The sequence below is a fragment of the Lissotriton vulgaris genome, chromosome 4_1 (genome assembly GCF_964263255.1).
Source record: "Lissotriton vulgaris chromosome 4_1, aLisVul1.2, whole genome shotgun sequence".
In the NCBI taxonomy this organism is placed as follows: domain Eukaryota; kingdom Metazoa; phylum Chordata; class Amphibia; order Caudata; family Salamandridae; genus Lissotriton; species Lissotriton vulgaris.
This window is the reverse complement of record NC_141691.1, coordinates 1,229,931,731-1,230,220,088: the sequence shown is the minus strand read 5'-3', so window position 1 is coordinate 1,230,220,088 and position 288,358 is coordinate 1,229,931,731. Positions and strand designations below refer to the sequence as shown.

The 288,358-nt window shown below is 42.7% G+C and overlaps 1 protein-coding gene, 1 non-coding gene and 1 pseudogene across 2 annotated transcripts; 1 reads left to right on the top strand and 2 right to left on the bottom strand.

The window, feature by feature from the left end:
- Positions 1-53,399: 53,399 nt before the first annotated feature.
- NETO1 (neuropilin and tolloid like 1) lies at positions 53,400-202,810 on the bottom strand. The gene is made up of 6 exons (XM_086967440.1): positions 202,781-202,810; positions 202,464-202,692; positions 121,675-121,788; positions 57,709-58,267; positions 56,674-56,748; positions 53,400-55,430 (listed from the first exon to the last, which is right to left on the bottom strand). Exons 1-5 carry the CDS (start codon positions 202,808-202,810, stop codon positions 56,688-56,690), a joined length of 993 nt encoding a protein of 330 aa, XP_086823566.1. The 3' UTR covers positions 53,400-55,430; positions 56,674-56,687.
- LOC147723082 (U6 spliceosomal RNA) lies at positions 132,207-132,313 on the bottom strand. The gene has a single exon (XR_015295380.1). It is a non-coding gene; the product is annotated as a U6 spliceosomal RNA (small nuclear RNA).
- Positions 202,811-245,754: 42,944 nt separating the features above from the next.
- On the top strand, positions 245,755-246,803 carry LOC147723080 (small ribosomal subunit protein uS2 pseudogene; annotated as a pseudogene).
- Positions 246,804-288,358: the final 41,555 nt, after the last annotated feature.

The window sequence follows — 288,358 nt, the reverse complement described above, 5'->3', positions numbered from 1 at the left end:
AAAATATTTTATAGTATCTCCACTGGTATAGTTTGTGCCAAGCAGATAATCACTATGTAAGTGAATCATTTTCTATTGGAACACCTTCATGTAGGAGCGTGTGATGTGCTGTGTGTTCAGTGATGAATCACTGACAAAATATCGAAGGTCAAAAAATCAACCTACAAAAATATTGGAGCAACAATATCGATGTCAAAAATACTGACATCCTATCTACAACATTGTAAGTACAAAAATATTGAAAATAAAATATCGATGTTAAAAATATAGTTATTAAATTTATCGTTTTTTTGTTAAAAAAATATTTTAAATAAACTAAATATTACTTATAAATAAAATAAAGAAACATTGTTAAAAATATTTATTAATGTTTAAAATTAATAAGTAATACACATATAATAAAATATTAATTAAACATAAATATAATTTGTAATATATAGTTACTTAATAATCAGTTTTAATAAATATTTTAATAACTTTTAAATTATTAAAAAAATATTATAAATTACAAATACATATATACACATAAAAAATAACATAAATGAAAAATTAAATAATAATGGGGCCGATTCTGATTCGGTAAAATCCCTTTACAAATAGCTGTACGGAGCATATTTCCTGTACGAATCGTACCCATAAACGTCCCCGTACTGAAACCGTTCAACTAAAAAATACATGCAATTTGTATCTGGAACACGCAGTACACGACGTCCATTCGTAATTAAGCAGCAGTTTTCGGCCCAGCAAGTACGACTCGTTTCTGCGACACTCCGTACGACTCTTTTTCTACGGGAGCTCAAATTGTCCGGAATAGCACAGTCCGACCTGAACCGCATCCCCGGTTTTGATGAACACACCATGAATTACGGGGTACGGTGCGTATACACGCCATGAATGCCGGGGTACGGTGCGTACACATGCCATGAATGCCGGGGTACGGTGCATACACAGGGCAAGGTGCGTACACATGCCATGAATGCCGGGGTACGGTGCGTACACGGGTACAGTGCATAAACACGCCATGAATGCTGGGGTACGGTGGGTATATGGGGTACGGTGCGTACACATGCCATGAATGCCGGGGTACAGTGCGTACACACGCCATGGATGCCGGGGTACGGTGTCTACACGGGGTAGGGTGTGTACACATGCCATGAATGCCTGGGTACGGTGCGTACACACGCCATGAATGCCGGGGTACGGTACGTTACACACGCTAGTGTACGGCTCCATTACAATAGTGATACGACTTGCTCATATGTAACATTTTCCGTACGAATCGCATTCGGATTCACCGGTCTGGATTGTACTTGTCAGGTCGTACAGCATGTTTACGATTCGTACGGTTCACTTTGAGGGTCCGTGTCGTATGGATTCTCCCTTGCTATTCGTACGGTTCGCAACAATTCGGTCGTATATTTTTCCTACGAATCGTACTACGGGATTCGGACAGTAATTGGACGAGTCATATGGAAAGGGCTACGGATTGAGGTGTAGGGATTAGTTTACCGAATCGGACTCGGCCCCTATCTGTAATAAATTTTAAATTTTAATTTACTTTGAATATTTTTAAAATTAATTATATACTACATTAGCTAAAATAATACAAAAAATATTAAATAGCGGAGGGAATAAAACTACTATTCCAACTCCCAAAAAAAACAACAGTAAGGAAATTGTTGGATAGCGTAGGGCTTAAAATTACTATTCCCACTCCACAGAGTGCAACAGTAGGGAAAGTAAGGAAAGCGTTGGATAGCGGGAGGGTAAAAATTACTAATTCACCTCCAGAGAGTGCAACAGTAGCAACAGTAAGGAAAGCGTTGGATAGCGGGAGGGTAAAAATTACTATTCTAATTCCAGAGAGTGCAACAGTAGGGAAAGCTTTGGATAGCGGGAGGGTGAAAATTAGTATTCCAACTCCCGAGAGTGCAACAGTAGGGAAAGCGTTGGATAGCGGTAGGGTAAAAATTACTATCCAATTCCAGAGAGTGCAACAGTAGGGAAAGCTTTGGATAGCGGGAGGGTAAAAATTAGTATTCCAACTCCCAAGAGTGCAACAGTAGGGAAAGCGTTGGATAGCAGGAGGGTAGAAATTATTATTCCAACTCCAGAGAGTGCAACAGTAGGTAAAGTGTTGGATAGCGTAGGGGTAAAAATTACTATTTCCACTCCAGTGTGTGCAACAGTAGGGAAAGTGTTGGATAGCATAGGGGTAAAAATTACTATTCCCACTCCAGAAAGTGCAACAGTAGGGAAAGCTTTGGATAGCGGGAGGGTAAAAAGTAGTATTCCAACTCCCGAGAGTGCAACAGTAGGGAAAGCGTTGGATAGCGGGAGGGTAGAAATTACTATTCCAACTCCAGAGAGTGCAACAGTAGGGAAAGTGTTGGATAGCGTAGGGGTAAAAATTACTATTCCCACTCCAGTGAGTGCAACAGTAGGGAAAGTGATGGATAGAATAGGAGTAAAAAATACTATTCCCACTCCAGTGAGTGCAACAGTAGGGAAAATGTTGGTTAGCATAGGGGTAAAAATGACTATTCCCACTTCAGTGAGTGCAATAGTAAGGAAAGTGTTGGCTAGCGTAGGGGTAAACATTACTATTCACACTTCAGAGAGTGCAACAGTAGGGAAAGTGTTGGATAGCGTAGAAGTTAAATATAGCATACATATAAATAATGTTTTTATTTAAAATAATTAATGGTTTAATTTTTAAATCACTAAATTATTTACAAATACTCATTAATAATTATTAAAAACATAATTACCAATAAACAACCAATTAACAACCAATTAACAACAAATTAATAATAAATACCAATAAATATTAATTAATAAATATTAACGACCAAATAATAAATAGTGAACAATAACATATTTCCATAACAAAAAATGTATTAATTATTAAAAAGTAATTAAACGTTAAAACATATTGAACACTTAGTTAATTAATAATTACATTTTAATATACTAATTATAAATATCAATAATTAATGTTTAATAATATTTAATTACCAATTAATGATTAATCAACAATAAATTAATGTTCATACCTAAAACATTATAATGTAAAATATTTACCAATTAATGATTAATGTCCAATAAATTAATTAGCAATACCCAACAATAAACTTCATAATTTCTTAATTAGATTTCAGTTACTTCCAACACTATTCCTCTATTAACGCACAACACACTCCAATAATAAAATAATACATAATTATCAATTAATCAATAAATAAAAGTTAATTACCAATTAATAAAAATTAATTACCAATTAATAAAAAATAATTACCAATTAAAAAATAATAATTACCAATTCATAAATAATACGCAATAATATATTAATCAATACCAATAAATAAAAATAAATCATTACTTAATTACAATTACATTACTTCCCACCCAATTCCCCTATAAACCCAAAACCAGCTACAGAATTTAAATGCAAAAATACATTTTAATGAAATCCTAAAAATTAATAATCAATTTAGTATAATTAAATTACTTCCCACCCTATTCCCCTATAAACCCACAACCCGCTCCGGTACTAAAACACAAAATTGACCTAAAAAAACATTATTAACATAAAAAAATAGTATACATATAATTTAAAACCAGTAGAACACTTAACAAAAAACCTTTAACACATACATATTAAATACATAATAAAATACATAACAATAATATAAATATCAATATTAGTAACATCGAGATTATTAACATCGATATATTTGATATTAATATTACTAACTTTGATATTACTTACATCAATATAAAAAAATTGATATTACTTACCTTCGGGTTGATATTCTGTCCATCGATATTCTTGACCTTGATATTCTGTCCCTTCGATATTACCAACTCAATATTTCTGTAGGTCAATATTTAGGATTCGATATTTAGCCTGTGTACCAGCATTAACACCATAGTGGAGGATGCTAAAGACAATGGTTGGTTGACATCTAAAGAGGCAGATTTTTGGATCAACAAGGATCCCGTCACTCCATACTAAGGGCCTGATTCTGATGCGGGTTGGAAAGCTTACCGACCGAATCGGTTTGGAAATGGTTTCGGACCCACTCAGATCGGGAGAGTCCGACCGACGGAGTACGATGCATCCAGATGCTTCCAGATACGATTTGGTTGAACTCCCATTGTCTTCAATGGGAGTATTTGTTCCTAACCGCATCATACTTGGGCCCTGGGTCGGGAAGACACTTTCCCGATCGATTTGGAAGGAGCAAATGCCATTAGGAGGTCTTCCTAACGCCATCAGAATCAAGCCCTAGGTGGGAATGCTTTCCTAACCACATCAGAATCAGACCCTATATGTTCTTCCTATTATTCATAAATGTCAAAGGCCCCCACCCGGCCTACCAATCATCTCAGGGATATGCTCCTCATTAGAACCTCTTTCACAATTAGGGGATTTCTTTCTGAGACCGCAAGTCCAGGAATTGCCTACATTCCTACAGAATATCATAGATGTACAGGGTGTCTTAGCTGGAATTGAATTAACAGAGACACCAATGTTCTTGTGTCTCTGGACATAGAATCGCTATACACCTGCATTCCACAAGATCAGACGTTATCACCATTGAGAACCTACTGAGGGCCAGGCAATTAGACACTCTTACAGCAGTATAATTCATCAAGCAATGTGCTACTTTAGCTATGTAAGAGAACTTCTTTCAGTTTGAGGACTGTTTGCACCCACAAATCTCGGGGACTTCAATGGGCAATAACTTTTCCCCCAGCCTAGCGAGCCTCTACATGCACTCTTTTGAGACGGAAGAGGTTCTGACACCCACCAACCCATGTTATTCCAACATACTACTTTGGAAGCATTATATAGATGATATATTGGTCATCTGGCTGGGCACTGGATCTTCCATTACTGCCTTCCACCACTAGCTGAATGCTCGCAACCCCTTCCCGAATTTTTTTCTGACTATAGCAAGGAGTGACTCCCGCTTCTAGACCTATCAATATACTTGTCTGCTGGAACTCTACAGACAGAGCTATAAATAAAAAAAACAATGGCTAGGAATACCCTGCTTGAGTACAGAAAATACCATCCAAAATCCATACAGGATAATTCCTGTTCGGGTAGTTCCTGAGGTTGCGGCTCGGATGTGCGAAAGTACAAAACACATACAACCAACCCATTCTGTCAACTCTTGAACCTCAGTATTCTCAATCCCTGATACAAAGATCTGCCAAAAGAGTGAGGAATAATAACCGTGAGGCCCTATTGGATGCACATCCTTGCAAATAGCTACTGAAAAATTGGTCTGTGTAAACCCCTTTTGTAACTCATCATGTTTGATTCAGAGGTCTGTTAACAAGAACTGGCACAGCTGGAATAGAGTTACACAGTACCTTCCATGATGACTTTTTGCTTTCAAAAGGAGTTCCAATCTGAACGACAAACTGGTACTCACGAGATCTAGAAGCTTGAACGTAGACAAAGCACCCTCTGGAACCTACAGCCTGTGCAAGTACACATCCTTTGTGGCACATATGGAGTATGTACCCAAACATCTCATTCAACACACATCATTATCAGCACCACCAGATCTTGGGACCAGAGATAGCATATCAATTGCAATTCTCAATGGGTAATATATTTGATCCCCTGCCCCTGTGGTTTGAAGTATTTCAGAATGACAATGTGCAATGACAAGACAAGAATTATGGAACACAAATACACCATTTAATGTATCAAGTAGGCCTCAAAGCTGACTGCACATTTTCTCAAGCAATGTCATAAAGCAGAAGATCTCAGCTGGAGGATGCTCGATGAATCTATTATCCTCAGTCGATCCCAAATGCTACCCACTATTTATTTAATAAGGAACAGAAGTGGATTTTCAGACTACACAACGATAAACAAGGCATGAATGATGATATCCCTTGGCTCACAATATTGCAGATATAGACCTAGGTTCGAAACAAAACTACTGTCCAGCCCTTGCTCTGTGTGAAGTCACCTAACCAAGCAACAAAATGCGGGCAGCACTACAACATCTTGTCTGAAAACGTACACTGTTGTGTGGCTTCTGTGATTTCATAGCAGACATAGACCTCTGCTGGAAACAATGCTACTGTTGAGCCCTTGCTCTGTGAGAAGTCACCCGACCAAGCAATTAAGTCTGGGCAACATAGCAGCACCACTAAATTTGCACTGCCATGTGGCTTCTATGATATCATAGGTCAGGTATCCCGACTGTCAGAATTCTAGCTAATTTTTATGCAGGGACGTTTAGGGGCCCATTAGGATGTAAGGCGGATCGCCACCGCCTTCATGGCGGTGGCGATCCGCCCTACATCTTAGCCCACCCACCATCCATTTCCCCCCTCCATATTAGTGTGGCGGAGGGACCTCTGTGGACAGGAAGACCATCGAGCTGACCGGGCGGAAAAGGGTTTCATATGGTGGTGGTGTCTGCTAGACACCACCATCCATATCAGGATGCAGGCGGGAGGGAGCCTTTCCGTGGCGGCATTGACGCCATGGAAAAGCAAGCGGTTATCATGTTTGGGGGCCTGTTGTGGGCCCCCAGGATGTTGCGGGGTTGAGGGGGCACATGGGGGTACCATGCACAACATGGTAGGCACCGCGCAGTGCCTGCCATGTTGTGCATGGAAGTGCATAACATGCTTCCCCGCCACAATGCTAGGAATGCAGGATCCGCCCTTATGGCGGACGTTCCATTTTACGGTCCGCCCACCATCCTAATGATGCCCTTAATGTATGGGCACTGTTTAGGATGACATACGGTGTCTTATAAATTCCCTCATAAAATTGAATCAGTTTGAGAACTTCATTTCCTATCACCAGAGTAGTTCTTTTAAGTCCATTACAAGTCCAAATTGGCAGAGTCGCACATGTAGGAACTTTGCTTCTTTGTTTCTGAATCCAAGTTTTAAGTTGACCAAAGGAGGCCACATATACTACAACTCCTATCTAATTAACAGTTCATGCTTGAAAGAGCTCTCCTATTGGCCCGCATGACGGTGCATGTGCACATTGCTGCGTCACCTCAGTGAATTCCATCACAGAACTCGGCAAGTAATAAACAGTCTTGCGTTCCTGAGAGAGCTACCTTCCTGGCCACATTCTGCTCTATCAGAGATCGAGGACTATAGGTATGTCTCTTGACAGGCCAAAATGTGCTTAGAGCCTGTAAGCCCTTACAATCTCCCCCCTTTACATATAGAATTGGGTTGCTATGATCACAATGAAATCCAGACTTCTGCAATTACTATCACTGTTTGTTTTCATTGGGGGTCCCATCCTCCTTGCCTTATCAAAAAATATAGTTGAGCCACTGCACTAAATTGGCTTTGTTGTGGCAAAATCTAGGGAGAAGAGTCGTGTTTATCTATAGGTGCATACGTGGATTTATACAAGCAATATGGTACCGCAGTGGATAGCACTGTGTGTTTTGGGAGGTCCCGTTTTCCCTCTGCTCCCACACATATGTTTGGGACACTGCGCTAATTTAGCTGTGCTGTGGTTAACCTAGTGTGAGAAGTGTTTGACTATTGACAGTCAATACAAGTGTTTAGACAGGGACCAGCATATGGGCACCTACACAAGTAACCCCCTCTTTTTGATTTCTGGAGTCAACCAGATTCCTAGACCTATACCGACAGTATCAGTCACTGTTAGTCTTATGCCATTGTTGGACTTGGTCCTTTTTGCTGGGTCTCCCCTAAACTTTTTGCCTTCCTCCCAGCCTTTTTTCTGATATGGTGTTGGTGGTTTTGGGACTCTGGGCAATTTAGCACTGCTGTTCAGTGTAAAGTGTGTGTGCTCTCTGTGATAAACAGGGTAAGATTGGTCTACACCTGGTTGGCCTATTTAATTTACCTGTCAGTCCCTTGTAAAGTGGCATCTCATATACCCAGAGCTGGTAAACTAAATGCTACTGGTGGGCGTGCAGTGCTGATTGCACCACCCACCAAAGTAGCCTTTCAAACCTATCCCCGGCCTCTGCCATTGCAGAACTGTGCGTGCAGTGTTATTGCTGCATTGACATGGCACCTGCAGTGTGTGCCATGTCTGTGACCCCCTTTTTACTGCATGTCAGTCAACCCTAAGGTAGGCCCAAGCTAGCCCTATGGGCAGGGTGCATTGTAGGTAAAAGGTAGGACATGTACCTTAAGTGTCTGACATGTCCTGGTAGTGACAAACAGCAATTTTGGTTTCTCACTACTGTGAGGATGCCCACCTATAGGAATGCATTGGGGATTCCCTGATAAGTGTTTCAGTGGTAATTCCTGATAAGTGGGGTTTGGTATATTTGGAATAGTGATAATAAATGCGACTCAATGGTCTGCGCAGATTTATTATACCTATTTTAGAAATGCCACTTTTAGAAATTGGCATTTCTGTGTGCTATGTGTCTGCCTGCCTGATGTGAATTGCATGTCTGGCTTCTGAGTGACAGGGGCTAGTGAGGTGTGTGTGGCTCCAGGAAGGGCAGGGTGAGTCAGCGCTAGGCTGAATGGGACATCTGCATTTGGAGTAGTGGGAGGAGAAGTCCCTGTTCCCTGAATACATCTGTGCTTAGCCTGTAGAATGATGGGTCCGCCCGCTGTGGTGTGTCTGATCTCCGAGCTCCACCTGACAAGGGGGAAGAGTAGCCCTGAAAACAGACTGCTCCAACACCCCTCAGAACCAGTTAGGACTTGTTCTTCCAATCCCTGTGCCAGGGCAGACAGAGCAAATATGTGGTATAAATATAGGGGCTGTGACTCCATGAAAAGTGTGTGCTTTTGTGCATCCAGGTGGAACCGCCACGAGGGGCTGCCTCCCTGCTGGAGGGCCCTGTGTGCTGGAGTGCCTTAGCCCAGCCTTTGCCCTGGACATTTTTTTGGGCATAGCGCCTGGTGAGCGCTATATCTTTAATTCCAGGAGTGAATCCTGGTGCTTTACAGTGCTGAGCTGTGTCATATACAGAGGGAATCCCACATGGGGATTCCCCCGCATCGTCTAAGGAGAACAGGAGCCTACCCATGTTTATGCTGCTTTAGAACTGGGTGCCCACACAGCTTCTATGCTTATTTGGAGAGGCAGGAGCCCACCCCACATTGGAGTTTGTTCTTCTCTTCGGCGGGATCCCACCCACATTTTGCTTATCAGAGCGGGAGCCCACCCAGCTCTCATTCATTTTTAAAGGAGCAGGTGCCCACCCCACGTTGGTGCTTTTAGGGGGAGCCCACCCTGCAATTGCTTTTATCTTAAAAGGGAGCCAACCACATATTGCCGCTGAGACTTGAAGGAGCTCACTGCCGCGACCCGACATGGAAACCAGACGGCCGTGCCTGGTTGGGGGCCGGGCCAGCTGAGAAAAAAGGAAGTCCTGCCCGCCGCAGAGGGCGGTCCGGAGCCTCTCAGGCTCCACTCGGAAGTCCTGTGTCTCAGGAGAAGGACCGGGTAAAGGAAAAAGACCAGTGGAGGCCGAGTGCAGTAATGTAGAGAGGCCAGAACCGGGACCGGCCCAGGCACATTGCCGGTGCCTGTTCCATGTGAGGAGCTGTGGTAGAGATGGGGAAGGAGCAGCTTCCTTCCCCCGCAATAGCAGCTGCCCCGGATGGTAGTGGCAGCTGCCTTGAGTCTCTCCCTGCATCTGAGCCCCTTTTGAGGCACATTGTTGGTTCCAGGTTTTCCTGAGCAGTCCTGCAGGAGAGCGGGCCACTCCAAAGTTGGGGGCATTGTTGTAAAAGTCCCGGAGTGGGACTGAGAGGCGGTTGTGGCCAATGCCTGCATTTATTTTCCATAGCTGCACCGCACCAGCGCGGGCAGCTGCAATGTTGGGCACATTTGTTAGAAAGTCCCAGTGTGGACCCAGGAGGCATAGTAGTGCCAGCGCCATTATCTCTTTGGGGCAATTTGGTTCTTGAAGTAAAGGAGTGGATACACTCCTCTGCCCCAGCGCTTTGCGCACTTTGCTTCACTGCATTTCCAGCTACGCCCTGACATTTTGGACATAGGGCAATTGAGTCCCAGTGAAAGGCTAGTTGGCCTGGGGGTAATTTCAGTGTGTTATGCACCATGATTATTGCAGAATGTGTTTATGCTTGTGATGCCTATTGCATAACGTGATTTATTGCATACTGTGTTTGTACTGCTAAGGTGATCTAATGCTGCGCACAGTATTTTTCCAGTAGTAACTGGTTGCATTTTCTGGGGTCATTATTATACCAGTAGTGACTGGCTGCGTTATTTACTACATGTGTTATTAGTACTTGCTAAAGGTTCTGTTAGTGGCCCTGTAAATATTGAATAGGTCCAGTTGGCACAGTGTATATTGTGTGATTAGTATTCATTTCATTTCATCAGATCTTTATTTGGTTACTTGCAAAAAACAACCATAAAAGCACAATTTAATATACATCATAAAAACAAATTGATTAAAAACCACATTGTCCTCGGGAGTAAAACACAGTTGATCTATAGGTGAATATATACAACAATATCAGGCATTATCCCTCCATGCTGACTCTAAATTTTAGGGCTAATTTTAAAAAACTGATTACAAATAAAGTGCATTCATTATTTAGCAGCTGTAGATGACGGAGTGCAGGTTTAATCTGGGTAAAATTCAGTCTTTTAAGAAGAGGCTTAAGGTAAACCCTCCGGGGAATATCATAAAGAGGGCAAAAAAATAAAAAGTGCCGCCGGAGGCACACAGTCGCAGTCGCAGGTAGGTAACACTTGGCCTTGGTGGCTGCCTCTTGGAACAGCTAGCAGTAAATGAAAGAGGTTCAGCAGCAACCTAGTTAACAAGAAACGGTCAAAGCTCGACATTGCCCTGGACAAGTGTGGTTTGTATGGCAACATCATTTCTATTGCTGCTTTTCTTTAAATCCAACTCCTCCCGCTGTAAAAGCTGCGAAAGAGAGAAAGTGTTCTTCACGTCAGTTACGGTAATGGAGTCAGGATTTGAGAAGAGTTCGGGACGCCCCAATGCAGTGAAACATTTTTTCAGATATTTTAGCCTCGGGATTTTTAACATATTATCCCATGTCAATGCTTCTCTCAGAGCTGGTGGTTTAACGGGAGGTCCTTATTTAGCCAGCATTTCTGCCAGAATGTTAGAGGCCGAAGTGCAATGGTGTCACCTAAATAAGGGGAACCTAACTCCTCATGCACACAGTATTCTAATGTGTTATGGATAATACAAAGTACATTTTTATATAACCTTGTATGGAGTTTCTTTTGTAGTGTGTCTAGTGTGTTGCTCCTGTGTTTGTGTGTTGTGCAAATGGTTCACACATTGCCTCTGGGATAAGCCTGACTGCTCTTGTCAAGCTATGAGAAAAAGGGGGCCCCTACAATGTACACAGTTAGCTACTCGTAGGGAAGATAAGCTATGTAGAGAAAGAATGTGTAGCAAACTCTAAGGGCATAGATAATCCCTAGAACATAATCTAAACAAAATAATAGACCCTCCAACATATTCAAATAACTGTGTGCTGAAACAGTAATTTATACAAAAATTCTTCAATTTATTTGTTTTGTTTTTAGTATATTTAGTTTGTTATTTTTGTCCTTTGTATAAATTTCATTTACATGTTTGATTCATTGTTCACATTTAAAAAGAACCTTGGTATATAATACATAATATTCAAACATATGCAAAAATTTGATTATTTACAACTAAGGACGTGCAAAGACAATAGGTGAGAACAGAAAAAATTACATAACCATAATTACAAAAGCAAAATAACCCAGTGATATACGAGATATTCAGTCGTTGGAATGATTGATGAAGGCAATGCGGTTGAATGGAACTACGCGCGTTTCGGCCCAAGGCCTTCGTCAGGTGACCGTCATTCGTATATTATAAATAAATAAAAAAGGTGATATAACACAACAATGGACAAGTTGACAACTTAACACTTCGGTTCCTATGGCGACAGTTTTAATTTCCTTTGTATCAAGTCAATTGTGCTTATTGGTTCCTGTGAGAAGACTTTCTACGCACTGAGTCACGTACAGATTATAGTGAGTTTAGTTAATCGGAGATAGAGGCGAATCCTTAGGTTCTTTATTCCAGTGGGCTGATTCTCAGATGTCCGATGATTAATTTTTGTAAAATATTTTCATGGCAACCCACAGAAAGTGTCAATGCTTTTGGTCAAATGCCTCAAAGTCAATCTTAATATAATGATGCTGGTACATGTATGGGCTGAGAATGATAAGTAATGCAGCCACTTTGTATTGTGACTTTCGTGCGTTCAGACGGGGGTTCTGGTCGGTTGATTCTTCTGAAGTCCGCGATCTAGACGGACTGAGCGGTTTTCGGCTTTTTATTTAAGAAAACGCGCGCTCGTTTGCTCGCGCTACGTACTGTACAGCTGCGGCCAATTGTACAGTACGTAGCGCGAGCAAACGAGCGCACGGCAAATGATTTTGAAGGGCTGTTCAATCTGGTTGTCAGACAGCACATGTTCAGAAATTGTTTTCCGGGGTTGCGCCAACACCTGTTGGAGTGTGAGTTCTCTGATCCCAGGAAACTTGCACAGGAAGCAGACTTCTGGGTGGTTGCCAGAGGTTCTGAAGAGGCATTGGGGAGTGACCCTAAGAGGGGTGGTTCAGGTATCTTCCCACCCAGAGTGGTAGGAGAGGTGCAGAGTAGCCCAGCTGGTCCCCTTGTTGTGGGGCGGTTATAGGGCCTCACTTCCCGTCTCATAGGAGAAGGAGTAAGACTGGGATATGTCCCAAAAGTAACCAACCTCAGTCTCCAGGACTGGATGGTGAAGGAAACACCAGGTAGGGAGCCTAGTCTGTCCTGATGGACCGCCTACTGAACTGGGAGTGTATGTAAGCAGGCCTCCATCAGTTCTGGTGTCTGGTAGTACCACTCCTAAGTGGAGGGTGTGGAATTTGAGATTGAGGGGTTAGAGGGGGAAATAGTCCCCAGTGGAAGAACCAGTGGGTCAGGGGTCAGCCAGAAAGGCTGAGTCACCAAGGATTGACCATGGTGACACCACTTCTGTCCTGGGGGATCTACAGGCACTGTCATATGGACAGGGGCGGGGAGATCTGCACCAGGCAGCCTGTCACACGACACATGAGGTATGTGTCACCCTCAGGAGGGCATATGTGCTCGCAAGGAAGTTCTGGTACGAGGGAAGTAGCCTAATTGGTCCTGAGAGCTTGACAAAGGGAAACACATGGTTTCAGAGTGGTGTTGAACTGGAACGTGTCCCTGCAGTTGCGGGCCCACGTCCGTGTTCTATTGCCCAAAGCAGAGAAACCCATCAAGGGGGTGATTGGTCAAACTTGCGTTTTGGATGGAAGGGGGTTGTGTTGGATGTGGCCCTTTTTTCCCAGGTCATTCCAAAACATTTTGCCTTCCTCCTAGCCTTTTTTCTGACACGCTCACGTGTGTTTTCTCCAAGCTTAAGTGGATGTTTGTTACCTAACTTTATCGGGTATGCTAAGCTTGGTAGTCTCTTTGGTTAACACACAAAGTGCATTATGAAGTGATTAGTTAAATAGTCTTCACAGGAATTAGTGCTTTGAACTGCTGTATTAAGCATGTAGTATGTCCCTTTTTAAAAATATTATTTCTTTCAGGTAAACCCCAGTAGCATCCTGACTGAGTGCCTGTCCTCCATTCCAACTACTGGTTCTGTATATCACTAAAATTATGTGTTGTTTACTATACATTGCATTTGGTTATATACATTTCATTATACACAGAAGGTCCTGATGAATGTCGCCACACCTCTGCTGAGAGTATGAAGCCGAAACTTGTAGACGAGTTTAACCATGCTATTATAGATTGAATCTCCTCCTGTTTTATTCCTGGCCCAGCGGTGTACCAATAAAATGTTTCATGCACCTTGGATTTATGTTTTTTCTCACATTTCACACTTTCCCTTTGGACTCCTTACCACACCCTGATCACACAAGGTTTAGTATACTTATGATTAAGCATGCCACCTTTGGATGGGTGAAGGAAACCTCCTTTAAAACGGACATTCCTTCAGCACCAATCCACTCTCTATAGACCCTGGGGTCCCTAATGTGTTTTTGGCCATTGGTAGGCGCTAGATAGCCCTAAGGGCAGGAAGCAGTGTATTTAAAAAGTAGGACATGTACTTTTAAGTTTTACATGCCCTGGTAGTGAAATATCCTTAAACTAGTTTTTCACAACTTCAAGTCCTATCACTTCCATAGGTTAACATTGGCATTACCTTGTTACATTGTATAAGTGTAATTTCTAATTGGGAAAAGATAGAGATGTGAACCTTGGTGTCTCTGGACTCACGATTTTAAATCTTAACTTATCAAAAAGTTGGATTTTAAGTTACAAGTCTGAAAATTCCACTTTTAGAAAGTGGGAATTTTCTTACTGTAACGAGGAAGGACGGCAGACACCCCCTTAAACGGGACTTTGGGACCCTCAAGGGGTTTTCACCACATCCCCCCCTTCTCTGCCCTCCACAGAATGACATTCCTGAGGCTGACTACGGAATAGGAGTGCCGGACGAGGATGAAATACACTGGCCCTTTAACTTTCAGTCCGATGAAGGGTGGGCGGGACTAACCGAGGACGCTTCTACGTCAAATACGGAAGAAGCGCAGAATCAGGTGTGCTTGTTTACCCGGAGTGTTGGTGTGTGGAGAAAGACGGAAGAGGCGTGGAGCGGCGAGAGGAGTTTGGTTGAGTCAGGAAGATGAACGGAGGAAGCAGAGATCAGAGGAGAAGAGGCGCCTGAGATGGAGTGTATGCCTGGAGGCCAACGTCCCCACGAGCCGCCCTGCCACACACCCGGGGGAGGTGTGTGGCTATCCCAGGTACGGAACAAGATCAGGGGCTGGGTTGGAAGAAAGGGCAGGTCTACCGCGTAATCCTTGGTATTCCTTATCCCGGTAACCCTATCCCTGAGCACCAATTACCTTCACTAGACGGACGTCCAGAGTGTGTAACACAGGTTTGCTTCCTCACTCCCTTCCCCTTGACACTTGTATATAGTACGGGCACTTCCCTGACAACTTGTCTTGTTTGTTTCCACCGAGAGGCAAGACGGACATCGACGAAGCTCCACGCCGGAGAAGCCCCGAAGGGTATCGGAGAAACGAGACGGTCAAGCCCAAAAGCCAAAGGTCTGATAGAAGCCGGTCCCCTCGCCGAACAGTCCCTTCCAGGAAGACTTGCACCGATTTCTTGTTTGCATCAATAAAACCTTCTTTAACGAGAACTCGCCTCCTGCCCATTTCTCCTGCGCCCGTTACACTTACCTAAACCATTCTGTGCGTCTGCCTGTCTCTGGATACACATCTGGGGTGGATGACAGCTAGGCTTGTGAATTCCCTCGAGACAGTCACACATAAAGGGGGCTGAGGTGTGCCTGATGGGCCATTCACATCCCGATGGGCCATTAACATTCTGATGGGTCATCCTGAGCAGGATGAAAGGGAGGACCTAAATGTGCACTTGAATAGGGCTGTGCATGTTCTCACACAAAGAGCTGCATACCTCCTGTAGTTAGTCTGGAGCCAGGGAAGCAAGGCACCTTTTGCACTTCATAGGCCTCTTTTTAAAGTCTCCACCACTTCAAAGTCTTTCCTTCTTGTTCCTATTGAGCTTAGCTGACATAGAAATTAGGTGCCCTTGAATCAAGGCCTTTAGGCTGTCCCATTCTGAATGAATCTTAGTTCCCTCCATAGTGTTCTCTTTGAGTAACAGATTTAATCTATGTTATAATATTCTTATTAAGGAATACATTTTCTCCAATCTCTACCACCCCTTCCGCTAGACCCAGAGACCAAAAGAACTACATGCATTGGAGCATGGTCAGGCAGTGTTCTCACCATCTGAGGGGAAGCCACAGAACTATCCAGTGTAGCATAGGTCTGGTGTGCCAAGGAGAAAACATACAAATCTCTCCCTGATGGATGCATGTTCCTCCCAATGTCTGTTGGTCCAATGTTATGGAGCCAAGTTTTACACCCCTGCAAGAGCTAGGCCGTGTGTCCTGTTCTCAGAACAGACCTGGCCACCATGTTTTCCATAACACACATTGATGACCCCTCCTATTATTAGATCCTTGCCAGGGAATGCACAGTCACAGGCAGAGTCAATTTCAAGAATCTATCCTAGTGTGTTCACTGGGCGCATATAGATGTTATTGTAAATGCATATCCCCCCATCGCAAATCTAAGAGCTAGGGCTCTTCCACTGAGATTAGCAACCTTTTCTGTAACATCCCCTTGTTAAGGCACTTAACAGTAATATAAACTTTCCTCCTTTCGTTTTTCCTGTTGGAGGAAAGATAGTGGCATGGGACCCATCTGGATCGGAAATGACGGCAGTTGATTATGAGTAGGGCCTTTTTGTCTATTAAGCAAAAATGACTAGTAACGGAGGAGTGACAGCACTGCAAGTCTCCACGCTGGTGTGTTGAAACTAGGGGTGGGTGTAAAGCGCAAAGTTTTGTGTAGCATAATTGCAACATTTCCACAAAATTAAACACAATTACGCATCATACGTTTCACACTCCAAAAATTTAAATTCAACTTTAATAGTAATTTCTAGTTGATTTCCAAATGTTTGCATTTAAAAGACTGCTGCTTGTGTTCATATTTGCAGAAATTACCTGAATGGTCTGCTCAGGTAAAAAATCTCCCTGAATTGTTTGTTGACCACCTATGTTGTTAAAAGAACTGCTGCTTACATGTAAAACATTGCTGTTAATGTTCGTATTTGTCGTTTCCCACTCAGAAAGTACCCAAACAGTCTGAGTGAGTGAAATCCACCTGAAAAACCACTTGCTTTGAAAGAATTACCTGAACGGTACATTTAACATTAATATTTCTGCTTTAAATTATACGATGTAGCATAATAACATACCAAAATTAAAATGTCACCCAGGGCTAGTTGAAACCTCTTACATTTAGGTTTACAATATATATTACATTCCATATTGTATTATTCATGGAGATATGTAGGATGCCTACGTATATACCTACCTCATATGGCACTGCTTGTAGATATGAAAGAGATTTGTGTTAGAAAAGGATATCATAGCTGCAATAAAAACTTAGAAATAAGCGGTCCCTTAATCAACACAATACTAAACCCCTCCCCATAACAATAACTAATACTCAACTAAAATTGCAATACTCAATCTGGCCCTTCTCTCCTATTGGGAGCAAAAAATTAGTTGAGTCAAATATTTCCGCATTCCAGTAGAAGAGGTCATCATCAATCATCAACTTTATGGTTGTTTGCGTAGTCCTTTCCCTCACCTGGACCGACTTAGCGTAACTGGAAGAAAAACAATCCTTCCATTGCAGTCCCGAACCAGATCCAGCCTAGTTACCTTCAACACAATCTGTGAAGACCTTCATGTCTCTTGCAAGGATGGTGAGGAACTCGCTTCCTGGAGTTGTGAAATCACTTTTCTCCTATCTGATTCTATTATGTCCGCAGTGAGTATGACCCTATTTCTCTTGTGTTGGAAAATCTCACAGCTAAAGGTCCAAGTCCCCTATGATTAGATAGCTGATTCACTGGCCATGAAGATCCCAACTCCATCTCTTAGTTCTCCAAGACCAGGATTTGTTGACCCTTCAAGAGGGAGCACACGAGTGAGGGGATCTTCATTGTGAAAACACATTTCTAAAGGGATAACTTCCCCACGGAATATAATTCCTTTGCTTCCTAAAAATATGGACACCAGTTTAATTATCTTCTCTTTTAAAGAATAATCCTTCTGTCAAAAGTAGAGCACACAATTTAAAATATCAAGTTGCTGTCTCAGGGTCTTGATTCTGTGTGTTCAGTCAGGGATGATATCACTCTCAGCTAGGTCAGGAGGCACATGTATGAGGAGTGTTTTTACATATGCCTTAACATCCTCACCGTCTGCTTCGAGTCGGGAAACTTTAATTCTTAAGTTGTGGCATCTTGATTGGTTCTCAAAATCTTTTAGATGTGCTTGTAGGTCCAAACTCAGATTCCTTAAGGTAGTGAGTTCTTGGCCCAAGGGTTTCAAATTGTCTTCTTTTTCACCTCTTGTCTCTTCCAAAGATTCTCCCCTTAGGCTCAAGGCAGGCATACCTTGGTTCATTTTGTGCAGGACTTTGGAGATGTCATCTCTAAGGAGTGTAGTTTGATCTTGAATACTACCGCACAGCTCCTCTATAGAGAAACACAATACACGGGGTCAGAATCAAGGCTTATGCTATTGCTCTCTGAGTCACCACCAGAGGTTGAGAAACCAGTCCATATTCAAAAATCTGATTTTTTGTCTCTACCCCTGGTGAGCATTTCTTTCCAGTTTTTTGATGAGGAAATATTTCTGTTGCCCCGGGGTCTCAGACTACCACCTCAGCCAGCAAACTCCATCCCTCCTGCAAAAAGTGCTCGCCCTTTCTCCAGGTCAACCTATACTTTCATGGTTGGGTGGGTTGTGTCTAAGGGGCTGGAACTTAATTTGTCAGCAGGTAGTCTGGTTCACTTCTGCTAGAGTCATACTAAATCCTACCCCACGATTGGTCAGTCAGTCAACTCTTCCACATCATGCTCTTCGGGAGGCCAAAGAAGGCATTCTGAGCTCTGGCAGTGGGCTGCTCCCTTCTCACCTCATTGCTTGGCTAGGGCCTGCATCAGGCCAACCCCACTCTCCTGTTTTCAGTATAGGTGTCGCAACTCCTCTTCTTATGAGTCCCAGATGGATCACCTGAACAAGCCCCCAAACATGACAGTACGTATAAGCGCTTCACAGTCCAAATACTTTTTAAGGAACCACATTGCATGTGTACTCTAGTGTACAAGAATGTAGAATTCTCTGACATAACCTCATGCTTTCTGTTGTCTTTAACAATTGATCCCTCCTTAGAGACCCGAAACATGGCTGAACATATGAGGGCTTTTTGGGAAGACAACCTTTATGGAGTTTTTCATGAATTAACATGGTTTATTAAAGTATTAGTGATTAGAATGCCATTTACTATGTAAAGAATTTGGATATTTCGCTGTTACATGCTTTGTTATGCATAAAGTAGTTACAACAATGCAGCTTTTCAACATGGCGGACACTGATATCTTCATCAGAGAGCATTCAAATTAGTTTCACGCAATCTTCAATGCATAGAATATATTCTTTCTCATCACATTCCCTGTTTGATAAGAGATACTTCAACTTGAATTTCATATATTGCACTTCCAGTTAAGACAAATCCTAAAGCTGCCATAAAGGATCATCCATAATGTCAGAAGAGAAGCAAAACTCTTGAAAGAGGAGATGAAGTGATTTAGAGGCAAAGTTCTAAACTCGAAAATTGGAGAGTAGTTTATAGATCTGACTGTGGCACTTGAAGAAATTGCTTATTCCCCCTGTGCCTAAAATTTTACATATGCGAATTATAATTGTCTGATTCTACCATGTAAATTGACACTTGATTTACTGATCTGATACATGATTATACTAGGTCCGTAGAAATTAACAATATATATTGACCTCCAATCTACCCAACAAAGTAGACTCATTGGCCAGTTATATCAAGAGGGACTGGTGGGCATGGGAGAATACAAGCAAGGTCCTTGCTCCAGGTTCCTCATCAAGAAAATTGCATTCTTATTTTGCTTACCAACTTCGAGTAATTCTTGCAGGCACAGGTTTAGCAAATAGTCTTCTGTTGTCAGTTACTCTAAGGAGATACCCAGATCAAAATGTTAAAAAGATATTTCCAATGTACCTAGACCTGCACAAGGCACATCACTTCCATGTCTGAGGATAGCAACATTCTCTGAGTTATCTCTTCATAGAATGTGCTGTAGTTAGTCTTGTACTCTGGTTAATATAGCCCCCATAATTATGTTTAGTTAATAAAATACATTAGCCTTGGTTGGTATACTGCTTCGGAGATAGAGACTGACAAGCACCGATGCCTGGCCCACTAATCATCTTTATTAAAACTATGAACATAAGCTTCTCAAATGATGGCTGTTTGGAGGATTAAGGAATCTGAAATTTTACACTCCAAATTCCTTCACCTCAATACAGCATTAATCAAAGGAGAAACTTAGGCCTTCACTCATTTAGCTGAAAATGTTAGATTAAAATCTGCAGGATTCCACAATGTTTGGCCAATTATGTTTCATGTAGCCTGCTGTTCCACAGCCAAAAAAACGTTAATCTGTCGTGATCTGTTATGTCTTTGTGTTACCTGGCTACCTTGTCCCTTCTAACCCACACAGTTTTTTACACCCGTATATGTCATGAACTTGCTTTGTGGCAATGATCTGTGAGTTATTCAATTGCTGCCTTAGCTCTAGTGGTTAAATACCCCAAAGGTGCTACAGTAAAATCTGTTATAGCACCCCTCTAGAGGTTGTCACTTTCTTCCCTTCACCAACCTACTCAAACTGTTAAGAATGACATGCATCTTTAGTGTTTTTCATTCTTTTGGCAACACAAATCAAGGGTTATCACATGCCTAACAACAGTGCTTCTTTTCATCCATCCATGACTATTTCTTATTTTCATATGCAAGTTCTATGTATTCAGCAATTGAAAGCATTTTCACTCTACGACTGTATTAAGGAACTCACTGCCTGATTTAGATTTTGGCAGACGTAATATATATCTTCACAAAGGCGGAGTACTTTACTCTCACCATGGTGAGTGTTAGACCTGGCATTTTCAGTGGGTTCCCCACCAGACATTTTGATTTTTGGCCTCCTGTTTTTGACCCTATTTTTGTTGGTTTTAGGACTCTGGATTTTAGGACTCTGGTCACTTTACCACTGCTATTTAGTGCTATTCAGAGCTAAAGTGCATATGCTCTTCATATAAATTGAGTTTATGGATTGGTGTTTCCATAATTGGCTTATTTGATTTAATAATAAGTCCCTAGTAGAGTGCACTGTGTGTGCCTGTGCCTGTCAATCAAATGCTACTAGTGGGCCTGCAGCACTGATTTTGCCACCCACACAAGCATCCTTTCGAAAGGTTCTCAGACCTGCCACTGCTGTGTCTGCATGCAGAAGTTACTGCCATGTTGACATGCCAAGTGCACCTACTTCCCAGGCCCTAACTTTCCCTTTCAATACATGTGAGTCACCCGTAAGGTGGGCCCAAGGTACCCCTATGGGCCAGGTACAGTATATGTGAAATATAGGACATGCACTGGTGTGTGACATGTCCTGATGGTGAAATACAGTCTATTTAATTTTTCACTATCGAAAGGGTATCTGTCCAATAGGATAGAATGGGAGCTACTGTATAACATCTTACAAGTATAACTTCCTATTTGAACACGATAGGTAAGCAGAGTTTAGTATGCCTGAACTCAGGATTAAAAAATGCATCTTGTAGTAAAGATGATTTTTATATTGTTTGTTTGAAAATAAAAAAATTTGAAAGTGGGTATTTTCATGCTTAGCCATCCTATGTGCCTATGCTAGTTTGTGAATTGACTGTCTGGTTTTGGAGTGACAGGGGTTGGGGATGCATATTCAGTGCAGACAGTCACTTGGGGGGGTTGAGGTGTGTCTTGGCTTTCCTGGGGGACTCTTACCTGGGCTTAATAGACCTGGACTGCATTTAAAGAAGTGGTAAGAGATTTTCCTTGTGCCTGAATAGGCCCTGTCTAACTTGCACAATGCTTTTTTCCACCTACTGCCAGGAAGCTGAGCCAGAGATGACAGATCTGGATTAGAATGAGCTGAGAGACTTTTGCCACAAGAGACAAAGGAAGATGTGGTATAAAAATTGGGATCAGGACCCCAGAACTTTAGATTACTGCTGGTCCAAGGAACCTGCCAAGAAGAAGAGCTGGAAGAGTTGCCAAGAAGAGTACTGCCACTTTATGTGTCTGCTTTGCTGGGTTGGCCTGCAGTTGCTGCTCTCTGTCTAGGGCAGGGAAAGGACTGGACAGTTCTTTCTGTATTCATAGTATCTCCAAGGCTTGATGTAGAGCTTGCCTCCTGCTGGAAGTCTCAGGGAAATCAAAGATTTCAACATCTTCTGGGCATCGGCTTCTGGAACGGGATGTTTCAGCTGCTACAGAGCAAAAAGTAACCCAACACCGTCAACTATGCCGCTGCCATCTCAGTGATCTGAAGGCACTGCAAATGGCAATGCCAGACTTCCCACTGCAACCCTGGTCTCACCGATGCTGCTGCGAGCAGCTGCTCGCACCGTGATCTGTGGACACCGGACTTGACACCGCCTCGCTTCACACCGCCACCATGGTATTATCAACAACAAAGCAACGCCTTCACTGACACCACAATGCCATCAATGGCGCTGCTGCCTGCACCGTGTCCTGTGGACACCACTCGTCGAGAAAACGGAGCATCGTCCCACTTAGCACCGCAGCATTCCTCTCACTGAGAAGGACGCTCCAAGTTGATATTGACGCCACTGCTTGCACCGTCCTGTGCCTCACTGCAGCCTTGGCCCACCAACACCATCGCCATCGACTCCAGATCATTAACCAACATAGCTGCCTGCACCACGACCTGTGGACCCTGCACAACGCATTGCCCCATCTCGGACCGCAGCCTTTGGTCTACTGACAACAGCGCTTCAACAACGACAATGCTGAGGCTTGCATTGTGACCTGCCAGCACCACGACAAGCACCGCATCAGTTCACACCACTTCCCTGGTCTCACTGATGCAGCTGGACGACCGCCACTGAGTCGTTGCTTGCACCGTGACCTGACAGCACCTCACGCAACACCACTGCACTTCAAACTGCAGTTCCAATGACTGTCGATGCCAGCACTCCTGTAGTCAAACTCACTGAGTTCGACCTGCTACGCATGTGATTTCAAGAGCCAAATCCCTCTCTGACCTCTGAAACCGGCTCTTCAGAGTTTAATTAGAGGCCACCAATGCCCTGCAATTCTCAAGCTACTGTCCTGCGGGTCTACCCGACACCGTAGCTGGCCTGTGAGACTGTGGTCAGTCAGAACTGTTTGGATTTGTTTGTTCATGATGCTGTGATAGCTCTGGGCAGAGATATCAACTTGAAGGAACTGTAGATAAAGTCTATTTCTGCTTTATTGGTATTGTGGATTACTGTATGTTGGATTGTTATTGTTTTGGTCTTGTTTTACCCATATAAATATTGGATATAGTTCTCAAACTCATGTGGTGTCCTTTTGTAGTGTTTTCACTGTATCACTGATTGTTATGTGCAAATGCTTTATACATTGCCTCTGAGATAAGCCTGACTGCTCATGCCAATCTACCAAAGGGATGAGCAGGGATCATTTTAGAAGTGTAATCACCTTATCCCAACTAGAATGGTGGATTCTGCCTGGTTTATGACCAAACACTTGCTAACCAGAAAACCCATTTCTAACAGCGAGGGTACCCTGTCTGCCAAATTAAGAGTTGTCGGCCGGTCCAGCTGAAATTTCTTGCATTTCCAGGAACCGCCTTCATGACTGTTCCTGTAAATACATTGAAACATTGACGGATGGCTTCATCAATAGAATAGAGCCATATGTCAAACTTTCAATTTTTATTCCTATTTTAAATCAAAATCCAAAAATTTTATTTAGTTGAAAAAAACATTAACCCCCTTGCTTTGGGGGCCATTTCACAGTTAACCAGGTTTCACCTGGCAGTGACGGACTGAGAACAATGGTGATGTGTTTGTCCATTCTCAATAGGACAGGTGAACACAAGGCCAAACTTCTGACTACCCTTAATCCGTCAGACCATCAGAGGTGTATGTAGGAGGTGGAGACAGAGTAGTCTTTGCTCTACCAAACTCAAGGTTCCTATGTCCCATTTAGAGGCATGAGAACTGTACGATTTTTAATGGCAGAGCATCAGCTAGCTACACCAGTGGAGATACTTGACCTGAAGGCAAACCAAACAATAGTGACAGAAGCACGGGCTGGTAGACCATCACCTACTTTCTCGGAGAAAACGTCCTGCACATCAGGGTATTATTTTCCATTGGGAGTTTGGTTTTCAAACACAAAGAAAGTTTGCCAGGCAGGGCCAAAACAGCATGGCACCCTCTTCTTCATGGCAACTGCTGCAAAATAACTACACTGTGCTGGAAGAAATGCTTGAACTAACCTCAACCACTGGCATTAGCTTGGGCCATGTTCCAATCCATCGTTTTTGTATCCACTATGACATTCTCGATAGGAGCCTGCAATATCTAAATCAGTCTTGGGCCTGAAATTCCAGCCCAAACCTCAGGAGCAGGCCCCCTCTGAATGAGAACACAAACAGACCTAGTGCAGTTATGACTATCTTAGGTCTATCTCGTCAGCGAGGTTTAGCCTGGGTCATATGGCCCAGTGAGCAAGGGAACATTGTCTGGGCATACTCTTTGCACTTAGACCTTCTAGAGTAAGAAACAATAAAGTGACTAAAACAATGCTTAAATTAGTCCTAGCCAATGGCACCTGCTTGGGCCCCATTCCAGTTCCAGTTTTCACCTACTATGGTACTCTAGAGAGTACCCTGCATACGCAAATCAGCCTTGGCTCTTCTCCAGTAGCAGCAGTCCAGGGCCTGGGCAGCATGCATTCAAATCAAATAGACTACTCCCAATCATATGGGAGTAAGTGGCTCTGACTTGGCTTTCCATGTGTGCAATTGTCAAGTTTTGTCAGCCACAGACCTTCCTCCACAATGTTTATATTATTCTGTACAAATGGGAGAAAGTTACTAGCAATACTACAATATTCTTTCACAGTATGCAATCACCTTGCATTTGTGCATACATACCATGGACCATTGAAAGAGATACAACATCTGTAACACTTTAGTCATACAACATGCTAACAGATCTGATAGAATGCACCAATTTTAAAAAAAGAAATATAGTATTTAGCCTCTTATACCATTATCAGCTGAACAACAAGTGCCAGTAATATTTTACCAGTAACATGGGAATAACAGTCATTTGTGTTGAAAGAAGAAACATTTATTACTTTGCAAGGTAGCAAAATACAAGATCACTGTGAAGTACTTCAAAAGGGACAGATGATACAAATCTGCTGATCAGGAAGGCATATGAAGACTCTAATAAGTGATGAAAGTATGCCAGCATCAGGTTACTATGCTATAGACTTTGGGCCTGATTTTGCCTTCAGTTGACAGTATTTGCTCCAACGGAATCCCCAGCATACAAAATGTGTTATTGCCCACTGGCCCAGGAGATAATTCTCGTCACTGACAGAAACCGCTGACAGGACAGCTCATGCCAATGATTTAAACATTTGGCAGTTGGCTCAGTCAAACATGATGGTCGCCCATCAAACTTTCAACATGTTGTGGGGTCATTTAAACATTTTTACTGTCCCTTCTGGACACATTTTTCATGGCAGTAAGTAAGTTTAAAGGCTGTCTGTTTGACTGTCCACTATAAATCATGCAGTCATTTGAATGGGCAAATGTCAGATGGTCCATACTCTTTCGGGTTGTAAGAGGAGTATGTTAGTGATGGAGATGGAGAAGTATCCATCACTAAACATACTTAAGGTCCAGCTGACTGCAAATCGGGTGGGTGGACCTTCAGTTTGACAGAAAGGGTACTCCGTCCCCATTGCGATGGTGTACACTCTCCCCCAAACTTAAAGTGTGCCCCTTTGATTTAATAGAGAAGGTTAAACACACAGAGACTGACTTCAGATAGTGCTAAAGCACAAACCCCTTCAAAGCAGTGATAGAATAGGTCAAAACTGGGATTTTCTTTTAAGGAATTAGTTTTGCCAACCTAATACCTATGGGGAACATTTTATTACCTCTGATTTATGATGTGGACCACACTACATTAACCATTTTCATAAATCAAGAATATATTCACAAGTCTGCACTTTTGCAGTTGGTCCCAAAGTTATGGGGTGTGGTCCAAGTTGCTGTTCAGCATATGTCAGTCAGTGAAATACCTCTGCACTTAGACTTGGAGACAGCAATTTTCAACTGCATCTGCCATGAACCAGCAAAGAGAATTCAGTTGAAGGGTGAACAATTGTGATTTAATTTTTACAAAATACATAAAATAAGTTACCTTCTGCTTCAGGGCGAGAAACTTGCTTCAAGGGCTTCCCTTCATTGCCTCTCCCAACCTGATATTTCCACTTCTGATCTAGCTTCAGTATTCCTCCTTCCTTGATCCGCTAGGTTAAGGACCTTCTTCTTGAGAATAGTGACTCTGTTTGATGTACCGAAGTCAACCAGAAGTAAGTTGATGTACCGAAGTCAACCAGAAGTAAGTCTGCCACCTGGGATGGGCCAGTTACTCTGACACCCCCTTCTTCGCTATTCCTGACTTGAACCTTAGCTCAGATACTTGCACAGTGGACTTGTGATTTATATCAAGATGGTTTGACAGGAACCCCTAGCCATTCCCTTTATCACCCTCTTGTCCAATATCTTGATCTTCCCTCAAATCCAGGTTACACCATTTAGCCTGAGAAGGGACTGCATCATTGAATTCTTAGATTTCTCAAACTCCTCTGACATAATTTTAAAGTATGAATACAAGGAAGGAGTTGGTTTGGGTATGGAAGCTCTATCATTTTCCAGTCACTTCTACCTATCTTCAACGTCAAGCCCCCTCTCCCACTCAGAAGCTTAATCTCTCTTTCAAGCTCGGATGGTTTAGTTTTGAGGGCTAAGACAAATGATCTGCCATCAGTTAAGCCTATACGGAGCCCTGGAAGTCTCCTGGACTGCACTAACAAGGGAGATTTCAAGGATTTCAGATTGTACCAATTATTTTATTTCTGAGTGTGGAACCCTTCTTCCTCCATGTGTAATGCTTTATTTAAAGGCCCCACCCTTAATTAATCCACTCACTTGTATTGAAGCAGTAAGTGGTGTCAACTTCTGCCCAATTCTAGGAGGAACTGGATCTCCACCATCCCTGAGGAAAAGCATAGTGCTGTGATGCAAGCTCCTCCTGCCTGCTCACCTCCTCACTGCTATACTCCTACTTCATGGTTGGGCACTTTGTGCTGGCTGAACCAACTGTGCCTGCATCTGTTCTCTCTCTGACCAAGTAGCCTGAAGCACCCAAAGCATCAAAACTGCCCTAATCACACACCCCCCTCAGAAGCGAGATCCTTCTTGCAGCAGCCCTTTGAGGCAGGAAATTCAGATCAGCAGTTCACTAACATGCTGCCCCCTCCACGACCACCGATGCCCCACAATAGAGTCACGACGCAGGGCAGAGCCTACCCACATCACCAGCGTCATCTCGTGCTCCACATGCTTGAGATAAGTACTCATGATCAGTATTTCCGCTGCCTCCCAACAGGAGATCCGGGATAGAGAATAATCAAACAGAAATTCAGGAGGCTTGTTGAACTTTGGGGGAAAGGCTAGATTACTTGACGTTGGTGATGGAGCAGGGGTTAGAGAAGGTTTACCAACAAGTAGAGAAATCTGAATAATATATAGTGTTGTTGAAAGCCCAGGATAAGAAGTTCAACAAGATGCTAGAGAGGCTTTAAAACCACTTCAGGAGGAATAATCAGAAAATATTTGGTGTACCTGATGCGAGCGAAGTGTGAGAGCTGAAAGCATTTGTGATCTCACTGATCAAAGATGGGTTGTTCAAGGGTGCATGTGAAATAGACAAAGAAGACACAAAGAGTTCATATGGATACTTTTAGGAGAAGCCCGGCTAAGCAAAAGCCAAGGAGGATACTAATAAACTTCCAGACCTATCTAGTGAAGGACAAGATCTCCACTAAAGTGTTACAGACCAAACAGATCGTGTATAACAGGTAACAGTTCATGTTGGAAATGGAGGTCCCTGTCGCTTACCGCTGCCACCAAATGCTGGAGGAGTGCGTCCCCAACCCCTAGCTTCAATTTTAGGCTAAGTAAGGACACCGTCTGAGATAGCCCTGCTCACCCCCTTAGTAGCTTTGCACGAGCAACCAGGCTTATCTCCAAGGCACGAGTGTTCAGTATGTGCAACCATGCGTACAGTTACCCCATGATGTCATCACAAATAGACTCCACACGACTATTGAAAAAATGAGTATAATCTTTATATAAGCAATTCTATGATACGACCACATGACACAACGTCAACATATAAGAATGGGTTGTATTCTTTCCGGTGGGTTGATAGGTTCTAATCCCAACCACTGCATCTAACCAACAGTTAAGCTTACTTCTATCCATTTCCCAAAAAGGTTCGGCAAGTCGTATTGCTAAAATCACACATGTTGCAAAACAAAGCAATACTGCAAAGCGTATACTGTGCAACAGGGAAATAATGCCATACGTAGGACCACAGTCATGTACTTAGCAATTGAAGGAATAATGCAATGCGTATCACAACCAGCATGCACTGTACCAGGAAGAAACAAAGCAATGCGTCACCCTACAATCCTGTACGGTGCAATGAAGAAATAATACACTGTCCCACGTTATACTCAGATTCTGGGAACTGAAGAAATAATGCAATGCGCCACGCTACAATCAGGTAATATGCAAGGGAGAAATAATGCAGCGCACCTGCATAAAGTCTGTCAGGCACAAATGAGGTCAGGCATCATACGGCAGTTCGATAGTTCGTTAGCAGCAATAATGCAAAGTGTAATATGACAGTTTTACGCTCTCTGTGAACAGTGCCCCCGCTATGGTTCAAATGATGACACAAAAGGAATTGCTTCCCACTCCCCCAGTACTGCTCCGTCTTGGGTCAGCACGTGTCGGGATCCGCAGCTGACTGAAGCGGGAGGCCGAGAGAGTGTCCCTCTGGGTCTGCACTCCACCCCAGGTGTTGATAAACTTTACCTGGGGGGGCACGATCCCACTCTCCTCCCCGACGTCAGCGACTTGGGCCTTGATCCAGAACTCCTTCAAGGGCTGTGGCAGACTTGGTCGGCAGCTTAGCTCTTCAGTGGCTGCCGGTCTGGGTCGCTGCTGATTGACTCCGACGGCCCCAATGACTTGGCCCTCACTCCGGCAGTCTCAGTCCACACCAAGAATCGCCCTCAGCACTGGGGAGACTTTACTCAATTTGGTGCACACCCGAACCAGGCACTCGTCCACAGCACCTCAGGTTGCACTTCAACACGCACACCGCGCATCCGAGACTCGCCTCTCCCCTGGGGCTCACGACGATCTAGTGCTCTTCACCAACGCTCCACTTGCACCTCAACACGCACCCTGCGCCTCTGAGCCTCTCCTCTTCTCCCGGTGCACATAATGTCGAGGCACTCTTCACCAAAGCCCTGGCTTCACCACGTCACACACTCTTGTACGTCGGAGACTCACTTCTTCTTTTGGAGCCTACGAGGTCCCGGTGCTCCTCACTAACACCCGGGATGCATCACGACACGCACCCAGTGCGTCCGTGACTCACTTCTTCTTTTGGTGCACATGAAGTCCAGGTGCTCCTCACCAACTCCCTGGCTTCACCATGACATGCACACTGCACATTCGAGTATTGCTTGTTCCTTTGGTGCACACGAGACGTAGGCACTCTTCACCAACACCCGGGCTGCATTACAACACATACCCTTGTGCCTCCGAGCCTCGCCACGTCTCCCTGTGCACACCACGATCAGATGCTCCTCACCAGCGAGTTGGCCTGCACCAAGACACGCACTCTGCGTGTCAGAGACTTAGCTTAATCCTTCATGCCCACGATCACAAGGCCCAACTTCTAAGTGTCTCAAGCAGCAAGAAGCATGCGCACAACACTTTGATTGGGACTTCTCCGGAAACTTTTATGATCCTGTATTTCCAAACAGGGAGCCATCCCACCTCAGGCCCTTGGGGTTACAAGACACAGCACAAAGCAGTCTTCTTCAAGCATGGGGACCCAGCGCCTCCAAGCACAGTCCCAACAGCCTCTTCCTTAGTTAGAACAGCAAACTGCAGACTAATCCCAGATCATGAAGCAAGGATTGGTCTATGTACAACAGTCTCTTCAGTTGTTCCTTCTTTAGCAGAAGTTCCTCTTGACCACAGAATGGGTCCAAGCCTTTTCATTCTCAATCCATATCTGTTTCATTCCAACGTTCAGGGGCTTCAGCTCTCATAGTTATACCCCTTGATGTCTTTGAAGTTTGTATGTGGTCAGGGGTCCCTGACCCCTCCCTAAATCAGTTCTGGGTGTCTCCCTCCCAGTGTCACCTCTTTCCCGTTGATACTGGGGGCCTGGATCCTTATTAACTCAGCAGGAGGTGGGTCAATTGGTTTATAGCACCAGCCGGGGAGGCTTTTCACCTCTCGAGCTTCTCCTCCCCCTACTCTCCAGATGCAGGACAGCGTGGTGCCATATCAACCCCTCCCTGGGTCAAGGCCTCTCCCAGCCCCTCTCACCTTTCAGTTCCAGACGGACAATCCACCTTTCAAAGACACACAGAAATGTTCTGAGCACAGAACTCAGCCACTTTCTAAAAGAGTGCTTTATAAACACACAGTGACAAACCCACCTTCTGAGAAAGATGCATTATGACACTCTGAGTCCATACATACCAAACTTCACCTCTTCATTATAAACTGAAAGGGAACTAGGCTAACAAACACAACACCCAGCCTCCCCATTCTGTCATTTAGGAAGAATGGCCTTTCACCAGTGAAAATCGAAATGGAGAGTTTTTCACTGTCAGAACACAACACACACCTCAATTTATGTTCTGACTTTTACCTACACTGCACCCTGCCCAGGAGTTACCTGGTCCCTACCACAGGGGTGCCCCATGTGTATGTAAAAGGGAAAGTCATGCCTGACAAGTGGTTACACTTGTCAGGACTTCATGTCAACGTAGCATTCTGTGCGCAGGCCCTACACTGAAGGTCTGAGTTCCTTTCTCTGTGCGCTCCTGCATTACTAGCCCCTGCACACACAGTGCGCATCAAGACTTTTACTAGTAAGGCAAACATACCAATCGTGGCCAACCATTTACCATTGCATTTTACATAGGGAACTCCTGTACTTTGACACTGATCAGCAGTGGCAAAGTACCCAAAGCATCTAAATTTGCATCTCTAGGTCAGGAAGAAGGTCAAGGGAGAAAGCAAAAAGTTTAGGGAACTTTAACCAAAAAGGCCAAGTCTTACACTTCACAATTAAGTCAGATATATGCCGTGCAACCAAGCAAGGGCAGTCGGTCCATGGACAGAAGATGAAAGAATTTGAGGTTTGGGTGTGAGAGTATAAATAAAATTCCTGGCTACTCTGAGAATAATGAATGACAACAAGATGCATAATTTTGATATATAGAGGAGGCATAGGAACTATGGAAGAAGAAGTAGTATATATTGTTTCTACCTCAAATATTTTGCTATTACTATTTTTCTACTAGACAGTTCAGTATGTCTCGACTCCCTGAAATGCTACGGGGAAAAAAAGGGAAAAGATAAGGTTATAAAAAATATAAGAAAATAAGAAATATAAGAAAAATAAAGGAAGATATCACACGGGGTGTGTTGTGAAGTTGATGGTTGGGGGTCTGGAGTGGGCAACAAGAGATGCCAACCTGAAAGAATGGGGTGTTCCTCAGATGTGGGCGAGGGGTGTAGGAGGGGCACAGAGTGGGGGTCATTAGGAGAAACCCAAAAAATTGTCCTCATTTACTTTCCTTTTAGTTTTTGACATTCAGCAGGTACAGATTGCTAAGATAGAGTAAATCAGGATGGGCATGACCCTAAGGAACTTCAAAATATGTTTCACAACACAGAATGTTAATGGGCTATGAGGGCCAAGCAAGCAAAGGTGAATGATCAAAAATCTTAGGGAATATGTAGCACATATAATAGTCAAACAAAAAACAAACTTTACAAAATCTGACTGCATAGCTGAAAAATCTGCAATAAGCAGCGCCAGGCCGGCAATTCACACATGTTAGGCAGGAAAAATCACCATAAAAGCAGAAAAAAAAACACAAACCAAACCATAACAACTGCAAAGCACAATGGAGGTAGCCGGAGCAAGAACAGAGGAAGACCAGAAACCCACTAGCCCCCCGGTGACCCAGGCCGGGACCTCAGGGTCAGGGAAGGGCAAGGGCAAGAAGAAGAGGAAGACACAGTTTAGTCCACAGGAAAACAGGATCCCGATAACGGAGGTGATAAAATAACATCAACAACTGTTTGTCACCTCCAATGTGTCATTGGCGACAAAAATTGAATGTGACAGTCCATCGTGGACAAGGTGAATGCAATCGGAGTGCTCAGGAGGACAATGGAAGAGGTCAAGGGGCGTTGGAATGATGTGAAGTGCAAAACCAAGCAGAAACTCGACAACAACCAGAAGGCAGGGATGCAGACTGGAGGTGGGAGTCCAGCGCCACTTAGGGTCAGACTGATTTGCATATAGCCATGTCTGAACTGGGGTGGCAGAGTGGGCTAAAGAACGGTGATGGATTAAACCCAGATCTTTTGACTGGGTGTGAGTGTTTGATTGATTCAGATACTTCGTCCATCACCACCCCCTTTTGTATCACTTGGCCCACTGCAGCACACCTAGAAACTGCAAGTAGTTCCCATCGACTATGTGCCCAGAAGGGTCCCTCTCCACACATCACTAATCTCACAACAAACACATGCACATGTGCTTAACCCAGCAAAGCTGCGGGTCCGTGACCCACACTAACAATTCAAGTGACACTGCATGACGATTAGCATGGTTGCAGTCACATCATCATGACATGGTGCACGCCACAACACTGAGGTGGCTGAGTGTGGACCACATCTGTGAAGGAGCAGATCACACTATGACACTTCCACGTGAACAAACAACCCCCGACGTCACCAAGACATCTGCAGACAAACCATGCCCAAGAGTCTCAACTCCCACCAAGAGCCCAATTTACCCAAGTCTGCAACATCTCAGCATTATTTAAGCACAGAATTGAAAGACACATCGCCTGAAAGGGATAAGGGCCAGCAAAATCAGAGCTGCAGGGGCGACTCTCCCACACTGTAGCTCACACACATAAGAAGCAGAGCACTTCAACAAGGACAACATTGTGGTACAAACTGCAACCCGTTCACAACAGAACAGAGGGCACAACTGCTGCCACTTGTGTGTAGAAACTGGTCAATCGCATCTGGCATAGCAGGAAAATGTGAGAATGATGATGTACAAGTACAAACACACATCTGTGATGTTGCTGAAATGTCCACTGTCCCGCATCAAATAGGTAGCTCCTTTCAAACAGTCACAATGTACATTGTCATGCAGTCTGTAGGTAAACTTGTACAATGCACCCACATACATGTGAACACAATGTTAAACTGCATCTCCCCTTCACATTGCAGAGAGAGAATCAACACCTCCTGCAGAGCAAACCCAACAACTCTTCACTGATGACAAAGAGGACCTCCTCACCTTCGACATCGACACCCTCCAACAACTCATGGGCAGCCTCGGCACCCCACCTCTAGGAGCAGGGCAGCACACCTGCATCGAGGAGACCTCACCCCCTGCACAGACCACACAGCAGGAAGCACCAACCACCACGGCTGTCTCCCAGGACCCACATGATCAACACAAGGCCTTCCAACGACGTGTGTTAGGGTGCCAGGGGAAGATTGCTGATCAAGTGCGGGTGGGGTTCAACAGCATGGCAGCCAAACTAGATGCCATATGTGGGTGTCTAAGTCCCATCAGGGTCCACTTATAGCCCCTTACTGGGGACTGAACTCTTCCTCTTCTGATGTACTTGTCATTTCCTGAAGGACTCTGGCTGGTCCTCCACAGGCCAACAATTTAAAGTGGGGTTTGCGTGGCCCTGTACTGCTCCAGCTATAACACTCCACTGACTGTGCATTGAACATTCACATTTACGCAGATGTGTTATGTCATTGATCATTCAAGTGTGAAATTATGGATGAATGTAGGGTCAGTGATTCCCCCTTACGTCCATGTTGCCCATGTTGTGGGACTTGAGTCACAGGGTGCAACATTGCCGATTGCGGTCCGGGTGGCACCGACATTACAACAGGGAAACACGCATTAGTTACTTCCTTGTCCAGGTCAGAACGGAACCACGACCAGAGCCCCGGGGCCATTGTGACCTCCTACGCCGATGACACCCAATTGGTACTGGCTATCAAAGGGGACGGGGAGGAAGTGGCCAATCGATTCACGAGAGGAATGATGGCAATAGGTGACTGGATGGCCACGAATTGTCTGAAACTCAATTCAGAAAAAACTGAAGTGGTCATCTTCGGTCACCTCTCCCCGGGCTGGTCACCTGTCTGGTGGCCACCATCTTTCGGTCCCCCGCCGAGTCCAGCTAGCAAAGTGAGAAATCTAGGCGTCATCTTCGATGCTGGCCTCAATTTTATGGCACATGCGAATAAAACTGCGGCTTCAGCTCATATGAAATTGAGAATGATTAGGAAAATACTACCTTTCCTACCGAACAAGGCCGGGAAAACACTGGTCAGCTCACTAGTCCTGTCCTCCTTGGACTATTGTAATGCTCTATTCTTAAATGCCCAAGTCCGAGTGACAAATAAGATGCAGTCAATCCAAAACTGCATCTCCCCTTCACATTGCAGAGAGAGAATCAACACCTCCTGCAGAGCAAACCCAACAACTCTTCACTGATGACAAAGAGGACCTCCTCACCTTCGACATCGACACCCTCCAACAACTCATGGGCAGCCTCGGCACCCCACCTCTAGGAGCAGGGCAGCACACCTGCATCGAGGAGACCTCACCCCCTGCACAGACCACACAGCAGGAAGCACCAACCACCACGGCTGTCTCCCAGGACCCACATGATCAACACAAGGCCTTCCAACGACGTGTGTTAGGGTGCCAGGGGAAGATTGCTGATCAAGTGCGGGTGGGGTTCAACAGCATGGCAGCCAAACTAGATGCCATATGTGGGTGTCTAAGTCCCATCAGGGTCCACTTATAGCCCCTTACTGGGGACTGAACTCTTCCTCTTCTGATGTACTTGTCATTTCCTGAAGGACTCTGGCTGGTCCTCCACAGGCCAACAATTTAAAGTGGGGTTTGCGTGGCCCTGTACTGCTCCAGCTATAACACTCCACTGACTGTGCATTGAACATTCACATTTACGCAGATGTGTTATGTCATTGATCATTCAAGTGTGAAATTATGGATGAATGTAGGGTCAGTGATTCCCCCTTACGTCCATGTTGCCCATGTTGTGGGACTTGAGTCACAGGGTGCAACATTGCCGATTGCGGTCCGGGTGGCACCGACATTACAACAGGGAAACACGCATTAGTTACTTCCTTGTCCAGGTCAGAACGGAACCACGACCAGAGCCCCGGGGCCATTGTGACCTCCTACGCCGATGACACCCAATTGGTACTGGCTATCAAAGGGGACGGGGAGGAAGTGGCCAATCGATTCACGAGAGGAATGATGGCAATAGGTGACTGGATGGCCACGAATTGTCTGAAACTCAATTCAGAAAAAACTGAAGTGGTCATCTTCGGTCACCTCTCCCCGGGCTGGTCACCTGTCTGGTGGCCACCATCTTTCGGTCCCCCGCCGAGTCCAGCTAGCAAAGTGAGAAATCTAGGCGTCATCTTCGATGCTGGCCTCAATTTTATGGCACATGCGAATAAAACTGCGGCTTCAGCTCATATGAAATTGAGAATGATTAGGAAAATACTACCTTTCCTACCGAACAAGGCCGGGAAAACACTGGTCAGCTCACTAGTCCTGTCCTCCTTGGACTATTGTAATGCTCTATTCTTAAATGCCCAAGTCCGAGTGACAAATAAGATGCAGTCAATCCAAAATGCAGCCGCACGAATGCTGGCTGGGATCCCCAAGTTCGCACCAGTTACAAACATCATTAGGGATCTCCATTGGCTCCCGATACGCAGCCGTATCAAATTCAAATCGCTGTGTATTGTTTACAAGTCACTCAATAATCAAGGTCCCCACTTTCTCAAACAGAATCTTCTCCATCATGTCCCAACCCGATCTCTTCGTTCCTCTATTCAGAACTTCTTGGCTGTGCCTTGCACTAGAACAGTCACCTGGGGCGACAGGCGTTTCCTGGTTGCCGCCCCTAGACTCTGGAACACCCTTCCTGCACATATCCGAGCAAGTCCCTCCCTGTTCACATTCCGCAAACAGCTAAAGACGTGGTTATTTGACCAATAGCCTTGTATATCTTCTTTACCCCAGTTGCTGATCCATCCCTTAACTAGCGCCGAGACGCCCACGGGTATTCGCCGCGCTCTACAAATGTCAATAAATAAATAAATAAATAAATAAATAAATAAATAAATAAATAAATAAATTGTTCACACCCCTATGCTGGACTGGCATACGCCAGGCCAGCCCACTCCACTTACGCTTACAGGGGGGACGACAACGCTACATGTCCCAGGTCATCCCAGTAGTGATCTGCTGATTACAGGTCTAGTTGTCAGCATGCCACAGCCACTCCCTGAGGGCTATTTACCCCCACACCACACCCAGCCAGCACATGAATCACAGGGCATGTGACCCAGCAAATAAAACGGGCCAGGCGCATGTGCTCAAGGCCATTACCACTATCTATCAGAGAGTGTCAGTGGCACCAGTGCTGAGCGGGTGTACAGCCTGCGATGATGCGTTGGCCTCGATGCGCCGTCCTGCCAATCAAGGTTCGATTTGAATTGTGAGCTCAGCTGGACCACGTGTACGCCGAAGGCAGCAGGCTGCACAGACATGACTCCGCATTGATGCCTGGTGCGCAGGGTCGGGCAGTCATCTCTGAGCGGTGGACCAGTGTTGGGACATGCTTGGGGAAGACGTAGGAATCATGCACCATGCCTGGGAAGTTTGCTACAACATTGGTAACCAGGCCCCAGTGGTCCACTTTTTCCTGCACCTTGATGGAATGCGTGTGATTTCTGTTGCTGTGATTGTGTGCGGTGTCGGCAGGGGGCACAAGTAATACATGTGTGCAGTCAGTATCCCCCAACACGTGCGGGAAGCCTGCTGTGGCGTAGTTCCCTTGCTTGGTCTCCAGATGTTCCTGCGGAGTGAAGGGGAAGTGAAGGTGCAGGGGTATCAAGCTGATACAAACCATTATGCTTACAGGTATGATAAATCCTGCATAATGAAACTTTAACAGAAGTTCATGTTGTCGTAAACTTCCTTTTCTTTCCTACAAAGGTTATGACAACACACTGTTACTTTTTGTGCAGGATTGATCATACCTGTAAGCATTCCTGTTTGTCCAAGTGCAATACACTGTACCAGATTAGGTTTGTGACTATACGGACGCTAGACCATTGTCACCATTTATCCAACAGGTTTCCAAATACGGACTTTCTGAATATGGAATTGTTTTGGGAAGTTCCCGGACCATATGCAGGTTTTTGGATCCACAAGTTGCCCTGATGAAGTTCCCCGTTGCGAATGGAATGTGTTGGCTGATGTTTTTGTGTTGTTAATTTATGTTTTTGTAATAAATAAATGTTTTCCTCTACTGTTGACTACTGGACTACATGACCTGGCGCACACCCATTTCAGAAACTGCAATCTCAGATCTGGAGAACAGAGGCGCCAGGCAATCACTGGGGTTGGGGTTGGTTGCACAGGAACACTACGAATTGGGACTAGCGTGTGGTGCGGATACAGGGGTTCACCCTTGCTTTTGAGGACATGCATCCAAGATATATGTGAGGAAGTTTGATAGGGCTGGCTGTGAGACTCCTCCGACTCTGGCAGTTGTTGGTCAGAATGTAACAGAGGCCAACAATTGCAGCTTTGTCTGCGGAGGGATGTCGGTTGTCCACTGTGTTGGTACCGTCAGCCTGTGGGCAATACGGGTCAGGCTGTGGAGGATGGTTGTCCTTTTGAGCCTGTAGTGGTCAATGACATCCTCTGGCATTAAGTCTCTGAGGCAGGTGCGTTTTTGGAAGGTCCACTGTCTTGTTCTGCGCTGCCTCGGTGATAGTCCAGGGGGAGTCCTGGGGGTGGTGGCGGTGGGTGTTGTGGCCCTCTTGTGTCTCCGAGCTCCATGATCAGTGACTTCATGACATATGTTGGTCGTCAGCTGTGGCTCTGGGCTGGGCTTCCTTTCATACTGCAGGTTGTCATCCTGCTTTACACCAGTAAAAGGCAGGTGTTCAATCCCTGTTGCTAACGCGCCTTATCGCCTGTTTTTGGATCCCATCGCCAATCTGGCTGATTGTTGAGAATATCGTGAAGTGGTGTTTTTGTGTGTTTATGCACAGGAACGCCTACTCTGCATATCATTAGCATTAGTTGTCGCTCTCATCCATGGCGATGTTTTTTGCTGAAGCTATCGCTGGAAAACTGGAAATATAGGCAGTTTGCACCAGCTTGAGAATGGGGCAATACCTATTTCGCCACTTTTGCTGCACTAATGTAACTCAGCGATAAGTCCTTGAGAATATGCCCCAGAGTTGTTTCAAAAGGCGAGATGTGTCTAGGGTGTGGTGGTAACTGAACAAGCTGGTATAATCAGGGGGTGGCAATTATCATTAGAAAATGAGGCAATATCAAGTTAGAGGTTTCTGTGCAGGACTGACAGGGAAGATGGGCTATTGCCAAGATTAAAACTGTAAAGTTATGCATGGGTTTTGTGGAGAATTATGGCCAAATCTTGATCACCCATGTCCTAAAGAAGCTTGCTAATGGAACTGAAGGCATGCAATTCTCCATTTTTAATGGGTGGTGATTTTAATACATAACTTAGTAAAGAGTTAGATAGATCATCACTAAGATCTAAAATTAATTATCCAAATGTTTTGAGAGCTTTGAAACAAAATAATGCTATATTTAAGTTTGTATGATGTATGGTTAGGGTAGGGATGTAAAAAGGTACACTTTTCATAGACAAAATTTATACTTTTTCACAGATTTCTAGGTAGTAGACCTCACTATAAGAGATAAATTGATTGATGTGGAACAAATCCCATACCAGCTATAAGATCATGCAGCCGTCTAGTTGGAAATAAAAATTAAAAAAGAACAGATCTTCAGGAGGAGGAGGAGAATTGATCACAGCCTTTTGTAGTACCAGGATTTGTTAGGCTGGATTAAGCAAGAAACACATTTTTCCTTGAGCAAATATGCCGAGCTGCAAGAGAGATATAATATAGGACAAATAAATAACCTATCTTAAGAGAGCTACAAACTGAAGGGTCCAGAGAAGCAGCATAGGCAAACGTCCTAGAAGTTAATACACTGCTAAATTAGATAAGGAAAATTGAAAATGAGGTGATAAACATGTCAGAGAAAGTTCAAAGAAAAGAGGAAAGACAGGAACAAGCCAAGATGGTTTTTAAGATAAGACAAGAGGCGAAAGAAAGAGCTAGATGAGAATAAAGCAATCTTAAGCATTTTGAGTATGGTGAGAAATGAGGGAAACTGCTTGCTTAGAAATAAAGATCTGATCATCAAGCACATTCTTAAAAAGCTGTACAGTATACTGAACGAGGGGGTAAACTTCTGAGAGTGGGGAAATCCTGAAGATGTTCCATAACTATTTTCAAAATTTGTATAAGGTGATGGTGAGGATTACTAGAAAAGTGGTTAAGGAATGATTGGCAGCCAGGACCTTGCCTGTCATGCACAGAACCCAACATAAAAAGTTTGAAGAGGAAAGTAGCAAAATGGAGATAATAAAGGCTATAGGGAATCTCAAGAAAGGAAAACCACCCAGGGTCGGATTCTGATGCTGTTAGGAAGGCCTCCTTATGGCATTTGCTCTTTCCAAATAGGATCAGGAGTGACCCAGTGCCCAATTATGATGCGGTTAGGAACATTTGCTCCTATTGAAGTCAATGGGAGTCCAACCAAATCGTATCTGGAAGCATCTGGATGCATCGTACTTGGTCGGTCCGACTCTCCCGATCCGAGTGGGTTGGAAACCATTTCCAACCCGATTCGGTCTGGAAGCATTTCCAACCCGCATTAGAATCAGCCCCGTTGTGGTGATGATAGGTTTCCCATTCCCTGGTTTGAGGCAGTCATCTCAGAAATGGTCAAGCTGATAAAAACCTGAAGGCTTATGGTTCATACAGTCAATTTCATAATCAACAGGGATTACAAAAGGTTGACCTTAATTACAGCAATCAGGTTAGCTGCATCAATCGAGGGGTTAATACAGAAGGACAAAAGGGGTTTTGCGTGAGGCAGACAGCTGAACGATCTGATACACACACTGATAGGTTCAATTGTCTTGGCAGAGATGTTTGAGACACCATTGGCAGTCATAACAGCTGCAGCAAGGGCTTTTGACTAGGTCAATTGGTCATTTCTATGGGAGTGCCTGTTTAGGTAAGGCTGATTCACTCCTGTTATGGGGCACCAAAGGGAAGAACCTTAGTTAATGAATACTTGTCTGAAAATGTTTTGGTTCAGAGAGGCATGCAGCAGGGTTGTTCACTCTCTCCCCTATTATTGTACTTACATATTGAACCGTTTGTGCAAATCATCTGGGAAAATACTGGCATCTCACTGTTCAAATTTAAAACTGTTAACCGAAAATAGCTCTCTATGCTGACGACATGTCCATATATGTGTCTGACCCACAGAGAGCTAAACAGTGGGTAGGGGAATGAGCAAGGGAATTTGGGGGCCTTCAAGGCTAATAATTAAATGATGGACGGTTTCGCAGGCTTTGCAGTCGCGGCTTGTCCTAGTAATGCAGGCAGACCGAGGGGAGGCCTCCTGACTCTTTTTTCTCTTGATCTTATTGGACCATTGAAACAGATTAAATATGATTCACCAAATTGTTTAATTGTAGAAAGGCAAACTAGCCCGTCAAAGAGTATTCTGTTTATTCATTTTTATAATTCTGTTAACAAGGAATACGGTGGTGATAACATCTCAAAATTGGATGCCTTTTTAAATCTATTCAGTCAAAATACTCTTACTCGTTATGAATTTGTGTTAATGGGTGATTTTAATATCCATCCTTGTTATTTTGGTTGTACTGTAATTGAATGTATGGAGACACGGGATCAGGAGGTGCCGCACTTTGAGCATACTAGGGCTGGTGAGGAACTGGAGGATCTCCTGGCCAATTTTAACCTCCTTGAATTCACAGCACGGGAGGGGGGAACACCAACGTTTAAGGGGTCATCCCCGGGGACTGTCATTGATTACATCTTTGTGACATCTGCTATTTCTAACTACGCTGTTTCTTATTGCACAGTCCCATCCCCCTTTAGTGATCACAACCCTGTCCTTTTGATCGTCTCCTGGGGGGATTATATGGTCCCTAAGCCAGGACAGGCCAGACCTGGACCTACCCTACGCCCAACAGACCAGGGTAGACGGCTGAAATGGGGGAATGTGGTCCCTGGTGATTTTTACTCTGACATTGGCCCGCAGATAAACGACCAGATTACGATCTGCCTAGACCCTTCCTCACAAGGCCATGACATCATGGACGCCTTCCAGTCAATATGTAATATAGTATCTTCCAACCTCACGGCCCCAAGGGGCAGGGGAGAGTCAAAACACTATAGGTGGTTTGATCCCGCCTGCACCAAAGCACTTAAAGCCTTAAAATCTGCCCTTAAAGCAAATCCTAGGGACAGGGCCTTGGTTACATATTTACGAAAAGAATACAGGAAGGCAACTAAGAACACACAGGACTGTATTAAACAGGAGGCATGGGAACAACTAATTTCCACCGACATTTTGCGGGACAGCAGGCAATTCTGGGCTGTAATCAACCATCCATATTTCTCGGATTTACCCAACATAGACATTGACTGTGTAATACCTGACAAGTGGTGGCTGGCTCATTTCAGCTCCATGTATGGTGATAGTGGCGACTCTACCCATTTACAAAATATGCCTGGTCGGTGGTCACACCTCTACACTTTAACAGTGGGGAGGTGGAAAAGGCAATATGTGCTACCACAAGGAACAAAGCCCCCGGCCCAGACGGGGTGCCGGTCGACTTTTATATACACTCACCAAAATTATGGGCTGGCATCCTGGCAAATGTGTTCACGGCCGCAAACAGCTCGCCCCCCCAATTACATGGGCGACCTCCACAATAGTCCCCATATTTAAAAAAAGGCCAAAGGGACGACCCAGGGTGTTATCGGCCTATATCCCTTTTGGACTCTGCTATAAAGATCTTGGGCAGAGTCCTCTTGGCAAGGTTAAGGGATAGTCTGGAAGGTTGTGGGGGTTTGGCCGACATTCAGTACGGCTTCAGGGAAAAAAGAAGCACGATCGAACAGTGTTCAAACTTACATCTGTTGACCGCTAAGTACAGGTGGCCAAGGAGGGGTCCTTGTATTTAGCTTTTATGGACCTCTCCTCGGCGTTCGACCTGGTCAACAGATCAAAGTTATGGGAAATTCTGTTGAAGATGGGGATTGACGAAGACTTGGTGGGGTTTATAGCGTCCCTACACCGGGATCTATTCGCCGCAGTCAGGGTAACTAAAGAAGGCAGATGCACGACCCGTTTCAACTCGAAACGGGGTTTTAGGCAAGGCTGCATATTAGCTCCCCTGCTATTTACAATTTATATAAACGACCTAGGTAAGCACTTAGAAGGGGCAGCAAGAGACGTTCCGCGTGTAGGAGAAGTTAAGATCCCTGCTCTCCTATACGCGGACGATGCCGTCCTCATAGCACGCACAGGAGTGCATCTCCAAAAACTGTTGGACGCATTTGGGTCCTTTATGGACCAGCTTGACTTGAGGGTCAATGCTGCTAAATCCCACACAATGGTCGTTGGTCCACGGGGGAAAAAGGCTAAGGCAAAAACATTCTTTTGTAAAGGAGAGGTAGTCTCTAGTGTTCCTGTTTTCCCCTACTTGGGTGTGCTTTTTGATAGTAAGGGTACCTGGGGACCCCAGATACGAGCCAAAGGCCTAGCGGTAACAAGGACATCTATGGCCATTCTGGGCTTCGCCAAAAGGTTGGGTCATAGACCTATGAAAGCCATCATAAAGGTGTATAACAGCAAATCCCTCCCTGTGGCTCTATATGGTGCACCTCTATGGGGCTATGTATGTTTGGATAAAATTCAGCTAGCGGAGAATAGATTTTTACGTTCCCTTTTGTCCCTCCCTCAATCTTCCCCGACTTTTTCTATTCATATGGAACTGGGTTTGGATTATGTTCAGGACAAATTGAGACTGGCTCCTTTAACATACTGGCTCAAGACCTGGTTAAACACAGAACTAACGCTAAACCACATGATTATGAGGGATGTGATGAGCCTGGAGAACAGTAGTATGATTCCATGGCTGGCCTACCTAAAAAAATCTTTTAATGACCTGGGACGCCCAGATTTATTTACTGTTTCCTCTGGTATTACAAAACAGGACGTGGACGTAATTAAAAAACAATTCATGTCAAGGGAATGTTTGTTGCGAGAAGAATCAGAATTGTTAAAGCCCACAGTACGACTGCATTATTTGTCACTTTTTTCACTTGCAATTGAGCCCTATTTATGTTTTGTCACAAATCCTTTCCATAGATTTCTGTTAACAAAATTTAGGTTTAACCTTATTCACTTTCATTTGGGTAATTTTAACTCTTGGATTACACCAGAGTTAGCTCCACCTTGCACCTGTAACAATTTTTCAGTTCAAGACACGATGCACGTTATTATGTTTTGTGATTTCTTCTCTGCACAAAGAAAAAAATACCTGTTACCTGTCCTAAGGGAAGCCGGCTTCTCCCAGGTGAGACCAGCCATGCTCTATTTAAAATCTCTGGGAAACATACGTATCACATTCGCCATGGCAAATTTCCTAGTGGCAGCGTCCAGACAAAGAAGATGTATGAACTTGTCAAATCAGTATGTATAACCCGTTTTTAGTGATCTTAAAACTGTTTTTATTGTAATACCATGTCAAATGAACTCGATTGTAAAGAAACTGTTTAATACTATTTTAATTGTACATAATACTGTTTTTATGTCCTTTGTATGATTTTAATCAAATCGAATAAAGTTAATTTGACTGACTGAAATTATGGATAAACAGAGGTTATGACATAGAACTCCCATATAAACATTCTCTTGCCAAAAAAAAAGGAGGATTATGTACCTGGGCGGTACAGATAATGCAAGACTTTAAAGATATTCCATGAAAGATTCTGACCAAGGTTACAAAGGAAATTGATACCATATTGAGGCGATGTAACCATCTTCCACTTAATATCTAAGGCAGGATAAACTTGGTCATTATGACAATCTTCCCTACGATCACATTCCAATTTTACACCATTCCCTTGAAGTTTGACAAGAAGCGTAGGAGGCATAGGTGAAACAATCAAGTTGTATCTGCATAATGTTGTCTTTGAAAAAATGACAAGGTTGGGAAAGGGGGATTCCAGTTAGCAGATCAATTAACATACAGCTGGGAATTTCGGTTTCAGAAGTGCTGGATGTTAGGAGATTATGGGAGGGAACAACTAGAGGGCAGTTATGCAGGTATATGCTAAGGGCGGAATATCAGGACAAAGCTTTTCATTTGGCCTCCCCAAGTACTTTAAGATGGTTTGGCTTACAAGTTTGAGATCCAGTGCAAAATTCTGGCACGGGATATCCAGTATTATAGTGAGAGATCACCAGAGTGGGAGTCCCTTGCCACCACCGAATTCATGTGTGGGCAGCTAGGCAGGGTATTAAGACAAACTGGTGTTCAGAACTAGGAATATCTTATAGAAGCGGAAAGACTGCTTTCTTTGAAAAATCTTAGCAGGCTGAACAACAGGAAGATCGAGAAATTCAGTTATTTGCAACTTTCATGGTTTAAAACATAAAAATGGACACAGAAAGCTCTCTTAGAACTGACTGAGGATATACATAAGGAGGAAGCCTTAGGAAAGAGGTGGCAAGATGGTATAAGGTGATATGTGATGCAGAAGAAATATCAATAGATGCTCCATTCTCAATCTAGGGAATGTGCTTGCCAGATCAAGATCTTGGAAAATTATGAAAAGCATCTATGAGCATCTAATACTCTTCAGTAAAACATGCTTCCCTCCTCAAATAAAAAAAAATTATTTACACTAAACAGGTTGCATTGGATGCCCAGGAAGTTGAGAAAAATTACAGGAGTGCAAGAAGACTGCAGCAAGAAATGCAGGGGTGCATTGCAAGACAGCATGCACATGTTTGCATTATGTTCCAATATACAGTCATACTGGAAGAAAGTAGGTATAATATTAACAGGTATATTTCAACAAGATATTAAGGTAAGCCCATCATTAACACCTTTTGGTGTTAATCCCGCAGATGATGGGGAAATTGTACTGGCAGAACATACTTGCTATTTATCTTGATTCTACTACTTAGATACATGATCTGTAGATACTGGATTACGGAAGAGAGAAAAGCATGCTACCGCGGTATATGAGAACTAGAAGAAAAAATACATACAATTATATGCAAACAGTCATATAAAAGTATGTTTTCAGCAAGAAATATGGTTTGTTGGTATCTCATATAATATTTTGACAAAATGGCCTACCTCACTTAAAAAAGAAAGTCATGTGAGATATTAGTCAGAGGCTGGTTTAACCATAAAACTTCTCTTGGAATGACATGTTCTGTTTGGTGCAGAGATAGCATATTGAATCAAAAATATCGAATTACACAAATATTGAGTGAAAAAATATAGTGGGTCAGAAATATCGACAGACAAATTCTTGTGGTCAAGAATAGCGAATTTAGGTAATTAATATCGATGTTAAAAATATTGAAGAGTAAAATATCATTTGCAAAAATTATAGTTGTTAAAAATATCATTTTATTTTGTTAATGTTATGTATTTTAGTATATATTGTATATGTATGTGATGTGTTTTTTTTTAAAGATTTGTTTACATTTTTAATATATGTGTTACATTTTTAGTAGTTATTAATTTTTTCATTTTGATTGTTTCATTTTTAGTTCCTTAGCGGGTTGTGAGGTTATAGGGGAATAGGGAGGGAAGTAATTTAATTATATAAAATTAATTGATTATTTTTAGTAGTTATTCGATTTTTGGGGGGGGATTTTGTGTTTTTAGTTCTGCAGTGTGGGTTTATAGGGGAATAGAGTGGGAAGTAAATTAATTGTAATACATGTATTGAATATTTTTTATTTAATATTATTAGTTTAATTGAGATGTTATAGTGTTAAATGGGTAGAGTAATGTCTTATTAATTATTTCATAATTGGTTGTTAATTAATTTTAATTAGTTAATTGGTGATTATTGATGGTAATTCCGTAATTAATTTTAGGTGTGTATTGAGGTGCTTGTAGGACTAAAGGGTGGTATGTATTTTGTATTTAATGAATTATTATGTAGTTGTTAATTTATGTTTTATTATTTGATATTTATTTTCTGTAAATGTTTATTTTTTGCGTGTTGATTTTACATTTAAAGGGGTAAAAGGAGGGTATTAAATGCATTTCTAAATATTTAAATATTAGTTGTTAATAGTAATAGTTTTTCTTGTAAAAATTATATTTTGTTGTATTTTATTATTTTATAGTTTTCTTTAGTTGTGTGTTGTGGATATTATGGTGTTAAAGCATGTGCACTCAATGATTGTTTTTATTAATAAGATTTTTATAATTGATGATTAATTATGTTAATTATGAAATAAATGTAATAATAAAATGTTGAAGTGTTTTGTTATTGGTGTGGTGTTATAGGGTAGGTATAAAAGAAATGCATTTAGGCTTTAATTAATTTTTTGTTTGTTAATATTTTCTACTTTCAAATAACTATTGTTTATAAATGTATGTATTGATGTATTTGATATATTATATGTAGGTTTTGGTTATATGTGATTAATAATATAATATGTGTTCTTTTTATACGTTTAATTTTATATTTTTTAAATATTGTTTGTTTACTTTTATGATTTTTAAAATGTAATATTTTCTTTTTTCCCAATTGTTTAAGTGTTATTAGTAATTTTGTTTCTTTGCTTTCCAACACTTTCCCTAATGTTGCAATTACTGCAGTGGAAATAGTCATTTGTACCTCTCCGCTATCGAGCATTTTCCCTACTGTTGCATTCAATCAAGTGGAAATAGTAATTTTAACCCCTATGCTATCCAGCACTGTCTCTACTGTTGCACTCACTGGAGTGGGAATAGTCATTTTTACCCCTCCGCTAGCTAATACTTTCCCTCTTGTTGCACTCTTTGGAGGGGTAATAGTAATGTTTGTCTCTCCGCTAGCCAACCCTTTCCCAACTATTGCACTCTCTGGAGTGGGAATAGTAGTTTTTACCACTCTGCTATCCAACATTTTCTCTTCTGTTGCAATCACTGGAGTTTGAATAGTAAATTTAATTCCTCTGCTATCCAAACACTTACCCTACATTTGCACTCACTGGAGTGGGAATAGTAATTTTTACCGCTCCACTATCCAACACTGTCCCTAATGTTGCACTCTTTGGAGTGGGAATAGTAATTTTTTCCCGTCTGCTATACAACACTTTCCCAACTGTTGCTATCACTTGAGTGGGAATAGTAATGTTAAACCCTCCGCTATCCAACTCTTTCCCTACTGTTGCACTCACTTGAGTTGAAACTGTAAATTGTATTACTCCGCTATCCAACACTTTCACTACTGTTGCACTTATTGTATTGGAAAATGTAAGTTTAATTTTTTCTAATATTTCATTGTTTTAATTTATTTGAGAATGTATTTTTTTATTTTAAATTATGGATATATGTATATATTTTATGTTTATATAATTTTAATGTTTAAAAATTAAATAAAGATAATAGTTAGATTATTTTTAAGTAAATATGTATATGTATACATTTTGATGTTTGTGTGTTTATATATTTTTTATTATGGTTGTTTGTTATATTTAGTTAAAATGTATATTACATTAAATTTATTTTGGTAAAATAATATTAATATTTAATAAATTTACTATAAATTATTGTATTTTATTATATTTTCAAATTTATATTTTTGACATCTATATTTTCTACCTCAATATTTTCGATTCAATATTTTTGTACTTACCTGTTAAGGTATTGGATTCGATATTTTTGCAGTCAATAAATTTTAGGTCGATATTTAGGTCATCGATGTTTGTTACATCGATATTTTATCAGTGAACCCTTCTGCATGAAAAAACCTCCCACATTCATAAATGACACAAAATTGAGTAACTGGACATTTTACCTAATTTAGAATTAGGGAATTCCACAAATTTCAACTGCGTGATTAAAATTTGACCCAGTGCTCACCCGATCCAGACAAGTCATGATGATCATTAATGGAATCTGCAACATTATTCCTACATTTAGAGGTGCATGCTTTGTTACCCCACCAGTGGCAGAGTTATACTTGATGTAGGACAAACAAATATCTCATCAGAGATGGAATTTGACAATTCTATGTGGAAAGTATGGGAACGAAGGATGCACAAATCCCTCAGGTACAAAATAGGTTAGAGTCTTTGCAAAGTAAAGCACCTCATTCCCTCAATCACTGAGCCAATGTACTGGCCAGAAGAAAAAACATAACCCTCAAGGAAAACAATTAATCGAGCCCTTAAACACTGGGAAGACATGAAGCAAGGACGATTAAGAGAGGATGCCCTTAAGGAACTACCAATCTGCATTTGGGTCTGGAGAGCTCAAACACATTCAGAATCCTGACATCATGCACTTCCATCCTCGGTCAATATTCTAAGAAAACCCTGAACCCTAAGATATTAAACTGAAGGTCCATGGAAAAAAACACCTGGATGTTAAAGGCAGACAAAGCCAAAGCTTTTGAAGATCCCCACTCATTATTCCTTCTTATAATTTGAATGAGATTTACAAACCACCATTTGAAAAGACTGTCAATTCCCTAAATTCACTTGGTGAAAAAATTATTTTTGTTGCAAACATTTAGGCTTTTAAACAATCAGTATCTTGCAGTACATCAGGAGAGGTGACAAAGGAAAAGGAAAATTATTGTTTAATATCATAAAACATAACAAGGTAAACTGCAATCTCCTGGACCACAAAAGTGTAACCGTCAAGGCCAGAAACCCTTCTTTTTTATTTTGTGAAGCACTCTCATAAGGAGGGAAAAGGAGAAGTAGGAAAGATAAGAGTTGTCTTCTTGTAGGAAATTGTGAGTGAGAGAACAGAATCCTTCCTCTCATTCAGTTGCTAGGAAATATATGCCTATGCTTAGAAGCAAAAATGTCCCTCCTGGATGCCCTGAAACCCACACACATGAAAGTAATATTTTCATGAATGACAACAGTTTGAAAGAAGAAAGAAATACACTGTGAATAAGTAAAGCAAAATTTTCCACTGCAAAATGTGAACTACCGGTTCAAAATGCTAGTGAAGTTTGGTGCACTCGAAAGATATACGACCATTTCTGAAAAGGACTGGGAAGTGCACACACGAAGATATATAACCATATAGTATTGCAGCAGTAGAAATTTAGTGCCCCATAATTATTACAAATTATATGTAAATCGGTATGCTAAAATATAAATTTGTTTGTTAACAGATGGCAGTATATCTACATTAAGAAGTAACATTTGATATAACCATTAGCTTATGCTGTATTTACATTAATAAAATACCTTTCAAACATGGGCCTAACTACGTGCAGGCCTCACCTATCCAAATGTTTTCCGCTGTAACACCAATAGTATTTCCAAAATGCTTTCACATTTCTTTCCTCTCCTTGAAGGTGGCTCACATTCTACTTTACTGGGAGAATAGCACATTATTTTCTTTGGAAGTGTTAGCTTAGACATTACCTGTACACTTGTTATGTTTTACACAATGTTAGAATGGGAAAGAGCCTTCCATACCAGACAGATCAGACTGTTGCTGTCTTCAAGGCCTTGCAGTTGTGTGAACCTTTGTTTGGCAATGGGAACATAAGGATTCTACCTGCTCCCAGAAGATGTCAAAACCTGATTGAGTCCAAGAATGGGGAGTCAGGGGGGAGATGTTTCAAACAGAAAGCAATGTATCTTGAATTGTGTGTTCGTTTAAGACTGACTCCTTCTGCTTAGAATTTCCCTTGCCATTATTGATGCTTTATTTATTTATTTTATTTATAAAAGATTTGTAATGCGCATGGCTGCCTCAGCAACGAGGCGTCCCAGCGCAACCAGAGAACCAAGGAAAGAGCAGAGAGACCCATAAGCGCCTTTATTTAGAATAGGGAAGTTTCTTTATGGAACCGATATGGACTCTGTTCTGTATCCTTTACATTGTCATGATTTCCATTGCTATCTACATTACATATAGCTTCAGATTAGATAATCTGTTTGATATACATGCTTACTTGATAAATTGATTTACTATATGACTAAACTTTAAAACTATGATTTATCTGCTGATAAACTTCTTGGTTTGTACACCATCCTCTTGTCGTTCTTGTGTTGCCCATTTGGTATTAACAAAAATGTACTTGTTACACTGATGTTATCTCCCCTATACACTTCCAGTCACTAATCAAAGGTCCACACGACCAGTTGGCAACTTAACAACTACACCAAAACCTACAGTTATAGAAAAGTGTAATAGATCAGTATGTTGGCATCAGAATCACTTACTCTAAAATAGCTTCTGAAAACAATTGTATCATGTTCAATCTTTCTGTTAATAGTAGCCAGTAGGAGAATCTGGACTTCTCCAGGAGAGTTATCTGACCACAAGCACTCTAGTTTCGGGGCAGCATTCTACTCCTCCATGCAGACATTAGTGGTCGGTACTTAGAATCTTAAGGCCATTGTCCACACCTTTGCCTACCTTGGACTCCATAAATCACTAATGTGGGTAGAGATATTTTCCATCTGTATGTAACTGATGTAGTCATGGACCTACCACTAAATGATGCAACCTTAAATATAGAATTATAAATATGTATGAGGCTAGGTCCACGGTAACTCAAAAACATATGTGTGAAAGCCTATCTGGAAAGGGAAGAGCTCATAGTATGAGAGAAATGCAAATTTTACCTTTAACAGAGTTAAAGAGAATTCTATGCCATAGCAGGATATTATGGAAAATGTCTTGTCTTTCAGACTCCAAAACAAGATTTAAGGAGGTTGCACACATTAAGAGTATGTATTTCTATGTTGTGAATGGCAGCTGCATCCATTATCTATTAACTGAGGTAGGTGAATTTGTACCAAGAATCCCCACCTTGTAGCCTGGCTCTTTGTGAAAACCTTTGATATATTACTTTTCTTCAAATTTTAGTGCACTGAATTTGAAATGGCCAACAGCACTGGAAATCAATGCAACTTTTTTGAGTTGATATGATAGGAAAATTAAGATCTGCTAAATTCAGATTGACTAACAAGAGGGAGGCTCCTATGGAAATACCTTTGGTAGCTCATGTTGTAGCCAGATCTCTTGATTTTGAAATCTGCAAAATATAGAAATGAATGGAGCAGGTTCCTTTGTAATTCCTTAGCAGTGAGCATTTTTTGACAAGTTTAATACTGACCTCTTCTGTAGAAGAACCCTGATCCCCACCTGGAACACTTTTTTACTGGATTCTTCAACCAATAGGATAAATAATCTTGAGTGTTTTTTTGCTTTCATAAATTCTTAAGTAAAGCCAGCTTAGGCTAAACCCATCACGCATACTAAAAAAGTGAGTACCACAAGTCTGACAATGCCAGGAGTTGGTCGTCACGACATAAGCCACATGAGAACACCAAATTACCTGGCCAGTACACTGACCACATCAGTATGTGTCAAAACCACATGAAGAAAATTATCTTCAGAACTACTGAAGCTTTCAAACAATCCTTTACAGGAGCAGCTACAATGAGTGGAACACCCTTCAGATCCAGTTTAGGACACAGCTTTGCCTTCTATCATTCAGAAGGGAAATAAAATCCTCCTATTCAAGCATGTGCATATTGTAATTCAAACTCAAACCATATATTTGTGGATACTATCAAAAATAGTTTATATATGGTAAAGATCTCATTCTCTTGAGACACATTTTACATGAATGTGAAGTGAATACCCAGATCACGAAGACCGAGGTTGTTGCACAATAGGTCAATTATCTTGTACGTGACACATTCTGCTGAAAGTCTTTATCCAGCAGCCCCCTTTCTTGGTTTGGGCGGGATTCTAGTTAATTACTGATTCAGATGGATGTGTATAGGCTGGGGTGGCATATTGTACATATTTAGTGACAAATCAATATTGCTGATTGCTGAGGAAGAGGAGCCAACTGAAAAATAGTTCCTATATCAACTAATAGAATGCAGAACAGGATAACCTCAGGAAACACCATTAGAACTGATGGGGTCAGAGGAGAAGAGAAAAATATTCTCGTATGATGTCCATTGCTTTTGTTATTATGCTTACCCTTGCAGCCCCTTTACCTTCTCTCAGTGCCATTGAAAGAGAAAGCTGAATCTTTGAAGGACACATTTCCGGACATCACAGCATGTTTGCACACCTCCAATACTCACAGTTTCCTAGCAACACTGTGTCAAGGATTTATTCTTGGCAGTGTTGCATTGCAGAGGTACAGCAAATCCCAATAGGTGGAATGATTACTACCTAGCTACTCTTACTACTTGTACCTCTTTACATAGACAGAAAAGGTGAATGTACACACCTGTGATATCCTCCACACCAGGTCATCATTATACCAAAGTGTTGAAATACAATGTAATATGTCATTCAGGTCACATGATGGCCAACATCGATGACCATAAAGTGACTTGTATGTTTTTTTAAACTGGCCATGTGCCATTCTGCACTGCCTTCTTATTTTGCCACTGAGCTCTGCTGCAAACCCTGATGAAGTCAAAGAGCCTCCTTGGCCACAGTGTAATGTTGATGTGGGTAAAAGGAAGCGGGAAATTGAGGGTGGCACCTAATTGTATAATACCTTAGTCTAAGTGGTACAGAAAAATGCAACCTGAAACTCATCTCACACACATCAACAGAAGTTTCTTGAATTAAAAAATTGTTAGGTTGGAAATGCATACCTTTTTCTGTGTTGTCAAGATATCACAAATAAACTGTGAAGGTCAATTTATAGACTACCTCAGTGGAGCCTAGAAAAGCAAGAAGATCCCATTTGTGCAATTCCTTGATGAATGAGGGAGAATGTACCTTCTGGGAAATATCTGTAAAATGCAATGCCATTGCGATTTTCCCTAATAATGTGCTTGTCCAATGATTGTTTCCAAAAAGAGGAAAAAAGTATACATATTAATTAATCTCTCCCTCCTCTGCTGCCTTTCCTTCTTGTTCTAAACCACAAAAGAAAAACAATGAAAATGTTTCAAAATGCCAATGCCGCATTGAATAATCCACCTCTTTGTCAAACTAGCGAATATGGAACTAAAGTTTACATTTATCTGTTTATAATTTCTAAGGTAACTGTGGTTTCATCCTTTTCAGTTAGGCAAAATAGTAAAGTCTAGATCCTTTGAAAAAGGAAACAAGTCAAACTATAATTAAAACAGCTTTGATTTAATTCAACTTTTATGAAAAAATGGTCAACAGACTAATGGAAAACTTCATCCCAGGTGATCTTTAAAAATGCAGACATAACATACCCCTGACTTTACTATATATTACAATTATGGATATACTTGAGGGTGTCTGTAATGTTTTTTTCTGATTTTAGTTCCTCTTTTATAAGCAACATTTTTACCCCAAGCATTTTAATGTCCAATCTTTGTTCTAAAAATAACTTTTTGATGTTATGACACTGATTGTTTGATATGTACCAGACTTTAAATTGAAAAAGGTAATTTTCTAATAAGAGAATTGTGACAGGTAGCTTGTGATTCTAAAACATCTTTCCAAATTATTTATTAGAAGGGGATTCTTTGATTTAAAAAATATACGGAATTCATTCAAACTAAAAAAAACTCAGATTAATAAATCAATGTGGAAACAAGCCTATCATAGCCCATGCAGAATATTAAATTTTGTTTAAGTCTTAGGGTGTCTAAAAATGTAATGGCACTCTTTTTCATTGGAACCCGTTAGTGTTATACATATGCGATTCAGTGCACAATTGTTATCACAACTCAAAAACATATCATAACAAATATTAAAATATGTCTATTATGCAAAGCATGCAAATCAATTTAAATGAATTCCTTGAGAACTAGAATTGATTTTGCTTAATTCATATCAGTAAGGAAATCTTTTTTTAAATCATATAAACAAATCGAGTAGTACAAGTAGCAGATATTTGAACTACAAACAGCAAGATTTTAGAATGAAATCATTTGTTTGAAATGTCACATTTTGATTGGTTGTTCCGATAGTCACAAGTTTACCAGAAATCACTTATACTGTCAATCAATCACCCAACACAGAACAAACAAACTCCCAACTGAAGGTGTTGTGCCATAAACTGGAAGCAGCCAAAAATTGCAACAGGGAAGGATTGTAGAATATTGGATTTTTGTTTAGTTTAACTAACACATTTTATGGAAACTATGATACCTTCTATTTCTTCGAGCGGATTAGAGAGTTGCATTAATGACACTTCATCACATGATTTTCTGTCACGAGCTTTTTTAGACGGCCCTCAAGCAGTTGGCAACATTGATACAATTTTCACCAACTTAAATTCTGATGAATACACTAGACAAAAAAATTTAGAGATAGGTACTCAAGGCGGATGCATATTAGATAAAATAATTGGAAAACATATTTTGACAAATTCATATCTGGCGAATGAGGATTAATGCCATTGCTCCTCTGATCAATTTTCTTCTTGCTTTATTGTCATGTTGTTTTGGTAAGGCATATCCCAAATGAGTTTGGAGAGACTCTGGGAACTTACACTTCCTTAACGCCATTTAGAACTTTCATTCATTGCACTGTGATGCAGTTCATCATGATTTCAGAAAGATGATTGGTCAGTCCACAAAGCCTCTGGCTGGAGAGTATATATATATATGTATCTTATATTTCCTTATTACTGGTTTTCCTTGTTTGGTTTGTTCAAATCTTTAGGTCCATGTTTGGAATCATCAAGAGTGTACCACTTTCAAGAAGACTGTTTAATGAGGTCAATGCACACATAACATAGATCTTAAAGAAAAGCAGTGGCGTTCACCTAACCCACAGTCTATAGAAATCCAAAACAGAGACATGAAACGACAAAAATACTGAGTTAACCAAAGACAATCGAGCTATGTTGGGAAATTTGCAATCAAGAATACGTTTATTCTTCAAGTTTCCTGTAAGTCTCAAAATGTATTTAAAAACTAAGGAGCACTTGGTGGCCAGCAACCAAATTACAAAGAAAAGGTCATTGTGGTAAGGGAAATCTTGTACAGCAGGGAAATGTCTGTAATCCTAATGTTTTTGACCAAGATTGTGTGGAATTACTATAGAAAAACATCCACTCTGTGTCCTTCGGCTTGTTTTTGCAGGTAAAGTAGATTCATTTGTAATGTACAGAATCTTTTTTTCACAGTCATTAAACTTGTACAAACGGTTCTTCTCTGCAAGTAGAAAGAAACGGTTACATGACTTCCTCCTAAGGGAAAGATATACACAGTTTATTAATAACAAAGAAGTGGATGGTATGACAAAATTTGCAATAAACATAAATGACAAATCTATCTCCAAGGCTACCACTTTTAAAATAAAGACATACACTGAAAAGTTGAAAAATAATCAGAAGGTGTGTAAAAAATGACAATTCAAAACTGCATGTTCATTTTAGCATGCCAAATTTTTAGGCGGTATATTAATTTGATAAATACATGGCATACCACATGCTGCTCTTTCTTTTATCAATAAAAAACCCTTTCGGATTTCTGCATAAAGGGAGTCTGCAATGCATATTGGAGGAAGGCAATGCATGTGAACTAATTTCAGGCAGCTCTGCAACGTTTGATGCACAGATATTAATGATATGGCCACAGTAGAATTGTCTGCCTTACTTTGCCCCAAGTATAAACTGGGCATTTTTATGAGGTAGACAAGGGGAGTCAGCAATTGTAGTGCTGAAATTCCCTGAAGTATTCACTTTTCGGTCTGTCTTTTCATAAAATATTCACTGGAGACATTGGGTGTCATTTTGAACTTGCAGAGCAATTGAACCACCATCAACTGGCAGTTTCGGTGTCCCACCAAACCTATTGTCCTTTGCCACAATTTGAAGTGGGGGGGACCACAGGGTTTTCCCTACTGGAGCCTTTGCCGGCTTCCCAAGCACAAGGAAAGCTAAACAAGGTAAACACAACATAGCACAAACTGTGATTTCCCAAGCGTAGAGTGGAGCCGCCATAGGATGGCTCCAATGTACTCTCCCTCAGGTAAGCATGGACCTCTAAACAGGGTGGGCAGTTCTAAAAGAATGGGAGTCGGGTCCATAGCCCCTGGTGCACTAGGGGGCAGGCGGGCTACCCACCAAGGGCTCTATGAGGCCCATTAACTCTGAGGTTAATTTCTGATTTTTTCTCCAGCAGTAAATGAAGGCAAAAACTACTGCACGATGCACTCTATTACTGGATATTTCCTGATATCACAGCTGCATCTCTTGGTAATTACTGGACATATTTGTATTAGTGCTGAGAAAAAGAAATATCTAAAAAAAACATTACAACCCATTTTGTTCTCTTTCTACATTACCAGTCAGTTTATTCTCAGACTGAAACCATACTTGTATAATTACTTGATATCAATGTAATACTACGCCAGTGCTTCAAAGTTATGAGATTCAATATTTAGATATGTACATGTACATTGATATTCCAAAATGCATGCTGGCTTACCTTGTTTTCTGCCATTAGACCCTAGTTGTGTTGTATTCAGACTCGTGTTTGCTTAACGATCCAATGAGGCAGAACCTGGAATGTTATGGCTAATTCATTCAATATAATATTTTTTTCATTGCATACAATAAATATACACACATCCACAAAATTTAAAATGCACCTTGATAAATCGATCAATCTGCTTATGTAAATTCACGGTTGCATGCAAAATCACATATAAGAGTGATGCTTCATAAAAGATGTGGATGGCATGAACATGCTTGGAAAGTAAGTAGCGCATGAAGACAAACACATAAGCAAACACACTGTGCATAGAGTAAAAAAACACAGATACACACACAAAGTCTGAGTTCTGCGTGTTTCCAGATGATTGGTTCATACCGTTTTACTTATAAATTCTTCATCATTGGTATTTACAGGCAATTAGATTGAGTACAGATAAAAATTGATTTATTTAAAAAATCATGCCAGTATTTGCTGTTTCCCTGGAGCAAAACACGAAAACCTAACTACAGGATGGTTACTGTCATATTTATATATGCCCAACTTATTTTGAATTTATAAATCATTTGCTCCTCACAACTGGTGGTAATAGGAACATAATGAAAAGTGGCAACCGTAAAAAAAATGCATACAAATATTGTGTTGTTTTTCGGTTGGCTAATGCTGTATAACAATACCATGCGCTGAATTAAAAAGAAAGATGCATTGTTAATTTCAAGGCACCCTCTCAGGTTTTATAAAGCTGCATGCATGTAAAAGTGGATCTATAAACTTCTTTGGTTTACTAAACGTATTTGTACATTTTACCTTTTGCCATATATTTTACTCACGTCTGTGTGTCTGTGTGTCTGTGTGTCTGATAAGGACAACAAGAAAGAGAGCAAGCGAGATAGAAAGATAATGGTCTACCCAACAATGGAAAGAGAAACTTAAACGATTGAAGACGAGAGATAAAATGGAGGAAGAGAACATTTTTCGGCCATTCGGTCCTTATGCAAATGTCTTCATCAAAAATCTATTGATACTGACCGCTGGACAGACTTGTCATGTCTGGTAAGCCTGTGACTTGTTGTGGGCACCTCTTCGATTTCGTCGATATCACACGCGTCTGCAGCGTCTTGGGAGTAGCTATGCTTCATGACAAGGATATTCCTTCTGTTCATGGGCTGGAGGATGGGCTTAATAGGCTGCGGCTGGATATCGGTCAAGATAGACGCCTCTCTTGTGCTGAGGTTACTCCGGCTGCCCTTGATGCTAGACAGTTGTGATCCACAGTGATGGTCATGAATGCATTTCGAGGACGACCTCCGCAGTTTATGGTAGTTCTCAAAGTCATCTGCAACATCCGCAAGGTCAGCTGCAGCCCCTGTCCCTCTAAGAGTGCATAACTCGTAATGAGGAGGCTCAAACACCTCCTGGAACACTGTTTGATCAAAGTCTGATTTCCTTTGGATGAACTTTTTTCGAGGTTGCTTGATCTGGACCACAACCGAGATTATGATGAGGATGATCACAATGCCGCAGGTGACCCCAATGACAGTTCCACTGGTATTGGTGAGCTGGTCCAGAAGACTGGCCTTCCTTTTTTCTGAATGACAGAGGAAACATAAAAGATCAAATCAATTGTGCTTATTTTTAAGTGACATTTTAATTGTGACTAGCTTCTTTGTGGACACAATGCAATAAAGTGCTGTCAAACCAGAAAGTCTTGCAAAGATATAAAACATTGGTGGATTTGGTATAAATCCAATGGCAACACTAGGGCTGGGAGGTATTCTGTAAAGGCTATTTCCTCTTCCACGTGTAAAGGCTTTTATCACTTAACACAACTATATTCATTGAGAGCCAATGGGAAACTAGTGGTCATGGGGTTACTTGCTTTGTGAGCAGGCGAGTAGGTGCTCTGGACCCCTTCCAACGTGCTAATAGAGTCACTGGGAACTTCAGCCATGTCGGTGTAACTTGATAGAAGCCACTGGTGCTGTCTGCATACAATGCACATTATATGCTCAGCAAAAGGTTGATCTGATCTTGTACAATGCATTCCCTGGTACCATCATCAGTGTAACGTTTAATCGGCATTTAACCGGGGTGCCTGCTCACTCTTGTGCCACACTCTTTCCCTACTTTTTGCCTTATATATTGAACAAACATTGGAAGGGTGCTTGTATTGACATTTGTGTCTCATGCTTATGCTCTTGATGTTTATATGCACTTGTTTTTAAGATATCAATGCAACGGTCATGTAGTTAATGCCAGGCGGCCTGAAGCGGAACGTGATATCCATGTGCGTGCCTCTTTAGAAATGGAGCCCAACATCAGTGTCAGCGAGAGGGAGAAGCTTCCATCTGGCACAGAAAGAGTTGCTTCTAATCCCCATGGCTATTAAATAATAGCGGAGTAGCTCCTAACTAGCGGTAGCTCCACCCATTTATGATTGCTCAAATGTATTTGTATAGATCAGAACAGAGTTTAAAAAAAGAATAATTTAGTTACTGATGGCTGGAACATCTAATGTGTGAGGGGTTGAACAAGGAACTTTATGGTGGAGCATTCATTCAGACTAGGTCACAGAAAACAGAAAATGATAAAATTACATTTCATTTGGATGGAGCTAGATATTATGGTGCGTTATATAGTTTTTTAATAATTGTATTTTTCCTAACTTTGCTGACAGGAGTGTTTCATTGATTACAGCATCCTTGTTGCTACAGCCTCCAGGAGTGCTAGATTGAGCACCAACAGTTTGGGGTTGATCTTTCGAGGGAGGAATCAAAGGAAGAACAGCAGGGATAATATGCTGTAATATATGTATTTATGATATTGCTGGGGTTTCACATTAACAATAAAAAAAATCAGGTTACTCAATCGCTTTAAAGCCCTTCAGAAAAATATTCATTCTACACAGAATAAAGCCAACTGATCATATGTTTCTTTACACATATCTGGTCAGGCATGCTTAAGGAAAGTTGAACACTACCTAACCCTCAGGCCTATATGGCCATCATCTCTCAGATTAAGACACAAGGGCATGAGTGGAGGGAAATATTCCTTTCCAATAATATTAATACTATTAAAATGATGTTGCATTTCTCATATAATTTGTAAACAGAAATATATAAAACAAAATTCATTTGTGTACTCATCTTTAATTCATTAAAATTTTAATCTGTCTCTTTCAAATACGTTCTACTAGCAACTAAATCCTGGAAAAGTAATATTTGCACTCCAAACGCTAACATCTATGCACATGCTTTCAACTCATGACTAAAACATGCTAAGAGAAGAACACGTAATTCACATAAATTAACTTCAAGTCAGTAAAACATCGTTAACCATTCTAATACAATAAGACTTGTTCTATGGATGATGTTTTCATAAACCTAGAAGGACAATGTTGGCAATTGTTAGATAGTTAAGCCATCTAACCACACATTTTTGGTCATCATTCTTCTTCAGGGTAAACTAGATGAGACAGAACTCTGTGCAATAGCAAACATTTTACTCCGTCCTGGAATCTGTCACCCAGCAACTCTGGTTCGTAGTAATTATTTAAAAGAATAATCCATGATTGAAATGTCATGTCTTACATTATTGAATAAATGCTCAATCACAACCTTGTTAGCTAATCAACAAGATTGAAGCAAACAACCACCCTCAATAGTTTTATGCAGACCTTAAACATCAGTAGTTTTTTAAAGATAATCGTGAGCCACTGGCTATATATTCCATATTTAATGACGGAGTTGCTTAGAAGCAAGATTCATTACATTATGTCTCCTCTCATGGTTGATACTGGTCTAAAATGCTGTAACTCGCAAAATCAGATGTATTTCATAAGGAAAGTTAGAGGGCATTTTCCTTTTTTGTTTGAAACATCCATTTGCACTTCCCCTTTCCGACCACTGTGTTGGCATTCTTAAAAACATACGAAAACAGAGCGACTTGACAATAGGTTGTATGTCGGAACAACAAGTTCCTATACAATGACATCCTTAACAACGCGGTCTGTACAACTACCGCGTATTAACCACAACTTGCTTTACCACGCATTCCTTTACCACAAATTTTCTGGTAAAGGCATGCATGGTAAACAGCTATCCATAGCTATGTTTACCACCTCTTCCATCGTGCGCTATGCCCTAAATACACCCCCATGCTCCTAAAACGACCCCAACTCCCCCACACTCCCTAAAAACTACACCTAACCCCCTCTTCAAACTACCCCAAACCCCCACCCCCTCAAAAATAACTCCAAACTCCCTACCCCTTTAAAACTACCCTGAACCCCCGCCCCCTAAAAACTACCACAACCCCCCCAAAAAGCCTTCCCAAACCCCCACCCCTTAAAAACCCTCCCAAACCCCCACCCCCTAAAAACTACCAGGATCCCTTTGCTATCCCCTAAAAACAACCCAGAGCCCCCAACTCCCCCTAAAAACTAATCCTACCCTCCACCCACCAAAAACTACTCCAAACCCTCACCCCTTAAAACAATCCCAAACCCCCACTCCCTAACAAATAACCCAAAACCCCTCCCACTCCATAAAAACTACCACAAACCCCCACCTCTTAAAATTTACCCCAAACACCCACCCCCTAAAAACTAGCCTGATCCCTCACCGCCTTAAAACTACCCCAAACTCCCTCCCACTCCCTAAAAAGTACCCCAAACGCCCACCTCCTAAAAACTACCCTGAACCCCCACCCCCTAAAAACTAGCCTGATCCCCCACCCTCTAAATACTACCCTGAACCCCCCGAATCCCTTAAAACTACCCTAAAACCCTTCTTCCTGTCCTATTCTTTCTGATGCTCCTCTCTCCCCACCCATTCTGAACACAAGACCGACTTTACCTTAACCACGCACATGAGTGGTTAAGGCAGTTGTTTTCCATGCAAGTCGTTGTTCGACTTACAGGGTTCTGGAACTCGTGGCTTCGGCCTCGTTGTTCAGGATGTTCCCCATGACAATATGCCTATTCACCCAGTCCCTACCTGATTATTTGTTGTAAATGTGTTAGCTCAAGCTCAACAAAGGTTTTCTCATTTATATCTTATACATATAGGCCCATAGAGTACACGTTCCTTTAAAAGTGATATCTCATCTTTGATGTGTTAGTGATCATAGTTTGTGGATAGGTTAGTGAGTTTGGCTAGTCACTCTGTCATTCTCTGATATGTTATAGAATAAAAATCTTTTTGGGATTCTTGAAACATGTGTTCAGTCAAACAATTCCTACAAATACCACTAAGACTGATGTTTTTGGCAAACATCTACTTTGCAATCCAATACTGGAAAATAATGATGCATACTTTATGCATCTTGTCTGATTTCAAGATATACTAGATTATTTTTCTGGATTATTCTGAATCACTATGAAAAGGGGGATATTCTAAGTAAGAAACAGAAAGGGGAGCATCTAATTCTGTTGTATCTTAATGTTTATTGTATAAAACATCCTCATTGCCAATAGTGTTGGTTTCTCGTGATGCTATAGCTCTTTACCCCTGAATTTCCCACCTAAACCACTCCACTCTACTCCGCAGTATTTGAGTCAGGATGGTTTTAGAAACTGTGTTAGTGTACATGTAAGGGGGGCAAATGTATTGGGCCCGATTCACAAAGGTAAAATGAGAAGAAAGTCTAACTTTACGACTTTCGGTATTCACAAAGAGCCTTTACTACTGGTAAATAACCTTTGTGAATACCCAAATTTGTAAAGGTCAACTTTTGGTATTCACCAAGGGCATTTGCGAGTAGTAAACGCCCTTTGTGAATACCAAAAGTCATAAAATTAGACTTTTGTCTCAGTTTACCTTTGTGGATCTGGCCCATGGTGAGCACTGTTGCAGTGTAGCACTGTGTTTGGGCAGGATCCACACTGGTAATGGGCCAGTTCTCTGTGAATACACCTTACCAATAGTCATGAGTCATATTTCTTTCTTTGAAATCTTCCAGCCATCTGGAAATGAAGGGTTGGGATCATAGATAGGACAGCAGGATAGTAGATCTGAAGTTCAGCATTCATAAAAGCAAATTTCTGCTCTTGCAGCCGATTTCCCATCAATCTAACAGGGTGCCAATGTCCCTGTATGAATGGGATGTGAGTGGAAGCATCCAACAGTCAATTTACTCCAATACCCCCGCGCCTCTAGCCCAGTGGACACTCCATCTCCAACAGTGACTGTGTCAAAGGATGTCAATAACTTTTGAGTACTTCACAGAGCCACAGAAGTTATAGACCATTGAGAAATGGCCTTGTGAACCACAAGATAAAGGGGACATCAATACGCCAACCCTGTTTTCCTTGTAATTCACAAGTGATTCCTATAATGATATAGTGAGCTGTTAGAACAACTGCAACTTTCAATGAGTTGTTTTACCCACTTGTAGAACTCCTACATGTTCTATAGTTTTTTTAGAAAGACTAGATAAACGCTCTTGCACTTTGTGCTCATCATTTGGAAAAATTCCACCAGGAATAGGAATAGAGGATTGCTGTGAAATTTAGTTCTGAAAATGTGCCAAGGAGGTCTTAGCCTATCACCTTAAGAAGGGCACTGTGCAAAAGAGGAGATGATGAAAGTTCCCTGGAGAATTCATCTCAGTTTCTCCCAGCTGAAATAGTCTGTTTCACCTGAAATTAATAATTTAGGTGGAATGGACGAGATATGCATCTTTTAAGTTCAAATTCTAGCGGGTGCTCAGGCAAACTTAACGTCTCTGAGTTGCCCACAGAGCTCAGCTCTAGTGAAAGAGTAAAAATAAAGAGATGGATGGTATTTTGTGGCTGTGACTGCTTTTTCAAATGCATATACACACAACCTGACACACAGATACACCCACATACACACAAATATGCAGACACACCCCATAGCAATACACACACATTCATGCACACACACACACACACACACATATCTGTAATTCATTAAGAATACAATATCATTTGTTGATAGGTACCCACACAGTAGTTCAGTTGTATACCCTGTCACAGAATGCCTGATTATCTCAAGGGAAAGAAACAAAAGTTATGGGGAGGTATGGAAGAGTATGGGAATACTGCATCCCTCCACCATAGATCTGATCAGGTGGGGAAAGGAACAAAGCCTGTTGCCCCACAGTAGCCAACATGACAGGGACATCAAAGTCACTGTGCTTCGGTTGTGCCCTAGGCATCACATCCACACCTTTCTTCATTTTCATTAAACACTTTAGGGCATTTAGATGCATTGTGGAAAGAGAAATGGCTGTCTAGCCATTAAAAAATGTTAATCAAAGTAAGAAACTGGTGGAGTTACCTGGCTACTGTTTTGTGTTCCTGCTCGTTAATTCAACAGATACACAGGGAGAACCAGCGTTATCTTGCGCTTAGATCTGGTTATTCATTTAACCTTTTTCTTTTTAAATTTCAAGACTGTTTCTAGGTCTTGAAACGTCTGAACATAAGGGAAACACTTTGCATTTATACATTCAAAAGCAAAAAACTTTAAACAAACAACTAAACAATCCTCTAATCTGCTTGTCTTTAGGAAAGACTTGAAAACTTGGTTGTTTGCTGGATAATTTTCCCCTCCGGGTGCCCCTTTTCTGTTATTGTTATGTTTCTTGCTCTTTTTCATGGTCAGGAGCTCAAAGCGCCGGGACACTCCTTTGGAGTAGCCGTTGCGCTATAAAAGTCCCATTTTAACATTAACATTAATATTAACATTAACAAAAAATCATGACCATGAGTGTGAAATATTTACAAAAATTGCAATAATAAACTGTTCTCTTTACACATTGTATTTACAGTAAACTTATATGATTTAACCTCATATAAACTGTAAGAGAGTAAAAGAGGGGCCAATCTGTTCTGAGACAAAGATTTAACTTTAAAACTGTCGGTATTCACAAAGAGCATTTGCGAGTAGTAAAGTTAGACTTTTGTTTCATTTTAACTCACGTTTTGGTCTCAAGTCTAACTGAGACTAAACTTAATTTAAACTGAGACAAAAGTCTAACTTTACTACTTGTAAATGCCCTTTGTGAATACCAAAAGTGGTAAAATTAGACTCTCATCTCAGTTTACCTTTGTGAATCATGACCATTATATCCAATCTCAACCAAGTGGTTCAAAAAGGTGATAGTATCTGTCTTGCAAGCTTATTGGGTGTCTGATTCAAACAGTAGGTCATCAATATACTGGACCAACATTTAATTACAAGGTATGATCATGGAATCCAGGTTATTTTTAAGAACCTGATTAGAGGTAGACAGATTCTAAGTATAATCTTGTGGGACTCGGCGCCATGCCAAAAAAGTCTGTTGAACCGAAATGCAAAGAGGAACTGACTGTCTTCATGCAACAGTATGGAGAAGAATGATAGGTAAAGATCAATAACTGAACCACTCAGCCTCACATGGAATCTGAAACAAAATTACAGCTGGATTCAGTACCATAAGTCAACAAGGGACCATAATATTGGTTATATTTAGAAGATTCTGGACAATGTGGTACTTGACCTTTGCAAGCTCATAATGGGTGAGTTACATAGACTCCCTGTAGGAAAGTGGCACTTTTTTGCATGGTTAGCCCCCACTTTTTACCTGACGTGATTTCAAAATGTAAGTGCACTGGGTCCCTGCTAACCAGGTTCTCAGTTCCAGATCTCATTCCCAAAACACTGTACCATGATTGGCACTTTTTCAGCTACCCCTGTAGGTCCCAAGAAAATGGTCCCCCTGGTACAAAGGGCATGGGAACTGAAGAGGGTCCCATGGGGCTGAAGCACTGGGTGTGCCACCACAGAGACCCCTCACAAAGGCTATGCACTCCACCATTACACGCTGCACATCTTGTCGCAAAGAAATCTGAAGAGTCTATATCACACACAGCCCAGTGTTCCATGCCACCCATACACTGCATATGATGTAGATAAGTTACCCCTACTACAGGCCCTATATCCTATGTGAGGGCATATCAGCCTGGTCAGATATGCCCATATAATGTCCAGTCTATTCTGAGATGTTGTAAGTGCCTAGGGTAGCCATAAAGAGAGCATGGGCTGGATACTAGTGAACACAAGTTTCCTAACTCCTTGATGGCTGCACTGATTTCTAAGATGTTTGGTACCCAACATCTTGTCTTAATTAATCCTCAATGAGGCCAGGGTTGGATTTATTAAATCATTCACACAGGAGACCCCTTTAGAAGGTCCCCTGAAGACCTACCAGGCACTGATGTTGTCCCTGACTTGTTTTTGCCAGCCTGCTACTATCAGACATGTCTTTGACCTCATAGGGTGAGAGATGGCTCTCTCTCAGAGGACAGAGACAAGCCTGCTCTGGGCAGAGTTGTTTCACACCTTCTCCAGGACAGGATGGCATTCCTGGGTGGAAAGCTTTAAAGGTGATGCTGCCTTCAAAATCCAACCCAGGAACCTTTAGATTGTGAAGGAAGCCAAGCCCCTTTTCCTGCTCCACTTTTGGTGGGAGAAAGGGTGGGAAATTAGATTAGGAGGAGGGTCCCACTTAGACTGCACCACCTGTAGGGCGGGGCAGACAAGGTGAACCCCTTTGCTGAAATTCCACCATCTTGTAGACACCCTAACGGTAGGTAGGAAATTGGCTGCTACTTGTATCCCCTTGTAACACAGCTATATTAAGTACTAGCTTACGGGTCGCGCGTTCTCAGAAGAAAGTAAATTTAAAGAAACTTGTTATGATAATATTCAATTTGCATTGTGTCATTTTTATTTAAACTTATTCATTTTAATTTGGAAAACATTTTAATGTGTTGTTTTAATTCTGTTTATTTATTCGAGTGCTTGTGGATATTTTTTGTTTTTTCATCTGGTGCGTACACGAATAAATCAGAAAGTTTTCCGACGCGTGAGCTGGCCACATACAGTTGTCCATGTGAGAAGCACAGATTCTCCAAATCTAGTCCAGACACTAGTCCACACACTTGCAGCGATTGTCCTTGTGCTTTGTTGATGGTCATTGCAAAAGCGAGTCACACCGGAAACTGTAAAGGTTCAGTATTGGAAAGATTATGAGGGCCCTGGGGAGCCGGGTGGGTCGATATTTAACAAAGTTTTATTATTATTTTTTTTTTGCCAGAAACCTTCGCGGGAGTGTACTCAACAACTTTTAACAATTTTTAATTTTTTTTTACATTTTTTTTTTGGGACAGAAACCTCAACAACTTCCCAAAGTTTCATGCCGATCGGATTAATGGTGTAGTAATGCATGAAAGGACAAATAGACAGACATACCTTCGTTTTTATATATAAAGATTTAGGTGGCACCCCAAACCTTGAACATCAGATTTGACAGACAAGAGAAAACAGGATAAAGAAAACCTGCTGCACGAGAATTGAAGCCCTGTTGCAGAAGATAAAAGGTGCCAAACCCTGCCTGCTGTTCCCTGCCTGCAGTTCCCTGCTGTTCCCAGGACTCGACAATTGCTTTCTGCTGTGTCTTCCTGAACTGGAAAGAACTCCAAGATTTCTGGAGCACCTCCAGGCTTCAAGAAAAGACCAAGAAGCTCCCTTGGATTGAAGGTATCACTCCCCTGCACTCTGCAGGCATCAAGGAAGTCCGGTTTGTGGACTTGCTGCTCCCCGACAACCTTGATGCAGCACCAAAGCAAAAAAAGGTACAACCGCTCCGGAGGGTCAGATCTTCCTCTCCACCACGTATGGAGGCACCAAGACCTACATGAGCCATGGCATACCAATACCAGGTGTACAGGACCCCAATGGAAAATATCAAGAAGAACAGTTCTCACGGGACTCACAAAGGACCAGAAGCAAGCACCCATCAAGGGATGTTTGAGGCTTCCGATATCCACTTCTTATATGGCACAGCAGTCCCAAGTTCACCTCTCCAAATTGCCTGCTCCTGACTGCGAGGTCTTAAAGTTTCAGGGACATCAAAGTCTTCCTTCAACTCTGCTTCCACTGCTGGACTCTGCCAACTGTGAGTCCTGCCCTGCCAAGAGGTGCCAATCAAGTCCTGAGGCTTGAAAAAGGGTTCTGCAGACTTTTTCCTGGCAACATCGATGCAATGATGACTTTGCACTAATCAGAACTCATGCCGTGACCTCGTGTCTAGACTGTGAGGTTTCATGCTGGTACTGAGCTGATCCACAGAAATCCCTGTGAGTCTCAATGGCAACACATCATCTACATAGTAAGGAGTTCAACAACAACTCAGGACCGACTGCGAGGTTCGACTTCGATGCATTGACCTGATTGTGCGAATCAGAACCGACATATCAAGTCTTCGACTCCGAACTTGCTCTATCCAAGGTACTTTTTTAGCAGGTCCTGCATAGCTCCTATAGCCAGCCCAAACTCCATTGCAGGCAGCCTGAAACCTTGGATTTACCCCAGTACAGCATGACCTCAAGAAACCCCTAAGCGTTATTGCCTTATAAGCACTAAATTGCAGTTTATTATTTAAAAATTCTGAACTCAGAGGCCCTCATCCTCCTGGACCTCTCCGCAGCGTTCGACACTGTCTGTCACCGTACCCTAGTGCAGCGCCTTAGCAACATCGGAATCCAAGAGAAGGCACTAGAGTGGATCATCTCGTTCCTCGCCGGAAGAACCCAGAGAGTCCGCCTCCCCCCGTTCAGATCCGAGGCCACTGAAGTAATCTGTGGCGTACCACATGGAATATCGCTCAGCCCCACCCTCTTCAACGTCTACATGAGCCCCCTTGCAGCCATCGCATGCCAACACAACCTCAACATCATCTCCTACACCGACGACACCCAGCTGATCCTCTCCCTCACCAACGAACCCAGCCACCGCCAAAACCAGCCTACACGATGGAATGAAAGATGTCGCCGAATGGATGAAGAACAGCCGCCTGAAACTGAACTCAGACAAGATGGAAGTCCTCATCCTGGGATCATCGCCCTCCGTCTGGGACTACTCCTGGTGGCCCCCTGCACTGGGCACCACCCCCAAGCCAACGGACCATGCACGTAACCTGGGCTTCATCCTGGACTCCTCCCTCTCGATGACCAGACAAGTCAACACCGTCTCATCCTCGTGCTTCAACACCCTGCGCATGCTCCGAAAGATCTTCCGATTGATCCCCACCGAAACCAGGAAGACGATCACCCAGGCACTCGTCACCAGCCGACTGGACTACGGAAACACCCTCTACGCCGGAACCACTGCCAACTTTCAGAAAAGACTCCAACGCATCCAGAACGCCTCCGCACAACTCGTCCTGGACATCGCCCGACACAGCGACATCTCCGGCCACCTGAAAGACCTGCACTGGCTCCCCATCAGCAAAAGGATCATGTTCAGACTCCTCACCCACGCACACAAAGCTCTCCACGACTTGGGCCCCAAGTACCTCAACAACCGGCTGACCTTCAACACGCCCACCCGCCAGCTACGGTCGACCAGCCTCGCCCTCGCCGCCGTTCCACGCATCCGCAGAGCCACCGCCGGAGGAAGATCCTTCTCCTACCTGGCAGCCAAGACATGGAACTCCCTCCCCATCCACCTTCGGCTAACCCAGGACCACCTCTCCTTCAGGAAGCAACTCAAGACCTGGCTTTTCGAGCAGTAGCGGACCCCCCCCCAGTGCCTTGAGACCCTTCCGGGTGAGTAGCGCGCTATACAAATGCCTTGATTGATTGATTTTTGTTGCTTTGATCTTGTTTTACTAAGAAAAATATTCTCTATATTTATAAGATGGTGTGGAGTCTTTTTGTGGTGTTTTCACTATGTTACTGTATTTTAAGTGTTGCACAAATAATTCATATATTGTCTCTTATGTTAAGCCTGACTGCCCAAGGTAGGGTGAGCACACGTTAATTCGGGGTGACTTACCCTGACTAGGATTGATGTCCCTACTTGGACAGGGTGCCTACCTTGTAGTGTAGTTCCTATATCCCTTATAGGTTCTGCGCATTGGCATAACATACACAATAGGCTTGGCATAGGACTGAGGTCTGTATGCCTCTATTATGTATATTAAACTTAATTACTGTGTACCAGCTAGCTCAGAGGCCACTAGAAACTTCTTGAAGACAAGAAGGGAATAGCTTCTGGCAACCACATAACATAAAACCCACATCCCTCAGGATCATGGAAACAATATACTACTTTTCATTCAGTCACTCATCTCAGAGAAGTACATAGAAGAAACAGTTGGTGTGTTTACAATAACATTTATTGCACAGTTGTTATTCTAGTACTGGTTATATGTGCTGTACAACTGTTGGACAGTAGCAGAGATTTATGGCCAGCAGTGCAGTTAAATAAAAAGGCTTTGTATAGTTCTACCATTTTGCAATAGTAATGAACAAATACATGAAATACAGAATGCATTAAGTTAAAGCCAATACCCCTATGATGCCTAACTAGATGTACCTAGGTATACCTAGCATGTGTGTAGGTCTTAGAGAGCCAAGAATACCCCTAGGAGTTAGTCTAACCCCATTACCTTTGTGGGACTTCATCCTGATCTTGAGCTGGACACCCACAGATGAGTGATGGACCTCTGCCAGCTGGAGCTGTGGCATGACGCAGGTTGCAGCGCCTCGGGCAGAGTGTTGGCCTGGAAGTCTCTGTCTCCTCTGGTTTGCTTGGGCAAAGGGAGGTATACTTATACTGGATCGGTGTCTTGGATTGACGTAATGTTGGTCAGAGGAAGATGTGTTCTTTGTCTGTTTCCAAGAATTTGTTGTGACGTAGGTTAGTCACTGTTGGACATGGAGATTACGTATTTAGGATGGACGGGACCGTCTTCTGTGCAGAGAGCACACAGTGATCAGATAAGGGGACAGCCTTTCTGTTGCTCGTTATTGTGAAATGAGGGCTAATCTAGGTCAAAGGGCATGCCTATCTCTGTGAAAGAGCCTGCTTGTCTCTGTGACAAAAAGGATTTGTTAAGGCCTCAATTTCATTTTTAACAACCTCTGCCAACTAGAGACCACATTTCTAACAATTATATAAATGTTTGAGCTTGTAGGATGTAAGATGGTGAGGAAATTACAGATAATCCATGGATCAAATGGTGAGAATACCAAGTGCTAGGTATGCCAAGTGCAAGAATCAGGGACAGCAACGTCTTTAGGATGATATCAGAGGATGAGATTTATTGGAAAAATAATCTACAAGAGTGTGGGGAGGGCAAGATGAAAGGAGTACAGAAGCACCTGTTGCAAGGAGTACATAAGCACTTGTTGCAATGGAGTAGAAACTAATAATTGGAAGTGCAAGGGTTGTTAAGGTTGCATTGAGTGGGGTGCAGGGTCCTTTTGGTGGTTCATAGGGTGTAACATGGTAAAGAATGCATGCCGTAAAAGTTTGGGAAGTGCACAGTAAAATTGGTGGTGGGTGCAGGGGGTAGGTAGTGCATTTTGAAGTGCAGATTGGTATAGGAAGTTATAGGAAAGACACTGGCAGCAGAGGTTGAAGATGAGGATGCAGAGGGGTCTAGAAGTCAAGGGCAAGTACAAGGAGTTAGGGAGAGTGTTAGGGAAAACCAATAGTAATAGGATAACACCTAGTAGGTTCACTAAGCCAACAAAAATACATTTACTCAGACAAAAGTGCAATTAGCAGGTGTTTCCATTCTTCTTCAAGCTAGTTATGCTCTGTTAAAAAGAGAGAGCTAGGAGTCAAAACTATAAGAGGAACTCTTACCTGCTTGTGGTATTGAAATAGAGCCCCACCATTGTATACATAAATCTGTCTGCGCACACAATGAATGGTATTATATAGGTATATTATTATCTATTATGCAGTAGTTGTCCATTAGAATGATCATAACTATTGTTAGCAAATCAGTAGGCATTATGCAAATCAGGTACATGTTAGATAAGCCTCCTACATATTTCACCTCACTTCTTTAACCTATGAGTCTATTCCCAATCCAAAATGTCTAAAATGTTTGTTAGCCAAGCAATTTACATGGCTGTAGTAGTTCACTAAGCTTGTAATATGCTCAGCCATGTATAGTTTCCCTGCATACCAGACGTTGTTACCGCGTCAGCATTCGAAATCCAGTCATTCAGCATTTACCTCAACAGGCTGTGTCTCATCTTACTCCTGTAACTGTACCATCTAAACCTTTCCAGTAAATAATGTCTTATAAAATGAGATAGGTCATGCATGCTCAGCCCTCGTTATGTATAAAATAAGGTTCCTCCTGGCATACATTATAAGGATGTTGAAAACCATTGCGGAGTTCCATGACCATACGAAAGCTGAAGACTTAGGGGCCCATTAGGATGGCGGGCGGATCGCCCCCGCCAGGCCGGCGGTAGCTACCGCCGGCCTGGCAGGGGCGATCCTCATGCCATCCATCCTGGAATGACCCCCGCCATATTAGTATGGCTGGGAGGTCAGCGGCGGATGGAGCGGAAAAGGGTTTCTATGTTGGTGGTGTCTATCAGACACCGCCAGCCATATTAGGATGGGCTTTTTTAAATGCCTTTCTGTGGCGGCAATGCCGCCAAGGAAAGGCATGCGGAGTCTGCATTGGGGGCCCAATGCGGGCCCCCATGGACTCCAAGGGGAAAGGGGTGCACAAGGGGGCATGCCTTACTGCGATTGTGGCGGGCGGTGCTGAGTGCACCGCCAGCCACAATGGTAGGAATGCAGGATGCGCCCGCCACTGAGGCGGGCACATCTTAATGCCAGGCACAGGACCCCCGCCCTTATGGCGGGCGGTCCCTGGTACCGTGAGGATGGCGGGCGGGCAAAGTCATCCTAATGGGGGCGTAAGTTCTTCTCTAAGGTTATGAAACTCCAATATCCTTATCATGTACAGCAGGGTGTACTTTATCCCTAATAATATGAGGATGCACCTTCACCTTTTCCACAAACCACTTTAATCCTTGGTATGTGGCTCCTTCACATCAAAGAGAGAGCATGTTTGAAAACATGCAGAATACAAATAGAAACCCGATGCAAAACTAAACACCTCAATAAAGCTGTTAGATATTTGTTGCAAAAAGATATTAGAATCAGTTTAGTTCAAGTCTGAAGATTCTAACTTTTCTATAATTGCCTAAGTAGTGCAAAAAATAAAGATGTTGACATAAATGTCTCTTTTCCAATTGTTATTTTCTGGACCTGGCCCTCTCTGCAGGTTCATCCCCAAACCTTTTCCCTTAACTTATATTTGTGCTGAATTGATTTATGTTGGTCTACTCATGGGAAAGTGCATGTGCTCTCTCCCAAATGCTTGGTATAATTGACTTACACCAGTTTGGCATGCCTAAATTATTTGTAAGTCTCTTATAGAGAGGTATTTCTTATACCTAGGGCCTGTGAATTAAATGGTACCAGTGGCCCTGCAGTACTTATTGTGCCACCATCCTAAATAGTGTCCTAAAACATGTCCTAGGCCTGCCATTTCAGCCTGAATGCAGTGTTGGACTACCATGCTTATTTAGCTATTCAAACCTCCTTGCCAAGCCGTAAACTCCACTTTTATTACATATAAGCCACCCCTAAAGAACTATGTAGGTACTCCAAAAGACAGGGTGCTATGTAATTAAAACATTGGACATATACATTTAAGTTTTAATGTCCTGGTAGTCAAAAATTCCCAAATGTGTTTTTCACTACTGTGAGACCTACCTCTCCCATAAGATAATATTAGGGATTCCTTATTATATTAAATAAGCTGCAATTCCTAATTGAGAGGAGGTAAATAAGTCATGCTTGGTACCTATGGATTTGTAATGACAAACCCGCTTTGATGGTAAATTTGAATTTTTATTACAATTTTGAAAGCACCACTTTTAGAAAGTTGGTATTTTCCTGCCTTTAGCTCTTTGTACCTGCAGCTTGTCTTGCGCCACACAACTGGATGCAGCTGACATACTTTTTTGAATTCCTCCCAGACAGTCACACAACAGAGGGGATTAAGTGTGCCTCAATGGGCCACCACTGGTGGGATGGGGGGACAAATTGTACATAGCCCCCCTTACACATAAATAGGCTGTGTCCTGTCTCCACACAAAATGATTAAAACCCCTATATTGTCGCTGCAGCCAGCTTGGAGCCAAGGCCTGGGCAGTCAGGAAATTCAATGCACATCCAAGAACCTTTCCAGAAGCTTCTCTCACCTTCAAGGAGAAGGGAACTAGGGTGTAAACATAGGACCTTCAGACCCACTCTCCAGATCACTACTGGATCTGTGGAAGGACACTCAGAGGACAACCTACTGCTGTGACCTACTGTGCACTGTGTCAGATTTCTGCTGTACCTCTAAGGACTGCTTTGCTGCCTGGAGCCCGCCTTGAAACTTAGAGGCCAGCCCTGCTGCTGAGCCCTGCAATTTCATCTGCACCCATGACTGCCAGAGGTGACCCAAATGACTAATTTGCTTGCCTTGCCTCCTGTTCGGAGCCACAGGGACTTAAAAGACTACCACTGTTCTGAACCCCGGTTCTACTGATTAGATTTGTGTTGCTTTGGTGTCAAATGATTTATTTAAATTTACCCTATTTTTCTAAATTTATTTGGGATTTTACTAGTGTTTTGTTTTCACTTTATTGCTGTTTGTGTGCTGCTTAAATACATTACACATTGCCTCTAAGCTAAGCCTGACTGCTCTGCTTTTTGTGCCAAGTTACCCAGGGTTAATATTATTTATTATTATAATTATTTGTAAAGTGCACGAATCACCCGCTCAAAGGGTTCTACCTGCACTCCAGCAGGCTGCACAGATAAAGTATGGTTTACATTTTACAATTAAAATGCCACACTTTTAGGAGGTTTTTTAAAAAAAATGAGGTTATATTGACGCTGGAGCGTAAATATAGTGGCAGCTGATTCCTATGGTGAGGACTCCAAAAATAAAAAAAGAACGCTCCCTGTACGTGACTGAACGAATATGCCAGGGTGCAGTAGCAGTTGCTCATTGAATCTTTGTGAAGGTAGTTATGCCCATTTCCATGAAGAGAATTATGGACCAGACATAAGAGCTTAAAAAGGGTACACTTTCTTATAGGCAGCCAGTGCAGAGATCTCACTGTGTTTTCAGAACCAGAACCAGAACAAGAGGGGAGGCTGCAGACCAACCACACTGCTGTGTTTCGTATTACCTGGAGCTAGGAGAAGAGAACCACATTCATTGCAACCATTAGAGAGTTGCCATCATCCAGGTGACTCACAATAAGAGCTTGGAAAAGGGAATTCCTTGTCTGCAAGGGTAGCCACTGAAAGCTTTTCTGAGCATACGCATCAGACGGAAGCACATTCCAGAGATTTAATTCACATGTTCTTTCATGGACAGATTTTAATCAGTTAAACTAGGTGTTTTACTGCTTTTTTTGGAATGAGAGTAGGCCCCAGTTCTCTGGGCCAACAGTCACTTCACTAAAAGGAATGAGTTTTCCCAAAAAGCAGTATCTTTGTCTTACTGGTGTTCATTTGAAGATAGTGATGGACATTCATGCAGTAAACTTAGTCATACATTCCCTGTATTTAATTTTATAGAGTCAGGGTTGGGCACCATGATGATAACAGATTGGGTATCATCTGCATCTGAGATGACCCACAAAACCACATGATCCTATCACTTTGGCTGTGGGGACAAATAAATGTTGAAGAGGGTGGGGCTCAAAGATTGGCCCTGTGGCACCCCTTTATCTAATGCCATAGTTCTGGAATTAAAAGAGTTCAGCTATACTTAGTGAATTAAAATGGCCAGGAAATTTTCCACCCAGCCTTATGTTTTGCCCCTGATACCAATCTCCCCCTATTTAAAGACTAGGATTGCATGTGAGGGTATCATTGCTGTGGACAAGTCCAGTAGAACCAGCATGGCTGAATTCCCCCCGTCCAAAGCAAGGTTGATAGAGTCCAGGACTTCTATTAGTGCTGTTTCTGTACTTTAAGACAAGGAGTGGTCCAACAAAGAGGGAGTTTCTAAAAAAGATGCAAGTTGTTTGTTGAGTAAAGTCTCCATAACTTTTCGAAGAAAGGAAAGCAATGATATAGGTCTATAATTAGCAAGACCTTGAGGGTCATCAACATTTTCTTTTTAATTGGTCTGACACAGGCAGTTTTCCACTTTACTGGACAAGAATCCATGATCAAGGAAAGGTTAACCAGGTTAGTGATGGAAGCAAGAAGGACTAGGGACCGAGCACCCATGATGTAAGGTGAATTAAGATGACCTGGAGACCCTAATTTGGTTCTATTCATCATGGGTAATACTAGTGAAAAAGTCGCTGATTGAAGGTATGAAAGAGTATAGAATAAATGGTAGCTGAGGGTTTAGGTGGAGTTGGCTTTCCAGGTACCTGTTGTTAGGAAAAGACGTATAGCTCTTGGAAATTTTTTCCTCAAAGTAGTTTGTGAGATTGTTGCAGAGAACTTGAGAGCCTGGAATTGGTGAGGCACAGATTGTGGGATTAGTAAATTCCTTCACTATCTTATAAAGTTCTCTTGTAGAGTTACCCACATTGTTGATCCTGTCTACTATATAAGATTGTATTCTTTGATGTTTGAGTGATCCTTTTCTAATGCAGTTTTATAATTAGCTTTGTCTCCAGATAGCTGATAGTTCTCCACCTACGTTGTAATTTCCTGCGGTCTGCTTTTTCCCTTTTTTGGGATTCAGAGTACCAAGGTGATAGTGCATTCTTCTTGTTCTTACTAAGTTTGAGCGAAGCGATAGTGTCTAAAGTCTGGATGAGAGCAGGATGGTTAAGCAACAGTCAACCAACAACCCAGTTTCTCACATTACTGTGCACATAGAAAATCAGGGCAGATGAAATAAAAGCCATGTTTAATTTTTTGTCTTTAAACAGTTGCTTTATTTAGGCTCCTTGACTTGACCTGCCTTTTCCTCAGCTACAGGCTTAGCAGCAGGCATTGTGACATCAGAACTCAACTGTAATAAGTTAAGACAAGTGAGTTCTGATGCCATTTCTTTATAATAGGTGCCTGTGTGTGCAACAAGTCACTGATAATAAAGGAATTCAAGACCGATTTTTCTACAGGGATTGCAGAATCCCATGTATTATAATGTAATAATATGCAAACAATGGCCCATATCTGGAAACATACGAAAGCTATGGAAGCTAATGCTACCTTTTCCTCCTCCCAAAACGTATCTCTCAGGTCATCTTTCCTTGTAGCCGCAGCTACAATGTGTGCATTACAGAAGTGAAAAGTTTCTCTTCTCTGCCCTGTTAATTTGAACTGCATCAGACGACATGCAATTTCTAAACTGAAAACATTGCAATCAGGCACACATTTGTTACCATTTCCATTTAAATATATGCCTGCTTTCTTGATCCTGTACCAGTTACACAAATTCTTTAATATTAAATGTAGACATTCAGCCACGTTTACAATCAAGCGTATCCTTAGTACAACGTATATTTATAGCACATAAAAAGCCCTGCCACAAATATGGAGCATGAGGTTCATGGGAGGAGCAGACTTCTCTTACTCCCTAGGAGATGTTGGAGCAGAGGCACCAGGAATGTATTCTTTCACCAGATGATGGATGCACTTGCACATCACATGCATGTCATGTGCACACACATACACAGCAGGTACCACGTAGGTACTGGAATTTCTCACAGCAAGTACCTCGTGAGCAGAAAGCTCAGAGCAACAAGTAACGGTAAAGTTATAGTCAGATCTATTTTGGGGTGCATCAGGTTTTTTTAGGTAATGTTCTTTTAGGGAGCTCAGCACAGCCTATAACCACATGTAAATAGAGAGGAGAGGGCATAGCTATAGGTGAGGTCAGTGTCAGGAAGTATCTTATTGCAGTCTTGAGATGAACCCAGGCAGGGCAATACGGTGTAGAAGGCTGGACAGAGTCACAGCAGGAACTCTAACAGTAGCCTACAAATCAGTAGGAGGTACTCTACCAGTAACTGATTCAAAACATGAGGCAAAACAAATGGGACTCAGCAATCTCTGAACTACCAGGAGAACCACAATTGATGGTGGAAAGTCAGTGTCAGAAATAGAATGCCAAATTCTCAGTGTCAGGGTCAATGCATTGGGAACAGAAGGGGGAGAAGCAGGATATACATTTCTAAGAGGGGACACAGTAATTGTTGGGTTCCTGTTAAGCGAGGGTCCTATATTATCAGGCAAAGGGTAGTGGATTCTGCAGTATTCTTTAAATGCCAAGTAATGGTGTTGTGATGGTGTCTGAAGGCGAATGTTAGCTCGAGTCCAGCATGCAAAGAGCTGCTATGCATAGGGGCATATTATCAAGGGCCTAATCTCTGTTTTTTTTACTTTTAAAAGCCAAAAAAACTGAGATAATATTTCCGCCCTATTTACAAGTGGTGCTAACATGCATTAGCGCATGATAGCAGCCGTTTTCCAAACGCCTCGCTCTGCATCTCTAATGAGATGCAAAGTGGACGTCACTGGGCGTACCCCTCACAAAATACCATGTAAATTATCGCTATGTGCATATCGCCATATATACAAGGCCGCCCACAACACGGTTAGCGATTTTAAAATCTGCGCTAACCGTGGGTTTCGCCAGAAACTAAGGTCTGCTGAAAACCTGACCAGTCTGCATTATCCAATGGCAGGTGGATCGTCAGGCTGAGTGCACCTTTGCCTATCAACAAAGATTTCGCCATTCCTGTTGACTGTTTGCTGGATTTCGGCGATATTCCCTCCTACAACGCCGCTATCGCTGGAATTTTATCTCCCTGTAGAAACGCATTGTTAATAGCGCGCTAACTGGATGATAAATTCCAGCGATAAATAAAAAACCGCTAAGCGGCCTTTGTAGTATTGATCGCCGTCTGTAGTATACAGCAAGGAGATTTTTACGTTTACCAGAGTGATTAGGCGCACAACCTGTATGTCCGCAAAGTGGAAAGTACTGTGAAGTAGCTGGTACAGGCAATAGGGCGAGCGGTAATCTCACAAAACCGCTCAAGGTTGGACCAAGGAGATCCACACAAATAACAATAGAACAGCAATGCCCCTGCACTATACAAAATTAGAACATTTTTGTAATGTTAGTGTTTAAAGAGATAATTAGTTTGTGTACATCCACACTTTCGGAGTGACTTTAAGAGAATCAAACATCCAAGTCGGGGTATAAAAGTTCAAAAAAGACGTTCTGTTCTTGGTGTCAAGTGTCTGTTTATTGTTCCTTTAGTTATGCCAACACGTGTTTCATCGCAGGGAACACACTGCGAATCTTCAGGGCTGAACACAAAACATAAAAAGTGCATTTGCAAAAGGTTCTTGTTTTATAAACAATGATCTAGTGACTTGTTGTGTATGCCAAAGTGAAAAAGTGGGCATGCCTTAGGTGACTCTGTGTAATTGTGACTCATGTTCAATGGTTGAGTGAATTGGTGAGCTATAAAGTGTGCGTGTGGTTGAGTGAATCTATAGTGACATGTATTAATATCCTTTATTTCTCTTTAGTGCATTTATCCCTCTGAAAAAGGAATTTGTGAAAACAAAATAAGTCTATACACTGGCCGTAAAGAAAGTGGTGTGGTATTGTGAAAAGAGTGTTACTGTGTCTGAAAAGGCGGTATTCCCATGTGACTTAAGTGATGCCGCGAGATATCTGGATAGTATAATGGTAATTCACATTTGTTCATCTATATACACACATGGCTAGTATCAAGAATATTTATTACCGCTATTAATCATCATTCAAATCACATCACTGCAGTTATTACACTACGTAATATATCAAGGTTTTGAAACTAATGAAAGTTTTCAGTTTACTGGGTTGTGTGGTGCTTGATCAGGCATACGTGGTGTGTATAAAGAGACAGTCAGTGGCTAGGCTTAATCGGGTAATTACAGAGAGATCCAATCGGTAGGTATTCATGAAACGACAAAAGAGGAACTGGTTGGATGGTGTGGCTTAGGGTTTATACCGGGCTATGTTATTTATGTTCTTGGTATTGTTTGTGAGCTTGGAATGTAGTGAGAGTATGGCTCACTATACATGGCTCCAAGATTAGCTACACTGGAGTAACATCCCTCAAAAACTATGAGAGCACTCACCCTCGTGAAAAACATGTGATCGCCGTCTGTGGCTGATATGCCAATAAAGAGTACATTCTTAACATTTGTGTAATGCAGCCAGATCCTAAAAAGAACACAGAACACTCTGTGTTCTGGTTAATTGAACACTCTGTGGTTTTCAAATTGGATGAAGGTTAGGTTTGAAGGCCGTATTTCCCCACAAACATTCTGGGCAGCAGCAAGATGGGGGAACTTCAATATTATGTGATCACACAGCAATTCATTTGCCTCTACGCTCACTCTATGACCCACTTATTCATTCATTCACCTACTCACTTATCCATTCTTTTCTGCCATGCACTCGTTCACATACTATGAACCTGCTCGTCAATCTGAATGACATCTAAATGCTTAATTCAGCTGAAATAAAATAACCATGACAACTTAAGTCTTTCATGTAACCACAATAAGTAAGACTTGTTTATTATTGAAAAATACGATATTGATGTATGCCATGATATATGTGAGTATAACAACAAACTTGCCTCAAATCCATCTGATATGACCCCCAGGAGTCAGAAATATGTGGTCAGGCAGGCTCTGCTACCAAGGCCTGAAGCAACAGATTGACAGATCATAGGTGGGGTGACATGTAACCCTTGGACAAAAGCACAAACATCAATACCCGGATCAATCCCACAGATAGGCAGCAACACCACAAAGGTCTTAAGAGATTGGTGCCAATAAAATATGTTTGGTCGGAGTGCATGTTCCTAAAACACCATAAAGCCAGGTGCCACACTAAGTTGTTTACACTTAGCCAATCAAAACACAGCATGCACACTACACTCAGTGATCATGTGGTCCCCATGCCGGACATCTCGACACACACCCACTTGGCCCACATTGTGCCTACGCAAGGTCAAGACCCACTTGCACTTCCATGACCAAAAACTCACTAATTCCTAACATGATGCCCAAACTGCGGCCGCCCATACAGTACCTCACCAAAGATTGCACAAAATGGATGCAGAGAAATGCCCCAAACAAACAGGCACAGGAATTTCCAAGACCAAATAATAATGTATGTTTTTCTAAATGCTAACATAAAACCCACAGCTCTTATCCAACAAGTCTACAATCAAGCCATAAGTGCACCAATTTTACTGTGGCCTCTACCTCTTCAGTAGCAACCTCCAAAATCCCAATGAGGTCCAAGGATTCAAGCCAAAAAAGAACATGGACATTTTTTAGAAACAGACTCTTTACACTGTGCCAAGAAAAGACATCTCGGGATGCCAGAAAGCTGCAGACAAACCCTCCAGACATTGTACCAAGACCTGCAATGTTCCAAAAGTAATGTGTTATTGCACCTTTGCACACCAACAAAATTGCTAAACAGCCAGCCAATCAGGACACCGCATACACACTACACGCAGTGATCATGCCCTCCCCATGTCGAATATCTGTACAAGTACCCATGAATCGCACATTGTGTCCACGCAAGGTCGAGACCCACCTACGCTTCTAACTAGGCCCAGATTTCCGTCTCCCAATGAATGTACAAATTACTTTATGACGCTTCATGCAATGTATAAAATGATAGCCAAAACCAATGTGCTTTGAGACAGTCTTCAGTCCCCATCTCTGTTGCCTACTCTCCCGGCCGCTGCATTTAATTGAACCAATGGTTCCTAATTTGCTAAACGCCTCTTTTCTTCAATTTTTTCAAGGTAAATTCACATTCGACTAACAGACTTTAAAACATTATACTGAAATAAAAGGAATGACATTTTGTCCTCTTCCTCATAGCTTCTAACTTCAATGTTTTCACTGTTTATTCTTTAAAGGAATTACTACATCCAGCTCAAACACCAAACATTCCCTCAAAGCAGACCAAATACTTTGAAAGCAATAACAGGTATAGAAAATGTGGGCACAATTTTTTATCTTAAGAGTTTACATCACTGGGATGTGTCTTCTAATCGAGTTAAACAAAATGAATCTAAAAATTAAAAAAAAATGTATACCTCTCATTCATATGATATACTTTTATTGACGAAGCAGGTGATATTATACTTACAATTATGGAGAAAGTTCCTTTAACCTCATAATCATGAATACCCTGTGAGAGATGGGTTTGCCCATCTAATCCACCTGGATTTTTTGCTTTTTGAGGGTAAGGAGTACTTGGCTGGGTACACATGAACATGTGTGCACACACGTGTGCAGGCTTCAAATCGGAGATTCCTGTAATGCGCAGCCTAGGAACTGTGCACAGGTAGCCTGGTGCAGAAGGGACACTGCAGGGTTGGGTACTGACCTGGGATGGGCCTTATATTGTTGGTGTACACAGACAGGGAGAGTCAGTGTGGTTTACTCTCTTTTCTGCAGTGACACTCCAATATACAAATGTGGGGAAGGCTGCCTTAGAGAGCAATGAGGTTCCGTGACAATTGTAAGTGATGTTTTTCGACTCGCACGAATATGGTCGAGTCTGGTATCTACGAACCGCAAATGACGAGTTTAGTAAGTGTGCGCAGTTTCGCTGTGCTAACTTAAACCGTTCGTTTGCTACGTGGGTTTTTCATCTGTACCCACGGGTTCCATCTTAGATACGGCATCCATTTTGTCTCTTGCCCTCAAGTAGCCAGCGAACGGACGTTGTCCGCTTCGCGACCCTGGGACTCCCAAGATATTTGCGGAAGACACGTGTCCTTTGTAAGTGTCTTTATGATGAGGGGGATGATACTGTAAGGCAGATGGCCCCGCTCGAGCCTCATCTCGCCGTGCCGGTTTATTGTCTCAGTCGTGCATCTCATTAGGCACGTCCCTTTAATGCCTGTAGCTCGTGTTTCCTGATACCTCCCCTTTTACACCCTTTCGAATCTCCCCACTGTTTCCATCTTCCTCCACACCTGTTCTTGGTCCTTCTTCGATCTGTTTCATTGCTGATTGGAATGTACTAATGGTGGGAAGATGGGTTTTTACAGTTGGGAACCGCCAAATGTTTCCGCACTTATGTTCCGGACCTCATGAGTATCAAAGTGACCAAAGCGACCCCTCTCGGGGATAATTGTGGGAACCGGGTTGTAAACCTTTGTCTGCTATGCAAACCTATGGGAGAATTGTGTATAAAAGGAGCAATCCACAGAACCAATTTGAAGCAGTCTCCCTGAACTACACTCGTTGTACTTCCGTGATCTCTGTGTTTCCCTGCAGCAAATAAACTTGAATCTTTGACGCCGAAGGAAGTGTCCCGTGTCTCTGTCATTTGTACGCCGGAGCAGGTTACCCACGAAGGTTTCAGGTGTTGTCCCCTGGCACCGCTGGGTCTTAAAGAACCCAGTCCTTCAGTTGGCGCCCAGCGTGGGGCTGCATCAGTGGTACCGGTCCAAGCCCGACGATCGTGAGGAACTTCGTGTGAAATCTCCGAGGGAAAGTGCACTCCGCTTCATCGATCCTGTTGTCGAAACAAGTGGCCCGAAGACTTTTCCCGCGAAGATTCCCGCCTCCTGACTGCTGCGACGGACTGCTGCCCTGACTGTAGACCTGTTTTGGCGCCTGGCGTAGACCTTGGTAGAGCGAGACGACTGACGGGCCTTCCTGGTGACGCCATCGATCTTTGAGTTAAGTATTTGCTGGTCGCTCCCAGAGTTCTTGGTTGTGGTTACTTAGTGGTTGCATGGTTCCATTGCATTTGTAGTTCTTGGTACTTTGTTGTGTTGTTTGACGACTGCAGCCGCCAAAAACCGAGTCTTTGACGCCGAAGGAAGTGTCCCGTGTCTCTGTCATTTGTACGCCGGAGCAGGTTACCCACGAAGGTTTCAGGTGTTGTCCCCTGGCACCGCTGGGTCTTAAAGAACCCAGTCCTTCAGTTGGCGCCCAGCGTGGGGCTGCATCAGTGGTACCGGTCCAAGCCCGACGATCGTGAGGAACTTCGTGTGAAATCTCCGAGGGAAAGTGCACTCCGCTTCATCGATCCTGTTGTCGAAACAAGTGGCCCGAAGACTTTTCCCGCGAAGATTCCCGCCTCCTGACTGCTGCGACGGACTGCTGCCCTGACTGTAGACCTGTTTTGGCGCCTGGCGTAGACCTTGGTAGAGCGAGACGACTGACGGGCCTTCCTGGTGACGCCATCGATCTTTGAGTTAAGTATTTGCTGGTCGCTCCCAGAGTTCTTGGTTGTGGTTACTTAGTGGTTGCATGGTTCCATTGCATTTGTAGTTCTTGGTACTTTGTTGTGTTGTTTGACGACTGCAGCCGCCAAAAACCGAGGGTTTTTGCTTTTTGCTGGGACTTGGTAAATCCCGTAACCCTTGAAGTTTGTGAAACTCGGCTAGTGTGCAAGATGCCTAGTCGCAGTACTTTGTTTAGTTGTTTCAGACGTTGTGGTGCGGATTCCCGACTGGAGGACCCGTGTCCGATACCTCCGGTTGGAACTCCGACTTATGAACTGTACAGTAAACATGGGCTAGGCCCGATTACTTTTAATGATTATTGGATTCGCTATACAAAGAAGGACGGTGTCCTTAGTTGGCCACCTCATGGTAGCTTTGAGACCCCGATCTTAGATAACCTAGAGGCTAAATTGTTTGAGAAAAAGTCAAGGCCGGCCATGTTTGATGCCTTCCGGTTGTGGCGTAAAGAAGCCCGACAGAAAGAAATCAGACAGACTAAACGTAATCAGAGAGATGGTGTTGCTACCATTGTAAAGAAAGCAGAGCAATTTCAGCATGATAAGGAGGTTAAGGAAAAGGAAGTGTTTGATAGATTGCAGCGCATGACTATAGATAAATGCTATCCTACTTTGCCTACGGAGTCGGAAAAGAAGGAAGACGCAGTTGAGGATCCTTTAATGTCCTATCTTATGAAGTCGCCACCTCCGTATGTACAGGGTACCACAGCTCCTGTGGTTCCTCCTGTACCTATTCTTCCACCTATTCCTCCGTCTGTTCCTCAACCTGCACCCGTTCTTCCGACTGTTCCTGCTCCTTTCCCTGTTGCTATCCCTACTGCTCCTCCGCTTCCACATACTCCTGCTCCCGCTACTGCTCCTGCTCTGTTAACTCCTGCTGTTGCTTCTGTCTCTACTCCTTCACTCGTTAGTCCTGTGTCCTATACTTCTCCCTCTACTCGTAGTCGTAATTCTCCTCTTGCGGCTAGTTTTTTTCATTCGCTCGGACCTGTTCTTGGGTCCGCTGGTTCAGATGGTCCTCAGGGACGTAGTCAGCTTCCTGGTAACAGGGAACGCGCTTCGCTATATAATATGGCGATGGGTTGGATGACGCATCCCCTTAGAAATCCACCTCGTATTGTACTCGACACATTTTGTCAGTTCAATATACCAACCCAGAGATTTGTGTTCGAGGAAATGTGTAAGGTCCTTCGCAATCAGATATCGGCCGACGCACCTGACGAGGTGCTGACTGCTTTGTCTGACCTACAGCTTCAGTTCTCGAATGGACTGATAGTGGATACCAATGTTCGACGTGCTGTTGAACGGTTGCTATCTTTTCGTCCCACTTCTATACCTCAAGCTTTGTTTGTTGAAGATGTTGAAAGACAGCCAGATGAGTCTGGTCAATTTCCTATGCGAGAAGTTCCACCAGTGTGGATGCCAGGCGACGCTAATGCTCAACTTCCGATCTTGCCACATTTCCAGAGAGTATGGATACATCTCCCATGGAAACGATCAGAAGTTTTACAGGTGAAGCAATCTTTGCCTGACCCTCGCAAAAATCCTGCAGGGTATTACAAAGAATTATCGCAGCTCGTAGATGCTACGGTAATGAATCTAGCTGATATTGACATGCTCTTTGGTAATGTTGTACCGCAACCGGTATGGGCTAAGATTCGTCAGGAGAATCATCCCAATGAATTAGGTGGCGATTGGGCTGCTCTTCTTGCGGCCGATACGCGACAAGTTGGTGGGGCTAAGCCTGAACAACTCATTACTGATCTCCCTCAAAGAATAATTACCTTAATGAAAACTCTTATGCCAGCTATGAGAGTGAATTGGGATAAATTATCGGCTTGTAGACAGAAGAAGGACGAGAGTGTCTCCGACTTCTTTACGAGGTTCGAAAAGGCATTCATCGACCATAGTGGCCAGGATATGAGTACTGAGGGTGGTCAACGGTTGTTTGTGGACAAATTTGTTTCGAACTTATTGCCCGATTTGAGCAGTAAATTAAAGAATTCAGAAAGTGCGTGGGCCGTTTCTACCTCAGCTCAAATATTGGCTACGGCACAGTATTATGAGAATAGAGAGAAAGAAGAGAACGTCCGTGCTGATAAAAAGACGAAAGAACTCAAAACTAAAGTGCTGTTACAGCAGGCCTATCCTCCGCGTTCGAATCAGAATGCTTCGCAACAAAATAGATCGCAGCCACAATTGAACCGATCACAATCTCATAATGACTCCTCTTCCCAAAGATCCTCGTTAGGGTACAATCAATGTGCCTATTGTAGACAGGAGGGTCATATCAAATTCAATTGTCCTGTTTTAAACGATCGTAACAGTGGTAATTCATCTAGAGGAGGTCGTGGTGGTTCGCAGCAGGCACCACGTGGTAGAGGTCGTGGTGCTCAGAATGACCGTTCAGATAACTCATCAAATTCCGATAATTGTTTTGATCAACGTGGATCGTCGCAAGGACGATCTGCGCAGTACAATGTAGACGATTATTACGTCGATCAGGGAACTGACGACAGTAATTACTAGGACAGCCATGGACAAGGGGAGGGAGTGGTATCAGTTCCGGTTGATCAGAGAGGGCCTTACGTCGCAGTTGCTACATCGGGCGTCGTTGAGCCTTTTCTGTTGGACACTGGTGCAGCGAAAAGTTCCATAAAGCATTCGAAACTCCCTGGCGCACCTTTGTCTGGCTTAACAAATGTTTCCGTTGGATTCTCTGGCGCCCCCGTTAGCAATCCAGTTTCGCGCCCTTTGCCCCTTACAATTGGGCCTCGTGAGCTAGAAGCTCCGTTGATTTTGACTACTGGTTGTGGTGAAAATCTTTTGGGTCTGGATTTGCTTAAACGCTTGTATGCAACTCTGTATTGTTCCCCTGCGGGTGTAAAGCTTACGTTGGGAGAGAAGGTTGTCTCTCCTGTGTAATTGTCTCTCGATAAGCTTCCACCGGAATTGAGTTCTCTTCCTGCATCTTTGTGGGCAACAGGTCCCAACGATGTGGGCCTGCTCGACATCTCTCCTTATGTTGTTCAGTTAAAATCTAATGTGCGGTTGCCACGTATTCCCCAGTATCGTATCTCTCTTGATGGCGAACGAGCATTGTTAGCGATCATCCATGATTTGATCGAGAAAGATGTTATTGAGGAAACACGGGGAAACGTGTGCAACAGCCCTGTACTGCCCATTCTGAAACGTACCGATCCTTCGAAACCACCTGTTTATCGTTTTGTTATCGATTTACGGGAGGTAAATAAAATTGTGATTCCTCAGTTCCCCGTTGTGCCTGACATCACGGCGCTACTGACTCTGATTCCAGCTTCTGCATCGTGGTTTTCGGTGATTGATTTGAAAAATGCGTTCTTCAGCATTCCTATTGCAGAAGAGAGCAGAGACCTTTTCGGTTTCTCTCTTGGTGGACGCAGCTTCCGGTTTAAACGCGCTCCTCAGGGCTACTGTGAAAGTCCATCTATTTACAGTCAAGCCTTGAAGGGTCAACTGGATGCGTTTAGGTTGCCGGCTGGTGCGGCCTTAATCCAATACGTCGACGACTTATTGGTAGCCGCAGATACTCAGGACATTTGCAAAATTGCTACGGTGTCGTTGCTGCAACATCTCTGTGAGTTAAATCATAAGGTGTCACCTTCTAAACTCCAATATTGTTGTCAAGAAGTAACCTATTTAGTTCACTTATTGTCAAAGGAGGGAAGGCGGTTGACCCCAGAGAGAATTGCAGCAATTGCACGAATGGCTCTGCCAACAACCCAAAGAGATGTGCGTGCCTTTCTAGGTATCACGTCGTACTGCAGGCAATGGATTCCAAATTTTTCATTGCTAGCGAAACCATTGGTAGCTCTTACGTGCAAGGATGTTTCGACTCCTTTACCCTGGATGGAAGAATGTCAGAAAAGTTTTTCTGAATTACGTGACTCATTGTGTTCGGCTCCTGTGTTAGGTACTCCTGACTATAGCAAGCCGTTTACATTATATGTTCACGAGAGGGAAGGTTGTACTTTGAGTGTCTTAACGCAACCTTTTGGTGGTAAGCAACGTCCATGTGCGTATTTTTCATCGACCTTGGACCCGGTAGCTAGAGCATTGCCGAGTTGCTTGAGAGCAACAGCGGCAGCTGCGGTGTCCATCCGACAATCAGCAGGACTGGTCATGGATAATATGCTTACGGTGATGGTTCCGCATGCAGTCGACACTCTTTTAAATCGTACGAAAACCCAGCACTTGACGAGTGCGAGATTGTCTGGGTACGAGCTGACGCTGCTGGCAAGCCACATTCAGATAAAACGTTGTAATGTCCTGAATCCGGCGACTTTGTTACCAATTAGCTCAGAGTCAGATGAAATAACACAACACGACTGTTATTTGAAGACAGAAGAGGAAACAAAAGGTCGAGTGGACCTTAAAAACACTCCTTTGGAGGACCCAGATGGAACGCTGTATGTGGATGGTTCATGTTTTAAACTACCGAATGGCGATGTGACTACTGCATATGCTGTTGTAACGTTGAATACTGTTGTTGAGACGGCAAGATTAAATCAGAATTCTGCCCAAGCTGCAGAACTGATCGCTCTCACCAGAGCGTGTGTGTTAGCGAAAGGGAAACGCGTGAATGTGTTTACCGACAGCCAATATGCCTTTGGCGTTGCACATAGTTTTGGACGATTGTGGAGAGAGAGAGGTTTTCTGACATCGCATGGTACGAAGATTCAGCATGGCCAGCTTGTGAATGATCTTTTGGATGCACTTACGTTGCCTAAGCAAGTGGCGATTGTCAAATGTAGTGCGCATCGTAAGGTGACGGATGATGTTGGTCGTGGTAATGCGTTTGCGGATGAGACTGCTAAGGAGACTGCCCGGAACCTTAGTACTCGAATGTATGTGACGAGTTCGGTTAGGTGGCCTACAGAATCGAGCATGTGTGAGGACACTATCGAGAGTGTGAAAGCAATTCAGAATGAGGCCACCGAGACTGAAAAGACGAAGTGGAAGGAAAGTACGGGAAAGTTGGATGCGAATGGTTGTTGGATTGACTTATCGGATCAGAAAAGATGGATGTTGCCTGATGCATATGTGCTGGCTGTTGTGACAATGGCACATGGGTTAGCACATATTAGCGCAAAAGGTATTTGCAAGTTGTTGTCTCCTGTGTGGAAGAATGATGGTATCACGAAATGTGCTGAACGATTGGTTAAGAACTGTATGGTATGTATGTTGTACAATCCTGGTAAGGGAACCCCAACTCCTCCTGGTAGTTTTGCTCCCCCTTCATGTCCCTTTGAGGTGATCCAATTAGACTTCATCCATATGGAGAGATGCAATAACCTGAAATACGTTTTAGTTGTGGTTTGCGCGTTCTCCCGATGGATCGAAGCCTACCCTCTTAAGGACAACACTGCTTTGTCAACTGCGAAAATCCTACTGAAGGAATACTTTCCTCGGTACGGAATGCCTAGAGTTGTGTGGTCCGATAACGGAAGTGAGTTTGTGGGGAGTGTGATGAAGAGTGTGTGTAAGGGCCTTGGAATTAATCAGAAATTCCATAGCGCCAATCATCCCCAGTCAGCTGGTTTGGTTGAAGGGTACAATGGCACCCTTAAACTAAAGCTAGCGAAGATTCAGGCTACGACTGGTCTCTCGTGGCCTGACGCTTTACCCTTAGCATTATTGTCAACAAGGACAACTGTACACTCCCGAGTAGGGCTCAGTCCCTATGAAATAGTGTTCGGTCGTCCTGCCAATGTTTGGGGGGTCCCTAGGCCGGGTGTGTTCTGTGATCTTGAGTATCCAATGTTGATCGATTATCTTCATGACTTGACTGCTAAACTGAGGTTAATTCACCAACAGGTTTACGAAGCATTGCCGACGCAGACGGAGGGTCCAGGACACCAGCTCCAGCCCGGAGACTGGGTGGTGACGCGGAATTTTTCGCGCAAGAAAAACTTGGAGCCAAGATTCACTGGACCCTACCAGGTCCTCCTTGCCACGAGAACTGCAGTTCGTCTAGAGGGTCGGAAAAACTGGGTGCATGCCACCCATACCAAAAAAGTCCCTATTCCGTTGCCAGCAGACTCGTGGGTGAGGAGAGGCATTGCATCAACTGAAACCGAAGGATTGCCGGCGTTTGTACCTTTCAGCGACGCACAACCTGTCGGAGAATCCTCAGTGCAGCAGAAAGACACTGTTGAACATTTGTCATCGAAAGACTCAAGACCAGAACATTCAACTGATCAACAGAACGCTGTCTCTTAAACGGATCCTTTGTTTGACGAACAGACACGTCCTGGGAAAACCCGATACTTTTTGCGATCCAGCACTAAAGACTAATAAAAGATCCTGTTCTGTCCCTTGACAATTGCATTATCCCGTTTTCCACGATCAGTTTGAACACTCGTATCACTGTAATTATTTTTGTATATGTACATTGAGTTTCGTTCCTCGTATTTTTGCTTCCACAGCTGAGAGACACTTTTGCATACACATAATTGTGAATAAAGGCCGTAGGGCCGCGCGTGTACTTCCTTCTGGTTAGTAGGTCTTGACACTAGGTTAAAGACTGTCGGTTCCTAGGAACTCCTAGGGATTGACTACTGCTACACAGAACAAAGTGCGTCAAGAAACGTTGCGGACGGTCGTAGGGGATGGCATTTTCGAAGCTGATGGACTTGGAAGGAGCTCAGGCGAAAAGGTTCAAGTTGCAACAACTTAGTCGTACCAAATGTTTTATGTTCCAACTATCCGTATTGTTTTTGACTGTTTCTGCATTATTGGCGGGTGGGGTGTATTACACGATGTCTTACTTCTTACCTTCTGCCATACCTACTCCTAACCCTGACCCTAAACTCACCTCCACTGCTTCTCCTCATTCTTTTCATATCTTACCCGAACACGAGCAGGCTAGACGTGCAGAATTCCGCAACAATTCCTTTATTCAGCTCCTTCATCAGCATCAGTTGGTGGTTAACACTACTAATTGTTGGGTGTGTGGGTTGATGCCACAATCAATCAGTGACACTTATAAAGCGCGCTACATACCCGTAGTGTCTCAAGGCACTGGGGGGGGGGAGCCGCTACTGCTCGAACAGCCAGGTCTTCAGCTTCTTCCTGAAGGAGAGGTGGTCTTGGGTCAGGCGCAGGTCGGTCGGGAGGGAGTTCCAGGTCTTGGCGGCCAGGTAGGAGAAGGACCTTCCTCCTGTAGTCGCTCTTCGGATGCGGGGGACGGCGGCGAGGGCGTGGTTGGCTGATCGGAGGTGGCGTTTGGGAGCGTAGAAGTTGACTCGGCTGTTGAGGTAGCTCGGGCCTTGGTCGTGTAGGGCTTTGTGTGCGTGGGTGAGGAGGCGGAAGGTGATTCTTTTGTTGACGGGGAGCCAGTGAAGGTCTCTCAGATGTCCGGAGATGTGGCTGGTTCGTGGGATGTCGAGGAGGAGTCTGGCTGAGGCGTTCTGGATCCGCTGGAGTCTCTTCTGGAGCTTGGCGGTGGTACCGGCGTAGAGGGCGTTGCCGTAGTCCAGTCGGCTGGTGACGAGGGCTTGGGTGACGGTCTTCCTGGTCTCGGTGGGGATCCACCAGAAGATCTTCCGTAGCATGCGTAGGATGTTGAAGCATGCCGAGGAGACGTTGTTGACATGCCTGGTCATGGAGAGGGAGGAGTCCAGGATGAAGCCCAGGTTGCGTGCATGGTCTGTCGGTTTGGGTGCGGTGCCCAGGGTGGGAGGCCACCAGGAGTCGTCCCAGGCGGAGGGAGAGGAGCCCAGGATGAGGACCTCCGTCTTGTCCGAGTTCAGTTTCAGGCGGCTGGTCGTCATCCACTCGGCTACCTCTTTCATCCCTTCGTGCAGGTTGGCTCTGGCGGCGGCGGGGTCGTTGGTCAGGGAGAGGATCAGCTGGGTGTCGTCGGCGTAGGAGATTATGCTGAGGTTGTGTTTGCGTACGATGGCCGCGAGGGGGCTCATGTAGACGTTGAAGAGGGTGGGGCTCAGAGATGATCCTTGGGGGACGCCGCAGATGACTTTGGTGGCCTCTGACTTGTACGGTGGTAGGCGGACTCTCTGTGTTCTCCCGTCGAGGAAGGAGATGATCCATTCCAGCGCCTTGTCCTGGATTCCGACGTTGCTGAGGCGCCGTACTAGGGTGCGGTGGCAGACCGTGTCGAATGCCGCGGAGAGGTCTAGGAGGATGAGGGCCGCTGTTTCTCCGTTGTCCATCAGGGCTCGGATGTCATCGGTGGCGGCGATGAGGGCGGTTTCGGTGCTGTGGTTGGCTCGGAAGCCGGACTGTGAGGGGTCGAGGGATCCGTTCGTCTCGAGGAAAGCGGCCATCTGCTTGTTGACGGTCTTCTCGATGACTTTGGCTGGAAACGGGAGGAGCGAGATGGGGCGGTAATTCTTGAGGTCGGTGGGGTCCGCTGTTGGTTTCTTGAGTAGAGCGCTGAGTTCGGCGTGTTTCCAGCTCTCGGGGAAGATGGTGGTGTCGAAGGATGTGTTGATGATGTCTCGCAGGTGGGGTGCGATGACAGCGTCGGCCTTGTTGAAGACGTGGTGAGGGCAGGGGTCGGTCGGTGATCCGGAGTGGATGGAGTTCATCGTGCGGATGGTGTCTTCGGTGCTGATCGGGGTCCAGGCGTGGAGGGTGGTGGTGGGGGGTGGTTGTTCGGTCATGGTGTGCGTTGGTTGGTTGTTGAAGCTGTTGTGTATGTCCGCGATCTTGTTGTGGAAGTATGAAGCCAGGGAGTTGCAGAGGTCTTGCGATGGGGTGATGTCGTTGTTTCCTGCGCTGGGGTTGGAAAGCTCTTTGACGATGTTGAAGAGTTCCTTGCAGTTGTGTGCGTTGTTGTCCAACCGGTCCTTGCATGCTGTTTTCTTGGCGGCGCGGATCAGCTGGTGGTGTTTCCGGGTGGCAAGTTTGAAGGAGGTCCTGTTGTCCGGTGTCGGTTCCCTTCTCCAGACTTTCTCGAGGGCTCGACAGTTCTTCTTGGAGCTCTTGAGTTTGTCGGTGAACCATGGGGCTTTCTTGCTGCCGGGTCTGCTGGGCGGGGTCCTCAGTGGGGCGAGTTCGTCCACGCAGTTGCTGATCCACTTCGTGAGGTTGTCGGCGGCCTGGCTGGGGTTCGCTGAGCTGGCAGGAGGGTGCTGGCTCAGGGAGGTGGCGAGCTGGTCTGCTGTGATCTTGTTCCAGCTTCTGCGGGCGGCCTGTTGCTGGTGGTGGTGGGTCGTTGTTTTCTTGAAGGTGAAGTGGACGCAGCTGTGGTCCGTCCATTGAAGCTCTGTGGCGTGGCTGAAGTCGATGTCCTTGCTGGATGAGAAGACAGCGTCGAGTGTGTGTCCGGCGAGGTGGGTGGGGGTGGACACCAGTTGCTTGAGTCCCAGGTTGGCGAGGTTGTCGAGCAGGGTGCTGGTGTTGCGGTCGTTGTTGTTCTCCAGATGGAAGTTGAGGTCTCCCAGGAGGATGTAGTCAGCGGAGGGGAGGGCATGTGGGCTGACGAAGTCGGCGATGTCCTCGCTGAATTGTGTGCGTGGTCCAGGGGGTCGGTAGATCAGGGTGCCTCTGAGGGTGGTGTTCGGGTTGGTGTGGATCTGGAAATGCAGGTGTTCGGCGGTGGTCAGGGAGTTGTCGGTGCTGGTCGTGAGACGGATGGTGCTCCTGTGGATGATGGCGATGCCTCCTCCCATCTGGTTGGCGTTTCGGTCCCTCCGGACGATCTTGTAGCCCTCTGGGATGGCGATGGCGATGTCGGGAGCTGAAGAGGCGTTCATCCAGGTCTCCGTGAGGACGGCAACGTCTGGAGCTGTGGTGTCGAGGAGGTTCCAGAGTTCGATGGCATGTCTGTGGACGGAGCGGGTGTTGAGCAGGATGCACTTGAGGTGGGTGCTGCTGGTGTTCTCCTTGGTGGGTGCTGGTGCGAGGCAGGTCCGGATGCAGGCGAACTTGCAGGCGTGGCAGCTGAAGGGTCCGTGGGTACGTCGTGGAGAGGCTTGATAGCATTCTGGGAGTCGGCCGGTGTTGAGAGTGGTGAGGGTGGCGGCGGAGTACGTCAGGCGGGTCGGTCGGGGTCTTCGTGGGCCAGGGGTCCTGGCACTGGGCACGGTCCAGGCGCGGACGGGCGTAGACGGGCTTACCTTTGGCGCGCCTTCGGCGCACAATCGGCGCGCCCGCTGCGCGTGACCGCTGCGCGTTCGCACGGTCGCCATTTAAGGCGAAGTGCGCGGGTGGGCGGAGCAGCTGGGAGGCGGGAGCGGGGAGGGTACAGAATAGAAAAAGGGGCGGGGAAAAGCGGCGGTGGCGGGAAGGGAGGGCGGTGAGGTAGGCGGACAACAAGGAAGGAAACCACAACACGGGGGAAATAGAAATTAAACAGAACGGGCACAAATTCTCAACAAAACAAGGAAAACAAGGAAAAAAACAAAGTTATATAAAACAGGCACAAATGTTAGACAAAACAAGGGCAAAAACAACCGCAGCGGCGCCCGCCGGCAATCGGCAAAACGAGGCAGCAGCGAGGCAGAGGGCAGGCAAGGGGCACACGCAGCAGCTGGTGGCCGTGCGGCGCGGGGGTGTCCCACAAGTGGGTCACCTCCCACAAGTGGGCCACACACTACGGATAAGGGAATTCCATATCTGGTGTTACCGTATAGTTCCCAAGGGTCTGCTCGAGCATTTCAAACCATGTTTCGAAGCGCACTAGGCTTCCACCCCATTCGAGAACCACGTTCCCCCTACTCTGGTCCTAGTTCGTATCAAAAACCTTTGTCTATAGCAATTGAAGACTTAGATAGCGATATCTATGATCCCTCGCTTATTCCAGAAGAAGAGGTACAAGCCTACAGGGTCCTGAGTAGAGGCGAGTATAGTGTGTTCACTAGTGAAAAACAGCTTAAAAGCTCGCCTCCGATATGGGTCGTACCCCACATTGGTAATTTTTGTCTAATAGGTCGTGGCCGACGATCGAAAGCCCGACTTGGAGAGAGTGCTTGCACTGAAAATTACATTCTGCCGATGGTCTCGTCCCCTGTGTTTCTGGCTGCCAAGGGTACATACTTTATCTGTCATGATCGTGCGTATGCATGGTTGCCCTCTGACTTCATGGGCTCATGTTTTATCGCAAACTTGTTGCCTCCGACATTCACTGTAGATGCAGATTATCACAAGACTAGAGTTGTGAGAGGCGTAATTAGCGAAGAGGATACTGCCGGTCAAGAGGCAGGAGACTTTTTCAAGGGTTTCCTCCCGTTTTGGGGACCTATGGTCAATAGTAGGAACCTGAGACAGTTGACTCGAGTGGTAGAATCGACAGCTAATATTACTGCCAGTGCCCTTGGTAATATCACCACTGAACTTCAGGCGGATAGACTTATGACGTTACAAAACCGTATGGTTTTAGACGTGATCTTAGCAGATCGAGGTGGGGTATGTAAGGTGATCCATTCGAGCTGCTGTATTTTCATTCCTGATAACGCTCCGACTGTTTATCAAGCCATCTCGAAGTTGCATAAGATCTCCGAATCCATACACGTGGATGTAGGGGATTGGACGCTACTTGGGTGGTTTTGGGGCCTGATGTCGACTTGGGGTTGGAAGATTCTGATGATCATCGGAGTCGTTGTGGCGTTCCTGTTCACGTGTTGCCTTTGTGTGCAGTGCGGTCCTGCCTTATGTGGCCTCTGTCTACAACGTGTATGAGACAGCCGCCTGTTACCAATGGAGCTCGGTTGGACAGAGTTATGCTACAGCAACATCTAGATGGTCTGATGAATATCGAGTATGATTCCGACTAGTGCTTGCCTACATGAGGGCAAAAGGAGCGTCTGAGGTTCCGTGACAATTGTAAGTGATGTTTTTCGACTCGCACGAATATGGTCGAGTCTGGTATCTACGAACCGCAAATGACGAGTTTAGTAAGTGTGCGCAGTTTCGCTGTGCTAACTTAAACCGTTCGTTTGCTACGTGGGTTTTTCATCTGTACCCACGGGTTCCATCTTAGATACGGCATCCATTTTGTCTCTTGCCCTCAAGTAGCCAGCGAACGGACGTTGTCCGCTTCGCGACCCTGGGACTCCCAAGATATTTGCGGAAGACACGTGTCCTTTGTAAGTGTCTTTATGATGAGGGGGATGATACTGTAAGGCAGATGGCCCCGCTCGAGCCTCATCTCGCCGTGCCGGTTTATTGTCTCAGTCGTGCATCTCATTAGGCAAGTCCCTTTAATGCCTGTAGCTCGTGTTTCCTGATACCTCCCCTTTTACACCCTTTCGAATCTCCCCACTGTTTCCATCTTCCTCCACACCTGTTCTTGTTCCTTCTTCGATCTGTTTCATTGCTGATTGGAATGTACTAATGGTGGGAAGATGGGTTTTTACAGTTGGGAACCGCCAAATGTTTCCGCACTTATGTTCCGGACCTCATGAGTATCAAAGTGACCAAAGCGACCCCTCTCGGGGATAATTGTGGGAACCGGGTTGTAAACCTTTGTCTGCTATGCAAACCTATGGGAGAATTGTGTATAAAAGGAGCAATCCACAGAACCAATTTGAAGCAGTCTCCCTGAACTACACTCGTTGTACTTCCGTGATCTCTGTGTTTCCCTGCAGCAAATAAACTTGAATCTTTGACGCCAAAGGAAGTGTCCCGTGTCTCTGTCATTTGTACGCCGGAGCAGGTTACCCACGAAGGTTTCAGGTGTTGTCCCCTGGCACCGCTGGGTCTTAAAGAACCCAGTCCTTCAGCAACCCCACTTCCACTTGTCTACAGACACCAGAGTCATGCCAATTTACAGTGTAATCTGTGTAGAAAGATCAATTCTGCAAAGTCCAAAGACATATCTGTGTAGCTTATGAGCCTTCCAGGAATCTCATGTTTCTCTGGCCAAGCTCAGCTTCAGAGCCCAGGCCTTTTGTCACCCTCCTGTTTAATTTTTTGTTGTTGCAGTTTTATATAGCATGAACCTGACCCAAAGTTATTGAAGTGCTTTACATTAGCACCAGTTGCATTGCAGACTGACACATTCATGTTTGGTATTAAGTGATTTGCCCTAAATCACAGGATGGTGGGCCGACTCCAAGACTAGAACCTGGTTTCCCAGCTCCAAAGTCTGCAGTTCTGGCCAATAGCCAAATCCTTGTTAACTACTTTTTCTCTCCAGCCACAGGAACAAATGCTTTCCCCACAAAGGGAGCAATTAAGAGTGTTTAAGTCAGCTCTTGAGGAGGATGGGGTGGGGTGGACTGTTCTGCATCATCAATCAGGTGTCGCCCTGTGTCAGGAAGAGGACCAGCCCAACCCCACTACATGAAGGAAGGGAGCCTAGACCCCTGGAGTCAAACTAGGAGAGGGCTTCTTTGAAGTTTTGCTGTGGAATGCCCTTTGCAGTGATGTCAGCTTAGGGTGAAGCTTATGGCAAGTGACTCATAGGTGAATCCATCTTGACATATCCCACCCAGCTGTGCAGGGAGGTTGGGACAGGGATGGAGAGGTGATGTGGCACATTAGGATAGGCCAAAGGTGCATCCTTGCCAGAACCTCCTAGCCACACTTAAAAGGTCCAGTGCAGGGAGGAGAGGGGTCTCTTGGATGTGCTTTTCTGCTGGCATTGAGACTGGAGGCTGACGCCATGGGCAATTGGAAGGAATTACCCAATGACTGCCATCTGGACTAAGGACTCTCTGATTGACCCCATTATCAGTGGGGCACTCCCCCAGGGCCAGGTAAGTTGGTCCCCTGAGGACTAGGTTGGGGAAAGCCTCAGCTTCTGCGCCAAGGAGGAGAGGATCCCAGAGAAAGAACTATGGAAACGGCTGGTGCAGGGAGACAGTGAACCTAGCTCACTTCAAGGTTCATCATCTTTGAGTCAAGGAGGTCTGCAGAAGGCGCTCCAGTAGGCTATAGTTCGCCACCAGGAGCAAAACGAGCCTAAGATCGTCCAAATCCGTCCAACTATGTTTGTTCAGTGGTGGCAAATATAGTATCCCGTTCCGGTATGCATTGATAGCATTTGATAATGCCCGTTTTTCCACACATTACTTATGTAATAAGCACAAATGGTAGAGTGGAAGGCTCTTTGAAGGGTTCAAAGGTTTGGTTATGTGAACTAAAGGTTTGGGAGAAGAAAAGCACTCACACACATTCATGTCATGTGAAGACAGTGTGATTTAATGTTTAAACTGTGTTGCTAGGGGCTTGAAAGAATGTTCCCATAAGATTGTTCAGGCATAGTGTTCCCTTTAAAGCTTCACACTACACACACTAGGCCTGCATGAGGAGAGTTTATGAGCTATAGGTTGACGGACAGCAACTGATACCCACACCACTGATTGGGTTGTAGGGGTAGATCATATGTATTAAAGTATGGAAGGTGTTAAGGGGGCAACTGGAAAGTCCATGCTTTGTCAAGAGCACAGCAGGTTTTCAAAGAGGGGGGCCCATATTAGTCATTCTCTCCACAGAGATTTTCCCACCATTGGCGCAGGCCAAAACAACAGGAAGGGTGGGATGGGAGAGCTTTTTCGCCGGGGCACCCGTAGGGATTCCCATGTTCATGGACCCCAGGAGATTTTTACATGGTGGAAGGAGGATGAGAGAAATTTATGGTTCTCACAGACCCCTAGGTTATCTGGTGGGGAGTGTGAGCTACTAAGGGTTGGTCTATGGTGGCGGGTAGTCCCAGAGAAGGGCGGTTCCTGGGACAGGAGGTATAGTGATAGACCTTAGGTTCCCTAGCTGGGCTCAAGAACTAACCCTGAAAAGATCTGAGCGAGTTAGTTGTGGACCATGATGTGTCCGGGTAGAATGTGTGGCTACCCAAGGAAGCGGAAGGGTGTTATCCTAGAGCAGTGTTGCTTTGCACCTGAGGTGGGGGTTTCTCAGGCAGTTGGAGCAGGCAGAGAAGAAAGGACTGCCGGCTCTGGTTGCCACATGCTGAAGTGTGGTCCTCATAGGGATCCGGCTTGGGCAGTTCAGGGTGGTCTCCCAAGGCTGTCCCCCAACATTGGACCATGCAGTGTGCCTGTAGGCGAGCAGGCACCCTAAAACAAAAAAAGGAAAGTGGCACAACAAAAGAAAAGAAGCTTCGGCTCTTCCAGTAGCGGATGGAGAGCGACTAAGGAAAATGCACGTTGCCTGAAGTGAGCCACTTAATGCCCTGTGGGGCTTGCCCATATTTTCTTTCACAAAAAACACTTGTTTGTGGCTTGTGGTCGCACCAAGAGGACAAGTCACCATCAAATAATGGCTGGAGTGTGGGGAGCTGGAAGAGCAGGGCAGCCTCTCCTCAAAAGAATCGTCACCGTCCCCACCCTAAGTTGGGTGGGACTCTTAGAAAGAAATCCCTCCAGGTTTTCCAAGCATTTTTTTAATCACTCCCCAGGCTAGAGCAAGTGCTCTTCAGTTGGGAGTGGTATGCCTCTAGGACCAAGGTCTATGGCTGCAGTCTCTGTGGCCTGAAAGTCTTCAACATAAGATTTCATGTTGCACAAACACCCTCTATGGGTGAAAGAATATAATTGCACATGTTGTGAATATAAATGTGATGCCCTTCAGGGCCATGTTTCAATTGTGTTATTCATACTAAAATGTTATGCTGAGTTCACAAATCTAATAGACATGCATATACCCTTTCTCTTGTGACTGTTTTAATAAAGTAATGACACTGACAATCACTCATGTTCAAGGCATACATGCTTTATTGCCAATATTAAGTGATTTCATTCAAAGTGATATTCCAAAATTGCATTTTAACATAAGGGAAGGTTTCAACATGTGATTTTTGTATCTAGATCTCCTTTTGGGAGGGATAAGAGTGATTACACAATATCACAAGAAGTATTTCCATCAACCTATGTATATTTGTGTAAATTGCTTCATAGTTTAGTATTGAGTCTGTAATACATATACTTTTTCAGTTTTTTAAAAGTAAAAGCACAGACTCAACAATCATTTGTTGAGTGTTAATAATGTGTACCTGTGACTGACGAGTACTAGCACACAACACCTCATTTGAGTAGGCCTTGGACTGCTCTGCCTTAATACCCTGTGAGAGTCAAGCGCTACAATGGAGTGGGTGGTTCCCAGTGGAAGACAAATGTGGACCCATTACTTGTGTGGGCTACTCAACTAATGACTCATTTTCTAACATACCCTCATAACTGTAACGGTAAGAACTATCTAGAGACATTTTAAGTATATGAGGGATAATCTTCTCAAGGTTGATTTTATCCCATTTGAGACTAAGTCCTTTGTGCCCATTGTTACTCTCTGGGAATTATTAGGCCGTTGGTCCTTTCCCCTTAAGCCTGTTGTACTAAATAGCAGCAAGTTAATTATCAATGGGGCTAGCATAAGTGATTTGGTTTTCAAGAACTTAAAAACTTTATGATCACTTTAAGTCGGCTATTATACTATTATCTATTTTGCTAGAAAACCATCTATTGGCAAATTAGGTACTTTCTTCATATTACTAGAAACACCATTTAAGTAACTTTGATTACATGTTATAATCAACCCAGCGAGACCCTGCCTTGTTGATTAATCAGGTATCCCCAGTGGGCACTAAGAGAACCTCTCTCAACCCCTGCTTGATAATCATGCTGTTAACATTTTTGTTCCCAAAACAGTCAGAACATGATCCTGGACGAAATGTAGTTTTAAAAATGGATCAAATCAGTTGGAAAAAACTGCTTTATAGACATTCAATGACAACAATGTAACCCTCAAGTAAAATTCAAATGAAGACCTGTACATTTTACTGTTAGTACTGAAAAGATTAGGGCCCAGATTTACAAAAGTGACAAACAGCGCAGTTCAGCATCTAAACATGCTGTGTTGTGCTGTGTGACTGGGAGAGAGCAGGATTGCACCATATCTACAGAGATACATCTCTATTTCCCATCTCTATAGCTTTGGAGCAGATATTTCTACTTGTTCCACACACACAACTTTGTGCCATAGTGCAAGATTGTGTGAGTGAGCTAGCATAGATTTTGTACTGGAAGGGTAACCTTGAAGTAAGGTTTAACCAAAAGGGTAATCTTACGCAGCACTTAGCTATAGTTCTTGACTTCACCCGGAGGTTGGGTGTCAAGCCCACGAAGGACTTGTTGAATATTCATAAGGCCAAGAGCATTGCTATAGTGAAGTATGGCTTTGAAATCTGGGGCTATAATAACTGCACAGAGCTCCAAATTGTAGAAAATAGGTTTCTAAGAAGTCTGCTCTCCGTCCCTCAATCCACATCCTTGTACATAATTCATCAAGAGGTGGGTCTCTGCTATGTTTCTGATATGATTAGAATGTCTCCCATTCTCAAATGGATCTCAATCTGGTCTATTCCCGATTTGGTGTTAAATAAATAGATCATGCGAGATTGCATGGCTCTAGGTAGGGCAAGTAGTATACCATGGTTGAGACATTTGAAAAACACGGCGGAGTGGTTAGGTCGACAAAACTTGTTTCATAGCCCAGAAAATATATGTAAAAAAGATCTTGTGTGGGCCAAGACCTCCTTTCAGCACATAGCAACGTCAGAAAGAGAGGCCTTGGAATTATTGAAACCCACTGTCCGTACCCACCAGCTCCTAAAAACGTCCTATTTTATGGAGCCTTACTTGGATACTGTTACCAAGTCCCAACATCGTTTTCTTTTGATGAGATTTAGGTTTAACTATTTAAAGTTTTTTCTGGCTGATCCTGTAGGCTGAGCCACGATAGAAGACCTGTTTTGTTTTTCAAGGCAAGATACTATGCATTTTGTCTTATTCTGTGACTTTTATTTACCTATTTGCAGGCGTTATATCCTGCCGGTTTCAAAAAATAAAGTTTTTTTGCAGGCAAGACCAGCTCTTTTATCCCTGCAATTGCTGAGCAATCCTTGGGAAACTTTCAATATTGCTAGCTTAGTAGTAGCAGCAGTTAGAGCTAGGAAACAAATGAAGTAGCATCTGAAAAAAGTTTATGTGTCTGGATCCTGTTATGTATTTTTTGCCCTATTGCACATGACATGTATTTATATTGTTTGTATTTTATAGTGATATTTGCATATTAGGAATTGCGGCAATGTTATATTTATGGATGATTTTATGTAATAATTCTTTTCAATCTTGTAATGTTGATGAGTATTTTTGAAAATACTTTTATGGTTTTTAATAATAACCAAATAAAGTAAATTTGACTGACTGATTGACTCTACCAATAGGAGACTGATCGACCCAAGCTATTTACATACTTAGAGCTTCAACAGCCTTCTCAATGCAAGAGTCATTGAATATTTTGGTTTCCCCCCTACCATTACACCATGTTTGTGGTCCGATCACTTCCTGATCTCGTTCACTTTAGACCTTCACCGGCCCAAACGCCCAGCCCTTCCCAGGAACATCTGGGCCCACAACTGGAACAAGGCCGATATTCCTGCCCTCTGCCTCAATCTTCAAAATTCCTACCCGACCCTGGAGGAACTCTCCCCGTCTTCTCAGGCCACCACCATCAATGACTGGCTATCCAAGTCCTGCAATCAGGTAGCTCCCCTGAAACACGTTGCTGTGAAACGTGCCCATAACGCTAACAAATGGTTCACCGATGAGCTTAAGGGAAAGAAGCAAGCTGCCCGCCAGGCTGAACGCACATGAAGGCGCTCCTACTGCCCAATTTTAAAAGCTCACTACTCACTTCTGCTCAACGCATATAAAAAGGCAATCCTCTCAGCCAAGACTGATTACTTCTCTGACAAAATACTTTCATCGGGAAACCAGTCTAGAAACATTTTCTCCACCGTTCATGAGCTGGCCCTGTCAGACAGAACCTCCCTAAAACCTTCCCCTTCCCAAGCCCTCTGTGACTCCCTAAATAACTACTTTGTGGAGAAAATCGAAGCAATTAAGGCCAACATACCCCTACCTCCCCCACTTCCCCCGGCCCCTGAACCCCCTCCCAATAGGTTTCATCTAGGCCACATCCCTCAACTGACTAGAGAGACGTTTTCCTCTCTAGCGGCGAAAGTCAAATCTGGCTCCCCTTCAGATGTTTGCCCAGCGCCCATCCTGAGAGAAATCTTCCGGTCTTGCCCTTCTTCTCCCTTGGCGTTCCTGAATGATTCACTTGAGATTGGTACAGTCCCAAAGCTTCACAAATCAAGCCATAATCATCCCCTTCTGAAAAAACCCGGTGCTGACCCTGCTTCCCTGACTAACTACCGTCCTATTTCCCTTCTCCCTTACTTGGGAAAAATCCTGGAATGCCACGTCGCCTCTGTCCTCAGCTCCTTTGTGGAGGACAGTGGCTACCTGGCCTCCTGTCAGGCTGGATTTCGCCCCCGTCACTCTACCGAGAAGGTCGTGGTCTCGGTCCTGGACAGCCTCAGGGAGGGAATGGATGGGGGCCGTCCTCAGGCTTTGGTCCTCCTAGACTTGTCCGCTGCCTTCGACACGCTTGATCATTCCATCCTTCTCACCCGTGTCAGGGCAGCGGGCATCAGGGTCCTCCCCTGGCTTGGCTCACCTCCTTACTGAGGGACCGCACCCAGGCCGTCCATCTAGAAGGGTTTTCTTCTCCCCCACATAAGGTGCAGTGTGGTGTCCCCCAAGGCTCTTCCCTCTCTCCTCTTCTATTCAATCTTTACATTTTCCCTCTTATTTCTGCTCTACAACAACTGGAGGTCACTGTCTTCAATTATGCAGACGACCTCCAGTTGATCTTTAACCTCTCACACTCTCCTGAATCTATCTCTAATTCCCAATCAGTCATGATTTTCATCAGGGACTGGATGAATTTTAACCACCTCAAACTCAACCCAGACAAAACTGAGCTGGTTTTGACTGGTTGTGCATCCAGTCCCTGGACTTCTATGTTTTGGCCCCCCTCACTTGGTTCCCCCCCTTCACCTTCTCATTCTGTCAAAACACTTGGGATCACGTTAAACAAAAACCTTACTTTGCACTCTCAGATCAGCATGGTGGTGTCTTCCTGCTTCTTCACTCTTCGTACTATCAGGAAAATCTCTAGATTTTTCTCTCTTCCAGCTCTCAAACTCATCATGATGGCAATGGTCTTATCACGGCTGGACTACGGTAACATCCTGTACAATGGCGTTCCGGCTTATGCTCTCCGACGCCTACAGCTGGTTCAGAACCAAGCGGCACGTCTCATTTATGGTCTCCCTAAATTCCATCATGCCACCTCTGTATTGAAGAACTTGCATTGGTTGCCCATTAGGGAGAGGACCCTCTTCAAACTGGGCTGTACTGCGTTCCAGGCCCGAGCTGGAACTGCCCCAGCCATCATAAATTCGGCAATCTCCAGCTATACACCAGTCAGAGAGCTCCGCTCCTCCTCTCAGTCCCTTCTTTCCGTCCCTCGCTTCAGGAAGATGAGGACGGGGGGGTGAAGTTTGCGGTCCTCTGCCCCACTTTCTGGAACTCCCTCCCCCCAATGTCCGATCCATCCCACTTTACCCTGACTTCCGTAAGGCCTTAAAAACCTGTCTCTTTCTGCAAGCATTCCCAGCCTAGTCCTCCCACAGCTGTCATCCAGGTTCTAAAAGTCCTCAGCGCCAAGAAACTGCTAGGTAAAAGCGCGCTTTATAAGTGTTTTTAAATTCAAATTCAAATTCAATAGACACATTTGTTTCTTATTTTTTCTGACTAGATTGCAGAGGAGAGCACTCATCCTTAGGTTTACCTAAGTTCTATAGGCTAGAGGAGGAACACAAGCAGCTAGACTCACTTCCATTGCATGTTTGTAATGACACAGATGGTAGGCAGACAAAATATCGAAATTAAAATATCGATATACAATAATATCGATGTTTTAATTTCGACAGTACAGAATATCGATGTCCAAAATATCGACAGACAGAATATCGTTATTTTAAGGTATGTATGTTACTAATATCGAATTTTACTAATATCGAAAAAAAAATTAGTGTTATGTATGTTATTATGTTGTTTATATGTTTGTTAAACATTTTTTGTAATGTATGTTTGAAAATTTGTAAATTTGTTTACATTTTGCGTTTTAGTATCAGAGCGGGTTGTGGGTTTATAGGGGAATAGGGTGGGAAGTAATTTAATTATAATTAATTAATTAATATATGTTTGTAAATATTTGTAATTAATAATTAATTGGTAATTAATTAATATTAATTAGTTAATTAATTAATATAATTTTGTACATATTTTTAATTAATAATTAATTGGTAATTAATTAATATTAATTAGTTAATTATATTAATTCGAGTAATTTTTTTATATATAATTTTTTATTATTGTTAATTAATTAATTGGGAAAAAATAATACTAATTATTAAATGTAATTAATTACAGCTAATGTGCTAATATATTTACTTTATTGTTATTGTTAATTGATAATTAATTGGTAATTAAATAAGATTAATTAGTTTTGGGTAAAGGAGTATTTTTAGGGTTCAGGGTCAGTTTTCAGTTTTTGGGTAAAGGGGTATTTTTAGGGTTCAGGGTCAGTTTTCAGTTTTTGGGTAAAGGGGTATTTTTAGGGTTCAGGGTCAGTTTTCAGTTTTTGGGTAAAGGGGTATTTTTTTGGGTTCAGGGTCAGTTTGCAGTTTTTGGGTAAAGGGGTATTTTTAGGGTTCAGGGTCAGTTTTCAGTTTTTGGGTAAAGAGGTATTTTTTGGGTTCAGGGTCAGTTTTCAGTTTTTGGGTAAAGGGGTATTTTTAGGGTTCAGGGTCAGTTTTCAGTTTTTGGGTAAAGGGGTATTTTTAGGGTTCAGGGTCAGTTTTGGATTTTTGGGTAAAGGGGTATTTTTAGGGTTCAGGGTCAGTTTTCAGTTTTTGGGTAAAGGGGTATTTTTAGGGTTCAGGGTCAGTTTTGGGTTTTTGGGTAAAGGGGTATTTTTAGGGTTCAGGGTCAGTTTTGGGTTTTTGGGATACAGTCGTACAGGGTAAAAATAAAATAAATTTACATTAAATCAATTAAAGGAAATTAAAAAAAATAAAATTACATTAAATTACTACGTTTTTAATTTATTTTAAATGTATATGTATTCGTTTTAATTTTTTTATTATGTTTTAATATTTTAATTTAATATTTGTAAAATTATATGTATTTTAAAATTATTTTTAGATTATTATTATTACATTTAAAAAAACGATATTTTTAATTTCAATATTTTTGTACTACGATATTATTTTTTCGATATTTTTGTACTTACCTTTATGAAGATATGACTCCGATATTTTTGATTTCGATATTTTTGTGTCGATATTTTTGTATGTAGATATTCTGTCTGTCGATATTATGTCAGACATTCGACACAGATAGGAGCAGCTTCAGTTCGAGTGGGGGATTTTAGTGCAGAAAGTCCCGTAAACAGCCCACAGAGCTCATTCTTACCTTAACATCAAAGGCAGCTGTAGTATGCTGTGAATTTCAAATATATTTTAGTAATGGTGTGGATGGGCGTGGCTTAAGCTCACATGGAGTAGGAACCCTTAGACTTACAAGCGACCCATCACACAGTCAAGGCGCATAAAAACGAACACACACATCTAAGATAAATGTACACTTGACATAGCTGTCGACACATTCTGTACTAAACTTTTATCCATCTCTTTTGTGTGTTTGCCTTGTTGGGAGACCAAGCTTAATGTGTTCCACCTGCTGTGGGCAGTGTGGCAGCTAAGCCTATTCCTAAACTTCTAAATGGAAAATTAAAAAAGCACCTATGTAGCCGCTGTAATTTTCCGCCTATATTATCATAGTGATGCTGCCAATTCGATTTAATTCAATATCTGTTTTCAAAAGTTCAGTTTGCTGCCTATGATGACATTTTGCTTGCCGCAAGATTGATTATCAAAGTGTTCGCCACATTTTCAAAGCCTATACAAAATGTGTGCCCTTAAGCACCACAATTAGGCTTCTAATGAATACTTCATATAATGCTAGTTGTAAAATTGATTGAGTAATGGAATGATTTCAAAAGGCAAAACATAAGTCTGAAGAGAAAAACTCAGATTCAATTTGGATAAAGAAACACATACACAGTTCTTTCGTTCATTAGTGTGTTGGGCGTAGCACTCAGATTACATTAGTGACTGACATATACATGTACACATTCAAAACATGCACTTCTTTAACCTGCAACACCAATGAAACCATGTTAACACAGTGCAGCAGCTAAGTTCCATTTTAGAAGCATTCCACTTGCACACATCTCACGAGCAACCCTGGGCGTAGGACTACGCTATGATCGTGGAGTGTGCGTAGTTTGCGGAACTATGCACTACGCGAATTGCACGTAGCACAGTGCAAAAACGCATAGCATAGCGGGCATTTTTTGCTTGCTCGCGGTCCTCAACATCCCGGAGAGACTTTTTCCTCGTTCGTGGTCAGCAACATCAAGTTGCCGATGGCAGCCAGCATTTCAAACTACATGTAGGCGAAAGCCAGCATTTCAAACTACATGCAGGAGAGCCCCCCGTTACCGCTACAGGACATGACGCTACATGCACAGGTTTAACCTCTTGAACCGACACCGGGTTGATTGAAGCCCCGCAGAGCGCGTGTTCACTTTGACATGTCCGACATACTGCAGCAACAATTATTGTACCAGAATTCGAAAATAAATCAACAAAACCTTTTGAAAAAATTGAGCAGATACAACGTAAAGAGACATGTGATTTTCAAAAAAAAGAAAAAAAGATCCATGCTTGGGGACTTCCCCTGCTGGAAAGTTCTTCTGGTGAAATGCCACCGAATTATCTGCAATGAGATATTAGAAACAGGAGCTTGCAGCTATTAAAAGAATTCACGCTTTCAACATCACGCCACCTGCCCCCTTTTTTAACTGACTATCCTGGTTCTTGTGAAAAAACGTCATTGATCACGTTGGGATCGACCAAATAGTTGTCTTTTGGTCCTGAGGAGAAACCCAGATTTGAGGGGGTTCGAAACGAGTAGACCTTTTTCTGTTGGATACCAAACAATTGTACTATTGACACAGATCAGGCTGGTTGTTCATTTTGTCGAAAAAAGAATGAAGTTATAAAATAAATACTTTATTGATTAAGAAGGGTGTATGTTGACTTACAAATGTTGCGCCTTGACAAGCAGGGACAATTGAATATCAGTACTGGCATCTGTGGTTGTTTTGTTGTTTAAGGGCTCAGCCTTACTGATAAGAGCCAGACCCATTGTTGTTCTCTCGTCTTACAAATAGGTACCCTTTCACGCTATACTAAGCATGAAAGGGGAGGGCAATGGGTGTTGCTGTGGGCATTTCTCCAAAACTCCCATTGATTTGGGACTGCCCCATATTTAGGTATAGTGGCGTAAATATGGGGCAGTGCCAAAATTAAGACAAGGGAAAACCTGGTTTTACCCTGGCACAAAAAGAAGAGATGTTTAATTTCTCCTAATTTTTGCTGTTCACACAAAAACAGCAAAACATCCTTTAAAAAAAAATGTGTTTATTAACATAAAAAAATAGGTGATACAAAATATATATCAGGATTGCTTAGACATATAGCATGAACAATTACATTGAAATGAGGCCATCAAAACCGGGAGCTTTGTCTAGCGGGAGACTCCTAATAACACGTATTATGTCTTCTTCAGAGAAGGGTTCATCTAGATATTCCCTATGGGCATTCCCGAACCATAAAAGTTCTATCGCATCTAGGTAGGGAAGGAGGTCAGAATCCACTTGTGGGGCTGAAGGAGTGTACAGCAAGGAGTAGAATGCAGTGAGGTGTTCAGGCGGTAAACATCCTTTTGTACGCGATCATTACACCGTAAACCATTACTACACAAGCATTACAATGCATGCACTGTAATAAAGCATAGCCTTTACTATGCATGTTATTACTTTGCATGCGCTGTTACAACGCATGAGTTGTAATGCGTGTATGGATGACGGGAGTTAGGGTATGGATAGAGGAGGCAGCGATGATGAGGAGGCAGTAATGACGGAATTTAATTTAATTCACGGAATTGCAGTGAGGAGGAGGCCAGAAAGATGGAGTGGTGGAAGGAGAACAGGTGACAACAGCATCAAAGGAGGGGCACGAGGTACTCCGTGTACCCACAGAGGAGAGAGAGGTAAGAAGGACTGTTTAATTTTGAAGGGTTTGTGTTTGAGGAGAAGTGTTTTTAGTTTAAGGATAGTGTTGTGGGTCGTGTAAGGTAGTGTTTGTCTGTAGGTACAGGAGTGGGGGTGGGGGAGGGTCATGCAGGGATTAGTGTTTTAGGGATTAGGGTAGTGTTGTGGTGTTTGTGTAGTGTAGGGTAGTGTCGGCGGGTCTGGCAGGGTAGTGTTTAAGTTAGGGAGCAGATTGGCGGTAGGGGCAGGGTAGTGCCTGGGGTTTTGTTTTAGGTTTTACGGTGAAGTTGTATTGTTTGTGCAGTGTAGGGTAGTGTTTTAGGGTTTAGGGTAGTGTCAGGGGGTCGTGTAGGGAAGTGTTTACGCGTAGGGGCAGGACTGGGAGTAGGGGCAGGGTTGTGCTTAGGGCAGTGTTTTAGGGTTTAGAGTAGTGTTGTATTGTTTGTGTAGTGTAGGGTAGTGTTTTAGGGTTTAGGGTAGTGTCAGGGTGTTGTGCAGGGTAGTGTTTCAGTGTAGGGGATGGACTGGGGGAGGGGCATTGTCATGCTGGGGGTAGTGTTTTAGGGTTAAGGGTAGTGTATTAGTGTTTGTGTAGTGTAGGGTAGTGTTTTAGTGTTAAGAGTAGTGTTAGGGGATCGTGCAGGGTAGTGTTTCGGTGAAGGGGACGTGTAGGGGCAGTGTCGTGCAGGGGGTAGTATTTTAGGATTTAGGGTAGTGTTGTGGTGTTAGTGTAGTGTAGGTTACTGTTTAAGTGTTTAGTGTAGTGTCGGGGTTGTGATGGGTAGTGAATGAGTGTAGGGACCGGAGTGGGGGAATGCGTATGTTTGTGCAGGGGGTAGTGATTTAGGGTTTAGGATAGAGTAGTGGTGTTTCAGTAGTGTAGGGTAGTGTAGTGTTTGAGTTATGTTATGTTATGTTAAATGCAATTTATAAAGCGCACTGACACCGAAGCTTCCTGGCGCTGATAGACAGAACAGATGAGGGGGGAGCATAGATGACAAGGTCTAGCCAGAGATGGGGAAGAGATGGGTTTTTAACATTTTTCTGAAGTTCGAGAGGGAAGGGGAGGATTTGATTGGGAGAGGGAGGAGATTCCAAAGCACAGGGGCTAGGTAGGAGAAGCGTCGGCCGCCGAATCTCTTAGTTTTACTCTTTGGGGTGATCAGCAGATCGTGGTGAGCTGATCGCAGATTGCGTGTGGGACAGTGAGGGTGAATGAGGGATTTTAGGAAGGCGGGACCAGGGCAGTGAAGTGCTTTGAAAGTGAGGCATGCCACCTTGAAGGCGACCCTTCGAACGACTGGGAGCCAGTGGAGGCTCATGAGCAGAGGCTTGGCTGATTACCATCTGGGGGTTCCATGAATCAAGCGGGCCACTTGGTTCTGGACAACTTGGAGACGTTGTATCAGAAATTGCGGCAGACCATGGTAGATGGCATTAGAAAAATCCAAACGGGAAAGTACCAGCGAAATAACGGTTTGGGTAAGTGCCGCCGGGGGAAGAAGGTAGCGAACTTTGCGGATCCTCCGAAGTTGATACATACAGGAGGAGACCACCGCTCCAACTTGAGCCCTGGGGGAGAGCTCGGTGTCGATGATGACACCCAGACTCTCTACTGTTTTTACTGGGGTAGGGGGGAGCCAAACTCTGGAGGCCAGAACTGTGGACCCCAGTAAACGTGACTGAGCCCAGGGAGGAGGAGCTCGGTTTTACCGGGGTTCAACTTCAATTGGTTCTGGTTCATCCAGAGTTGGATATGAATCATGGCTCCGTGGAAGATTTTGATGGCATGTGGTGAATTGAGAGAAAAAATGATTTGTAGGTCGTCAGCATAATTGTGAGTGACGATATCCCATTTCGAAAGTGACTGAATAAGTGGCCGGAGATAAAGATTAAAAAGGAGCGGGGAAAGGGAAGAGTCCTGGGGGACACCACAGGACGTGGGGGTTTGTTTGGCGGAGTAGGGACCTAGTCGGACCGCTTGTGTTCTTCCTGTAAGGAAGGATTTGACCCACTCAAGAGCAACGCCCTGGATGCCCGCCTGCTCGACACGGTGGAGAAGGATGTTATGATCCACCGTGTCGAACGCGGCAGACAGATCCAGTAGGACGAGGGCTTGGGGGGTTCCCGCGTCCGCGTTACTCCTGAGTGTGTCGAGAACTGCCAAGATAACAGCTTCTGTGGAGTGGGCAGGTCTGAAGCCGGCCTGAGTCGGCTCGAGATAGCAGGATTCTATGAAGCTTGACAGGCAGCGAGTGACATGGGTAATGACATGGGGAATGACATTGAGTGTTATGGTAGTGTTTTCCATTTTTAGATGTGTAGGGTAGTGCATTTCTATTTATTATTTATTGTAGTGTTGTCTTTTAAACATTTTAATAAAGGGGTTAAATGTCTTTTTTTAATATGACACGTTATTCCGCATACCATTTTTATTACTAGGCAAGTTTTTACTTTGAATACATTAACACTTTCAATGTAATGGTATGCGAACTAAAAACCTGCGTAGTAACGGTTATTGCTAAGTAATAACCGCATAGTAATGGCATGTGTAGTAATCGCATGCCCAATAACGTGTCATATTCGTTCAGGCACCTCCGCATGTCCTCTGATTAATGTGCTGTCTTCCTCTAATATCTCTGTGACAAAAGTGAAGCTATGGGAGGGCTTGAGCAGTTCCACGAGTGTCCTCACAGGGCGATCTCCCTCCCCATATCTCCTGGCAGTAGCATACTTCCCTAAAAAATGTAAGCTCCCTTGTAGCCTGTTCATTAAAATCGGAGAGTTTATACCATATGACGGTCAGGGTGGAGGGGTCATTATGCTGGAAATATTGTGATTCCAGTGTCTTGAGTTCGGTCTCTATTTTACTTAGTGTAGCTCGTTGCGATTTCAAAATCCCTGATTGGCGAGTAATGCACTTCCCTCTGATGACTACTTTAAATGCTTCCCACAGTGTCGATGCAGAAGAGACGGATCCTGTGTTTAGAGCAAAATATTCAGTGATATCATTTTTTATTTCAGCTTGAAAAGCCGAATCTAGTAGAGCATAAGGGGGCAATCTCCATGTAAAACTCCCAATGTACAAAGGTCAGAAAGGCCCCTCTAGAGGTGATGGAGAGTGATCAGACAGTATCCTTGGAAGGATTTGTGTATCTAGCGTCCAAGCCGCCACATCTCCCGACAGCAGCCACCAGTCCAGTCTGGACCAGGAGCCGTGTTGTGTGGAAACGTAAGTGCCCTTGCATTTCTTTTGGTTAAAAGCTCTCCAGATATCCACTAGTTGAGAGTCTACCAAAATCGAATTAAATGCTTGATTAGATTTGGGATGTAATGCACGGGAAGCTCCAGCCTGGTCTCTGTCCTCACACAAAATAGCATTAAAGTCTCCCTCCCCAAATAATAGTGTCACAGCCCATGCCCGTAATTTTTGCCACCATCTCATGAAAAAAGTCAGGACTGTCAGTGTTGGGTCCATATATGGCAGGAAGGACCAACTGGGTTCTGCCTAGAGAGCCTTTTATTATTACATACCTGCCCTGATTGTCGATATGTGAGTGTGTAATTGTCTAGTCCACCCCACGTCTGATGAGTATGGCTACCCCTCTAGCATAGCTAGAAAATGTGGAAGAGCACATCGTCCCCCAGTGTTTATGTTGTAGTTGGCTATTGTAGTAGGTGTGTTTCCAGCAAAAATCAAACATCTACTTTTTGACAAGCCAAATACATGTGCACTAATCTAGCTTTTCTGTGATTGTTCAAACCACTAATATAGATTACTTATTTGCAGAAAGGGACACTTTACTGAACATAAACAATCTCTCCCCTCAACGCAGGCCCCCTTACACAATACTGCAAGGGTGCCTACGCTGGCGCTGGGCAGCTAAATTTAGCACCAGCACTTGGGGAAACGCAGGGATGCACCATATTCTTATAAATATGGTGCAGCCTTGTGTTACTAAAGTGATGGAGACTGGCGTTTTCCTTCTTGGCTTAATGACACACTTTGCCACTTTCTTTGTAAATGTGCCCCAAAGTTGTACTTTGAATGACAGAAGCTTGGGAAGATCAGATCATCCAAGAGCCAATTATTTAACAGTTTCTGGAAGTCCTGAAATGGGCAGACCAATCCAGTGAAACTCCACAGGTGGGAACCTGTTCTGAAAATTGAATCCCAATATTCAACCAGAGTCAGTCTTCAAGTACATTTTTACAACCAAGCCTTGAACTATGGAGCATCCCTGAATAACAAATATCCTGAAAAAATTGCTGTTTTATAAACGAACTGAAACATTAACTGCTTAATCGTGGCACGAATTCCGCCGCGGTGCGGCAATTTTGATGAGTGGGCGGGGCCACGTCGGCCAAGGATGCGCGTAGCATTATGGAGGTAGTGCTCATGACAGCCGTTGGCTGACGGGAGCACTTAAGGGGTTAAATTAATCACCATCTTTTTGTTTAATTCATTCTAAAAAAAAACATTTCTAAAGTTAACAAAATGTTCATTCCGAAGGAAACCTTACTGTGCAGGTCAATTTTAAAAATGTATGATTCAACCTGGATTTGCACTACTGCTACTGAAAATAACCTGAGTCCACACAAAATAAACCCTTCAGCGTAGCTTAGGGGCAGCCTGTGGCCAGCTAGCAACCTTTTTGCAGCACATCTAAGCCCCGAACTGCTGATTTGCTTCCTAAAACAGACAGATGCAATAGAACAAATGCAGCGTCAGTTTTAATCACGCTATTAATGAAGTCTTGGTAAACTGTTTGCAGAAGCAGAACCAAAATTGAAAGGAGAATCATGCTACTGAACAGCTGAAATCAGCAGTACTCCAGAAGGCATTACATGTGGGGAAATGGAAGAAGCAACCCCTACAGCAATATAATGACAGCAGCAGGAGCAGAAATAAGCAGATTGCACTGTCTACCGGAGACCTTGCTAGTTGGCCTCGCGATAAAGTACAATTTGTTTTTCTATAGAGCCTTAAGTATATCCGTCACAAACTTGATAGAATATTTGTCTCACAACTCCCACTGCCCAGAAAAAAGAATCACATTGTTCACCCACGTTTCTGCTGCAGTGATGGAGGGATATCTTGCTGCTAATCTTCATTATACTAATTTCTCTTCCCTTGTACAAGCACTTAATTCAAGAAGGGAGCGTCTACTCCAAAGCAGACATATTTTAAAAAGTAAGGGCTCATTACAATGATGGGTGGTCGCACAGCCGCTTACTATACATTGGTCAGGAGACCGACCAACAAGCAGGCAGTGGTCTGACCGCCCAATTAGGGAGAGACAGCAGTGCTGGCGGTCAGAAATGGGCTATTTTACATTTTGGTTTCTGATGAGGCCCAGGAAAAGTGCTGAAGCATAATCTGCAGTGTGAAAGAGCACTTTGTGCACATCCATACACCATGTGGTGCCTGGCACACGGTGCATGAATGTGCGTTGGAGCTTTACATGTGTCCCCAGGGCCACTTTACAATGGCCCACGGGGGACAGGTGGCCCTGCTTGGGGCCCCAAAGTCCGTTTATGAAAGCCTTTTCAGGGCGGTCGGTTTGCAATGAAAAGGATGTCTAAAAGGGACATCGTAATCCTTGTGGCGGTGCTTGCATAGACACCACCTCCATGTAAGGGATGCGATTCTGACCACCCCGACAGGATCCGAGATCTTGTTGGAGGTGGTAGAATTTAACCCCAGCCTCTGTGTTCCGACCCCCTGCACCCGAATGCTGCTGGCGACCAAAGACTTGTCTGTCGGTGGTGGTCCTACCAACATCGTAATCAGGCCCTCTGTTAAAATCCCCATACAGTTTTTTTCCATGTTCCCTAAATCAGCTATGTCCTCTGTGTGGGCTGTAAGAAGCAGACTCACTAGGAACGTGTCTTGCTAGAATCTGCATCATCCCTCAGGATCGCAGACAAACCTCCCTGGGAGGGAAAGTAATAAAAGGTCAGTTGGAGTTTCATGCTGGGTTTCCTTATCCTGACTGAACCACAGTCAGGAGGCAAAGAGGGAGCGGTCTCATGCTTGGACGTGTGCCTGCTCAATATTTATCAGTTTCTTTAGCCTCAGAGGGTGACTTGTGTTAGTAATGAGTGCTTAGTAGAATGGGCCTTGTTCTGCTGTTCTTAACTTTTCTCCCATCATGTAGCCATACACTGAGAAGATCTTGGTGAGAACGACTTGTAAAGGACTTGTAAAAATAAAAATCTGCACCTAACAAACATTAAAAAATCGACCAACACAGTACTGATGCATCCTACAGCTGTTTACCATTGTCCTCACAACACTCCGTATCCAACAATAAAACACAATTAACATCCAAAAGGACTCACTAGACAGACCACTAATCAGGTTTCCTGCAAAGCTCTGATTTTCCTTACAGTTGGCTGTCACCCTACTCACAACAGTAGTATATAGCCTAAACACAAGACCACAAACAACAAAAATCCCAAATACTGTACTTAGAATGGTAGTTTTAGCTTGGTTCTGTTCAGTTCTTAAAATGCGACACTTTAAGTTAATGTACCTTACGATGTGTTACGCTACCACAACAAAGGTGTTGCAGGGATGGAAATACGGCAAAGTTCGGGTACAAAGAAATAAAGACGTGAAGGTCTTCCAGATGCGGCACGCTTCTCTGATGATGCGAGAAGTCTTGATTCAATGCGTCAGCTGCAGCGGCCACACCCTTATTCGCGATGCGATGACAACAGCTACGGCGCAAACACTCTTTTCCAAAGTTGCGAGACGCTTCCGCACAATGCGGCAACTACAGCACCGAAATCCAAGATGCGATGACAGTAGCTCCGATGACTGCACACTTCTCCTTCATCGTGAGATGCTTGTCTCAATGCTGTGCAATACGACAGCTACAGCGGCAACATCCATAATGCGATGGCAGAGACGGCGACACGCTTCTTCCTCTTGAGTCACGCTTCCAGCTCCTTGCGACACGCAGTCCCTCAGAAAGCTCAAAACAGCAGCAGGCCCTTTCCAAGGAACTCCGGGGAGTTGGGGGTTAAAGGCTATTGCCCCTGAGACTTCAGCAGGAGGCAATCTCGGTTCTAAGCCCTTGGAGATCCTTAAAAGTTGAAGAAAGTACACAAAGTCCCTTTCTCCTTTCTTTGGCAGTCAGTCAACCACTGCAGGCCAATCCTCCAAGCAGCACTTCAGTTTAGGGATAGTCTCTCCTCAGTTTCTTCAGGTTCCTCTCCTCAGCAGATGTGTCTTCTTGTTTGTCCAAAAGTGATCTAAATTCTTGGGATCTGCGTCCCAATATTTATACCCCAAAATCCTTTGTTCTCTTAGGGCAGAGGGGCCTTTGCCTAGTCCAAACCAGTTCTGCAGCACTCTATTTACATGACTCCTTCTTTCCTTTCACAGTGCAGGGGAGAAACATCAGATGCCCCACAGGAGGTGGAGCCAGCATGGTGGAGGGAGGCACAGCCCTGGAGACGTCTGTTGACATGACTCCTTCTCTCCTTTCACAGTGCAGGGCAGAGACATCAGATGCCCCACAGGAGGTATAGCCAGCATTGTGGAGGGAAGGCAAGGCCATGGAGCACGCTGTTGACATGATTCCTTCTCTCCTTTCACAGTGCAGGGCACAGACATCAGATGCACCACAGGGGATGGAGCCAGCACTATGGGGGCATGCACAGTCCTATTCAGGTCCCAGGTGCTCCTCCTCCCTCCCAACGAGAAGCAGATCTCTCTATTCACCAGTGGGCAGATGCACCCTGTCTCCTGGAATCCCCCAGCCCTGTCACTCAAACTCCAGACAAGGAATACACAACCTACCAGAGGCAGGCTTGGATAGATAGACAAGAAAATACCTACTTTCTAAAAGTGGTATTTTCAAACTCAGAATGTTAAAACCAACTTCACTAAAAGATGTATTTTATCATTCTGAGTTCAGGGAAACTAAACTCGAATTTCTACCATGTTCCCTAAGTCAGTTAGAATTATAAGATGTGATAATCTAACTGCCCATTCTGTCCAATGGAGAACAGGTAGCCTTGCAATAGGGACAATAAAACATGGCTGTAATTCACTATTAGGATATGCCACACATGCCTGGGCTTGTCCTACCTTATACTTACAATGCACCCTGCCCTTGGGCCTACCATAGGGGTGTCTGACATGAAGAAAAGGGAAGGTTCAGGTTCTGGCAAGTGGGTGCACTTGCCCAGTCAGCATGGCAGTACCAGACTGCACACAGGCTCTGCATTGGCAGGCCTTAGACACACTTTTTACAGGCTGCTTCTGTGGGTGGCACAACCAGTGCTGCAAGCCCACCAGCAGCGTTTGGTTTACAAGCCCTGGGTACTCCTGGTGCACTGTACTAGGGTCTGACAGGTAACCAGCCAATCATGGAATCACAAATTCATACATCAATTTACAATAGGGAGAGCTTATGCACTTTAGAACTGATCAGCAGTGGTAAAGTGCCCAGAGTCATAAAATAGCCAGCAACAGGTCAGAAAAATTATAGGAGGAAGGCAAAAATTTCAGGGATGACCCTACAAAAAAGGCCAAGTCCAACACCAACAATCAAGGCCATCAACCACCTTGGGCATTTATGCCTGATAGTTAAGCACCGCCTTCGAAATGAGCACGGCAAATATAACATTTGTCTTTATTGCCACCAACACAAGACATGTTCAACTCTACTTGTGACCATCACAGCCTGTATTACATATAGAGAGCACTGTTCTTGTTTGCGCAATGGTGCCCATTTAAGCAGGTGCACTGGACACAAACAGGGACAATGCACCATATTATAAAGAATACGCTGCCCTCCAGGCAGCTACGAACAGTGCAATATTGTACACGTGTTTCTCTTTAGAAAGTGGTTAGAAATCTGCCTGCAGGCAGGTGCTGATAGCGACTGCAACGACATGCATGTGGATAGACGTTTGAGGATTCCATGATACCCCTTTTATCTCCAGAGGGCGCTGCCATCAAGGGCAGACTGACAGGGCTCCACCATTTTGTGATACACTTTCACACTTCCTAGGGGCATGCTTGCCTCTGAGTCCCAGTTGGTAATATAGCACAGTGGTGAAGTGATTCTCTTAATTACACAGGCCAAGCCCTATGAAAATAAGATCAGGTCCTCTGAAGATAAAGATGCTGCTATATGTGAGCCAGCACTATCAGTATAAAGCAATGAGACGAGAAGCATCTGCAACTCTTCCTGTAATAGCATTGCGCCCAGGGATGCAAAGAGCAGGTTCATATTCCCACTGCTCTCCAGAGCACCATATGTAATACAGCCCCTGATGCTTAGTAAAATGAATTTACTCCTCAGCTCCTGCTAAATGCTTAATAATTAGTATTCACCATTAACATCCACCTATCCGTCAAACTGCAAATCACAAAGAAAAGACAGGGGGGATAAACACAACGGTCCGTGACCAGTTTTCTAGAGATTCAACAATTGGGATTGTGTACAATGACTAAAATCAAGTTATATTACCAAGGTTTTTGATCTGTATGTAATAAATACACTTTACATAGTACCACACAATTAAACAGCGCCAATAAATATATATGTCCTTAAATCACAGGTATTTATTTGCATCAATCAAACATTACTTTTTAAGAGGTTGCACATGAAGGAAAGAAAAAAGGTTCTGCACTCAATGCTTTTTAGACAGCATGGACATGGGAATGTAGGTATAGGTCTGTTTTGGTGGGTGGGCGTCGACGTTTCGACTCGACTGTGCTATCAGGAGTTTTTCACCTTAGCTGCAAGTCTTCTTCAGGACCAAGAATTCTTCCCATGTCCATGCTGTCGAAAAAGCATTGAGTGCAGAACTTTAATTTACAGAGTACTTGTAAATTTTACTTTGGACAGGGTGGCTCAGACTGGTCTTTGTTACTAGTTTTTGTGAAAATATCTGAAATACTCCTTTATTCTGTGATTCAAAACTTTCACTTCCCACCACAACCACTCCCCATTCCCCTTTTTCTTTCCTTCATGTGCAACCTCTTAAAAAGTAATGTTTGATTGATGCAAATAAATACCTGTGATTTAAGGACATATATATTTTTGGGCGCTGTTTAATTGTGTGGTACTATGTAAAGTGTATTTATTACATACAGATTAAAAACCTTGGTAATATAACTTGATTGTAGTCATTGTACACAATCCCAATTGTTGAATCTCTAGAGAACTGGTCACGGACCGTTGTGTTTATTCCCGCATTGTGACCAGGTCCGCATCGGCTTTAAGGGCTACCCCATAATCTATAATGGACAAAGAAAAGACAGTCACACAGCAATATTCTCATGTCTACTATTTCCCAGAACCTGACTTCAACACCACTACCCCAGACCTTGAAATTGAAATATCCTGCGCACTGCCATCATCCACATTCTACACACTCAACAAAAAAGATGTAACTACATACAATAACCACACTCACCCTTCATGACCTGTGTTGACTACCACGGCATGTAACACTGACCATTATCACAAACAACTTTAACACAATATGTGGCTCAAAAGTGTAGATCACCCCACATCAGACTTTGGAAACTGTCATACTCCGATTTTCTACACACATTCCTTAAGATGGACAGTTCAGTTAACACACCGCTCCCATGACCCTAGAGTTTAAATCGGTCGACAGGACACACAAGTCACCTTTGTCGTATGTGGAATTTTGTTCACCACTGATCTTTATAGGTAATAGTCTGCACCTCAAACATTTTCTCTAGATACAGACATTACTTCTATTAATCCTGTCGCTTTCTGATGAAGGCAACATTGCAAAACGTGGGTAGAGAGCATCATAACTTTCTCTAATTTTGTCTTTTGGCCACAATCTTGCATACTAGCTGTTATCATTAACATATTGACATACCTTTTGCTTTATTTTTGTACTAAGGATGATTGAAGTTTTGTGTATTTTCATTAAACTTGGATCACTAGAAGGATGAGGAATGGATGCATGTATGTATGAGCATGAGTTGGTCTGTTGATTGAAATATATGTCATTCATATCTTATATATTATTATTACTAATGATTGAGTTCCAAAACACAGTGATATAGTTTTTCATTGATTAAGTAGATTTTCTAATTGTTACTATCAATAGATACTTCTGTTGTGTCATTATTTGTGCCCTCAATTAGATTTTAAACCAAATTGCCTAAGTTACCTTCTGAAACTTATGATCACTTCACATCTGCACACGTTCTAGATAGTCTCATGTCCACAGATTATTACAAACAGTATCTTAACAATGTATTAGTCTTGCAGTTTTCTGCAACTCATCCTGGCCTTTTTACAGCTAGAAACCCTAATTTCCTTGGTAGCTCCTCTTAGATAATGTTCCTCACGCTAGTTTCTCCATGGACCAACGGGATTCTAAACAAAATTTATGAAGAGTACAGTCATGTCAATGTTTGCAATCTTCGTGAAGTTGGCAATTACACTATAATACATTCAGAAGGCTGGAGAAACAAAATGAATGAAACTTTGCAATTCAGGACATCCTCAATGTGGGGATTGCGGTGGGGGGGGGGGGGGGGTGGCATGCCTGGTATTGAGCAGCACAGGCAAGTTGTGGTGCTATATGCACCAAAATTAGCATGTTATACACTAAAATCTTGTAATACAGTGACATTTATCGCACCCGATACATTCCGACTCTTGAGTCAAATTTTAGCAGGTGTGAATAATATCACGCCATTTGAGAGCAGCTCATATTGAGAGTTCCAGAGTCTTAAAAGCAATCCTGCTATCATTATTAATAATACCATGTTTTCTCTTTCCCTAGGGGACCTTTTTTTATATTTTGAATTTGGGTTCTTAAGGCAACTGACACAAACAGAAGAACTGTCCTTTGGGCCCAACATCAAGTTGTGGACAGAGCCCCGTAAAAACCTCTGACGTGAATGTGAATTCAAACCTATGACATAATTTTAAATCATAACACTTGTGTGAAAATAAAACATATTCTCATTAAAAAAGTTCTGCAGATTCTAAAAAAACTGTAAAGAGTATGTGTTCATTTTCCCTCAGTTTTCTAGCGTATTTACATGAGGTTTCTCATTCGGCGAAACATTTGAGCTAAAAAATATTATTCAGTCCTTAGCTCCAAATACTCTTGCTCGTTTGTCACATTGTACAGTTTTCTTCTGGTCCTGCCAAATACTTATGTTTTTAGTTTCAAGTAGTCAGTTGCTCTGCTTTGGGGCGCATGCCATATGTCCTGGTTAGTCTCGGACACCCACAGCGACGTCATAACTATCTCATGACTACAGATGGCGGAACTCAGTCAGCGTTTTCTCCATGTGCACAAACACAACATACTTTAATTCCTCCCTTGTATCTTTCCCCTTTCTCACCTTTTCTCTTTCTCTTCTCCCTCTTCTTCGATAACTACCGCCAGGTGGGGTTAGCTAAACATTTGGGACTTGCACGTCCCCACAGATCAAAGTATAAAACGTACCCGTAACAACTCTTCTAACACTGTAACAGGACCACCAAGATGTTCATGTAAAATTTGTCAATAAAATATGTGAAATAAAAAAAGCAACTACAATCTGCAATTACCCACTTCATTAAGAAAGAAACTATCAACCCCGCCTTTGAAATAAATAAACACCAGGAAATAAGAGAAAGAAAACACACACAGATTAAGCACGTACTAAAATGTAATTTAAATAAACCTGCTTACTTTTAATATCCACCCACCCTATGATAATTATATTACACGTTCGCCTAAATATATTACCTTTGCAGTGGTTTTCATCCCAAGGATACACGCAGTTCTGGACTCCATTACAGACCAATGTATTATTAATGCACATATTACTATGGCAGAAAAATGTATTGGCTTCACAGGGGGCTGCAAACAAAAAAAAAAGAATGGAATGGTTATTATGAAAATATTCAACACTTAACAGCAGCGAGACATGCAAATCATTGAGGGATAGAGGAAAATGTATTTATTTTCATTAGTAATGGCCTGCTTGGGTTTCTGGAACAGTTTTCCCCGCGCTCGCCATTTTTTTGAATAAGTGTCATACAGCAAGGGAGTGGTTGTTTAAGGAGCAGTGGGCGCAATGCATGGTTATAGTAAGATTCCAGAGAGCGCATCTAAATAGCCTCTTTTTTCACCAACGTGTCATGCTATAATAATATGAAGGAAAGCAATATTGGAGGGCAATTCTCAGAGCAATTACTTTAAATTATTAATGATTGTGGATAACTAAAGTAAAAAAAAACGCAGCCTTTTTTCAGTGCGGTAAGGAGAAAGGTAAATATATATATATATATATCCATCTTGTTGTAAATTCTGTACTATTCACACTTTAGTCATGATCTTGCCTACTTACTCTTTAATGTTATTTGTTTGTTTTTTAGAAATTGTGATTTTAATAATGAACTGTTTAATGAATTTTTGTGCTTTTATGGATTGAAATATATCCGAAATAAAGTCTTATTGAATTGAATTGAATATATATATGTATATATAAGCTGTGTGCAGCGTGCACAACCCCGAGGCCCCCCATCTTGGCAGACTTCACACATAAGGACTCAGCTCTTGACAGTTGTGGATTTTCTACAAGGTTGTAAAACCCCAGAGGCTCGTTATACAATGCAAGTTCCCCAATGGAGCTTGAATCCCTGTTTATTTTCAATAATTCATATTTTGTGGGTATCTGCACATATCTATTTCATTACATACAGAAAGCACGGGTTAATTCCAGTACTATTTGCAGGGTCATGCGATCAGAAGCAGTAGTACCATATTTCCCAACCAGAAACCTTTGTTCCTGTTAGCAAAGTAAAAATCACAGTAGAAATCACATATTCATTCAAATGAAGAAACAGCAGTAGTAAATGCGCTCAAATCTGAATCTGGTGATGTGTCAGCATTCTGGCATTTAGGGTGAATGAAGGACTTTTTCCTTGACTGTTATAAGACATAGTCACATTGTTCGATTCACTTTCGGATAGGTGATTCGAAGTGTCATTTGATTTAACCTTAATTAGCTACATTTATTAACCTGCACTATAATTCAACAATCGATGTACTATTTTTTCTCTTTGCATGGATTTACACATTTGTTCTAATTTACAAACACACCTATCATAGATTTCCCTTTGTCTTTTTACTGGCCAAACTTCCTTATTAATAGGCACTGCAGACGGGTATGTGCAATTTCATTTTTGCCCAGTTGGAGTGTTAGATATTGAATTGTTGGTTGAGGGGGTGGTGAGTCCTTCTCAGGCAACAGGCACAATCCCTGTCAGTGAGAACAACAAAAAGTCCCTAAATTAACCAGCACTCAAGCCTGTGATAGCCTGGCACATAAGCAATTAGGCTTAGCTTAGAGGTACTGTGTAAAGTATTTAAGCAGCACACAAACAGTAATAAAGTGAAAGCACAACATAAGAAAAATCCCAAAACAATTTAGAAAACATGAGTAAAATTGAAAAAGTTGTTCACTATCAAAATGACAAAAATCCAATCAGTAGAACCAGAGTTATGAATTTTGAAACTTTAAATTAGAAAATAGTGCCTAAAAAAGAAAAGTGCCAGGCGCAGACATCTATACACATGAGACAGGGGCAAGGTTCAAAGTTACGGCCGACCGAGATGGAACGTAGTTCAAATACAAGAAGCATTTTGGCCTGGTCTCAGCTTACCTGAGGACTTAGAAGATATTTCAAGGAAAAATGTATGAGAAAGTAAAGTTCAGTGGGGCAAGACAGCTGGCAGTGTCCAAGGAGGAGGCGTAATCGTCAAGCTACTGCTAGAGAAAGTTGAGAAGAAATTGTCTATGTTCAGAATTAGTCTCTTTATTGAAAGATGAAAATCTACCACAACACGAAGCTGCAGCCTGCAACCGACGAGATCTGCAGAAGGCCAAACACCCCTTCTGCAAGGTACCTCTGAACAGGATGAAGCTGTGAAAAGATGAGGATGGAGCTGCAGCACAGTTGCGCCGATCGGCAATGCAACATGCGAGCAGGTAGGTTCTATGCTTCCATTGTTTTTTCAGAACACTTTTTGGGCAAAACATTTGTAAATCCCAAGTTTTGGTTTTGGACTATCTGGGCAACTTTAGCACTCCTTCAAAGGGTTAAGAGCGCAAGGGGGGATTGGAGTGTTATGCACTGCCTCAGCATGGGTCCAGGTGTGAGTAGAAGATGGTTGGAGCCTTTTCTGTCCCTAAAGCTTTAATCAAGGACCCAGCCAACTAGCCCTGAAGTCCCTCTGAAAGTCCTGGGTTCAAGGTGGAGAGAAGGTCTCAAAATGCTGAGCAGACTTCTGAGGGCACAGGCAGGCGTCAGGCACCTTCTTTATGCAGCAATTCAGGCTTTTGAAGTACACAGCAGGCTATAGCATCAGGCAGTCCTCTGAGAGTCCCTCCACAGGTCCAGAAAGTGAACTGAAGAGTGGGTCTGACGGTCCCTTTTTTATACCTGGCACCATCTTTAAAGAGTAGAAATCTCTGGATGCTTTCCCCCACAGAAGTGTCTGGAATTTCCTGCCTTCCTGTCCTGGCTCCAGCCTGGCTAGAGGCACAAAAGACTAGAATGAAGTTATTTGTGTGAGAATAGAGCTCAGCCTATTAAAGTTCAAGGGGACTTTTCACAGCTCCACCCCAACCCTGCACGTGAAAGCCAATTCAGGCACACCTAGTCTCTCTATCTTGTGGCTGTCTAGGAATAATATACAAAGCCCAACTGCCACTCACATCTAGTCATGTGACCCCAGAACAGACTACAGGCACCAAAAAGGTAGGACACAAAAACAGCAACATTCTAACAGTGGCATTTTCAGAACTGTAATTTATAATCCGATTGTACAATTAAACAAAATTTTAAATTGCATTTCCTCTGGCATCAAACATGACCTTTCACTTATTCCCGACCAGCGTTAGCACTTATTAAATGTAATAAGGTGACCCAATGTTGTTTTAGCAGAGAGCTAGGCCTCACAGAACTGAAAAACGATTTTATTTGTTTTTCACTACCAGGACATATAAGCATATAACTGCATGTCCAACTTTTAATGATAATGCGCCCTGCCTTATGTGCTTTTTAGGGCCTACCTTATAGGTGACCTCTATGTATTAAAAGGAGAGTTTTAGGCTTGGAAAAGGGGTTACTTTGCCCAATCGATTTGGCAGAATAAAAATGCTGGCATGTTGCACAGTCAGGCCTGAGACATGTTAAAGGGCTACTTAAGTGGGTGGCACAATAAGTGTTGCAGGCCACTAGTAGCATTTATTTACAGGCCCTGTGTATTGGATGTATAAGTAAATAAGATATGCCAATAAGATGTAAACCAAGTTAACCATGTTTTTCTGGGAGTGAGCACAAGCATTTTATCACTGGTAGGAACTTAAGAGTCCTAAGGCCAACAAAAACGATGTCAGAAAAAAAGGAGGGTGAAGGCAAAAGGTTTGTGGAAAGACAACCCTAAAGCTTCCAGGTCTAACATGGAGGCATTGCTTTCTCTTAGGATTTAGTCAGGGATTCTAGTAACAAGTGGTGGTGAATACTGTCTTTGGGATAGGGAGGGAAACCTTCGAGGAACTAGATTCAGGGAAGCTTCTGTCACTGCTGTGCACATGGTAAAGGGACACCATTGATGAGAAGTCCCGAGAGGTAACCGCTACACCTGTGATGCAGTGGGGTAATGCAAAAAAATGACCTTCCTACAGAGAGTTAAGAAAGACCCCTTAGTCTTAAATATCTCACAGATGCTCATTGACCATAGCCTGAATGGCCCATTCCTGGAGGGATGAGGGGCCCTCAATGGCGGGGGCCCCCATGAACTGCGGGGCTTGTAGGGGCTGTGTTAATCCCCTCCGATGATGTAAAACTTTTTGGTGTTTTCTCGAAGGTACCACTTTCTGAAGTGATTGATTTCACTTGTTTCTTGCATGTTTCTTTATATTAATACAGTTTGACTTTTTTTGCCACAAAGGGGAAAGGAGTCAGATATTCCTTTCCCTTACTACTTAATTTGACAAATTATTTTCAGCATGGGCCTTTGCTGATTGTAATCTCGAGTAACAGCAACATCTGTTATGCACAGCGAATAAGAAACTTGTTTAAGCAAAAATTACATAAATAAAATAAAATTAAGAGTGTGCACTTATTACCACATCCAAGCATCTAGGATTCTTGTTTTACTTTTGCAACACACTTCTCACTCCAATATGTGGAGTGTACTGATAATTATTTTTCCATTGTTTGGCACACTTGTCAGCAAAAGCTTCTAATTATTCAGCCACACATGGAAATATTACTAGTCTCTTTCATGCAGCTTAAACTGTCCCGAAAATAACATAGGGGCAGATTTACGAGCCCCGGGCGCCACATTTGCACTGCCGTCGGTCACTTTTGTGACACAGCGGTGGCATAACCCATGTGCCATGTTGCTCCCTATTTACAATGTGACACATCTAGGGAGATGCGTTACGTTCCACAGCTCTGCTCCTCATGAAACCTTTTTCAGGTTTCATATGGGCGTTCTGGCGCAGGGTGGGCCTTCCGTCGCAGGAACGCCTCGGGAAAGTGCCTGAGTAAAATCTACACGATTTCACTTAGTCACTTTTCCGACACCGCTGCATCAAAACCTTGCGCCTGCTTGAAGCAGGCATATGGCGTGACGCACCATGTTGAGGATAGGCCAGGTTGGAACCGTGCTGGAGTTGAGTCGCGTCCGAAACACAACTACAGCACTTCGCCAACCTTACACTGGCAGATGCGACACGCATCTGTTTATCCTTGGGCCATGATGCACTGCATTGTTAATACAGCGCATCTGTGGTTGCGCAAGGGTAAACTTGTGTCACGCATCTTTCCTGGTGCATCCCTGCTGATTTGCAGGGATGCACCAGGAAATGTAAATCTGCCCCTTAGTGGCCAGATTTACAATGCATTCTTGAGGTCGTGAGTGATCTGTATAGAAGTACCTGCTCATTTGCAATCTCAAAAATGCATTTTTATGTACAAACCTTAATTTGTGATTTAATAACAAGTAACAGAATCGCAGTTTGGGTTTGCGACGCAATATGAATTCAGCAAGAGGTGCATTTAGGGCATTCCTTTCACATATCAAATTGTAGTGTTATGTATTAATGATTTGAAACTGAATTCAGCTTGCAAAACATTCATATTTTACCACTGCTTCAAAGGAGATGGTCACACATTCTCAAATATGATGGGGTCCCCATTTGAGAATATTAAAACATATATTTTTTTAAGAGCAACCAATACCTACTCTTAAAAAATGAAATGTAAACGTTTAATTTTTTGTTTTTGAAAAGCATACCGTTTTCCTTTAAGGAAAACGTCCGGCATTAAAAAAAAATTACTTTATTTAAAAGCAATCACAGACATGGTGTCTTCCGACCAGGCCGCTATCTCTGTCATTGCTATCATTCCTAATGGGTTGCAAACTGTGGCATACTTCATTAATATTCATGAGTTAGGTAGATTTGAGATGGGATTCAAAAAGAATTAATACTTTTGAAAAACTATGACTTTTTTTCTAAGTCCCTTCCAAGAATGTAATCAGACTTAGAAAAACAAAAATCTACTTTTGAATAAAAGTTGTAATTGTTTACTGATACCATTTCAGGGTGGGACTTTGTCACTTTTTTGATGAAAAAAGTTGAAAGTGGACTTTGTCACTTTTTGGATGGGAAAAGTAGAATGTTTTCCTATTCCTATCTCAGAATTGAACTTAGTCACTTTTTAAAGAACACTTTTTGAAATTGGAAATTGTCACTTTTTTGATGGGACTTAGAGAAATTTCTACTTTAAAAAATAGATGAAATGTTTTCTTATTCCCATCTCAGAATTGGACTTTTTCACTTTGTCACCTAAATCAAAATTCTCTCCTCAAGAATGGGATTTTATGATATCCTTTTTTTGGCGATCCACATCCTACTGGAGTACAAGGTCAAGCTTAACCAGATGACTACTTGTGGATCCGACCACAATCCTTTGACTGCAGAATCTCCAAGGATCCAGACTATTTCCAGTATTTTTCAAGCACAACATAGAACCCCTGAGAGCACCATGATTTCATCAGTACATGTAGGAAACCCAAATAACCTAAACATCACATATGGATATGACATCACCAGGTTCAAGATTTGCCTTGTCACTAGGACTGAATGGCTAAGTTACACTTTAAGCTAAATTCATTGGTAATGTCACTTGTACTAAACGCCAGCAACAACCAACAGGGCCATGTCAAAAAATGTGTCTCAGAGGTGAATCTTGACACATTCAGCCAAGACTGGTCAACTTGAGCCAAACCACGGTGTTGCACAGCAATTGCACCCTCTATTGGCATGATAAAATCCCGTGTAGGTGCTAGCTGCTAATAACATTCATGGCCGATAACAGAACTGCAGTTCTTAAATCGGTTAATGCGCATGTATGTGTTATTTATATAGAGCAAACCGAGCCAATAGGCAGAGAAGTGCTGTACAGGGTCAACAGCAAGGATACCCTAAGGAGCACTTGGTGATATATCTGGTCTCTATGAATAGAAGTGGATTGTTACTGCATCGTAATGCCATCAGTTTATTAGTCTCCACTATCCCATTTTACTGTTCCGCCCTTTTTCCTAGATTTTAATAAAATGCCAGACTTTAGAGTGTTGTTTCACTGGGTGCTGTAAATAAGAAGTAAGCACCCCAGAGAGAAAAGCAGAGTGGCAGCAGGCGGGGGTCCAATATGCACGCAGACTTGGTGAAGAGAGGCCTGTCACAATAAGAGAGGAGCAGCAGGGGCAAAATGAGTGAGCCTGCAGAGTGCTTAGATACGATCAGAGCAAGGCTGCTCTAGGGGACCAAAAACATCCTTGGCAAAAATGTTCAAACCGGCCATGTTCCCTTCATCTATTCATGCTATCTCCCACTTTCTTCCCTCCATCCATCCATTCCTCCATCTATTCTCTCTCTCACTCCTTTCTCTCTTACCCCTCTCTGATCACTTTCTGTTAACCCTCCCCCCTTGCTCTCTCCTATATCCCAAGTGCTCTGTGCACTTACTTGCAGTGCAAAGAGACAGATGCACTAGGAATGACCCTGGACATTCAGAACCGGCCTCCAAGGGCACCAAATGCCCGGTGAAATAGATAGGCCTGTCCGGCAGTGGGTAGGATCAGCATAGCAGGAAAAGGGAAAACTTCCAAGTTATAAAATACTTGTTGGTAAAAAGAAAACAGGTGTTCTTGTCTAATTAATTGAACTACATATGCAATAGTCAATATGCTCCTAAAACAAAGTTAGTTTTGCAAATAATATTTTATCACAATGAAAGTCCTTAAAAACTTGCAAAAATAAATATATTTACTGCTCCTTGAAAGTGCTCGGCTCTCGGGTGATCACACAAAGTTCAGTTCCCGCAGCTATTTGAGTGTTTTCATCAGGACAAGGTAATTTCAAATGAAGAAAGCGCCAGTTTACCAGCGCTGGCTCCTCCACAATGGCAAAGGAGCATCGCCCCACTCCATGGCTCAGAGCCAGCAAATGAAAAATAAAATGATGTTGTAGCATCTTTTAATTATTCATTGCCGTCTGTGAGCCAGAGCTGTAGGGAGGAGTGGGGCCGAGGCATGGAGGGGGGAGAGGAGAGCTATGTGCGCATATGTGTTGTGGCAGGCAGTCTTAGGTTGACAAAAAACACACAGGAGCACTTAGTTTTCTCCAGCCCCAAATGGAGAAACCCCATAGACTCCCTGACCTGGGGGAGCATCTTTTCAGCCCGCTTAGGTCAATCCCTGCGCTGCACTCCTTGGAGAGAGCAGCGAGGGGAATGGATGGGAGTCTATCACCGAGGCTGCCGGGAAGAGAAGAGGAAGCGCGACGTGACGCGGGAGGCAAGGCGGCCGTCAGCTACAGGAAAGTTTTTTTAATTAATATTTTATTACAACCCCCCCACTACCGTCAGGTTACTCGATACCACCCTTTGAGGCGACCACCACTGCAGTTTACAGAGTTGCCAAGTCAAGACTTTATTCGGGAAGATGAACATCTAGTTGATCCCCTTTATGACTTGCAATATTCTGTTGCGGCTTGCACAGATCGGGGGTAATAAATGTACCTCCTTGCTGCTTCTCGACGCGTCTCTCCACTGCGGTCTCACCGCGCCTCTCTTGGCACAAGAACAGAGCACCAAGGCTCCCCTAAGCCAATCACAAAGCTGCAATGCAGTTTTGTGATTGGTCTGAGCGCCGTTGTTTAGCGCTCAGCCAGGGACTGGGAGCCTGGGCATGTTCTCCACCCAGGCTGAAATGCAGCCTGGGTGGAGAACATTCAAAGTGCGCATGATTGTTTGGCTGACCCGAGACGGCCAGCTAAACATTCATGCGCACTTACAGAGTGCTCACCACTTCTCTCCCCTGCTCTGAGAGCAGAGCAGCCCCGCCCGCAAAGCTGCAGCAGAAGGAAAAAAGAAAATGATAATAACAACAAGTTATCATTTTATGTTTCCTTTATTCACTCAGCTGAAAAGATGAAAAGCAGTGGGGAGATGCTCATCCGCCTTAGCAGAGGAGCCGCCACTGGAATATTTGAATCAACAGCAGGGCATCCCGTGTCCCAAATCCACGTGAGATCACCAAGACAAGCTGCAGATGACATCTAAACTACTTGGATTACCTCAAGGATAAAAGAAGAAGAGCAGAAGCCAGCAAAAAGACCGTCGCTTTGCATAATTTAATACTGACTGGAGTAAAAGTACAGCCCTATTTGACCCTGTTGATGCCAAATTTTGATCGATTTCTTTTAACCCGCTTTAGATTGAATCTTGTTTTCAGACTTTTGTCCTTCCCAAAAATGAACTTATGGTTGCAAAACTTACCAACCTGCCCTTGTGATGATTCCTCCGCCCAATCCGATATCCACATTTTATTCTTTTGTAAATTTTATATTACTCCTCGCCGAAAATTTTTAAGCCCCTTTCTTAAAGACATGAATTTAAACAGATGCCGTTTAGCTTTCTTAGAATGTCAGAGAATGGATACTGTTTTTACAGTTGTGGTACTTTTAAGCTACTTTAAACATGTTCTGAAATTGCGGAAAACCATTAGTGTAAATGAAATATAATGATAATGCCCCGGTTACTTACCGGTAATCTTCATTACTCCGAGTATAGTCTTCCTCGCCACATGATTTACATAGTGAGCTTTAGCTCCACAACAGAACCCTCCAAAGCAAAAAGAAACCACCTCCCACCCCCTCCCAACATGGCCGACCAGTCCCACCTGACCTCTATAAGAGGCGGACCGGCCCAACCAACAGCCTTACCTACCAAGCAAACAATGAAGCCGATAGCCAGACAGGGAGGGGGGGAGGGAACTCATGTGGCGAGGAAGACTATACTCGGAGTAATGAAGATTACCGGTAAGTAACCGGGGCATTACCTCCTCGTTAGTCTTCCTCGCCACATGATTTACATAGTGAGCAAATACCCAAGCCAACAAGGCTTCATTGACCACCATAAAAACAACACCACACGGTGATGCAGAGACACCAACCCAAGGGTGAAGTAGAATAAACGACAAGAAAACAGGGATCACAGGAAACCTGAAATCAAGACATAAAGGCAAAGTAGGCCAGCCAGGAGCCGCAACACCTGCACTCCGAACGGCCCCAGCGAAGTCCCCCCGGGACCGAAAGAGTCCCACGAACAAGGCGGGGGACGACACCGCCGACGCCCGACAAATCTCCACAGAGGAGACACCCTGAAGGGGGCCCAGGGCACCGAGCCACTCCCCGTGGACCGACCCTGGACCCCCGCCGGATCCACCGAACCCAGCGAAGCGTAGACAAGGATGACAGCCTGTGGAAGCCAGCGAACCAAGGTGGAAAGAGGGCCAGTGGCCCGAACGAACCGGGCCAAAAGACACAACACAGGCCATCCCACCGGGAAAGGAAAGACGTGCGGCCAAGAGAAGCCAAAACAGCACGCCGAGCTACCAGCACGGACAAGGGAGGAACCTCGTCGGCAGGGAAAAGCGGTAAAGACACCACCCGAGTCCGGGACCCCAGGGAAGGAACCCCGGGAAGGACACGGGGGACATGCCGGAGGAACCACGGTCCGGCAACACCCGCAAGAATGGAGGGGAGCGGAGGCACGACCCCCGCATGCCCCTCCGCCCAGCAGACACCACTGCCACCAGGCAAAAAAACCACCTAAAAGGTGAGGGACCGCAAAGCCCCCGAGGCCAGTGGCACAAAGGGCGGACCCCGAAGAGCTCGTAGAACGAGAGAGCGAACCCTTATGGAACGCTTCACGAATTTGCGCGTCACCCCTGCGCAGGGGCCCAGCAAATCTCCACTGTATCGTACCAATAATAGTATAAGCGCTGCCGAAGCGAGCACCCAAGGGGGAGGCCGGCAGAGCGTCCGTGGGCGAAGGCGAAACAACCCCGGAGCTAAACACCGGACCGTAGAAGGTCCGCAAGGCCACCCACTGGGCCCACAGGGAACCGCAGACCGGAAAGCCAAGTCCCGCCAGGGGACCACGGAGGCGGGGACAGCACCAAGCCGACCGCGCCAACGCGAGAAGGGCGCCCAGTGCCGGGCACAGGATCAGGCCTGCAGAAGAAGGCGGGCCAGCCGACAAGAGCCGGCTCAACACCGACGCCGAGAGCGGGGGACCCAACCACGGTACGGGAAGATCCGGGATCGGCCAGGAGGCTCGAACCGCCAGCTCGCCAAATGAGAGGGTACCCGGGGCGGTGGACCCCGCCGGGAACCAAATACCGGAACGCACCACGACAAGCGCGTCAACCACACGCGGGTGCCAGGCAAAACTTTCCACCTAGGGATACCCCCCCCAGCCTAGGCAGGAATCGAACCCAGGCCTGTGAGGGCCGTCTGCACCAAAGGTACAAGACACACCTATGAGCTAAAGCTCAATAGAAATTCACCCCTGCAATGATCCAAAATGAGTCCACGTGCCGCCGAGGCGAGCACCCCGGAGCACCCCGGCCCTGCCCAAGCGTATCCAGCCGAGGACCCGCGATAACAGAGGGCACGGGGGAAACGCGCACATCAGACTGATTGGCCACGCAAAAGACCGGGCACCACAAGGACCCGGGCGGAGAAACCAGAATCCGGGCAGGAGGGCCGAGACCCCCTCCGAGAACAGAGTCACCGGAGGCAGACCGAGACGAGGCCCCAGGCGCTGTAACACCACCGGGGTCCGGGTGAGACCAGGCAACGAAGGAAGATCCGACTCAGTCGATCCGCCTCCACCTAGTCGGACCCCGTGGAAAAGACAGCCCGAAGGGCCAGGACCGGCTACTCCGCCCAAGAAAACAATCCCCGAGTAAGGTCACGAAAGGAGCGAACCCAGCCCCCTCCACCGAAGGCCGACACAGCTCCACACCACCAGGTCGACCGACCCGACCACGACCTGGGGACACCGAATCACAGGTGCAATTGACGGCAGGTCACCACCTAGACAGGAGGACCGCCAGCAACTCTCGTGCAGCGCGACTGCAGAAGAACCCAATGACCCCCAAACGACCCGGCGCCAAAAGGGCGCCCCCCCCTGAACGAACCAGAGGGGAGGACGGGGTCCAGGCACACGACCCCCGAAGGAGGACAAGCCCGAGACGGGAACCGAAGGAAAACAATTATCAGTACCGCCGGCCATTGAGCCCAAGACCTGCCGAGGCGGGGAATCGAACCCCGGCCCCGGGCTAGACCTCTGTATCAGGGTCTGCCGCACACCACCGCCCGTAAAGCAAGGAGCCGACGGAGGGGAGACACCGCAGAACAAGACGAGGCCAAGACGTAACACACGTCCAGACGGGGAACACCCATACCCCCGCCCGGCGAAGAAGATCCACCAGGCGGGCCAGGTGCCCAGTACCCCTAGCCAGCAACATCCGGTAACCCCAGGCAGTCTCCCCACCAGGAACTAACCGGGCCTGACCCTGCAAAAATACTGAAAGCAGACGTGATCAGGTGCAGGCAGGGTGGAATTGTCCTAGCCCCCACGGGCCCGAAGGCAAACCTAACGGAAGCACCCGCAACCGAGAGTGGGCACCCCCACTCGCAGGCCGGCCACACAGCCTGGACTCAGAAAGCCCTTCAGTGTAGACCAAGGAAGGAGCCGGGACCCCAACCTGTCGACAAGGAGGGACTCCGCGGAAATTCCGCAAGACCCGCAAGGCCAGCAAGCCCGAAGAGCCCAAGAACCCTGACCACCACGGCCCAAGATGGGACGGACTGGAGGCAACAGCCCCCCCCCCCAGGGAACCCCCTGGAGCGAGACGGCTGAAGCCAGGGCCTTGGGACGAAAAACACGGGAGCGGCTGCACCAGTACCAGACCGGGAATAGCCGAAACAGGGGCCCGGAGGCCACTTGAATGCACCCCGTGGAGACCGACCGCCTGTATCCAGGAGGAATGGTCGAAGGACCCCACCCCCGCAAGGGCGGGACGCCCACACACACAGGCGGACGAGGAGCCCGAAGGCAGGCCGTTCCCAGGGGCCAACTAAAAGGACAGGCCGACCAGGGCGCAGGTAGACCAGGCGGCCGAGCCAGCCACGCGGCCACCCGCCCGTGTAAAAAAAACAAGGAACGGACCACGCAATTGCGTGACCCCCCAGTGCCAACAACTCCACAGCGGAAAGTGAGACCAGAATAGCGCACCACACCCCCGCAAGGGTCTCAAGGCGTACGTACGAATGCCTCCGTGGTACCATTAAACAAACCAGGTCCGTGGGAGTATGAGCCCAAGACCTTCCGAGGCGGGGATGCTCTAACCATTGGGCCCCAATTCGCCACTAGGGCCATACACCCCCCCTGGGGTGTGAAGGGACAGCGCGGAAACCCCAGGAGACCCCGCAGACGGTGACAGAAGAGGCCAGAAGGCATTGTAGCACAGAAGAGCACACCGCACACGCGTCCGGCGCCCTAGAAACTCGCCAACCCGAGGGGTCAGGGAGAGTCCACACCGTCTAGATCCAAGACCCGCCGAAGCGGGGAAGGGCACCCAGGACTCGGGCCAGATCGCCGATGTTGAAAAAAACCCCTGTCCAACAGACTGCAGTAAGAGTCTGCACGGGGTGAGGACAAGAGAAGCATCTCTTCACTCAGGTCAAATTTAAATGACATATACATAAAAGAAGCAAAGACTCTCTAGCAAGAGCTTTTACTCTGAGTCTAATCGATGATTCTTAGCGGAAAGGTTTATGAAACCCAATCAGCTGCTCCAGGTGAGGCACTAACACACAACCTCGGCATGGCTAAGTGCAAGTACTGCTGTATAAGTACTGCGCGCTAACTGATTGCGCCACTGGAGCTCACTGGACGGTGAGATTCCACGTACGGAAATTTAAAATCACTGTTTAAAAATTTCCCACCTTGGGATACTACTACAGCACTGGCAGGATTTGAACCCTGGCCTGTGAGGGCTGTCCCCACCAAAGGTACAAGCCTTACCTTTGAGCCATAGCTCCTTGATTGGATCGAACACAGGACCCTCAGACTCCGAGCCTGACGCGATGTCCGCAGCCCTAAGAAGGCAGTACGAATCGTTGCGCCCGCGGGGGAGCCCTGGCGTGCACGGCAGACCAAGGCCATCGCAGGCACCTGATGGAAACCCCAACCCCGCCCACAAGAGGCGGGAGCCAGCCGGAGCCAACCCCAGCGCGGCAAGCCGCCGCGGGCCGTTGGGGAAGAAAAAAAAACAAACAACTCACGGACGCCGGCGCCTCGAGTACCGAGACCCAGGCCGGTCTGAAGGGAGCATCCCGAGGACCCGCGGACAATCGAGGGAGGACCTCCCGCCGAGTAAGTGCCGACCACCAACCCACGGCCAGGTTCAATAATGCCGCCAGTCCACGCAGTGGTCCACAGATCTGCTGTGCCATTTTACACTGCATGAGTGCACACATGCAGCAAAAAAAAAAACGTTACCTGCACACCAGATCGTCGTGCAGAAGCGCTCGCAGCCCTGAAAACAAGAAAAACGCTGTTCCAGGCAATGGCACCCTGTGAAGCACGAGCACCCGTTCACAAACTGAGGTGCATGAAATCATGTCAGGCAGACATAACCTGAAGCTGTTATGCATGTGAAATGTGAGCCCACGCAGTGCTAAACCACACAGCCCTGGCATTCCCAGGAAAAACACGACACCCATCGGGCAGCCCAGCCACCCGACGGGCGAAACATGCAAACTTCATCACAGAGTCATGCAAGCACACATAGGTGCATAAATGCAAAACGGAGCGCTGGACCCCAAAAGCCCACACAGTGGCCCGGGCCCTTCGGTAACGACCTGGGGATACACGGGGATGCCCAAACACCCCCTATCCCCTGCCGCCCCCCCCCTGTAAACCACTGGCACGCTATAGCAGCACGTAACCGGCCCCACAGGACCGGGGGAAGGAAGAGGGGGGGGATTTCTAGGCATAAGGCACCAGAGACCGCTAGAGCAGGTCCACCACCTTAAAACCCCAGGGCCAGCTCAGGCCGGCCCATCTTACCTGAACAGCGCCTCTGGAGAGAATCGCGCAGAACAAAAAAAACAGGCTGTTGGTTGGGCCGGTCCGCCTCTTATAGAGGTCAGGTGGGACTGGTCGGCCATGTTGGGAGGGGGTGGGAGGTGGTTTCTTTTTGCTTTGGAGGGTTCTGTTGTGGAGATAAAGCTCACTATGTAAATCATGTGGCGAGGAAGACTAACGAGGAGGTAATGTGTGTTTTAAGTTACCTTATGTACATAGCGTATTGTTTATGCTATTACTTTCATGGTTAATGATTTTTTAACTGAATTAAGTACTTTCTGATTCTGATTCTGACAGCTAAATTAACAGAGTAGGAAAAGCAGACCTGCGTGATGGATTCTGTGGTAGTAGATATCTTCAATGTTTGCTGATTCAAATATTACAAATTATTGACTTGGCCTCTTCTGCGAATTGGCTCTTGCTTCCTTTCAAATTGTTTTGTCCCGATGATAACACTCAAATTGCTACGGGTCCATTATCTATCTAACGGAATAAAATAAAAATAGCTGGTGGAAATTGTTCACTGATAGTAGTTAATGAGTCGGCCTGACATCGATTCCTGTCATCAAGCTGAGTTTATTTCAAAATCTGATGAATCAAAGTAAATTTTCAGTTTCGAAATCAGTTTCACGAACTCGCTCGTACAAGATCGCTGGGTTGATAATTATCTGCTAAAACAGGAGCCGTTTTACATGTCGTCATCCGAGCTGCTACTGCCCTGGGGTTCATGCGAAGAAACAGCTGCAGAAATGAGTCACCGCAATAGGTTGCATTTGTGGGCAAGAATGGCTTCCGCTGTGACTTCTATTCGCTTTCTTCTGGGGCATGAGTCCCCAAGGAGAGTAAATTGCCAAAAACTGTTAAACATTACTGATCAGGTGGTGGGACACAGGGGACAATGGTGTGGCGAGGGGCGGGGGCGAGAAGGACTTTCCAGAATCGAAGTAACTATAAAGCATACTTCAAAACTGAGACATGCCCTGTTCTCTATTTCACCTCAAAATTATGCGACTGTATACATTTCCCAAAGCCTACATCTTTCAGACGACGGTCGCTTTCTATAGAGTAAATTAAAAGTCCCCATGACTTTCATCCTCTCCCTGCTCCCCAAAAAAGTGTAGGTTCTCCTACACCCCCGGATCATGTTTGTATGTGAGCGTGTTTGTGTTTATATTTTAGTTTTGCCTTACAGACAAATTTTCGCGCCACTAGGTGGCAGGATAGGACCAGAAGAATTCAAAACGACGGCCTATGCTGCAGATTCGCTACGGCTACGTGACGTATCCTTATTGCCTGTCTCAGAAGCATTCGTAAAACAATAAAATGCGTCACTCACTTGTTTGTCGGTTCTATAACGCTCCCACTTGCAGGTTCATCGAAGATTTTTTGTTCTGCAGTATGTTTAGAGCACAGTAAACATATATGACACATCTTTATTACACTGCTGTTATAAATGATCGGTGTTACTCACCGCTGGGCAATAAAATGAAAAGTAGGTAGCTACGTAAGCAGTTCTGCTGTCTTTGCATTCGGCCTTAGTCATAACCCTAAAGCAGCACAAAGAGTCCTGGATAAAGTGTCCTTATGACGTGCACCGAGTTCACTAGGTAATTGGCAATGTGATGAGAAATTCTAGGTTGCAACCTCTACATCCAGGGAATAAATTAAGAAACCCACAAAACCATCTACTGGATTTTTGAAGTAACTATAAGTTACATTGGCTTTTAGTAATACATATAAAAAAGATTCTCCTGTCTAGTCATCTTCATACACTGCTTTGCAATACATTAAACCAAAACATTAGCAATTAAACACGTGCATGGATTTATGAACACCTATCAGTAAATGGGAGAACGTTTGCAATTTTGTGGCAAAGTGCACAAGGAGATTTACTGAATGAATCTCAGGGCTTCATTTCCACTGACGAGTTATGCTAACGAAAAAACCGGCACAGATCTACTCACACCTGTTGTAGTCAATAGACGGTGCAGCACAAGCTGCGAACTGTGACTAGGTTGCAATTGCCGTGGTTGCCCTGATAATGGGGGATCAGTGCTGGATGTCTTGTCATAAAGACTAACCAGTCCTCACACGAGCCTGTGCATGTTGTTACCTGTTCTCCATTTTGTTTAACCTCTTCTGTGCTGTTGACGGAACCGCTTCGTCATCAGATGCGGTGGCGCTGTGCTGATGACGGAGCGGTTCCATCATGGCCCGCCCGTCGCTCATGCGCAGCGCAAATTCCGTGCCTGCGCTGAGCATTCTATTGAGCGGGCGGGGCCATGACGGAACCGCTCCGTCATAAGCACAGAGCAACCGACGCTGGTGACGGAGCGGTTCCGTCACCAACATGCGCCCGCCGCTCTTCTGCCCTGCCCCCTTAGCACCGCAGCGGAATAGCTGCCGCAGTGAAGGGGTTAACAACATCAGGTTAAGTATGCTTGGGGGAGGAGGAGTCACGTACACCCTTTGCCTAAAGATTATGCAAAAAAATGATATAGCATGTGAGAGGTGATGGCAACATCTATAACTACAGATTTTTAGGCTAACAAGCTTCTCTAATAACCCAGTGCTGTCTGCAAAAGATAGTATCTACTACATAGACTCTTTCTCCAGTTGGAAACTTTCTGGAGAACCCAAAAAGTTATGCGAAACATAATGAACAGAAGTTAACTGTCAGCAGCACTCAGAGTTGCTCTTGAAATCAAAAATGTATAAAGTGTTAAATACCTCTACACACCAATGGTGCTTTAGCTGCCCCTTTTTTTTTGTAAAATCTTAGAACCATTACCTGGACCTAGGCTGTACAAAATTAGGTACACAATTATTACAGTACTTACCTGCCACTATGTAAACTATAAAACAAACTAACACACTCTTTGGATAACGTCATGAGTGATCTCATCAATGATGACATCAATGGAGTCAGTTGACATCTCATCAATGATGTCGTAAAGGATGCCATAGAACATGTCACAAGGGATGCCATATGTGAGGTCATAAGCACTGCATCATTAGGCCCAAGATATGTTAGCGTGGCTATTACTGGTGAATTTCTGTGTTTTAGTTTAACCCCTCCCACTCTGGTGACGGAACCGTTCCGTCACGATCAAAGCTCACCCGAGGGGCGTGACGGAGCGGCTCCGTCACCAGCGTGGGAGCGCCGCGCTGCCCCCGCCCCTTAGCACTGCGGCGGAATAGCCGCCGCAGTGAAAGGGTTAAAAGGTTAATGTTATCATTGACAAATTCACCTAAATATAACAGTACATTTAGCCTTTGTGTTTTTTTCAGTGAAGATAGATAGATAGATAGATAGTTAGATAGATAGATAGATAGATAGATAGATAGATAGATAGATAGACAGACAGACAGACAGACAGACAGACAGACAGACAGACAGACAGACAGACAGACAGACAGACAGACAGATAGATAGATAGATAGACAGACAGACAGACAGACAGACAGACAGACAGACAGACAGACAGACAGACAGACAGACAGACAGACAGACAGACAGATAGATAGATAGATAGATAGATAGATAGATAGATAGATAGATAGATAGATAGATAGATAGATAGATAGATAGATAGATAGATAGATAGATTATCTATTAGCCAGTCCCAATGACTTTTCCCTTGCTTTTTTATTTATCCAGCATAACCAGCCCATCTCAGATAGGGATAGTTTATAATTTTAAATAATGGTTCTCCAGCTTATACCCTCTGTCGTGTAGAGAATTAAGTTTCTCATGAATCAACGCTTTTACTTCTCCTTTCTAACCATCCATTCATGTTACAGAGGAAGTTGAGCAACTCAGCTGCACTCAAACGTAAAACACGCAAGCAGCCAATCCAAAACAAACACTAACTGCCTGAAATACATTCACCCCCGTAGTTACAAGTTATATGCGAATTTTACACAGTGATTATGCTTCGTCTACAGAGATAATGAGCAATTACTTAAGCAATTATGTACTATTTTGTGAACAGTCTTACAAATGGCTCACAGACAAAGCAATTCGCATAGCTGTGGAAGAAGCACATTTAATTGAAAGCAGAGTCCATATTTTGTTTTTACTTTAAGGAAAAATGTGTTACAAATGTAGTCCTTTTTTACTGGTGCCAACAACTGTAGGTAAGTACTTTGGTTCATTGCAGATCAGAAACGGAAATAATTTTTTCTTGAATCCGTTCCATCTCATTCAGAAAATAACAAGCAATCGTGCGAGGCTGCCTTTATTCCGGACCCTTCCTGCACATTTCACCTGCTTTTTTCACAGTCAAATTGTTGTTTTGGCAGCATCTCCTTTTTCAGACCCCCAACGCTGGCAATTTCCCTTCAGGATAGATAATTAAAGAAAATAGAGCATTTCATCCGCACTACTGTCAAGTTTTTTTTTTAAAGCAAGGTATTGAAATTGATTAATCCATCACAAAAATGTTCTCCCAGTTTGGCAGCACTGTTTCAACCAAAGAGTTTTAGAAGCAAAGCTCCAGGAAATATTATATATTGAAACTTGAGACACAATCAATTGAATTAACACAAAGTATACCAACAGTATAATACCATACATTTTGTGAATGTTCAGGTAACTTACATATGTATTCATTAACGAGTTGCATCTGATCCTAATAGTAAATATCTGTTCGTTTTAATGTTGGTATGCTCTGAAATATCAAGGTACAGACTCAGCGCCTGATCACAAAACATTTTGGACCAGAGGTATTTTTTGTAATTGGTGGTAAGTGAAGACAGTGGTTAGCATAAACATCTTATACCACCATAACACGAATGCAGGTCTCTGTAGGTAATAACTCGCAACAAGAATGTTAATGCATATTTGTTGTTTGGCATTTTTCTGTGTTGGTGATATTTTCTCTTGCTTTTTGTGTTGCTGTGCTTGTGGCTGTATTATTTCAAGGTGTTGTTGTGTTGTGCCGTGGTTGCTATATTGTCTTCTGTTTTGCCTGCCTTGTTGTGTTGTGCCCTGTTTTAATTGCGTTTCTGTGTTGCTTTGCATATGTAATCGTAATTTGTTTTGCTGTCCACTTTACATTGTGACAGAAATTTGAGAGAATGGGAGCTGTATCACTAAATATGTTTTACTGGCTCTATTTCATGTCCTTGGGGGTAAGTTAAGGCAGTGCTGTGTGCAAACATCTTTTACCACTGTATTATGAAAGCAGGTTTCTGGACATGGCGATGACTCATAAAAATGTTTGCATATTTGTGACAGAGACTATATGCCGGTTCACAACATATTTTTAATGGCACTGTTTCAAGTCCTAGGTAGTAAGTTAGGGCAGCGCTTGCTCCAAACAGCTTTTTCCATCATATTACAATAAACAGATTCTGGAAGTGGTAACTTGTGACAAGAATGGTAGTGTATATTTGTTGTGTGGCTTTTTGTTGTACGGGGTGATGTGTTCTTGTTTTATGCTGCTGTTTTTGAGATGCATTTTTGAATTGGTATGTTTTGTGTTTAACTGCGGGTGCTGTGTTGTGTTGTTTTGATGTGCCCTGTTGTGTTGCTTTTGAATGTAATTCTCCTATGTTCTTCTGTTGATTAGTTTAGATATGTCAGCACATGATGCAACATTTCCAGCCACAAGCAGCCCATGCCTTGAAAGTTCCTATTACAATCAACCATTAACCAATGTCTAAGGTGGTAAAATAACACTGCTCCAGCTATTCAACTACTTAAGATACCAGTGAGTCCAAAACTGTAGCAGAAATTGGTTCTTAGCTGAGCACTCCCAGTGCTCATTTTATGTGATACAACTCCATGTCTTCACTTAGCCTTCCTAGTGCGCACTTTATGTGATACAGTCAACTGAGTTTTTTAGCTGATTAGAAACCTCTTAAACTGAAAAGATTCCTCAGCTGCTTAATAGCTCCCTACATTGAAATGTGTATTTCTTGCTGGGTACAGTTTAATTCTGGTAGGATTGGCCAATGCCCTTCTTCGGAGGACTGGGTGCCGGCAGTGTGTAATTCAATTGCTTTTCAACACATATTCAATACCACTGAAAATTACTCCCTGTTTACCTGCTCTCGGCACTCCTGGGTGCCATATATAACTTTAGTAGATACTGTACCTCGATGATCATCAGGAAAGGCATGTGCAGCCAATCTGATTTGATGCAAGCAGAGGAGTCTAAACATCGGATCAATTCAGTTCAGTTTCAGTTTGTAAAACATTGTTAAATTTTAAGAAAATCTTAGACATGCATTTACAAAATAGATCTTTCTTGAACCAATAAAATAACATTCCAGGTATCATGATAAATACATGCACAATGTGTGGTTTTAAAATGTGAAAGACATTAAATAGGTAACAATTACATAAAAAAACAACAGAGTCCTCTATCAACCAACAGTTCTAATAAAGAAAGCCTCTAATAGAACATCTGATTAAACACTCATAGAACATTAAAACACAAAACTAAAAGCCAGTTATTCTTCCATAGATGTACATGATCTAACTGCTGTTTTTACAAAGGAACTAACTCGAAAGCACGCCTCAGCATTATCTAAAAGTTGCAAATAAAGCAATGAAATTCTATACTGCCTGAACACTAAGGCTATATTCACAAAAAACGCGTGATGACTACTGCAAGAGTAGCGTAACACAACTTTCAACATCGCAGCCTTTGGCGGGAAAATAACCCTATGTCAACGTGGAATTCACAATGCGGTGGTAGCATGCAATAGATACCAGATAACGCGGCAAATTTAAGCCACTCCGCATAAATGTGATATGCGAACGCAAAATAACATGCGATATGGCCAACCGCGGTACTAAAAGTAGTGAAAACCAGCCACAGCCCTGCAAATCTCACACGACTGTCGGGACAATGCACCATAAAAACCACAGAAAAAATACCCCAGAACCAAGCCGAAGCATGTAGCAACATGGATGCACCCTGACCCAGCACAGAGGCCAACTTGACCCCACAACCCCCACAGACTACCAGCAGGAAACAACGGGGTCAGGGAAGGCCAAGGAGAAGACGGAGAAGAAGAGAGAGTGCAGACCGCAGGAAAACAAGACCAGCATCACGGAGGTGACAGAATACTACCAGCAACTGACCCACTAGCAGACCACCTGGATTGCAGTCTGAGTGCTGAGGAGGCCAAACCAGGAGGCCAATAGGCGCCAGCAAGACGTGACTACCTAAACCAGGCACCAACCCGCTGCCAACAGGAAGGCAGCAACTGCAACAGGAGGTGGCAGTCCAGTGCCACCAGAGGAGCTGGAGGAAACTTAGGCCACAGTCATCAGTGTCCAGAAAGTGCAAGGAGTAGGGAGTACGGACATAGCTCTAGAGCACCTGACACAACATCAACAGGGAGTGTAACGAATAGGGATTGGGGTGATGGGGGGAGATGGGCACAATAGCATACATGCACAACGAGGTGTAGTACACTGCACACCCACAATCACCCAGGATCATGTCCCAGATCCCCTTGGCACACTTCAGCACACACACATAGCACGCGCAGCACACCCACATTGACAACAATGTTGAATAACGCTCATAGCCGACACTGTAGAACAGAGGACACAACTGGCTCTGCACATGCACAAAAACATGCCTACTACATCTGACAGGGCCGGAAACTGTGAAATGGAAATGTAAGCGTACAACCTCACATCCGTAATGTAGTCCAAATGTACACTGTCCCAAAGAAGAATCCAGCACCCCCAAACAGTCACAATGTACATTGCCATACAGTCTGCATGCAAATCAGCACAATGCGCCAACATACATGTCAACTCAAAGTCAACATTCACGTCCCCTTCACATCGCAAAGGGGCACACAACACCTTTGTAGTGGGGCTGAGCCTTGCACTTTTACAGTGTTAAGTTAGCATGAGCTTATTAGAAGTTTAAATGCCATTTTACCTTTTTGCTTTCTTTTGCACACGTCACACATGTTAGTTATTGTTTCACGTTAGGCTCAGAGTTTTGCTTCACATGAGAATACCTTGTTTTTCCACATTGCTAGACTTGCTATGTAAGCGCAGTCTGAACAGGGAGTGACGAGGCCTTCAAGGTTATCAACACAGTTGCTTTTGTTAGAACGGATCAGTGCACGTTCTAGACATAACATATATGCAGCTGTGGACAGCTCAGATACTGGCGCCTTTAATAATACACTGTGTAGGCATGATTGAACACACTTGGAGAACTTTCGTATGCTGAGAGCTTGTGCAGAACTCAATGTGATTCACTCCTGCTAAACAATGAGGCATGGGATCGCCTATGCAAGCCTAAGAGACCTTCTGTAGTTATAAAATAACCTACTAGCAAGGGAGGATGAAATATAGGTATATATGTAACCTGTTTCCATTTAGCATTATAAAATGCTTTCTCCCTTTGTATTTTATGGAATAGTAACTATGCTGAAAATCTTATTTCTTATCATATGTCTGCTTGTATTAGCTAAGATGCTGCACCTGAGATCACAGCGTTGAAATACATATTTTAACCTTGCTGTGTCTCCCTTTACTCCCTGTTCTGGACTGGTATGAGATTATAACGAAAGAGTGCTCATGTTTCCCACCTTACCTGAGGTATCCTAAGTCACATGTTCTGGGTTGTCTAATCATTGGTGACTTTGCTATAGGACGAAGAGCTAATGTGACACTGATGCTAGTCTGGTAGGGGATTTTGGGTACTAAGGTGAGTTTTGGCCCACCCTAATTCACTGAGGTCCGGAGTATCTCTGCACAGTTCTGTGAAGGAGCAGAATCCCTGCAACACCTTCAGCAGAGCACAGAATACAACACATCAGTGGTGTCGCAGAGGACCACCACACCGTCAACACCAACGCCCTACAACAGCCCATGGATATCTCACGCAACCCCCCCACCAGGAACCAGTAAGCCAAGCTACTCATGGGGGAACACCGAGCCTGCAACAGACAACACAGCAGGAAGCACCCGCAAGCACAGCTGGCTCACAACACTTCATCCACCCACACATGCCACCCAATGCCATGTGTCAGCACGCCAAAAGGATGTGGCCCAACAGGTGTGGGTGGGGGCCAAACCCCAAAAAATGCAGGACACATACATAGGTATCTATCACCCTTCAGGGCCCACCCACACCCCACTAAGAAGACCCACACTGCCATAGAGACACATGCAGATGCACGTTCACAGTACGGACCCACGCCCAGGGGCGCACAAAGAGCAGTAGCACACCCATGTTGGTTATGCGTACAATGGCCCTGGCTACTCCCCTTATGAATTGAGTGTGTGATGACAAAGCTACATGTCCAAGCTCCATCCCGCTGCCTGCAGTGACATGTCTGCATCCGATGTACACAGCACAATGTAATGTTGTAGGGCCCAGGACCCTCGTGCATACAAGACCACAGGGACACACACAGTTAACATGTTGAACTGGCTATGGGCACATGTGACCGGCCCCTTTACTGGCAGGGCCACATGTACAGTGACGCCTGTGCTGGATGTGTGTGGGGTGAGTGTAAGCCATTCACACAGGATGTCTTATGCTGACAAACACTTTAACATTGGTCACCAGTGCAATGGAAACAAAAAAACACATGCAGAACAGAGTTAACTGCTTAGCAACATGGAGTGACCCAGAGAAAGTCCAGTGGACAGCCAACATGCAAACAGAAATGTAAGTGAGTTGCAGTCCACTGGGGTTGTGACACTAGAGATGAGCTCGCTCATGTGAAGAAAAAGTCTCAGATTGTGTCCCTTTGACATGTTCCTGATGCAGATGCAGTGGGGTGTGTTAGACCTGCATCATCTTCCCCATCAACGTCTCAGGGCCCTCACACTTTTTGAGGTGACATTGCTGCACAACCGCCACACAGAACAAAACACAATCACCAACGGACAATGGCCTGTGGTGCACAGAGTCACTGGCACCTGGAGTTCTGAGCAGGGTATCAGGCCGATGATGGCATCCACGACAGGCCTGAGCCACTCCATAAGTCTGTCAGGACCACCGTTTCAACTCTGGCAGATGGCGGTTGGAGGTGGTCTTTGTGGTGGTGACGTGTGCCTCCTGCGGTGATGCGACATCCGGGCCGGTCTGGACTCGCTTTGATGGGACGGTGACTTGCAGTGCAGTCAGATGGGCCATGCGACCTGAGCTGGTCACCATCAATGTCTGAGGTGTATGTTGTGGAGGACAGTGGAAGGTGCCCTCCAGGCCATGATGCCGAAGGGTTTGATTTTATCAAGAAGCAAAAAATTGAGTAGTGGAATGTGACAGCCTCGTTTTCACCACCAATTTGCCCACTCTGCCAACCCAGTTCAGACATGGCTATATGCAAATCAGTCTGACCCTGTGCCTCATGGGAACAGTCCAGCCCGAACTGCCAAGCCATGTCTTCCCTGGACCGGAAACAAGCTTCCGAGGACCGGTTTCTGGCATTCCAGCCGTCTTCAGCCCGGCTTGATTGAATCCAGTGGCAAAGTGAGCAAGGGACTCACATCTGAGCATACCCTGCCACACTTATGGTGGCCAAAAGAGGTACAAAAGGGGGTGGTACAGCTGGGACATGTGTGCAGTGGATTGCCCCCAACACTTGTGTGCTTCCGGCTATAGTGTATAGTCCTTGCTTGGTCTCCAGTAGTTTCTGTGCATTGTGTTGCACGTACTGGGAATGGGGTGCCAGGGTGATGGTGATGTCCAGGACAGGTGAAGGGTACTTGGATGTGGCTGGCTGGGAGACTCCAGCGACTCTGGCGGTGTTGGTTGGGGTGTGCCGGGGAACAACAGGTGCAGCACAGTCAGGAGCTTGGTGTGGGGTGGTATGTTGGTTGTCTGCTGTGTTGGTGCCATTGGCCTGTTAGTTGATGATGGCCAGGATGCGTAGGATGGTTGTCCCTTTCAGCCTGTAGTGGACAGTGACATTGTCAGATGTCAGGCCTGTGAGGCAGGTGCATTTCCTGAGGGGGCGCTGTCTTTGTCTGCGCTGCCTCTGTGGTGGTCAGTGGGGGTGTGCCGGGGGTAACCCTGGGCGTAGTTTGCGTACTGGCGCTACGCTTAGCTACGCGAAGTGCACTTCGCACTACGCATGCTACACGAACTACATTGTGCAGTAGCGAAAATGCTGATCGCACTGATTGCACAATGCCGGATGCTTGTCAGCACAGTGCAGGCGGTCATTTTCTGCCGCTCGAGTAGATTTGTACTCGAGCGGCAGCTTTCTCAACGCGGACAAGAAGTTTCTCATCACGAGCGGTCGCGAACATACGCGACCACTCGCAATGGAAAACCTGACCTCCCCGTGCTCAGAATCTTGCCGGGAGGTTTATTTCCTATGCTCAAGATTGGGAACTTGATGTTGCTGATCGCAAACTTGTAAAAAGTCTCGCCGGGATGTTGATTTTGCTTGCTCGCGGTCGCCAACTTGACATTGAGGACCGCGAGCTAGCAAAAAATGCCCGCTACGTGCTTTTGCACTATGCTAAGTGCAATTCGCGTAGCGCTTGGTAGCACAAACTACGGACCGTCCGTGAGCGTAGCGTAGTCCTACGCTCCGGCCTAGCCAGGTGGGTGTTGTGACCCTCTTGGGTGCCCGGGCTGCATGATGTGCGGCTCCATGGCATCTGTTGCCCTTCTGATGACGCCCTGGGCGGGGCTCCCTTTTGTGGTGCAGGCTGCCATTGGACTTCACACCAGGTCAGAGCTGAGGTTACTTTCTAGCTGCTAACGTGTCTTGTCGCATGTTTTGAGTTCTTATCACCGATCTGGCTGGTAGTTGTGAATGTTGAGGTGTGGTGTTGTCGCGGATTTTTGCACGGGAATGCCTACTCTCCATCTAATTAGCGATAGTAGCGGGGGTCCAGTGTAGCGATGTTTTTTGCGGCTGTTATCGCGGGTAATCCGGTGCTGTGGACTGTTAGCACCAGCTTGTGAATTGTGCAGTAAATTTATTACGACTTTGGCTGCGCTAAAGTGCAGTTAATTCGGTGATAGCTCCTTGTGAATATGCCCCTAAATTCCTTAAAAAAATATTTTAAAAAATAAATCAAAATGTATCCTAAAAAACGTACAAAAAAACATAAAATGTAGTAAGCACTGGAGGGACGCATCATCACAGTAGCAAACCTGAGGGCTACTATGAAAAATTTCAGGCCCAAGCCGAAAGCTTAGTAATCGGCAAACAGTCTCAGCCTTAAACAGAACTAAAAGAGACCTTTCCCACCAAGGTAAATAGAGATCTAAATACTAGGTATTAGTGCTAATCGCCCTACATTGAATATAATCCTTAACACAGGACTTCTCTAATTAATCCCTTAACCTCTCTGTCCAGCTAAACTCCAAGAAAGTACACTTGAAAATCAATTTATTGTTCTTAGAAAGGGCCTCTAGCATATAAAAACATGTAGAAGGCCAATCTTACGTAAGGAATCCTTCTGATAAGCAAGCCATGGTAGCTGAAACCCAATCCTAAAGGCTAGACAGTTCTTAATAATCTCCTTGTTCAGCCCTGTATAATGAGAGGACCAAATAGACACCCAAAGCATCAAAGTGCTAGACACTTTGGATCCGAAACATACTGCAATGATAACTATGTGTGCATTTATATAGTGTGAGCATGCTTGTAAGACTGAGAGGAGTCTCCTGCAGACTCAATTTTCCTCAAGTTGCAGCAATGAGTGATTAGAGTAGCCCCGCACTCTGGTCCAAAATAAAACAGGGGGAACACACATAGCTTTATAGACAGAGAATAGAGACAGCATAGTTGTGCCGTGCAGACTTGGGACTGCGGAAAGACCAATTCAGATTTTCTACTTTTCCAAAAATTATAATTTAATTATGGGTTTAAATTATAGGTCCCCAAATAGTAACTCAGAAGCTACTGGTAGCTCCCCAATATCCTTGAAGTAGCTCTCCTAAGTGAATCTTAGCCCAATATAAATTATCCAGGACATTGTTTTGGCCTCCAGAACTTGCAATGTGACCATCAGTATCATCTCCCGCTCCAGCAAAGTCACATGGAGATTACATTTGTAGGGCCCACTCTATCAGTTACACTATATGTATGAACAGTGGGCCAGAAAAGAAGAGTGCCAGAAGTGGCCACACCAGGAACCAAAGCAGGGTGGCCTACGTGTGGGCTGGAAGGAGCCAGAAAGTGTGTGAGTTGGGGCATGATCAGCAATAAAATTTGTTAGTAGCTCAAGATGATTTTCCTTGAGTAAAGTAGCTCTCATCATAGAAAATATTTGAGTCCTCTGTTTTAGAATATTGTAATTGGCTGCAGATCCCTATGCCTTCCTTCACCACTCAGAGGTCCAAGACAGATTGGGTCATTCCACCCAAGAGAAATTGCAATGAGGACTGCAAGGTAGCCAGAAGAAATGAGTTAGTTCGTGGGCCTAGATATGACCTGTGAAATTAATATCCATCTGGGAATCTAGTAACAGCATCAGCTCACATCAAAGAATTATCTTTGAGAAAGCCAATATTCCTAGCTTTGACTGCCAAGCTATGACTTTTGCCAATGTATGTTTCCCTTATAAGTTTCTTAGTAAAGGATACCAAAGAACAATAAAACATGACCACCCAAATGTGCAAATGCATGCTGATGCATGAGTTGTTTCACAGGCGGCCATCTTCTAATGGGTTTTATTATAATTTTATAAATAAAACCCAAAGATGGAATTTTGATACTGACCATGGTGCACTCACATGAGTCACCATCTTCGGAGGCTTTTTGATAAAGTAAAAAAACAAAAACAGTCAAAGGTGGTGAACTCTACTCACATGCACACATACCGAGGACCATCTTTGAATTATTTGGATAAAATAAAACAAAAAACATTCAAAGATGACCACCTGTGCCTAAACATGAATTCATACCTACAAGCATCTATCTTTAAATGGTTTAAAAGCCCTTTACAGATAGGCACTGGAAACAGTGCTCGCATGGAACATATTGAAGGCAATCTAAAGCGATGGGTAGTAGGGACGCCTGGGGAGCTGATGGGTAATCTCCATAGAAAAAAAGTATTAATAGGACATTGAAAAAAGGAGAAAGACAATTTCTTTGAAAAAGAGCGACTTAGCATACTAGTCCCTGACACTGAAGGGGACTATTTATCGGAAGATGAGCACTCTATGCAGACGGTAAATGATGCTACTCACGTGTAGTGGAGCCAAGAGCTGAATTGGGTTGATCCACTAACCTCAGCTGTTTGCTGTGGTGCCACAAGTCAAAAGTCCCAGCTACATGTGGGAAGAACATTAAAACAGGGAGATACATTGTACAAGAAGGCACATAGTCTCAACTCTTGGGGGAATGCCCATGAGTGCTGGAATAGGTATCGTCCATAGAAAGATAATATTGTAACGTGTTCATTAGGCAAGGTATTTACCCATTAAGAAGGTTTTAGTGTCCTTCTTAAAGTGTGCCAAGGACAGAAGTCTTCTGATGGCTGGTGGGAGAGAGTTCCAAATCCTTGGCGCAGCTCCAGTGAAGGCCAGATTGTAGGTTTTTTTTTTCGGAAGCGTGCAGGTTGCAGTACTAGGTCTTTGGCGGAACGGTAGTTTCTGGATCCTCCTGATATCTCAAAATTTTTTATGCCAGGAATGTAGGGGAGTTGTTATAAAGAGCTTAGTGAGTAATACAGGCCAGTTTAAATTGGATTATGGCCTCTAGAGAAAGCCAGATTAGCGCTTTGAGGTGGGGAGAGTGGTGGTCGAATTTCTTTGAGCCGGTTAGTAGTCTGGCGATAGTGTTGAGGCAGGCTTTCAATGGGGCCAGAGATTTCTTGGGTAGCCCTGCAAGAGTAGAGCTTTCATATTCCAATCTGGAAATACCTAATACCTGTACTGCAGTTTTAAGGTCGGACACATCGAGGAAGGGTTTTAGGTTTCTTAGGTAACTCAGGTGGAATCTAGCCATTTTGGCCATCGAATTTATATGGCCATGCAAGTTCAGGCTTCAATCCAGGGTTAATCCAATGGATTTCGTCGTTCTACATTTGCTGTATATTCCATTCCATATATGCATTGTCTGTCCTGTTGAGGTTATGCTGATGTTGACAGTATGACCAATGCTGCAATTTTTATGGAGGCTCCAATGCAGTGTGATTGTAGCATTTAGTAACAGCAAATATAATTCTGATGCCATTATAAAGAACCATCGAGTCTCACTATTGCATGACTGGGAGCATGCATATGACACTGTAAAATACCTTTCATTTAATGGGTTGTGAGTCATTTCACTTTGTCTCTTGCTGCATAATTAGGAAAATAAAATCAACTTATGTCATCGCGCGACTGTGTAATTTTAGAAATATTTGAGCATTTCATTATGTAACAAGGGAGGAAGGGATGCCGGCCAAAGGGCATGGCCACAGGTCATGTTTCATGGCTATTGTGTTAACCGGACAAACTATAGCATTACCAAATCCAATATAATGGCACATGAAACATTGGTATTGCTTTGAGGTGGTTCAATTATAAGACCATATGATAAATTACATTATAAAAAAAAACACGAATTCCTTTAAAAATATTATATTTACTGTTGGAATCCCAACAACAACAAAAAAAAAGAAAGAAATTCTAGCTAGTTTATCATAGTTTCTCAACTCTACACAGCTGATGAGCCCCCATATGATATTACAAATAATATTGAGGCATCTAATATTTGATAATACTTACTTGTACATTAAGACTATTGGATCAATATTTGGCATGATTCTTCTCAATTATTCTCATTATTAAGGACTCTTAACCACTCCGTGTTATATTCCTTTCTGTATTGATTTTGTTTGTGTTAACATAATCTTTCCACTATTCTAGTTTTCACAACGTTAACAGCGTTTTCTGCATATCGCAAGTGCTTTTCACGAACGCATTAACATTATTGAAATATGTATATCATTCTCCAAAATATGTTTGCATTCTCCAAAACGCAAACTGCGTACCTTGACCCTTTTTATGCTTGAACATGCAACCAAAGCACTCGCAGGGTTGTATGATTTAACTATAATTAAATATGATTCGTTGTTGTATATTACCTGTTTGCTACAGCTCCTACTCACCCTCCCCCATTCGAATGCAGATAAATTAAGTGTAACCATGGCAACAAGGAAGTTTACTTCATTATTCTCTAAAACCTTATTTAATTTACGCTAGAGAAATGCTACGTGTGACTAAACCCAATATTTCTAGTTTGAACAGCTAGAATCCATTCATGTAAAACCCAATGAAAGAATATGTAGTAATTTGGTGGAGTCACCGTATTAGTAACAACGCTCACGACAAGCTAAATGATGCTAAGATGATTTCGTTATAATTGGGTAAACATTGCATTAAAATCCATTTCTTATGTGCAGGGTGTGGGAAAATGTGTTTGTCCAACTGTCAATCGTGTATGAGTGCTGACTAATTACTAATGCATTTGTTTTATGCATGATAGAGTCAACACTTCATTGCTTCAGGATTACTATATGTGACTGTTGTTTTGATTCTTAGACATGACTATTAAATCTGGTAGACATGGGAGACGAGACAATGTCAGATGTGAGTTGTTCAGGTCAATTAATTATTTTTCTTTTTTCTTTGCAATCTTCCTCTAACCCTATTGATTTTCTCATTATAAATCGATCCAGTGCTTCAAGTTCCATAACACACAGAAAAGATAAGGTTAAAAGGAGCAGTTCGTGAGATCTCGAGCTGAAGTTCTACTAATTTGTATTGAAATGTAAAAATGCTTCATGACGGCTCACCCGTGCATAGAGCAATCCATAGCAACCTATGGTCCAGACCCTTCTCCTACCTCGCTGCAAAGACCTGGACTCCCTGCCTTTACACCTCAGACAATCACCATCACTTCCACAATTCAGGAAGGACCTCAAAACCGGGCTCTTCGACTGAACCGCAGACCCAGCCCCTCCATCCGCAGCACTTTGAGACCCTCACAGGTGAGTAGTCGCGTTTTAGGAGTCCTAGATTGATTAATTGATTGATTGATTGAGACCGGTCAATGCCTTTCTTCATCTGAAATGATCTGTCTTGACCTGCATATCAAAATGTTGGTTTTAGCAGAGGTGTCATCAAGGGACCTCTTATATATAGCTCTCACACCTCATTATGTATCTCACACAGCTCCATTTATTAGCCACGATCGAGCAAATTGTGAGGTATAAAGCCATGATCCAGATCATGAGTTTTTTGGATCCAATGCCTTGATTTTTGGTGCACATTTGTTCCACCACTCACCACAGGCTTAAATCTATCAATTGTCAGACACTCAGTTATTAAATTCAACTATGCATCACTTCAATCAACACCCCAGTGTTTCTGCAGTGTAAAAATTCTAACCCATTGTCAACATCATGGATATTCGCCCCCAAAAAAGTGCAATTTGGAGATACAATTTAGTACTTACCAGAGGGCTGCAGTGATAATGAAAAATTCTCAACATGAAGGAAATCGATAAACATAGTTTCAAGCCACATTAATACTGAAATTAGGGCAATCATTTCTAAACATATTCTTTTGAATCTTGCCCAAACACTGTTGAGTGGTATTGTGGCTCCAAAAACATTTTGCAAATCTAGTGGCAAAAGGTGTGCAGCCAAAGCAAATTTCTCCAAACTTCCTGTTCAGAAGTGATTATGTTGCAAAGTACAGTTTAAAGTGGGGAAATTATGTTTTTTTTATACAAGACATTTTTTTAAAAGTACGTATCAAGCATTTCCTTTGTATTGCAGCTTAATTGAGTAAGCGGAAAGCAACTTATATACAATGTTATAGTTGGATGAAGGAATGAGTGGAAATAGGTAAGAGAATGAGAGCAAGGAAGAACAAAGGTTTAGGTGATTGGATGGTTAGAGGATATGAGAACATAGTTGGGTGTTGGGTGAATGAGTGAGTGTGTTGATAGATGAGTGAATGCAAGGCTAAACGACTGAACAGATATTCACCCACGCCCATGCATATGCCTCCCTTTATATCTATAACACATACTCACCCTCCATCAACCCAGGCACTCGTTTTTAATCCTTCCATCCATATATTGCCCTCACCATTCATCTAGACAGCCTCTAATCCACCAAAGCTCATTAACTGATCTTTTTTCCCAGGTAACTACGTATAGTAACGCACTTATTGATCATCCACACAGAGAGTCATGCATTAACCATGCAAATGTGTGTGCAAACTGTAAGCGTTTTCTGCTGCCTCTGGATTCGAGCATAGGTGTATGCTATGTGTGTGCATGCATTGATGCCCTGATGTTTGCTAGCATGTGCGTTCATTTGTTCTTGAATGTACATTTTTGTGACTTCATGTGTCCCATGGAAGTTGTTGAAATGTATAAATATATATGCTTGTCTGCATGTTGATCTATAATTGCCTGCTATCGACTAACAACTGGTGATGGCTAACTGCCCCCTTGCCTAATCTCTGAGACTGTGTAACTTAAAGTCTCCTTTAAAATAGAGAGGCATGCTGTAGTCAAACCTCTCTTACATCATCTTTATTTGATAAGCTTTGTATGTTCAGGAACATGTTACCTTTTATGAAAAACACCCAGAAGATGCAGGTTTAAGACAAGCGTGGTTTGAAAATACCATGCCTGCCTGCTTAAAGTTGTAAGCAGTTGATAGTCCTGAGTATATTCTATTTCTTTCCAAGTGACGAGAATACCAAACAGTCCCATTATAAAGTTATATGCAAGGCTGCAACATGGGTCTTTTGCACAGGTGTCCAATCATATCATCCCTAGCTTTTTGGTCCAAAGATGATTCCATTTTCGGATTCGTAGATTTGCTTATAATGTTACCCATATGTGTTTAAAAAATACCTGTATGCGAAGTGTTGTAAGCTAAAAAGGCAGGACTCTGACAGGGCGCACAGGATATTGATAGACTTAGCCACTATGCAAATGCCCCCTCCCACCCAATGACTTCTCTGACCAACCTTTTCATCTTCTTCTTTCTCTTTATTATAACATGATTGTTTTACTTTCATCCAAATTATCTCCAGTGAAATTATATATTTTCATTGAGTTGAATACCTTAGACATCTGTTGCTCATTTGTTCTTTGTATCTGGCCGGTACTCTCCTTGATTTGTTAACTGCAGTGTCCAAGCCGCTGAAAATGTGCTGACATTAATCAAAGTCCATCTCCATGGGACCACCTTCCATAGTCATACACAGTCCGACTTTAATGTGTGCGCATGGTGCCATTGAAGTCCACTTTTATGTTGGTGTATCATTGTAGTTCTGTTCTGTCGATGATGGCTGCCAATTTGCACACCACAATTGAGGAACTGAACTCGTTTTTAGTTTTTTCCTTACACCATGCCTCAGTCTCTTGGTACACACCCAACCAGGAACATTGCTGGATAGGTGCCAGACCATGCCATGCTCTGCCTCCAATAAGATATGTCATTCTGGTGCCATGTTGATGCTGTAACCAAATATTAACACTGCATTAATGTGGTACTGGAGCTTGACATGCTCCCACCAATATAGAAGCTCCAGTACTTACTGTGATCCACTTGCACCACAGAAAAAAATAAAATGCCTGCCTCTTCCTATGCAGGGGTACAAAAGGGGGTGGTGATGGACGGAGCATCTGAATCAATCAAACACTCACACCCAGTCAAAAGATCTGGGTTTAATCCATCACCGTTCTTAAGCCCACTCTGCCACCCCAGTTCAGACATGGCTATATGCAAATCAGTCTGACCCTGTGCCTCATGGGAACAGTCCAGCCCGAACTGCTAAGCCATGTCATCCCTGGACCGGAAACAAGCTTCAGAGGACCGGTTTCTGGCATTCCAGCCGTCTTCAGCCCGGCTTGCTTGAATCCAGTGGCAAAGTGAGCAAGGGACGGCGAACACCCTTAACCGTCCAATAAGTCAAAGGACATAACAAACATACAAAGCAATGCTCTCGCAACTACAAATGTGGTAACAAAAACAGGGTACAATGACCAAAAGGAATTGAAGTACAGAAGCAGACTCTTTGGTGTGTGTTTTTCCTTGTCACAGCAAGTTTGTAGGTTTATTTTCTCCAGACTTTGAGAAATGTTACATTTGGTCATTGTACCCTGTTTTTGTTACCACATTTGTAGTTGCGAGAGCATTGCTTTGTAAGCCCAGCACCATGTGACTCTGGGCAATAGCTCGCTTAATCTTCCCGATGGCCCCAAGTGCCAGGACACCACTTCGGAGGTAGCTTTGCGCTTTACAAATACAAATACTGTTATTTGATGAGCTGTATTCCAGCTGAAGATGCAAACTGTGCACTTCAAGACTAATTGTTACACGCAAACTCTGATTCACGATTGTGGGCTGATGAATAAATGAATAACACACACAACAGCCACTTTGCTTTTCCTGTTCACTTTGACACTTGCCACAACATGAAAACCCAGGTTTCCTGTGGTTGCTTAGGCCTCTACTTAAATTTAGGGAGGCACAATCAAACATGTCTTTGCACCATCATCTTAGCCACTTCCAAAATGAGCTCAATGACTTCTATGCTGTAGGTATTGTCAACTGCCTCGTTTGGGAGCAGATTGCAATAGGCATAGATCCCCCACATTCAAATAAAATACAAAAAAAACACCCGCACCACCATAGCATCAGACACCACACGTCTTGCCTACAGATTAAGTACAAGGGGAATATATATTTCTCCTGCTACACCACAATACACACACAGTACTTAGCATCAGATGTTAAATGATGTATATATATTACATAATATAAATTGCACACTGTGGGTGTGCTGGGAAGTACCTTTCTTTAGTAACATAAGAGTTTGTGCATGCCGTAAAAAAATGTAAAATAGTCCGAAGATTGAAGAGGCACCATTCAAAAAGGAGGATGAAGATGAAATAGGCGGATAGTACAGTCAGCAAGTGAGAGCAACATCCACCCTCCAACCAGAAAAACATATTTTTAATTACAAAAGTGGTAACATTAAGGATTATCTTGATTGCCGTTGCAGTTGAGCGGACTGAAACAAAGAATGCTACTTCTGTGCATTACACACTTTTGTGGAGTCCATAAGCAACACCCCCAAAAAAACACAGCCGGATGTTATGATGGAATCGCCATTTAAAGTTGAAATTCCATTTGCCTGTGTAATGTGCCTTTTTCCAATTTACTTCTAAAAGGAAAATAATCTCTCATTATATTCCTCTCCTTGAAAAGCAGTACCAACCTGTCCTCGCATGCCAGCAGACACATCCTTCTCATGTACTCTGCAGGTGATCAATGTGGTATCTGTGAATTGGCAGATTGAGGCATGATGAGATGTTGCTTTCACAATAAAAATACGCTGCTTACAAGGCTGCACCGGCAAGGGCGGGAATCTACAAATGCTGAATGCTGAGGTTGCTACATACCAAGGCTGCGTCTTTTCTATTTCACATTCCTTATTCCATCATCGTGCACTTTCCATCTCATTTTCTCACTGTAGCCTTCCTTTTACTATCGTACCTTTGTCCTGTTTACAGTCATTTCTAATCTTTTCCTTCCTTCTTCTTTCGTCCTTTTTTTTTCTCTTTCTCTTGCTCGGGTTCAAAGTCGGATGTTGAAAATAATGTCCCCTTCCTAAAAATATGTGTGAGTACCCACACTCCAGTACGAATTAACCCCCAGATTCATCAAGAACATATTTTGCGATTCCATAATAGCGAAAAATACCGATTCGCTATTAAGGAATAGCAAAATGCTATTCATCAAGGAATCACTTTAAATTTAGCGATTTCTAATAATTCCTTAATTGCGACTCGCAAATTGAGATTGCGATTTCAAGGGTGCAGGGGTGTCCAAAGGACACCCTGTTGCACCCCTGAAATTGATGTGTGCACATATGTTGCACACACACATGCCCTTAGAGCATGTGTGTGCGCAACATGAAACTTAGAAAAATGCACTTTAGTGCATTTTTCAAAGTTTTTGCTATTTACCACGTAGTTAGACTTCGCGGTAAATAGCGGCCTCATATTGTGAATTCGCAATTTAAAAATGGTTCATGAATTGCATTTAAGGAATCTCAAATTGAGATTCCTTAAATGCAATTAATCGCAATTTAGCGATTCCTAGAATTGCGATTTTTGCATTTGGGATGATGAATCCCGAATGCAAAAATAGCGCTCGCAAAGGGCCAGATTCTCAGAATCTGGCCCTTTGCAAGCCGAATTTAGTTTGATGAATCTGGCTGTAAGCTCTGTAACACCTCCTCTGTAGTTTGGATTGAAGAACACGCCACATGTTTTTGATGACGGCACCCTCATTTGAATGGTTAATACAGTTTGACTGTGACCCTGTTTAGCCTCCTACATGTGTACTACCATGTTCGAATTAAAAGATTTCTTCCATTTCCTGAAGAGTTGGCTAGGCACTTTGGTAGGTCCAACAATGTAGCCAGGCAATGTATGCTAATTATCATAATTAACAACACATTTACATGGGTTGCGCTGAAAACAATTTTAAAAACGCGTATGTAGCTAAGAACATTACTTGCAATGATTTTTGCAATCCTGGCCAATTAGTGGTCTCCCTTTACTCCATTACAAAAGACCAAAGGCAGTGTCACTAATGTCAAATACCGCTTAAACTTTGCCAAGACCTCCAAATATCTTGCAGTTATTTACTGGCAGACAAAAATGTTTCAAAAGTTTTCAATAATTTCAGTGGCTGCTCCGCCGCTTTGGTGGAGGAGTGTTGCCCCACTGCTTTTGAGCAGTGCAAAGCACATACCACAAATGATAATAACTTTATGGTATTGTAATTTTATGCTTCAAGCTTCTTTGCTGGGCTGTTCTGCTCTTGGAACAGGTAAGGAGTGGTCTGCCCACTCCTAAGTGCGCAATAACTGTTTGGTCGGCCTTCTCGGGCCAAATCTGTCATGCACACTTTCCCTGTTGTCCATGCAGGCTGCTTTACAGCATACATGGAGAACATGCCCACTGCTCTAGCTACTTGCTGAGCCACGTGCCACGGCGCTCAGTCAAATCACAAGGCTGCATTGCAGTGTTGTGATTGGTCAGAGGAGCCTGGGTGCTTAGCAATCAAACTGCTGCATTGCAGCAATGTAATTGGTCAGTGGGGCCTGGCTGTGTTTTCTGTTTGAAGACGAGGAGAGCAGAAGCAGAGACGCGGGACCGGTGGCAAAGTAATTTAAAAAAAATATTGTGGACTCAAACTCCACGCTACTCCCTCCCCGTGACACCCCTTCCCCTGCCTCACCACTCGCGAGCCATGCCAGCCACTACTGAATAACTTACTGCAATGCTTTTCTCAGCTAACAAATGCCATCAAATATATGGATTTGCAGGTTGTTGAAACTGCAATTTCTGGTTGTCAGAATATGCTCCCTGGACAAGCAGGAAACACCACTCATTCAGTGTAAGCTAGATACACACTGAAAGATAACTTGTGCTCACCCTCTGGTAGCTTGGCGCAGAGCAGTCAGGTGTAGCTAAAGAGGCAATGTGCAAAGTATGTGTGCAACACACACACAGGGCCCGATTCACAGAACTAACTTGAAACAAAATCCTAAACTTACTACCATTTTGGTATTCACAGAAGGCACTTACTCATTTAGGTATTCAAAGAAGTTAGGAGCCCTAACTTTTGGACTCCTAAAGGCCTTCTGTGAATGCCGAAAGTCTCAAAGTTAGGATTTTTCGCAGTTCTGGAGTAATAAAGTTAGGACCTAACTTTAGGACTCCTAAAACCCTTCTGTGAATACCGAAAGTCTTAAAGTTAGGATTTTTCTCAGTTTAGGAGTAGTAAAGTTAGGACTCCTAACTTTAGGACTCCTAAATGCCTTCTGTGAACACCGACAGTCTTGAAGTTAGAATTGTTCTCAGTTTAGGAGTAGTAAAGTTAGGATTCCTAACTTTACTACTCCTAAACTGAGCAAAATCTTAACTTTAAGACTTTCGGTATTCACAGAAGGCATTCAGGACTCCTAAAGTTAGGACTCCTAACTTCTGTGAATACTGAAATGAATAAAAATGAATAAGTGCCTTCTGTGAATTACAAAATGAGTAAGTGCCTTCTGTGCATACCAAAATGGTAGTAAGTTTAGGATTTTGTCTTAAGTTAGATCTGTGAATCGGGCCCTATGTAACACAATCAAAACACAACAAAAATACCCAGTTGTGCTTTTGAAGTGAGGGGGACTTCAAAGCAACCCCTTGAAGTGCACATTTCCCCCTTTCTTTCCAGCCCTAGATCCAGACTATCAGTTGTGGGTAAATCAGCCTTTGTATCAGAACAGGACACTGCCTATACAGGTGTAAGTGTCAGCTTCTCTCCCTCTCTTCCTGCCTAGGAAGAGCTATCAGAATGCAGATGTGTTCTCCGTCACACTCACTCTTCCTGTGTTTGTGGCTGTCTAAATGGAATGCACAAAGTCTAGCTGTCATCCACCCAAGACCTGTAATGGAATTGGAGACAGGCTGCAAGGCACACAGAGCAGTAAGATCAGAGAAATGTCCACTTTCTAAAAGTAAACACAAGGAGAACCTGAAAAGACCTGGCTTGGCAGTTTGGGCTGGAGTGTTCCCATAAGGAACAGGGTCAATACTGATTTGCATATAGCTGGGTCTGAAGTGGCGTGGCAAAGTGAGCTAAAGAACGATGATGGATTCAACCCTGATCTGTGACTGGGGTGAGTTTCTGAAAAGTATTTGTGCTACGTCCATCATTGTCTTGTGTTTGCTTTGTTTGCCCTAAGTTGGCAGGGTATGCCCAGACGTGGGTCCCTTGCTCACTTTACCACTGGATTCAAGCTAGCCTGGCTGATGAGGTGGATTACCTCGAAACCGGTCCCAGAATGCTTGTTTCTGGTCTAGGAAAGACCTGGCTTCGTAGTTCGGGCTGGACGGGTTCCATAAGGAACTGGAATTGGAGACAGGCTGCTCACTTTGCCACTGGATTCAAGCTAACCTGGCTGATGAGGGTGTTACCCCACATCCAGTAGCAGGATGCTTGTTTTCTGTCGAGGGAAGACCTGGCTTGTCAGTTTGGTCTGGACTATTCCCATAAGGAGTAAGATCAAGACTGATTTTCATATATCTGGGTCTGAACTGGGGTGGCGAAGTAAGCTAGAGAACGATGATGGTTTCAACCCAAAGCTGTGACTGGGGATGAGTGTCTGAAAAGGGTCAGGGCTCCACCCATTATCTCCTTGTGTACCCTTAGTGGGCAGGGCATGCCCAGATGTAGGTCCCTTGCTCAGTTGGTCAATGGATTCAAGCTAGCCTTGCTGATTAGCAGTGTTATTCCGAAACCGGTCCCAGGATGCTTGTTTTCAGTCCAGGAAAGACCTGGCTTGGCAGTTCAAGCTGGACTGTTCCCATAAGGAGTAGGGTAAAGACAGATTTGCATATCGCTGAGTCTGAGCTGGGGTGGCTAAGTTCACCCTAAGTTGGCAGGGTATGCCCAGACGTGGGTCCCTTGCTCACTTTGCCACTGGATTCACGTTAGCTTGGCTGATGAGGGGTCTTAGCGCTCTGTTCCTCATCTCCTTGTGTTCACTTTCTAAAAGTGACATTTCTAAAATAGTATTGTTAAATCCAACTTTACCAGTAAAAAGGATTGGTCATTACCATTTCAAGATATGAAACATGATGCAGCCACTCTTTTCAATTCAAAAATTACAGCTTGAAAGTGTAATAAGGAATTCCCATTGCTAGCCTATAAGAGGAGAAGGCCTCACAGTATTGAACATTGAATTTGGGTGTTTGTTACTACCAAGACATGTGAACCTTAAAGGTACATGTCTTACCTTTTACTTACACAGCACCCTGTCCTTAGGCTATACAGGGCATGCCTTAGGGGTGACTTATGTGTAATAAAAGGGGAGTTTAAGGATTTGCAAGTGGTTTCAAATGCCAAATCAAAATGGCAATAAACTGCACATACAGGCCTTGTAATGGTAGTCTGAGACAGGTTTGAAAGACTACTTGTGTGAGTGGCACAATCGGTGCTGCAGACCCCCATTTAGGTTACAATCCATGCGTATATGGTATAAATCTTTACAATGGACTTACAAGAAGACAAAATATGTTAGTTGGGTATACACCAGTGTCACCATGTTTAGGGGAGAAGCAGGCAAGAACTGTGGTCAGTGGCCAGGGCAGGTGACTCTGAAACATGGGGGCTCACGGTTCGATCCCCGGCAACGGCGGCAGGTCAGCCCAGCGCCATGGGACTCTGTGCAGTATCTCGCTTAATCTTCCCGGCAGCCCCCAGCTCCTTGATGCCCTCAGGTAATTGTTCACACTTTACAAATACTGGATTTAAGCACATACACTTTAGCACTGATCAGCAACGGTAACATGCTCAGAGTCCTAAGGCCAACAAAAAGATACAGCAAAAAGAAGCGGTAAGCAGACTAAAAGCTTGGGGGAAGACCAGCCTAAGGATGACAGGTCTAACACCGGTTCGTAACTGGACGTTCCAAAGCTGGGGCAAACATGCTGACGGAAAACAGCTCTATTTACGTACAACTAAGAACATCATGCGCATTGCCTGATTGGCTGCAATTCACCAATACATCAAATATGCTAAGTATGCTATGCCTCAGCAAACACTCAACTTGAATCCAAACAGTACCAAGTTAAGTACATGTCTATTAATGCACAGTTATAATGAACAATGAAGCTTCTTGGTTAACCGAGATTGTAATTTCCTAATGCATCCGGCATCTTGCATGCCTGTAAAATCACAGCTCTTTCTTCCACTATCTATGCCTCCTATCTCTTTATATTAGTTTTGAAACTTCTTGTATGTCTCAGCCCCATGTCTTTTTCATTTGTTTCCTCTCTATCTGTTCTTCGTTAATTCACCCATTTCTAATTTCTTTCTTGCTCTGTAAAAAAGTCAGGTAACAAATTTGTATCTGTGATGCCACTAATGATGCCTCTCCTGACCTATTGTGTACTTACTGTCAGGCCTCTAATGCCATAATAATTTATAGAGCAATATGCAGGAAATCAAAGCTTGGATAAAGTCATCAGTGATGTCATTTCATGATGTCCAATTATGTAATCTGAGATGTCATCAGTGCTGTCATAAATGATGTCATAGAACATGTAATGAGTGATGTTATATGTGAAGTCATAAGCAATATGGAAGGGCGGAAAGGTATAATTAGTACTGCTAACTATAATCAGTGATTTTTTTGTTTATTTTTTTGAAATGTTAATATTGACATTGACAAATTCCTCTAACTATAATGTTACCTTAACATTTGTTTAAAAAAAAATATATATAAATATGTGTGTATATATATATATATATATATATATATATATATATATATATATATATATATATATATATATATATATATATATATATATATATATATATATATATATATATATATATATATATCCACGGACTCCTCTCAATCAAGAAAAGGATGACAAGCCACACCATCAGGTACTGGGGAAAGTTGTTTATTCGGGCATAAACAAACGACGCGTTTCGAGCTCACGGGCTCTTGGTCACATGACCACCATTTTTTTCATCCTCATTTAAATAGTGACAGAAATCATAAAAAGGGAAGAAAGTTCTCCGTGTTTACAAACATCACACGGAGACTTTTAGAAAACATGCATTATTCACAACAAAAAAATCACTGTTAAGAGTCATAATAATGCACTTTCCCTAATTGTTTGGTTTTTAAGTCATTGTTACGTGATAAATTTATTTTTAGGTTCAAATAAATTGTCACACATAGCGCATTAAGGTATAGTACCCTTATGTTTCGAATGAGGTATATATATACATATATATATATATAGCATTGTCAAGGCGTTTCCCGGATACGCCCGCTACGGAGGCTGCAAAAGGCGGTGGGCAGTACAGGACGGTAACTCAGCCCCACGAGAAACTTTTCTGGACTCTGGCAGCCTTTGCCATCATCCGCCATTAAGGATGCTGGAACCTGCAGTCCTTTGATCATCACCAATGGGGAGGATGTACTATGCATATAAATGAGGGACTGCAAATGGCGCCAGTTTGGGGAACAAAGGCATCTGACGAAGGAGACATTCCGAAACGCGTTATACCAATCTTATTCTTGAATAAACTTACCTGAGCACTGCCCGCTGAGTCCCTTGATGTTTCTTTTGAAGAGGCGACCTTTCTTGGAGATATATATATATATATATTCAATGAAAAAAACATTGGTTATAGAACATATATAGTTAGGAATTTGCATTTACAAAACCTTATTTTACTCGCATAAAACCATTGAAATTCCATATATAGTTAGATGCGCTAACTATATATCGCGCACCCGCAATCCACTGCTGATGATGTCACATATTACATCATTCATGACATGGTCAGTGACATCACTGATGACATCACTGATGACAACTCAAATGACATCACTGATGACAACATCCAGTGACTGTATGTTTCTGTAAAGTTAAAACATGTCTTACATATTGAAGAATGAGTGGATGTATAAATGTCTGGATGAAGGATTTAGTAGGTGCATGACTGATTGTATGAGGGAGTGATTAAATGTGTCTCACTGAGTGCATGGGTTAGTGATTAAACTGTATTAATTTGTGCATCATTATATCTGTTGTTCTGTAAACTGCTGCATGTGTTGATCAGTAGCTATATGAGTAACTATATGGGTTATTGATTGGTTGCCCAAGTATTTGTATGGGAGACTGAGTATGTGTGTGAGTGGCTGGGAGGTGTGTGACTCTGTGCATAGATGTGTGAACAGCTGATTCACTAGATTTATGGGTTCAAAACTGCATGTGGAAACAGCTGTATGGGTGGTTGACTGTGTGCATGAGTGTATTGGTGAGTGATTGGATATCTCAATGCTACATGTCAAAGTAAGTACATATGTAAAACACAGTACATGCGAGAGTTGACATATATAAATTACTGTGTTTAAGAGCCAGTGAATGTGTGAGTGGCTGCATGGATCATTGAAAACTTGTATCAGTGATTGTATAAGAGAGTAAATATGTGTTAGAATATGTTTCAATACGTAAGGTGTGTATAACTGTATAGTTGAGGAAATGGAGGTGTGATTGATTCTTTGCATGACTGTCTAGGTGTATGAGTAACTCCATGGATGAGTGACAATCTGTGAGTGTCTGTTTTCACTGAGTGTATCTAAGGTTATATCAGAGTCTGTAGAGGTTCATCGTATCAACACATGAATGATGTCATCTGTGATGTTGTCAGTGATGTCATTTGAGTTGTCATCAGTGATGTCATCAGTGATGTCACTGACCATGTCATGAATGATGTAATATGTGACATCATCAGCAGTGGATTGCGGGTGCGCGATATATAGTTAGCGCATCTAACTATATATGGAATTTCAATGGTTTTATGCGAGTAAAATAAGGTTTTGTAAATGCAAATTCCTAACTATATATGTTCTATAACCAATGGTTTTTTCATTGAATTTTCAAGGTTTTGTAAATGCAAATTCCTAACTATATATGGACTATAACCTATGGTTTTTTCTGTGAATTTCAATGGTTTTTTAATAGCAAATATCAAAAGCTGTCAAATGTCAAGTACGTGATAGGTTAAAATGTTTTCGTGTTTATGCACGCTGATGTGCTTTGAACGCTGCCCCCCCTCTCCCCTCTTTTCTCTTAGTAGTACTCTCTCTTTGCAGATAGTGAACGGTAGTTAACGCAGACCTTTACCCCCGTTGTAATCCGTCGTACCTGCTTGTCTCTCCATTTGATTGATTGTTATCCAAGCATTTACTGTTTTAGAATTGGTTCTCTTTGGATCATTCTCTATTTACAAACAAGCACAAAGTCGCAATACTCTGTTTAGTCTTTGCAGATAGTGAAAAATCGTGTAAAAAAATAAAAGTAATCGAGCAAAATCAGTAGACCACTAATTCGATCTCTTTTTGACCTCGGTAAAATACAAACATTAGAAACAACCCTTCATGAGAAATACGAAAATAGTGAAATGAACTGAGCTCCACACCATGAGGGCTGCAAGACAGCTCAACTCCGCCACCCACCCCGCCCAAAATAACGACAAACCCTATGCAAATATTATAAATATAGACAACACACCAGCAAAGAAACAGGGTAAAACATTTTATTAAATAACTATTTACATAACTATTTTATACTTTTTGTTGCCCGATCCGGCTAGCTCAATCGATCGAGCATGAAACTCATGCACTGATAGCAAGCGTTGAGAGTTTGTAGAACAATGGCTTCAGATTTTCTACATACGGTGTAGTGGCGCGAACTGGGAGGGGGCGTTTGGATCCTGCCCCTTCCCCAAATAAGATTTTCATACGTGAGTGTTCGTTCATGCTTTTGGTCCCTGGTTTGCTTCGATGTCACTGCCTTACACAAATGGCATAAGTCCTGGATGTTGAGTGCCATACTTCAGAGTTCTAAGCAGCGCTTGTTACACTGTTTAAACCTTATTTGCACCTGCTGCAGCTTCACTATTCAAAGTAAGTGGGGTCCGTTTGTGGACCTGACTGCATTGGAAAACAATGTGATACGGTGCCTCCCTAAACCGCTTGACGGAGGCCCCCGAGGGACGGTGAGATGGCGCGGACTGAGAGGGGGTGCTTGGCTCCTGCCCCCTCCCCAAGTCGTGTTGCCCTGGTGTGGCCTGAGATCGCCCCGGACATAGGCGGCCGGCTCCCGGGGTCCGGCGGAATTTTTTGCCTTTTGATGACTCTTCCATTCTGGACCTTGTCCCACAATCCGTTTGACCTGAAGACACGCTGTAGTGGGGCGCCCCTTTACCGTTTTAGTTGCCATTCCGCCCGCTTTTGGTACTCTGTGCCTCTTCCGCCATTCAGCTGTTTACCGCCCGCTCTTGCGACTACTGCGTCTCGCTCACCATGTAGTTGAGTTGCTCCCGCTCTTAAGATTTAACCGAACTTTTTGGACTGCTGAAAGCGGTTGTATTCCGACCGCTGGTTGGTGGAGACATTTTGACTATATTCTGGACCTGCGTTGTCGCGTAATGCGTCATATGACGCGCCGCGTTAGCGCACCCGGAAGTGCTCCGGTGCGCAAGGCGCAGCTTCCCGGAAATGATCCAGAGCGCGCCGCGCAGCGCGTAACGTAAGCATAACAGGTCATGTGACTTGTTAATAAAACTTTTCATTGGTTCATTTTACTTTTGTTTTCCTAATGATGTAAGACTAGGTCATGTGACCTAAAAATAACACTTTTCATTGGATTAAAACATTTTTTTTCCCAAACGATGAAAGCCCCACCTTGTTTCTGGATGTTTCAGACTGAAGCTGGCGTCACCATGAGAGCACCACCATCTCGTAGCTCCGTCGTGGCCATTCCGCAAGCAATCATGGCAGCCGCTCCCCACCGGAAGCCTGCGGGAGTCGAGGTCCCCCAAGACTTTTGTAGAATCTTCAAGGCTGAGGGGACGCTTTCGAGAATGGGACCCAAGCCCTGGCAGACAAGCGTCCGAGTTCCAAAGTGTCCCAGGGCCATTTTACTGGACCAGGCCCAAATCCGAAGAGCCGGCCGCCATTTTAAGAGTCCTGTTGCAGCCGCCTATCGCTGCACCGCAAGAGTGGGAGCAACTCAACTACATGGTGAGCGAGACGCTGTAGCCGTAAGAGCGGGCGGTAAACAGCTGAATGGCGGAAAAGGCACAGTGTAGCAAAAGCGGGCGGAATGGCAACTGAAACGATAAAGGGGCGCCCCACTACAGCAGACGAGCCTCCGCCATGTGCTTCACAACTGCATACGTATCTCGTGATATCAAGGTTGGGCAACCAGTACACAACAAGCAGTTACGAGTCCCATTTACACCGGAGCCATTTTGGGCGCGGCCGGGCAGGTCCAGGATCTAGTCAAACATAACAAATGAGGCTGACGTCTCTGAAGCAGTTGACGCACAGCAGGACATAGCAAATAAACATGAAGTCTCTAAAGCTGTTAACTCACTGCAGGACAAAACAAGTGAACCTGAAACCTCTGGAATAATTGTCGCTCAAAAGAACAACACACAAAACTCTGTAGAGCCTGAAGAAAGAAAAACAGAACGGCACTGTAGTTTCAGACACACTTAACACTAATGACTAAACAAAGATATTGTCTGTTTATGAAGCAGTTATCATATAAACAGAATTAACAAAGAAGTGTGCAGACACCAATGCTATTAAGAAACACAAGAAAATCCCTAACGCATCAGCATTCTCGGAAGAGGTTGACACAGATAACATCTTAAGGAACAAAGAAAGACAAAATAAGGATGAGGAAGTTATCACTTTAGTTTTTTCATCAGCTAGCGACAGCAAGAAACACATTGTAATGGAGATTAGAGAGGCTACGGATGGATAAATAAATTATCAAAAGAAATGGCTACTCCCCCCTTTAGCAGATTAGCTAAATCTTTGCGTAATTTGGACATTAAAGTTATATTATTGTTGTTGTTGTTGTTATGGTTATAGTTCTGGTTAATTTCAGCAAGAAACACATTGTAATGGAGAATAGAGAGGCTACGGATGGGTGAATAAATTATCAAAAGAAATGGCGACTCCCCCCTTTAGCAGATTAGCTAAATGTTTGCGTAATTTAAGCATAAAAGTTATATTATTGTTGTTGTTGTTGTTATCGTTATAGTTCTGGTTAATTTCCATTCAGAGTGTCCTACACAGCACCACTCTAGGTAAACACTACTTTATGTAAAACCTGCACTTAGTTGGTCACCATGGGGTTTAAAGAAGGGATGGTTCTTCACCTGGGTGCCGTCCACAACTCAGCACGTTGTGCTGCCTTGGGACTATTCGCACAAAAGACAGCTTCGGACCATTGTTGTTTTTTTTTGTCAAAAAATGTTTAAATATATTTACAGTTTTTGTTACGTTTGTTATATTTAAAAGTTAATAAAGTTTTATAAACCTACTTTTTTGGAGTACTATATAATATTAAAAAATCGGGAGAATGGGGCCTTGAATCGGGTTATTGTCATGTGTGGGCTTTGCAAGTGTACTGCTACAGGATCGGACATTTCAAACTCAAATGCACGTTCTTTTTCTTACCTTTCCGAAGCATGGAGCGCAATAGCAGGCAGAGAAAGGGTGATGCAAGTGTTGAACACTGCCTGGCCTGGCAAGTTGCTGGCAGTGCCCCCCCCCCGCCCGCTCCTGAAAGAGGGCACACACACACCGCCGCCCCGAGTACTTCACAGATCTTTAAAAGACCATGCGCTTGTTCATGAGGCTTAAATGGTTTATCACCCCTTCTAGAACCCCTGCATCGACCCTCTGACGTTTCCTGGAAGAATTAGCACGTAACACAATACCAAGCCCTGTCAGCTGAAACCCCCGAGGAATCGTGGGGCATATTATCAAGGGGGTTTAATTCCGCTTTTTTGGCTTTAAAAGCCAAGAAAGCGGAGATAAAATTATCTCCCTATTACCAAGCTGTCGCTAACACCAGTTAGTGACAGCTAAAAGGAGATAGCGACCATCTTGGGCCCCACTTTGCATGTCAGTGATATCTATCACTAATGACATGCAAAGTGGGCGTGCCAAGATGTTAGCGACTGGAAACAGTCCCTTACATCGCTATCTCCTATTACCAAATTTTGGAGATATTCGCGCTAAGCCATCTTGTGTCTCGGTAAAATCGAGACACAAGGGGTTTGAAAAAAAAAGGGGCAAATGACCATAAGGGGGAAGAGTAGACCCCCTCTGACCCCCTAGGTTTGATGTAGGGGCTAAAATAGGGTCCTGCAGGGCATTACATTTTTTATTTTTTTTTTCGTTTTGCGCGGGGGAAGCGCATGGTACGCGCACCGGCGAAGCACGGGGAAAATCCAGGACCATATTTATGAAAGCCTTGCGCTGCTAGTTTTGCGCCTCCTGTGCGTCAATTTTTGTGACGCACCAGCGGTGTAAAAAAATGCGCATTGTTATGCAATATTTAAAAAGTGACGCATCTATCTAGATGCGTCACTTTTTAAATATAGTGCAACGAGGCACATTTTTTTACACTGCTGTTGTGATGCGTCACTTTTCTGTGCGCACTCCTTATGACATTCCAGATGTGTCATATTTAATGTATGACAAATCATGTTGCAAGGAGTTACAGATACATCAGTATTTCTGACATATCTGTAAACATAAAAGTGATGCGAGGCAGGTGCAAGATTTTGACGCAACAGCATCCTAAAAGTGACGCAGAGAAATCTTATAGATTTCAGTACGTCGTTATTACCAAGCTTTTTGCGGGGGAATGCCCCCTTTGCATACATTATACCTGACGCAGATATAATGTGGCGCAGAGTTTTAAAAAGTGACCCATGTACCTAGATGCGTCACTTTTTAAAAATAGCGTCAGGTATAATGCATGCAGAGGGGGTGTTCTCCCGCAAAAAGCTTTGTAATAGCGACGCAGTGAAATCTTTGAGATTTCACTGCGTCACTTTTAGGATGCTGTTGCGTCAAAATCTTGTGCCTGCTTTACAGCAGGTGTTAGACTGACGCAAGCCCTTTCACATGGTGCTTTTTCCATGTGAAAGGACACATTACTGGAGTTGCGTCACTTTTGTGACGCACTCCAGCAATGCGTTACTTGGAATGTCATAAGGAGTGCGCACAGAAAAGTGACCCATCGCACCAGTGGTGTAAAAAAATGTGCCTCGTTGCGTTATATTTAAAAAGTGACGTATCTAGGTTGATGGGTCACTTTTTAAAATCAAGCGCCACATTATATCTACGTGAGGTATAATGCATGCAGAGGGGGTGTTCCCCCGCAAAAAGCTTTGTAATAGCGACGCAGTGAAATGTTTGAGATTTCACTGCGTCACTTTTAGGATGCTGTTGCATCCTTTAAATATAGTGCAACGAGGCACATTTTATTACACTGCTGGTGTGATGCGTCACTTTTCTGTGCGCACTCCTTATGACATTCCAGATGTGTCATATTTAATGTATGACGAATCATGTTGCAAGGAGTTACAGATACGTCAGTATTTCTCACATATCTGTAAACATGAAAGTGACGCGAGGCAGGCGCAAGATTTTGACGCAACAGCATCCTAAAAGTGACGCAGAGAAATCTCATAGATTTCAGTGCGTCGTTATTACCTCTGCATACATTATACCTGATGCAGATATAATGTGGCGCAGAGTTTTAAAAAGTGACCCATGTACCTAGATGCGTCACTTTTTAAAAATAGTGTCAGGTATAATGTATGCAGAGGGGGTGTTCCCCTGCAAAAAGCTTGGTAATAATGACGCAGTGCGTCTTTTTTAGGATGCTGTTGCGCCAAAATCTTGCGCCTGCTTCACAGCAAACCTTTCACATGGTGCTTTTTCCATGTGAAAGGACACATTACTGGAGTTGCGTCACTTTTGTGACGCACTCCAGCAATGCGTTACTTTTGTGTTTACAGATACGTCAGAAATACTGACATATCTGTAACTCCTTGCAAATTGATTAGTCATATATTAAATATGACATATCTGGAATGTCATAAGGAGTGCGTCCAGAAAAGTGACGCATTGCTGTTTTCACGTAGCGATGCGTCACTTTTCAGAAATGAGGCCTCCAGTTTATTCACTGTGTCATAACTTTCTTTTCTAACACTCACCTTCTTTCATTCCTCCTACTTCACTTCCTTTCACCTCTCATACCTTTCTGTTCTTTCTTACTCATTCTCCTTTCAATTATCAATGCACTATATTTCACTTACTCTTCATTTTTTTAAGAATATAGCTCTTTGATGAGAATTGGAGGTAGTTCTGAAAAGAACTTTTGGTTTTCTTCTTTTAACTGAACAGGAACAAAAACAGGGAATGGAAACTGCTCAACAGGAGCAAAAAGAAAAGAAAAAAATTAGGGGTGGGAAGGACAGCGATGGTTCTCCAATGCTCGAACCATGAGCAAGACACTTTGCTCACCATAGGTGAGGAGTTGATTGCAGTATCTGCATTTGACGACCCCATGGTTAAATGCAGGTTGTATGTTTGCCACCTGCTCCTGCGATTGCTCTCTCCCAGAAGGATCTATGACAGAATTTCGACAGACAGAATTTCGACCTACACAAATATCGGCGTAATTATATCGATAGCAAAAATATTGACGCCCTATGTACAACATGGTAAGTACCAAAATATCGAAAATTTAATATCGATGTAAAAAATATCGTTGTTAAATATATCGATTTTTTAAAAATTTAAAATAACATAAAAAAACTGTAAATAATACATAATAATTACTTAAACATATTTAAATAAATGTAATAATTGTTAAAAAAAATAGTAATACATATTTAATAAAAAAAAAATAATGAATCATATATAATATATAATTACTTAACAATAATTACTATTCCCACTCCAGTGGGTGCAACAGTAGGGAAAACTGACCCTGGACACTAAAAATACCCCTTTACCCAAAAACCTAAAACTGACCCTGAACCCTAAAAATACCCCTTTACCCATAAACTGAAAACTGACCCTGAACCCTAAAAATACCCCTTTACCCAAAAACTGAAAACTGACCCTGAACCCTAAAAATACCCCTTTACCCAAAAACTGAAAACTGACCCTGAACCCTAAAAATACCCCTTTACCCAAAAACTGAAAACTGACCCTGAACCCTAAAAATACCCCTTTACCCAAAAACTGAAAACTGACCCTGAACCCTAAAAATACCCCTTTACCCAAAAACTGAAAACTGACCCTGAACCCTAAAAATACCCCTTTACCCAAAAACTGAAAACTGACCCTGAACCCTAAAAATACCCCTTTACCCAAAAACTGAAAACTGACCCTGAACCCTAAAAATTCCCCTTTACCCAAAAACTGAAAACTGACCCTGAACCCTAAAAATTCCCCTTTACCCAAAAACTGAAAACTGACCCTGAACCCTAAAAATACCCCTTTACCCAAAAACTGAAAACTGACCCTGAACCCTAAAAATACCCCTTTACCCAAAATTAATTAATATTACAAATAAATTACTTCCCACCCTATTCCCCTATAAACCCACAACCCGCTCCAGTAGTAAAACATATAATTTAGTTAAAAATATACATAAATTATCAATTAATTAATCAATTAATAAATTAAAATAAATCATTGCCAATTAATATTTAATTGCAAAATAAATTAATAATTGAAAAATAATTATTTAATTACAAATAAATTACTTCCCACCCTATTCCCCTATAAACCCACAACCCGCTGTGGTCGTAAAACATAATTTAGTTAAAAATATACATAAATTATCAATTAATTAATCAATTAATCAATTTAAATAAATAATTGCCAATTAATATTTAATTGCAAAATAAATTAATCATTGAAAAATTAATTATTTAATTACAAATAAATTACTTCCCACCCTATTCCCCTATAAACCCACAACCCGCTGTGGTAGTAAAACATATTATTTACTCTTATATATTTTTAAATTATAAAAACATATTAAACACATATTATAACAATTAATTTAAATACTTAACTTATATTTCTAACACATATTAGTAAATCGAAATTACTTACATCGATATATATGCTATCGATATTAGTAATTTCGATATTACTTACCTTAGGGTCGATATTCTGGCCATCGATATTCTGGACATCGATATTCTGTCCCATCGATATTAGCAACTCGATATTAGTGTAGGTCGAAATTAAAAACTCGATATTTTGACTGTTTACCCTCCCGGAAGAAGTTGCTCCTCCTGTTGATGTAGAGGCCCCATCTCTGGGAACCTCTTGTGCCAGAGCCCTGACACTTTCCCGGGCAAAATTCTGGGGGTGCCTCCTCTCCACATGGCGAATCATGGTGAAGTTGCCAAAAGAATACTTTTTTTGGGGGTTACCCCGTGATAGGACCTGTTTGCAGATCCTGCACTCTACTTTTGGTGCATTCACCTTTTTCTGGTCTGCTGGAAACTTAAAAAATTTCCAGATGAAATGTTCTTTGACCTTCGGCTGAGGAGGCTCTTCATCAATGAAATCATTGGAGTCATCTTCACTGCTGGATGGTCTGGCAGCCATGATTAATCAAGAAATATGCAACAGCAAAAAAGGCAGGTCTTTCAGTCACAAAAGTGAAAGAAGAAGTGAAGGAAATGGGTGGGGATTTCATTCATTGTAAAAAAAAACTGTTAGCAACCAATGAAAAGTGTTATTTTAGGGTCACATGACCCGACGCGTTTACGCTGCGCGCTCCGGAGCACTTCCGGTGCGTTTACGCAGCGCGATCGTAGGCGCTTCTGGGGCGCAAACGTGGCGCGATCGTAGGCGCTTTTGCGTGCGTTTATGCGCCGCGAACTTAGGCGCTTCCGAGGGCACTTACGTTGCGCGCCGAAGTGACGTCATCAAACTTTTACAGAAATGCATAATCATTTTCCTTATTAAAAAAAACTAATTTTATTTGTATGGTACGAAATGTTTTGCATTATTATTAACTTTTCATTCATATTTTTTTTCACGAACGACAGTTGCGCTCTGGGTGCGCTTTCAGATGAGCTCACGGAAAAGCTTACCGGAGAGCTTAGCTGAAAGCTTCCCGGAGCGCGCACCCAGAGCGCAAAAGAAAAAAATTATATAAAAAAAACATGAATACATTAAAAAAAACAGCAAATTGTAAAAAAAAAAAAGGTTAGAAACTCGATATACAAAGGAATTAGCATTTAAAAAACCTATGAAATTCACTGAAAAAACCATAGGTTTCACACCAGTTATAGTTAGGAATTAGCATTTAAAAAACCTATTAAATTCACTGAAAAAAACATAGGTTTCACACCAGTTATAGTTAGCTGGAAAATTTACTGATATAAAACCATTGAAATTCCCACGTTATAGTTAGATGGACTCACTATAACTTGCGCGTGCAATGCACTGCTGATGATGTCTTATTAAGCCAGTTAACCAATCAATTTTTAAAAACCATCCATTTAGACACTTATTTAAACATTTATTCTTCCATCAACTTTTACATATACATATATAAAATACATTTATTTTTCAGAAAGACACACATTCACTGGATGGTGTCATCAGTGATGTCATGAGTGATGTCACTGACCATGTCATGAGTGATGTAATATGTGACGTCATCAGCAGTGCATTGCACGCGCAAGTTATAGTGAGTCCATCTAACTATAACTTGGGAATTTCAATGGTTTTATATCAGTAAAATTTCCAGCTAACTATAACTGGTGTGAAACCTATGGTTTTTTCAGTGAATTTAATAGGTTTTTTAAATGCTAATTCCTAACTATAACTGGTGTGAAACCTATGGTTTTTTCAGTGAATATATATATATATATATACATAAATATATGTATGATGTATGTATTGGAAGTTGAGTGCATGTCCTTTTCTATGTGTCTACCTCCCTTTCTTGATATGATCTTTAACAGTCTCTATCCATGGAAAAAACGTACAATATATGACAAGGAGAGAAAAAGTATTGGACAAAGTTGTTACTTTAAGCAGACTATTTAAAGCGTACAAAACATGCCAATAATGCCACCAGTGAGGCAATTTCTCGAAGTGAAGAAAACTGTGAGATTACATTTATTTTGCTGGTGACTCTGAAATGGTACCCCAGCAAATTGACAATGTATATAAAGGCAAATGTAGGTCCTAGACATGGGTTTTGATTTGCCATGTGTTTAGCAAAATCTTAGTGGTTGAGGGGCTTATTTACAAGTCCCTAGCGCAGCTGATGCATCACTTTTACTATGGGAAGAAATGACATACAGACGGCACAAGGGTCTTGTAAATAAGCCCCTTAGTGTGTAGAGGAGGAGGAGGAAGAGATAGAGATGGGGCTGCAGTTCATGGAAGTTGCTTTCAAGGGAACTGTTGCTTCCCTGTTCTAGTCTGTACCTCTGTTTTTTCATTAAAAAAGCAACAAAGAGACTACGAGGCAGATTTACAAGCCCCTTGCGCCGCTGGTGCATCACTTTTTGTGATGCTCCAGCAGTGCAATTTGCTCCCCCATATTTACAAGGGCAGAAAAAGCCACCCTGCTTGACTTTTTCTGTCCATGTAAATTCAGTCCCTTTACACACAGCAGTGTGTGTGAAAGGGGCGTTCCATGGGTGTTGCTGTGGGTGTGCCCACGCAACACCCATGGAACCTGACACATTTCCTGATTTACAAGAAATAGTAAATCTGGAAATACATCTGAATTCTACGCCTCCACAGAGGAGGCGTAGGGTGGCCGAATGAGGAGAAATGTATTCATTTCTCCTCCATATTCTGTAGCACACATTGAAAGAAGAAATGACCTCTGGTGATTGTTTATGTACAGGAAGGTGTCCCTTCCTGCACATAAACTATCATTAAAACAATGACATTTTGCAAGTTCTATGTGTGCTAATGCAGTACACATAGAAATTGTAAAACACCATTTCTGATTGTTTATGTCAGGAAGGGTTCCCTTCCTGAAATAAACAATCATCCCCGTGACGCAGGTCTCCTTGCACCAAGGGGCAAGGGTGCCTGCATTGGCGCATGGCTGCATATTGTGCGCCAGCGCAGGGGGAAGCATAGAGATGCAACATATTGTTGTAAATTTGTCGCATCCCTTTGCTTCGAAACGAACGCAGTGCAGCAAAATGACTTATTGCACCCCCCTCTGCTTTAGTTTACTGTAAATCTGCCCTTATGATTTAAAAAAAAGTATTGTACCTCTTCTGAGTATTGCTAGTACTTTCTCAATTCAAATGAAAGAAAAGCTGTAGCTGGTGCTAATCTAATGAGCAAAAGCTATTAACTGTTTCTGTTACTTTGCTTACGTATTATCTGTATGCCACCTTTAGGTAATAGACTGGCATAACTTTGATTCACGTGTGCTGCATCCGACAGGATTTCAAAACCAGCATACCAGAGAGAAGCAATATGTTAACATTTTCCAGCGAATTATTATTATGTGATTGAATTATGATATGCACATTTTGCACGGCATTAATCTATACCTAGAAAGAACCGACTCATTGGGAAATTTGAAGACTTCACAGACGGTGTGCCCATAAGGTCTTTGAAATCATGCACCGTCGACTTTAAAGTGACATTACCATGTTTGAGGGAGTATGTTTCAATGTCTGTAATGTAATCACCATGCGCTCTACAGTCCTTTCAGTAATTCCGGGCCCCTTTCTACCATTCCAAGTATGCCACACTCACCCCATTTTCAATGTATCAGTGTCACAACACTCCTTTCTTAGAGTGTCCTTTGGTTATTTAGGATTTTTTTAATAACACACTTCAACCAGAGCACCTTGAACCTCTTACCTCATGCAGCACTACTCCAGTGCCCCTGTTCCTTCTTAATCAAAATGGAGCTCACATTTTAAGGCCTTTTTGGTTCCTGTCATTTCTCTTCGGTGAACATATTTTCTTGGCTGTTCTTACTAGTGACGTTGTGGCTAACCTATCAAGTGCCCATTATTTTTCCCCTATAATTATTATTAGAAACTGTAGTGGCATGTTTGGAACTTTAACAACAATTAGAATGACTGGTTTTAAGTCACTAACTACTGCTGTTTGTCAGCCTTGTGTGACAGGAGTTCATGGCTGCTGTATAGCCTCTCAGTGGGTAAATTGTAAAAAAGTAAGTGCCAGGGCTCTCGCCAGGAGGCGGCTTCTACCAGCCCATTTCTCCTGTTAGGACCGCCTACAACAGAACCAACTAATAGCCATGATAGTTGGGAGAGTTTGTGGTGTAATGGCCATAGCTGCCAACTACAGACCTGGGGAACCAGGTTCAAGTCTCGGCTCAACATAATGTGATTCTAGGCAAATCACTTAATCCCCCCCGGAAATTAAGGTGTGCTTAATGGTCATGAAAAGCGTTGATGTTGATGATTAAGTGTGGTGCTGAGCACTGAAAGGCTCAGGCTCAAATTAAGCACTGGGGTCTCGGCAGCTCATCTTATTCTTCTGTGTGTTAGATCTGTTTTAAGGCAAGGGCAAAGTGGGCTCTGGCCTAGGGCCCCAGCCTTTCAGGGGGATCCCTGACAGATTCCTAGACAGATTGTTTTAAGTACCTTTTTCCTTTAATTTATATTTTAATGTGGTTGATGTGTGAGTCTATTACAGATATTTTCAAGAGAATTTTTATTTTATTTTAGATCAAAACAGGACCTCACATATGAGAAATGGGTGGGTGTCACTGAGATTATTTTCAGAAATGTTGGTGAGTTGCTTCTGTGTTACAATATTGAAACACATACCACTGTCCCTGAATAATAGATGTAAACACACTTAGAATGTGTACCTGTGTGCCTGTGCACTGTCAGTGACCTGGCCAAAGATCACTAAAGAGCTGAAATTGGATCCTCAATTCAAAGCTGTTCTGAACACGGGCCCCAAAATTTGTTTGGCCCAGGGCCCCCAAAATCCTTAAGATGTCCCTGCTGCGTGTGGTAGAATGTTTTTCCTGTAGTTGTCTTTGTTGACGTGGTATGATATGGCAGCTTATACATAGCTTGTGATGTGTAAGAGGTAGAGTGAGCAACCCCCTCCATTTCATTATGGACACTGTTTCCAGTCCTGAGCTTTTGTTAGCCTAATGCCTACGATTTGTAGATAACTCAGGAATATGAAATCAGTAATCTGAACCCTTTTCTACCACAAGCAGGTTTTCAAGCAAGTGGTCCAAGCGGTTGTCCTACCGAGACTTGACTATGGCAGTGCCACACTATGTGGACTCCCCAAATACGCTGTGGCCCCCCTAAAGGCCTCTCCGAACGCAGCGGCCAGACTGATCATGGGCACCAAGCGTAATACACACATCTCTCCGGTTCTAAAATCACTAAATTAGCTACCTTATGAAGCTAGAATTCATCTGAAGATTGCCTGCCTTTCACACAAAGCCCTCCACTTCAAAACCCCTACCTACCTCGCACAAAAACTTGCACTATCTGGAGGAGGTAGATCATCAAGGAGTGCTAATTCCCTCCTCCTGAAACCACGGTCCTTCCGCAAAAAAAGAACCTGCCACCGAGCTTTCTCCGGATCTGCTCCTAAAATCTGGAGCTCTCTTCCACCCGAAATTCGGAGGATCGCTTCCAAGGCCACTTTCAAATTGGAAGCAAAGAAATTCCTCATGAAGAAGTTCTTACCTTAATAGGTGGACATTATATATACCTTTCTTGTACTTTATTTTCCGCCCAAAAGGCGTCGTTCATTGTATAGTATGATTCATCCTTGTATATGATTACTTGTAGTGTTTTTTTCTTTCACAGCGCGCGTGCATCCAGGATTGCAAATGTTTATTAGCTGCTTACCACTTGATTCAATGCTTGGTATAAGCCCCATATAACTCATGTTTAGATTTTACTATTGTGCTGACTATTATTCATGTTTGATTATTCACTTAATACCATTACATAACACCACGCAACATCATATAGCCCCCTTTGTCCTCTCTGGACTATAATTGATTTGTTATGCGTGAACTATTGAGCTTATGTTTATTTTACTACCCATGTTTGACTCATGATCTGATTGTTACTTTCCCTACAACTGTAAAGTGCTCTGATATCCTTCAGGATCTAGTCCACGTTATATAAAATTTTATAAATAAGTAAATAAAGACTGGAGACAGTCTCAGTAATGACCTGGAGAGAGGTGGTGATTTTAGAAAGCTGTAATAATGCAAGGACGGTGCAAAAAAGGAATCCAAAGTATTGGGTTCCGAGACCTAGCTCATGTCATAGTAACTCCCCTGAGTGATCAGTGGTACCAGCTCAGAAAGAAAAATTTCTTTCTAGTGTCCCCTCACTCAACTGGGTTGCCCCACGGTGACATGCTTCATCATTGGGGCCATCCCAGTTCTGTACAAAAAGGAGCGTGCTGCGACTCACGAACTACGCAGGAGCACTTTAAAGTGAGAGACTATGTGTGGTGCAAAAAAGAAAAGAATCAGTGGAGTGAGTGTGGGTGGATTAAAAATACCGTGCTTAGTGGGCCTCAACAAATTTATTATGCTCCTAGGCAGATATGTTAAAAGTAGGGTGGGTATCACTAATAACCAACCTGTAATGAGGATTGGTTCAGTGAAAGGTTAACATGTTTCATGCTACCCCTAGCATTTCTTCAGGACCATGCCGGAACCAGCCCTGCATTTGTCACTCCAATGTACCTAATTAGGCAATTATAATTAAAATAACAGATACACACTTAATTAATAAAGCATGCGTTCGTGTTAGAATACATACGATTTTCTCTGATTTCAGATGTTGCTGTGCTCAATGGCACCTCATGGTCTCTCTAGGGATTCGATTTCACCGTATGGACTCACTGTTCCTTGCTGGTGAAACCAATCGGTAATACCTAATGTCAGCTTCCCCGGGACCGCATGTTCGGAATGAAATAATGCAAGGACGTACAGCACTCCAGCAATAATACTTTGCTTACTAGACTAGGTTAAGCCTAATATGCTGAAAATTGAAATTTTTTAGCTTTTTCGAGTAATTTGGACCCACATCTTGATCGTGACCTTATGCTGCAGATGATAATGAAGTGAAGACATTGAGAAGTACATGCATCATGAACCCTAAGTTATTTTACTCCGAACAAATTAAAAATACTCATATAGGGGGGAGGAGCTACGTCAGCAAACAAGATGGCTGCTTAGGCTCCTGGCTCTGCCGACCTCCGTAACCCGCCACGATATCCTGTACATTATTCTGACTTTACGCCTGGTCTCTGTGTGCATGAACTGTTCCGCACTCCGATGGTGAAATCCGGAAACTTTTATCGGCTTGTTTGATGAAGTTCTATAGTGTTAAAGTTTGCGGCCTACTCCAGCGGTGAAGCCGGGGCCTTGAGTACTTTCACAGCCGGGCTGCAGTGCAACAACATCGGCCAGAAGAACCAGGCTGGGTCCGGTCAACCGGAGTGGAGGCTTTGTTTAAGCCCGAATTTGGTGGCGATCGTCTCTATTGCTCAGTATCGATGGAGGAGTGATTCTGCTTACTGCTGGCTGTGAGTGGGGGTCCCCGTCCCGCGGACCCGGAATTGGGGCAGCCGGGGTTCGTGGATCGGGGCCCCTAGCCTGCTGCCTTAACCATGTAGACCGTGGCCGCGAATAACGACCGGTCACCCTCCGCATCTGCACGTTCGCGATCCTGTTTGTCCCCCCCGAGGATGCCAGATTCACCCGGGGAGGTGATTGTGATTGATGTTGGGCATGAGACTATGGATCAAACGGTGCATGAGCCATCGCTGAGGTCAATACTGGCGGAAATTTGGGCGTTTCGCTCACATGTGGATATCTTGTTGAGCAAATTGGACGCGCGCCTATCTGAGATGTTCCTGGTAGAACCGGGCCCGGCCTTACTGTTGGAACAGGAATCTGCAGCCATTCAAACCGTGGCCATTTTGACTCCGTGTGAGAACCCAGTGAGGAAACAAGTATTCGAACCATCGGATGGTGCCCTGGGAGACGGTGTTCCCGAGGATGTCTTGGTATCGCCGAACCTTCCACCACTATCGGCTTTGGAGATATCAAAGGGCGTTCTCCTCCCGGAGACTTCTGTTCGTGACTTTCCTTTCATTTTGTGGTCGTCTTCTCCTTTCTTGTTGACTCTATGACTTCTGTGCAGGATACATTGGGACTGTTCATCTAGGAGGGAGAGTTCTTCAGCGTCTAAAGTTCCCGTGGACCCACTGCCTGCGAGTCGCCATGGATTGATTTTTGATGACTCTTTTCTCCTTTATTACCTCTTTGTGTGCCTTTGGGTCTCGATGGGGGGGGTTTGTGTTCTTGCTCGGAAGGGCCAAGGTTAAGATCGACTAGGTCGGGAAGGGTTGGAGTGGCTTTCACAAGTGTTTGACCTTCAACTGTTTGCTCTAAGAGGCTGGGCGGTGTCTCACGGTACCCTCTACTTTCTTCTATTGTGTTGTCATAAGTGTTCTTTTAGTGATAGGGGGTGGCTGTTTCTGGCGGGGGGTCTAAAGGGGCTGGGAGCCCAAATGGATATGCCTCCTCCATTCTTTTTCCTACCTTTAGGGTATTAGTTATTAGGGGCGACAGGCACGCTGCTAGTGGGGTCAGGCTGTAGCCATTTGTAGGGGTGCAGGGTGGGGGGCTGAACAGGGGTTTTTTATTTTGCCCTTTTTATTTTCTATGGCCTTTGAGTTTGAGTTTGAGTTTAAATCATTTATAAAGCGCGCGTACACCTGGCGGTTTCATGGCGCTATGGTTTACTGAGCCTCAGAGAACAGGAAGGTTAGGGGGGAATAGGGAGGATTTATAGTGGGAAAGCTTGTAGAAAGAGAAAGGTTTTTAAAGCCTTTCGGAAGTGAGAGTATTGGGTGGAGGATCTGAGGTGGGCCGGTAGAGAGTTCCAGAAGGTAGGGGTGAGTGTGGAGAATTTTGAGCCTCCCCACTTTTTACGCCTAAAGCGGGGAACTGTCAGCAGATGTTGGGAAGATGAGCGCAGTTCCCGAGTGGGGGCATAGGCTTTAATTTCCGAGGAGATAAAGGCAGGGGCGGAGCCGACCCGAGCCTGAAAAGTGATACAGCCCATCTTGAACTGGGAACGTTCCCGGATGGGGAGCCAGTGCAGGGACTTTAGGAGTGGGGTGACATGATGGAATTTGGCCAAGTTGTAGACTAGACGGGCGGCCTGGTTTTGGACCAGCTGTAATCGCCGTATGTTGTATGCAGTCATGCCGCAGTATAGAGCGTTGCCGTAGTCTAATCGGGAGATGACCATTGCCAGGACAATAAGTTTTAGGGCAGAGAAAGAAAAGAAGCGGGAGACCTTACGGATAGTGCGAAGTGAAAGAAAAGAAGAGGACACCGCTGACCTCACCTGGGAGTGCAGGGTGAGTTGATCGTTAAACTTGATCCCAAGCGTTTTGATAGAGGAAGAAGGGGAGGGAGGGGACCTAGGGAGGGAGGCCAAAAAAGGGGGGTCCAGGGACTGGAGCAACCACCTGTTAAAACCAGTTCGGTTTTGTCTGGGTTTAATTGTAGGTGGTTGTAGTTCATCCAGTCCCGGATGAAGATCATAGTAGATTGGAAGTTTGACATGGAGTCAGGGGATTGTGACAGGGAGAAAACAAACTGGAGGTCATCCGCCTAGTTATATACGGAGACCTCCATTTGCTGAAGAGCAATGATGAGGGGAGCTATGTACAGATTGAACAGAAGTGGGGAAAGGGAGGAGCCCTGAGGAACCCTGCATTGTACCTTCAGTGGATCTGCCGAGAAGTCACCCAGGTGCACCGCTTGGGTACAGTCCCTGAGGAAGGAGGACAGCCAGACCAAGGCCGAACCTCCAACCCCGGTCGCCACGACACGGGAGAGTAAGATGGAGTGATCAACCGTGTCAAAGGCGGTGGAGAGGTCGAGGAGGACCAAGGCCTGGGGAAGGTTGGTGTCCATGCCTTCTCTAAGGTTGTCGAGGACCGATAACACCACAGACTCCGTGAAGTGTGCGGGGCGGAATCCGGCCTGACGAGGGGCTAATACTCCATTTTCTTCCACGTAGGTGGTGAGAGCTCTGGTCACATGTCGCCCCAATACTTTCCCTAAGAAGGGTAGTACAGAAATGGGGCGATAGTTGACAGGAGCGGAGGGGTCAGCGCTAGGTTTTTTGAGGATGGGAACGATGGTGGCTGCTTTTAGGGATGGAGTAACAACGCCCTGAGACAGAGAGCTGTTGAGAAAGGTAAGAGGGGGTTGCACACAGGTCGCGTAGATGTGCCTGAGGATGTGAGCAGGACAAGGGTCTAGAGGGGATCCTGATTTGACCAAGGGGAGAAGGGAGAGGAAGGTCTCTTCAGTGTAAAGGGGGAACGAGTCAAGGCGAGCCTCTGCTGATGGACACCGGGGTTGAGAAAAGAAGGGGAGGGGGGATATTGGCTTTGATTTTTGAGATTTTGTCCAAGAAATAGGTATTCAGGGAGTCGCAAAGAGCCTGTGAAGGGGAGGCTTAAGGGTAGTTCTGTCGGAATAAGCGAGGTTGTGGACAATAGAGAAGATTTCTCTGGGGTGGTTCTCTGCAGCCAAGATTTTAGAGAAGTAGGCTGTTTTAGTGGTCAGGATAGCTTTTTTATATTGCGACAGGAGGGTGGTGTACTGAGGTTTAAGGTTGGGGTAGTAGTGTCGCCTCCAAGCTCGTTCAGGGTGGCGGACTGTAAGTTTTAAGGCCTTTAGTTCATCGTTGAACCAGCGGTTAGCATCGTTCGCCCGTCTGGAGGACACTCGCCTGAGAGGGGCAACCGAGTCGCAGCCTGACAGAAGCCAGGAGTTGATGGAGTTGGCTTGTGCTGAAATAGAGAGACGGAGTAGGTCAGGGTAGGAGGAAGAGAGTGTGGCGGAGAGTGAGGCCGCATCCACCCGGCTCCAAGAGCGTGCCCAGATGTTTTTGAGAAGAGAGGGTTTGGTGGCTGGGCTAAGGTGTAGGGAAAAAGAAATCAAGGAGTGGTCGGACCAGGAACAGGGGGAGATGGACAAGGACACTATAGCACAGTTGAGGGACCAGATCTGGTCGAGGATGTGGCCCTGAATGTGAGTAGGGGAGTGGACGTGAGAGACGAAGTTAAGGGAACGAAGGGTGTCCGAAAATTCTTTGGAGGTAGAGCATTCTGCGGGATCAGAGGGCCAAAAGTCTTTTCCTTCTCTTTCTTTCTTAAGGATCAGTATAGCTACGAATCATTCGGATTCTTATTGTATGCTTGTATTTAGTGCTTATGCTTTTATGATATCCTGATTTCCGGGTGGGCAGGCTCCGGGAACTGGCGCAACATGGAATGTATATTGAGTGTTTCGTTTGCATCTATCTGTATGCTTTGGCGCCAATGCTCCATTATAGTGGTTATTATATGCATATCCTGTCTCTTACCCTGTCCCCCGCATTCTTCTGTTTGATTGTATGGCACCTGATCCTCTCCTATATAATATAAAATGAAACCTCTGACTTATCCTGGAACCCAGTTGTGCATTCTAATACAAGTTTTGTCCTGAATCGCTGCCGAACCTCTGGGTTGTCGGCTGATGAGCTGTGTTGTACGGTAATATCGGTGGTCTTAATTTGTCTAGCGGCCGGCCCCCAAGGTTGTAGGCCCATGCTTGTATTTTTATTGAATGCTAAAATAAAGGTTTTTAAAAAAAAAATACTCATATAATGTGAAACACAAATTCACACTTCAACATTCATAAAGCTTTTGTAAATCATAGTTTTCAATACATATCTCACAGTTTACAAATCATGGCCTCGGGTCCTGCTTATGTCATTATTCTAGTTCACAGTAAATGAATATGATGGGTCAGATTCTAAAGCTACATTTTATAACATTTATAACATGTAAGGTAGTACTGAAGTAGTAAGACTTACAATAAAGTGCAATTCACAAACCTATGAGTGTAAATCTTCCTCCTATCTTTTCTATGTGGAGATCCTCACTCATGTAAGTTTACTAGTTAGTAGGTAATTTGTGAGGGACATGGGGAGTTGCTGGAAACAGGGAATACTTACTGCTAATTGGGAGGGGTTTAGAGAGGAATATGGAGAAGTTTAAAAAGGGCTAAGTAGGGCTTTAAGAAGTGACCCACTAAAGAGTAAGCTTATTTCTATTCACAAACTGTACTTCTAAAGTTACTGCAGCTAAAAAAGATAACAAAGAATTGTAAATGTACCTCTTCTCATAGTTGGGGAAAAGCCAGCACTTCACATGGCCAACCACTGGTACTGCAACACTCTCCCTCAAAAGAATATGGTAGCAGGGACTTAAAATAGAACCCCGTTAGGGTAGGTGGTGTGGGCTAGTAATCACCATTCACAGATACCCAATAATAACACTCAATAACTGATTGGCCAGTCCATGCTTTTTCTTTTGAACAAGGAAAACGTATATTTATTACGCAATCTACTCAATAGTATGCAGCAACTTACAAATATGCACAAGCTGAAGGAAATACTTCTGGATGACACTGGGTAATCATTGTTGTCTCTCCCAAAGGGAGATTGAGACCAACATTTCACATCAAAAACAGGCACTTGTCTGCAGCTGCACTACTTGTTGTAACTTTGAGTGAAATCACGTACTACTGGCAATAAAGCATGCAAACTTTGATCACAAGTGGCCATCAGCCTCATTATTTCATGTGCAAGAAATAGGCATGTTCGGAATGAAATATGCAATTTAACCACAGTCCCTAATGGGCATCACCTTCATAATTACATCACTATCCAATTATAGCTGAATACACTTTTAGAAACATTCAGCATAAATCACTGCGGTTCAAATATAGCCCCTAAAGGACATCTCTGTACACAAAATTGCAGTTACCATCTTTCACGCCTAGAGAGTGTCTCTCAACTTATCAATTCACATTGCCTACTTTCAAGCCACAAAGCTTGCACACATAGTCTTTGCCCCTAGAGGGTACAACATTGCCAGCTGAAGAGCCAAAATCTCCAGCCTAGGGAAGGCTTTGGAAACTTTCAAAACCGTTTAGGAGGTATCCTTTTGGTATCTCTTGTATCCTAGGGTGGGGACTTTTCAAATCTTTTTGATGAGATGCTGCGCTGCTCTGGCAACTCCTCCCGCACTTTTGCATCTTTTTTAGTGGTGACCTTGGCCTAACAAATGCAGCCAGGCCCAGCAGGGCCTTGTGGGGTGCTCCTCTTCACCTTCTGTGAATTTTATAACAGAGGCTCACCCGCTGCGCTGAGGATAGCCATTTCTCTTTTCCTTCATTGGCAGTCTCCCACTGCATTTATCTCCTGGGGTGCGCAGTCTGATGAGTGCGCAGTGGTGCTCCCTGGCTTCCACTTCTAGGCCAGGGAAAGAGCTGGGATCCTGGGCCCAATGCACCTCTCTGTGGAGCACAATGACACTCCCTGGCTTCTGCTTCTTTAGCCAGGACCCAGGGATGGTATCCTGGGCACTGTACTCATATCGCAAGAGGGCGCAATAGCACTCCCTCATGTTGTTTCTTCTTTGGGCCCATAGATGGAGTCCTGGGCCTCTTGATTTCATTGTGAGGGGGCACAAAGGTGCAACAGCGGTCCCTCTCCACATTTCTTCTTGGAGGCAAATTTCAAGGCTTGCCCCCCCATTCGAGGTCAGCGCTCAACCGGTAGACTAGCTCCACTAGCTCGAAATTTGTGGTAAAGTTCAAGAATCACCCAATTGTTTAGAAAGCCATATCTTGGTCCCTGTTGGGCCGATCAAGACCATCTTTGGCTTGTTTTGTTTCTGGTGGCAAGCCCTAGCCACCTGAAGCCCTTTCTTCAATCCTCTTGGCCTCCAATGGTGACACACTTTGCATGGAGCTGATTTCACTGGCTCCCCGTGCCAGCCTTTCACTTGTTTTTCTTCTGGGCCTCTCCTCCTCCAGGAAATCGCGTGGTGCCGACTGACCCGGCTATCCTGGTTCCAGGACCCCAATGCGCATTGCGCCCTCCGGCAATTTTCGGCGAACAAGGTACTGCGGAAACGGAAACTAACCTCCCCCGCCCTTGCAATCTTGGACGAAAAATTTATTAACTGACCAACCCATTTGGATAAACGTGGTCTAACAGGTCCTGTCTCATCAACCCACCTGCACGCTTTGATGTAAGCCCGCATATTATATGCCCCTTGGCTAAAAGATGCTTATAAATCTTTAAAGGCAATTATTTGTTTGTCCTGATGATGGACCCCATCATTTAGTAAGGGGGTCCGAAACGTCGTCGACTTACTGTGTACCATATACCTGTAGAAATGATTGACTATACAATACTGTGTAATGGTACCTACAAGAAATTCTCTGTGTAAAATTGGAATTTTGCAGAGACTGTTTTTGCCTTGCAAGCCCTTTATGTATGTCCTTGTCTGTATATTCGTGTGGCTGGGTACAGGCTTGTGCCCCCCGTGTGTGAATTGTTGAAGGTGTTACTGCTTTTTATATACTTTAATCTAAATATAAATTTTGAGGACCACTGCCCGGCTGGGCATGTCTTCAGTAATATAGAACTGACTGAGTCTATATTTATTTTGCTTTCACTTGTCTCCTTGCCAGGGACCATTGTTGTTTCTTTATATATCTCCTCCTCCTTGCGACTCAGACGCTCAGTCATTCCCCCAGCTGGTCCTGGGGGGACCAGCATCTCTGGTCTTGTGGGAGTTCCCCACTGGTCCTGGGGACAATCAGAGGCAGAGTCCTTCATATGGATGGCAGTAAGGGGGTTCTTCCTTCCAACTGTCCATGGCATCAGCCTCTAGTTTCAGTGTTCAGCAGAAAAGCTCATACAAGAGAGAATGCTCCCCTTGGACAAGACAGTTTAAGTGGGGGCAGAAGGTGCCAGCTTGGATACACCTCTTGCCTATTCTGATGTGCCAATGGCGGTCTCTCTCCACATTTCTTGTCAGAGGCAACCTCCAAGGCCTGGTCCCCCCCTCCGAGGACAGTGATCACCCGGAAAAGTAGCTCCACTCACTACAAATTTGTGGAAAAGGTCAAAGGTCACCCAAATGTTCAAACTGCCATATCTCAGGCCCCATTGGGCCGATCAAGATGATCTTTTGCTCCAGTTCCAGTGTTCAGCAGTAAAGAATATACACTAGAGAGCTCTTCCCCCTGCACAAGACATTTAAAATGGGGGTGGAAGGTGCCAGCTGGGATGCACTTCTTGCTTATCCCGATGTGCCACATCATCTCTCTGTCCCTGTTTCCACCTTCCTGCATAGTCATCTCGGATACTTCATGATTGTGTCACCCACATGTCCTCTTGGGGTCTTAGCTCCACCCCTTGCGGACATCACTGCCAGGACCTGCTCCACAAAACTTAAAGGAGCTTCCTCTCTGGTTTGGCTCCAGAGGTCTGGACTCCCTCCTTTGTTGAGTGGGCTTGGGCCAGTCCTCTTCCTGGCACAAGATGACAGCTAGCTGATTGATATAGAGCAGTCCACCCTACACCCTTCCTTCTGAGAAGCTGACCTAATTTAGGGTAATATTCAACCTATGTGGGGGGATGCCGTTGTCCCTGCTGCTGGATAGAAAAGTAATTAACCAAGCCCAGCAGGGTGACAACAGGTCTGAGTTCTGATCCTGAGTTGAGCCAAAGAATCATGACATTCCTGGAGGACCCATAAGCTGTACAGAGATGCGTTTGGACTTAACAGAATTGTTATTTTCACACAGGTGGCAGTATACATGGTACAACTCTGGAGAATTTGTCTCAAAGAGAACTGGAGCTGCACCCTAAGGCAGCATTTCCCATAGGATTATAGTGGAGTGTCACTACATCAAACAGTGAAGCACACCGACTATCCCTTAGATATGTACAACCACATTATAAGGCCTATTTCAGGTCACTACCCAACTTTGCATGATCCCTTCTGCACCAGTCTACCTTTGCTCACTTCCTGGACTGAGCACGACAGGAGTTTCCCATGCGCAGCCCTCTCATGTGTGCTAACACATGTGCACACATGTTTATGTGTAACCAGCCACGGGCCCCTTACCCTGGCTGCGTTGCAGTGGCCTTATCTTAAAAAGTAGACACTGGTGGTAAACATGTGCAGTGCATTTTACCATGATCTTACTGTGGGTGAGTCTCGCAAACGATCAGGAGCTATGTAAATGTAATGTAAAAAATTCTTGTAGAGCGCACTTACACCCAGCGGTTTCATGGCGCTACAAGCAGTGAAGAGGCAGAGGGAAACCAGGTGAGGATGAGAGATAGAGGAATTAGTTGGAGGCCTTACAGAACAGATGTGTTTTCAAGAGGGACCTAAAATGAGGGTAAGAAGTGGTGAGCCGAAACTCCAAGGGGAGTGCGTTCCAAAAGGAAGGGGCAAGAAACGAGAATTTACGCCCACCATGTCTCTTGCGTTTGAAGGTGGGAGTTTTGAGAAGCGCAAGATGGGAGGACCGGAGGTTCCGGGGGGAATGTAGTGTTGTAAAAGGGAAGAGATGAAGGCTGGGCCAAGGCCAGCCCGTGCTTTGAAGATCGTACATCCCAATTCAAAATTGCACCGTTCAACAACAGAGAGCCAATGAAAAGTTTTCAATAGTGGGCGAACATGCTGATGCCTAGGCTGGTTGAAAATTAATCGTGCCGCCTGATTCTGGACCAGCTGTAATCGGTTTAGTTGGTAGGCGGGGATGCCTACATAGAGAGAGTTGGCATAATCAAGCCTGGAGATGACCAGGGCAAGTGAGGCCAGGGTGAGGGCCTCTGTGGTGAGGAATCAGGATATCTTACGGATTTTACGTAGATGAAAGAAGCTAGAGGAGACCAACGCATTTATTTGGCTATAGAGGGAAAAGCACCAGGCCACCCTCCTCTCACAAATTATCCATGCATAAAAAAGGGCTGGTTTCAAGAAGGTGTGGGGGAAGATATGCGTGGGTGTACACTTAGACTAACAGCAGTTTGTGGGTTTTTTTTAAGATCATATTACATTGAGAGTTCTGGGACTGCAAAAAAGTAGACATGTTGAAAATGATATTCCCACAGTAGAAGCAGTCTCCAAGAGTTATATTGTTAACACTCTCTTGAAACCATGCCTTTTTTGCTTGAATACTGTGGGTGAGTCACAGGTTATGAGGCTCTCCCACAGTAAAAGGTTGGAAACCAGGCGATGAAAAAGCAAAAAATTCAGATCAGATGGTCAGAACAAGACTCTCACAGCGGTCTAATCACTGATTGTTAGAAATTGGGTTTCTGTTTGGCAGAGGTATACACACTGTCCAAGCAGGAACGGCATTCGTAGTCAAAAAAGTAAGTTAACAACGCACCCTTTATTAAACCGTGCTCAGCCTCTGGTACCTAGGCACAGAGCAGTCAGACTTAACTTTAGAGACAATGTGTAAAGTATTTGTGCAACACTTCAAACAGTATCACTGGGAAAACACCACACAAAGACTCCACACCCGGTTAGAAAAATGAAGCTCACTTTTATAAATAAAACAAGACCAAAATGATAAAAATCCAATAAGAAGTAGAGATATGAATTTTCTAGGAATAAACTGTAAAATAGTGCTGAGCAGCAATTAGAGCTTATTTGGTATATCTGTTCATACCAGACTGGGACAAAGACAAAACTTCAGGCTGACCATGATAGAGCACAGGCCTGTTACAAGGACTCCATAAGGCTCTCTAAACAAAAGTACCCTAATCCTGGTTTGCGCCAACAAAGATGCGGGGTGCAGCCGAGCGATGTGTTGGTGTTCTCCATGCACTAGGGGTGATGCTTTTATTTTCTCCATGCAACTGCTGCGATGCAACAGTTCCAAAGGTGATGCACTGATACCAAGAGTAAACGCCAGCCGCAATCAAGCATTCTGCCGATTCCTCACAGAGGAGAGATTAACTCCCCAGAGATCAATCACGTCGGGATCAACTCCTACTTAGCGCTGGACCGAGCTCATCTACTACCGGCCAGCCTCAACAGCAAGATCGGCGCCTGAGAGACACACACCGGCCTGCCTATCGCGTACCTCCGCTGCCATTGGTTTTCACAGCGGTCTACTCTTGTATTCCCACTGTCTTCAACCCATCTTTGTCCTGAAGATGATCCTGTTTTCTATGGATCGAAATGCCGTCGACACACCAGCGCAATCTTAGGCGCTTCCTCACAAAGTGGTTCATGAACAATGAAATAGAATTGTGATATAACCTGACCTACTGAATTCATCAGAACCACACTGTGATAACTACTCACTGTATATTTCTTTACACCAGTCACGTTGCGCCGTTCACGCTGCTCACACTGTCACCAGAGCTGCTACCTTGGTTTTCACTCACAAACCACGAGCACCTTGTGCCACTTGGGTTAATCCAATTATTTTCATTTATGTACTACAGTGCTGTTATAACTGTATTATCCACCTTGTTTTCCTTACCAATTTTCTTAAAGTTGTTTCTATAAATGATGCCAAGAGCACATACTATAACTAAATAGAGGCTCCTTGTTTTTCCTTGTGGATAATGTTGCTTGCATATCCCTAATATTTGCCTATGAATGATACTAGTTGGGATATCTGTTGTTTATAGTTTTTATGATACCGAGAAGCAGCGGTTCAGAAGAGGATGAGCTGGTTTTCTCAATAGAGTAGAGGTGATGTGTTGATCTTCTCCATGCAGTGGCTGTGATGCGTTTGTTTCAAAGCGACGTTTCCAAAGGGGATACGTTGGTTCAGAGTGTGATGCACCAATCCTGTTCCGACAACAGCGGTGATGCAGCAATTCTGCTCTGGCAGCAGATAATGCTCTATTTCAGCTGGGGAAAAACACATTACACACACTTCCAAGGGTCCAGGACTAGGGTGGCACCACTTGGCAGGGGAGACGCACAGATGGCAGAGTCCAGGTGCAAGGACAGGATGATTGGTTGTGTATTGTATGTCTCTGAGACTTCAGTCGGGAGGCAAGCCAGAAAGGCCTTGGAGTCACTGATTCTAGGTTCAGAGATGCGGGTCCAGTCTTTCTCACTCCCAGGCATGATGGCATCAGGTCAGCAGAGCAAAGCAGGAGTCCAGCACATTGGTAGTCCTTGTAGCAGGTCAGCAGTCCTTCTTCCTGGCAGAGTATCCACAGGTCAAGCAGTGTACTGAAGCTCAGAGGGCACTAGTGGAAACAACTAAATATCCGTAGCCAGTCCTGAGTTTTAAAAGGAACATAATTATTACACAAACATGAATTAATGTCTTCCCCGGAAAGATTCCCCATTTTTCTTGAATATCTGGTTGGTGTTATCTTCTGCTGCTCCTGGCCATACCATTTATATTTCAAAAGAAAAATCAAGTGATGGATAGTCACATATTACTGGCATCTCCACGAAAATATCTTCAATCATTAACATCACAAGACTATGAATTTTATTAAAAGGAGAAGAGCCACAGCCCACAGTGCAGAATTCATTCAGGTTATTTTCAGCTTTAAAGTCACTGATTTTATCATATAGTCAAACGGAAGATAGGGAGGGGAGCATAATTCCAATTCATCTATTTTACCTATAAATATAAACAGGACTTGAAACTGCTTATTCCTATTTTATTCATTTTACCCATCTACATTTTTCTGAATTTCTGGAGACATGATGTTTGTGCGTGTAGGTGTAGGTCCCCTTTTGTACTGGAGCTTCTACAATATTTTTCTTGGGCACCAAGAAAAATTCAAAAATGATCTTGTTCCCACTTCTTGAGATGTTAGTTACGAATTGGCTTTGATCACTTTTCTTCTGAGATAGGTCCAAATTACACTTCTTAGTGATTAATCATCTTGAAAAAATGTGAAATTGCCTTTACCAATATTACAGATCAGCCATCATCTGAAGGTTTACTGACATTAGTCAGAATAAAGTGAACTTGGACTCAATAAGGGAAATGCTATGGGAGATGACTTTTCATTTCTTAAATTTTTTTGCTTTTGAATGTAATTGAAAATAATGACTCTTGCTATCATCAAATGCCCATGGGTTTGTCTTGGCAAACTGAAAAAGCACATATCCTACCTAGTCCTGGTATTTATTTCACATGTCCCATCATCTAATTTTTGAGAGGGTACAGTAAAAGAAAATTAATATAGTAGAAGATTACACAAGCAGTCCTCACAAATTTAACTCAGTGTCTGCGTCTTGATACTTCTAATAATATTGCAGTAAATAATCATATACAGAGAAAAATAAACATTTCCTTTCTTCACATACATATGCACTAAAAACATGATGCACATTCATGGATTGAAACAAAAGTAATCTGGCACGCTCATCATGTTGCCACAGTATGTTGGTATACTTCATCTACCACACTCTAAAGAAGATAGTCGCTAACCAGCTTCACAGATGTTACATCCCTACTGTTTTTTCATTTGCCCAAAGCCCCTCAATATTTGCCCTGTTCTGACACAGATTGTGGGGTCACTGTCCCCAAAGAACCTCTCAAAGTATAGAGCTGGTGCTCTTCAGGGAACCCGTGGTGTATTCTTCGACGAGGCCCCCCCCCCATTTGACTCAATGCCCTAATGACTCGTGGGTGGTCAGCCCTTCCTTCACTTTTTTGCTCACCTTGATTTTGCAAATATATTCTTTTAAGGTGCATAGGTGCTCTTAGGGATAATACCTACTCATCTCATTTTCCAGAATTACGACCAGCAAGTCAATGCAATTGCCCCCTCCCCATGAATTTTTTATTTTTTATGGAAAGTAATTGTGTCACACATTTAGTGATCATGATTTCTATAATGGTTGCAAGCATCGGAATGTGTTCTGAATAGAAGCTCTTTACAATTACCTCTGGTGGACATGCCATTAGCGTTACCCTTATATGAATGCAAACATTGTTTCAATGTATGGATGTTGTGTGTAAGATGAAGGATGACAGAGGACAATCGTGAGAGCTAATGTCACCCTTCTTCTTCCACCTTGATTTGCCTCCAGCTCTATACTGGTGAGTTATCGGTGGTTTCCTGCAAACCCAAGTGTCTGCAAAGCATATGTGCCCAGAGGCACTCAGCCACCAAGATTCACAGTGCATTGGAGAAGGAAAGAAAAATATACGCTTTCAGGAAATTATTCTAAGCTGGTAAATTTATCCCCGCACTATTTCGTTGAAATTTTGAATGTAAGTGATGTTGTGGCACTGATTTACCAAGGACTGCTGCCCTTCACTCCAAGGGTGGGACATACAAGCTGTTGACCTACTCTAGCTAACTGAACACTGACAACTACATAGACCTTTGATGACTTTGCTGTGGTGCTTGCAGAAATATGGAGCTAAAGGACTCTTGTTCCTTTAGGCCAGGGTCCACAAAGTCTGTCATGGAAGTCTGGATCCATGCCAGATTTGTAAGATAACTACATTTATCTAAATGGGGATATGCTAAAAATCTGGCATGGATCCGGCCATCCAGGACCGACTTTGGAAAACCCTGCTATAGGTTAAAACCTTGGAACATTCACAGTTTAAGTTCGGGATTTGACATGTTTCAGCAGTAAATGGGAGAATCTAGCACAATACTGATTTTGTGGAGTTATCAATACCACTTCCCACTTTCACGCTGTGTAGAGATCCGATTGAAAGGCATAGATTGATAACATACACTTCTTGTGGTGCAGAGTGGCAGGACAACAAAAGCAAACTACTCATTCTTCCTAAAGAAGCATGTTTGTTCTCCCAATAATCCCCTAGAAAATATCTAAGAAGAATCTTGAGATTGAAGTTCATGCATCTTTTAAAGAAATTGTGTAGTTTATTGATAGTAGGTGTGCCATAAAACTGCGGATGTTAAGTCTTTGCTATTGTTACAGCTCATATATTTAGATGTAATAAATATTCTACTGCGGTGCAGTAATTAATGACAAGTAGAAGACAAGTAAATCTCTTGGATGAGAGTCAATGAATACTTTTTCCACATACTGTCTTTTAAACTTCACTGTGCTGCAGTCAGTAATCAATTTGTAAAAGAATAAGTGCCAGGGCATAAAGTTTTGCTCAAAAGCCCAAAGCTGCTGCTCTTGAATGTAAGCCGTAAGTAAATACCAAGGCTTCGTTTTACAGAGATGTTTTAAGTCATGGACAAGTGGGCAACGTGAACCCTCACCTCCCAAAGAGCCTCCTGTAAAAGTGAGTTCCACAATCAAAAGCCAGCATCTTTATCCTGCATGTGCCTCCATCCTCTCTCAATATCCACTCTCTTTACCTCATTTGTATCTCCCTCACCTCTATCACAATATTCCCAATATACCTCATTCAGAATTTCCCTCTGCCTTCTCTCGTGATCTAGATCTTCTCTCTGTCACTCTCCATGCATGTATCTATATCTGTAACTCTTGATTCCCTCTCCTGACCAAACTTCTCTTTACACCACATCTCTCTCTCTGTAACTCATTCTTATCCCCATACCTCACTTTTTACATATTATCTCTGTGTCTCTCCTCCATATACTCCACTTTTCATACATTCTCTCTCTATCCATGTCTATACTAACATACCTTTCTCTGCCACTCCCAGACCTTTCTCTACCTCCCCACACCCCTCCCCTCACCTATCTCATCTTTTTGCTACTTTACATCTCCCTCACTTTCTCACCTCTCTAAATCCCACTACCTCTCTCTCGCTACCTCACCTCTCAATTTACCTCACCATTAGTTTGATAGCTCACATCTCCACTTTCTTTCGCTTTACCATCACACACACATGCACACACACAAGAACACTCACACACATACACACACACACGTCATCTAACTCCTACCCCTCAACCATCTCTCAGCCTTTCACTATAAATGTATCATCCTATCTCTTCCTCATTTTAAATCCTACAACTCTACCTCTGTATAATCCTTTCCTCTCTTAATGTGTCATGCATGTATCTCAACTTCCTCTTTTTGCTCTACACCACATTGCTCTTTTTACCGTTACCCCACTCTTCCTTTCTCTCTTCCTTACTAATATTTTTCCCTGACTCATTCTTCTGTGCCTCTTCTCATGTTGCTCATCCTCTAACTTTCATTTCTGCTTTTCAATAATTTCCATATCTATGATTATCTTCTGCTGCCTTTATCGCTCTATTATTCACCTCTTTTTTTACATTACATGTCTGAATTCCTTAGCCCTTGTGCTGCTCCTATGTCTCTCCAAACATTTCCTTTTCCCTATTGCTATCTCTCTTTACCTCTCTACTGCACTGTAAAGCCTTACCAATTTATCTGCCTCACTTTATGTGTGTCTTCCTCTGCCTACCTCTCCCATTGTTCCTCTTGACTACCTCATATTTCTCTATTTACTTCACTTCTCTCCCTACCTCACATATTATTCTATATTACCTCTATCATCACCCTCTCCAAGCTCTACTTTATTTCCCTTGCTATACTGTTCTCTTTATGTCTCCCCCATCACTTGAATCCTACCCGTTTACATTTCTCTTCCTTAGGAGGGTCACACTTAGCCGTCCAGCTATAGAAGTGCACATGTATAAAGAGTAAAAGAAAGAGAAGGCAGAGAACGGAAAATTAGGAGAAAGATATTAGATTTTAATGCTGAAACTCCTCACTTTGTGCTTTAATTTTCATTGCTACAGCAAGAACGCCAACTGTGAAGGGCGATTGTTGGACCTGGTCCTCTTTGCAGGGTCATCCCTAAACTTTTTGACTTTCTCCTAACCTTTTTTCTGACACAGTGTTGATGGTTTTAGGACTCTGAGCACTCTACCACTGCTGTGCAAAGTGTGTGTGTCCGTCCCTTGTAAAGTGGTATCTCATATACCCAGGGCTGGTAAATTAAATGCTACTGGTGGGCTTGCAGCGCTAATTGCGCCACCCACCAAAGTAGCCTTTCAAACCTCTCCCAGGCCTCTGCCATAGCAGGGCGTGTGTGCGCAGTGTTACTGCCGCTAGGATGTGGCACCTAAAGTGTGTGCCATGTCCGTGACCCCCCTTTTACTACATATCAGTCACCCCTAAGGTAGGTCCTAGCTAGCCCTATGGGCAGGGTGCATTGTAGGTAAAAGATAATACATGTACGTTAAGTGTGTGACATGTCCTGCTAGTGACAAACAGCCATTTTGGTTTCTCACTACTGTGGGGTTGCCCTCCCAAAGGAATGCATTGGGGATTCCCTGATAAGTGTTTCAGTGGAAATTCCTGATATGAGCGGATCAGCGTGGTCAACGTATGTTTGAAATAGTAATAATAAAGGCTACGCAATGGTGTGCGCAGATTTATTAGAACTATTTTAGAAATTACACTTTTAGAAGTTGGCATTTCTGTGTGCTATGTGTCTGCCTGACAGTTGTGAATTGCATGACTGGCTTTTTAGTGACAGGGGCTGGTGAGGTGTGTGTGGCTCCAGGAGGGGTAAGGTGAGTTAGCACTAAGCTGAATGGGACATCTGCATTTGGAGTGGTGGGAGGAGAAGTCCCTAGTCCCTGAATAGGATGGTGCCTGCCCTAATGAATGCTTTCTCTGCCCCCCTGTGGTGTGTCTGATGATGAGCCCCCGCCTGAGGGGAAGAGGAGCCTTGTAAACAAAGTGCTCCAATTCCCTCCTGAACCAGTTGCATCTGGTTCCTCCAAAGCCCTGTACTGCAGACAAAGGACATTGTGATATAAATATAGGGGATGTGACCCCATGAAGGGTGTGCTTACTGGAGCTGGACGGACACACTGCCATGAGGAACCGTCCTGGAATCCAGCTGCAGCTTCCTGGGGGTCCCTGCATGTTGGCCTACCTGGATTTGCCATGCTGGGGTGTCCTCAGCCCCAAGGACTTTTTATTCCTGGCTCAGCTTACCCCAGGAACTTGGAGGGGCTTAGCGCCTCAAGAGTGTTAGAATCTAATTGCCCAAGAGGAGATTGAGGAGCTGACAGTGTGCAGCGCGCTGCTGCAGTGATATAGAGGGAATCCCGACGTGGGGATTCCCCCAAGCTGCCGGTGGGAGCGGGTGCCCACCCCGCATTGCACCGCATGAAAATCACCGCTCAGGGCCGGACCGGTAGTCAGGCAAAGCTGCCTGGTCATGGGCGGAATTGTGGCCAAGAGGAAGTACCAGCCGTAAGTGAGGCGAGAGGAAGCCTCATGTTGGGCCAGACTGCTGCCACAGAAGAGAAGCCAGGCAGGAGCCTTCCCCTTACTGGCAAATGCACCGCCACAGCAAAAGGGAAGTCAGGCACTGAAGGCCTGGCTGGAGGCGGAGCTCTTTGTGCTGAGGAAGGCCCTGCAGGTGCCACTAGGAGATCGAGGCAGATCGGGAGAGGTTCCGATAGTGGGATGGGGCCAAGGCACAATGTCGGTCCTGCCTTCACCCTGAGACTGGTGGAGGCAGAGAGAGCAGCGAGGAAGAACCCAGTGAGTGGGGACATTCTGCTGTTTTAACAAAGTCCCGGAATAGGGCTGGGGTCCATTTGTTAAGAGTCCAGGTGTGGTGCCAAACCCCTTTTCTCATAGCTTCCCCGCCGGAAAGTGGACAGCTGCAACAGGTGGTAATTGGGTGAGCAAGGCTCCCCGAGGCACATCGTCGTTGCCTGGAGTTGGGTGGGTGCTCGCTAGGCACTAGATGCGGCAGGGTCGGTTCTGTTTCCTCAGCTGGGCTGCCGTAGGGGGCAGCTGAAACATGGGGCAAGTTCGACTTTGGGAGAGTCCCAGTGGGGACCCAGGAGGCAAAGTAGTGCCTGCGCCATTATTCCTTTGGGGGCAATTTGTGTTCCAGAAGGAGGGAGCGAGGTGCCCTCCTCTGCCCCAGCATATTGCGCACCTGGGTTGCCCTGACATTCTGGACATAGGGCATTTTAGCCCCCAGTGAAAGGCCTGTTGGTCTGGGGTCAGTTGCTAAGGTGATGTATGCACCTGGTCAGTATCCTGTGGTACACTGCTGATTTGTGCGGAATGTGTTATGCCTAATGTGATGTTGCATAATGTGTTTATGCTGATGTCTAATGTCATGCTATGATATTTTAGGATGGTGCCTATGGTGTAATGTTTTCATGTTTAGGAGGTGGGCCTATTGAGTTTATGCCTAATGTGATAATGCAAGAGGTCATTATTGTACTAGTAGTTACAGGTTGTGTTTTATGTTTATTACCTACTTTCTGATGGTTCTGACTGTGGCCCGATTGGCCCGGTTCCTGTATATAATCCCCTGTGAATATGGCCTAGTGCCAGTTGGTACAGTGTAAATGTGTGATTATGTTTCTAATGTGTTTCTGATAATACAAAGGCTATTTTTGATGTAACCTTGTGTTGAGTTTCTTTTGTAGTGTGCCTAGTGTGTTGCTGCTGTTTGAGTGGGGTTGCGCAAACGCTTTACATATTGCCTCTGGGATAAGCCTGACTGCTCGTGCCAAACTACCTAGGGGGTGAACAGGGGTTATCTTCAGCGTGTAACTCCCTTGTCCTGACTAGAGTGGTGGTTTCTTCCTGGCTTCAGCGCAAACCTTAGCCAACCAGAAATTCCATTTCTAACAGGGATATATTTGTGATTAAAAATATTGTGCAACTAAAGATACAATTGAAGCACTATGTGAATAAATCTGTTTTATTTTAGTATTATGCTTTAGTTCACTATATATCTAACAAATTACCCATAGGATGTTGTTTCCTCCGAATGGAGTAACAATCTGATTATTTGCTGAATAAAATGTTGTTGCAAGTAAAACAAGAATTTGTAAATCTATTAGTTTTCACCTTATAATGAGAGTGCTAAGCTATGAGCTTTGCCAAAATGTGTCTCTAAAGTATTGTTTGAATAAAATATTAGCAAAAAAATCTAAATACTTGAGGAAAAACAAACAATTCTTATGGTATTTCAAAACTATACTCTGTAGTCAATGTTTTCAATGATTTTAAATGGCATGGTTTATTTTTCAGTTATATTTCACTAAGGAAATTCTGAATAGACCTGAAAATGAAATGTGGGAAAGTAAAGAGAAATGCTTCCCACAGCCTAAATTACCTTTCACAAGACTCAGGAATAGCTCACCTGCAGTATCCCAGGGAGCAGATTTCTGACTCACTAAAGAAGAGTCATGCCCTGTACACCTTCTGCCTCCAACTGATTGCATCAAGTGGTCCTTCCCTCAGCATCATAAACAGCCTTTGTATGCTGAAGTGTATATTTAAATGCCATATGTGTAATGAAGGCGGTATAACACAGTATACAACGTTTAGCACGCATTTTTTACCACGCACTACCATTACAACGCAGGCATTATCACGCATACCATTACAATGCATTGTGCTGGGGGGCGCTCTAGGATAGGGAATACGTTTAATTTTATATCCAACACCTTCCCTAGTGTCCACGGGGATTGGAGTTGGAATATAAAATTATACTTACCACTATCCAGCACCTCAAAGCGCTATGCGTTGTAACGGTATTCGTTGTAAATACCGCGTTGTAAAGGTATGCGTGGTAATAGTATGCGTGCTAACGTCATACATCCATATAACACAAACCACATTTAAAGTATGATCTACAGCCATATACCAGTAAAACTGTCTCTGCTGCTGTGCTTTTACAGACAAGCTTGGAGGGTGGGGACCAACATACTGTGGGGAATATTGTTTGAGGGGTTAACGGGCACATAAAGGAGAAAACTTGAAATGCATGCACGCACTTGGAGGGCTAAAAGAAAAAGAGCAAAGTAGCCCCTAAATGAAAGTAGTGGAAGGATAAAAGTTACATTAAGAGGATCATTAAGTGTCTATGCTCCAGGAGCGAGGCAAACACAAGAAGAGGAAAGGTAAGTCATTGAACAAGAAGCAAGCAAACGAGAGTGGCAAAAAGCAAACCAATTGTTAGCAAAGAGTGGACTTTTAGCCCATTGTAAGCTCACAATAGAAGTTTCGCCACCATACCGTTTGGGCTGTCTGGTACACTTGACTTATAATTCTAGATCTAAACTCCAAACTAAATAGCAAACGTCTAGATCTAAACTATAAAAGAAATGGATTTATTGAAGCTTGTTTAAACTTGTTTTGCATTAGGAGGGCTTGAATGAGCCAAAAACGGGTCATAAATTCAAGCTTACTCCAAAAAGGATGCCCCAAAATGTATTTTGCTCAGGGCCCCTCAAATCCTTAAGATGTCACTAGTATAGTCTTGATTCCTCTTCATGCCTCTTTAATCCATCACCAGACATTCTCTGTCCCTTCATATCACTTTTGCAGATTCTTGCTTCCTATGTTGTCACAATTGTTTCTTCTTTCCCCCTTGTGTCTTTTTCTCTCTCTTGCTCTGGGTCAAAGTCTGATGAGGAAAATAAATGCTGCTCTACAAAAAAATGGTACTGGTGGGCCCCACCTGCAACCACTGGCAAATGAAACCCACACAAAATGCCTGAAAAGTGGATCAGATAAAAGTGTAGTAAAGACAGCCGGTCTAAAGCGAGCATTTTCTTTCTGGAACTGAAGTGCGAAGGAATATCAGAAACAACAAGAAACTCGCCTCTTGGCAATTTTCAGAATGTTTACGGTTTAGCACTGCAAACACTTTTCACAACACTCAATCTGTTGCTATAGCGAAGACCAAGAGGAGGCTCGCCGCGAGACTTACGTTCTTGAAACGACGTGAAGAGCATCTGGAAACGGCTGGTCCGGCTTCCCTCGTCTGCCCACATGCGGATTACGCCAAGTCCAGTGCGCAGCATCACGTCATTTGCCACGGTGCTGCAGAATTTAGCTTTTAAATCTTCCACTGAGCTGCTTCCGTCGTAGACAGCAACAAAATTCCTCTTGCATTCGTTCGAATTCTGCATTTCATAGTCCAAGAAACGTAGGTAGATCTATAAAAAGAAAAAGAAAGCTCCTGAATGTTTGAGAAGTGGTGGTTCATAATTACCCCAAAAGAAGAGTTTTTAACATGCAGTTTACTTCGGCTTTCTTTGTTGTACATTCATTCATTTTATGTTCCACAATTGTGGCTCTTTAATACCACTTGTGGCAAATCAATTCTACGTAAATGAAGATGAGAATTGAGTCTTTTATACGAAATAAAAAGCTTTGACATTGTGCATCTTAAGAGTTATACAATGCTTTAAGAATGGAGTTTGTGCTGCATCACATGGGCAAACCACCTGCTCATTTAATTGATGTAACAGTAGAAGATTTCTGTCACACCAACCTCTTAGTAAGGCACAGTTTTTCAGGGCCCTCAATTTTAGCCTTCTTTCAATAATAAATAGCAACATTTGTTTAAAATAATATTTAAAAAAGTAAAGTGCAAGAGCCAAACCTTTCTTTAAGAGGCTGCAGCCAGCACTTCCAAATGTTGCCTTTCTGAGTTGCAAGGCCAGGTAGTTTTGAGTCCACAGCTTGACTCCTTTTTCACCACCACCCGCTTTCAGCCTCTTCATCTAATTTCTTCAGGTTCTTTTCATCCATACTTTGGGCCCTATTTATGAGAAACTAATGCAGCGGGGTGCCACAAGTCATTTTGCTGCACTGAATTAGTTTTGAAGCACAGGGATGCAACATATTTAAATCAGTATGTTGCAATTCTGTGCTTTTCCCTGCGCTGGCGCACAAACTGCTGACATGAGCCAGCACAAGCACCTTTGCACCATGGTGCAAGGATGCCTGCGTCGTGGGGAAATTGTTTTTGTGCAGGAAGGGATACAAATTGAGGTGCTTTCCTCTTCAAACGTGTGCTGTAGAATGCAGCACGCTTAGAAGGAGGAAAAAAACGAGAATACATGAAAACATTCTGATGCATTTCCAGATTTATGATTGCTCGTATATCTGGAAATGCATCAGTGGACATGGGTGTTGTGTGGGAACACCCACAGCAACACCCATGTCACGAACCCTAACACGCAAAGTGTTGCGTGAAAAGGGGCGATATTTACAAGCAGACGTGAAGCCACCCAGTGCGTCACGCAATGTGACGCAGCAGCAACGCAAGGGCCTTGTAAATAATCCCCTCCCTATCATTATCGGTCTTCTTATTTGTCTTCCTTCCTATTTCATCATTTTATGAATTTCTCTTTCGGTCTCTGTCACAGTCTAATAATGAAATATAAGCCCCAACCCGAAAAGAAAATGAGTGTCGGGGCCCTATGCCTGAAAGCGCTCAACCCTCCAACCCCAAAAACATAAGCAATGCCTCTAATGTTATCTTTGTGTGACACATAATAGGAGTGCGCAAAATGTGCGGAAACAGATCAAACTTTAAGAAGTTAAATTTTTCTTAAGTACACGAAATGCAAATCCAGCATTATTCAATATAATTTATTGTGAAATGCGCACTTGTGTTTATTTTGGAAGCAAGAATGTTTTTGCCCTAAAAACAATAGCACACAGTCTTTGCAAACAGCAGCCGCTCGCATTCAGGTTGTTCACTTTGCGCGGGATGTACAAGCATTAGGAATACCCATTTCCGAATTGTGATTCTTTCCAAATCGCAATTAGGAAAATCGGTATTCCTAATATATGAAACTCATTGAATTGATTTAGGTATTACCTGTGGGTGACAAATCAAGCTACCTCATAAATATTAATGAGGTACGTCGCAGTTTATATTCCATTAGAAATCCCAGCAATAACAGGGATGGTGGCCTGCTGAGGATAGCAGACCACCATGTCTGTGATTGCCTTTTAATAAAGGAGTCTTTTCTTATTTTTAAATTCATCCCATTTTCCTTAAAGGAAAATGGGATGTGTTTAAAAAGAAAAAAATTAAACCTCGGAGGTTCATTTTTTAAGAGAAGGCGTGGCTCATGGCATTTACATTCTCAAATGGGAAGGGGACCTTTGGGAACCCCTTTCCCTTTGCGAATGGGTTACCACATGTTTAAAACCGGTGGTAAATCATTATTGTTTTGTGACTGGAATTCGGTGGCAAAACAGTAATGCATAGCATACCAATTTGGTTTTTGGAATGGGCGCCCTAAACTCACCACTTCCTAATTCCGAAATGCATATGTAAAATGCAATTCGGTAACAAGTTACAGAATCGCATTTTACAATTCGTACATTTGAAAAAGCATTTTTCCAGTCGCAAAAAGCCCAATTCTGAGTGGGACCGGAAAAATGCCTTGCACTTCTGGATCATTGTTCCCAAGCTCTTGTGGTAAAAGTTTGCCATGAACATTGTATAATTACAGGGTGTAGTTTAATACCATTATTCAGGGAATTTCAAGAAAGAAGTGTAATATGAAATTACCAAAATTATGTACGATTATACCTGGGTAAATAAAATTTTACCCAGGCCTAGAAATAAGACCAACTTCTCTCACCCTGAAAAAGTTGTAGGTCTTGCCACTTTTCAGTGGACTAACTGGAATTGAAATGCATCAATGGCACAAGGTATAACATTCAATGTGACTGAAACTTCGGCTTCAGAACACTCAGTAACACCCAAGGTGACTTAGAAAATCATTTTCATCACACTTCAGAAAAATGCATTTGCGCATTAGTTAAATGCTGTTGCCCAGCCCAAGCAACGCAAAATACATTATAGTTTTTGATTTATGACATCAATGTTAATCAAAAAGAACACTTAATTACTGGAACAATCCAGCCAATTTCTATCGTATTTCAGATTTGAAAAACCCACATTCATATCCTCCAAAATCAATAAATTAGCTAATGTGCTACAATATTCAAAATCTAAAATGAATCATGACTAATTGCGCATTTAGCAAATGTACTTTTCATAAGCGCCCTGATCATAAAAGGTCTACGCTTGACCAGATGCTCTAGTGCTGAAGACCTGTGACAAGCATTCTATACAGTTGCGGCACAATAGTGACAAAAAAGATCATGTTCATTCAGCGTTACAGTTCACTGTGGACACATTAGCCCCCCAGGTAAGTGAAGGCCTTGGTCAGCCTGACGAAGAAATACAATTGATGAACGGAATGCAGAACAAATCAACACATTCACCCCCGGTCAAGCGATCTGGGTTAAATCCACCATTCTTTTGCTCACCATACCACACCAGTTTAGAGCTAGCCTTATGTAAATCAGTCTTGACCCTGTGCCTCATGGGAACAGTCCAGCCGAACTGCCTAGCCAGGTCCTCCCTGGACCACAAACAAGCATCCTAGGACCGGTTTCGGGATTTCACCCCTCATCAGCCAGGAAGCTTGAATCAAGTGGCACAGTGAGCTCGGGACCCACTATCTGGGCATACCAGGCGCACTTAGGGTGAGAAAGTAAAAGACACACAACTGATGGACGGAATGTAGAGCAAATCAAAACATTCACCCCCAGCCAAGAGATATGGGCTAAATCCATCATTCTTTTGCTCACCATGCCACCCCAGTTTAGACCTAGCTAAATGGAAATCAAACTTGACCCTCTGCCAGCCTGCCAGAAATTTCTGTGCCTAAGGTGCATCAGGCTTCCAAGCTCCATGGTAACTCCAAGTAACAGGAGGGGGTATCAGCTACTCAAAGTAGCCAAAATCTCCAGGTGACATCAGGGGAAAATATGTGTTGGAAACAATGTAGAAACACCACTTCTTGCATTATATTCTCCAAAATCCCATAATCTGACATTTGTTTGTCCCTCTCTCTGGAGTTAATGATTCTCTTAATACTGGTAACACCATGGTATAAGGACGATTATAATGGCACCACTTTGTGGCCAGCTCATATTGTGGCCCTTGGATTAAAAAGAAGCATGAAAAACATTGACATAGGCAATAGTTTTTCTGTTCACGGTAGAAAACAATATCATGCTCAATAAATGTGTTTTTATTCAATAGTTGAAAACGTAGTGCAGCAAGATGAGCTGTTTTGACTGTCCTAAGCTGTTGCTAAAGCTGTTTATTTCGGAAGCGCTGTTTTTACAAATGTAATCACAGTGTTTGAGTAACAAGGGGCCAAGAGCCTAAATATAGAATAGGAATGAAGAAAATCTTGTAGGGCTCCAACTGTGTGGCAGAATGAAGAGAAGAAAAGTACATTAAATGGGTCTGATGATCTCTACCTGCCCTTATTCTCTTTTTATGTATATCTTTTGTAATATTTTGGAGAAAAAAAACATACCTGAAAACTGATAAGGGCTTTCAGGACGGTAATGTTTCCTGCATGATATACGGATATGTATGCTTATCTTGAGTGTCTGACTGCACATGAAACTGTTTTGCAGATTTTTGTTTCGTCCCAAACGGCACACTAAGTGAGCATGTGAAATGAGGATTAGGCCTGCCCCTTGTAAAGCCAAGTCCCAGAATGTTTTCTCTGACCTAGAAGAGTGCATCAAGCATACCCTCTAGAGGGACAAGGAACTATTGTCCATTTTGTGTGTTGTGTTGACAAACAGAAGTGGTGGAAGTGTAAGAGTTTGGAGGATGGATATTCCTGGCTAGACCCTTTTGGTCAGACCAAAAGGAGTGCATCCTACTGGCTCACTCATGTAAAATTCCAATAGAATGAGCTAACCAGAACCTTACAGTGCTACTTCATCTATATATGATGATTGCATTTGTGGTATGTGTGTTAAATCAAGACTCCATATGTAGTTTGAGTATGGTGCTGCAAATAGTGGTGTAAGACTGTCAATCTTAGGGTGGTTTTCCCATAAAGGTTGTGCCTTACTCCTCTATTATTATTGATCTGGTTTTTGTTGATATTAGAACCAGTGCTAAAGTGCATGTGCGTTCTCATTTAAACATGGTGAAAGTGGACCCCACCCAATTGGCACCTTTAATTTACTTATAAGTCCCTAGTAAAGTGGCACCGCATATACCCAGAGCTGCAAATTGATTACTACACATGAGCCTGCAGCACTCATTGTGCCACCCACTTAAGAAGCCCTTTAACAATGTCTCGGCCCGGCCATTGAAGCCTGTGCGGGCAAATTACACTGCCATATCGACTTGGCAAAATAAATCTTTTGCCAAGCCTAATTCTTGAATTTTAATATATATATATACATCACCCTAGAGTAGTCTGTAAACAGTCCATAGGGAAGAGTGTAGTGTATTTAAAAAGTTGGACATGTACTTTTAGCTTTTAACTTTCACATGTCCTGGCAGTTAAAACTGTTACATTTGATTTTCACTACAGCAAGGCCTACTTTCTACTAGGATAACAAAGGGCATTTAGGGGTAGTAAAGGTAGGATTCCTAACTTTGCTACTCCTAAATGCACTTTGTGAATTCCAAAAGTCGTAAAGTTAGGGTTTTGTCTTCAGATTACTTTTGTGAATCGGGCCCCACAAGTTTGGTGTATAAAGAAATGTAATTTAAAACCCTCTCTAATGGTAAAGTTGGATTTTTGTCAACATTTTAAAAATGCTACTTTTAGAAAGCAGGATCGGCCATCTCTGACTTGATGGGCAGAGAAGCTGTCACCTATCACACTTGCACATCACAAAGGCTCTGCCTGACCACATTCACAAGGGTTTGACCCTAGTCTTTTGTGACCTTATACAAGCTGGGGCCAGGGCAGGTAGGCAGGAAATTCCAAACACCTATGTGTTGGAAACCCCCAGAACCTTTTCCTACTTCAAAGTTGGAATCAGATATAAATAATGGATGCTCAGATTCAACTCTTCAGTGTGCCTCTCGACCTGTGGAAGACTCAGCTAGACTGATGGACTTCTTTGAAAAAAGGACTGCTGCTCTGTTGCCCTGCTGCCATGCTGCCCTGCAGTCCTAGCCACTGAGCTTGTTCTAACCTTCACTGCACTTTTCTTTTGGTGATCCCAACATATAGAATTTTTTATGTTTGTGTTGTCTTCCCCTCCCTTTGCTCCACCCCGGGCATTGGTCTGTGCAAGGATGTATTGAAGCAAGCCTGATGATAAAGCATGTCACAATTTTGTGAGGGCAGTATTTTTTCACAAAGCTAGTGCCACATTTGGATTACAATTCCCTACTCCTCCGTGTGTGTTATAGGTGCTCTGCCACCCCAACTGTGGCCATGTGGGCAGTACTGATGCAGCATGATGCATCTCCTTGCGGCCACTTCAGAACCACTGCAGTGCAGGACCTTGTATCTTAGCCAATAGCGTCCACTGAATTACCACTGCTCAACTCATCCTCAATGCAGGTCTTTGCATCACAAGCCCCTCATCGACGTCACCATTCAAAACAACGTAGGACATTGCATCACAGTCCCACAGCTTCTTCAGAACCACTGCTGACGTATCCTCAATGCCGGACTTCACATCGCAAGGTCCTCATTGACAGTCTCCTCGACGATGGCGCAGGACTCCTCATAGTAGCCCCACAGCTCCTCATAACTGCTATTGTGTGACGCATCCTTGACATGAAGTGTTGTAATTCTCTGCAAAGCAGGATTTAGGGTACTTTGTTCAGTTGGCCTAACTTCTGCTTAAGCAGGGTCTGGTGGCTTAGTGGACAAATGCGTCCACTGTAGGGGTCAGCGTTTAGCCTAATGGTCACAGGCTCAAATCCAGGTGGGTCCACTCAGCCTTTCATCCTTCAGCTTTCGATGAAGTGAGTAACATTGTGTTAGGTAACAATACACATCTGTTGTTCAGCACCAAGATACCCACAGGTGACTGTGTGCTTTACAAATACACATGTTGTGTTGTTCCCTGCATCTGGCCCATGCTCCTTCACAGCCTGAACTTGTGACTTTGTCCTGGTCTTGTGCAACCAGCCAACCACATTTGACACTTTGCATTCCTAGGCACTACTTTCACTTAAAAGTGCATCTCCCTAGGTCTACTGATTAACATTTTTCTCATTTTGTTCTCCAATAATTTTTCAAATTATACTTATTTTTCTAAGTTCGTTTGGGACTTTTTCTTGTTTTGTGTTTTCACTTTATTACTATTTGAATATGTGCTTAAGTACTTTACATATTGCCTCTAAATTGAGCCTGACTGCTTTGTGCCAAGCTACCAAAAGCTTAAGCACAGATTAATTTGGGGTTTACTTGTGGCTTCACCCTGACAGAAATTGTGGCCGATGCTTGAGTAGGGGTTTACCCCCTCAATTAGTAACTACATTTCCAAGACATAGGATACATTTTGGATGTCTTTCATTTGGTATGTCACAAAATAGAGGGTGGATACAATTTTCCTAGAGAGTAGAAGTGTATTGCCTCTATTCCTGTGTCTTGAAGGTGGAGATTCAGACACTGAAGTAAGGAAGGATGGAGACTTGTCTTAACCATACACATTCTACCAGGGCCTTTTAGCAAGGGATTACTGAATAGTTTCCTGATCACAGCCATTTAGTGGGTGGCAGCAGTGAGGGATGTATAGTTGAATTCTGTTATTAAAGGTGAGCATGTTCCTAAACAGAGCCTGCCCCTTTGTTTGCACCTGATTATCACTACACAAAGGCTGATGACATTCAGGTACAGGGATCTTAAAATGAATTGTGCCCTTGTTGAGAATATGCCTTCTTGATGCAAGTATCATAACTTCCTACTATGAGAGCCATCAACTTGCACCACAGCCAGAAAATGTTATTTGAAAAGGTTTCCTCCCAAACGTATTCCTAATGAGAGTGGACCCACTTTCAGTATCTGGAAAATACATATAAATGCGGGATCCAAACCATCCACTCTGTTTCAGTTCCAGTTCGAGGCCCTTCTTGACTAAGGAAAGGGGTGCTCTTCGGAGTACTGGAATAGCTCCTGTGCATCTAAAGCTGGTGTGGCTGACAGCCTGACACTCAGAAGTGAAACAGATATATTTATTTTTCAAGCTCTCTTAAGATTTTTGAAAATCTCTTAATACACTAATACTTATTACCGCTAATACTATATGCCTCCTGTGAATTTTCAAAAACAGCCCTGGTGTGATGTATCACTATCTAATCTATCTAATGGTTCATCGCCAAGATTCAGGTATAAATGTTAAATATTGTGAACAAGCTGCCATAAACATTTCCAGGTCCGCTATTTGTGCAATATTTTTAAAACATTGCTATGTCAACATCTTAAATAGGGGATATGGGGTGAGGTGCACAAAGGCATTTTGTGTCTTTAACAGGTCCGTTTCACAAAATTGGGCCGTTTCTGACTTCAAAAAGGCCTTTTGGTATGCAACAAAACCAAACTGCGACTTGAACTTTGGGTCTGCAACTAAATGCCAAATTGGCATTTGAAAGGGACATGTTTAGGGTGTCTCTTCCAAATACCAATTCAGAATGAAATGTATAAAACCTTTGCAACTAAAATCTTTTACACTGCTGTATGTACATCATTGATATGTTCTTTTAACTATTTTTATCTTATGTATGATTTTAGGACGTATTTACGGTAATGTTTATTGACCACATTCTAAATAAACAAATGTTTGACTGACTGACTAAAATCTGGTGGCAAAACATCCATATTTTACTGCCTAAACAGATGGAGTAGTAACCCATTCGCAAGCTGGAATAGATCCCCTAAACACTGTGAATTTTGAAAAAGTATGCTTTATGAGTGGGCAGTGGCCATTCTCAAAAAACTATGTTAGTTTAGCTTTTTATTTTTTTTTAAAACTCATTAGTATGGTGGGTGGACTTTTTCCACCCACCATAGCCCCGGGAAATGGGACCGCTCGCAATGCGTGCGCCGGTCCCGCACCTACAATTAGGATGCGCCCGCCACACTTGCGGTCGCATCCCACATTTTTAACATTCCGGCGGGCAGCGTTAAAAGCACCGCCCGCCACAATGCCACAAATGCAGGTTGTGCGTTTCAATGCACAATGTGACAGGCACTGCGCGGTGCCTGCCACGTTGTACATTGAAATGCAGGGGGGTACCATAGGTACCCCCCATGTGCACCCACCACCCCCCAGAATCCCTCAGGGTCCGCTACGGGCCCACAATGTTGAAGACTGCAAGCCTTTCCGTGGCGGCAACGGCATGTCCCCCCATGCAAACTAATATGGATGGGGGTGTCTACCAGACACCGCCACTATATTAACAGCTTTTCAGCCCCGTCGACTCATTGATGGGGCCGAAAACCCACGGACGGTCTATCCGTTTGCGGGGTCCACCAGCCATAGTAATGTGGCAGCGGGAATTTGCATGGGCGGGAGAATATGTCGGGTGGATCGGCCACCGCCATGCGGGCGGTGGCAATCCGCCTGACATACCAATGGGTCCCATTGTGTTTTCCTTCAAGGTAAAAGAGCTGCATGTAAAACAAGCATTTGCAATCCAATAGGTCTTGCATTTGCGAGACTTAGAACAATTGCTTGTGTAAATAAAATGTGGACGCCATGCCCAAACATAAAGTACAGCGCCAGTGGACATAAAAGTTACATGCTTAGCGGTCTGTGATGCAGCCATCTTGGTATTTAAAAAAAATCAACATAAAGCGTGGCATTCATGTTGCAACTATGAAAGCAGGCGCCATAATGGAGGCTCAAAAGCATGGTGTGCCATGCTGGAAGTGCTTGGCAACATGACAAAAGTAAAGAAAAAATGTAGGGCAGGGGGAATGGGAGGGGGGTAGAAGATATAGTACTTCATAACAGCGGACTTCCAATAGTTAATGGAAATCAATCTGTAGTTGAGCGGTGCTCCTGAGCAAGAAAATGGAAGTGATGTATCGGATTGGAACACAATTAGGAGGCTGCAAAGAATAGCAACTCTGAAATCAACCTATGGTAAGCAGCAGATGGGATTACAGTCTGTATAGTGAATACAACATGTGCTGCATTCAGCGTATGCATGCGGACGCTACACCTAAAAGAAAACATTTTCTTTAAACGCAATTATGGACATGCTGGTCTACTGACCCCAGAAAGTTACCATATGATGGCTGTGAGTCGTAGTGGGTTGCAATTTATGATCCACTTCCTTAATATTCATGAGGTAAGTCAAATTGAGAACCACTATAGTTCAGTATTATGCAAACTGATGATTCAGTGTTTAGAGAATTTTCGATCAGTGATTTGCACAATTGCATGGAGTTTGAGAAAGTTCGGCAGGTTAGGCAGTCCTTGTCTTGCTACAATACCTGTTTTGTGAACTCATCTAGATTTCATATAAATAATATTGGTGAAAAAGGAGATGGTGTGTGACTGGATTGGAGCAACAGGATGGGAAGCTGCCCGATTCGATCATGCTTCATTTTGCAACCATGGAATGAACTAATTAAATGTCTCTATTTGCCTTTAAAATGTGTGTATGTACCTGTTTCATAACCAAAATGTAAGATTAAAGACTGGGCAACTAACTTCGGGTCTAATTGCACACCTGCAAATTCGATAAAAACACAGAATGTTCAAAGTACCCAGGCCCAGATTTACATAGAATTTACGTAGAAGTCAAACAACGCAGCACAGCACAGCATGTAAAGTTACTTGTCTGTGTTGCATTAAGGGAGTGTTTGCGTGCTGCAGAATGCATTACACATGCAAAGTAGGAAAAATGAGTAAAAAATGAAAACATTTCTCATTACTACGCCTGCCTCGAGCAGGGCCAGGATTTTGGAGCCGATTTCTGTCTACAATTCTTTTTAGATAGGAATATGCGTCAAATCCCATGGGTGGTTGTATCGGTATGCCCATGCAACATCCATGGAACACTCTCTTGACGCAAAGGACCTCAGGGCAGTGTATTGAGCAGCTTTATGCTACTTTGGTTTATAATCCAGAGTAATTCCCGATTTGTGTTAGAATGTAAATTCATCACAACCCTTTGCGTTGGGTTTGCATTAAAAAATGAATGCAAACCTGAAGCAAAGTGTTCACAAATCTGGACTGCAGTGCACAATTTGCACCCTATTGCACAGTAATGGGGATTAACCTCCAACTAGCATCAACCTTTTCACACTCCCCCATAGGGGAGTGTAGTTGTGGAAGCGAGTGGAAGCGAGTGTCCGTTAAGAAAAGGTGATGAGTTCTCAGCCAAGATTTAGCCATTGCCTGGAGCATCAGCTTCCTATGGCCTGTTATTGGGGGGGCATACTGATAGAAGGGATCGAGCCCCTGTGGAGGTTCCACAATGCTGTATTCATTTGTGGCCCTCATTGAGGACCTTGTGTTTTGGGAAGAATGTACATGAGCTGAGTAAAGTGCAGATTCAAGGCTTAATGCTCAACTGAGGGAAGTCCTAGCCCGCCACACAAACAATGGGCAATGCGTTTACTACTGGCCACCTGAGGTGAGAAGATCCCCAGATGAAGGTCTATATGCCCCTATCCAACTACCATCAGAGCAAGGGAGGCACGAGTAAGTAGATCATTTATAGGACATGGATGATTCTCTGTAGGGTCACCATTCGGGCCACCTGCGCCCTGCCTGACAGGGAAAGGCTGAGGTGGGACCACTTATAAAAGCCCAGGTTCATGCTTGCCAATAGCTGGTCAATGTTGTCTGCTACCATGCGGTCCAGTCTCAGACTTATGTAGATTCCCAGTTATTTAAGGTGTGAGGGTGTCATTTGGAAAGGATAGGTGGTCACCCTGGACATCGGGAGGGCTTTGCTTTTGTCCCAGTTGATCTGGTATCCCAAGAGCGACTCAGGGTTGGAGATGACATCCAACACAGAAAGGAGAGAGCGGGGGGAGGTCAGGAGAGTAAGAAGAATGTCATCTGCATACAGGTATAAATTCAACATCCCCCCAAGAGAAAGGAAGGCCGGTTATCCGCAAAGATTGCTGAAAGGAGGCCGCCAAAGATTCAATGGCTAGAAGGAACAGAAGGGGCGACAGCAGAAACCCCTGTCAAATCCCCCGGTGGACTGGGAAAGAGTCCAAGAGGAAGCCCCCACAGTTGACCTGGGCACAGGGCTGTTCACAGAGCCACCTGACCTTGACTATAAAATCTTCTGCAAGGTCAAATCTCCGAAGTGTCACAAGGAGGTACCCCCATTCTATCCTGTCAAATACTCCCAGGGAGAGGGCTAGCCTATCCTCAGGCATATCAGTGGCTGGCCACAAGGTATGGGCAAGGGTGCAGAGGTAATTTAGAGAAGAGCAGTCAGGGACGAACCAAACTTGCGAGTGGTGGATTAGGCTCGGAATCACTGCCCAGAGGCGAGCTGCTAGAACCCCGGCCAGGACCTTGAAGTCCCTGTTGAGCAGGGATATGGGCCCATAGCTGCCACAGTGGAGAGGGGCCTCCCCAGCTTGGGGTGGACTGCGATCAGGGCTTTGTCGGAGATGGGACCAAGGGAGCCCATGTGTCTGCCTCCTGAAAGGCCTCGTAGAGGGAAATCAAAAGTGCCTTGCCTGACCATTTGTAGAAATTTTCTGGTGAGCCCTCCTCCCCCAGAACTTTGTGGTATGGGAGCTTTGAGAGGGCCTTTGCGATTTTGCCTTGGCGAACTCCCCTCAGAACAAGTCTTTGCCCGACTCATTTGATTTTTGGTAAGACACACCCCTTCAAAGAAAGTGCCCAGGTGAGAAGGGTCCTATGTTTATATTTTTGGAAATATCCAACTGAGTCGTGCCCCTTCATTTGTCCAGGAATCTAATCCATATAAACCTATCTGAATGGCCAAATTGAGAATGAAACAGGCAAAAAGATGGTGGTACGTGACAGCAATGTACAATCCAATGGGGGGGCAATATTTGTTTCTTTTAATGGATGTTAATCTTTTATAAAGTATTCAGTACATTTCATTGTTCAAGGAAGTGGTCAGCTTATTGATATCTTTGAGCAACCAATAGAATGGCTGCATAACTCAGCTCTGGGTTTGAAGTCAAATAGCACATTCATGTATATGCACCTTGTTACAAATTGGATTATTTATTGAAGGGAGAGAGGACCCACTTTCAATAATCCTTCTCAAGGTGACCCTTGAAAAGGTCACTAGTTTAAACAACTGTGTTTAACCCTCTGGTAGGTTGGCACAAAAGCAGTTAGAGTTAACTTAGAGGCATGCTGTAAACTATCTATGCAGCACTCAAACAGTAATAAAGTGAAAACGCAACACAAGAAAAATCCCAAAGCTACTTAGAAAAATTCAGTAAAAATCCTAATATAATCAGTAGAACAGTAGTTATGAGCTTTTAATGTTTTAGGTAAAAAAGGTGCAAAAGGCATGAATCAGGTACCTGGGCATGCGGAACCTGGACAAAGTCAGACGTTCAGGCTGACTGTGGTGGAGCACGGGCCAGGTACGGGACTGGGTTCGGCCTGCTGAAAGTTGTACCGTCTGTCCTTGGTGCAGAGGCTGCATGGTGCTACAGTGTGAGGCTCTGGATCTGGTGAAGCCAGTGATCAGTAGCGGCATAGTGCTGCAATGCTGGGCCCGTGTCTTTCTACATCTCTCTGAGTCGGGTCCGATGAAACCTTCAGTTAAGCAGGAAGGACAACAGTCTAACTACAGCCAAGTGTCCAGGACTTTAAAGCCAACACTAAGAGATGAGGACTCACTCCCACAGGCATGAGCAATGAGGACCAGGTTAGGTCCAGTTTGGTTTTTATAGCTGGAAAGCAGGAAACACATCTGAAAAATTGTTGTGTCCCTGTAGCTAAAACAGGCAGTCAGTGACTGACCCTTGGAGCCACTTCTAGGGTCCTGGGTGCAAAGCAAACAGGCACAATCTTCCTTCTTCAGATAGCAGGGCAGTCCTTCTTCTGAAGTTTCTCAGGTCCAGAAGTGTTCTGATGTCAGATTCTGGGGTTGACACTGTTTTGCCTAGTGCCAGACTGTGGGTGGGAGACAAACTTTCTCTATTTGCAAAACTAGTTTTGGTCAGATCTTCTCTCATCACTGGGTTTAACTCCAGCTTGGCTGGTGAAATAAAAGGAAGAGTCATCCTGAGTGTCAGATTCCTTATTGTGTGCTAGGGCAGATCTTTTAAAGTGCAATCAGTGCAGGACACGGCTCCTCCAGTGTGATCCTGCTAGCAAGACCCATTCCCCTCTGCACCCAAGGCCCTTTGTCCACGCTCTGGCTCCAGTACATATTTCCTAGTTGGGGAGCTATCACCAGTCCAAGGACAACTGATCACTCAAAGAAAATCCCTAGAAACTTTAGGCAGGGAAATGCCATCATCTAAAAAATAATATTTCCAAATAAATATTTAAAATTCGGTGTTACCATTAAATTACTATTCTCAAACTGAATTTACTACTTATTACACAGATATTAGCCTATGGGAGACCAGCCATGTCAAAGTGAAAAATGACTTTGGTGTATTTTCACTGCCAGGACACGTAAAAGATTAAATATACATGTCCTTCTTTTTAAATACCCTGCGCCTACCCCTGTGAGCCTTTAGGGCCTGACTTAGGGGTGACTTGTAGGCAGTATAGGTCTTACAAAGGAAGGCTTATGCTTGGAAAAGGGGTTATTTTTCAAAATCGAAATAACAGTTTAAAACAGCAGTGCAAGCTGCAATGGCAGGCATGAGACATGCTTTAGGGAGTTACTTTGAAGCTACTTTAGTAGCTGTCTCACTGTATACTGCAGCCCACTAGCTGCATTTAATTTGCAGGCCCTTGATACAGGTAATATCATATATTAGGGACTTGAAAGTAAATTAAATGTGGCATTCAGGTAGATGGCAATCTTGCCAGGTTTAAAGAAAGAGAGCACACCCACACAACTGTACCCCTGGTTGGCAGGGGTAAATTGTACAGAGTCCAAACAAAAATTAGTTCAGCTGCAAAGATAACATTATGGGATGATCCTGCAGAAAAGACACATTTCCAGCACATTTTTACTGTGGAAACACCTTAAGCGAAGTGCATCTATTTTGTCTGATGATGAAACATAGTAGTTTATTTAGAGTTTAGTGGCAATAGGACTTCCCTCCATAGAGCAGATCATATGTTGCCATGTCTGCCATAGATCTTTCACGATATACAGGTTGGGATCATCTTGACAACAACAACCTGACTGCCTGCTATGAGCTTGCATACAACTCCCCCATGTCTTCAGGCATATGGATTTGCCAAAACCAAACTTCTTCTTTGGAGGGTTTTTCTGAAAATAAAAAAAACATGATGGTCCAACGTGCTACAGTATCAATATCAATTTTCTGGCCAGAATTAAGCAGTTATATCCAAAGGTCTCCCAACTAGTCATCAGATGCAATTTCAGAGGAAATTTTCCACCTTACAGGCAGGGAACTCAAAATATGGTGGTCAGCTCACTACACCTGTTCATTGCAGTCCTCTAGTGAGTTTCGAAGTAACCAGTAGTCAAGTGTAGAGCATAGCTGCCCTTTACAAAGGTCAGATTGTCAAACTTGAGACTGTTGCCTAGCATTTTTTTCTCAAGACTGACCCTCCACACAATCCCTAAAACTATCCCAATATATTTGTTTTGCAGGAGGCAATCCTGATAGCCCATACCAAAAACAGTGTGTTTTATTTTTCAGGCCCGGATATATGAGCGTTTTATGGAGGTAGATGACAGGTTAATGCCCATTAGATTTGAAGACGTTTATGGAATCTGAGGAGAAAATAATGATGGGTGGGGAAGCCAGATGGACAGGAAAGTGGATGAACTGTATCATCTGAAGGGGACACATGAATGTGGAAATTGTGAGAGGTAACTAGTAGTCATTGCTTTGGAAGTGGCTTACAAGCATTGCATACAAACTAGCCATGGCATATAAACTAGCCACATCAAGTTGAATGAAACCCTGTGTTTGTTTGAGATGGTCATAATGTTGGGAATCTTCCTACCTTAAGCGCATAAATGCCAATTCACAAAAGATGTGACTGGTAGACTCACACACACTAACAGTGGAAGGACCGATAATTGTAACCCATCTTGAGGTAAATGAGCTTCTTCTTCTTAGATTGTGTTAGGCCCTCTTTTGGCTAGAGTCAATTAGCAGAGGTAGATGGACAACTGGATCTGAGTGCAATGCCGTATATGTAACTTCCATTACAAAATGGTGGCTTATAGGCTGGCTTCTCTCTGGAAGTAAGCCCAAATGAGCAGACCTGGCTGCATTTGGCTCTAGAATATAGGTAATGGAATGCTTGATTTCTCACTAAGTGACAATCTCACTGAACATATTGTAATTGTATTGTGTCCCCCTTCTCATCTGAAGTTACATATTCAGATGGGTCCCTTGTCTGAACAAAAGCTTTAACAAGAGCTCAGCTCAAGGTGGGGGGCATCTCCTTTGCTGCAGAATATTAATTAACACCTGTAATTTATTAGCCCCACAACTCTAGAATCAATGTCTTGTTCTTGCCTGGATGTACAATGGAAGCCCATTTTGGCTTATCCTACACCCACCGCCCATCCTAACAGGTTGAGGGGTCACGCCCCCTCACCTTTTGCCCAACAAGAAGAGTTTCTGTCAGACTGAGCAAATGTCAGCCTCACAGACACTCTGTTTTCAGGTCAGGCAGCCAGGAGCTAGACATTGAGTAAATGTGCCGGCTTCTAGCTCCCTGAGCTGAACTTTGCTGGACTGAAGAGGTCACAGCTTATGTGAGTATGACCTCTTCAGACTGACAAAGCAACTTGATGCCCTCCTCCTCATGACATGAGGTGCATCACTGATTTCCGGGACATGGGCACTTCAGTTTTAAGCCCTGAAGGGCATAGGGCTGTCTCAATCACTGACACCTTGTCACAGAGTGGGGTGAGGTCAGTAACTCGAATTAATAACATCCAACTCTGTGACAAGTTAGGGACTGCTGCCTCCCCTCATTGCCTGACCTAAGGTCAGCCAATGAAAGATGGCAGCTGTCTCGACCCTCCTAGGAACTCAGAGGCAAAGCTGTGCAGGTGTTTTTTTTGTTAATCTTTGGTGCATGCGTAAATATTTAGGAGTGAGTTTTGGTAATCGATTCGTGTGTGTGTTGAGCGAGTGTGTTTGTGTGCATGTGTATACCCTCCGCCCTCCCACCCCTTTCAAACATGCCAACCTCTGTGCTCTTATCAGGCAGAATGTTATCATTTGATTCTCTTCTACTACTTTCTGCTCTAGCTTAATTGGTGCCTTTGAAGTTTAGTCAGTACTTTTAAGTGAAATGGTTTATAATCATTTCTTTGCTAAAATTCTTCTTTCGGTGGCGCTAACAAATTGATGATTCAACAACTCTTTACATTCCATTACATCAAAGGAAGAAGCCCATAGGAAATCAGTTAGAGCTCACAAAACCCTTCTTTGGAACTTCTCAAACCCATCAATTTTAGCACTTCCCAATGTACAGTCCTTCAAAAACATTGCAAGCAAAGTCATTCAAAGAATTCTGTTACTCATATTCAAACTCCATAAGGACCACATGCCATCTTTTGAAACAGAATTTCTTATCTAGAATTAGAATTTATTGTCAATCTCCAAACATTTTAATCTCAAAAGCAAATTCCAAATCTGTGAATGTGCAATGTACTTGAACCTGGTGTTTTAAAATGTTTTCCACCACATTTGCTTCAAGCACTTCAAAGGGCCTTTGGGAAGTGGCGGTTCGTTAAAAATCAAATAAATAAATAAAGCAAATTAATAAATGTAAATCACTTATGTCTTTTGGCTAGCAACCGATAATGACTTTCTCATAACAGAACATTGTGAACAGACCACAAACTCGCTATTTCACATAAGAGCCTCGTTTATGAGCTGCATGGAGAATATTATTTGTGATGAGGGTGTGAGAGATAATGTCTAGGCAAATCTGAATTGTCTGCTGTTTCCAAACCTAAGATATCTGAGTCCTTAAACATCATACCAGTTTTACTGGATGTGGAATCTGCACCTGGGAAGAATCAGGGCAGAAGCTGTAAGGCAGAGGCAATGACAAACCCTCCGCCCCCTCCACCACCATGTGGGGCAGCAAATGCTCAACTCCAGAGAGCCTTCAGCATCCTCACTCCCAAAAACCTTTCCCATTGACCTAATCACACTCCCTGACCCCTCCATGGATATTTTCTAGCTACTCAAAGTCAAAGCCTGACACTGATTGGCACGGCTCAGACCTCAGAAAGGTGACCTTCAATCAATCTGAAGAGTTTGCTTGAGAACAATAAGAGGCAGTTCAATCTCTCCAAAGCGATGAATGCTACAATATTGTTGGAACTATTTAGGCCAATTTTTATTGTGCCCTGTTCACTTTAAATATGACATGTTTTACAACAATCTATGAGAGATAGCCATTAAGGAGTTTGCGTTTGCATTTCTAAATTCACTTTCTGATACAATTGCCTTATGTGATCCTTATTTTTATAGTTTCAAATATGATATTCTTCTGGGTATCTCTAATTCCTGTTTTGCTTTGCTGAGCCTCAAGTTCAAGAACAACTAGAAGTGTCATTACAAAAAGGTCTGTCAACCTTATAATGCCATCCACAACTGCCTAGGAACAATCTCAATGGCCTCTGTGGGTTAACAGATGCACTGAAGGCAAAGAGGGTTTCTGAGTGTGTTCCATATCATTTTTGTTTTTCAGAAATAAATACCTGATGGTGGGTATTCTTTATGAAAATATAAAAACAATGACCTTTATGTGCTTGGAGTTTTCTCCTATTGCATGAGGTTAATGTGGATTTTTTTTTACTTTTTGCAAACTCTACTCTTTTCCTGGCAGTGGTGAACAGGAAAAATATATTTTGAAAGCATCACCATAGATAGGGTGTTCCTTCTGATGTACAATGACTGATAGACCTGTGGTGGTAATCCATTGTTCAAATGTCTCCAATGATAGAGGCTGCTGACACTTCACCACCAGAAATATGGTGCTTCATCCACCCCTAAATGAGGGAGAAGAACCACAATATTTGCAGGACAGAAGTCACGCTACTTTGTAGCAATGTTCCTGCTCTGTCTGCCAATGTCTAAATGTGGCTCTATATCTTCTTAGAAGCTAAAAAGAGGTAAATAATTATTCATCATATAAGTATTGCTAGGTGCAAAATGTGCTTGTTGAATCTTCCATCCTCTTAGTGTCTCCTCCTCCTGCCCCTCTGATTATTGAAGATTATAACATCATAACTCCAGTTAAAATTAAGATTTCAGCTTTAATATCCACACTTCATTCTGCTTCTAAAGCCTATTAGATAACAGTAACTGTGCATTGCATCCCAGAGTTTGAAGTAGGGGCTTGAAATAATTTAAGAAATGAACAAATTATCAAGGCTCCTCAGGAAGCACACTTATTATATATTGTCACTGTGAGGATTAGGAGTTTCAAGAGAAGCATACATACAGAGCCGAGTTCACTCATATATTAACAATGATACATTGTAAAATGACATTACATGTTTTTATTCAAGTGGTCCTGTCAGATGTTCTCGATGTTACAGTGTCTTCGATCTATTAAAAAATGGCCCTTGCTGAACGGAGAAGGGTAGGTCCACATTAGCAATAAGAACTACTGAGAATGCCATCATGACTGTAGTATCTATTGCAGTAAGCTACCTCTGAGACCACCTTCATAGTTGAACATATTCAACATCATGACTAACTAATGGACATACCTCACAGGGTTCATTAAAATGTTCCTACCCTCTGGAGCTCAGGACAATAATCTGGCACTAACTCTCTAGTGTGCAGCCATCATAATATGACATTACAAGCTCTTAATGATCAGTTTCCTAAAAGCCTGCTATCTTCAGCAAACCCTTACCACTGTACATTACATCTCAAGTACGAAGTGTGCCGACACTTGCACCGCTTGAATGCCTACATGTTCTGATACCATTTCGATTTTGTCAGTGGTGGGTGCTATAAGGAGAAGTGTTGCTAGATCTTTTTCCAGAGATAGTCCAGGCTCAATTAATTGTTCTGTACTTAATAATTAAATATTGAGGAGGCAGAATTTTCAATCTTTGAGAAAATAAACTCTGCCATCTCAGGTTCTTTTTTATGAGCAGGATGTGAAATTTCAAGGCATCAATTTGCTTGGCTGAACAGGAGATTATCATATGACCACAGAGAGGCGTCCTTCCTGTTTCCCCCTCTTTATCGAAATAGGACCAAATCAATTTTCATTGCAAATTCATTTCATGAATCACCTCATACCATATGTATTGACAATCATGAAACTTTTCCTTGTAAGTGCACGCTGAGCAGCACAGTAGAGTAGAGACGGAGACTGTGTTTCCCACACCCAAAGTACCACAGTATTTTTCAATCAAGCCTGCCTTGGCAACAAGGAGAAGATGTAGTCTACCTGCAAAATTGCAGGCCATGGATTCTTGAGACCTGAGTTATAATCCAATCTTCAGCCCTTTTTCAAAATGTGAGTTGTTGTGGACATCTTGATTAAATATCCATTTGCCACAGATTCAAATTTATATAATCAAAATGCACCACTTTTCCAAGCATAGTCTTGGACTCTGCCTTTTAAATTTTTTTTAACCACCAACCCAACTCTCTGCTTTCTTAAGTGTCCCGCCATCCCACTCCATTTTATTCTAAGCACAACACCTCCCGTTAAGATGCCCTGATTGCCAAAAACACTTTTCTTTAAAGCATTCTGCTGCTGTATGCTGCCAGTCTGTTATACATCCTATGCCAGGAAAAAACTGTCTGAATGTTGCTCTGGGACCAGTATAGTGTAAAAGATCTTATTAGCTTTAAGTCGCCTACACAATGGAATGTTTCACTGTTGCCAATATTCTCCAAGTCAGTGAAAGGGGAATTGATCCCACCAGTGCCTAAGACAAGTGGTTCATCATAGATGATACGTTCAGCCATTTAAATCAAATAGCCCAATTACATTCAGAAGCCTCCATGAAGCATCATAGATTTCATATGAACAACTGGGTTTTATGAAAATGTATTGGGGGCTTGGTTCACAGTTAGAAAACACTCCTACTACAATTAGAATTATAGCAAAGTGAAACCTAGGGACTTATTATGGACCCACTTTGTGCACCACCAGGGCACTTTGGGATTACAGACGGAGCGACAGACACTTGGTTGGCCACTTCTGCAATGCTGATAGTGTTGGTGCATAAGTAGCACCAGCACAATCTTTATGCAAGTTAGCAAATCACTTTGCCTCTTCGACTATGATGTTTACGGGCACAGATGCAAGAAGGCCCTTAGGAGGCACAATGAAAGTGCCACGAAAAGTTGGGATATTGTCAGTGTGCCCCATGAGGTAACACCCTGGAGAGGTGAAAGGGGGACCCTCAGCCCGCTGCAAGAGGGAACAGCCATCTTCCGTACCAGCCTGCAAGGGGAACTCCCATTGTGAGTGCAGCTCATTCATCATGAAAGGGCATATGGCCCTATTTGCACCAGGCACACCTGTTTAAAGGCGTGCCATGGCACAAACAGGAAAAGTGCACTTTATTTATTTTAAAGCCCCCGAAAGACAATGTGGCCCATTTCTGTCCCCGAATGGAATTGCTCCTGTATTCCCATATTTTCCTCGAGGATAATCTCATACCTGAGCCCACATAATTTTGAGGCTTTTGTCTGAAGTGACTGAAAGCATTCCATGTTGAGCAGGCATGATTCTCTGTCCAACAATAGAATGACGTATCACTGTTTTCATTCAGAATCATCTTCTAAGCTCAGTCACATCTAGAGATGCGGATCATCACACATTAAAACTGCTCCAAAAATGTAGGCATAATTAAGACACAGAATAAACACCAAGAACTGGCAGATGAGTTATTAAACCAGTTTTTTTAAGTCTTTGAGTGCCTGATTCACAAATAATTTGCTGTCACTTACTCATGGGTTACTTTAAATCCTGTAATCCAGGAGTTAGCCATGAGCACTACATAGATTATGCATAATGTTAGACCTGGGACCATTGGCTTAGGTCTCCCCTGAATTTTTGCCTTTGCCTCCTGTGTTTTTTCTGTATATTGGACTCTGTTTTGGTGGTCTAGATGCTTTGGGCACTTTGCCACTGCTGTTCAGTGACAAAGTGCAAATGCTCCCTTTGTAAATTGTTGTTATGGATTAGTGATTCCATGATTGGCATATTTGTTTTAATTTGATTATAGGCCCAGGGCCTATACATCAAATGTTGCTAGTGGGCTTGCCACACTGGTTGTGCCACTCACAGAAGCAGCCTGTAAAATGTAACTCTGGCCTGCCATTGCAGAGCCTGTGTGCAGTCTGGGACAGCCATGTCGACTAGGCAAGTGCACACACTTGCCAGTCCCTAACCTTCCCTTTTCTTGCATGTTAGGCACCCCTAAGGTAGGCCCAAGGTAGCCCTATGGGCAGGGAGCATTGTATGTGAAAGGTAAGACATGCCTTGGTGTGTGTGGCATGTCTTAATAGTGAATTAATGCCAATTTAGTTTTTCACTATTGCAAGGCTACCTGTACCCATAGGACAGAATTGGGAGTTTGTTTATAACATCTTATAAACATAACTAGGAACACGGTAGGAAAATAAAGTTTAGTATACCTGAACGCAGAATGCTAAAATGTATCTTTTAGTGAGTGTGGTTTTTATATTCAGTTTGAAAATACAACTTTTAGAAAGTATTTTCTTGCCCAACCCTCCAGTATGCCTCTGCTAGGTTTGTGTATTGCGTGTCTGGCTTTTGGATGACAGTGGCTGAAGAGGGGCAGTGGCTCCAGAAGTCTGATGAGTCGGGGCTGGGTTGAATGGTCCTGGGCTGCATTTACAGTAGGGGAAGGAGATGTCCATTCACCTGCATGGGCCTGGTCTGCCTTCAATAATGCTATCTCCACCTCATGCCAGGAACCTGTGCCAGTGCAGACAGAACTGGTTTTGACTGGGTTCAGGCATTCTCTGTCTTCAGAGAACAAAGGATTTTGGTGTATAAAAAGAGGCCCTTGACCGCAGACTTTTAGATCACTTCTGGGAAATCAAGAGAACCCTTTGCTGAGGAGAAGAGCCGGAGAAGCTGAGGAGGAATACTGCCTCTGTGCTGTTTGCTGTCTGGGGTTGGCCTGCAGTGGCTACTTGCTGCCAAGGAACAGAGAAAAGGACTTTGCTGAATGCTTTGTAATCTGCTTGAAGAAAAGATCTCCAAGCGCTTGAAATTGAGCTTGCCTCCTGTTCTGAAGTCTCAGGGACACAAAGGCTTAATTTATTGTGTCTCTCTGCATCTGGAACTGCTGTTTTAGCTGCCACAGAAGAAAATTGCAACCCTGACACCAGCGAGCAGTGCCCTAACCTGCTCCAAAGCCGTGGGCACCGCTCGTGTAGAGTACCACGCACCCCCCCAACTTGCACTGACGCTGTTCCAGATCGACTCTGAAGCCATCACCAAGGCCGCTGCCTGCACCAGAGCCAAGTACATGATGTCGTGATGTCCATGAAGCAACGTCGTGACTCCATCCACAGCCCGACTTCACCAACACCGGTGCTTCATCTACGTGGAGCTGATACTTGACGTGGGTGACTCCTGAATCCATCCACACCGCACCGTCGTAAGGAGCCGACGCCTCGATGCCACCATGACATCACCTCCCCTGCACTGCAGTAAAGAACCAAGGCTTCACCTCCCCTAGGGCCATAAGGAACCAACAGCCCTCAGCGCCAATGTAGCATCACCTCCCCGACGCCGTGCAACGTCTTTGCTTTCATTGTATCCAGGGTATTGTTCTTTGTGGGTCTGCTTGACTCCACACCCGATGCCGTGCACCTCACGGTCAGCGCCATACTTAGGGATTTTTATCTGTCCCAACGTTGTAATAACTCCAGGTGGAGTTATTTGTTGCTACAAACTTTAATTGAGTGAATACCCTATTTTTTAGGATATCTTGATAACTGTATTGTGGTATTTGTCGTTTGGTCTTGTTTTGGTTTAGATAGAGATTACTTATTTTTCTAAACTGGTTTGGTGTCCATTTGTAGTTTTTTCACTGTATTACTGTATGTGTTCACAAATGCTTTACACACTGTCTCTGAGATAAGCCTTTTCTGCTTGTGCCAAGCTACCAGGGGGGTGAGCAGGGTTATTTTAGAAGTGTATCCCCCTTACGCTGACTAGAAGCAAGGGTCCCTATTTGGACAGAGGTACCTACCTCTGCCAACTAGAGACACCATTTCTAAAACATAAACATAGCAAAACCTTTGAGATGTAGGCCCCAAATGTACAGTAAGACTTGCAAAGTTTGTGCTGAGCAACTAAAGTCTGACCTATCTGATTTGATTGCGTGTGCCTGCCCAATGACTATAATATTTTCAACACGAGTACATTACGTTTTAGGGTACCACGCTGAATTGTGAAGCCCACTTAAATAAAAGTAATGCATATTTGTGAGCAAATTTTCAGCACACTTCAAATTAAGAAAATATTTTGCTTACAATATTCACCATATTAGACTCTGGCAGTAGCCACCTTCAAAAGCAATGATAACTATGCCTTTCAGAAACTGAAAGAAACTTCAGACAAATTCAAAATGCTAGAAAAACCTAAATCAGAGAACAGCTGCAGGAGTGCCACTGATGTTCAGTTGTAAGCTAAAAATGAAACTAAGGGCTGGTTTTATACTTGCAGGGTTTAATATTCTGCAAAGGGGTCTGTGTTCGTGAAACTAGAAGGAGAAAACCTCTATTAGCATTTCACAAATGAAATGTGCATGTGTGATGAATCACTGCTCCCTTTGCCACAAATTGCAGAAAGAACTTTAACCTGCGATGCAGTTCGCCACTGTAATTGCATTTTAAGACCGAGTGTTAATAGAGATATGAGGAGGAAGAGCCTCCTAATTTTTCAATTGCACAACAAAAAAAGTTCAATCAAATCCCCTGCAAAAACCATCAATTCCTCCCAAGCACGGAGAAAGCGCCGCATTTCGCCTGGCTTTTATACATTAAGGAGATTTGAGATGTCAGGGAAAATGCCAACGCCATTAGAGGCAGCAGTGATTAAGCATCACTGCAGATATGGCATATATCATTTATATCGCCTTCCCCGTTACACCTTAAATAATTGTCTTTTTACCTCCAAGATTTGTATGCTCGTAATATTAATGAAAAAAGAAAATGCTGGATACATTGTTTCCTTTCTTTGTTAGAGTCAAATGCAGCACAAGTCTTACCCTGAATGTTTTACAGAAAATAATTGATTGTGAACTATGAATAATATATAACTATGTTGAAAGAGACAGGTTATTTTTCCCAGCGAATCCCCTCTGATGCGTCTGCCTTTGAATCAATCACTACATGTTTGAGCTGACAGATGGTTGAATACCGACCCCACCTTGCTCACGAAGCCTATTACCAGTCCTTTCCTATATTGAAGATGCAGACAAACACAAAAGACAGCAGTGGAATCTGTCTGCTTCCTGTGTGTGAAGTGCATGCCCAGAAGCCCATTAAAAATTCTCCCACTATTTTTTAATGTACATTTTCCCCATTTGGTATTTATCAGCCAGATTCATGAAGCTTAATTGCCCTCGCAAAGGGCCAGATTCTGAGAATCTGGCCCTTTGCAAGCGCAATTTTTGCATTTGGGATTCATCATCCCAAATGCAAAAATCGGTAAATGCGATTTCGCTAAATTGCGAGGAATTACATTTAAGGAATCTCTATTTGAGATTCCTTAAATGCAATTCATTAACCATTTTTTTTTAATTTCGAATTCGCAATTTCGGGCCGCTATTTACCGCGAGGTCAAATCTCGTGGTAAATAGGGAAAACTTAGAAAAATGCTTTTAAATGCATTTCTCTAAGTTGCATGTTGCACACACAGATGTCCTTTGGACATGTGTGTGCGCAACACCAATGTAGATTACATTTCAGGGGTGCTACAGGGTGTCCTTTGGACACCCCAAGCACCCTTGAAATCGCATCCTTATTTACGATTAGCAAATTGCTAATCACAAAAAAAGAATAACTCCCCATTCATTCCTATGGGCCTTTAGGCCCATAGGAATGAATGGGGAGTTATTCCTTATTTGCAATTAGCAATTTGCTAATCACAAATAAGGAAGGTGTAGGAATCGCATTTTATTTTGCGATTCCTACATGAATCCCGTTTTGCGAGTCTCTAATAGCGATTCCTTATGAATCGCTATTAAAGACTCGCAAAACAGGTCTTTGATGAATCTGACAGTATATCTCTTCTATGTTGCGAACTCTACACGTTTTTATTGATTGGCTTTATATGTCTGATTACAGACAGCTTGAGCTGTCAAGTAATCATCACACAAAATACCTAGGAACTTGATTTAAGTCGGCCCCCTTCAGCCATTAACTTGTTTAGATTAGCACCTTTCAGTCAATGCCTATTTGGGGTGCTTTTAACTTTTTGCATCAGGCCAAAGGAATATTAGATAGTACAGTGGCGTAGCTGGAGCTACTGCCACCCTGCACAGCCTTTAAGTTTGAAACCAGGGGCTGGTATAAGCATGGGGACTGGCGGACGACTTGTTCCAGGGGTTGGGGAATGATGGTAGTCAACAGACACAACTTTGTCACCTCCACCTCCCCAAAAAGAGTGCCACCGAGGGCAGACCGCCCCCTCCCCTCAGCTACACCACTGGTATGGTGTTATGTCTTGCAGTGGTGTTTGCAAAAAGAGTCTGTCTTCAGTCTCTTTTATAGGACCCAAAGATAATCTGGACATAAGTGCAGCAGTGTTGTATTTAAAGGTCTATTCTCAAAAAATTCAAATCTAGAGTGGCATTTATTCTTATTTTTCTATTTTTTGTCCTCAATGCGCAATATTTTGGAGGTGGAGGTGGCATAAGCCCTTTGACCATCCTGTTCCGAAAAAGGGTTCTCTCTTGGATAAGTGCTGATGTGTGCATGGAGATTCTTGACCCTTCCTTTTGTAGGTGCCCCTTTATGTCCGCTTCCAGGGTAAATCGTTTTCGGCGGGGGGGTGCTACTCATTTTTACTACTCATTCAAGACCCTGCATGAAGACGTTATTGCATTGCCTAATCATTGGACAGTTGTGACAAAAACCCTGATTTTCAATGTGGCTGATTGTGTTGTTCCCAGATGTCCAAAATGTATATTTTTGACCCGTATTTCTGCTTCTATCCAATTTGTTTACCCTCCGAATAGAAACCAGCCATTCTTTATGTTTTGCAGGTATATTTTCACCCATTTAATGCATATTTCCCTTCCAGCTAACAGTGTTAACAGGAAAAGGAGGCTTTCCTGATCTTTGTTCAGTTTTGGGTAATTCGAGTAATGGTGACCTATCCCAAAAATACCAAAATCTATGCTTACCTCCACTAGTTGACCCAGCAGCTTGGATAAGGCCTTACCCGCCTGATCAAGGGTGGCATTTAGCGTAGAAGCCACAAGGCATATGTATTTGTGCTTTCCTCCCATATATTTGACATACTTCATTTGTGAGCACTAATGACACATTTAAATGAAGGCCGGAAAACAGCACTTAAAGGAACTAAATTGCAGCGTTGTGTGATCCATTGCTATAGCAACATGGGCATGCAAATCAACCCTGGCCTTGAGTATTACTTTTTATATATATATATATATTTCCTAAATCATATTCCTTTACTTAAAAAGGTGAGCGCTCAGTTAGCACAATGGAACCAGCTTCCGCTATCAATAATGGGACGGGTTGCGCTAATTCGAATGTCTATCCTTCCACTCTTTGCCTTTCTTTTTAGTGCAGTTCCCTGTGCAATACAGACTTCCTTTTTTAAGCAGATAGACGGTATGTTCTCTTCTTTCCTATGGGCAAATAAGGTACCAAGATTGGCACTTAGCACTTTCAATTATTCGGTCGCAGAAGGAGGATTATCTCTCCCGAATATTAGAGACTATTATTATGCGACATTTGCACATCATAGTTTTAGATTTTTCTGTTTAGATGCTCAAGAAGTAGATAATTCTTTAGGATTTTATGAATAAGATTCTAAGGGAACATAATATCATTGACCCTACAAGAGTGACCAAGTATCCTAGAAAAGTATTCTATAAGACCTTACAATGGCAATTAGCACTTTCAATTATTCGGTCGCAGAAGGAGGATTATCTCTCCCGAATATTAGAGACTATTATTATGCGACATTTGCACATCATAGTTTTAGATTTTTCTTTTTAGACACTCAAGAAGTAGATACGTTTTTATGAATAAGATTCTAAGGGAACATAATATCATTGACCCTACAAGAGTGACCAAGTATCCTAGAAAAGTATTCTAAAAGGCCTTACAATGGCTACTTAAACAAAAATCCCAGCTTCTGGCATATTACGATATTTTAAGAATTAATAACTTAACCAGACTTGGGAATATATGCACAGGAGAAATGGGTATTTTGGAGAAAAATACATTAAGATTGTGGTAAGAAAATGGGTATGATAAGATCCAGGATTTTATTGAGGGGAACTGCTGGAAAACATGGGAAGAGATCGAAATAGGGCTTCAACATCCTGATATAATTTTAAAATGGTCTTTCATCAGATTAAACTCTATACTGGAAAAGTTAGATATGAAAAAACTGCACTATAAATCTAGCATCGGTGAAGCCCTGAATAGCCCCCCACAACGGAAGGTCAGTAACTGGATTACAATTTGAAAAGATCAGGGATAGATGGCGGAAAAGGGAAGACATACAGATTAGTAAACCAAACTGGAATAAGCTAAATAAATTTAATGCAGTTATATTTCGTGGGGCCAATTTTAAAAGTATGCAATATTATTCAAAATTGTTGATTTATAGAACACCCCATTTCCTCCATAATATATACCCGCAAATAGAAGATAAATGTTTATGTTGTGAAGAGAAAGGCACCTGGACACATATTATGTGGGAATACCCAAAAATTCAGAAGGTGTGGGAGGAGATTGAGAAATACCTCAGATTTACAATAGACCCCCAAATCTCACTTAATGAATCTATAGCAGTTTTGGGCTGCTCTTCTGCCATCTCTTCACATGAAGAAAGCCTATTTATTTCAGCCTGAATAGCAAGATCTCTAATCCTCCAACTTTGGAAAACAGAGAAAGTATCTACTTTTAATGCATGGAGATTAAAATTGTCTAACATACAAGTGCGGGAAAAGAAATATGCACTAAGATCAGGAGCAGTGAGAAAATATGAGAAGTATTGGAGCGTGTTTGAATCTTAGCCTCCTTGGTAATACTTTGTACTTTATTCTAATATGTTTTTTATCATAACTCTTGGAGTGTCTGGGATTTTGAAAAAGGAAAAATGGAGGAAAAAAAAGAATATATATGTATGTATTTTGATTCAGCACTCTGCACTTTAAATGAATATGTTCTTCCCTCTGATTATAGGAACTGTGATGGCACTGTCGCACACTTTTAAATTCGTATTTAAATTGTGCTTTGATAACTTTAGCATTTTATAGTTATGCCAATTGTTCTGTCCTCAAGTGTTTAGGAATTTTACATGAGACTATTATGTGTGTAATATTCGTCTCTATGAACTCTCAATAAAAAGAATTAAAAAAAAATGATTACCATAATGGTCAAGCTCTCTGCCCATCATCAATGCAAAAAATGGACCGGGTCTCATATCAAAATTAACACAATATTTCTTTTAGCAAGGAATACCATAGTAAACAGGCTTTATATAGCACATTAGTTCAAATAATGGATGACAGGAGTCCTTTATTCTCTTTGGGTACCGCACATGCCAATTAAGGCTATTGTTTGCGTCTTGCCACGTTTTTAGTTCTGCAAAGGTTAAATAGAATGGCCTCATAACAAACTCATAGTGCAACACAGATAACTTAGATTATAAATTTTACATGATTTTCAAGTCACTTGTTGCCCATATAGAGACTCATTAAATCATAAAACAGTTTGCATGTTGCACTATGAGTTTGTTAAGAGGCCATTCTATTTAACCTTTGCAGAACTAAAAAGTTGTTGGGTTTTTAAAAATAAATCCTGTATTTAAAACTTGGTCTTTCAGTTTTTAATATTGTTTAGGATTACAGAAAATGTTTTTTGGTGCTCGTATTCCACTTATACATACAAAATGATTATTTTTCAATATGGCTGCCGCTTTAACATGTACCTTCAAAACGTTACAAGACGCAGACAACAGCATGAATTGGGATGCGCGGTACCTGAAGAGAATGAACGACTCATGTGGTTCATCATTTACACTAATGTGCGATATAGAGCCTGTTTACTAAGGTATTCTTCACAAAAATAAAAATGGTGTTAATTTTAATATGAGACCTGGTCCATCTTTTGCATTGATGACGCGGCACAGAGCTCGCACATTATGGAATTTTTGATAAAGGGAAAAATTGTTTGAACTTGAATATGAGACTATCCTAATTTTCAGACTTCCTTTTGTATTGACTAATCCAAACAAATCTGTGTCCTTGTTGTTTGGGCCCTTGAAAATGGGAAAGCACTGCTGTGGTGTATAGCTCTAAGATGGCTGCCACCTTTGTTTGTGTTTGGAACTGGTAAATACGAATAGACGCAAGTCACATGGTCCTTCGCTTCCGGGCAGGAGCTTTAAAAACGAGTGTTCTTTTCGGCTCTGTTTCGCTGAAAGAATACTTCGACCAGTGAAGCGGGTGGTTATCATGCCATTCTCTGTGAGTTACTATTGGGCTACACGAGTCCTCTATAGACATAGACAGAAGGGGAAGAGTAAATTAGAACAGTTTAACTAGGACAATGAATTTTGCAGCAATCTGAGTGTAACGCTGTCACATAGAGAGTTATATCATTCAGTGATGTATTAGCAATCACAGCGCTGTGGATACTTTTATTGGCAATAGGTTAATTTTTGATATATGCCCGTGTACAAATAACGCTATGAGACAAACACCATTTAAGGATGGCCGGTAAAGCCACCCAATTATCCTAGGGTAGATAGATTTGCAGTGTATAAACAATGAGCCGCTCCCAGTCTTGGTGTCACTAGTGTAAGTGTTGTGTTCCAATTGTGAGTGCTGGCATCTCTATCTGGGATCGTCCGTCCATATGGTATAAAAATCGTGGCCTATGCGGACGATACCCAGCTGGTGGTCTCTTTGACGCGGGCCGGAGACCCTGAGGGCACGGTGGATCTGGTGGGTTGCCTGAGCAAAGTCAGCAGCTGGATGACCTCGTCTTGTCTCAAACTTAATGGGGACAAGACAGAGGTCATGCTGTTGGGTCATTCGGCTCCATCTACGGTCGACCAGATCTGGCCAGTCTGTCTGGGTCCCCCTCCAGTCCCTAAAGATGCTATTAAGAGCTTGGGTGTCTGGCTGGACAAGTCCCTGACGTTTGACCATCAAGCTGTCATGCTATCTGCCACCTGTTTTGGCCTCATTAGAATGCTGAGGAAGATCCTCCCCTTGCTACCATTTGAGGCCAAACAAATTGTTGTTCAAGGACTGATTCTCTCAAGATTAGACTTTGGAAATGCACTCTATCTTGGGGCTCCAGACTTCACATTGAGGAAGCTACGGGTGATCCAAAATAGTGCGGCCCGGACCCTGCTTCAAATCCCTCTCAGGACCTCTGTTAGACCTGGACTAACAAAACTGCACTGGCTCCTGGTAAGGGATAGGATTAGTTTTAAATCTCTCTGTGTTGCTCATCAGGCATTCTGGGAAACTGGCCCAACAATTAGTCGTCCCTTAATCACCCCTTACCTCCCTAGCAGACAGCTACGGTCTACCAACGCTTTCTGTGCTGTCGTGCCAAGAATTAAACGGTCCAGAGCAGGAGGTTGTTTCTCTTCCCTGAATGTGGCTAGGCTTTGGAACAGTCTACCCTTATTTCTCTTTTAGGAAGCACCTGAAAACCTTCTTTTTCAATAAATAGATTTGTTTTTCCTGTTTCTGTCACTCGCCCAGTTGTCTATGCATTGTTAGCTTTAGCGCTTAGACGCCTCTGGGCAGCTATCTGCGCTTTCTAAAACACATTTTCATTTCATTTCACAAAAAGTGAAGGACTGGTCTCACACACCACTGGGTGTCATGCTTCATAATTGACCCGTTCTCGCCCTCTAAAAACTTGGTTTGATAGAGGGCGGGCATACACCTGACAACAGGGATGCACTTCTAAACTAAATGGGGGCCCAAAGAAAACTAAAGAGTGAATTAAAAGGCCATTATGGTTGTCAGCTTAAATTTAATAGCGCCGGCAACCATATGGTAGTTTAAAAGAAGATGATCGGTGTCATGGGGATATTAGTGTCCACCCGCCGCTGTGAAAGGGGTCAACATATTTCTGCCTGTAGGCCCATGTGGGTCCGCGGCATTCTTCAGGAACATGAAAAAACGGGCTCCACTCTTACCAAACAATGGCCAGAGGGTTCCACTTGGTGGCATGATGGCGATCACACTCCACTCTGAAATGGCTAGATCGTTATTGCCTGAAAGAAAAAACAAAGTGAATAAACCAATAACACTGTCACATAACTAGTGCACATATTACCAAAATAAGCCATAATCACCATGGTTCTAGCTCGAGTGGGTAATAGTGCAACAGTCAAGTGAGAGAACAATCTGTGCAGCATTTTTGGAGAAATTATCCCCATTGTGCTTAACCTAAGATGAGGTCAAAATGGCCTCATAGGAGAGAAGTGGCAGATGAACCCTTTAGGTCCAAGAACTAGAAAAATGTGGGGAGAAAGAAAACAGAAAATCACTCTGTTAGAGGCACCTGGGGGCCTGTTTCAAGGAACACCATTTGTATCTTAATGCCACAAAAAGGATAGTGTAACCTGTAGGGAGAGAAACCATCCAGCACCACACTCATACTCATACTGTTCCATGCCGTGGTCTCCGCCTCTATGCCTATTTCTGCATGCCTTCGCTCCTCGTTGGTGAAGTGAGTTTGATGCTGACTCATATTTATACACTAAGCTACCGCATTTAGGTGATTAACGAGGTGATTAATGAGCACTGCTTTGGAGCCGCTGTGCGAGATTGGTGTCTATGCAGTGCCCATGGAGTTTCCTCGTGAAGTGCCTGGCTGCCCAAATATGGTCCCCGGAACCGTTTGTCCAATTGCGTTGTTAATAGTATTAGCGCAGTGTTGGTTGCCGTATGAGAAGCATCTCACCTGTGGGCATGCGCAAGGGGGTTTTTGGTGAGCATTGGGTGGATCCGTCTTGCTCAGAGGAATGCTCATGCACACAAGAGTCGGTCCGGCGTTAATCTAAAGTTGGAACTGCGCATGCGTCAGGTTTATAAGAAAGGCACATGTGTGTAAAACGACCCATATAAAGAATGGTCTAAGGTTACCAAATCGCGTATGGTGCTGTATCGCCGGTAGTGGTGTCGGCATATAAATAATGACTATGACTTGTACTGACAATTCTTGTGGTACACCATGGTGCTCATCAACCTATCCCCAATCATATCCCCTATCATATTTTCTAACAATTGATATTTGCATCTTACAGTCATACAAGGGGGAAAGGGATATATGTAAGAAAAAAAGGGGTGTGCGGTACGCCTTAGGGGTGCTGGGGCTCAATGATTATTACCAGGCGGTATTACTAATAAAAGCAAGATGTTTAATGTCAATGAGTCAGGGTGGATGTATATATAGAGAGAGAAAGGGTTCAGTAATCAGACTCAGTGTCCTGAAAGTTCAAATCGAACAGTAGTCAGAAATTTAGTGTTCCATATTAGCGGATTATAAATTGGTAATAGAGTTTCTACAATAGACCCACTAATGGCACGTTTACATATCGGTAGATAGCCACCCAAATGGAGGGACCCAGACAAGAGAAAGAAAGAACAGAGTGTTTTTAGGCAGATGTCAGAGGTACCTAGGCATTATATTAGCAGGACTAAGGTTTCAATGGTGTCATATTGTGCTTTATGAGATTATTGAGGATGACCGGGTGGCAGAAGGAGGTTTGCCCTTATTGATTGAGCTGAAGTCACGGGATATCATGGTTAAGGCCTTCTTTCCAGGTTCGGAGTCAGGACACGCACCGCTGTCCTCGAATGTGTGTTGGCCTGCTGAGGTCTGTAGTGTGTTTCTTCATAACTTCCAGGATAACCCATTTGAGGTCTGTGTCTTTGTGATTTTTTTCTAAAAAATGTCTAGTAAGTTTGGTGTTATTCTTTTTGCAAGGTATGGTGCTGTGATGCTCATTGATGCATATTTAAATTTTTCTGGTGGTCATGCCCACCTACCTAAAGTTGCATGGGCACATGAGGAGATAGACCACGTTCTCCGTGTTGCAGTTACTGAAATGGTTAAGTACCCATGGTCGTGTGGTTCCAATGTCAACAGTCTTTGTGTTTGTTGTGAGGGGGCATGCAACACAGCCCCGCAGGAAAAATTTCCAGTAGGTCTCTGAGTGTTCCATAATGTCATTTGATTATCCTTTTGGGGTTCCGGATCTTTAGCCCTTACAATCTCATCCCGCAAGTTCTTACTCCTTTTAAATGCAAACAGGGGAGGATCCCAGTGTTTTTCCGCCCCTTGGAGGATATGCCAGCTCCTTTTAATGATTCTCTGTACATTCTTTGAGGCTGGGGTAAATTCTGTGACACACACCATCCTATCCGACTTCTCTTTTGTGATTGTTTCGAGTAGAGCATCACAATTGACATTTCTTGCTCTTTGCTTTGACCTTCTGATAAGTTTTTTTGGGTAGTGTTGATCTTGTAATTTGGATTCCAGGTCCTCCGCTTGTGTTTGGAAGGTGTTTGTTTCAGAACAGTTTCTGCGTGTCCTAGGAAACTGTCTGATCAGCAAGTTGTCCCTCAGGGCTTTGGGTGATAGCTCTCATAAAGCAATAGGCTGTTCTTGTCAGTTGCTTTATTGTGGACTTTGGTACTGATGCCCTCTGTGTCCATTGTGATGTCTAAGTCTGGGAACACATCGTGGTTCTTGTTCATTGAGTGGGTGAATCTGAGATGTCTGTCTTTTGTGTTGATCTGCTCTACAAAGGATTCAGCTGTGGTCTGCCCCCCCCCCGAGACGATAAAAACATCATCAATAAAGCGTTCCCATGTCCTCATGTTTGAGGAGAAAGGGTTGCTCTCATGGAAGATGTAAACTTCCTCAAACTGGTGTACATATAGACATACAAGGCTTGGGGCAAATGTACTGTCCATCGAGGTGCTGTTGATTTTATGATATAGGGCACCCTCGAATTCGAAGAAATTTTCTGTCAGGGCTATTTCTGCACATTCCAAAATGAATTGTTGCGGTGTTTGGAAATTCCAGTCCGAACTGCGAAGGATTTGTTCTATCACTTCCAAGGTGCGTTGCTGGGGGATGCTCGTGTAAAGCGCCTCAATGTCCATTATGATGAACATATCCTCCATGATGTTAGTATCTAGATCCCTCAGGTGGCAGAGTACATCTTTAGTGTCCCTGAGGTAAAATCTTGATTTCTGGACTAATGTTTTAAGAAACCAGTCACAAAATTGTGACAGAGGTTCTAGGATAGAACCTATACCTGACACAATGGGTCTGCCAGGCTATGGGGATATGATTGGGGATAGGTTGATGAGCACCATGGTGTACCACAAGAGTTGTCAGTACGAGTCATAGCCATCATTTATATGCCGACACCGCTACAGGCGATGCAGCACCATACGCGAGTTGTGAACCTTAGACCATTCTTTTTATGGGTCATTTTACACACATGTGCCTTTCATATAAACCTGGTGCAGGCGCAGTTCCAACTTTAGATTAGCGCCGGCCTGACTCTTGTGCGCATGAGCATTCCTCTGAGCAAGACGGATCCATGCAATGCTCACCACAAACCCCCTTGCGCATGTCCACAGGTGAGATGCTTCTAATACGGCAACCGACACTGCGCTAATACTATAAACAACACAATTGGACAAATGGTCCGGGGACCATATTTGGGCAGCCAGGCACTTCACGAGGAAACTCCATGGACACTACATAGACACCGGATCTCGCACAGCGGCTCCAAAGCAGTGCTCATTAATCACCTCGATAATCACTTAACTGCGGTAGCTTAGAGTATAATTATGAGTCAGCATCAAACTCACTGCACCAGCGAGGAGCGAAGGCATGCAGACATAGGCATAGAGGCAGAGACCATGTCATTAAACAGTAAGAGTATGAGTGCGGTGCTGGATGGTTTCTCTCCCTACAGGTCACGCAATCCTGTTTGTGGCATTAAGATACAAATGGTGTTCCTTGAGACAGGCCCCCCAGTGGCCTCTAACAGAGCAATTTTCTGTTTTCTTTCTCTCCACATCTTTCTAGGTCCTGGACCTAAAGGGTTCATCTGTCACTTCCCTACTATGGGGCCATTTTGACCTCATCTTAAGGTAAGCACAATGGGGATAATTTCTCCAATAATGGTGCACAGATTGTTTTCTCACTTCACTGTTGCACTAATAGCCACTCAAGCTAGAACCATGGTGATTATGGCTTATTTTGGTAATATGTGCACTAGTTATGGGACAGTGTTTTTGGTTTATTCACTTAGTTTTTTCTTTCAGGCAATAAAGATCTAGCCATTTCAGAGTGGAGTGTGATCGCCATCACCCCATCAAGTGGAATCCTCTGGTCAATGTTTGGTAAGAGTGGAGCCCGTTTTTTCATGGTCCTGAAGAATGCCGCTGAGACACACAGGCCTACAGGCAGAACATGTTGACCCCTTTCACAGCGGTGGGGGGACACTAATATCCCCATGACACCGACCATCTTCTTTTAAACTACCATATGGTTGCCGGCACTATTAAATTTAAGCTGACAACCATAATGGCCTTTTAATTCACTCTTTAGTTTTCTTTGGGCCCCCCACTTAGTTTAGAAGTGCATCCCTGTCGTCAGGTGTATGTTCGCCCTCTATCAAACCAAGTTTTTAGAGGGCGAGGACTGGTCAATGATGAAGCGTGACACCCGGTGGTGTGTGAGACCAGTTCTTCACTTTTTGTGAGATGACAGAACTCACAATTGGAACACTGCACTTACACTAGTGATACCAAGACTGGGAGCAGCTCATTGTGATACACAGTTTATGTTGCAGGCTGCCGTCTACCAGTACCCTGTGCCTCTGGTTCCCTCTGTCCAGATTGATCTGGCCTTTTGTGGTTACATAGATAGATTTGCAGTCACCGTGCTCCGACAAAAATCAGGTCATTTGCCAAATATGTCTCAATTTGCATTTGGGACAACTGATAAATAAATAACATTCATTTCTATTTGGCAAGCTTGTAAACTTGGTTTTTGTGTCCGCTACTGATATCGTATTGAGAATGAAACCAACTTGTGAATTTAAAAATCTTGAAGGGAGACAGTCAATATCTTAGGGAAATACAGCAGATTCAGCTATTGAACTGTCTCTATCTGTATAGCTTTGGGTGTAAATTGTTTTCTGCACTAGTTTGAGCATGCTAATCTATTATACTTTTGACTTTCTTAATATTATCAAGATGGCCGCGTCTTGTGTCATGATCGCTTACATTATTGCGGTACAGTCTGCTGATCAACTTACTTTCTTTACACTTTAAGCAGCAATTGAGTGGTGCCACTCCAAATAATAGACAGTGCATATATAATTGTTGCAAATCCGTGTCTGTGATAGTCCTTGCAGAATGCCATATTGAATTGCATAGATAATCATGAACTTTTGTAGGAAGTTAGTAATAAACACACATACACTAATTGCATAGTCATGGGTTTTTCATTGAATTAAATCCGGATACAGGGATAAATTGTTATGTATTAGTTGTCTTGACTTCCTTGGGTTTCTTCTTTTCACCATGGAAGTCATGTAATAAACTTTTAATGTTTAACGGAAGACTTTGTGTATATATGATCTTCTTGATCCAGGGACATGAGATGTCATCCCTTAAATGCTTATCGTTTCAGAGTCTTTGAATGCTACAAGTATTTTATGTCGACTGGATTAGAAACACTGTGATCACTTGAAGAATAGATTTTATGCCATACTTTGAAGGTATGGGATTTTTATATGTATTGAGTCCTTAATATTGTTTTTCTTTTCTTTTTTTTTACACAATTTCTTTACACTACATAGTGATGCCATAAAATGTCTACTTAAATGGGTTGGATTGTAGCAGCCCATTTGAAGATATTTAGTTGATCTGTCCTTGGTATTAAAATTTGATCATTTAAATGTTTGATCGGTTACTATTCACAGGCGTATGATCATGTATAAATCCGTATATATGATATAAAAATCTGTTTATTCAAAAGTCTGATTGTTAACTATCCATAGGTATATGATCGTGTACAAAGTGGTATATCTGTTTTTTAATGATATAATTTTGTAAATATGGATGTTTTTGTATATTCATTTTTTGACAATGGGTGTAGGCTCCGTCGTTTTAAATAATGTATTTGAATATTCTCTCAATAGCCCTGAAGAAGTCTCTCAGGAGACGAAACTCGTTGGCTATGATCAATAAAATTTTGAAGAGAAAATCTGTTTGTGAAAAATAAAGTGAACACTGCATCAAGAGAAATATACCCTGGACTTTGATGTTCTTTTCTTTGTGTGTTACCTTTTGTGGACTGTGATATGAAACGCCAATATAATTGTATATAGTGCTGAAACCCGTTTTGTTTTGCAATCTTTAAATATGAACCACTTTATCTTAAACACATTGTTGACATTGTAAAAAATCTAAACACTTCTACCATGCCTCCCGTTTCTTCTGACAATACCACAACATTTCTCTTTTCTACTTCCCCAATAACCCAATATTACACCCCACCAACAAGAATAAAAACAAACAGCCTAACACAAGCATAAAGCAACATAATCAGTGATCTTGATATGGAGTAACAATTCTACACTGACTGAACTACTGTCAAATCTACAACTCTCTTGGACGCTATCACTGCTTCACACTATAAAGTCCCTTTTGAGCCAACCTTCACCTAGACATTTTACAACAGCCCACAAAATAACTTCACCAAATGACTCGAGTCTCAACTACCCATAGACATGGTTTGCATGAGAGGCTTACCTTCTTTATATGTGCTTAATTACAGCCACTCACCACTGACCAAAGAATACATCTCTTATCCTCTCACCAAAATGTGTGACATAAAACTGAAACTGAATCGCCTGCATGATATTATAAAGAGTCAGCAAACCATGTTCTCCATATCTCCTGCAAACAGACTTTCTCTTTACAGGGAGTTCTCTTCAGATCCCACCCTTTTACACATCAAGCAGCACACCTAATGAGGCTAAGCCTGACCCCAAACCTTTTGGAACATTCCTGTGCACACATTAACTCTAATGCACCCCACAAACCAGAAAAGCATGTGCTTTCAGAACTCCCAACGAATCCTATTTCCAAAATACCCAAAGCTAGATGTTCTAAACACAAATATTAATATGCCCATCACCTTCAGAAGAATCATATCCTCTAAACCCAGTTACCCATCTCCTACAAATCACAGGAAAGCTGGTCTTCTGAACTATAGGTCTGTTGTCTTGAATGAAACGTCCATATCTGCTTTCATCCTAAACAGTGCAACTTATGCAATCACGGAAAGATGGTATGGCCCATTGTCCTTACCACTATTTGATTGTGTAGTATCATTAAGATACATTGTTCAACCTAACAAAGTTAAAAAAAAATGTGCAGTTGTAATTTTCTATGAGGAGTCTGATAAATGCAAACACATTTTTATTTAATAAGCAGTTTCTGTTTCTGTTGTCTTGCTATGAAAATTATGAATACAGCATAAAAACCACCAAAATGTTTATCCTATACCAACTACCTGACAGCAAATGTTCTATCTTCACCACCCGCAATTAAGACTATTCCATAAACCCGATTTTTGTAAAGAAATACTACATGTAAATCTTAATTGTCTCACATAGGATTAATCAGACCACTTCCAATTTTAACACAGTCTTCCCTTGTTGAATTGGAGAGGAATATGGAACGCGTAGTGACCTCAAACATATTGAAAAATTGTCCCATAGACTCCTTAACTTACTTAATAAAATGACAAACAGAGCCAATCAGGGGATCCTCAAAGCCAATAAAGCTTTATAATGATGGGATTGCTAACATTAAGGAACAATTAATTGTCATCACCTCCAAAGTGAAAAGACATAATAATACCTTGCTGTAATATGTAGATAAAGGAGATGCAAACAAATGTCAAGCCTATATACATTGAGGATGAAAATCTCCTACATCCCTCTTTTTACATTCACATTTGTAAGAAAAACAGCACAGCAGGCAAACAATATACTTTGTGAAATACTGCTTCCTAAAGCAGAAACTTGTACAATAAATCAATCAAAATAGCTCTAATAGATCATAGAACTCAGTTCACCTCACGTTTCATCACTTTATTTAAATGCATTTATTTAGTATCCCAACTCTGTGACTAAATGATAGCAGTGAGGGAGGACATTATAAAACACACACAATTGTTAGATACTTAAAGTTTCAGTCTCATGGAGGATATTCCCTCGATAACCTGCTCTGCTCCCATTACCTTGAATTCATTAAATAAGGTAACTGTACATTTGTAAGGCCACAACTTATGGCCTCATTACGATGTTGGTTGGAACGAAATCTGACTGACTCCTTGTCTGAATCTGTTACTACCGACTCGCATTCGGCGAATCCGACCAACTGATTACGATGGTTCCGAACACCATTTGGAAAGGCTCCAACTGATTTCAATGGGAACCTATGTTCCGACCGACAACACAGGCTCCCAATAAAAAAAGGCATGGTTGTGGAAAACCTTGCACCCCGTGTGCATGTTTATAAAGGGGGTCCCTAGGGTACCTCTAAGGGCCCCAACTGGAGCTCTCAGTGTGAAGGGGGCCCTGCAAAGGGCCCTCAAAGTCAGTTTCCGACAGGCGTTCCATGTCGGACAGACTGATTTGGAAAGGCTGTCAGAATCCAACATCATAATACGTCGGTCAGAAACATCGTCCATGGAGCTGTATGATTTGGCATCAACTGATCTGGATATTTGAATGCTGGTCGAAACCAATTCAGACTGACCGCACGGGGACCTTTCCTCATAATCGGTTGGTCAGAAACGTTTCCGAGTCAACCGGAAACATAGATTCCGACACAGTTTAAGAGATTCCGACTGCCGTTCAGATCCTTTCTAACCAACATTGTAATGAGGCCCTAAGTTCTGAGCCAATATCTACAGATTCAACCACCCACCCATCCTTCACCTCACCTTTATCCACCTTTGTCTGCCTCTATTTATCCCTCACCCTAAGGTATTTATCCAACTCTCTGCATACATCTACCAGCACCTAAGTACCCATTGACCTCCCCAAGTGTCCATCATCTATCCTAACAAAAGCACATATCCAACCTCTCAAGCCCTTGAATGCATTCATGACTCCACAAACATTTATTGCATTCAACACCAATTGCATCAATATAGCTATGCAACTGGATCCATCCACCTACTGAATCACCACTGGATGCATGCACCCCCTTTCAACCATATTTTCATTCTTGTATACATGCATACAGTGATCAATCCAACCCTAAACCCATGTACGAAACCAGCACAACATCCTCCTGTTTCTGCATGTGTATGTATGTTATCTGAAGGCATGTGTGTCTGTGTGTATATTTGCATCCAGCTGTGATAGTAAGTTACTGTATGTATTTTCTTTTTATGCATCCAAACCTATCACAAACCAACAGTTAGAGGAAATGTCCAACGACTCATAAAAGAAATTCGACCTGTTGGATTTGACATTATTTGTTTTTATGATATGCAAATGTACCTTACTACTTATTGAATATGACCTTGAGAAATATGTACTGGTATTCACTGTTTCTAAAATGTACAAACATTTTCTTGACCCAAAAATATCTATTAAACAAGGTTGGGAAATCTTAAAACACCTTGAGCTCATTGCATCCTTTCTACATGATGGGTTATTCAAAAAACATTAAGTAACACTCCAAATGTGTGATTCGATGGTCATCAAGACTCTGGATGCATTTACCTAAGCATTGTAAATATCACAGGTGTACAGTATAAAGTACATATTATATAACAACCCACAAACATTAGTTTCATACATTTATTTTTAATGACGTTTTTGAATGGATTAGGATCTAATAGTAGTTCACTTCTCCCTCTAGTGTGTTTTGCTCAGGCTATCATATGATTAGATTACAAGAAGTATTATTCATCACAAAAGACAACAAGGTCAGATTCAATCTAATAAAAAAGGCAAGCACTTTATGTTGGTAACTACATATTTTAGTCTCTTCCTAATATATTACCTTTTAAAATCATCTGAAAGTTGGTGCATGCCATTCGGGGTAATTTTCTTATACATCTGAACATTCAGTATCTAAGTGTTTCAAGCATAATTCAGCTGAATTGTTTAATTTCCATCCTACTAATAAATTATTATATCATATTAACTCCAAATTCAATGCAGAAATCAGCTGAATGTTGTAATTATACCGCCAGATTTGCTAAGGAAAGATTGATCACAAAGTGTCGCTAGAAGAAACATCTTAACCAGAAGGAATTTATGTAGCTGTTTGTATTAAAGAACAAAGGGATTATATGTATGATAAATGAGATATCAGCGTACTGGCATAATTATTCTCCACTTTGAAAAGCAACATGCCCGAGTTATTTTTGTATTTCATTGGAAGCCCTAAGTCTGAATACTGTATTCTAAATTCTGTTATTAACCTCCCTTTTACTACAGAGATAAAATGCAAAAGGACTTTGACATGTTAGTAGCCCATTTTAAACTCAGCTCATCTGAGATAATCACATTATGATTAATGATGTGGTTTTAGGCAGAAGACTACTTGCAGTGGAGTGTGGAAGCAAATTGCACATGTAAAAAACAACTGTGAGGGACCTAGTCAGAAAATGCATTTTTTTCCATAGGAGTTAACCATATATAGAAGAATGTCTACAAAAAAATAAGCCTATTTGTTAAGTGCTATCAACCAATAACCGATTAACACAAATGTGTAAATGTACATTTTCCACATTGTCTACTAACTCCCCATGGCCCCTCCAATGCATGTTACCAAAATGGAGATCCCTGTGTGAAGAAGATCTCCACACAGAAAAGAAGAGAGGCAGATATAGAGATCTGCCACCACAGGTTTGTGAATGGCATTTGTGAGTACAGAAAGTAGTACTACAGAGATACCACCTAGTTTACTTTAAGAAGCCTTTGAAATTGGCCCGTTAGTTTTATTTCTTCAGCTATCGGTGGCTCCAAACGGCTTTGAATCGAAGTTCCCTGTCATTGCTACTTAAAGGGAATTCACAATGTCCGGAGGCATCGATGTCCTGCAGATGAAGGAGGAGGATGTCCTTAAGTTCCTCGCTGCCGGGACCCACCTGGGAGGCACCAACCTCGACTTCCAGATGGAGCAGTACATTTACAAGAGGAAAAGGGATGGAATTTACATCATAATCTTAAAACGAACCTGGGAGAAGATGCTGGTGGCTTCCCGCGCCATTGTAGCCATTGAAAACCCAGCGGACGTGTGCGTCATCTCGTCCGGAAACACTGGACAGCGTGCTGTACTGAAGTTTGCATCCTCTTGCAACGCTACCCCCATTGCAGGCCGCTTCCCCCCTGGAACCTTCACCAACCAGATCTAGGCAGCTTTCCAAGAAACGCGCCTCCTGGTGGTGACTGACCCGCGAGCTGACCACCAGCCGCTCACCGAGGCTTCCTATGTCAACATCCCCACCATCGCCCTGTGCAACACGGATTCGCCCCAGCGCTACGTTGACATCGCCATCCCCTGCAACAACAAGGGAGCCCACTCTGTCGGTCTGATGTGGTGGATGCTGGCGCGTAAAGTGCAGCGCATGCGCTGCACCATCTCCCGCGAGCACCCTTGGGAAGTGATGCCTAATCTGTACTTCTACTGTGACCTGGAGGAGATTGAAAAGGAAGACCAGGCAGCAGCAGAAAATGCCGTCACCAAGGAGGAGTTCCAGGGAGAATAGACCCCCCCGTACCAGACTTTCCACAGCCTGAGGTGGCTGACTGGTCCGAAGGAGTGCAGGTGCCCTCTGTGCCCATCCAGCAGTTCCCTACCGAGCGTACAGACATCGCCATTACCCCAAAAGCACCTCAAGATGACTGGAGTGCTCAGCCTGCCAGCACCAAATACTGGTCTGCTGACCCTACTGCTCAGGCCACAGAGTGGGTTGGGGCACCCACCGAATGGTCCTAAATGTCTATTCCTGGCCATAACATCAATTCTGAAAATAAACTTTTGAACTTCTAAAAAAAAAAAGCATTTGAATTTACAAGGAAACCGCAGAATTTATATATGCTCATCATTAAATATTCATGTAACACCCTGAATAGACTCCTTCATGTCGAAAGACATGACTTAAATATATTTCTCAACTCCTCCATATGGCACAATGAATTCATCTGCATTAGGGTGAACCAATTCATTGGAGAACTTGGAGAGATGAGGGCATTATATGGGTACAACATTTATTTTAAAATTACACTTTTCCTACTTTCTCAAAAGCACAATCTTTTTTCCAATTACCATTATCATTCTTACATAGGTTTCTACTCTGAGGTATTGCAATACCAAATTCCTATCCACATTTTCACTCCATGCCTCAGGCTCCCTCACCACTAGATCACGCATGGTTAATTATCATCTCCAAATCGTCGAAGGCCTCTAATCTTTACACTTGCTTACTGTTCCCACTTCTACAAAAACCCAAGACTAAGGTTGAACTTTCCTCTGAGACTGATCTAGATATTCAATGGCCCATATCTTTTTGGGATAAGATTTAGACGAAAATTAGGAAATCTTTTAGAGTGGCTAGTACTACACAAACTCTCTTTTTTATTTATAATAGATTGCTACTAACACCAGTTTCTCTACACAAAATACATTCTGATACCCCAGACATATGTTGGTCTTGTGCATCACCACAAGCAGATCTTCAACATTTACTCTGTACATGCCCACAGGGTCTGCAGTTCTGGAAAGCAGTCTGGTGCCAAATTAACACTATATTTGAGACTAGCGCTTCCCTGCCATTTGCTAATATTTTTCTGGGTAGTCTTTCTAATAGTTGGAATTAACCGAAATCACAAACACAAATTATCGATTTGTTAATTGCTGCTGCTTTTCAGCAAATAACAAAAAATTGGAAGGACACCTCTAAACTTTCGTACTTGGCTTGGTGGTACTCATTTTTTCATAATCATAGACTCAACACTACTTTTGTTTTCCAATTGTCCTTGAATCAAAAACGATTATTTTGTGGTCCCCTGTTACGTTGCTTTTGGATAACAGTGCTAAACGTTTCTTTCCTACAGAACTATCTTTTCAGGAAGTTTCTCAACCCCATTAATTTCCTTAATGGTAACCTAATCTACTCAATGTAACCTTGTTTTATTTACATGCTTATTTATTTTTAATTACTGATCCGTTGTTTGTACTCACTTGCCCAGATGTTACTGATAATATATTTTAAGTATTACTTCTTCTTGATATTATATTACTTGTTTCCTGATGCTATTTTCATATTGCATTCCCAAGAAACTTTCTTTTTAAACTTAAAAAACATTTGAACATCTTCTGAACAAATTATAGTGTACAATTTTAATCCAAATCTATCAGTAAACTAATTCTTCTATTTTGTCTAAAGGCATGCTCAAAGCTATCTTGATTCATCATCTATTTTTTGAGAAAAAAGGCTAGTATTATTAACAACTCGCCTTTTTCCAAATATCTTTTGTTTTTTAAATTGTGATTTTCCTGTCTTCTTAATGCATTTTCTTTTGATGTGTGTGTAATATGGATTTTTGGTTTCTGATATCATGTGTTCATATGAAATACCATCTTTACAAAGTTTATACCTTGATCATCTGTACAAGAAATATCATGGATGTTCTCTCCTCTGTCTCCTCATGAAGACCTACTGAAAGGTGAAATTGGATGCGTAAAAATGCATCTAGTCATATTGTTACATTTTCATGTCACAATTTTGCTCAAACTATCATGCAACACTCCTCTGAAGCTTTCCACAAATTGCATATTTGATCTCTTCCATCTCGTTTATAATCCAAATGCTAACATTAGCCCACTAAACCAAATCTTTCAGTAATGTTTCCAATATATGTGAACCTGTGCATCACGTCCGTGCAGTTTGCATCACTAACCATGATAAATATAACTAATTTATCACAAGGCAAGAGTGCTACATTTCTTAGGCCTTGGTAACAATATATTATTGGTCTTTGAGAGCAAACTGAACTAATTTCTCTATAAGAAACTCTGGAATGTCAATTTGTTTACTAGAAAAATGACTTACTGTTATATCACTATGTCAGATGTAGCAACGTTTTCTCTCCCCGAACTAGTCACAGTTTTTCCCAATACACGGCTTATTTTGTATTATTGAATGTTTTCTACAGGCTTATATAAATGTTTCCTAATACCCAAATTCCAGTCAACTTATTTACCTAAAACACTGTTTCATATTTGCAGCAAAATGAGCTAAAGAGGCCAAAGAGTGGTATCATTGGCGCTAAACAAAAATAAATAAATAAATACTTCAACAGGCTAATAACAAAGGAAACGTGCACTTGTGCGTAATTTACTCATGTAATTTCCTCTTAGGATTTCAAGTACATCTACTACTTTTGGCTATTTACAAATTTGAGTGTAAAGCTACTCAGAAATGTAAATTTACAATAAAAATGGTGTGGAGCCAAATTCACTAGTGCCCGCTACTGCAGTCAAAATGATACAGTAGTAAGTCTGGCACCACACATGGTCAATAACTGATACTGCAACACCCTCAAATAGAAAATAATGGAGATAGAGACTTAAAAGAAAACCCCGTAGGTAAAAATGTTAAATCTATTTTTTTTATGTTAGGTGGGATTCATTTTTTTATCAAACCTTCAAAAAAAATGTTTCAATGTTATATCAATGTTATAAATTTCTGCATTTAAAATAAACATACAATCTACTTACATACATATTTAACATAAATATTTATACTAATTGTTTCTATTTACAATTTTTGTTTTACTTTTCCTTATATTTTACTATAAGGAGTCTACACAGTTTTACGGGGGTTCTCCCTATGTTAAAATGAAGGGTACATTAAAGGAGTCTTTAAACAATAGAGCATATCGGTCCATCCAAGTATAATGTAATAAACCATTATAAAAAATGCAGCTACAAAAATATTCTCAGTACATTTGTTTTTTTGTGGTGGTACATAAAGGTATGAAATATTATATTTTGGCAGAAAATATTATTCGATTACTGAATCTCACCTACATATTGATCTGGAATTTTTTGATCACATTATTTTTTTTGCTTCCCAAGACTGTAAAGTCTCTTATAAAAATGTTTTTAACATAATGTAAATCCCTATTCAGCTTTATATCTTAAATTTGTACAGTCCTCCCATGTGAAATGACTTCTTTTAACAAAATTGGCCATAGAGTCTTGAAAATGAAAATGCCTGTTTTTTCAATGCTTTATCTGTACATTTATAGGTATACAAATTCATAGATAATGATAGTTTCTCTTAAAACACTTCTCTTATCACACTTAATTTAGAAGTTGGCAGTAACAGGCCCACTATTACTTCATTTGAAGCTATCCTGGAAGGCAGATGGCTTACCACTAAATTGCACAAAGATAATACTGTCATTGTAATAGTGAACATCTAAGCTCCCAATGGCGATACCTCTAGCTTTTGGACTAACCATAGCAAAAAACTCTCAACCTTACCTGCCCAATGGGTGGTGACCACAACCTCCCATGGGATGGTGTATTAGACAGAAACTCTGCCTGCCATTTTAGACCTAACAAGTCTCACAGACAAATGCTAAACATTTGTAATACACATTAACTAAATGATGTTTGGAAACTCTGTAACCCTACAGGCATGGACTACTCATTTCTCTACCACCCCCATAACTCCTTCTCCTTATCAATTATATTTTAGTAGACAATTTACATGCTGCAGCTACTTGTAACCCCACTGTTGAACCAATCCTGGTATGCAATCATGCCTGCATTTCTCTATTCTATGACATTTCTGGAACCACGTACACTACCATACCATGGAGGATGAATGACCTCCTATCAGCATACCCCATTTTTAAGGAGACAAATTGAACAATACATCGAAATCAACAAAGATTCGGTCTCTAATCCACAAATAATATGAGATGCATTGAAATCCACAATCCAAGGTTACGTTACATAGTGCCGAACCCCCAAACAGTGCCAACCAACACATGGCACTCACTTATCCGTGCAGACAGTCCCCAGGAACAAACGAGACAGACATCATTCTGTTCATCCCCGAATTCAAATCTAGAGGTAGAGTGGACACCCTAAACAGGGGTAATATACTAAGACTCATCCACTCAATTGAAAGTCTATCACACATTAACACAGCAGATCTGCTATCAATTGAATTTTACTCACCGTCTGACCGACGAGACAGTGAAACAACAAAGTCAGTATGGAAAACAAAAGAAATAGCAGGTCAAATTTTAGGGGAAACACTCAGATTCTCCAAATGGGGAATAAAACTGGTACCGGGAAAGAGACCCGCTTATCCCACCCCACTCCTAGAAGGAAGCAATAAAGACCACCCACAAAAAGTCAACTCGATTCTAAAAGGAGCACGCAGTAACTCACCAGGACCGAATGACACTTTAACATCCTCGACAACCTACCAACTTAACCCAAGCTGGGCAAACATACGGCGGACAATAACCACAGGCGCCACAAAGTGACAAAGGTCACCAAGCCAGTCCTCCATAAAAGCTGACGCTCCAAACATAAAAATATGCATTTGGAACATAAACGGTCTGACTGGTAAACTAGACGACCCAAACACACTAAACCACTTAAAATCATTCGACCTGATTCTGCTCCAAGAAACCTGGGAGGAGAAAGAGTTCTCTCTTCAAGGATACTCAACCCAAATCCATCCAGCCATAAGAAACTCGTCCTACGGTCACAGCTCAGGAGGTCTGGCATCGCTAGCTTCGATACTCACCATAGGAAAAATAGAAGCAATAAAGGCAAATATTACACCTCCAAGTGCCATACAGGCAATAGTAATAATGATCAAAATAAACCAGGTTGCCCAACAACTGCATATAATAAACACATATTTACATCCCAAGCATAGATCAAAAGGAGCGGGAGAATTGGTCAATGAGGTGGCAAGATTGATGGAAGAAAGGGAAATAGAGAACTTACTCCTGGCAGGTGATTTTAACCTTCAACTCTTCGGAGATAAATCAGAAGATGAAATGGTACAAGACCTTAACATCGCTTGGGGAATTCCTAATCAAGCCGCACCTACTCCCAATAAGCAAACAAGATGCTCAAGTCAGCTATTAAGAGGTCTAGAGCAGCTAAATCTGAGGGTATTAAATGGTCGATTTGAAGAGGACACACCTCCAGCATTCACGTACTCTTCTTCATCTACCTCTTCATCTACTTCTTCGCATCTCGACTTTACCCTGGTAACACTCCCTCTGTTTGACGCTATTTGACGCTATTTGCTCATTCAAGATCGGTGTAAATGGGGAAAGCGACCATCAACCACAGGAAGTGGAACTATACGGAACCAGAGGGATTGATCTGGAAGAAACAAAAACTGCTGGCACTGAGCACACCACCAATCTCAGACGGATAAGGTGCAAGACTAACGAAGTAGAAGAGCTTTCAATCAATGCAAGAGTAATCCTGAATCAGATCTCAAGTACATCAAGGAACCCATTAGAGGCCTGGGAAGACTTTGTAGCAGCACTCGGAACAAAATTCGCCACAGAGCAAAAATCCTATACCACGACCTCATCAACCTACACAACAGTGAAAGTAACTACACAGGAGATAAAGAAACTAAAACGGGAAATAACTATGATCCTTAGAAAACTCCGTAAACAACCAAACAACGACCCCTTGCATGAGGAGCTGCGATCCCTAAAGACTCGGCTCAACAAGTCAATCTGGGAAAGGAAAAGGAAAATCAACGAGGACCTATGGGCAAAAATCGTATACGACTCTAAACAGAACAACAGTGCCAGGTTCTGGAAAACAATACAAAGCCTCCAAAGTCCAAGCCACAAAGGAATACATTCCCATGTATCCGAACCCGAATGGGCCCACTATTTATCAACACACTTCAATGACAAAACAACTGAGGTGGGCTTATCTAGAGGAAAAATCTAACTATGAAGATCATAAAGAGCAATAGGAAAACGACATCCAATCATCGAATAAATGCAAACAAAAATAAAGACACAATTCCGGTGAAGACATCATGCAACTCTGCAACGCTGGAGATAGACGGAACATCAAGCTTTAGACCACCTTTAGGCAGCGGGGATAAAAAACACACAATAACAGCAGCTAGGATTAAGAAACAAATATCCAAAGGGAAACCGGAAGGAGCTCCTGGGCCCAATGGATTCCCACCAATAATGTATAAGCACGAAGCCAACTTCTGGAGCGAGACACTGGTGCCACTCTTCCAGGAAGTTAGGGAAACAGCGGTGTGCCCTTCAACCTGGAGCGGATCAATACTTAGTCCGATCCACAAAAAGGGTGATAGGAGCACCCCAAGTAATTATCGCCTCATCGCCCTAATTGACACAGAGGCAAATTACTACGTGGGCCTCCTCCTGGAGGAACTAACATCGTGGGCAACCCTAAAACACATCATTCCCATTAACCAAACTGGATTCTGCAGAGGACAGGGCACAATCACAAATATCATGTCGTTAACCCTACTGACAGACGCTGCCAAGACAACCAAGAGCTCACTATTTCTAGGTTTTATAGATTACAGTGCAGCGTTTGATCATGTTGACCGAAACAAACTCTGGTTGAAACTAGACAAGTGGGGGATACCGGGGCCATTACTGCAGCAGCTGATACTACTCCATACTAACACCTGGGTCAAGATCAAACTTGGTAGCGGGACGCACCTTTCCAGGCAAATCAACACCACTAAAGGTCTAAAACAAGGATGCGTCCTTGCCACCATGTTGTTCAATCTTTTCCTCGCAGATCTGCCTGGAGAGCTGGACAAAACCAATTCACACGCGCCAAGGCTGGGAGATATCTTGCTATCAAACCTTCTTTATGCCGATGACCTTGTTTTGGTAAGCCGTTCCCCAATCGGACTACAACATCTCTTGGACACTACCAATCAATTTTCAATAAAAAACGCTTTGAAGATTAACTTAAACAAGACTAAAGTCATGTCAGTGAACTACAACAAATTAAAGAAATTGGCATGGTCCTTGGATGGTCAAAGGCTGGACCAAGTCACCAACTATAAATACCTCGGCGTACTTTTAGACAGTAGAGCTTGTTCAAACCCCAGCTAGAGGCTATAGCACGGAAGGGAACTACCTTTCATTTCACAATGAAGCTGCTTCAAAAAGTTCTCCCTGAACAATCATTTGGCCCCCTCCTACAGGTGATTAATGCACGCCTCCAGCCTATGCTCACATACAGTAGCGAACCCATGCAAGGGAAGGACACTAATGCCCTAGACAAAACAATCAGCAGAGCATACAGGGCAATCTTCCGTCTGCCAAACTATGTTTCTCCTGCCCAAATCCGTCTCGAATTTGGCATCCAAAAACAAAAGGTAGAGAGAAGAGGCGCCTATATAAAATGCTGGCACAAAATCAAAGGCTCGGAACGGGGAACCCTAAACGCTCACCTATGGACAGAACTGTCAATACGATCAAACTCACCCGCTAAGAAATACCTTTTAAACTCTTTGGAATATCTGGACCTAACCAGCCTTTGGGAGTCATCAGCTGACAACAACAGTTTCAAAAAGGTGGTAACAAAAGTTACTAAATTAATATCATCTATCGAAGATAAAGAAACCCTGGCCAAGAGGGCACACGGGTGGGTCGTGCTGAAAGATTATAATGCCTTGAAACCGCATAAATATCTGAAAATGGGCCTCACGCGGAAGACAAAAGATACATTTCTAAACCTGCGCTTTGGAATTCTACCAATTCTACCTCACTTGGCACCATGGAAAAGGAGGCCAGACAAACATCTTTGCCGTCTTTGCAAATCAGGGAACGAGGATTTAATCCACATAATCTGTATTTGCCCTAACCTGATAGACATAAGGCGTGCTTTATTTTGACCACTTTGGAATCAAAAAGGTGTAAAAAGCTGCAGGCAAGCCGTGATGATATGCTTCAACCCAGAAGAGGTCCAATTTAACTGCAGACTGATGAAGTTTTTTGACATTGTATCTACAAGACTTGCTCAACTACACGGCACAGTGATCAACAGCATCTAATAACTCGCCAATCAAGAAATAGTCTGCCAAGGTCCAGCCAAGCCAAAGCAAGCTGAGAACATTGACTCACACTTTTAATTTTCACAAGTGGGTTAGAGACACTGTAATCGAGAACGATAACTCAATATGGCTTTATATACCTTTTTTTCCTTTAATAATACACGCGTTTTTAAGCTTATAACGATTTTAATGATGTACGTTTTATATTGTGAGTTTTAATTAACTGTACAATAAAGTAAACTAAACTAAACTAAACTAAACAATCCAAGGTTACGAATAAACTAATGTCTAAGTACAGCAAACAAGATAATAGGGCCTTAGACCAATGAGAACTTCAAATAAAATCACCATAAAAATCACTTACACTCTCCAGAGGCAAATCACAACTAAACCAGTCGACCAAACTAAAGTATGAATTTAACAAAATCCTAAGTAAAACAACACAGCTTTTAATTAAAAAAAACAAAGGCATCATAGCCCGCTGCCGATACAAAGTGGAAAGAATACAAGCATCCTTTAAAAAAAAAAAAGACCTCAAACCTAGGACAACCTCTATAATGAATGATAATAGCATACCTTCTGAAAAAGAGAAAAATATTCTAACCAGTTTTGAGTACTATCTCAATCGCTATACAAAAAGTAATGAATCATCAAATGAGCCCTGCTTAGACTACCTGAAAGGTATTAACATCATAAAAGTAGATGAGGACATCAAACTTTCCTTAGAAACCCCTATTTCTCAAAACCAAATCTTACACACAATCAAAAAACTTAAACCTAGGAAAGCCCCAGGTCCAGATGGCTTCCCAGCCTTATTCTACCAAAGTTAGACATTACCTTTAGTCGCCCCTTTGGAAGATCATTACAACTACTTCTCCTCCTCTGGCATCATTAAAGGGACTGCAGCAAAAGCAATGATAACAGTCATTCTCAAGGAATGGAAAGATGCTTCCCACCCTAAGAAGAACGGGCCTATATCCCTAATAAACCCTGATAGCAAAATATGCTTGAAAATCCTTGCACTAAGATTGGAACCCATACTTGATCAAATTATACATCCTTCCCAAAATGGCTTCATCAAAGGCAGATTTAGCATGGACAACATCAGAAAATGTAAGCCATGCAATAGAGAAAGCACACAATCTTGACTAACCTACTTGTGCAATAGCTTTGGATGCAGAGAAGGCTTTCCACAAGGCATCTTGGCCTTTCATGCATGCTACTATCACTGCCTTCAACTGAGGTCCTTCCTTTATCAAAATGATCCTCACCTTGTACAGGAAACCTAAAGCCAGAATAAGCATCAACAGAGGCCTATCCAATACATTCACTCTTCAGCAAGGTAACAGACAAGGCGACCTTTTCTCCCCAATTTAATTACTCCTAACACTGGAACCCTTTCTGATGCAGATTAGAGAGGAAACCTCCATTCCAGGCACCCTTTTCAAACCAGGAACTCAAAAGCGGCAGCTTATGCTGACAACATTCTCCTATTTACATCCCAAGCGGATATAGTCCTACCCATTTGGTGATGTTTGAACTGTGAGAAATGGAAATATATTCTATTTAGAATTCTCAATATTCCAATATCAGGCTCCACACATCGATTCATATGCATGTATTTGCTCACACATTTTACAGCTTCATTATGGCCTGTATATAACATGGCTTTGAGCAGCCATGTTGCTTAGCTCACAGAGCCATCAGTTGAGATTTTCCTGGCTCTACGTCACATCACCTATAAACAAATAAGGCTCTACATCATATCCACTATAAACAATTGCGCCCAGACCTCAGGATACTGACTCAAACAAGAAATAACTGTGGTGCTACCTCTTAATATACACTGTAACAACGGCATTATAAAAGATCTCAGCCTCAAGTGGGCCCAACAAAAAATGACAATCAAAGATATCATTGACAATTGGCCCTCTAGATACATCACTTAGTGGGGCCAAATTGAATAGGTCAAAATGATGATAACCCCACTCATTAACTTCCTAATCAGCATGTTCCCAATCACCTTTCTGATTACTTGTTTACCAAAATAGACAAAATGTTCACTAAATTCCTATGGCTATCGAAAAACCCCAGAATTGCCTTAAAGAAACTAAGACTCCCTAAATCACTGGGTGGACTAAACTCGCCAGAGTACAGGAGATACCAGCACTCATTCCTAGCTAAACAAGGTATTCTTTGTCTCTCTCGCTCTCGAACACTATCTCCCTTTATGGCTCAAGATTGAAAAGGCGTCTATCTCTTATCTCTATTATCACTATTAAGAAAATAATGGAGAAGCACTCTACAGGCATACTCACATGTACACCACAAGGTCTCTGTAAAATTGAGAAAAAACTTTCAAATAAAATGTAATATTCCACTCTGGCTTCGCTATGGCAGAATGAACACCTGAAAATAGATAGAAAACACAATCTCTCAGAACTGGGCATGTAAGGGCATACTATACATAGGAGACCAAAGTCCCTTCCACATTCCTGTCCCTTCTCTCAAATCAAAGCTTAATTTGACATAAATGACCTAAACTTCTATCAATTAAAAAAATTAGAGTTATTGTCTCCAGGCATGAAATCCCAGTGATTGCTAACCTGCCTACTACGCTACGTTCATATTCTAAAGAGGGCTACTAAGCTTCTAAACTTTACTCCCTCCTATCACCCACCAGCTTGGCACTAACGTAACTAATACAAAACAAATGTGAAGTGCACCTTAATGACCCTAACAACCCCTTACACCCACCCCATTGATCTGACCTCATATCTGGGCGAACCTTACCTCTAACAAAATGACACTTGCCCTTGCTCAGAGTAGATACTATGTCACTCATATGACTCACTAGACCCCGGTTAAACTATTTAAACTGGACTCTGTATGTCTGACGCATACTGGAGCTGCACGAAAGGACCAGGAAACCATTACACCTGCTGCTAGATTGCACCTAGTCTATGACCTTCTGCTCAGAAACAAGTAAAATCATATCACAAATTCTGAAACTGACATGGATACCAACTCTAGCCTGTATTTCACAAGGAATCCTTCTCTCTGGCATGCACTTTAGGGTAAGTAAACAAAACCACCTTCTTTGGGATATTCTGGTATCAACCGGTCTCAAAGTAATTCTTTCAGAATGAAAAGCCCTCTCTAAACTATGCCCACATGCCTGATGGCAATGGGTACAATTCACTAGAGGCGTAGCAAGTCTTTGAACGAATTTCTCAAAACAAATTCAGGGAATAAAATTTGGTCCAAGTTAGACATCTTTATTCAAAATACACACCCATTGATCATGCCAACCCCTCACCCCTTGCGTCCCTGTCACTCCCTCATCACTAAACGTCTCTTCTTGTACCTCCCACGTCTACTCACCCCCTGCATAGCTTATCCTATCTCTATCCTCCCCGCTTTCACTTCATTTCTTTCCTATCGAAACCATACCATCAGCAGCCTTCTTCGTATAGCGACATTCCTGTCAGTTCCTTGTAATACTCTGTACAGACTTAATTAAAAACTCATATTTCCAAAATATACTGAATACACCTATACACACCATATACAGTGCAAGTTACTACTTCACACTGTATTATATTGTATTGAACTGAATTAGCCTATATGTTACCCCCACAGGAACACGTTTTTCATTCCTGTGTATATCTTTACTGTATCTGTACCTTACTCATGTAAACCCCAATTAATTCTATCTTGAAATAAAATAAAATTAACCATCATTTTTTAAGTACATTAGACAGTTTTTTTTACTGATTATGGTTCTGCTGTCAGATCCATGATCTGTGAACCCCTTTCACCCACCATGACACTGACAGAAATAGTCCCATAGGTGCCATCTGTTTGATCTGTACACAATGCTTATTTTCTCAAAGCATTTTCAATATGATTGTAGACTTCCTCTTTAATGTCACCTGCATTATCCTCTTATAGTCATAATGGTATTTCCCTTCCCCCTTTCCTCCCCTTTGTCTGACTTCCAAATGCTGAAGTTTGACATTTGATGACTAAGAGGAGTCGAGAGAGCTCAGAAGTGGCGTGAGGATGCAAAGAGAAGAAAACAGTTGTTGAAAATATGTTTTTAGTGTACTTAATAAAATAAGCATTTTCATACTTTTCTGGTCATCTCCAATTACATCATAATTCAATTTTTGACAGGTACTTCAATGTCATTAAACAACAACAAATGTTGCTGGTGTATACGTGGAAAGGGACGCAAAAAACAGTAAACTCGGTGATTACCCAAAATGTGTTTGCAAAGAAAGGAGAAATGAATCCCATCAGCCCACCCAATGGCAGAGCTTCATCATCTGGGATTACTGAGAAGATGGTCCAGATTTTGGGCAACATACCCAATGGTATTGTGTGTTGCTCCAATCCAAAGGAACCACCAGCGATGGGTCATACCATGAGATATATGTATTTCTATGGTGTGGGAAAGAATGTGCAGTGTCAAAATATTTGTTCCCCTTTGTCCCTCTTCCCAAAACGTGTTTATTAGCTTCAATGTCTTTCTCACTTTCAACCTTTCTGTCCAAGACCACCTTTGAAACCATGAAAGTCTTCCTCTTGTTAGTTCTAAAACTCCTAGTATATGAGGTACATTTATAATGTGAGTTTTGGGTATGGACTCACATTTTGGAAGTCTAACTTTGGGAGTTACACATAAGGTGTAATTCCACACTCTACCATGACAGCATTTGAATTTGCATTTTTTAACATAGCTTTTCCCTCAAACCCGCTGCTGTGATGCATTGGAGCTGTGTTTGGTGGACATGTCCAACACAATAGCAGGCATGTTCTAGGTTAGCTGTCAGTGTGCTGAAGACACTGCCTTCACCACAATAGCAGTTTGGTGGTAGGTCCATTAAACTTAAAATGATGACGATCGACATGTGGGTAAGCGATTAGTACTTCAAATGTTCTCATTACTGTGACTCACTGGGCTTTACCTCATACATTACTAGCTCACTTAACAAACAGTCACATTTTTAACTCTGAATATCTCTAAAGTTTTCAAATACTTTTTGACTCCATCGTCCTTTTAGATAACTATCGAAGACAGAACAACACATTTGTTGTCCATCTATTGAGACTAGTCCATGCATGCCATATGTAACAACTTTATCCCCCCCAAAAAATGATACTGAAGAAAAGATCTCAGAAACTAGATCAACGGCATGCGGAAGTACAAGTAAGCATGTAAAATGCACCAGAATGGATTTTGGAAAGCAATAAGCAAAAAGGTAAACGCCAGATCTTACCCAGGAAACGCTAGGCATAGTCTATTAGCACCAACAAAACTTGTCAAACGAATTTGGTGAACATGGGTACATCACAGAACCATATTTGGCGATGTTTTAAATGTGAGAAAAGGAAATGTATTCCATTTAAAATCCTCAGTGCTCCAATTTCAAACTCCACACATCAATTCACTTGCCTGTATTTGTTTATACATTTTTCGGCTTCATTATGGCCTGTACATAACATGGCCTTGAGCAGCCATGTTGCTTAGCTCACAGAGCCATCAGTGAACATCTTGCTGGCCCTGCATCGCATAATTACTCCCCCCACTTTGTGGCATGAAATATTATAAATGGGTACTATATGGAAAAACACTGCATGAAACATTATATTTAACAAGAAACTAGCGGAATACCCCTTAGCATTGATCTTGACCCATGGGGTAAAATGGGCAAATTATAGTAGCCCTGTGGCTCAGTATTCATGCACTAGGATTAATATATGTGAGCACACCAGTCCGAAATAAAAACCCCAGCCAGTAAAATTGAGCGTGGATCAAGGCAGGCCCTGCGGCCACGAGTGCACCTCGCAAGCCCCATGTGAAAGGGCCTGCGTCAGTCTTCCGCCTGCCATGCGGTAGGCAAAAGATATTAACGCATCTGCGTCCTAGAAGTAGCTCAGTGAAATCTCACAGATTTTACGGTGTCACTTCCAGGACCCTTTCTTGCGTCAATACGCCCCCCTTGCATACATGGCGCAGGTATAATGTGGCGCAGGGGTTTACAAAGTGACACATCTACCTAGATGCCTCACTTTCTAAATATGGCGCAACAAGGCGCATTTTTTACGCCACTGGTGCATCGCAAAAAGTGACGCAAAGGTGGCTTAAAAGTGACGTACAGCCTCATAAATGAGGTCCTAGAATTGTAATCCTCTTATTCCATAAATAACTCACAGCAAGTAGAAATCTACTGATGCCAAATACAAATATTCGTGAACTGTCAGTTTTCAGTATTCTTAGGGCCTCCAAATTTTTTCTGTTCAGCAACCTCAAACACAACGGTTTCATCCATTTTCTTCTAAAGCTGGCATATTCTGAGCAAAAGAATAAAATATGTGCAATATCTTCTTCGGCTTCTAACAAGCATGAAGTGCATTTAGATTCCTTCCTCATTACTTGTTCCAATGACCACTTAGCTATAGAAATCTAGTTAGTCACTGATCTATTGTGGCAGAATTGAAGAACACTTCTGGTTGTTTACTATTATGATGACACAATAGTCCTGTAAAGAAAAACATTGAAACCTTATTTTTAGTAAAAGCCCCTCACTTACAATAAAGAAAAGCACGTTGTGTTCCACAAAAGACCAATTGCTGCATGTTGTAGATAAAGTGGAGTAAGCACATAGTGTGCTGTCTACTATGATATGGTGCTGCTATAGTCATCCCCTGTGCAGGGGCACTTTCCTTCTAGCAGGCGCAAAACACACACATCTTTTGGCCCAGGTGCAGGGGTACCTAGTGAGTCTAACATAGGTTTTGAACTTGAAGGGTACACTTTCAGTACATAATACTATTCTCACTTTGTAACTGCTTAGAGGAGGTCTAACATTCTCACACACTGGTTTGTTTGCAGATGTTAATAGACATGTCTTTTCAGTAAAAATCATGGGTGATTGTATGATATTGCTGATGTAATTCTCTGGGACACCATCTGATGCAAAATAATACAAAGTAACTCAAAGTGCTACTTCGAATTCCTTTAGTACTACTGTCTGCTGCAAAACAAGTTTGACACTGTAAAGTAAATTCCAAATCAAACCTTTGCACCAATGTGTGTTACTTTTAGGAAAACACTCCAATTTATAGCAATCGAAAAAGTTACATATCATTACATGTACAGACATTGTGCTCTTCTATATTTTTTAGCTGCTAGAAAGAATTAATTGAACTGGTGATGCATTATCTATCAATAAATTAGATTTTTTCATCTGGAGGATACATGACTGTCCTCCCTGTGCCCTCTGTATTACAACAACAGTACACCATGTATCAACTGTTCTGTGATCATGCTCTCAAAATTGAGATCTCCATGCCACATTTTCCATATTAACCAATAACATTTTCTTTCAAGAGATAATTAAGATGTTTTTGTTCAACAGGCAGTACCTAACACCCCCTACATTACTCTTCCCTTATGTGTCATGAGGCACTTACGGCCACATGCATCATCCCGGCCTTTTGCCAATTCCAAATTGCGAAAAATAGGGAATCGCAATTTGGAATTCGCAAAATGGGATGCATGTATATTTTCGCAAATTATTTGCGATTCGGTAAAAATCGCAATTTTTACCGACTCGCAAATATTATGCGAATTCCAAAGTGCGAATGCGCAATTCCCATTGATTCCTATGGGCCAAAAGGCCCATAGGGATCAATGGGAAGGCTTTAACAAATTGCGATTTTCTTTTTGAAAATCGCAATTTGTTAATGCATTCCAAGGGTGCAGAGGGGGGTCCAAAGGACCCCCCTGCACCACAGAAATGTAATTTGAAGTGCATGTTTCACACACACATGTCCTAACGACATGTGTGTCTGAAACATAAACGTTTAAAAAATGCATTTTTGAGCTTTTTCAAAACTTTTCGCAAATTACCACGAGGTTCAACCTCGTGGTAATTTGCACCTCCTAATTGCTAATTCGCAATTAGAAAAACAATCATGCATTGCATTTTTGGAAATCGCTAAAAATAGCGAATTTCACAAAAATGCATGATGCATCCCAAAAACTTATTTAGGAAGTGCAAACGGCCGATTTTACCGATTCGCACCGTTTGCACTTCCTAAATAGGTTGATGCATGTAAGGGTTATTTCCACACTGATGCCAATAACTTACCTCTCATTACTTCACTGGTACTACTTTTTCCCATTAGAACTGCCAATATTTAGAGAATAGTTTCCTGTTAATAATGCACTATTTTATGGCTTTTAATGTCCACGATTTAAAATTTACTTTCTGTTTAATTCTGATGTTTATTTCCATATCCTATGAGCTTTTTAACAAATCACAACACATACTGTTAATGTTTATCTTGTTTAATCTGTTACACATTTATATGATTTTTTTTTTTGTTTCTTCCTATATTCGAGGAATCTAATTTTCTTGTTAATTTATTTTGCTTTTTATATTTATGGTATCTTTAAAAGCCCATTTGTTTTCATGCCATTATGTTTAGTGCTATGACACCCCCTGGGCTTGTACCTAATACTAAAATACAAAAAAAGACAACCCATTTTTTTCCCCAAAGTTGACAAAACATACCTATGGTTGATGGATCAGTGACAAAATATTGATTACAAAAATATAGACGAAAAAAATATCGAAGTAAAAATATCGAAACACAAAATATCAAAATCCTTTCTACAAACAGGTAAGTACAAAAATATTGAATCAAAAATATCGAATAAATATATATACTTAATAAAAATATTGAATGTATTAAAATAACTTAAACATAATTTAAAATGAATGAAAAAATAACTATAATTAATTTAAACATACTTAAAAATACTTAAATAACAAACATTATGAAATAATTAATTTAAGTAAAAAAATATTAAAATACAGCTTGATTTTTTAACACATATATATATTAACTTAATATTAGTTAAAAAATATACAATATATTTACTGTAGCATAGCAAGAGGTTAAAATTTACTATTACCACTCCAGCAACTGCAACAGTAGGATAAACATTTGATAGCGTAGGGGTAAAAATTACTATTCCCACTCCAGAGAGTGCCAAAGTAGGGAAAGCGTTGGATAGCGTAGGGGTAAAAATTACTATTCCCACTCCAGAGAGTGCAACAGTAGGGAAAGCGTTGAATAGCGTAGTGGTAAAAATTACTATTCCCACTCTAGAGGGTGCAACAGTAGGGAGAGCGTTGAAAAACATAGGGGTAAAAATTACTAATCTCACTCCAGACGGTGCAACAGTAGGGCAAGTGTTGGATAGCGTAGGGGTAAAAATTACTATTCCCACTCCAGAGGGTGCAAGAGTAGGGAAAGCGTTGGATAGCGTAGGGGTAAAACTTACTATTCCCACTCCAAAGGGTGCAATAGTAGGTAAAGCATTGGATAGCGTAGCGGTAAAATTTACTATTCCCACTCCAGAGTGCAACAGTAGGGAAAGTGTTGGATAGCATAGGGGTTAAAATTACTATTCCCACTCTAGTGAGCTTAACAGTAGAGAAAGTAAATATTTAATATATTAATAAATATAAATTAAATATCAATACCAATAAAAAAATGTATTAAAAGTAAATGCCAATTTAATACAATATAATAATCAATCAATTTAAAATAAATATTAATTATTAAAATTAATTAACTATTAATACAAATTAATTACCAATTTAAAATTAATTAACAATTTATTCAAAATAAACACCAATAAATAAATTAATATATTTAATTAATTTTAATTAAATTACTTACCACCCTATTCCCCTATAAACCCACAACCCGCTACAGAAAATAAATTAATAAAATTCACATCATTATCAATTAATCAATTATTAACAAACAATTACCAATTAATAATTAATTAATTACCAATTAAAATTAATTAACAATGTATTCAAAATAAATACCAATAAATAAATTAACATATTTAATTAATTATAATTAAATTACTTCCCGCCCGATTCCCCTATAAACCCACAACCCGCTACAGAAAATAAATTAATATAATTCACATAATAATCAATTAATACAAATTAATTACCAATTAAGAATTAATTAATCACCAATTAAAAATTAATTAACAATTTACTCACAATAAATACCAATAAATACATTAACATATTTAATTAATTATAATTAAATTACTTACCACCCGATTCCCCTATAAACCCACAACCCGCTACAGAATCAAATTACGCAAAAATTAAATAACATAAAATGAATTACTTAAAATAAATTGCAAAAAATATACACTTTTCACACATATACTAACATACACAACACTTTAAAAAATTCAATATTATTAAAAATTCGATAATTTTAATAACCTATAATATATACTTCGATATTTTGACTTTCTATATTTTTTAAATCGATATTACATTACTTACCTTAAAAACAATATTTTTGATGACTATATTCTGTCCATTCGATATGTTGTCCATTCTATATTTTGAAGTCAATATTTGTGTAATTCGATATTTTGTACCCAATAATTAGTCTGTATACCATGGTTGATAGTTTCAAATCTGCAATTCTATACTTATTCAAGGTAGGGAGATCCAAAAGCTAGGAGACAGTTCTAAATTGCTCACTTGAGCTTTGAGCTATGTAAAAACTGTAAAATGCATTTTATTTTATCATTGTAAACTTAAAAATTCAGTTGAGAGGGTATGCTTTCATTTTGAGTCTGGTGGACAGAATATTCCCTAAAAACCTTGCTGGATTACATTGGCTAAAAATATGAAATATTGCCACAACATATATGAGAACAACAGGATAGAATAACAGAACGCAAAGAGTTAAACCCTCTGTATAAGTAATTGAGCTGAGTGTAAATGATGAACAAGCAAGGCCCGCATGATAAAGCTGAGGATAAATGTGCTAAAATGGATTCTTGATGTTGCCCTCTCACATATATCTTTATTAAAGTGACTTTTTATGGGTATAAATTATTAACCATCCTCTAAACTTGTGGTACCCTAGCCATGTCCTTGCCAACGGAGTAAATATGACCCTCACACACTGGGAGAAAACTTTAATTGTGTGTCAGGGGCTATTATTATTTGTGTTTTTTTTACAACAAAACTGATACATTTTTCTGAAGAACAACAAAAGCTTTGTTGAGCCGGTGCATTTAACCTGGTGACTCAGGAGCAACATTTCAGAGCCTTTGAAGGAGCTGCCACAATGGTTACTCTGTTGAAGGTATAGAGTGAGCTCTGTCCTTCTCATGAAAATCTCTTTTAAATGGAGGGCTGTACTATGCAACAGCAGTGAAGTACATCTCTCCCTTGACCTGCAGAGAATAGGGCTACAAAACCTAAGTGTGCTGCTTATTTTCTGAACCCTACTGTAGGTTGTAAAGTAAAATATTTGAACACAACATATTTTACAGTAAAATGAACAAAGATCATTGCTTTGGCAAGAGCAATGAGCCAAATATTCACATATCCATGTGATGCACCTTTTTAGATGCCTGAGAACGGAAGAGGAGTGAACATTATCCAAGAATTCAATGTATAGTGTACCCTATTTGACTACACAGTGAGGACCCCTAAGTCGATAAATGAGATTAAATGTTGGTTTTATTACAAATTCAAAGCCAGACTATTTATTCAAGGCTCCAGAATATGTTGTAAAAATACAGAATCCCTTCTGGCAATCCAAATCATCTGACAAACCTTAGTCTCAGCAGCATAAAGCATACAAGAATTCAGTAATGGCAATGCAGAAAATAAGGAACACATTCTAGTGATCAGTGTATGATTTCTGGAACTTTTGCTTATACATGAGTAAATCTAAATTACCTTAACTAAGCCTGAAATAAGTGGTATTATCGGGGGAAACTCAAATTAGATCAAGTAAATCAGGAAGACATCAGCATTGTAGAAATGTCTGTAGAAGTTCTCTAAAGTAAGGAGTATTGCATAACATAAAGCCACACAACAGAAATATAGCAAAGAGGTCTGTACCTCTCTGAGTCTAAAAGGAATCTGCGTAAAGCTGGAGTGTGACCACCAATTAAAACACCACAGAACATTTGAGAATCCCACATCATGTGTCCCAGTACTTTTCCACCTTCTCACAGTAGGACTTGGCAACCATATTTGATACTCACATCTCATGATCTGATCATCAGGACGTCCTTGGATTCCTCTTGTCTCTAAATATAACATAAATAAGTTTTCTCCGTTTGTTCATTACCCCCTCTCATCCTTGTCAAAAGTTCTTCACCTGAGCATCATAATCTCTCAAACGCAATTTGCCTGTCACTAACTATGAGATCATATGAACGCACCTGCAAAGAAAAAAACATTGCAACCCGAGCAAACTTTCATGCTGAAGGTTAAACATTAGAGTCCAAATGCTTAAAGCCATCTGTCAAGCTAACGTAGCAAACCACTCCAATACACATTTAAATGCATGGTTATGGATGTACATACAGTTGTAAAATAAATGCAGGATACTATTCAAACGAATACGTGAGTATATATACAGTTAACAAAATTACTCAAACTACACAAATGCAGATATATATGTATGAAAACTACAATTTGATATCTCTGTAAGAAAAACATTAGCATGCACATTCATGCAAATGTCTGAATTATACAACAAAGGCATTTTCAGTATTCCTGTCAAATGCACCACTTTACCTTAATTATATTAAAGCACAGAAATATATACTACTCCATGCAGGTATAAATGGCATAGTCAAGACGTGAAAGGGTGGAGACAAAATTATGGTGCTCCACTTTCTATATACGTTATTGTGCACATTCTAGCTGTTTACGTGATGTTATGATCCATAATGTATGTTTTGCCAACCACAATTCAGAATGTTTTTTCCAAAACTATACCACATGAGGCTGTATCATGAATTTGATCCTATGAACAGAAGGTGCAGGTAGTACAACTGAGAGAATTAAGACCCGAATTACAAAGGCTGGTATACGAGTATGTGTGCCTTACTCTTGTAGTACTTCTGGCTTGCTTATGAATTTCAGGAGTACACCGGGAGTACTCTTGCTTAACTCCTGGACTTTATGAGATAGGCAGGATTACTACAAGGTAAGTTATAGGAAAATCTTTGACAGTTGAGTCCATGGAGAGGTGGGTGCGACTCCATATTTCTCCATCATAAAGTCTGCAGCTCATACACTAACTCAAACAGTTACCAAAAAAGACCATCACACTAAACAGCACAATTTCCTGAACAAAACGTACATGCCGCTTTTACTGTGACTGCATGCAGGAAGAGCAAGGGTTTACAAAAGGACAACCCGGAGACAATGCAAGCACAAGAATTACACATACACGTCAAGCGACATTTTGGTGACATAATTTTGTTTTCCATTCTCCCAAAATTGCTGTGATCCATGTCCAAAATTCACTCTTTCAGCTATCAGTCAAGTTAAAATCAATTTCCACACTTCTAAAGGGTCCTTGGTAATGCATTATGTTTTCATCAGATTGAAAGCCCCTGCTGGCTGAGATCCCAGTCCACTATTCAAGGACTCAGCCTCAAAGACATCGCTTCAGTAATGGCTTTTCTGTGTTTGATACTGGAACACAACTGAGTCGGTCAATTTAGATACAAACTGATCTTATTCACAAATTCAATTTTTTTGCAATCGGATCAGAAAACATAACAACGTATTTTAAAAGAAGACAGTGTAATGTAGTAAATTAATGTTACAAAAGACTCTCCATCAAATCTAACGGGCTCATGTGATGCCTGATTGCACTTATTGTGTAACCATGCATTTTGTCGTACTTGCCCAAACATATTGCTGAATGTTATCAGGTAGATTAGAATCCAGCAATTTAACAGAGAGCTCTGCAGCAATGAAGAATTCTCTTTAAAGGCAACTCCATTTGCAGCTGAGTGAAATGTGGAATGAACATGCTATCAAGTGTTCTTTAAAACCCTTCCAATGTTGCAGAGTGCGTCCATTTTGAAGAAGGCCAGATTAATGAATGTGAGGTAATCATTCAGAAGGATGTCTTGGTTACTTTTGAGAGATCACTGAGCGTGCTTATGTCAGTGGCACATAGGTATAAATCCAGACTTCAGTCTTGAACCCAAACTGTGTGATGATGGGAAAATCAATGCATCACCTACTGCCTCCATGCTGTAAATATGTAAAAACTTAGGGCCTTATTTATGGCTAAGTCACACAGTGCAGTGCAGCAAGTCACCCTGCTGCGCTGCGTGACAGGAAAAGGGCAGGAATGCACCGTATTTAAGTTTATATGGCGCATTCATGCCTTTTTTTCCCGTGCTGGCGCCCTTTTGGCTGCCTAGCGCCAGCTCAGGCACCCTTGAACAATGGTGCAATCCTGCATTCCTTGTAAGGAGTATTGTTTTAGTGCAGGAAGGGGCAGCTGAGGTGTTTTCCTCTTTCTATATGTGCTGCAGTAGCAGGGCACATAGAAAGAGGAAAAAACTAGGAGACATAAAGATATTACTCCTTGATGCTCCTCATCTGGGGCGGCATGGATTTGAGCGCATTATCAGTTCTACCACTTCTGGTAAATCTAAGAATGTGACAAAATCCATGGATGTTGCATGGGAACACCCAAGCAATGACCATGGAAATGCCTTCCTGGCACAATGATGTAATGCAACACAGCAATTTGTGCTGTGTGCATTACTTGAGATTTATGAAGCCACACAAGGTTGCCCTGCGTGGCTTCATAAATCACATTTTTAATTTGCGTTGCTCTTGCTTGCTTAGTGCAAGAGTGAACCACCAGGTCTCGTCACAGTTCACCAAAGGGGCAATTTCATTAGAAGTATGGAGACCTTGGACTTATAGTCACCTTCAGAGCACACTGATGTGACAAGGCAGTCTGTAGTGAATATCCTAAGAAGGGGGAAGCAGGACTCAGCGATTAATGACTAAACTGGGTAAGGAAAAAGCCAAATACTTAGTTTTGTTCCAAATGCCCTAATAATATGTTTACTATGTGATGAAGGGACAAGAGGTTTCTCAGCATTGAGCTTAAGTATCCTGCCAGGATGGCGGAGAGCCAGCTGAAGATATGATAAAATGTGCAGGCTCTAGACATTAGAAAAAAGGTTAATGGCAGTAACCCTACACAAATCTTTTCAATGTTAGTTTTCCGTCCTGTGTATTGAATTTACCAATAAATGGCATGACGCTCTAAGATTTAACTACAGCATTTACATAGGTGACATATGTGTTGTTTGCAACCAGTGTAGATCCAAATTAGAAAGTATGCCTTATCGTCTCTGGATCAGGTATTTTATATATCAAGATTTGTGTGAATGTGTTATCCCCACACTAATATTTCAATCCTACTCACCAGATGAGGCATACTTCTCAGCTACTAAGTAGGAGAATGAATAGCAATCCTCTAAAGATGGGGCATACTCACGCTTTGTGCTTTCCTCTTTGTGCCATTCACCTATTTAATATGGTGAACAATATAATTTTAGGTGTTTGTAAAGAACCATAGTTAGATATTCTTTTTTTGGATTGCAACATAGTAATATGAGAATAGTCAATACTATTTTGTCAGCGTTCTTGATCCCAGGCTAACCTTATGAGAATGAGTCATGGTGAAGAAAAAGGCAAACATACTATTAAAGTTATCGTTTGTTTTAGGCGCTGCCGTTTAGCCTGTGGATTTTTACACTTGGGTATACCTGTTTGTGCTTCTTTAATAGAGACACACCACTAAAGATGGCTGTGTGTCTTGCTTTTTGGGTGACTTGCTAGATTTAGGTCGACCAATCTTACATACAAAACGTCTTAGAATATTCTGTGTAATTGCCACGTATGACATGTTTCCCTCCAGAAAGTATTGTGCCACAATATTTTGTCTGACATAAATATCTTGTGTTAAATGTAATTCAGAAAAATACTGTTCCATTGAGCAGCAGTAGAACGATAATTTTGTAAGAGATAATCTTTGAGTCAGATGATATTTCTGTATACAGTAGTATGACATACAAACATCCAGGGACATTTTCTTTCTTTTCATTTTGAGGGTTGTTTTTGGAGGGCCCTCTGAGAATGTCTATCAGAATGTCACAAAAAAAGTGGTGTTATTACACAAGAGCAGTACCACTACTTTTGGGTTTGAGGGCTGCTGCAGCTTTTTATGCCATGGTTTTACACGCTTCGCTTTTGCTTTAAAGCAGTCTTGGTATTTGTGTAGGAAGCATGGGTGTAGTCCAAAGGATTTTGATGAAAAAACTGACACTGCTTGACATAACCCGATAAAGTAAAGACTATGATATAAAAGGGGAAGCATTTGTTCATGATCTGATTACATACTGATCATCTATCTTCATTAAACAGAGTCCCTCACTTTCTTTTCACAACATTGAATTTATTTTCATCCACCCCCTGTGCAGACTGGCGGCCTGATTCATAAAGGTAAACATACACATTTGTGTAGATGTATTTTTGTTTGCTATTTACAAAGTATCTCTACAAGTGGACACATAAAAACACCTACTTCTTAACTGTGGTGACCTACACTCAGCCGCGGCTGGTGGTGGAAGTACATGCGGGCGGTGACTTGGGGAGAGGGAGGGGCAGGGTGGGGGGGGTAGTATTGTATGGATTACGGAGTTTAACCGGTAAATTAACATATATATGAATAAAACGAATTTCGTTGCGTGCACTGTATCACCAAATGCGATGCAGTGCGCGCAACAGATTTAGTATAATTTATTTATATGTTTGCTTACCTGTTAAACTCTTTAATTCATACATTACTACCCCCACCCTGCCCCTCTCCCTCCCCAAGTCACCGCCAACTCTTTGATGTACCTACCCTATTTTGTTACCCACATATTATCTACAGCTATTCTGTGCTCAAAAGACTGATTATCACTCTCATGTTTTCCCTCCCATTGTTTTTGTAAAGCGCTCTGATATCTGTAAAGATCTTGTTCGCGCTATATAAAACTTTCAAAATAAAATAAACAAATAAAGAGTGTTTTGGCAAGAAGCCAGTGTTAAATGTCCTTTTGAGACAGGGTGGGGCCAAAATGGGCCGATCATTAGAATAACTGGGCTGGCTTAAACATGGCTCATGCACATAAATTAAGTACTATGGTGAGGAAGAGACACTGCTTAGAATTCATAGTAATGATTTACCAGTTAGTTATCAGAGCATTGTTTGATTTGTGTGCAATTCATGTCAACTTTTTGAAAAGTATACATCCGGAATGTAAAAGTGATTCAGGAAGCAACACCATTCCATTATACTATGTCTCATTTGATGACTTGTCCTGCCAGTAAAGTAGAGAGCTTTTGTCTTTCCTTATGAGCGATTTAATTACCCATCCATGTTTATTACAATGTAACTCTAATTTGTTCCAATTAGGTCAACGCATGATCAGTCTAATGTTGAAAGATGTTTCACTATAATTGTACATCTCAGTTACAAATCAACTGAAAATGAAAGCGTGAACATGAAAGACATGGCAGACTTTAATAAACCGACTTTGATTAAACAAATGAGGAATATGGCGCACGCACACACACACACAAATGTTATACAGTGGCAAGTTATAGGTCAGAGTTTCCATAGGAAGAGCATATTTTGTTTAATACTAAAGTGCTGTTTTCTTCATGGAAATGTTGTGCTAATACACCAAGCAGGGGGCAAGAAAAAGAAAGGTTGCCCAAAACTTTGATTTCTCCGGTTTCTAATGGTATTTCCAAGAGGAAACTTTGCTCCGTGGTACAGAAACAAAAGGCTGAACAGAATTACATCAAATTTTGCAGAAAGTTAGAACTGTACTAAAAAACTGTGCTTTAATGATTTGGTATAAATCTTTTAAACCTTTTCAGAGAACTTAGCATTTAAAGAAGGGTTTGGGTTGGGCATGAAAGTGTTCAAAAGATAAAAAAAAATATCTTACCGATTGGTCCCACTGGAGTCCCACAGGGGTCTAAGGTACGAAGAAAGAAAAATTCGGGCCTTCGGACTGACTGAGGGAGTTTTTCCTTCCATCGGCCACATTGGTATTACAGTAAAAAGTGATATGAAGGGCTGGCCGCAACTCTGAAGAAAGTGATGCAGTCACCAGTGACTCAATATCTGTGTCCTGAAAAAGATGTTTTCAAAGGGCATAAGGCGGCAGGGTAGTGACTCCCTAACCCCCAGACACTTGGAGGGATGGGGTGCAAAAGTAACAACCCCCAAGGAAAATAAGCATTTGGGCCATGTGTATTGCTGTACTCCCAAGGGACCAATCCCAGCCCTCTCATGAAGTACTGCAGTACCCCGTGGATATGGACAATGCAAGTTATCATAAGATACTACAGTGCTGTGTAAGCTTGCTTTGCAAGCTGCCCCAAAGAAGCTTGTCCAGTATCATGGTACCATGTGGTGGAAGCTTTTGTGTGAGATACCTGTACTATGGTATCCTAATAATGTTAAAAAAAATAGGAGAGTAATATGCAGGTTATATGCCCATGGGGGTTTGCTGCCCATAAGGGGGCTGAATGCAGGCCCTGGACAGAGACCATGCTCTACATCCAACTCCAAGCTCCGCATGGCCAAAGACTGTGCAGAGTGGGTGGTTTGACTGTAGGTTTCCTGAGATGATCAGTTGTATGCTCAAGTTTGAATATGACCAAAAAAAACTGGAAATCCACTTAAAAACAAAAACTTAAAAAGCTATTTGCACCTCCACTATGCACTGCTTAGGACCTCAATATTACACCGCTCATGACATGCAAAAATAAAAAAAGGAATGATTAAATGAGCTGGACATTGTATCAGTGGTGGGTGCAGGGCCTGGCGAAGGCCAGTGCATGATGGGGGTGCAAACTACAGGTAGTTCAGTAAACTCTACAGAGTGGATTTCAGTGTAATATGTGTTTTTTAAACATTAGTTTGCATCTCAATTTAACCAGGTCTGGGCGGAAAATTCCGTTCCGCTCGTGGAATTTGGGTAATTTTGCGGTCCTCAGAGAACACAGAATTGCCCAAAATTCCGTGATCCGCGGCTTCGAAGAATTTTGTGCTTGTTCGCACTTTCAAAATGCTTGTTCACAAGATATTTCTCCCTGAACACGCAAACAGTGTTCGCGAACAGGAAAAAAGCATTGTGAACGGGCGGGACAAGCAATTCTGCATGTCTGCAGAACTTTTGCGTGCTCGCAGAGATTTTTTACTGTTTCCCGGAGATATGCGAAGCGCGACTACGCAAATTCGGCCCACCCCTAATTTTAACACCTAAGTATAACTTTACTTCAAACTTGTTGTTTCAGTGACTATACAATTACATCTCTCTCTCTCCTAAATAAATATATAAAAAAACAAAGCTTAAAGTGATGTTATGGTTAGGAATTTAATTATATTTTATTTCATATTAAAAAAGATCCATATTAATGTTATAGGTAGGTGAAAATTTCACTCTCAACGTAATGTTGTAAATAAAAAAAACACTGAAATACACCAGTTAATAATATCTCTAGTAACTATAATTTGTATCCTAAAGTAATAGTATCTAATGTCCTTACTATGCACAGTGTTGTTGTTAGACTTGACATGTTTGAGGTAGTGGTTCACTAAACATTTTGCTTTCTTCTCATGGGTTTTGCTGATTCTCTTTTGGTGGCGTTAGGGCTCAGGGCACTTTCCGATTGTACATGTAGCGTGAAAGTGCATGCGCCCTTCAATAACACATTAGGAAGTGGTCCTGGACTGATGCCTTGAGCCTGCCCTTGCAGGCCTTGTGGGTACACACTTGCACCTATGAGGATTGCAAACATGTGTCAAGTCTGCCAGTGCAGGTCTGTGTGTGCACAATTACACTTATGATCAGGTAGTCTAAACCACTGGCCAATCCTGAGGGGACCTTTCTCTTCCACTAGGGCACCCCTGGGGTACGTTTTAAGGGTGAAACAAGTGGTAGGTGAAAGGCAGAGCAGGTACACTGCAATATTGGCTTACAGTAGAGCAGTCTCATAATGTTTGCAATCATCGGATTCTCGATGACAAGCCCTCTCCTGTGATAAACAAGGATTTGTCATTGATAGCTTAGAAGTGCCACTTCTAGAAAGTGGGCATTTCTCTGCTCTAAAACTCATTGTGCACATTTTTGTTTGACTCCATTCCACACTGGATGCTGGGGGAGCACATCTCTGCATTCCCAGAGACAGCTATAAACAATAAGCATTTCACTGCAATGACAGACCTCTGCTATTTGTGGGCTTGACTGGACAGATTCGAGTAACACGTGTTGACACTTGGCCTCTGGGAAGCCAGATCATGGTCCCACTAAAGATTAAGATCTGCATTCCACAGACATATGGCAGACAGGAATGACACTTATGAGAGACATTTGTGTTTCAAAGCGAAACCTTCTGAACCGTCCCCAACTTCAAAGACACACTACAGTATAACTACTGGTGCCATACTTCAGCAGGGTAGACATACACGTGTGGGGATATGGGACCGGAGTTCCTGGAACTCTGTGAAGCACACTGCCAGAGGAATCTGGTGTGCACAAGGTGGATGACTGCCATTGGAAAGGACTGTGCACCCTTCCTGAATAGTGGCTGTCCTGGGCTGACTACTTGCTGCTGTGTGGCACCCTGAAGTGTTGCCACCAAGGGCTTTTTGGCTTGCCCCTGTTCTCTTGTGGAGGTCACTGGGACACCAGAGATCTCCCACAAGGGACCTACACTGTCTACTTGTAACACCTGGAGAGCAGTGCCCTCTTAATTGCCCACATTGTCTGCTGGATCCCAACTTGTAGTGCAGCGGAAATGTGGAACTAAGTATTGTGCCGGCTACTAGATTGCCTTGTCCGGAAGCCCATAAGTATTGCCCGCAGCTAAGGAGCGTGGCCCGGGCATCATGGGGCCTCAACACATATAAAGATTGTGTAGGTAGTGAGCAGATTCATTGGTTGCTGGACCTCTTGGGGCCTGCTTTGTTGATTGTGCTGCATCTCTACTGTGTGACAAGGTGGCTGCATGCTCATTGCGTGCAATGTCCGATTAACCAGGTTGCAACCCTTGGAGGCGAGGGCATTCCCGTAATAGTGGCTCATTCTACCTCATGCAGCACTGTGTGTATAACCAAAATTGTCTAGTGATACCTGTATCAATGCACACCAGATGTTGTGCCTTATTTCCAGGAAGGTGTAAAATGTGCAACTCTTTGTAGTTTTGTAACCGGAATTGTCTGGTGCATCTCGTATTAATGCCTACAAATGATGTGCTTCATTTCCAAGGAGGTGTGAAGGACCACATTTGTGTTCCATGATGCCTGGATTGCCTGGATGCCACTTTGATCAATATGTGTTTGAAAGGGTTCCCCCTTCTTCTGAGAGGCACCTATGCTTCATCCCCCATTCATCAATGTTTCTCTTTGTGCCCTCACTGCTGCGGACCAACTGCCCTCTCCCCACCCAGCCCAGACGAATTTGTGTTGCCAGGTAGTAATGCCCGGATTGGACCTGGGTAGTGAGAGTAATTGTCTGGGCTAAGGAATGCTTTCCAGGTAGACTGCATGACCCTTCAGTGCCTTGCAGAACTGCACTGTTTGTGGAAGGCACAGTGTGGAGTACTATGATTAAACAACTATCGCCTTCAGCCCGCTTCTGCTCTGCATACCGTGGGTGAAGTTCCTGAGTAGTGGTAAAATCTCCATTTGTCGATTGCCACAAGAGAACTGCAGAAAGAGGCAAGATAGAGCATAAAGAGTCAAGAGAGGTACAGAAAGAGGGAACAGTGGTGCAGAAAAAGGCAAGAGGGGTGCAAAAAGAAAGAAATGTGCAGATAAAAGCAAGACACATGCAGAAAGATGCAACAGAGGTGAAAAAAGAGGCAATAGCAGTGCAGAAAGAGGCAAAAGAACTGCAGAAAGAAGCAACAGACATGCAGAAAGAGGCAAGAGACGTGCAGGAAGATGCAAGCGAAGTACAGAAAGAGGCAAGAGAGTTGCAGGAACAGGCAACAAAGGTACGGAAAGAGGGATGAGGGATGCAGAAAGAGGCAAGAGGGATGCAGAAAGAGGCAAGAGGGATGCAGAAAGAGGCAAGAGCATTGCAGAAAGAAGCATTGCAGAAAGAAGCAGCCATAGGTTTCAGGGAAGGTATAATTAGTTGGACATTTCACTCGTACAAACCAGAGAAATTTAGTCATTATTGGTAGTTGAGCTACCTATAACTCGGCCTCCTCAATGCACTGCTGATGAAATCACATATTACATCACTCATGACATGGTCAGTGACATCACTGATGACATCACTTATGACATCCTAAATGACAGATTAGTCACTCACCCATGCATCCACTAAGACACATTTAATCACTCACTTATACAGTCAACCACGCACCCACAAAATCACCCATAAAGACTCTCATACACCCAATCATTCTTCAATACAGCTGACTGTATATAAATAACAATATTAAACTTTTCAGAAACACTCAGTCACTCGATGATGTCATCAGTGATGTTATTTGAGATGTCATCAGTGATGTCACTGACCATGTCATAAGTGATGTTATATGTGATGTCATCAGCAGTGCATTACGGGGCGCAAGACATAGTTAGCTCAACTAACTATAACAGCCAAATTTCTCTGGTTTTGTACGAGTGAAATGTTCAACTAACTATAACATCCCTGAAACCTGAGGTTTTTCCAGTGAATTTCTAAGGTCTTTTTAAATGCTAATTTTTAACTATAACGTCCCTGAAACCTATGGATTTTTCAGTGAATATATATATTATATATATATACTGACGAAGCCTGCAAAGGCGAAACGCGTCTGTTGGGGTGAGGGGGGTTTAGTGACAATAAATCTTTAAACTGGATACCAGCGTGCCAGCCATTCTTTTCTGAACCCGTATTTGGAAGCAGGAACGTGCAGCAATATATATATATATTCACTGAAAAAACCATAGGTTTCACACCAGTTATAGTTAGGAATTAGCATTTAAAAAAACCTATTAAATTCACTGAAAAAACCATAGGTTTCACACCAGTTATAGTTAGCTGGAAATTTTACTGATATAAAACCATTGAAATTCCCACGTTATAGTTAGATGGACTCACTATAACTTGCGCGTGCAATGCACTGCTGATGACATCACATATTACATCACTCATGACATGGTCAGTGACATCACTCATGACATCACTGATGACACCATCCAGTGAATGTGTGTCTTTCTGAAAAATAAATATATTTTATATATGTATATGTAAAAGTTGATGGAAGAATAAATGTTTAAATAAGTGTCTAAATGGATGGTTTTTAAAAATTGATTGGTTAACTGGCTTAATAAGACATCATCAGCAGTGCATTGCATGCGCAAGTTATAGTGAGTCCATCTAACTATAACGTGGGAATTTCAATGGTTTTATATCAGTAAAATTTCCAGCTAACTATAACTGGTGTGAAACCTATGTTTTTTTCAGTGAATTTAATAGGTTTTTTAAATGCTAATTCCTAACTATAACTGGTGTGAAACCTATGGTTTTTTCAGTGAATTTCATAGGTTTTTTAAATGCTAATTCCTAACTATAACTGGTGTGAAACCTATGGTTTTTTCAGTGAATTTCATAGGTTTTTTAAATGCTAATTCCTTTGTATATCGAGTTTCTAACCTTTTTTTTTTTTTACAATTTGCTGTTTTTTTTTAAGTATTCATTTTTTTTATATAATTTTTTTCTTTTGCGCTCTGGGTGCGCGCTCCGGGAAGCTTTCAGCTAAGCTCTCCGGTAAGCTTTTCCGAGAGCTCATCTGAAAGCGCACCCAGAGCGCAACTGTCGTTCGTGAAAAAAAATATGAATGAAAAGTTAATAATAATGCAAAACATTTCGTACCATACAAATAAAATTAGTTTTTTTTAATAAGGAAAATGATTATGCATTTCTATAAAAGATTGATGACGTCACTTCGGCGCGCAACGTAAGTGCCCTCGGAAGCGCCTACGTTCGCGGCGCATAAACGCACGCAAAAGCGCCTACGATCGCGCCACGTTTGCGCCCCGGAAGCGCCTACGATCGCGCTGCGTAAACGCACCGGAAGTGCTCCGGAGCGCGCAGCGTAAACGCGTCGGGTCATGTGACCCTAAAATAACACTTTTCATTGGTTGCTAACAGTTTTTTTTTACAATGAATGAAATCCCCACCCATTTCCTTCACTTCTTCTTTCACTTTTGTGACTGAAAGACCTGCCTTTTTTGCTGTTCCATATTCCTTGATTAATCATGGCTGCCAGACCATCCAGCAGTGAAGATGACTCCAATGATTTCATTGATGAAGAGCCTCCTCAGCCGAAGGTCAAAGAACATTTCATCTGGAAATTTTTTAAGTTTCCAGCAGACCAGAAGAAGGTGAATGCACCAAAAGTAGAGTGCAGGATCTGCAAACAGGTCCTGTCACGGGGAAACCCCCCAAAAAAATACTCTTTTGGCAACTTCACCATGATTCGCCATGTGGAGAGGAGGCACCCCCAGAATTTTGCCCGGGAAAGTGTCAGGGCTCTGGCACAAGAGGTTCCCAGAGATGGGGCCTCTACATCAACAGGAGGAGCAACTTCTTCTGGAAGAGAACAATCACAGGAGCAGGTAGCAAACATACAACCTGCATTTAACCATGGGGTCGTCAAATGCAGATACTGCAATCAACTCCTCACCTATGGGGAGCAAAGTGTCCTGCTCATGGTTCGAGCATTGGAGAACCATCGCTGCCCTTCCCACCCCTAATTTTTTTCTTTTCTTTTTGCTCCTGTTGAGCAGTTTCCATTCCCTGTTTTTGTTCCTGTTCAGTTAAAAGAAGAAAACCAAAAGTTCTTTTCAGAACTACCTCCAATTCTCATCAAAGAGCTATATTCTTAAAAAATGAAGAGTAAGTGAAATATAGTGCATTGATAATTGAAAGGAGAATGAGTAAGAAAGAACAGAAAGGTATGAGAGGTGAAAGGAAGTGAAGTAGGAGGAATGAAAGAAGGTGAGTGTTAGAAAAGAAAGTTATGACACAGTGAATAAACTGGAGGCCTCATTTCTGAAAAGTGACGCATCGCTACGTGAAAACAGCGATGCGTCACTTTTCTGGACGCACTCCTTATGACATTCCAGATATGTCATATTTAATATATGACTAATCAATTTGCAAGGAGTTACAGATATGTCAGTATTTCTGACATATCTGTAAACACAAAAGTAACGCATTGCAGGAGTGCGTCACAAAAGTGACGCAACTCCAGTAATGTGTCCTTTCACATGGAAAAAGCACCATGTGAAAGGTTTGCTGTGAAGCAGGCGCAAGATTTTGGCGCAACAGCATCCTAAAAGTGACGCACTGCGTCATTATTACCAAGCTTTTTGCAAGGAACACCCCCTCTGCATGCATTATACCTGACACTATTTTTTAAAAAGTGACGCATCTAGGTACATGGGTCACTTTTTAAAACTCTGCGCCATATTGTATCTGCATCAGGTATAATGTATGCAGAGGGGGCAATCCCTCGCAAAAAGCTTGGTAATAACGACGTACTGAAATCTATGAGATTTCTCTGCGTCACTTTTAGGATGCTGTTGCGTCAAAATCTTGCGCCTGCCTCGCGTCACTTTCATGTTTACAGATATGTGAGAAATACTGACGTATCTGTAACTCCTTGCAACATGATTCGTCATACATTAAATATGACACATCTGGAATGTCATAAGGACTGTGGACAGAAAAGTGACGCATCACACCAGCAGTGTAATAAAATGTGCCTCGTTGCACTATATTTAAAGGATGCAACAGCATCCTAAAAGTGACGCAGTGAAATCTCAAACATTTCACTGCGTCGCTATTACAAAGCTTTTTGTGGGGGAACACCCCCTCTGCATGCATTATACATCACGCAGATATAATGTGGCGCTTGATTTTAAAAAGTGACCCATCTACCTAGATACGTCACTTTTTAAATATAACGCAACGAGGCACATTTTTTTACACCACTGGTGCGATGCGTCACTTTTCTGTGCGCACTCCTTATGACATTCCAAGTAACGCATTGCTGGAGTGCGTCACAAAAGTGACGCAACTCCAGTAATGTGTCCTTTCAAATGGGGAAAGCAGCATGTGAAAGGTCTTGCCTCAGTCTAACACCTGCTGTAAAGCAGGCACAAGATTTTGACGCAACAGCATCCTAAAACTGACGCAGTGAAATCTCAAAGATTTCACTGCGTCGCTATTACAAAGCTTTTTGCGGGAGAACACCCCCTCTGCATGCATTATACCTGACGCTATTTTTAAAAAGTGACGCATCTAGGTGGTCACTTTTTAAAACTCTGCGCCACATTATATCTGCGTCAGGTATAATGTATGCAAAGGGGGCATTCCCCCGCAAAAATCTTGGTAATAACGACGTACTGAAATCTATAAGATTTCTCTGCGTCACTTTTAGGATGCTGTTGCGTCAAAATCTTGCACCTGCCTCCCATCACTTTTATGTTTACAGATATGTCAGAAATACTGACGTATCTGTAACTCCTTGCAACATGATTCGTCATACATTAAATATGACACATCTGGAATGTCATAAGGAGTGCGCACAGAAAAGTGACGCATAACACCAGCAGTGTAATAAAATGTGCCTCGTTGCACTATATTTAAAAAGTGACGCATCTAGATAGATGCGTCACTTTTTAAATATTGCATAACAATGCGCATTTTTTTACACCGCTGGTGCGTCACAAAAATTGACGCACAGGAGGCGCAAAACTAACAGCGCAAGGCCTTCATAAATATGGTCCTGGATTTTCCCCGTGCTTCGCCGCGCAAAACGAAAAAAAATTTTTAATGCCCTGCAGGACCCTATTTTAGTCCCTACATCAAACCTAGGGGGTCAGAGGGGGTCTACTCTTCCCCCTTATGGTCATTTGCCCCTTTTTTTTTCAAACCCCTTGTGTCTCGATTTTACCGAGACACAAGATGGCGGCCGCTCCAGACTGTTTAGAATGTTTACAGACACCCAAGAGCCAATCAGCTTTCTGCGCGCAAGTCGCGTGTCGCGCCAGGAGCGCACTCAAGTGCGCGCACCGGAGAGCGCCTATAGATATATATATTTTTTTGGACCTAAATTACTCAAAATCCACTGGAGCACATATCTTGAGACATAGCAAAGGCACATCGGGCTACCAGTCCCTACAATTTTGCCAAGTTTGGTGTAAATCCATTCAGCCGTTCGGGCTAAAAGTGAAATTGACCGCCCTATGGAAATTAACATGGGGAAAATGCGTTTTGGGACCCCCCTTTTATCTCGGCCCCCGCATGACGTATCCCCCCCAAACTTTCAGGGAAGGACCGGAGCTCGACGAGGCCATTTTCAGGAAATTTTCAGGCAGATTCGTCAACCGGTGCCAAAGTTATTCCAAATAGAATTTTGAGATTTAACATTGAAAAAAATCCTAACTATAACTACCTACTGGCGACCGCCAGTAGGTAATATATATATATATATATATATATATATATATATATATATATATATATATATATATATATATATATATATATATATATATATATATATATATCACAAGCATCTAATGATGAAATAACAGAAAGAACCATGAATGAAACAGATGGTCAGCTGTTAAAAGATCAGCAAGAATTGATAAATGAGGATACTACAACAAGTCTAGATATTTAAATTAAGAGATCATCTAGTGCTATATACAAAGCAAGTAATACATCGTTCAAGCCACTTTCCACCTTTAATCCCATCATGTTGAAAGATACAATCGATGCGTTCCATAAACAAGTTGTGGGCGGTTTAAAAAAACCTAACCGCAAAATTCAAAACACAAGCGGAAACAAAAACAATAAAAGGGAATTACAATGTCACCAGCTGATGACTAAACTCAAAAACAGCAGTGAAATAGTCATTAGAAACTCAGATAAAGGTGGAAATGTAGTTCTATGGAAGAGGGTTGACCACAATAAGGAGGCTATGCTACGATTAAATGACAATACCGGCTACTGTCGCAGCATTAAACAAGCATTGAACATGGTTGCCAGCACCTACAAGATGAAATTAATGGCTTGGAAGAACGCTGACCTAATATCAATGGATGAATATACATATTTGAAGAATGATAACACTCATGCCAAAAATTATATAAATCCCCCCCCCCCCCTTAGATCCACAAAGATGCCAACAAACCTCCATGAAGTGCGATAATTTCAGCTAGAAACAGACTACTGGAGAGAACATCAATCTATAGTGACTTCTTCCTTCAGGGATATGTCCAACAACTAACCTCGTATATACGGGACACAGGGGACTTTTTAGCCAAAATGATAGATTTAAAATGGAAAGAGGATTATTATCATATTATGCTAGATGTAGCCTCATTATATACATCAATTCGACACAAGAATGGCCTAAGGGCATTGCAATGTTATTTGTCGCGCAGAGGTATGAAACATACAGAACATACCAAAATGTTGGTTAATATGGTAGAATTTTGTTTAACCGCATCGCTGCTGCGGTGATTTTTGCGCTGTGCGGCTGTTTTCCGTTTTCCGCGTTACATGACGAGCTCAGTTCGTCATCAGCACACGCCACCCGTGGCTGATGATGAGCTGAGCTCGTCATCAGCAGCGAAGGGGTTAAAGAACAATATCTTTATGTTTCAAAAATCATTATTCCAACAATCAAGGGGTGTAGCCATGGGAGTCAGCTTCTCCCCCAGTTAGGCTTGCTTACATATAGGTTGGTGGGAGGAGCTGGTTCTCATGCAGCAACATACAGAGTGCCTGGATAGAAATGTTAAGGTTTGGGGGAAGTTCATCACCTCTTTCTAGCATGGCAAGGTACTCAGATTGAGGCGGAGGCATTTATCGATGAACTCAATAAGAATCAACTCAATTTACATTTTACTGCAACCATCAGTAAAACCACCATAAATGTAGTAGATGTGGAGGTTTATGTAAATAACGATGAACTTGAGACCAAACTCCACAGAAAACTGACAGCGGGCAATTCTATATTGCAAGCAAGCAGTGCATACCCAGGACATCTAATTCAAAGTATAGCCTACAGCGAATTCTTGCGACTTAAACGGATTTGCAACAATGAAAATTATATAAAAATTGCACAATCTGAGTGTCTAGATTAAAAATCAGAGACTACAACAAAACATGTTTAGATACTGCCCTGATAGAAAGCAATCTAACATCTATGGAGACTCTCCTTACTAAACAAAAACCTTCAAAGGGAGAGACAGCAAATGATCCTGGATATATACAACCAAAAGGAAGGAGCAATAAAAAACATAAATAAAAGAAACTGGCATCTAATCCAAAAAGATCCTATAATCGGCAATACAGTCCCCAAGAAACCAGCAATAACATACAGTAGGGGTACATCAATGAAAGACGTTTTAGTAAAAAATGACCCAAGTGACCCACCAACGAAGAGTACCTGGTTAAGTCAGAGACTCGGGTTTTACAAGTGCAAAAGATGTAAAGCCTGCCAGCATGGAGTCACCACAACAAGTTCCAGGACTCAATTTGGTGGGAATGAGATTAATATTGATAAAGCATTGAATTGATCATGTAGTCTATGTGCTGAAGTGCCCTTGCAACCTGAAATATATAGGAAGCACATCTTGCAGGGTCACAAAAGGGTGCTCCAGCACACAAGAGCTATCAAAAACAACGATCTATCATATCCAGTGTCCCGCCATTTTAACACAACACTTGGGGGCAATCCCAGTGACATAAAATATTTCCTCATAGATTCAATTACAACAAACAAAAGGGGCGGTGATCGGGAGAAAGCACTTCGCAAACTCAAGATGCTACATATTTAAAATTTCGACACCAAACACCCCAAAGGGTTGAATGCCACAGAGGAGTCACATACGAGCTTAATCAGTTAGAGAACAAGAATCAAGTTGGACACCCCGTAATAACAGAGAAAATTAGTGACCCATCTCTTCCATAAATAAATAAAACATCTTACTATTAAGAGATGCATAGCTGCATTTCAACCGCCAAATCTAATCCCTATGTTAACACACTTTGTTTGATAAGTTTGCACATAGAGTTTTTTTAATTATCACAAAACACTTTTTGACTCATTATTTGCACATAGGAACACTTTATTATAAACAGGGATGGTTATCACAAACTAATATACACTAGAAATAATTGATAAAATCATAAAAAGGTATTTGTACCAATATCAAATATAATGGACGGAACAGCCCACTAGTGAATATTAACTAGGCTTTCCGAGTGATACTCCAAGATAATTTTGAAACTAGACAAATTGAATGAAAAATGGCACAGTACAATGCTCCTTGATCTATGATTTAATTGGCATTACAAACAGTGGCTTTCTAATGCGATTTTAGGTATTGATACCGTAATTTTATAAATTCAAATGTATATTCGAAAGTTTGTTTATCAGGTATGTGTTTATTAATATGTATTTATATATTTAACAAATAAGTGTTATTTATGTATTTATTTAACTATAAAAAAATGTACATATCGCAATTGAAACTGTCATAAACATGCAGGTACATAAAATGTATGCCATACAAATGAAAAACCTTTCAAGTGTTGCCATTACTATGTCTATGTTTCACCCTGTTGTCACACTGCACTGGTCACTTTAAGAAAATCACGTGGCAAAAAGTGAAAAAAACTGTATTTATATGACTGATCCAGGCATCATGTGATCGAATCCCCTGTGAGGGACAAGACACGTCATTGCTACTGCAGTCTGTTGGGAGCAGCAATAAAATAACAACAGAACGTTATTTGGTGGTCCGAGCTCTTTCTTTTGGATGGAGAAATCGAAAAGAGAAGGAGTATTCCTGGATATATATATATATAGTTCAGCTTACTATAACTTGCGCCCACGCAAGGCACTGCTGATGACGTCACATATTATATCTCTCATGACATGGTCAGTGACATCACTGATGACATCTCAAATGACATCACTGATAACAAATGGAATAGAGACCAGCTAGCCCTGGAAGGATTCAAAATGTATTTTGTCCCCGCACGGAAAGGGCTGGTGGGAAGAGCCAAGTATGTATGTGGATCTAAAATTGAAAGGGACATGGGAAGACCTGAGCTGGGACTCTGATGTTCTACATGGGTTAAAATTATGCATGAGGGGTCAGAAGATACTTTTTGTGAATTTTTATAATGTGATATCAGTAGGGTCCCCATTGATTAGATTTAAAGAAATGGAAAAAAGACTGGCGGGGGAGGTTGACCGGGGGAGACGCATGTACCATCTGGTGCTTGCAGGAGATTTCAATTGTCACCTTTGTCCTAATGTGAAAAACAGATGGGGCGACTGGTCTTCTTGTCCACTGGAAAAGGGCCCCCACTTAGAGCACACTACAGAGGGAAAAGAGCTCAATAAGGTGCTGGGAACTTATGATCTCCAACACACCATGGACGTATTGAAAGGAGGGGATCCTGGTCGGGTGCACCCAACCTTTAAAGGCATAGGTTGCAACTCAGTTATAGATTTTATCTTTGTATCAAACACATTGAAACATGAAGTCCTGGGGTTTGATATACAATTGAGCACATTTAGTGATCGTAATCCCTTAGTCATTGTGTTGAGGGACCTCAACATGACTAGACTCCAGGAAAAGAGGGGTGTGAATGGTGTGTTAACAGCGGTTGATCAAGGGAGAAGGCTGAGATGGTTCCAGAGGGACGTCAATGCCTTTTATGGAGCACTAATGGTGGACAAGGACCCTTATGTATGGAGGTGCCTGAATCCTGCAGTAAAAGGGGCTGATTTAGTCAAGGCCTATGAAGGGGTAACAATGCACATCGATAGACTCCTCAGGGCCAAGCCTTGGAAAAAAGGCACGGCGGAACAGGGGTGGTTTGATCAGGCCAGCTCCAAGGCCTTAAGAGAACTGAAATTGGCACTGAAAACCTGCCCTAGGGACAAAAGTAGGGTTACGGCATGTCGAGGATTATATAAAGAGGCTGTTAAGCGCCACAAAACGTCTCTGCAACAGCAGGCCTGGGAGAACTTGAGGGAAGCAGCAGATACCAAAAATATGATGGCATTCTGGAAGGTCATCAATGAACCATGCTTCCAAGATAGGGATAAGCCCAAGATTGCAAACCATATCTTGCCGGAGTCATGGTTCGAGTATTTTAATGGCCTATATACATACAGTACCCTGGAGGACTGTCCAGTAATTAAGGAGGGGCAAGAAAGGGAAGAACATATAATCTTTTCACTGAATGAAATCAAGGCGGGTGTGGAGGGACTGACTAGGAATAAAGCGCCGGGACAAGATGGGGTCCCCCCTTACTTGTTTTTAGCTGAAGTTGATTTGTGGGTCCCCATACTGACCAGGGTCATAAATGCTGCAGTAAGTACGGGTATGCCTGCATCTTGTTCAACAGCAATAATCGTACCAATCCTTAAAAAGGGAGATAGGGAAAGCCCGTATTGTTATCGACCTATCTCCCTTGTTGATGTGTCTATGAAAGTTCTTGGCCGGGCCATACTTAACCGTTTACTAGATTGGGCAGAGGAATATAAGATTATTACTGACAAGCAGTACGGGTTTAGGGTCGGACGTTCTACAACTGACCAATTCCTTAACCTGTACCTCCTGACAGCCAAGAACACGGTCGCTAGCCAAGAGACCGTGTACTTGGCCTTTATGGAACTAACGGCGGCATTCGAACGGGTGAATTGAAAAAAACTATCGGAACTCATGGAGGAGTTGGGAGTGGACCTGGGTCTAGTAATCATCCTGAGATCCCTACACTGGAACACCCTTGCCTAGGTTAGGCATAACGAGGAGGGCAGCATGACTGACCAGTTCCCATGCACAAGGGGATTCAGACAGGGTTGCATATTGGCACCCTTTCTATTCACCTTGTATATTAATGGTCTAGAGAAAGCACTGGCCGGTTTGAGAGTGGACTCGACACGGATAGGTACCAGGGGGGTTCAGGTTCTGCTTTATGCAGATGATGCAGTACTCCTGGCCTGAACCACTCGGGCCTCCAAAGATTGTTAGATGGGTTTGTCAATTTTATGGAGAGGCTCGACCTGTCAGCAAACCTTGCCAAATCATATATAATGGAGGTAGGAAGGTGCCCAAAAGGAAATATAAATATACGATCTGGGCATATTGTATAGAAAAAGTCCAGTCTTTTTCATATTTGGGGATATTAGTTGACTCTAGGCTCAACTTTAAACCTTTATTGAAGGTAAAATGTTGCACCCTAACTAGAAGCACTGGTGCGATCATGAACTATGCACACAGGTTGGGTCGCTGATTCCCTGACCAGATCCTGAATCTCTACAACTCAATATGTTGTGCTAAAGTACTCTACGGCAGCGAAGTGTGGGGCTTTGTGGATGCCAAGTCTCTCCACATTGAAGAGAATAAATTCTTTAGAAGATTATTGAAAGTGCCACAAAGTACCCCGGGCTTT

Bases quoted from the DNA above. Each gene is read 5' to 3' on its own strand.
- NETO1 (XM_086967440.1), bottom strand. From the start codon at position 202,810: ATGAATGAATGTACAACAAAGAAAGCCGAA. The intron at 58,268-121,674 runs GTAATATATTTA...TCTGTCATTCAG, and splicing joins GGATGAAAACCACTGCAAAG to AAAAAAGGAAGGCCAGTCTT. The intron at 56,749-57,708 runs GTCAGTATCAAT...ATAACATTCCAG, and splicing joins CATGACAAGTCTGTCCAGCG to GTTCTGCCTCATTGGATCGT.